Source organism: Cryptomeria japonica, chromosome 11 (assembly GCF_030272615.1).
Source record: "Cryptomeria japonica chromosome 11, Sugi_1.0, whole genome shotgun sequence".
Classification (NCBI taxonomy): Eukaryota; Viridiplantae; Streptophyta; class Pinopsida; order Cupressales; family Cupressaceae; genus Cryptomeria; species Cryptomeria japonica.
This window is the reverse complement of record NC_081415.1, coordinates 450252177-450510135: the sequence shown is the minus strand read 5'-3', so window position 1 is coordinate 450510135 and position 257959 is coordinate 450252177. Positions and strand designations below refer to the sequence as shown.

Sequence of the window (257959 nt, the reverse complement as noted above, 5' to 3'; positions counted from 1 at the left end):
TTTTGGTTGATGCAAGATTGCTCATCGACCGGGGATGTTCCTGCATCAGACAACCCGGAAAGAAAAATATGTTCCATGAGAGGCAACTCATGAACATCTAAAAGGATTTGGAATGAAGATCCCATGCTCATTTTTTATCCAAACATCTTCTTTATCTGCCAACCTCTACTTTGGCTCCTTCGGTGCCTCAACCAACTTAACCTTTGACTCCCTTTTTTTTTTCTTTGCTTTAGATCTACACAATCTTCCTGTGTATTGCCTTCTTTCTTCTGCGACCCAAGATTTCTTCTGCCACAAGACTTCATCCAATTTGTTCACATGAGCTCTTTGTCAATCAGTTCCATCAGTCCATCAGACTCATCCGTTAGATCCTTCTGCAAATTCATGTTACCCTTCGGTATAACCTCTACAATTGGTTCTATCAGATCTTTCTTCAAATCCTCTGGTATAACCTCTGCAACTAATTTTGTCAAACCTTCCAGTATAACCTCTACCACCGGTTCTTCAGTAGTGCAACTTCTCTCAAGACTCAGTCTCTTCACCTCCTTCTCTTTCTCCTTCAAATAAATCAATGTGAACTTTTTCCCATCCTTTTCAATAGTAACTAGGTTTCTTCTACAGTCATAAATAGCTCCTCTATCATATTGCCAAGGTTTTCCCAACAAGACATAACAAACACTCATTAACTCAACATCACATAAAACTTCATCTCTGAAAGGCTCAATATTGAAACTCACCAAACACTTCTCCTTTATCTCTATCTTCTGATCATCTTGTAACCAACTTACCTCATAAGGACAAGGGTTCTCAATCCTCTTCAACCCAATCTTCTCAACTATCTCCTCAGATACTAAATTATCAGTACTTCCACTATCTACAATGACCTTGCAACACTTACCACCTAATTTGCATACCATCCGGAAAAGACTCTTCCTTTGAGTAGATCCGATATCCTTTCTTCTGAACATAAGGGATTCTCCTTGCTCCGATGCACAGCCAGATCCAGTACCATTCGGTTCTTCACTTGCCACACAACTTCTTGACATTCCTTGCTTACATTCATAGAACCTATGTCTGGTTTCTCCACACTTGAAGCATTTGCTAGGGAATTCTCTACTGGTATTGTTGCTACCCTTCCTTTGTGTCTTTTGTTATAGTTCTTTACTCCACTTAGGTTGTGACTCCTCTTCTTCAATCGGTTTCTTCATACTATCATTCATCTTGAATTTCTCCTTTCCCTTATTCGGTTGTCTTCTTCTCATCTTCTCCTCAGCCTTCAAAGCATATTGGTAAGATTCTTCAACTGTTGAAATCTTCAACATACTCATCTCATCTTGAATGTTAAAAGCAAGTCCATTGATGTACCTCACCACCTTTTCTCTATCAATCTCTCTATGTCTAGATCTGATTACCACCTTGTAGAATTCCTCATTATATTCCTTCACAGTCATGTTTCTCTATTTCAGGTTCTGCAACTTCTTAAAAAACTCTAGTTCATAGTCTCCCGGTATGAACTTGGCCTTCAACCTTGCAACCATCTATCTCCATCGGGTGATCTTCAATTCACCATTCTCCACTCTATCTTTCTACAACTCTTTCCACCACAAGGGAGGATGCCCTTTCAACTTGGTCTGTGCCAACGAGACTCTCTACGGGTCCTTGACATCCTCAAACTCAAAATAGTCCTCCAACTCTCCGATCTAATCAATCAGATCCTCTGGGTTCAACGTTTCAGAAAAGTTAGAAACCTCAACTTTATACATTTTACTTGCTTGTGCCACTACTATTAGGAATCTTTCCTCTCTCTCATCTTCTGGTCCTTTAGCTTCCTCAAGTTCTTCACTGGCTTCCTCATATTCATCCTCAGAATTAGGGTTTCTTTGCAAACTATCCAAAGCATTCTGGATTTCATTCCTCACTTAATTCTTGAAGTCTTCCATCATTTGTTCTACCCTCTAGGGGTTTTTTCTCCTCTGTAGCATCTCTCCTTCCACTCCAGCAAACTACCTAAACTCAACGATCTGACTACCAGTTTCAATTGCCTCCCCTCGGTGATCTATTGAACACATATGCAACCTGCCTCCAATCAGTGATTTGTCCACCTCAAGGAATGCCTCAATGTTCGCAAATGATTCTTCCATCGGCCGATCCATAACCAACTCTAATACTAATTGATGCAGCCATAACCAGTAAAAAGCCCTCAAGAGAGTCAATCGGCCTATGCAGCAAGAGAGACACAATGAGAGCAATAAGAAAGCATAACAAATTCACATAAACATATCATATTACAACTTTACAACTTCCAGTAATCATCAGATTAGCATCAAGTAACATCCGGTAATTAACCAGTTACATGCAAGCTTCAAGCCAAAAACAACCCAATTGGGACTTTAAAGATCAACTAGATCACAAAATGTGAATCTCAATCCTTATTTTAAGCTCTACTTCCTCTACCCCTACAAATTATTACATAACATCATATTTATACATACCATAACATATCCGAGTTGGTCTCAAAAGATTACATTCACCAATGCAAGAAAATGAAATGTGTAATTAGGTTGGCCCTAAGATTTAAGAAATCTTTTCAAAAACAACCAAGTGATGTGGTTCAGGAGGAAGGTCAGCCACAAGCCAAAGAACATCGGACAAGACCCAAGATGGATCCACACGCCAAGGATCGCACCAGAAATGAAGGAAAACTAACTGGTAAGCACAAGAACTGTCCCGGGAACCCAGAAATAGCCAACCGGAAGCGATACCTGACCAGAGAAGAACCCAAATGAACTAAAAATCTAGAATCAACCACATGAAACCTCCAAGAAACTGCAAACAATATCTGCCATGAAGAATAAGCAACTACCGGTACATACCGACAAGAATACTGAAACTGCACAAAGAACTAAATAAGAACAAAACTGAAAGGAAATGTTTTTGGTTGAGGCAAGATTTCTCATCGACCAGGTATGCTCTTGCATCACTTTGTTTGCATTTTTTGTATTTGTTTTGTTTTATGTGTCCTTGCATAAGATTTTGTGAGTTAATATCCTAAGATTGGGGGTTTGGTTCCTCAAAATTAGTGATGTCTTATCTCCTTATGATCTCGCTCCTAATTTCTCCTCTCTCTCATATTTCTACTTTACCACAAGTATTTGCATAGGCTCATACTCTTATTAAAGTGGGGGATAAATGTAGCATTGTAAATTATAACCAGTCCAATTTACATATCATGTTTTTGCTCCCACTTTAGAGTGTCCTATCCTCATCCCTTCTCTAGGTTTGTTTAGGCCTCATTATCTAGCTTTGATGTCATGTACACCCTTTGGTGGGTCCTACTATGGGATACCCTCCCCCTAGATACTTATTTTGGTCCTATTTGTAGAAGGAATAGGGCATGGAACACCGTAGTTCGGACTAAGGCGTCCCAAAACACTTAGGTCCCTCTCAAATGGAACCTAATTTAAAATGGGGTAGGTGTTATATATCCTCAATAAAATTTGATTCCCAAGGCTACATATGACCGTTGGAGGTTGGCCTAATTGGTAAATTAACTAGGTAAACATGTATAAAGACATCCTATCAATTCATTTAGCCCTAGAAGAACATTAATTATATCATTTGTGCATCTATGAAGCATTCATCATCAAGTATTTTTAGATATTCAAGGTTGCATATTCATCATTCAACCATTGTGGAGAAAAGTTACATCAATCTTCATTCAAGAATGTGTGTGTGACTAAGGTTTTTCAAGTTCATGTGTTTGTAATTCCATTACATTCAATATTTGTGATTACATAAAAAAAAGCATTGCATCATCATCAATAGTTGTAGATCTGAGGTATATCTCCCTCGCATTTATTTCAGTATTTGCATTATTTTATTCATGGTTAATTCCAAAACTTGGGTTTGACTAAGGCCCCCTATTTCCAACATCTTCCCTTTCTTTCTATGTGAAGGAAACAAATGCGGAGCCGTACTCAGGAAATTTGACAGGGTCAACAATGATGAACATGTCAACTTTCGATGACAGAAAATTCAGAGGATCAGGGTAGATTTGTGTTACCTAGTCCTAAAAATCAAGCTGAATTTCTAAGGATAGGTTCTAGACATCTCCTTTTTCCCAAATGCAAGTTTGTGGCTTATTTGGATATTTGTAGCTTACTGTTTCTATCAAATCACTTCAATAATCCCTCATTTTACCCTAATTTCATAATTACCTTACAATTCAACTTAGAAAGAGGATAATTAAACCTAGCTAGTTGATACCAATTAGAATTTCAGTCTCTTTCCCATTGGCATTGAGTCTATATTTGTTGGGTTCAACCCTCTTTTGATTGCAATTTGATTAATTGGGCTATTTGGTGGATTCACTTAGTGAAACCCTAATTCCTAATTTTCTAGCCATTATATATATACACACACACACACAGGTGTGTGTGTGTGTGTGTGTGTGTGAGAGAGAGAGAGAGAGAGAGAGAGAGAGAGAGAGAGAGAGAGAGAGAGAGAGATCATAGGGGTCCAAAAAGTGGCAATCAAAAAAAAGAAGAATCATTATTTACTTCGCCATACATGCCAAATTTTGCTTTGACTTTTTGTATGGGTTGGGACAAATTTAAATCTACTTTGTAAATACCAAACCAAAAAGGACATTTGTTAGTTACATATATTCATTATTAAGAGATATTCATTTCCTAACATCATTATTTTGATGTCATTATTTTAAAAAGAGATATCTATTATGGAAAACAAAATGAACATCCATTTTGTTTAGCCTAGAAAGCATACTTCAGTAAAATGGGCATAAATTTTGTAATTTTTTAAAATTTTGATTTTTTATACATGTTGGAAAGGTGATTTATAGACCTAAAAAATAGATAAGGTGATTTTATTATATTCTACACCAAAAAATAATTATAATCATTTTAATTTAATCCTCTATTTTTTAAAACATTAAATAATCAACTTTTGCATACAAAGTCTCCTTTTTTTTCATTTGTTTGCTCCCAAAAGAATTGAAACATTTTAAAAGTAGTAAATAATGAAACATTTAGATTTTATGGACTAATGTGACTAATTATTTTCATAAATTATTATCATAGAAGGTTGCCTTATTCTCTTTGATCCTATGGACACCAATGCCCAAGTTGACCTAGCAGAAAATGTCTCTCTATACGATCTCTTCCCCCCTCTCTATTTACTTACTATATCTCACTCTCTCCCCCTCTTCATTTATCTCCCTTTCAATACATATCTCCCTAAGTTCCCTTACTCTACTTTTATCTATATCTCTCCTCTCTTCTTCCTTCTCTACCTATCTCACTCATTTTCTCATCTCGTCTAAGTTTTTCCCAAGTTATATCTATCTCTACATACATCTCCCTCTTTCTATCCCTATCTCTCCCTCTCCTACTCTATTTTTATCACTCCCTATTTCTATATCTCTATACTAATATCACTTCCCTCTACCTCCATCTACCTATATCTATTTATTACTTGTCTCTATGACCTCCTTTATCTCCCACTCTTGCCCCCTTGATATCTATATTTCTATAGATATATCTTCAAGTTTATCTATATCTCATTATCTCAATATCTCTCTTATTCATTCTATCTCTCCCCTATTTTTCCTACTCCCTCTATATCTTTCTATCCATGTCTATCTCTACCTTCATCTCCCTATCTCTATCTCTCTCCCCCTATCCATCTCTCTTTCTATAGCTCCATCTATTAATATATCTCTTCCTCTATACATGATTGATCTATCTCTCCCCCTCTTTCTCTCTCCCCCTCTCTATGCATATCTCTCTTTCTATACCTCTATCTATATATATCCATGTCTCTCTCCCTCCATCCTTCTATATATCCCCCTCTATATATATCTCTCTCTCCCTCTTTCTCTCTGCCTCTCTATTTATCCCTCTCTATCTCTATTTATCTCTTTATCACTTTATCACATCATCTATGTCTCTCTATTTATCCATTTTCCTCTTCCTTTATATCTCTCTATATCTTCCTCTTTGTATCTCCCTCTATATCCCACTTTCCATCCCTACCTCCCTATCACTATATATATTTATGTAGACACCTTTACCTGTCTCTATATCTATATCTATTTGTCCCTCTTCCTGTATCTTCATTTCTATCTCTATCTTCCTCTCTGCTTTTCTATCTCTAGATATTTCTCCCTCTTTCTATTCTTCCTTATCTTTCTATCTTTCTTCGCCTATCTTCCTAAACCTTTATATATATATATATATATATATATATATATATATATATATATATATATATATATATATATATATATATATATTTGTCTCTATCTCTTTTCTAGGTTTTTCTATCTGTATATATTTTACCTTCTATCTCGCCCTCTCTTTATCTCTACCTCCTTGTTGCTCCATATCTCTTTACTCTTATATTGAGCTCCTTATATTTATCTTTATCTTTCTATATCTCTATCTCTCCCTCTATCATTATCTCCCTCTCTCTATATTTATCTCTTCCTCTCCCTCTCTATCTCCACCCACTCTATCTCTATTTTTACCTATATATATCTCCCCCTATTGGTAATGGAGCTTGATTATCCTTCTAATTTAGATGTTTATGTGTTATCTATATTTGGATCATAGTTCTTGATGAGGTGTGTGAGCTATATTTACCCTTAACTTCTATTGCTAGGGAGGGAGTGAGAAATATGGAATGGGTGTGTGTGTGTCTGTGTGTGTATATGGAGATAGATATACCAATGGTAAGATATATATATATATATATATATATATATATATAGAGAGAGAGAGAGAGAGAGTAATAGGGAGAGAAGGAGAGAGAGGGAGAGATATCCAAACATAGAGAGATAGAGACAAGGAGGGAGAGATAGGAACTTTGTGTGTATGAGTGAGAGAGATATGAATACAAAGATAGAGAGGGATAGAGACATATTAAAAAAGGGAGAGGGAGGGAGATAACTAGAGATATATGTGGAGAGATATATAAAGAAAGAGTAATATGGGGGGAGAGAGAGAGAGGGAGAGATGGGGTTAGAAAGAGGGATATATATCTAGAAATAGACATGAAGTAGAAAAGATAGAGGGGAAAAGAAAGAGAGAGATATAGGTAGAGAGCGACGGAGTTGGAGAGGGAGAGGGAGAGGGAGATGGGGAGAGAGACAAATAGATAAATATAGAGAGAGGGGAGGGAGAGGAAAACTAAATAAAAAAGATGCATGATTTCATATTGAAAAATTAGGAATATCAATAATGCATCAAATGTTAAAATAAAACCCTAACGTGGTTGCTAAAGATAGGTCTAGTGTAAGTAAAATGTTGGCAATTGAAACTCAATTGGTTGGTTTCACTATTTTCTCATTGATGGTAACATTGTATTTTGTTTCGGCTTAATGTTTTGGTTCAGTTGTGTACTAGAAAGCACTTCACAAATACTACACCGACACCGACAGGATAGAAGGATTTCTTTTGTTATCGGCAATGCAGGCCGACATAGTTTAGAACAAGGTTATCGGTATTGGAGGCCGACATCTCTTGGATCTGGCATCGACAATTGTTTTTGATATTCATGTATTTATGTTATCTAGCCGACATGTAATTTGATATTGTAATAATCTTTGTAAGCCGACATAAGGCATGATAAGTTGTATAGGGTATATAGGTCAGTTGGATTAGATTATTTTTAGATAATCATGGTAATGAAAATGTAATGGAGATGTGGATGTGATATGATGCAAAATATATCAGAGAGATTATGTATGTGAGGATATTTTTGTAAGGGTTATTCCGGTAAAGGGTTTAGGGTTTCAAACCAGAACAGACAGAGCTTAAACCGAAACTGTATTCTGACATAGGAGATGCTATCTTTTGCAATTCAACACTTCTCTGGTTTGTAGTTTGGATTTATATGTAGTCAGTGAGGCTCCTTTTGTGATTGAGTAGTGTGCTCTAGGCTGTAAGCCTTCCTGCAAGTGCAAGTGCAGGCCCCTTATATTTTGTAATATCTATTCATATGGCCAGTGGATTGATATTGTGGGTCACAAATCCCACCGTGGTTTTTTCTCTTTGAGGTTTTCCATGTATAATTTTGTGTGTTATGGTTCTCTTTTATGTGATTGGCTTATTGGTTGCTTTACTTCTTTCAATTATGTATGTACCGGTATATCGGTTGGTGTATGCGTGTTTTAATAAGGTTAAAATTAGGACTTTCCAGTATAACATTGATTCACCCCCCCTCTAAGTGTTATTGGATTCCAACATAAAAGGTATTTCAAAATTAAGATAATAAAAAAAGATGTAACTGTATACACCTAAAAATGGTCTAAAGATAATTAATTAAATAAGCAATTATTCAATTAATCCCCCTCCCCAATTTAATTGAATTCATCAACAATTTGATTAAATCCTCCCTTTCATCTACTTATTAATAAATCTAAGGATTTATTTAATAAGTTCATTTCAATAATCCCCTTTAATTAATTAATTCAAATCAATTAATTCCCCCCATCAAATTCATCATCAAATTCATTTCTTGTAAATCCCCTAATTAATTAAAACAAATCAATTTATGAGTTGTTGAAAGTAATTAGCCTTTTCCTATTATTTGAATTTCTAAATTCAAATTCTCCTAACTTCTAACCACCTAACCTAACCCCTTCTAAACCTAACTCATTCCATCTAACCCTGAGTTTGCCTAAAGCCATCCTAGCTTGCACATCCTAATCACCATGTCCCCTTTCCTTGAACACTTTGCTCTCTCATGAGAAAAGCTTTGTGACATGTGTCACTAAATGTTCTCTTTAATCCAACCTCTTCTTAACACTTGTCACCATAAAGATGGCACATGTTCCCTTTTATCCAACCTTTCTAGAAGCTTCTTGACACTTGTCACCATGGAGATGACATTGTCCCCTTTCATCGAACCCCTTCTCCTACCAACCTCCAAATGTTCCCTTTAATCCAACCTCTTTGTCAACCTCCTCCAATTTAACCATTGATATCTTTAGACTTAATCTTGACCGTTGATTCCTGCCACCTCACCCCTGGCCTTGGAAATCCTACAAATAGACCCCATTTTGGAGTTCAAAGGATCCCATATCCCATCTTATTTGCATTCAAGCATTGTTACTATAGTCATATGGCTCTTAGAAATATCATTTTAGTATTGTTATCATGTTCAATTTTAGCTTAATCTAGCTTATTTTCTAGCATAATCATAGAATCATGTAGCTTAATCTCATCATTTCTAGCTTAAATGCGTCATTTATAATTTAAATCCTCCATTTAAGTGTAATCAAGTCACTGGAATTTGCATAACCAGATTTGAGAGCAAAATTCATACTCGCATTTACTAGGAGGCGATAGATCAATTAGCTATGGTTTATTTTTCTTTGCTTTAAATTCATTAACCATGCTTGTAATGATCTATTGAGTGTTTTGTGTTGTAGGAATAGGTATAGACTTCACAGACATGACATTTTGGCACCCACCGTGGGGCCGGAGTTATCATTTTTGGCCTCTCAAGCTGCAACAAAACTTCATCTCTGTCGGATCTTGATTCAGAATGTCGTACGAGTTGATTTTCCAACTCGTACGAACTTCCTTTTAGGTTGGGAACAAACCTAATTCTGACTCATATTAGGTGAATTTTGTGTCGTACAAACTCATTTACCTTGTCGTACGAGACCTAAAGTTGTGTCGTACGGATTTCTGACTGAATATATTCTGACTCATATTAGCTTGTTTATGTGTCGTACGAGCCTATTTTGGCTTGTGTCTGAGATCTAAATCTGTGTCATTTCAACTCATAAATCATGTCGTACGAGTCTCTGCCTCTGTGATTTTAAAATAAACTGCATTTTAGGGTTTTCTATGTTTAATCCAAGCTTTACTAATGCTAACCCTAACTTGTTTGTGAAATTTTTGGCAACTTAACTCTTTTCTGCAGGACGATTGACAAATATACGCTTGTCAAAGACCAAATTCAAAATGTATCAATGACTGCTAACAGATCTATTTTGTAGGTTGCCTAAAGAAATTCAACAAAACTTTGTGTATTTCTTAAAATTTTAGGCACACTTATATTTTGGCTAAAGGAATGAACAAACATGTATTTTGTGTCTTTGATGATAGGAGAGTATGCTCTCATCTTTCTTAGGTGATCAGAAAGCTAGACTCATCTTTTGCTTTCATTAATGCATTTCTTTAGCAGGCCTGCCCTCCCGAGGAGTTAATAACTCTTAAAGCCATTACGATCGGTGTGAGGGGAACGACCTAAGTGGGAATGGCTAATGCCAAGTAATCCAACCCACTATAAAATAAATGTGATTTGATGAAAATCAAGTCAACGACAGTGCTCAGGAATAGATCTCCTTCGTACCTTCAGGTATAGCAAACCTTGTTTTTCAAGGCTGGGAGACCTCTTAATTGAGTATTATACCCAACGCGCCAAACGGATCCCTTACTAGTTCCCGTTAAATTAGAAGCTACCCGATTCACCTCTGAAAGGGTGATAATATTTGTGCAAGAGAGATAGTAACTCTCCCAAGACACTTGCCATATCATGCCCCCATTAGCATTTGAAGTTGGATAATATGGCATTGAGAATCCATTGCATGAGACTCAGCGGTTGTATTATGATTAGCTATTGGGTGTGTACCTAAGTTTGCAAGCAAAGGTTTTCTCTCCTCAGCCAATCTCCTTAGGGTTTAGCATGCTTGGAGTCACTTATCACATCATGTGTTTGTTGTGTATTCATCCCTAAATTAAAAAATTAGACATCTAAAACTGGAAAACATAAGCAAAACATCAAAATTCACTAATCAAAAGTCGACCAAACAAACACATTTTTCTTTGTCTTGTCCTCTATCGTACGAGTCATTTATCTTGTCATATGGTTCCGAAAATTTTGTCGTACGAGCATGTTGTTTTGCACATAAAAATCTGAGTTTGTTGTATGGCCTTGTATCTTTTTTCATTTGACGTTGTGTACCAAACAAACACATTTTTCTTTGTCTTGTCCTCTATCGTACGAGTCATTTATCTTGTCATATGGTTCTGAAAATTTTGTCGTACGAGCATGTTGTTTTGCACATAAAAATCTGAGTTTGTTGTATGGCCTTGTATCTTTTTTCATTTGACGTTGTGTAATCTGTCGTACGAGTCTCTGTTTTTACCAGTCCAGAGATGTGTCCTGCATGACTTTTTTAGGTCTGTCATTTTGCTTGATCAATTTACAGTAATCATTGTGTGCATGTAAAATTCATCTTATAAAAACAAGTAATCAATTAGAAGCAAAAAGGGAAATCGCGAATCCCTTCTAATCAAAGAATTTAACAAACTAACAATGAAATGATAAAACCAAACAAAATAGGAATTATAAATGAAATCAATAACTGCGTAGAACTTCCATTGCTCTTCTCCTCTTCGTGGTATGATGGCTCTCAGATATTGCGCTGGTAACCTGCAAGTGACACAAAGATTCAAAGTTCGTGATTCTTGAAAATGGAGATTGGATGCTCAATTTATAGATAATTGGAGAAGATTGATTGAAAGGTGGAACAAATTGATCAAGAGGTGGAACTCAGGTGAGCTCATATGAAAATTGATAATTGAATTGCTGATTGTAGGAGTGAAACTCAATAGATTAAATAGATTAATTGAGTCAACTGATTGAGAAAAAGCTAATTGAAGGAAGAAAAAGAATGATTGGAGGAAATAAAGAGGATGACAAAGAAAGCTTAATTTAGAAAAAGCTAACTGAAAGATAGAAATAGAGATTGAAGAGATAAATGATTTAATTAATTAATTTAGCATGTACTTGCATTTAGATTTAGATTTTTAATTTAATCTTTGCATGAGATTTTAATTCAATTTAGTATTTGAATATATTTAGAACTTGACTTTGATTTTCAATTTGGTTTTTGAAATGATGCACATGTATTTGAATTTGGAAGAAATTAGAAGAATATAAAATTAAATGAAATTAGAATTTGGGGATTTGGAAACGGAAGAATTAATTAGTTAATTAAATAATTTAAAGAAACTATTTAATTATTTAGAAATGGACTTTAATTAAATAATAAAGATTATTTGAATTAAAAGAATTAAATCATAATTAATTAAATAATAAATATTTAATTAATATTTAAAAAAGGGTTGAATAATTAGATGATTAGAGATAGAAATTGAGAATTAATTTATTTAAATAATAAAGATTATTTAAATGGGGGAATTAATCAGAATCAATTAAATAATAAATATTTAATTAATATTTAGAAAATGGTTAAAATGATTAAATGATGATAGAATAGGAAATAGAATAATTAGTGAAATGATGAGGAAATATGAAATTAGAAGAATAAGATTAATTAACTTAATTAAAGAAATAAATAATTATTTAATCAATTAGAGGAATAATTAGTACACGATCAATGAGACATTTTTAGGTGTCTACAATCATAAACACCTGTTATATGTCAATCTGTGCTTGGATCGTCTCCTTTGTTGGCTTGGTCAAGTTATCATCCGTCGAAATTGGACTTTAGAGCATAAACACCTCAAGATTTTCAAGTGCTCACACTCAACAAGTTCAAGATCTAAAGATCTCAAAGTGCATTATCACCCTCTTTGGTAAACTGATCACTCAAAAATAGTTTCTCATCAGGATCTATCATCCTCTCTCACGAAACTGAAATGTTTGCTCAGGATAATCTTGTCCCACATCATAGAATATATCATTCCTCCTGGACTTGGTTCTTATCAAATCATCATCATTGCACTCCAAAACCGAAGATCGAAAAACTTGCAAACCTTTAAACACTTGAACCATCTTTTCGTGTCATATCACGCTATCACATTTACTTTGACAATTGATCACTTATCAAAATAAACTTTTGAACAATTGAATCCTAGCAAAATAACACACATGTATGCCCGTTCTAACTAGAGCTCAGAGACAAAGGATCACAAAGACAAAAATTGAAACATTGGAAACAACCGAAGAGCATATAACCATGGAACATGAAGAGGAAATACAATTTGAAGGAGAAATAACAGAACAAAATATCTTAGACATCAAGAAAGATCCTCAATTCGACAAATTTATGCATAAATTATTGGAGGGAGAAAAAGAAAAATATTTTCTAATGTTAGCCAAATCTGGTGCTACACTCCCCCAAGATTTTGATGTGAACAAATTGACACAAAAGAAAAGTGATCCTCCCCCTAATAATGAACAATACGAGGATATTTTTGGTCTCCACATGAATGACACACCAATTCCCAATAATACCAGAACCAATGAAGAAACCTACATACCTGAAAGAGATGAAGTAGAAATTCTGAATAACCTCCAATCCAATGAAGATACAAGAAGGACTAGAGATGACACTAGAACAGATCCAGGTCCTCCTAGAATACAAAATCAGGGTCATATAAGAATAAATCATGTTGATAGTCCTATCACAACTCTCACACAACAACTGCAAACACTACAAACACAAATTCAAGATATGCAAAGAGGAAATGTTAGAAGATACTCACTACAAGAAATCTATCCTTATCCATTTGACATAAAGCTAAACATGATACCATTTCCTATAGGTTTTGAAACTCCTAGATACGAAAAATATGATGGAAGCACTGACACTCAAGATCATATACTAAAATATTGCACAATGAGTATGGAGTTTGCACATGAGGATATCTACTTAATGAGATTATTTCCGAAAAGCTTAACTAGACTAGCTATGGAATGGTTCTCCAAACTTCCACCTAGAATCAGATCATTTTCAGAATTGGTGGATAAGTTTGTTTCACAATACTCTTACAACATACAACATGAAGTAACAATGCTAGACCTATATAATGCCAAACAAAAGAGTGGAGAACCTTTCATGACATATTTACAATGATGGAGACGGTTAGCTTCGTGATATCCTCGTATAGTGCCAGAATACGAAAAAATGGACATATTCATCGATAACTTACAACAACACCAATAACAATAACCACAAAGATAAACCAAAGTTTTGGAATAGAAATCAAAATGTCATCAATGATGGAATAGTGGATAACAACAATGTGAAACCAAAATAACCGGCTTTTAATTTATTCACTCACTCAGCAGTGGCTCAGCAAAACAACCATCACCAAAAAGAAACTATCAAAACTTTCTTTTGAAGACAATTTATAAACATTGGTGAATCCCTTGGGTCAGCACTAAAGACACTTCTTGCAAACAAATTGATCACTTTACTAGAAGAAAGGAACTACGAACCTCAAATCAAACCACCTTGGTGGAATGATAACCATTATTGTGATTTCCATCGAAACAAGGGACATCACATAGATAATTGTCAGAAGTTCAAACATATCATACAAGATATGATTGATAATGGAGTAATAACTGTGGATGGACATACAACAAATGAATCTCATACAGCTTTTAAAACTCCACTTCCAAACTATGATAAAGGTGAATCATCAACAACAAACAATGGTAAGGATAAAGCAAAGGTAAACTACGCTCATACATATGATAATGTGGTAAACTTGATTGTAGTTAAAGAAAAACAAAATCAAGAACATGCTCATGCTATCACAAGAAGCCAAGCCAAAATTGTTTTGTCGGGTCCTACAACAAACACATCATCCACTACCAAACAATACAACCTAGTGGAGCAATTGTAGAAAATACCCGCACAAATATCCATCTTATAATTGTTAAAGCTTTCACCTGCACACAAAGAAATTCTTGAACGAGCATTAGTAGATACAACAGTTTCCAAAGATCTTGATATTGATCAATTCCAAACCCCTCACTGCTTATCATTCACTAAAGAAGATGGCATGTCCTTACAACATCCCCACAACGCGCCTTTGCATATTAAAGTCCTCATTCACAAAACGCGTGTTAAACGTGTTCTAATAGACGGTGGAGCTGGCCTAAATATCTATTCATTAAGTCTTGTTCGTGCCTTAGGATATTCAGAGGATGCAGTTGATGTCTGGAAAAAGGATCACCATAAAAGCCTATGATGAAGAAGAACATTCCTCTAAGGGAATTGTGATACTACCCATCAGAGTGGGACCTTTGCAAAAAGACACAGCATGCCAAGTTCTAAACTTGGACTTATCATATAATGTACTCCTGGGAAGACCATGGATACATGACTTGCAAGTTGTCCCATCAACATATCATCAGTGTGTAAAATTTCCCTACAATGGGCATGAAATCACAATATCTGCAGATTCAAATCCATTTCAATACTGCAACAATCTAAAAAATGACCCAAGAAGTCATTATTCCTCGTAACAGGGAGGTATCATCTTCAAACACAAATCCAAGGAACAATCATTTTTCTCTATTTTATCAAGTATGGAAAAACAAATGCAGCTAAGAGATTAAGGGAACAGAGAATATTCAATATCACAATTACCACTTTCTCCTAAATCCTTTGGAAAACCATCAAACTCTAAACAACAACCAATTGTAAAACATCTTCCGATATTTGATGGAGCATTTGTTAGTGTTGGAACCTTATCAGAGAAAACAAAATACAAAGATGTGCTACAGTGGCTATATAAGGATGAAGAATGTCAACAAAAGATTAACAATGTCAGAATACCTATAGAAAAGTATGGAAAAGGATTTAACATTCTCAGAAGGATGGGATACACTGGAACAAGTCCTATAGGAAAAAGAAAAGAAGGTATCTCAGAACCTACTCAACCTTACACTCAATAGACTACAGACAAAACATGCTTAGGGTATGGAAAAGTCACTCTACCAGAAAATGCATCTTTTAGTCAACAATAAGAGAAATATGAAAACAGACAAGAACAACTGGCAATTGAAAAACAATAAACATCAGCTAAGCAACAAATAGAAGCAAACATGAAATGGGAAAAGAAGCAAGCTTCAAATCAACAAGAGAAACAAACTAAAAGCATCTCTCAAGCAACATTAAATCTCAATCAAAACAAGAAATAAGCTAATATAAGTCTAGGAGAACTCATAGAAAAGTTGACAGAACTTAATCTCAATCCTGAAAAAGCTGAATATGAAAGAAGAAAAGATATAGCCAGAAAAGCAGAAGAAATGCTATATCACCAAATCTGTAGATTGCAAGCTGCAAGTGATACAGATTCTAATGAATGGGAATAGGATTCCTATCACTCTGAAGAATCAACTGAAGAAAATTGCTTTGAAGGAGATGTAGGAGTCGATGTAATTCACACGTATGCAGGACAAACATCAAGAACTAGTTCACTTGAATTAGAATCACATTTGGCTGATTTGGACTTAACCAAGGATGATCAGGAATTTCTTATGCGAGGTCATTCTGATGAGAGTACCATTCTAGACATCAACATACATATTGAAAACTTTGATACATCCATCATGGCCCTTGAAACTCTTGAAACATCCCAACCTGAAGATCCCCTACCTCTAATCCACCCTGAGCTTATTGATTGGGAAAATGAAGGACATACCACCATTGATACCTTTATGAATGACCATGCCATATATGTATATCTTAATGCAATCGAACCCGTAACAACTCTCACCAAGAATGTCAACAACGCATCCTCCAATCAAGTGGGTGCCAAATCTCCTAGTTGCAAAAGTAAAAATAAAGAAAACAATATCAAGTCTAATGTTGAAAACCATTTATTAGCAACATAAGATCTAGAAAAAAGTAAAAAGAAAGGATGCATCTAACAGTGAAAACCTCCTCGAGGCGCCGAAAGATGGGAGATTTGACACTTTACCTGAGCACTATCAAGAAAGGTCATCCATTTTGATTGAACCAACAAAGGCAGTTAACATTGGCACAACAGAGCAACCAAAGATTCTTCATCTAGCGACTTCTCTATCAGAAGAAGAAATGCAACATTATGTGGAATTCTTCAAACGATGACAAATCAATTTTGCTTGGTCATATGTAGACATGCCAAGGTTAGATCCAAAGCTTATTATGCATCACTTGAATGTTAGTCCAGGAGCCAAACCAGTCAAACAGAAGTTAAGGAAAATGCATCCACATATCGCTATCCTAGTCAAAGCAGAACTAAAGAAACTATTGGATGTAGGATTCATCAGACCTGTAGCATATCCTCAATGGGTATCCAACATAATTCCTATTTCAAAACTAGATAAAAGCATCAGAATATGCACAGACTTCAGAGATCTTAATAACATGTGTCCAAAGGATGACTTTCCTTTGCCTAACATCGACATCATTGTAGATTTAACTGTTGGACACTCCATGTTTTCTTTAATGGATGGTTTCTCCAGATACAATCAGATCAAAATAGCACCCAAAGACCAAGAAAAGACAACTTTCACATGTCCATGGGGTACTTTCTACTGGAACGTCATGCCTTTTGGATTAAAGAACGCATGTGCTACATATCCAAGAGCTATGACAACTATATTTCATGACATGATGCATACATTCATGGAAGACTATGTGGATGACATATTAGCTAAATCCTACAACAGAGAAGAACATATAGAGATATTGGAAAAGATCTTTGATAGGTTCGAACAATACAAGCTAAGGCTAAATCCTAAGAAATGTGCCTTTGGTGTTACTTCAGGAAAGCTATTGGGATACATTGTTTCAGCTAGAGGTATCGAAGTGGATCCAACTATGGTTAAAGCAATCATGGAAATGACATCTTCCAAGAATATCAGTCAACTAAGATCACTCCAAGGAAGACTCCAATCAATCAAAAGATTTGTTGCTCAACTAGCAGATAAATGTCGACCATTTACTCATCTATTGAACAAAAATGTTCATTTCAAGTGGGACCATCAATGTGAGGACGCATTCAACAAGATCAAGACATATCTCATACAACCATCTGTCCTAATGTCACCAATTCCAAGAAAGCCATTATTACTCTATGTATCGACCACCAAAGCATCATTAGGAGTTTTGCTTTCACAATAGGATAATGAAGGAAAAGAATGAGCTATCTACTACATCAATAGAACACTAGTAGGATACAAGATCAACTATTCACCAATAGAAAAAGCATGCTTGGCAGTAGTTTTTGCTTCTCAAAAATTACGACACTATCTACTATCTCACTCCATCAAGTTGATAGCTAAAATCGATCCTTTGAAATATTTACTCAGCAAAGCAACATTAACAGGACGACTAGCAAAATGGATCATGATTCTGAGCGATTTTGATATTGAGTATGTTGACAAAAAAGATATAAAAGGATTAGTCATTGCAAAACAACTAGCAGAGGCACCCCTTCGAGATGCTCATCCTTTACAGATGGAATTTCCTAATGTTGATATCCTAACAGTCACAACAAAAACATGGCAATTATACTTTGATGGTTCATATACACAGCATGGATCGAGATCAGGTATTCTATTCATCACACCACAAGGTCATACAATCCCAAAAGCATACAAATTAAGCTTTCCATGCACCAACAATACAACAGAATATGAAGCTTTGGTTACAGGTATCAAAATGGCTATAGAATGGAACATTACACAACTTCAAGTCTTTGGAGACTCTCAGCTCGTCATTAATCAAATTAATGATGACTATCAAACAAAGGATGAAAAATTAATGCCTTATAAAAATATGGTTGATGATATCAAGAAATACTTTGTAGAAATAACTTTCCAGCAAATTCCAAGAAATGACAACAAAGTAGCAAATGCCATGGCAACACTTGCTTCTCTCCTTCGGACATAGGAAAATAAATAGTGTTATGAATTCCTCGTGGAAGAGTTGTTTTACCCTGCCTATAATTGTCCTGATTCCCAAACCATTTGTCAACTTATTGGACATGATTACTTCTGCTATGGCCAAACTTACACATACCTGAAAGATAACATCTTACCTCTCAACTTATCGAAGAACCAAAAGAGAAACTTTATTCATCAATCCTCCCATTTTACTCTCGTCGCGGATACCCTATTTAAACGAGATCTAGACGGTACTCTTTTAAGATGTCTTGAACAAGAAGAATCTAAGAAGGCCTTACATGAAGTCCATAACGACATTTGTGGCACTCATTCAAGTGGTCTTACCCTTTCAAAAAAACTCATACGCTTGGGCTATTATTGGCCGACTATGGAATGAGATTCTTTTCAGATAGCTAGAACATGCAAACAATGTCAAATCCATGGGAATTTGATTCATGCACTAGCACAAGAACTTCATGCTTTAGCAACATCTTGGCCTTTTTTTCAATGGGGTCTTGATCCAGTAGGAAAGATAAATCCTTCTTCATCTAATGGTCACAAATTCATCCTTGTAGCTACAGAATATTTCACAAAATGGATTGAGGCAGTACCTCTCATAAATATCACAGGAAAACAAATTGTTGCATTTATCTTGAATTACATCATCTATCGCTATGGAATACCAATGACCATTATCACTAATAATGGATGACCATTCAAGAATCAAGATGTACAAGAGCTATGTGAGAAATTCAAGATTCAACATAGACTCTCCACACCCTACTATCCACAGGGGAATGGGCAAGCAGAAGCATCAAACAAAACTATTCTAAAAATCCTCAAAAAGACAGTGAATGATGTTGGAAAAGATTGGCATATCCAATTAAACCCTTCTCTTTGGGCCTACTGTACCCATATCCGCACACCAACAAGCACCACACCTTTCTCTCTTGTATACAGATCAGAAGTAATACTGCCAATAGAAGTAGAGATACCTTCTCTACGAGTATCATTAAAAGGTCTCATCCTAGATGAAGAACAACGAGTATCTAGACTGCAAGAGTTAGAATTGATCCATGAACAAAGACAAAATGCCTTTGATCATTTAAAGGTATATCAAAAAAGAATGTGTCGGAGCTATAATCACAGGGTCAAACCACGAATATTTCAAGTAGGAGAACTAGTACTAAAAGAAAACCATGCAACCAGGCAGATCGAGAAATGAAAGGAAAGTTTGAACCAAACTGGTTAGGTCCATTTGTGATCACAACAGTATTTGGATCAGGAGCATATCAGCTATCAACACAGGATGAAGATCACCTCAAGGAACCAATCAATGACATGCATCTGAAGAAGTTTTATGTTTGAAAATACAAAACAAAACAAAAAAAAAAAAAAGCAAAAAAAAAAGCAAAAAAATCAAAAAACAGTGAAAAAATAGAAAATCAAAAAAAAAAAAAATATGAGAAAAAGTGCAATAAAAACAAATGGTGAAAACCTGGCAAACAGGTGCTATCTGTTAGCTAGCTCTTCAATCTATTAGTTCATGCATCTTTCTGCTTGCAGTCATTCATTTTCCATCAGCAATGTTCATATCCATCATAAAGCTTTTGTACATACGCAGGCATCACAACTACTCTCTCACCGTGGTTTCGATCATTGGGTATATCATAACAAATTTGTTTCTAGGCTTGGGGCAAAATCCTGCACTTAGCTGGGGGCAAAACTTTGGATCAATTCTGAGCTTAATCAAACAGGTAGAACAAACGGTTAGATAACTCTTAACAAGCAAAAACTGAGACATATCCAAAATTGAACACGAGATCAAATTATCAACTATCAAACTATCACAAGGTCAATCTAAACACATGGATGATATCTTTTGGATAATGATTTTAACATGATTGTTCAATTTTTCTATATTGATTTTCGCTATCATGATTTCTGAGTGACTCCAAGATGTCTTTGACTAGAGGAACAAGGAAGAAACATGATATTTTTCTTGTCTGTTGTCTAGAAATTGATCATTAATATGTGTAAATTTGTCTCAAGACATGATCATCAGAGTATCATTGAAGACATTTTCGATTGGAGTATTGAAATGATTAATACTGCCTATTTTACGCAAGTAACACTCAGGTGATCTCGGTTCAATTATACCTCGATGCTTGTGCTAACTTGCCATATCAAAATCCAGGAAAGCAGTGCTCAGGTCATCATGGTTTAATTATACCACCGATGTTTGCACTCACTTCCCACATTTTAAATAGCTCAATGATGACAAAAACGCAATAATCTAGTGATTGGTCCGATCATAGCATTGCATTTAGCTTGCATTTCATTATTGCATGGGATCCTGCCTGCTCCTTTTACCCAAGGTTAAATCTATCACAGGAATCATCAGGGTATCATCACAAGTGTATACGCAATCAGAATGATGACTCATATCTCTCCAGTTATTGTCGACCCAGCGAAAATCATATGCTACCCTCTCATCAGAACCAACATCAACATATCCAAATCTTTCTGCAACTTGATATCAATAAATTGTTAGTTCTTTATCCAAACAATCTTATCAATTCTATCAATCAATCAATCAATCACATCTAAATTGATTCTCTTATATCTTATACAAGATGTATCTTTCCTAAAACCAGACATTCTGATCATGTCTTATACAGGATATATTGTTCCTGAAACCAGATGCTTTTGATCATCTTTGTCTTATATAGGAGGTATCTTTCCTGAAACCAAACTGAATCTCAATCTTATCAATCTAACCAATCAAGCTTTACCAATCATCAAGAACCACATTACCATGATCATAGAACTCGCATTTTAATCAACCAAAGTTGCAGGAATCAAATCAATAATCTATCGGGATATCAATTTCGCAAAAATTCAAAAAAACTCCAAAGATCAATTATCTCAATTGATCTCCCGAAGGGGCATCATCGTATCACAATTTAGCAATCAAGAGTTGGGGCATCCTATCAAATCAATATCATCATCAAAAGGAAATTATTCTTTGAATTAACGCGTCATCACACCTCGCTTCAAAGAGGGGCAAAATGTATACACCTAAAAATGCTTTGAAGATAATTAATTAAATAAGCAATTATTTAATTAATCCCCCTCCCCAATTTAATTGAATTCATCAACAATTTCATTAAATCCTCCCTTTCATCTACTTATTAATAAATCTAAGGATTTATTTAATAAGTTCATTTCAATAATCCCCTTTAATTAATTAATTCCCCCCATCAAATTCATCATCAAATTCATTTCTTCTAAATCCCCTAATTAATCAAAACAAATCAATTTATGAGTTGTTGAAATTAATTAGCCTTTTCCTATTATTTGAATTTCTAAATTCAAATTCTCCTAACTTCTAACCACCTAACCTAACCCCTTCTAAACCTAACTCATTCCATCTAACCCTGGGTTTGCCTAAACCCATCCTAGCTTGCACATCCTAACCACCATGTCCCCTTTCCTTGAACACTTTACTCTCTCACGAGCAAAGCTTTGTGACACATGTCACTAAATGTTCCCTTTAATCCAACCTCTTCTAGAAGCCTCTTGACATTGTCACCATAGAGATGGCACATATTCCCTTTTATCCAACCTTTCTAGAAGCTCCTTGACACTTGTCACCATGGAGATGACATTGTCCCCTTTCATCCAACCCCTTCTCCTACCAACCTCCAAATGTTCCCTTTAATCCAACCTCTTTGTCAACCTCCTCCAATTTAACCATTGATATCTTCAAACTTAATCTTGACCGTTGATTCCTGCCACCTCACTCCTGGCCTTAGAAATCCTACAAATAGACCCCATTTTGGAGTTCAAAGGATCCTGGATCCCATCTCATTTGCATTCAAGCATTGTTACTATAGTCATATAACTCTTAGCAATATGATTTTAACATTGTTATCATGTTCAATTTTAGCTTAAATCTAGCTTATTTTCTAGCATAATCATAGAATCGTGTAGCTTAATCTCATCATTGCTAGCTTAAATGCATCATTTATCATTTAAATCCTCCATTTAAGTGTAGTCGAGTCACTGGAATTTGCATAACTAGATTTGAGAGCAAAATTCATACTTGCATTTACTAGGAGGCGATAGATCGATTAGCTATGGTTTATCTTTCTTTGCTTTAAATTCATTAACCATGCTTGTAATGATCTATTGAGTGTTTTGTGTTGCAGGAACATGTATACACTTCATAGGCACGATAGTAACAATATTAAATGAATGAAGAATTGGTCATGAAAAGAGTTTCAAATACAAAATTGAGATGCAAATATCATGAAAGTATAGATCTAATAAACCTTAACATCAATAAGAAACCCTAGAAGAATGCTAGGTTGTATAAGATTGATTTGGTTCACTAAAATACAAAGAGCTCTAAAGATACATATAAATAGAGAGGAAAGAAGGGTGGGAGGGAGATAGGGAGGGAGAGTGTGAGAGAGGAGAAGGAGATATATAGAGAGATATGCAGAGGGATTTAGAGAGAGGGTTGAGATTGAGAGTAGGGAGGGAGGGATAGATAGAGAGACGAGTCTAGATCTTAGGGGAGAGAGAGTGAGATAGAGGAGGGAGTGATGAAGGGGTAGACATATAAGTCTAGAGCTTGAGAAAAAGAGAAGTAATGAGGGATTTACTGAGAGTTAGAGAGATAGGTCTAAAGAGAGATGTGTAAAGATGGGTCCATAAAGAGAGGGAGGGAGAAAGGGAGAGGTGGAGCTATAGGTAGAGAAAAGAAGAAAATATTGACATGATGTTTTATCGAAATTTATTACTCTCCTTATTAAAATATCTACATTTTTTATTATTAATTACTCATTTTATTTTTCAAGTATTCTGAGATGATTGTTACAAAAAAAATCATGAAAGAGGGAATTCATATGCAAAAGTTATGGGCATTTGATTTTTCAAAAATTAAGGATGAATTTAACTTAATTATAATTATTTTTATGCATAATATAAAAACACTACCTATTCCATTGTGTAGAGCTCTGAATCACCTTTCCAATGCCTATTAAAAAACAAAATTTCGATGAGAAACGTAAAAGTTATGCCCATTTTACTAAAATGCATTTTTCTAGGACTTTAAAACAAATATCTGTTTCAAACTCAGTTTCAAAAATATGTATATATAAAAAAAAATGACTTGAGGAAATGAATTTTTATTTTTGATATTTAAAAAATCCAGACATTCATTTCTAATGGATATCCATTCCTAATAGATATTTGTTTTTTCTGACATAATTTTTTTCCCTGCATTTTTCTTTTGGAATTGCTTTGGTTTTTGGCTTGGAAGTGTCAAACCTAGAAAGTCAACACAAAAAATGCATTTAGAACTTTTCCTTCATTTTCTAGAAATCGCCCATGTGGATGACACCTTTTTTCAATCCAAATTTGATGAAATGAAAAGGGTTTATTAAGAAAATTGTTAGCTTTCTACCAATATAAATTTTGCCTTATTTTGAATTTAATAAATAATAATTATTGATTGTCTACATACATTATGACTAAAGTCCTAATTGATAAGTTGATTGAAAAACATCTATAACTTTTGTTAGCCCCAATTTTAAACTTGGAAAATTTTGAAATTTTGGTATTTGAAATGTTGTGTGTGATAATTGTTGGTTTCGAAGGTTTCCTATCGTCCTAAAATGCTTAGTTTTATATCATTCTAGAATGGAGTCATGTTGATCAAGAATTCCCCAAAATAAAAGCTTTTATTTTGGTAGACATCAAGGTGATAAGTATCCATCTTGTTTAAGATAATGTTCCACTCCAAGTACTTGTGGAGTCAATTCTAGATGTGGACAAAGGTATGTTGTTGGATCAGTCTTTAAAACTTCATTGCCAAAGCGGCTTGAGTTTCTAACACAAGTCGTGAAACCTTCATCAAATGTTGGTAGCAAGAGAAGGTTAACTCCAATCGGTCTATTGTTTAGATGAATAAAGAATAAAAGAAGTCGATTCAATCAACTCACAAGCATACATTAAACTGCCTATGTGGAAGCCTTTGACAATAGAAGGATTCATTGTCAAGTAAGAGTTGAGGATGAAGGGGCCGATATGTATTTGCGGTAAGTTGGCAAGTTGATTCTGTTTGTACCATAACCGACAATTTACCCAAGTTTGCAATGTTATTGAAACACTGATACATTTTCACTATGAAAGAGTTAGTTATAATAATCTATTCATTGACTATTTGGATAAGCTTATTAAGTTGTTCAAAATGCGGGCATGGAGAGTAATTAGTTTCAAGTTAATACAAATCGACATTTTGCCCAAGATTCACAAGTTACCAATAGAATTTTGAAACAACTTAAGAAGACCCATGAAGACATGACTATTGACAATTTGGCCAATTCGTAAGTTGGTCATGTTGAATAAGTGTGATAACTTATACATGGTGCCGAATTATGAAGACCATGAAATGAGGTAAGTGGGTGGTGATAAAGTCATTATCGATAATATACTTGCATGCATGTTTGCCGAGTTTCATTTTTCAAAATCGCATCAATGATAAGCTTGTTTCAGTCTTCAAAGAAGTCGAGGACATAAAGTAGTTGTCGTACATCATTCAAAATTATCGACTAAACCGACAAGTTGGAACAAGTTATTAAGTGACTGACCACACACTTTCATCCATTAAAGAGTTGGTTATTTTAACTTATTTTTGGGCAATTTGATAGAGTTGCAAATGAACTACGATGCATTCTTAAGAAAAAGTTAGTAATTATTTCATCAGTAAGTTGTAAGAGTGACACAAGATGTCGATAAAGCACAAGTATCTGCAAATTGATTAAGTTGAAGGTAGCCGATATCTCTCAAATTAAAGTCAGTTATTTTAACTAACTCTCCTACAATTTTGGTAGTGGGCATTCAATATATATGATGAGAGGACTTTGAAGTAAATATGAATACCAGTTAAATCCCATGGCATGAAAAATGTGGAATAATAGACATGTAACTTGAAAAGGTTGACAGAATCCCTCATGATTTGTATGATAGAATGCCTTGAGGGAGAAGAAGTATTGTGTCAAGGAATGAAATGGGATGATCGAGAGAGTGTTCACAAAATCAATTTGTTCAAAGAGGAATAGAAAGTTTTAGAAAAATATAATTGATAGCATAAAGTCGATATACACAACCATGCCCAACATTGTCCTCGCCAGCATTGAGATGGGAGCTTTGACAAATCTATGTGAGATTTGATAAACATGCATGCAGAAAAATGGGCGCATGGAATACAATGATTGTAGGATGTGCCCAAAATTTGTGTGTTGAAAAGAACTTTAAAGACCCTCGCGACTTCTGCAAAAAATGGATTTATAGCCAATGTGCATGAATTGTTTGACAAAATTCTTCAAAGAGATGTCATTCTGAAATGAAATGATTGTAGATTGTACAAAAAAATGGATTTTAGGAGGAATGAGCGTTGACGGTACTCCAACCAATTGAATGCATTGCATATATAGTTGGTCAATGAATATTATTGGTTGGCCTTCGTTCCCATGGCAGCTATCTTGAGGACACAATAAATCTCGTGATTATGATGCCTATCAAGTTCGTGGATACTATGTGGATGTGTGTTCTTGGTGCATGTAGACGTAACAGAACAATACGGTTTTATCGAATATTAAAGTTGCAAATGCCCACAAATATAAATTTGGAACCATGGATGAGGCACGCAAATTGTTTGCTAAAATGCTTTAAGGGAATGTCATATCATGGAATGAGATGATTTGGCAATGTTGGAGGTTACTACAAAATATGATATTGATCGGGTGACATATTTAATCAAGTCCTATTTTACCTACCTCTTTTGGAATTCAAGGCATTGGTGATAATGTTTATGGTAATCAAGAATGGGATTCTCATAAAGGAGGACATTCAAACCTTCAAAATGTATTTGAATTGGTTCATAAAGAAGAGGAGTTGATTGATGGATTCAATTAGAGTGTATGTTCACAAAGATCAAGTTGTTATCAATGAATGTCTTCACTTCAACGAAATTAATATTGTGTTCTTCTTTAGATATAATGAGCTTTAAGTTATCATTTTGTAAAAGTGATTTATGTCGCCAATTGTAATTAAAGTTATCTTTTTGGCTTACTTTTGTAAAAGTTAGGTAAATCCTAACTTATCTTCGAAAAGGTAGTTATTCTAAGCATTTTCTTAGGTAGTTATTCTAAGTAGGTAACTAGGGTAGTTATCCTAAGTAGTTACCTAAGGTGGTTATTCAAAGTGGTTATGAGTTGGTTATCAATGTAGTTATTGCAGGATGCCTATAAATACAAGTCTATGGCATTGTATAGGGGGGGACTTTTGCAAAGGGAAAACTTTGAAGAAATTATTGGAGAATCTTGTAATGAATTTTGATTTGACACTTTGTACAAAGAGGTTTATGAAATTGTATAATCTCACAAAGACAATAAAGAATGCTTTCAAGTTTGTATGTTCTTGATGTTCTTCTAAGTTGTCATTGCTAATTTTCCATATGTTAAATTAGTGATTCCTTTTTGTATTCATGTGAATTATCAACAATATATGCAATTGATGTAATGGAAGACAATCACTTCCTGGTATCTTGAGTTAGATGTGTCAAGATAACTTGTCTTTCCATATGTCAAGATTTGTTATCTTTATTTCTTCATCATTGCATATCAGCACTTATTTTGTGCGCAAACCCCCTTTGTAATCATTATCAGTTGTGGAATCTCAGTTGGTTTTCATACGTCTACCATTGGGGTTTCTGTTAGTCATCTTTCTCGAGTTTTGTGTTTTCTCCTTTATGTACTTTCAGGTTAAAAGTACATAAAAATCTCAAATACCCCATCATACGAGGGAGCTTCCCCTCTCAAACGCAGCTCTCCAACTGTTGGAACGGTTGTCACTTTTCTTTGGGCAAACAAGGTCAAATTTGCAAAATCAATCGCAGTGACAAATCTGTTTACCAATAACTTTAAAATGGTTCGACATTTTTTGAATCCAAAAAATGTCGCATATTTTATGCTTCCTCTACTATAGGATAACAAAAATAAAATTGAATTTCATGGATTTTTGACCAAGTTATGGTGCATAGACATACAAGTTTTTTTTATTTTTAAAAAGTTCTAATAATTTTTTTATCATTAATTATTTAATTGACAAAAAATTACAAAGAAAATGGGGCACATCCAGGTATATGTCCTGAAAGTTTAAGAAAAAAATATTAGGTTTTACTTGCACTTAGTTTCCGTAGGAATACACTTGCTTTTTATTTTTTCCCTAAAATTTTAGTACTACTATATATCTCTACATATTGATCTCTCTCTATCTCTTTATATCCATATCTTTCTTTACCTCTATCTTCACATCTCTTTATCTCTCTCCCTATCTCCCCACCACATCTCTCTCTCTCTCTCTCTCTCTCTCTCTCTCTCTCTCTCTCTCTCTCTCTCTCTCTCTCTCTCTCTCTCTCCCTTTATCTCCCTAACTCTTTTTATCTACCCCTCCCTAGCTCTTTCCTTATTGCCTATCTATCTCTTTAACTCTACATCTCTCTCCCTTTCTCTTCCCATACATCCCTATATTCTCTCTTTCTGTTTCAACATACATGTGTGTGTGTGTGTGTAATATATGTACACACACACACACACACACATACATACATATGCACACACACACACACACACACACACACATGTGTGTGTGTGTGCGTGTGTGTGTGTGTATATTGTATATGGTGAAAATGGATACAACAACAATGATGAAAGACTAAATGATTTCAACCACAACAACCCTAGCCTAACAACAACAAAGATCCACCATATCATATGAAGATTACCTAAGACAATGCAAATAAAATGAAATCATAAAGATTATACCATCACATGTCCAATAGGATTTGGATCTCCATTCTTCCTATCTCCATTGATCTTGTTTGATATATTTGCTCTCAGATTTTTTGTGCACAAGAGCTCAACAAAGAACAGAAATGTGGTTGCAAGTAGGATCGCATATGAAAGTGCAAAGCATAGTGTAATCAATTGATCAAGTAGTCAGTTAGGGTTTGATAATGAAGGAAGAGTCTCCTTATATAGAAGACACTATATGAAATGGAGGGATAAGATTGAGTGGTGTAAAAAGCGGTCGGCTATGATTAGAGGGTAGGTAGAGGAAATAATAAAATAATGAGAGGGTAGGTAGAGGAAATAATAAAATAATGAGAGGGTAGGTAGTGTATGAATTAAGAGATGAATGACATGTGTCATGGGTAGAAAAGGTTAATGAATTAAATAAATAAATAAAGATTTATTTAATTAATAGAAGAAGTGGGATCAATTAAATAAATAAAAGTATTTATTTAATTTAGGAAAATGATAATTTAAATAAATAAATGAATTTATTTAAATGAGAAATAAGGCTAGAAGAGGATAAATGAATTAATTAAATAACTAAAGATTTATTTAATTAATAGAAGAATTAGGCTTAGATAATTAAATAAATAAAATATTTGTTTAATTAGACATGACAATTTTAGGTGTCTACATTTTGCCCTTCTTTGAGACAATGCGGCTTGTCACGTTGTTTCAAAGAAGATAATATGAACTGATACAAAGTTGCCCCAAGATGGGAATAATATGCCCCCTTGAGAGATTGGATGAAAATGTCTGAAAAGATTGCAGACAATCTCTCGATAAGAAAGAAAGGCTAGAAAGGACTGTTCGGATAGGATGGAGTGACAGAGTCACGGGATAATGAAGACTGACTCGGGAAACGAGGGCTAGGGCTAGGGTAGTCTATAAAATAGACCACGAGGGGAAAACATCATCATTGTCATCCACACATCCAAGAGATCAAAGTGTAGAGAGAGAATAGAGCAGCAACAGTTAGCAGCGATGGCATTGGTTCATAGATTCAATCACGTTCGTCGATTTCAGAGTCCAATAGAGGCAGGAGAGCCGGTAAGTACCTCAAAACCTCCTTGTACTTTGTCGCAATAAATGTTGTCATTAATGCATGTTAGGTAGCGCATTTAATGCACTTTAGGATAATGTCAAAAACGTGTAGGCGCGTCTGCATTGGTTCCAGCGCGTCTAGGTTGGCTAGGCACGTTTGTGTTTGTGCCAGGCACGTCTATGAATTAAGCAGCGTCTATGTCAAATGCGAACGCATCTATGTTGTGCAGACACGTTTGTGAAATGTGGGCACGTTTGTGCAGGACAGGCATGTCTGTGCAAAGCAGGCGCGTCTGTGTAGTCTGTAAGCGCGTTTATGTCATGAAGGTGCATTTATGTCTTCAAGGTCAAATCGACAGTTTTGTGATGAACATACGCTGTCGATTGGATAAGCTGCTGAGAGGATACACTCAAGCAGGTCCTCTAAGGAAGACTAGGATAGCAGATAGGGCTAGGTTTGACAATTTTGTGATAGAACATACGTTGCCAATTAGGAAACTACTCAAGAGGATACACTCAAGCAGAGGCCCTAGGATAGGATAGATCAAGGCACTTTGTGATGAACAGTGAGTACCAAGACATAGTACTTTGTGATGAATAGGAAGTACTAAAAAAAGAGCATCACTTTGTGATGAACAGGGAGTGCAAATATGAGTAGCACTTTGTGATGAATAGGGAGTGCAAAACTCGTAGTACTTTGTGATGAACAGGGAGTACCACTAGGATAGATAGCAACACTTTGTGATGAACAGTGAGTGTCACTAGGATAGATAGCAACACTTTGTGATGAACAGTGAGTGTCACTAGGATAGAAGCAACACTTTGTGATGAACAGTGAGTGTCACTTTGACTGACATGATTGCTTTGCTTGACTGCAGGAGTATTTGCCTATGCTAGAGTCACGAGAGAGATTCCTGTCAACGCAGAGATTACGAACAGAGCCGACATTTGAGGACCGAGCTGCTATTGAGGGTATGGGTCTATGATACATTCTGTATGTGCCTGGGTTTCGGGCGAACCTGGGTTTGCTAACTGCACTTGCTGAGAGATGGAACTCAGAGACATGCACGTTTCATTTGCCGATAGGTGAGATGACAGTCGCCTTGGAGGATGTATACAGGATATTGAGGATACCGATCGTCGGGGAGCTAATACCCTATGATCGAGATGGAGACAGGAAGGCCCTGAGACGAGTGTTCCAGGATCCCATGAGAGTTGGACATGTGGCATGGGATACCATGACAACGATAGGACTAGCACTACCAACAGTGTTAGGAGGAGTGATCAGTGGGTTCCTATGTCCAGACAGGGCGACACGGGGGTTGGCTGTAGCCATATGATTTTTGACATCATTGTATCATGACACTTATGATTATATATATATATATATATATAAAAGATGATTCATCTTTGCAGAAGCTATATGCATGTGTACCTATGTGATGCATGTATCTATGTGATGCAAATATGTACATGAGGAAATGCAATATTTTTGCTCTTTTATGTTTTTAAATGTTATGCCAATGTGAATGTGAATGTATGAAATGTAAATGGATATGATAATGCAAATAACTATTTACATGATGAAAATGTAAAATGTGCTAATTTGTGTTGTGTGCAGGATGTGATGTGATTGTGATATCTATATGTATGTATGAAATGCTTAATATGTGATAATGCAAGTGCAGCTACATGAAATGCAAATGTTTTTTTATGTCATTATATTGAGTCGTATGATAGCGGACTACACGGACTCGAGAAGGACAATGAAGATCAATCAAGAAAGGGGGATGGAAGATAGAAGATATGAAAGTGAAAGAGCTTCTTGTGTGTTATCATCATTGAGCTTTATTATGGCAAGTAGGTTATGATAATCGAGGCATATGTTCGACCTAGAAAGTCATTGTACCTGTTTGCATGGAGATAAGACAGTCTCAAACAAGGAATGCCCTAGTTCATACTAGACTCACAATGTCCTCATATCCTTGGACAAGTCGTAGCATTACTAAGAGACAATCCACAGACAGCAAAAGAAAAATAGGTGATGATACCCCATCCTCGCCTTTCTAGTCAAAGACATCTTGGAAATAGAATCTCTAGTCAAAGACATCCTGGAAAAGCTAAAAGACATGTCACCAAAAGATAAAATCAAAAGAAAACCAAGACTCGACACCAACATCCACTGTAGTCCTCAAGTTTAGTGTCTCTTGTCACTTGTATAAGTCTTATTTGATTGTGGTCACAATGTTTACTTTCACATAAAGGATAGATAGCATTGAACCATATCTTGTCTGAGTCTGTTGAAAGATTTGATTTGTTGAAGCCCATTGTTGCTGATGTGTCTCATCTGAAACTAACTGGATCCATGCAACTGATACTTTATTGTGGAGAAGACAAAACTTTATTGTGGATTGGCGATGCAGATGCTTCTTTATTGTGGATTGTGCGCAGATAGACTGAAGAAAACTGGAAGAAACTGTACTCCTTGAAACATGTGATGTTCTCATTTCCACACCCATCACTAGACGTAGGATTTGCCTTAGCCACAGATAGGAGCTGATTTATTATGAATGGAAAAGGGGCGAAAAGGAATGTTTATTATGAATGGCTAACCAATCTTGGGTAGATCAATAACAAGCCATGATGGGAATGGGTAAGTTTTATTGTGGATGAATAGATTGTGAGTGTGTGCAAATTGAAGAATGAAGGAAATGGAATCCTAAAGGAGGGAGGAGCAATGTCTCTACACATGGCACCGGTGACCTAGTTTTCACCATGGTACTTGCCCAGGGTGCCGCCAAAGTGGTTTTCACCGTTGGACGAAATTATTTCTCTTTACTTTTTTCGATTTTTCAATTTTTTTTGTGTCACAAGGCGCCTGTTTGCCAGGTTTTCACCAAGCAACGATTTTTTTATTTTTATGATTTTTTTATATTTTTGAATTTTTTGATTTTTTATATTTTTGAATTAGGATACTCTGAAGAGTTATGTGTAAAACCTACGAAGGTGCATGCTGTTGATAGGATCCTCCAAAGGTTCACCTTCTGTGGTTGAGAGCTGATATGCACCAGATCCACATGCTACTGTGATGATGTAAGGAACAAGCCAATTTGGTTCGAAATTGTCCTTCTTCTGTCTGTCTTGCTGATTTTTAGGATTTTCCTTGAGAACTAAGTCGCCTACCTCAAATGTGCGAGGCTTGACATTATGATTGTAGCTGCAACGTTCCTTGACTGAATGATATGTAGCTTGAGCAACTGTCTTCCTTGATAAAGGAACTGAGATATAATTACTAATGTGTGGACTATGTTTGCCCATATGCGTGTCATCTAAAGAAGTTTGGGCATCCCTGATAACAAATTCCTTCAAGGAAGCTCCATTAAAGGTCCATGATGTATCGCCAAAAGGGGATGGATGTGTGGAACAAGTGGATGAGTTATGAAGGATTATGACTGTGAAAAGAAGTGAAAGTAGGATAGCATGATGGAGACTTAGGATCAACAAGTGTTCTTTTTTACTTGAAATTGTAGAACTTTTGCCCCCAGTTATTTTGGTTTTAGGGGAGATCAACTCTTGTTCCTTTTCTTTCATAGGATTTTTATCCTTGACCTTAGTTTTTGTAGAGTCCAATAGCTTTTGATTTTGAATTGGACTAAAGGACTTCTCTTTATTATTGACATTTAGATTTTTCTTTTCAAAGCTTGATTTTTGATCCCTGATGAGTAAGGGCTTTTGTGATTCTTGTTGATCCAAGTCTAGAAGTGGAGTGGAAATGGAATGAGTGGATGAAATGGTAAGGCTATATGAGTTCTCAAGAGGGCTGGCGATGTGCTCAATAGATTCTTTGCTAGAACCACTCTTAGGACTATTGATATCAAGAGATGCTTGCACCACTAGAGGAGATTCACATTCAGACTTAGCAGCCACAACACTTGTTGGTTCATACCCAATTCCTTGCAAATTGTTTATAGATTGTTCCGGTCGACTGAATACCTTAGGAGATAGTGGGAGTTGATCAACATGAAATATATACTCACCACATCCCATATCTTTAAACTTGAACTTTTCTTTGATCTCTGCCTGTTTTGATGTAGAAGCTTTTAAGGATTCTGGATCAACATATGCTGATGAAGGAACACCTTCTCGATTGACTGGTATTGTTATTTCTGATCTAGGTCGCAAATTGTTGCAATATATGAATGGATTTGGGTCAGCTTTGACAGGCACTTCAACTCCATTGTGTGGAAACTTGATACATCGATGATATGTAGATGGTACTGCGTTCATCTCATGAATCCATGGACGTCCTAGCAATATGTTGTATGTAAGCTCTAGATCAAGGACATGACAAACCACATCCTTTGTAACCGGTCCAACTCTGAGAGGCAAGGTGACTGTGCCTTTGGATGAACGCTCTTCATCATCATATGCCTTGATGGTAATTTTGTTTGTAGCATTCATAGCTTTGTCTGAATATCCCAATTGTATCATTGTGTTCAAAGTACATATATTAAGACCAGCTCCTCCATCTATCAGGACTCATTTTATTCGATGTTTGTGTATGAAGGCTTCAATGTGTAAAGGTGCATTATGTGGTTGTCTTATAGAGGCATCATCGGCTTTTGTGAATGTAAGGGAGTGTGGAATGGAAAGGCATCCCACCATGGCTTGAAACTGGTCCATGTTCAGATCAGTAGGAACATGAGTGTCTCTCAAGATTTTGTCAAGAATAGCTTTATGTGCGGGGGATACGCGTAAGAGTTCGAGGATGGAGATGAGCGCGGGTGTCTTCCCTAACTGTTCTACAAGGTCATACTCAGGCTTGGTTGATGAGGAAGTTGTGTTTTTAGCTAGAGCACCTTGCAAAGTGAATTTACCTCGACGGGTTGTAACATGACATTCAGAGGTAGGTTCAGAAGAAGATCCAATGCCTTTTAGGACAATCTTGGGTCTTTGGGTAGAATTCTCCGACGTTTTGTCCTTGATGATAATGGTAGAGACATAATTGTCCATCGAGATATGATTGATAGTTGAATCGTAGCTATAGGATGCTCTTGTATAGTTGGTTTGGTCATCCGTGGCTGCAACTTTTCCCTTGTCATGCTTTGGGAATGGTTCCTTAAACATCTCATGTTCTTGATTGGATGAGTGTCCTTCAATCTCAATGTCACCTCTATCAATGAGATCTTGTATGATGTTCTTCAGTTGATGACAATTTCCTATCTTATGACCCTTGCTCTAATGGAATTCACAATACTCATCATCATTCCACCAATTTGGTTTGACCTTTGGCTCATATGGAGGAAAATCTGGAATTGTGATTACTTTGTTTGCCACTAGCTTCTTGAAAACTGACTCAAGTGGTTCTCCCAATGGAGTGTACTTCCTTCATGATTTCGAAGTTGTTTGAGTATTCACTTGATTGTTTGTAGAGCTTGTTCCCGAAAAAACAATTTTGGGTCGCACTGCATTGGCATCAACAACACCATCATTGACTGTGTTCTTGTTTTTGTTCCAAAATCTTGGCTTGTCTTTTCCTTTAAAGTCACCTTTGTTTTCTTTGAATATTTTGACGATGCCTTGTTCAATTAGGACCTTTTTTGTCACTAAGACTTTTTCAATGACGTCCTTGAAGGTGGACAAACAAGCTTTTCTTAGGTCATAACCAATGTCTTTGTTAACATTTTGGGTGAACATTTCTACATACACACACACATATACATATACATATACATATACATATACATATACATATACATATACATATACATATACATATACATACATACATATGTATGCATGTGTATCCCCCCTCTCTCTCGTCCCATATATCTTTATCTCTCCCTCTTTTCTCCCTCGCTATCTCTCCTTATTTCTCTCTCCCTCTATCCATCTTTGTTTGTCTATCTATACTTCTCTCTCTCTCTCTCCATTCCTATATCTCATCATATCTCCATCTCTCTATCACTCTATCTCACCATCTCTTTATGTATCTCTCCCTCTCCCTCTATATCTCTCAATCTCAATCTCTATCTCTCTATATCTCCCTTTTTCCCTGTATCTATTTGTCTCCCTCTTCCTCTCTTGCTCTATCTTCATCTTTACTTCCATCTTTCTCTCTCCCCCTCTATCTCTAGACATGTCTCCCCCTATCCATTCATATCTCTCCCTCTCCCTCTCCCTCTTCTGAAACCTCCATATCTATATATCTTTTCCTCTATCTCTTTCTCTCCATATTTCTTCTTCCATCTCTCCCTCTATCTCTATCTTGTTATCTCTCCATCTTTCTCCACCCTCATCTCTCTCCCTCTACCTCTTTCTCTATATATCACTTCATCTCTCTATCTTTCTTTATGTTTCTTTCTCTCCCTCTACATCTTTATCACTTCTGCATCTATTTATCCCTCTCCCCTCTCTCTCTTTAACAAACTCTCTCCTATATCTCCACCTCTATCTCTATATCCCTCTCTATCTCTATCTCTATATCCTTACCCCTCTCTCTTGCTCTTCCCACCTGCCTGCTCTCTCTCTCTCTCTCTCTAATGCAAACATGACATGAACTTGTTGCTAATGGATCCTAATTATCTTGCTAATTGAGAGGTTTTGTTTCACTCATATTTGGGTTCTTATAAATGGATGCATAGTTGATCCAAAGCTATCACTTCTCCATTAAGACATTTGTTACAAAAACAACATCATTTACTAATGGCTTGCCAATTGACCTAATGTATTGTACAAATGTATCAAAAAATGGTTTGGAATTTTTCCCAAATGACCTTCTACACCTCTTCAATATACCCATTACATACAAATACATAATTGCTAATTATTTTTAATTAAAAAATACTACAGCACGTATTCATAAAAAAATAATTAAAAAAACATAACAGAAAAACATAAAAACACAAAAACAAAAACTTAAAAATACGAAATATACACTTTTAGACAATTACAAGCCAATCTCAATCTAAATATTGAATTGCCCACAACTTATGTCATTTGGACGTAAGGCACTTTACCTAGAATGGTGGCCCACCGTAGGCAGGAACGTACAATTCTTAAAAGATTACCTAGACGCTCAATATTAAACAACTGCTGTGAACTTTTATAACATCTATCTTGTGTTCTTACAGAATGGGATAACCAATAGACGCCATAGAAGGAAAGAGGGCATTCTTCACCACTTATTCTAGCAACTGATAAATTCTCCACCCAATATAAAAACAATATCAATTCTTCTCACTTAATTCCTTATCTATATCTACTTCTGTTTCCCTCCTTATTTTAAATCCTTCATTGCCAATGCCAATGCCAATGCATAAAAATTAAGAATGCCAATTCTGCAATTGGGAATTTAAAATCATGCGTTGAAATGAAGCGAGCTACGTAAAAAATCTTACTTTTGTTCTAATGGCTTTTGTTGTGACTGCCGTACAGTTGCCTAGTTTGAAAACTATACATGTGTATGAAGAAGCATATAAATTTGGTGGTAGAAATGGGATGATTAAGCCAAGTAGAAAGAGAATGAGAAGATATTCAAGGTGTCTATCAGGGGGAGAAGAGGAGGAAGGCCATAACAGATTTGAAGATAATTCTGTAACTGATTCCCAGGTATGCTTTTTGAGTTGCCTGAATCGAGGAAACCTGTGATATTGCCCAGATATTTATACATTTCGTCCATAATTTTTTTCATTTTTCAATTGGATAGCATTGTTCGAGTGAATGATTTATTTTCGTATGGAAGCCCTTGCTTGCAAGGATGTGTTTTCCAATGAAACTAATTATGAGTTGAATATCATCTTCAATGTGGACTTCAACAATCTACTGTTTGATTGTGAATTGTTTTCTCATTTGTATGGTCAACATTTCCGCAAAATTATCTGATTGGATTCCAATCCATTGTTGAATCTTGATAACAGATACTGGAAATTCCATTCTCATTTCTTATTACACCTTCCGTAACGAATTGGCTCGGGTTGTTTCTGAATGCTCAACCAAATTGAATTAAAAATGCCCCTTGTCAGTTGGAACCCACTTGTATGTTAGATGTATGGTAAACCATTGAAGCCTATTGTGAAACAGCCAATGCCTTCCCTGGGCCATGTTGCAGTTCTATTCCTTTTGTAAATTCGGGATAAGTGTAGTGCTTTTGATTTGGACTATAATCTTTCTCATAATCTGACCATGGTCTTGCAAACTGTTCATATTGAATACTTAGCTATTTTGTTTGTTTGTTCCAGAAATGATTAATCACATAAAAAGAATCCTGGCGCCACTTTGCGTAATGCTTTTTAGGATTTCTATTCTAACTGTTTCTTGCTATATATATATTTTTTACTAGATAGATTATGTATGTTGGTGTAAGCTGGCCAAACGTAGAGGCCATTTTTTTCCAAATAGATTGGATAGACTGGTACTGGAAAAGGGAATCTTAATTGCTTCTCCATCTTTCTTACAATCGATGCAAATGTTACGCCCTATTCAATCTCATTTTCCTAATTGATCAGTTGTCAAGATTTTATCAAGGCAAAAAAGCCATAGAAAGTTTCATATTTTTGGCCATACAGGATTTGACTATAGTTTTATCCATTTTTTTGACAGAGACTGGTTTTGCTGACTGATGTATGATAGATAGATGCCATTGTCTCCCCATGACTAGTATCAGGTCATACTAAAACATCCTCTTAGTGCTGATAAATAGGGGTCTTATCGTTGACTCATTGATCAAACTTTCAATTTTTATTGGGTGATTGACCTCTATTTCCTGTATTTTATCAATGGATCATTCGGCTATATTGCTTTATTTTCTTTCTATAAAGTAAAAGAGATGCTCATATCCTTGATCTTGTATACCTGCCTTTAATATCCGAGCCATACTTGAGAGAGGGTAATGCTATTGTTGAATTCAGCGCCTTCCCAAACTGGTACCAAACTATGCGATTAAAAAGGGACCACATGGACCTCTTTGATGGTGGATGGGAGGACTATGAGAGCACCTTAGCACATATTGGGACTAATTGTACACAGCTCCTGCAGAAGTTGGTTGGCGATTGGAGGCCTAAGATGGAATATAACGAGCTGAAATTACGTTGGGAAGGCCAGCTAAAAAATGATGAAGGGGCTCCATACACCAGGAATGATATGGTAGTGGCCAGCAAACTGCATTCATCAATGCGAGAGTACGAGACCAACAGAGAGGATTGGGAGTTGGAGCTGCAAAGGGTAACAAACCACTATGAGGATGTCATGTTCTGAGTCAACTTCATAGCTACACTCCCTGGATCGAAGATAAGGGCCATTTGCATAAGGTTCCAGGAATATGTTTGGGCAGAGCAAGCTGCAGGGCAGAACATTTGGAAAAAGTACTTAAATGAGGAAAATGAATTTTTATTGTAAAAAGGGAAAATATCTACTTTGGGATGATAAAGTGCATTCCCCAAAGTTAGTTATTTCTCCCCAACTACCAAAGTACAGTTTTAGTTTTTGAGCTCTGTGCATTGCACTTTTGGGGGGCAGCTTTATGGCTGGTAGTTGATTAGTTAGTTGAAAGTTATGCTCCATAGTTACTAGGCATGGGTAGTCATGTTGTATTGGATGAATCTGGGCCACCTGTTTTGTTTTAATCTTGGCCATTCATCCAAGTTTTGAAGCTCTATTTTAAGAGACTGGTTTTCCCTTATTTTTGTAAGAAGTCCAAAATTGTTGTTGAAACTCTGCTGAAATATTTACAGAAGTAATGGAATTTCAAACTGTATATGTTTCTTGTGAGTGCATGGTTCCCTTCTTCCCTATTTAATTTCTGTTATGCATTTTATTTATAAATAGTTTGTTTGGGTAGATATTTGATAAAGATTTTACGTTCATACCATTAAGGATTGACTGAAGATCAATCCCCCTGTACGGTTAGTTTGAACATGTTTATAAATTTAGTTCGGTTGTTAAATGCTTGTATGAATGTATGTTGTAGATTCAGTGCTTGTATTTAATAGTTTGAAAATCAAATTTTCCTTTGAAGATTGCACCAAGTTTTGCCTAGTTGTGTCTAATTGGCAAAGCAGAACATGGTAATTTTAAAGTTTCCGTCTATTTACCCACATATGTTGTTTTAGTTAGAGTAGTTAGTATCTCTTCCCTACTTTTTTCCCCTTTTTTTTAATAAATCTGAAGTTGATACCTGTCAAACAGCATCATGTTAAATGTTAATCTGATAAAATAAGACTTGTAGAGTCTTAGGGACACCTTATGGAACCCTGAAGCCTATCCTACCCATTAACGTAAGTCTCCTCATGTCTACCAGCAAGACACATGAACCATTGAGCTATCCCACAGTCAAGAACTGACAAGTTTGAACCTCGAGGTCACCTTCTTGTGATCATTTCAGTAGCACTAGAAGCCTCCTTATGCAAGAGAGAATGGGATTACCTCAAAATTCTATTTTGTGTTGATCGGAAAGAGTTGAAGTATGACTTTAGCCACATCAACAGATAGGAGTTATCAAGTTTAAGTTCCCAAGTGTTAAGGGTTTAATTTTGAGTGCAAATTCCATTTACCACGGTCTAATGTAAAAATATGCTGTCTTACACAAAAATTTCTAATGATTATTTGAGTTTTTGTGATGGGATGATGCAGGAATGTAGGGACACAAGGGTGTGGAGTGTGTTGTAACAAATTGAAACTTGATGTTTTTACTACTTGATACTCCTTTTTTTCAATTTATCAAACATTTGTGTCAAGTCTTGCCATGTCCCCCTTTCTAGGCAAAGATGATTAGAAGACCCTTAGCATATTATTTTATCTCCAATAAGCTATTAGGGTGATAGGAGGGAATTAATTTAACAATTCAAGTTGTCCAAAAAGTAACTTTATGTTATATTCATAAAAGACAATTTATGTTTTATTATTTAAAAGTTATACAGTGTTGTTAGGACTGGGGTCCAAAAGTATTTTTAATTAAATAAACTTTCTAGACATTTTTCAAAAATAAAGTTTTCAAGGGAAAATGAGAAAATGTTAATAGTATTATAATTTGCTGGAGTGCGCATATATAAGGAGGAGTTGTGCTTTAAAGAGGGATGGGAATTTATGAAATCAAAACTTCACTTCTCTTATGATCAAATGCATATTCATCTTCCTTTAAGGATGAAAACCCTCCAGTCCAAAAGACTATTTCCATCCAGGGATTACTTAGTTGAAATGCATTCTATTTCCAATTTCAATTATTTTGGTTGTGTTGGATTTTCAAAATATATTACAATTTGGTGTGATTTTCCAAAATTTATGTGTGTGAGGAGTTTTTAGATTTTTGTTGTGGTGTAATGAGTTTTCAGATTTTTGGTATTGTGTGAAATGATAGTGTTATTGTAGATTTGTGAAGGTATTGATGATTTGTTATTTTCTGCAGCAAATTTAAATGATTTAGGAGGATTTATGTGAGTTGTACATATTGGAACCATTCCTTATATGTTTTTAGAAATTCCCGTACCAAGTGGAATGCTAATTGCAGCCAAGTGAAGATTGTTGCACCACATTTTGAATATTAATGTTGCATTCTTGGGCACCGTATGCATCTGAAATAACCTTCCGTACCATTTAACAGTGCTGCAACTCCATAGTGGGTTTAGACATATCATACTTAGCCCAAGTACTGCTGTCCAGGGGATTATTTGCCATGACCTGCTGTAATAGGCTATTGTACATCCTAGTTGTTGGAAATAATCAAATAATGTGCTGAAATGTACTTCTGGGGTTGTATGCTCATGAAAGAAATAAGGATCTATTTTGCATTCTACAACTACCTACACCTTCATACAAAGTTGTGCATTCAGGTGTAAATATTTCTAGTATCATAATTTGGTTTCTGAAATTAATATTGGTTGATATTGAGGGCATTTGAATATTAATGCTGTTGGTGATATGTTGGTGTTAACTTAAGATCATACTCATTGCTAGTGTTGATATTCTTTGACAATTTGTGCTAATATTGTAACTCTGTGTGGTTCTCCATTAGGGTATTTACAGTGTTTGTATTTTGTTTTGAAAGGCACTGCCACTAGCTTGTATTGTGCATTGATATTGTAAGTGGTTTCTAGAAGGTATCACTGCTACATCTCTAATTAATATTTTCTCTGGTATCGTAATGGAGATTGGATAGCATAGTTGCAAAGATTTGCACTCTCTTATTCCACTTTGATAATTGCATGCTTTGCTTTGGAATGCCTGCTGCTGGAGTTGACATATTTATCTTCCAATTTTACATGGATTGTAAACTGTGTTTGCTACTATTAAGTGAATAAATTGCTCATTGTTCACATTTCAGCACCTGTATGCTCTCACCTTGCTCACATGAGATCACAATTACCAAAAAGTTCTAGGGTTTTCATTTTATTTTTGATAATTTGTAAAGCAAATATCCCGGCTGGGGACATAATAGTGGCATCGGAGTAGTGATCTTGCCAGCCTGCAGGGAAAACTAACTTTTTGATGCAGATTACATCACATGCATGCCAATATGGAAGACAAAAAGTGTTGTAATTTTCACTATGTAGAGTTAAAAATTCATTTTTGCTGACATGGGTCCAATAGATGGATATAAAACACCAAAATTAATTTTCTATTTGTTGCATTGTGCCCTTAATCTTCCTTGTTAGTATTAGTTGTGATTTTCCATTGTTTGAAAGTCCTTGGTTCTTAGAGTACAAAATGCAATTTTCTAAGGGGACACATCCCTGGGAGTCTTTATGGAAGACAAATAAGTGTTGTAATTTTTACTATGTAGAGTTAAAGATTCATTTTTGCTGACATGGGTCCAATAGATGGATCCAAAACACCAAAATTAATTTTCTATGTGTTGCATTGTGCGCATAGTCTTCCTTGTTAGTATTAGTTGTGGTTTTCCATTGTTAGAAACTCCTTGGTTCTGAGTATAAAATGCAATGTTCGATGGGGGCACATCCCCAAGAGTCTGTATGGTGTCCTTAGAGTCCTAGTGTCTAAGGGACTTGGTGTGATTTGGAAGGGATAGCCCCTTTATTTAGGACTGGACAGTCTGCTCCATTGGTGCATAAAACAAAAAAGGTAAATTTTAAGGAAGAAAAGATAAAAGCCCCTAAATACTAAAAGGGGGAGGATTGCCATTTCAAATTTGTCACACTTACTTTGTTTAATTATTTTAATAGCTGTCCTCAAAATTCTGATTTTTTTTTCCATCCGCAAACCACTTTCCCATGCCCCTTGTCCCATAAACTTTGAGAAACGCTATACAATGTTTCAATTAAAGAGTCTGATCCTTAATGGATTTTGTTATTCTTTGTATGATATCCTGTATTTCTAGCTTAAGAAAATTAGATAACCATTGCATGTCCTTCACAACATTCTCAATAACTCTGTTACCTTTTGTTTAAATACATAGCAATTACTTGGTATGATCAAATTCTTTAACAAGTTCATCTCTGCCATCCTGTAATATCATTCTCCATTCTTAGAATTCATCTATATTTATACATATTTAAAGTGCATATTGGTAGAATTAAATTTTTTTCCTAGCATCCATTGCTTTATAAACTTTTTAAAATTGATTTTAATTGACTTTTACCTACTAGTCCTCATGACTTCTTGGCTAGGAAATAGTATTTTTCTAGACAATAAAGCATTTTCTTAGCATGATCTGATAGATATTATGAATTTGTTGGAATGTCAATTGAACTTGACCACGAATAAGGAAGTTCACAATGCAATGCTTAAAAATTCAAAGAAAGAAGTTTTGCTTACTGAGGTCCTCATTGGATTCCCAAATGGGATTCTTTGCTTAAACCAGTTTTTGATTATATATCTTACTTTGATTGCAATCAATGGATCATTGCTTACACTGATTGCAATCAATAAATCATTCTTAGGGCACAAATATCTCTTGAATTTTCTGTTTAGTATAGTTTCTGCCAAATCCTTCTCTGATTGAAAATATGCAGGTAGGAACCAAAATTATGCCAGATGTCTGGAAAGGTGCTACGGAGTTTTCAAATTTTAGGGGAGGAACTAGAGCAGGACTGTTCCGTACTCCATCATCAGGAGGTGTCCAAAGTGCAACTGGAGCTCATGACCTTCCTCATCCTGCAGTTGCTGTGCGCAATTTAATGGAGCAGGTTAGGGGATTTATAAATATGGAGAATTGTTTCCTTGGTATCTAAATTATTCATTCATATTATATTGTAAGTTATAAATAGTGATTTTAGCAACTCTTCAAGAGCAGGCACATTATGGACATCTTTGCACCATCATGTCTGAAATGCATCACCGCCGTCGTGGTTATCCATTTGGTTCTTTGATTGATTTTGTGCCTGATGATCATGGACGTAAGGTGTTGAATCTCTCAGGATGTTACAATAATTTACAATAATAGAAACATGCTTAATTGCAGACATCATTTAATTCTCATGTTCAAGTTCTTATTTTGTTCATCTGGATCTTCAGTTACAAAGCATTTCCAAAATAGAAGCTTACATGATGTGATTACCTTCTGTTATTTTCAGATCCTATTTTCTGCTTTTCACCTCTTGGAATACATACAAGGAATGTGCTTGCAGATGCACGATGCACATTAATGGTTCAGGTATTCTTAAGTTGTATGTCGTACTTACAAATCCAGTGCATCCTGTACTCTAAGTCTTAGGATGTTTGAAATGGAGATGGAGAATATCTTTGTTTGTCACTAATACAGATTCCAGGGTGGACTGGCTTGGCAAATGCAAGAGTTACTTTATTTGGGGATGTGTACTCAATGCCTGCAGAGAAGCAGGTATGGAGTGTGCAAATATCCAATACACAAATGTGTGCTACTCTCTTACTATAAATTATAGTCTGATTGGGGATGTATGCTTCATTGTTTATAGGAATGGGCAAGAAAGTATTTCTCAAGCAAGCATCCTCAGGAAACATGCCAACAGTGGGGAAATTTTTCTTATTATCGTATGGCTAAAATAAGGTCAATATTTAACCCTTTAGGATCATATATAGAGTTCTAAATCAAGAAAGTAGATGGAGTTAAATTGTTCATTGTGTGATTTCTATTAACAGTTTTTAATTTTAGTCACAAAATATGACAACAATGGACAGCACTGAAGATTTGATTCAGTAAAATAAGTCTTATTGATTGTTATAAATATTTTAGGGACAGCAGATAATAGTCATATTTTTACATATTTTTCTCATTACAACTTTGATCATCACAATTCGGTTCACTATATTAATGATTAAGAATATTTTCCATTCATATACCATAAAAAATGTGCAAAATTATTAACAACTCTCCTGATCAGCCAGTTAAATGGATTACATTTCTCCCTCCATTACTTGCACTATTCCTCCTTTAGTTATGATACCTCTTAGAAATATATGTTAAAAGATGGGAAGACTAAAAATTAAATAATCAAATTGAATTCAGGATCATCAAGATCAAAGTTTCAACTTGAAAATTCTCTTGATTTAAAGTAAAAATAACCACTGGATTGAGAATTGAATGGTTGAAATTGTTTGATTTTATGAAGAGTTGAAGGACAAGTGATCCCTTTCCTGTTGATATTGGAAAGCATCAAAATAATTATTTATGATTTGTTTCTTTACTTGTTTTGAGAATTGGTGGATGTCTTGATATGCCATAAAGCTTCCACAACTTGTTTACTTAACTGCCATACTTCCTCCATGGTTAGCTGTACAATATTGTACTTGCTGTACTCTTTTTTTAATTGCAGCTTAAAAATTCTTTATTGCTGTTCATTAATATTGAAATATTCTATACTGCCAAATATTTATTTACGTGTTTTGAATCTACATCAGTATCTTGTGGGTATTCAGCTGATATAAGAAGATTCCAGCTGGGTTACTAGAAGTTATAGTATCAGTTTGCATTTTGCATCGATCGATACAATTTTTTTGTTGCATATTTGTGAAGATTCTGAAAAGGGACATTATAGTTTCTTATAAAAAGAGAGAGTAAGAGTCTTGATAGAGTTAGGAAGCACTCACAAGTTCATCAACAAGAAGTTAGTTGCTCATCTAAATTGTTTTATCTATTTGCCTCTATAATTTTAGGTTATGAGTACAAATGGGATATTGCTGTTTGGGGAAATGTCATATCATCAAGCTTTCCATGGGAGAATATCGATTATATTTCTTTATGTTTGATATCTCTATGGTGCAATATACATTGTTTTGGAAGTCCAGTGGCTCACTACATTGGGGACAATTGAGATAAACTTATAGGATCTATTCACACGTTTTCACTTAGAGGGTAGGACGGTCAAATTGCAAGGGTTGCATGCAAAGTCTTCATAGATTGTAAGTTCCAATCAAATGCAAAAGATGCTTAACAAGGGGGCTGATGGGTTTGTGGTCTAATTGTTTTCATCAAAGGAAAATTCGTCAAATGTTTCTATGCCTCTAGATTTGAAAGTAGTTGTAGATAGGCACCCAATAGTTTTAAGAGAAATGCCAAAAGGATTGCCTCCTAAAAGAGATCATGAACATGCCATTCAAGTAGTACTAGGTAGCCAATTGCCCAACTTTAGACCCTACAAGTACCCATATTTATATCAAAGTGAGATTGAGAAGATGGTACAAGAGGTACTAGAGGCAAGCATTATTTGGCATAGCTAGAGTGCTTACTCCTCTCTAGTGGCAATGGTGTGCAAGAAAGATGACACTTGCCAAAAGTGTCCTGATTATAGAGAGATCGGCAAGCACACCATAAAAGATGAGTTTCCAATTCTAGTAATTGATGATTTATTAGATACTTACTAAATGGTGATGTTTATTTTATCAAACTTGATCTTTGATCTTGTATTTATCAAATTAGAATTAGAGATGAGGATATATATAAGATAGTTTGAACCCATGAGGGCCACCCTAAATTTTTTGTGATGCCTTTTGACCTCACAAATGCACCAGCTACATTTCAAAGTTTGATGAGCTCTATCTTTAGGCCATTTCTATGGAATTTTTTTTGGTATTTTTTGATGACATCTTAATATATAGAAATACTTTGCGAAAACACTTGCAACATGTGAATTAGGTTTTGGACATTCTTGAAAAACATCACCTTTATGCTAAACTATCCAGCTGTGTTATTGGATTTAAAGATGTGGAGTACCTAGATCATATTGTTTCACATGAGGGAGTCAAGCTGAACTCTCACAAGATCAACGCTACTGTAGAATAGAAAATGCCGAGGATCCTCAAGTGCTTATAGGGTTTCATTAATTTGTAAAAATATGGCAGCATAGAAACACTCTCATAGTCTTGTTGAGGAAGGATTCCTTCTAATAGAATGAGGTAACCACCAAGGGGATTGAGAAGCTAAAGGAAGCCATCACCATGTGCACAACTCTGGTTCTAGTACCCTAGATTAAAATCTTCGTTGTGGAATGTGATATATCTAGGCATGGCATATGAGTAGTACTCATGCAAAGGGCATGGCATAGGAGTAGTACTCATGCAAATAAGAAAATGTTGAAACTAGTTTATGAAAAGGGAATGTTGGCTATCCTACATGCAATCAAACAATTGAGACTTTAGCTTGAATAACATCAACTTTATGCTAAAGTATCCAATTGTGTTTTTGGAGTCAAATTAGTGGAGTACCTAGATCATATTGCTCCACTTTCACATGAGGGAGTCAAGGTGGACTCTCATAGGATCAAGGCTATAGTAGAATGCAAAATGTCGAGGACCCTCGAGTACTTATAGCGAACCTTTGTTGTGGAATGTGACGCTTCTAGGCATGGCATAGGAGTAGTACTCATGCAAGAGGGAAGGCCTTTAGCATTTAAGAGACACCAAATCAAAGATAAGAATTTGTTGAAGCTAGCTATCCTACATGCAATCAAAATAAATGAGAGCTTATCTAATGGGAAGATACTTTAAGGTAAAAATAAATCATGACTGTCTCAAATACTTTTTGGAACAAAGATTGTCACTTGAAGAACAACAAAAATGGGTCTCAAAGATGCTGAAAAATGGCTTTGAGATCAATACAAGAAAGGAAAGGAGAATGTTATGGCTAATGCTTTATATAGAAGGGGAACATCAATCACAATTGTATGTTGTTTTTGTGTTGTAGGTAGATTAGATGGATGAGGCATGAGAAGAATGGGAGGACATGTTTACTCAAAGTCTCATTCAAAAAATCTAACAAGATTCAATTGTTTCAAAAAAAATTGCATGGAAAGGAAATGCTCTATTGTACAAGGACAGGTTGTACCTATGTAAGAACTCAATCCTTAAGTTTAAGGTTTTGGTAGAGCTACATACTTCTCTAGTTAGTGGGCATTTAGGGTCTTTGAAGAATTATTATAGAATAAAGCAAGATATCTTTTGGGATGGTCTCAAGGGGGATGTGTTTACTCCCATAGGGAACTAACTTAGTCTAGATATTTGTGACTGAATGCATGGTATACTAGCAAAAAAAATGGAGACAATTAGGAGTCTAGGTATTTTGCAACCTTTATCTATTCCAAGCCAAAGGTATGAAGAGGTATCCATGGATTTCACCACTAGTTTGCCTAGGTCTGGTAGAAAAAATGTCATCATGTTTGTTGTGGATTGACTCACCAGATATGCACATTTTTATGCTTTGTCACACCTGGTGTTAGCAAGTATTGTACCGATATCCTTTATGCCTAACATTTATAAGTTGCATAGAACATCAAAATCATACTAAGTGATTGTGATCCTATATTTACAACTTACAAGCAATTTTTGGACTAACTTATTCTCATGTTTGGGCACTTAGATTGCTTGTAGCTTATCATATCATCATGAATTATATGGACTGATTGAGGTGGTCAATAAATGCTTGGAGGGTTGTCTATGATGTTTAGCTTTCAATAATCAAGAGAGATGGGTGCAATGGTTTTCACTAGCATAATAGTGGCACACCACTTCTTTCCACACTTAATCCAAAATGTCTCTATTTTTGGCACTATATGCATACCTGTTGATGTGTTTTTTATGCACATACAAACACAGAATAAAATACCCAAAAGTATCTTATCTCCTCTTGAACAAAGTTACTCAAATGCTGAAGATTGGCTTAAAGATCACTTGAGACAACTCCAAAGTTCATAAATGTCGGGTCTCGACGTGTGGATAAGCTCATTGGTTTGATGTGATTATGCTGGAATTACAAGGGGACTTACGTTGAATTGTTGAATGCTTGAATCGTTGGAACTTAGATTCTAACTATTTGCTTGGAGAATAAAGAAAGAGCAAAAGGCATGGGGTTTAGGGATTTTATTCTAATCCTAAGAATGCAAGGGAAGAGTGAATGATTCGATGGAATCCTACTGGGCGAGGTCTCACCATCAAACTAAACAATTTGGCACAAGCTCAGTGCAATCTCCTAAGGTGCAATTCAAATATGTTCAAATCATTATCATCAAACATTAATTACCATTCAAGTTAATGCGTAAACAATGGGTATATAACAATTTGAAGTCAAGCTCATATCATTCCAATTTACCACGCAAGGCACACTTACAATCAACAAGAGGCTAGTGGTACGGATTCAAATGCATTCATCAAATTCTTCCATTCAATCTAATCAACATGAAAGCAAATGAATTGAGAAGTAGAGACCATGCAACTTGTTGAAATGACACATTAATTCACCATAAATTCATTGAAATCATATGTTTTTTTACAAGGAGGTTTTTGCAACAATATTTGCCTTCTCCTAATCTAACTTCTATTCTATCTTCTAATCTATCTATCCTTGGACTACACACTGTTCTATTCTTCTATTCTATTAACCTTTACAAATGAAGAGCTTGAGCTTTATATAGAGAGCTCATTACAATGAATGGCCAGGATCAAATCCAATCAATGACCAAGATTTTACAATGAAACCCTAATTAGGGTTTGTTACAACAAACTCTTCTTAGCCAATGAAATAATTGGAGTGTTTGGACACATGTCCTCTTTGGAATAGTTGACCAATAGGTAGTGGGGGTAGGTACATTGGTGTTCGTGCCCCCACATGATGAGTTTGGTTCATTGAATCTGTAATGTCCCTACTAGTTATAGGTCACTTTCCTACCCAACAGACGGTTAGAATGCAGCAAAATATACATTTACTAATCTAAATTGCAATTAAACTTCAATTACTTAATTAAACAAATCTTAATTCTTAAATAATAAAAAGGATACGGGTGAAGTATTGGGATATGTCCTTAGGTGGGTTGTAATGATTGTCTTCCCATGAAGTGCTATCCCAAAATTCTTCTTGGAATCCATTATGGTTCCAAGCCTTACCAGGGAAGTCGATGGATAATTCGATTCCCGTCTTGGATGTAGCATCTTACATCCAAGCCTACCAAGGAATATCGTCATATGATCAATTCCTGTCTTGGATGATACATCTTACCATCCAAGCCTACCAAAGAGGACCGACAAGATCTGTCTCGTCTTGGGTGAGGCTTCCTACACCCAAGCCTTTAATATATATGCATATGAGTACTTAGTATATACTGCCTACTAGGGATTATCATAATCCCGAATTAGGCTAAGGGGATTATTCCCATTAGTCTCCATCACATAGCCAAATTATTGTCATCCATTAACACCCAACATAAGACATTTCATAACAATTTACATTTCCATTACTATTAAATTATAATTTATGTCTGCCTTTACATACTTCTTAATTCCTATCATTGATTCTACATGAACAAGTATATTGCTGATATATACATATATATATGTGTGTGTATACACACATGCACACACACACACACACACACACACACACACACACACATATATATATATAAGACTATATTATAATAACAATATAATTTTGTCAGAGAGATTGGTTACACTACATATGATAGATTTATCCTAAATATATATATATATATGTGTGTGTGTGTGTGTGTGTGTGGCACACACGTCCACACACATATATATGCCCATGGCATAAGTGTTAATGTCTTACCTTTCCCGTAGCTTGGGCTGGCGCATCCTTCGTTCCTCCTTCTCCCTTATTCTTCCCCCCTCTTAAGTGCCTGCAGACAATCTTATTTGTACCCGTGGCAAGGAGGGGTTGTGTCCCACCACGGGGTCCCTTCCGTAGGAAGGGGTGTGACGGTGGTCGCAGCCCCAGGGTTGCGACTCCCGTCCCACCACTTCCCGTGGGGTGGAACATAACTGGGTTAATACATTAACATTATTCTAATTATTTCTTTATTCAATGAACTTACTAATATATCATTATTATTATTACTTCATTTAATATATTAACATCATTTAATAATTTATTTCTTCATTTAATATATTAACATTATTTAATAATTTATTTCTTCATTTAATGTATTTCTAATGAACTTATTAATATATACTATTATCATTATTGATATATTCTTTTAACCTTTGCATAGATTTATTTAATTATTATTAATACATTCATACATTTATTGCTGGTAATAATCTTAATAGGGTTTAAGGAATGCAAAAATAAAGAGTAAATTTCTATGATACCAAGGTAAGATTTACATCATGTGATACAATAGAGGGTTATCACAGTCCCTCCGTCTCAATTTTGCTTGTCCTCAAGCATTTTGAGATCTTCTTCTTTTTCCCAAGTAGCATCCTCATTTGGGAGATTCCTCCATTTTATCAGGTATTCGGTAATGGTCCGGTTCCTAAGCTCCCTTTTCCGAGTATCCAGAATGATCTCAGGGTACAAGGTGAGTTTCCCTTCATCATCTAGGGGAGGCAGTTCACTGCATGGAACCGAGTGTTGTCCGAGAACCTTCTTAAGTCGGGAGACATGGAACACATTATGTATTTTACTGTCTTTGGGGAGTTCTACTTCATAAGCTACTTCCCCAATCCTTCGAATTACCCTGTAGGGTCCATAGAACCAGGGTTTCAATTTTTCAGCCCCATTCTTCTTGATGGAAGATTGTTTATATGGTTGTAACCGCAAGAACACAAGATCTCCAGCCTTGAACGTCCTTTCCGTACGCTTCCTGTTTGCATAGATCTTCTATTGATTTTGGGCTTGTTGTAAATTCTCTTTCAAGGTCTTCATGATGTCCCTACTCTATTGAACAAAGTCTTGTGCCTTTGGTACTCTGCTTTCTTGGGTTATTAATTCCCCAAAAGTTGTGGCCTCATAGCCATACAAGGCTTGGAAAGGACTCATCCCTATTGACATGTGATGTGTTGTGTTGTAACAACGTTCTCCTAGGTGTAGCCACTTAACCCAAGCAGTCTGTTGCCCGGTAACATAATACCTTAAGTAGCCCTCTATCCATTTGTTCACTATTTCAGTTTGCCCATCAGTTTGAGGATGGTAACTGGTACTAGGGGTCAAGACTGCCCCTGCCAATCTGAAGAGTTCTTGCCAGAATTGACTAATAAACTTGCTATCTCTGTCACTGACAATATTGTGAGGGAGTCCGTGGAGTCTGAAAACTTCCCTGAAGAATAGATCGGCTATTTGGCAGGCTTTGTATTATGTGGAAACTGCAAGGAAATGGGCATACTTCGTGAGTCTGTCTACCACCACAAAAATGCTATCCTTTCCTTGTGTCCTTGGCAACCCTGTTATGAAATCCATAGAAATGCTCTCCCACTTTTGATTGGGAATAGGTAATGGTTGAAGCAACCCAGCTGGGTGGATGAGTTCGGTTTTATTGCGTTGACAGGTTAGGCACTCTTGTACATATTTTTGGACATCTCTTTTTTGGTCTTTCCATGCATACTTCTCCCTAATGTGTTTATAAGTTTTATGGTATCCTCGATGTCCTGCCAGGGGGTTGTCATGAAATTCCTTTAGGATTTTGCTTTTGAATTTGGTTTGAGGGGTCAAGTATACCCTTCCCTTGTATAAGATGAGATCTCCCCTAACTTTAAAATCTTCATTGGGAGGGTTTCCCTTCAAAATTTCCTTTGCTTGTGGATCTTGGTCATATTCATTAAGGATTTATTCCTTCCAGTCGTTTGAGATGTTGGTAAGGATATTGAGGTGGGCTCTTCAAGATAATGCATCTGCTGCCCCGTTATTCACCCCTTTACATATTCTATATCAAAGTCGTAGGCTTGTATTTTGCTCACCCGTTTTTGTTGCCTATCATTAAGATCCTTTTGGCTCAAGAAGAAACGTAGACTGTTATGATCGGTTTTCACACTAAACTTCCCACAGACAAGGTATTGGCAAAATTTGGCCAAGGCGTGCATTATGGCTAGCATTTCTTTGTCATAAATAGAGTAGTGTCTTTCTGCTTCGGTAAGTTTATGGCTATCAAAGGCTAGGGGGTGTTTCTTTTGCATGAGGACTGCCCCTATTCCCTCCCTGGAAGCATCACATTGTAGTTCAAAAGGTATACAGAAGTCGGGAATGACCAATATTGGACATGAGCTCATGGTTATTTTAAGTTGTTCAAAAGCTTGTTGGGCTCTGTCATTCCATGTGAAAGCCCCTTTCTTAGTTAGATCAGGAAGGGGTGCTGCAATCTTGGAGAACCCTTTTACAAAACATCTATAGTAGCTGCGTAGCCCCACAAATCCCCTTAATTGTGTTAAGGTTCTAGGGGTGGGCCATTCCTTGATGGCCTTGATCTTTTCTTCATCAACAATCACTCCGACCTCACTATTATTGTGTCCTAGGTAGATGATTTCTTTCATCCCAAATTCGCACTTTGAGACTTTGGCATATAATGATTCGGTCTCAAAATTATTTAATACATCCTTAATGTGCTGGAGATGTTCTTCCCATGTCTTACTGTAAATGAGTATATCATCAAAGAATGTTAGTAGAAATTTCCTCAATTGTTGCCTGAACGTATGATTCATGCATGACTGGAAGGTGGCCGGGGCATTAGTGAGACCAAAGGGTAGGACCAAAAACTCAAAATGCCCATAATGACATTTGAATGCTGTTTTGGGAATATCCTCTTCCCTCATTCTAATCTGATGGTATCTTGACCTTAGATCGATTTTAGAGAAATATCTTGCTCCGTGTAGTTCATCCATTAATTCGTCAATTCTCGGAATAGTGTATCTGTTTTTTATAGTCTTCTTATTCAGGGCCCTGTAATCTGTGCACATTCTCATCGTCTTGTCTTTCTTCTTGACCAATACCACTAAGGAAGCAAAGGGGCTGCTGCTTGGTTGGATATGCCCCATTTCTAACAACTCTTTTATGGTTTTTTCAATCTCCTCTTTGAATTTGTGGGGGTGGCGGTAAGGAGTTGTAATGACGGGTTTTGCTCCTTCTTCTAACTCAATGGAGTGTTCAAATCCCCTTTTTGGGGGTAAACTTGGGGGAATGTCTTCGAAGACTTTTTTGTGTCTCTTAAGGATGGGTTGAATATCTCTATGAATGGTTCGATCTTCGGTCGGAGATTTATCCAAGACCATACATTGGGTGACCCACTCTCCTTGATCATGCCTAAGGATTTTTTCCTTTTTATTACATGATACTATCTTTGGAGAGCCATTGGGAATTCCTTTTAAGGTTATTTCTCTCCCTTCATTTTGGAAGCATATCTCCCTATTTGGACTGTCCATGGTGAACCGGTCCAATGAGTTTATCCATGGCATTCCCAAAATGATGTCGTTCTCTAAATTCACCACAAAGAAGTTCCTCTTAATTGTATGTCCCCCCAAGATGACTTCCAATTGAGGTATAATTTTAGTACACCTGTCTATGACTCCGTTGCCCATGATCACTTCAAAACCTTCAAACTCTTGAGTTTTTAACCTTCTCTTTGCTGCTAAATGTTTGCTAATGAAATTGTGTGAGGCTCCTGTGTCTACCAAGGTGATTACCTTTTGTCCTTTGATTATCCCTTTGAGTTTGAAGCATCTATTCTCATTTCCTTGAGTGATGACTGCCAAAGTACCTAACTCGTGGCCTTCAAACCTGACCCTTTTATAGGGTCTTTCCTCATCCCGTATTTCTTTTGTGTTATTTAACTGTCCTCTTTTACATTCGCGGCCCTTCCCCCACGGGGCCTTGCATTTGAAACATAACCCGTTCTCCATGAGTTCCTCTCTCTCTTTACGGTGAATTATACTCCAAGGTTTTTTGTAAAAGTAGCAGGGCCTCTCTCGGTGGTCCCTCTTGGGTCCCTCATTCCTATGCGGTGTTTTGGATGGGATGTTCTTGGGGGCATTATATTCCACCATCCTAGTTTTCTTAATGGCCTCCACTAAGTTTTGTGGTTCCAAGGGTTTTACAAAGTTTTTAATAGAGTCTTTCAAGCCTTCTAAAAACATGTAAGTAAGCCTTCTCTGGGATAGGTCGGGGACCATTACTGATAGGTTTTGGAATTGGTCGATATAGTCTTCAATGGTTCCTGATTGCTTAAGGTGGGTTAACTCTTGGAAGTACCATTCTAAGTTCTTTTGATCAAACTGGTTGATGAGTTTTTGAGTATACTCATTATAGGTGGAGATATTCTTGTGGCTTAGGGTAATGAGACCATTATGCCACCAATTATGGGCTGCTCCGGTTAAGTGGAGTATAGCAAACTTAATAGCATCTCCTTCGTTCATGGGGCTGTATGAAAGGTATGTATCTAGTTTTTGGACCCAAGCTTGGGCGATATCCTTCCCTGACCCATCAAAGCATGGTAGGGACATTTTGTTAACTTTAGCTTTGAGGTCTTTACCCATATGCTTCCTCTTTCTACCTTCATTAGTCTTGGAGTCACAGAAGTCTCTGAAGGAAACAACCCTCTGAACTTCCGGCTCCAATCTAGAATAAATTTGGGCGATTTCTTCCACCCCAAGTGTGGCTTGCTCCTCTTCGTTTCCCGTATGTTCTTCTCCTGGAAGGAATTCGGGAATTGTTTGTCTAGAACTTTGAGGAGATCGTTCATTATCGACATGATTAGAGTGTGTCTCTCTTCTAGGGTTTGGAATATCTCTGTTGTTGCTGTTTGTACTTTGGAGGATTAATTGGCTCATTCTTTCGAATTTCTCATTGGTTTGCTCCATGAAAGTCTTAAGTTGTTTGGCTAATTGATCGGCCATTACTTTCGTACCTTTCTTCCTCTGATATGTGATCATAAACTAAGTCTCCCTTCCAGAGGATGGCAGGATTATGCTCTGATACCACTGTAATGTCCCTACTAATTATAGGTCACTTTCTTGCAAAACAGACTGTTAGAATGCAGCAAAATATACATTTACTAATCTAAATTGCAATTAAACTTCAATTACTTAATTAAACAAATCTTAATTCTTAAGTAATAAAAAGGATACGGGTGAAGTATTGGGATATGTCCATAGGTGGGTTGTAATGACCGTCTTCCCATGAAGTGCTATCCCAAAACTCTTCTTGGAATCCATTATGGTTCCAAGCCTTACTAGGGAAGTCGATGGATAATTCGATTCCCGTCTTGGATGTAGCATCGTACATCCAAGCCTACCAAGGAAGATTATCATATGATCAATTCCTGTCTTGGATGATACATCTTACCATCCAAGCCTACCAGAGAGGACTGGCAAGATCCGTCTCGTCTTGGGTGAGGCTTCCTACACCCAAGCCTTTAATATATATGCATATGAGTACTCAGTATATACTGCCTACTAGGGATTATCATAATCCCAAATTAGGCTAAGGGGATTATTCCCATTAGTCTCCACCACATAGCCAAATTATTGTCATCCATTAATGCCCAGCATAAGGCATTTCATAACAATTTACATTTCCATTACTATTAAATTATAATTTATGTCTGCCTTTACATACTTCTTAATTCCTATCATTGATTCTACATGAACAAGTATATTGCTGATATATACATATATATATGTGTGTGCACACACACACACACACACACACACATATATATATAAGACAATATTATAATAACAATATAATTCTGTCAGAGAGATTGGTTACACTACATATGACAGATTTATCCTATATATATATATATATGTGTGTGTGTGTGTGTGTGTGTGTGTGTGTGTGTGTGGCACACACGTCCACACAAATATATATACCCATGGCGTAAGTGTTAATGTCTCACCTTTCCCGTAGCCTAGGTTGGCGCAGCCTTCGTTCCTCCTTCTCCCTTATTCTCCCCCCCTCTTAAGTGCCCGCAGGCAGTCTTATTTGTACTCGTGGCAGGGAGGGGTTGCGTCTCACCAGGGGGTCCCTTCTGTAGGAAGGGGTGTGACGGTGGTCGCAGCCCCAGGGTTGCGACTCCCGTCCCACCACTTCCCGTGGGGTGGAACATAACTGGGTTAATACATTAACATTATTCTAATTATTTCTTTATTCAATGAACTTACTAATATATCATTATTATTATTACTTCATTTAATATATTAACATCATTTAATAATTTATTTCTTCAGTTAATATATTAACATTATTTAATAATTTATTTCTTCATTTAACATAGTAACATTATTTAATAATTTATTTCTTCATTTAATATATTTCTAATGAACTTATTAATATATACTATTATCATTTTTGATATATTCTTTTAACCTTTGCATAGATTTATTTAATTATTATTAATACATTCATACATTTATTGCTGGTAATAATCTTAATAGGGTTTAACGAATGCAAAAATAAAGAGCAAATTTCTATGATGGTAAGATTTACATCATGTGATACAGTCGAGGGTTATCATAGAATCCGAACATGCTGATGTGGAACTCCTCTAATTGGTTAGTGGTAACTAGGATGCCTGTTACAAGCTAGGGTTGCCGTTGCACCAAAAGATCGACCTGTCAATGCCTGATACAACCACTAGACTTATAGAATCCATAGGAGGTTGTTAAACCATGTCACGAATCCTCGCGAGGGACGCTGGCCCATTGCCAACAATCCCCCTCCCCGCGTCACTCGCTGTGGCCTGCGTGATTCAAACCTGTGACCAAGCTCTGATACCATTTGTTACAAGCTAGGGTTGCCGTTGCACCAAAAGATTGACCTATCAATGCCCGATACGACCACTAGACTTATAGAATCCATAGGAGGCTGTTAAACCATGTCGCGAGTCCCCGCGAGGGACGCTGGCCCACTGCCAACAACACCACCTCAACTTGCACTTGTAGACTTGGTAGATCATCATGAATGAGTATTGAATAACATTTCTTGATACTCAACATTATCTAGCTTCAGCAGTGATGATGATGATTTTCTAACTTTGATTAACTCTTTTGAAACTATCCTCTTGAATGTCTCGATCATGGAGGTGCAAGGTGTAGATGTTGACTTCCTCTTAGTTTTGGATCTTGTGACTGCCTTGGAATGAACCCTTGACGTCATAGCTGCTTCTTCACTCTTTTGGAAACTCTTTCTTTGTGATTCTCTTCATGCTATTAGTGTTGTGGATCATGTCCTTGTGTAGGTGAATCCTTCTTGTGTAGTCACCTTCCTGGATACCCTTGTGCTTGCCGATGAAGTTTTCTTCTTGAAGACATCTTCCTTGGATCTTGACCTTGATGTTGAAATTTCCTCCTTAGGGCACTTGTTTCGATCCTCCTCCAACCTGATCCCTTTGATTTCTTTCTTCACCTCTTGCAAAACAAACAAATGAGCATCAAACACACATGATATATAACCTTTATAATCTCTTAATTTGACATAGTCTCTGATTTTCTATGTGTTGCAGGTTTGATGAGTGCATTTAGAGAGAAGGTCGCTCCTAAGGATAGGCAATGGAAGTTGGAGCAACGGGGACCAAGTTCGCTCCTTATGAGGAGCAAAGGAAGTTCAGCATCATCCCATCACTTCTCTACCAATTGATCTCTTCACTTGTTCATGCCATGCAAGGTGAAACATAGGAAATGCCCAAGGTTTGTGTCAAAGTTCATTAACTCCCCTTTTAGAATGCAATGGAGGGAAGTTCGCTCCTTCAAGGGAGCAAAGGATTTAAAGTTTGCTCCAACCAAGGTGCAAAGGAAGTCAATTTCAAATCATCATTCAACCCATTCTTTGCTGCCTTTTCATCAACTTGTAACTTTTTATCAATCATGCTTCAAATTTCTCATCCTCCTTGTGTAAAACTGCTTCAAACCATCATTAAAGAATGCCTAGGAGGGAATTCGCTCCAATGAAGAAATAAAGGTAGGTGATTTCGCTCTTCTCAAGGGGCAAAAGAAGTAATTTTCGCTCCAAAATGGGAGCAACGGAAATTTTCCAACACTTAGCAAATTTTGGCATATGCATCTCTTTCAATGAGCAAAAGGGAAATTCACTCCTCCAAAGTGGCAAAGGAAGTGATTTTTGCTTCAAGATCAAGGCAATGGAAATTCATCAAATTCAATTATTAAGCTAGATTTCCACCTCTCATGTCTCAAAATCGCCATCTCTTCCATGTGAAATGCTTGAAATTGTCATCAAAATTGCCTTGGGATGATTTTTGCTCTCAAAGAAGGGAAATGGAAGGCAATTTCACTCCACTCAAGAAGCAATGGAAGTAACCATTTAGTCAAGATTTCATTCAATATCTCCACTTTATCAACTCAAACTCTAGGTTCTAGTCATCCATGGGTGAAAATAGCTCAAAATAACCTTAAGGAGACCCTTGGAATCAACTTCGCTCCTATTCATGAGCAAAGGAAGAGCATTTCGCTCTCAACGAGGAGCAAAGGAACAAGAATTCGCTCCTAACAAGGAGCAATGGAAATTTTTTAGTACTTAGCCAAATTTTGCTCTTCATTCATCAATTCATCTCTTCATATGCAGCTTTGTCAGATTTACTCCACCAAACGTCTTGGAGATGATTTTGCTCCATGATAGAGGCAATATAAGTGAAATTTGCTCCTAATGAGTAGCAATGGCTGAACATTTCGCTCCAATCAGGGGGCAAAGGAAGTCATTGCAAGTTGGACACTTAGCTCAATTTCATCCCCCTACTTTCATTTATCAACTCAAACCTTAAGTTCTTTAGCCATTCATGCATGAAAATGTGTCAAATTGAATCCAAAGAAGGCCTTAGGAGGAATTTCGCTCTCAACCAAGAGCAAAGGAAGCAAATTTCGCTCCCATTGAGGAGCAATGGAAGTAAATTTTGCTCCAATCAGGAAGCAAAGGAAATTCTCTCACACTTAATCAAATTTTGCCTTTCATTACTTCAAGTGCATCAAATCAACCTTAAGAAAGGATCTATAAGCAATTTCGCTCCTATACTCAGGCAAAGGAAGGCAATTTCACTCCCAACAAGGAGCAATGGAAGAGATGTTCTCTCTTGTCAGAGAGCAAAGGAAGTAGGCCTCAAACTCACCTCTTAGCTAGGTTTTACCAATTCCTTGCCTTTGCATGAACTTAGACCTTGTGATTTTGCCTTCCTAGTGTGTAGATGTGTCAAATTAGCCTTACGGAAAGGATTAGAGAGAATTTCGCTCCTATCTAAAGGGCAATGGAAGTGAAATTTGCTCCTACTGAGGAGCAATGGAAATGGCCTCCAATTTGAAATTCAACTCCCTTTCACCCATCAATTTTCATTCCATCAACTTAAATACATTGAATCATGCTCAAGTGAGGCTCTAGAAGTGAATTTGCTCCCAACCAAGGGCAAAGGAAGTGGATTTGGCTCCAACTAGGGAGCAATGGAAATGATTTTCACCCTCAGTCTTGAACAATGGAAGTGACTTCAAAATGCATCTTCTATCTCAATCTTATTAGCTCACTCCTTGGGTTTAGCTTTCATGCCTCAAAAGACCTCTATGCTTGCTTTGAATGTGATTTAGCCCTCAACTAAAGGCAATGGAAGGGAAATTCGCTCTCAAAGGAGAGCAATGGAAGTGAATTTCGCTCCTGTGAAGGAGCAATGGAAGTGACCCAAATTTGTCATCTTCCCTCCATTCCTTAACCAAAAATAATGATGCTCTTGGCTTCTTCTACGATCAAAATGATGCTAGAGGCTTTAAAACTTACTCATTTCCCCCAAATATGCTCAGGAAATCTACATCTCTCCAAGGTAGGGGCAATAGAAGAGGATTTCGCTCCAACTAGGGAGCAAAGGAAATTGCCTCCTCAACTATCTCAGTTCAAGGTCATTGATCCTGCATTGTATTCATTGCCCAAATTAAGACATTTCATGATTATTAGAAGGGATTCTAGATGATTTGGGGAGCCTAGAGAGAGATTTCACTCCTAAAGGGGAGCAATGGAAGCAAAATTCGCTCCTAAACTGGAGCAAACAAAATTTTAGCATACTTAGTCAAATTTTACTCCTGGATCTCACATGTCATTGAAGTACGCTCAAATCATTTGGATGATGAAGGAAACACTGTAATGTTGACTAGGTTTGATATAAAGGGCTCCTCCATTCATTTACCACTTCATTTCTCCCCTCACAAGAAGGACTATCCTCCTGACTTTTGACCTCTTGACCAACTATACCCTTCCAATGCAAAGGTTAATAGCAAAAGGCCCATACTACTACCCTAGAAGGCAAAAAAAAGTGTGTTGACGGGAATAATCATTATGTTATGTTGTTATATTATGTTTATGTTGTCGTCGGTAATAATGAGTTACGACAGTCAGTTAGTTGGCCGACGGGTAGGTAGTTGGAGTCGCGACGGTTGTGTCGCACCCCTTCGGGTATTATATATTGCGTACCTTTTCTTCGAAAGGATCATGTTAGTCGTGTCAGATGTAATGTTATAAGCACTTATTGTACATGGACTGTGGAATTAATATAGAGACTGGTTATTTAATGTATTTCCATTATGTTCTGTGCATAGTCGTGTCAGATGTAATGTTATAAGCACTTATTGTACATGGACTGTGGAATTAATATAGAGACTGGTTATTTAATGTATTTCCATTATGTTCTGTGCATTTACTTTCTGCATTTAACCGTTTACCCGAGAGGGTAAACATTTGGCGCCGCTGCCTAGACGTACTCGGGAACGGAAGACACGGATGGCGCACAGACACAATGGGCCTACCCGTTGGTGAAGTAAACCTGGAGGCCGACGACGCGCGGACAGAACTTTACACAGGAGAAGACACAGCAACGCGAGAATTTTCAATTTTGCTCCAGGTAGCCATTCAGACATACGTTCGACGAGAAGCAGCGGAGGCAGAAATCCCACCACGCCCCGTGTGGACAGCGCTGGAGGTTAGCCCGGCAGTAAACCGGTTAATGAACCACCTCCCCCGGTTGCTTGCACAGGCATCGTTGGCACAATAGGCCTGCCTGGAGGAGATTGCCCAGGAAGAGCGACGACAACAAATCCTACAACGCTACGAAGAGAACAGCCGACGGGAAACAGAACGAGATGGCGCTAGGCTAGGAGGAAATTGAACCTTGTAATAATCTCGACACACTGCTGATATAAATTGTGGCCGAAAGGCAAAATAAAAATAAAAATAATAAAAGTTTTTTTGTGTACATGGCGTGTGTTTGTTGTGTATGGAAGTGACTTATGCCCAATAGACTAAACAAGGACAAAAATAAAAAGATACAGAGTGACAAATGGGAAGTGGCACAAACCGCGTTGAATCTCAGACAGCAGATAGAACGAAGGCGTAGGCTAAGGCAGCTTGCCGAGGGACGACCGACCGAGGGGTTGCCCGAAGGGAACCCAGGAGGTGTCACGGACGGAGAGAACTACACTGTCTACACTGTTGTAGGGCTGCCAGAAGGAGTCACGGAGGGTGCCGAAAGAGAACTCTACAGTTGGCCAGAATACCACCGTAGGGTAAGAAGCCGCGAAGAGTTGGTGGAACAAACAAGGCGAAGTCTAAACCTGATCGACGCTACCAGAGATTTGCTAAAGAATTTTTCCATTTCAGAGGACAACCGGAGGGAGACAACGAAAGGTGACGGTATGACCGAAGGTGCCGAGGGAGCACAAGGGTACCGTATGGGAGGCAATTTGTTTGGTTCGGTGTCAGCAACTTTTTCCGGAGGACCCACGAGTGGAGGTTCAGTTGGAGGAGGTAGAGGATTGCCAGGTACAAGCACACAAGGAATTAGAGGAGCGAGACCTAGCGGTGGGATGGCGAGTAAACAAAAATTGCCAAAGTTCACAGGGGAGGGCAAGGAAGACCCCTTACGACACTGCCGTACATGTGAAACCATTTGGTCCGCCAGTGGAGTAACAGACCAGGATGATTGGGTACAGCAGTTCCCAGCCACGTTACGAGGAGTTGCCATAGATTGGAACTCTGATGTGGACAAGCAAAAAGTGGCCACGTGGGCCAATCTACAGAAGGAATTCACGGGGGAGTTTCGGTTGCTCCATGATGACAATGAAATTGTAACGGAGATATACAGTACCAAACAAGGTACCAGGGAGACAGTACGGGCATATAGTCGGAGGCTGAAAGAACTCTTGGGTAAAATGGAAAGCCAACCCACAGATGGATTGAAGAAACGATGGTTCATTGAAGGGTTGAAATCCTCCCTACGGAGGAAGATGAAAATTGTACCCCCGACGTCATATGACGACGCTTATAATAGGGCGATGGACCTGGAGAGCGAACACAAAACATCAAAGAAGAAGAAAAGTAATAAATCCTCATCCGAGGACAATGACTCTTCACAGGAAAGCAGCAGCGACGACGAGGCTGGCAAACGGGTGCAAGCGCTCCAGAAAGATATGGAGCGAATGAGAAAAGAATTCAAAATAATGAGAAGCACGGGTCGGAACGAAGAGGACATATGGTGCACTGAGTGCAAAGAGGAAGGGCACACAAAGGGTACTTGCCAAAAGAAGGCATTTTGCGAGATTTGCCAAGTGATGGGACACTCCACCAAGGAGTGCCCATACAACATGAAAACCCGAAGTACGCAAATGAACTAGGTGTTGTTCACGGAGCAGGCCACAACATCCGCACCAGTGGGTACCGGCCAACATACTAACACAACGGCATCATCTGGAGGATACCGGGACAACAGACACGGCGGTGGAAGGAATAGCAACAATAACAATAACGGAAGCCGTATCCAGTATGACGCCAAGGGCCGACCAATTATCCAATGTAGGGCCTGTAATCAGTGGGGGCACTTCGCCCGTGATTGCACGAAGGAAGCCACCCCTCAGCACCTCTGCCGTTGGTGTGGGCCAGGCGACCATGAGGACGCAAATTGCCCGCAGGCAGGGGTTAATCTCCTCAACATTGAGAAGGTTGAGAAGACTGGTGAGAAAGAAGTACTGGTGATCACCCGCGCCCAGACGAAAAAAGCCACTTATCCCGACCCCCGTACGGACAAGGAGAGATTACGGGAGGCAAAGGCCAATATTGAACGTGAGATGATGACCGAACAACGGGACAACGAGGTGGCGAGTACATCATCCCGTACGGAAGCGGAAAATAACATCATTGGGCAAATCTTGCAGATGGAGGTGTCGATAAAGGTAAAAGACCTTCTAGACTCTATGCCACAATTGAGGACTGCCATCCTCACCAATGTGCAAAGCACCGCAGCGTTGAGTGCACCACAGGTACGGGTTCCTGCCATCGCATCGTTGAGTGTACCACAGGTAGGGGTTCCCGCCACCGTTTTGAAGAGTACACCATAGGTGGAGGTTTTCGTCAGCCCTTCGACTGACCCGATGTTACTAGCCTTGAGCAGTGGTAGACACCCAGATGTGGTAGAAATGGGTATTCGTGGGACCATTCTGAAGGACACCATTGTGGACGGGGGATCTAGGGTGAATGTACTTCCAGAAGAAACATGGAAGCGGCTGGGGAAGCCCACCCTATGGCCACCCACATTCAACCTGGTGGGAGCGGACCAACACGGCATTAAGCCACTCGGCCTGTTGATGGCCCAGCAAGTGACAATTGGTACGCAACCATTCTTGTTAGATTTCGTGGTTATTCCCTCGAAGAAGAAAGGCTATGACGCCATCCTGGGGAGAGCGTGGTTGATCAATGCGAGGGTAAACCACAACTGGAAGAAAAATACACTTTCCATGGAGAAGGGAGGGCGGAAATATACCATTGACCTACACACCCAAGATGTTGGCGAAGAGCTCGCCTCTTCCGACTCAGACTCAGAGGACTCTAATAAAGGGGAAGGGGGTCCCGATGAAAGAAAGGGCAAGAACGCGATGGAGCTGAACAGTGAAGGGGTGCTCGAATTGGAGGGATGTTTTGAAGATGAGGTATGCTCACTTAACGGGCTCTTCCACTGGCAAATGGAGGATTATGAAATGTTCCAAAGCTGCAGGCTCGAAGTAGAGGAACCAGAGCAACCAACAGAGGTGTACTTGCCGGAATACAAAGAATATTGGAAGGGAGACGCCCCAAACCCTGGCAACGTAGATAATCCGAAGAGTGTTGGCAATGATTGGAACCTTGTATGGAAGACCGCAGTCTTCAAAATCTTTATTATTCTTCTTCTTCTTATGTACGGGAAGGAGGTCGTGGTCCCTATAGAATTTGTGGTTCCAGGTCTTCTGATGGCCATTGAAAATAGATTGGCCACCAACGGGTACAAATTGAAACCCTACCACGCGAAGCCTGCAGGGGACCCGAGAGGCCGGACAGACACCCGAGAGCCCGGAGGGGGACCCGAGAGGATGGAAGGGGACCTAAGAGGCCGGGCAAGTGACTCGAGAGGCACGGGACAAAAGCAGGAGACTTTTGGGCGAGGAAAACCGAGAAGGATGAAGAGCGATCCCAGAGACAGGGGACTCAAGCCGAAGACTCTCTAGACAACTTTAAAAAAAAACAAAAAAAAAACACACACCGTACGGTCGTACGAGACAATTAACTGCACGGCAGGAAAAAAAATTGTGAAAAAAAAACACCACCGTACGGGGCCGTACGACAGATGACAGTACGGTTGGAAGAAAGAAAGAAACGTACGGTCGTATGACAGGCGACCGTACGATCAAAAATTTATTTAAAAATTTTTGAAAAAAATCGCACGGCCGTACAACAGCCACCGTACGGTCAAAAAAAAAAGAAAGAAAGAAAAAGGGAAAATGGCCACCGTACGGTGGGACCAAGGTGACACCACCGTGCGGTGGAACCACCGACGGTGACACCACCGTGCGGTGGAACCACCGACGGTGACACCACCGTGCGGTGGAACCATTGTGCGGTGGAAGCACCGACGGTGACACCATCGTGCGGCGGTTACACCGTGCGGTGGGAGCCACCGAAGGTTGTTGCCGAGACATGAACCCACCACCGCACACCGCACAGCCCGACCACGCACCGCACGGCCCGATCAACACGCACAGCAAGGGTTATGCACACCAACGCACAACAGCTGCAAAAGGAAAAAGAAAAAAAGAGACCAAGCCCGCACAATCCACACAGCCACGTAAGGGCAAAACGACCGCCACAGGTAGACCAAGCAGCCGCACGATTGGAGGTGCCAGTGCTGTTGTTGACCGTATAGGAAGGTTGTATGGCCGGGATGCCATCGGGGAAATTACAGTGCCAAAAAAAAAACAAAAAAAAACGACGATGGCCAGATTTAAAATGATTCGCTGGAGTTTGAAGCCAGGACACTGGAAATTCAGAGTGGAAAAGAAGGGTTTTTGGCATCTTAAAATATCACTGAAATGATGCGCGCCATGGACTTTCATGGGGTTCTGAAGGTTGTAAATTGGTGTTGGCGGCGGGGGCGTTGCCTCTCGACCTCGCCCTGTACTGCGACAGGGAGTGCACCTGGGGCGTTGCCCCAGGACCCCGTGAGGGGCACTGCCCCTCGACCCCGCGGGGGCGCTGCCCTCGACCCCGTTGGGGGCGTTGCCCCCAGACCCCCAGTTTATTTTGAGCTACAGAAGACCACGGGAAGTGTTGTGGTTTTCCGTATTGTGAGAAAGAAGCCTGCAGCTAAGCATTGGTAGGGAAGCCATAAGCCGTAGAGGGAGACGGATTTGGAGGTTGGGAACAAACAAAGTTTGAGGGAAGGCATTGCAGGTCTGCGCAGTTGTATGACACCAGGGAGTTCTTCAGTTCAGTTTTTGGCCTTTGGGGAGTGTGATGGAGGATTTGAGGTGTCTCCTAGCATTTGTGCCAGCGGATTGTGGCCACCTCCAGGCATGACTGGTACGCTTTGAGGAACTCGGAGTATGTCTCGGCTGGACGTGAGGTTGCCTTGGTGGATGTACAGAGGGCTCGGGAGGAGCTGACCACCAGGTTGGAGGCAATAGTCGCGTGAGACTTAGTTCAGCGTACCCAGGAGTTGGATGCTGGGAGAGCAGCACGGGTGGCTATCGAGGACAAATTGGCTAGGGAGATAGTATCAATTGAGTAGCAGTTGGTGGAAGCTGAGATTGAAAAACGTGTTTTGCAGACAAGTTTGGGTTAAGCACAGGAGGACTGTGATGGCAAAGGAAGCAATATTGGTGAATTCCACACTTGAGCATTGGACGGTAGCAGAAAAGGGTTTTCAGGCGAGGATGCAACAAGTGTATAAGATCCGGGCCCGACTGGCGTCAGTAGTTCCTACCGTTCATCTCTATTTTGTATTAAGTCGTCGGAGTCGACTTCTTTTCTTGGGGGGGATGATGTTGACGGGAATAATCATTATGTTATGTTGTTATATTATGTTTATGTTGTCGTCGGTAATAATGAGTTACGGCAGTCAGTTAGTTGGCCGACGGGTAGGTAGTTGGAGTCGCGACGGTTGTGTCGCACCCCTTCGGGTATTATATATTGTGTACCTTTTCTTAGAAAGGATCATGTTAGTTGTGTCAGATGTAATGTTATAAGCACTTATTGTACATGGACTGTGGAATTAATATAGAGACTGGTTATTTAATGTATTTCCATTATGTTCTGTGCATTTACTTTTTGCATTTAACCGTTTACCCGAGAGGGCAAACAAAGTGGGGGTCTGTTGTGACCATTTCACACATCGCCCCATTTAAATGGGGACCCCCTCTTTTTGCTCGTTTTTGCTCGCCTTTCGCTCTGCTTTTTTTAGGGTTTTGGTAGTTTGTCAGTTGTCTGGATTTAGGGTCAAGCCTTAGGGTTCCCGTTTTGACGTTTTCAGGCCAGAGTCCAGTCAGTCTTGAGAGCTTTTTTGAAGCTTCCTCTCGCAGGATGCAATTTTGAATAAAGTGAATAAAGTGAATTCGCCAGTGGCTAAGTGAGTTGGTCTATTTTCAATTGGATTTTTGAATGAAGAGTCTAAATTTGTCTAAGTATGAATGATGAAATGTGAATTTTATTCAATTGAGTAATTTTGACCAAATTTTGAGTTTTTTGATTTCTGATCCTGGGCATGGGAATGATTTGTTTTTGCCTTGTGAAGTGATTAAACTCGTGAAATCATGATATTTTGGCCTGTAGGAGCAAAATCGCTCCTGTCCCTCAGTGAAGGACCGGAGCTCGTTTTCAAAAATCTTACTGTCCCTGTAGGGTCAAGATGAATTTCGAATTGGAAGTAATAAAGAAAGGCGTGATCTTTCCGTTGAATATAAATTGAAGAATTTCACGAACACGGAAATGCCTCAGGAAGCAAAATCGCTCCTGTCCCTCAGTGAAGGACCGAAGCTTAAAATCAGACATTGCTGTGTCCTTGCAGGATTTTAACAACTTGACGATTTGGAGAGATCCAAGGGAGTGCATTTTACCAGATGAATATAATTTGAAGGCACAAAGATGAAGAAAAGTGGACCAGAATGCCAAGATCGCTCCTATCCCTCAGTCAGGGACCAGGGCGAAATCCATTGTAGCTCCCGTCCCTCTCCCAGGGACCAGAGCGAAATTCTTCATAAGGCATGTCTTAGGCAAAGATCAAGCAAGTTTTATGTTTGAAGGCAAGAAAGGAGGTGAAATGAACTCGTTGAAGACAAATTGAAGATTACCAAACATCCACAAGGGACCCAAATGCCCAAGTTCGCTCCTGTCCCTCAGTCAGGGACCAGAGCGATTTTTGCCTTAGACAAATTTCTTGCCAAGTAAGAGCAAACTCCAAGGCATGGATGAGTGAAACAGAGCATAACAAGATCATTGAAGATAATTCTTGAAGTTAGTAAAGTGAGATGAAGCCTACAAGAGCAAGTTCGCTCCTGTCCCTCAGTCAGGGACCAGGGCGAAATTATGATTATTTTGCTTTCTACCTAAGTTCAAGACACTCCAAGACGAAGTACAAGGTGGTGAGGACGTTTTAAGGCATCTCAATGAAGAACGAAGTATCAAAGGTCGCCAACATTGAAAGATTTGCACCAAATACCCTAGTTCGCTCCTGTCCCTCAGGCAGGGACCAGAGCGAAATTTTCATGAGGGCTTAGATTTTGAAGGATTAACAAGTATCAGGTGTCCAAGGGAATCAAAAGGACTTCATTCTACACGATGAAAGTAATTGCAAGTTGATAGACGCAAAGCATGAGCTCAAAACCTTAAAGTTCGCTCCTGTCCCTCAGTCAGGGACCAGAGCGATATTTACCATATTGGCCAAATCTCTCAAAAATCACGTTAAGTCAAGGTTGTGCGAGGTGGTAAAAGGTCTAAGGTGTCTTAAGAGGATGATATACAAAGGTTTCAAACGTCGAAAGATTATCAATTGAGCCCAGGGAACTATATCGCTCTTGTCCTTCAGGCAAGGACCAGGGCGATTTTCACAGGATCCTTCATTTTCCTTCAAAATCAAGACAAGGCAAGGATAGGCAAGATCAAAAACATCATTTAGGAAGCAATGAATGAAGAACAAAGGTTGAAAGATGGCAAATTTTGGCTAGAGCTTCAAGATCGCTCCTGTCCCTCATCAAGGGACCAGGGCGATAATCTTCCAAATAACGAATATCCCTTGTAGAAGTCAAGTGAAATGAGAGTGGAATGAAAGAATAACATTGTTTATCCCTCACAATGAAGATTGAAGTTCAAAGTTACAAAGGTCAAGGAGAGAAACACCAGGATCGCTCCTGTCCCTCACCAAGGGACCAGGGCGATATTTGCTAAAACACTTGTTATCCTTCGAAGATCATGTCAAAGCAAGGTCGCACAAGATCAAGATCGTCGTTTGGAAGGCAATGAACGAGGAGTTAAAATCAAGAATGAAGAATTTCAAGTAAGAACATAGGGATCGCTCCTGTCCCTCTCCAAGGGACCAGAGCGATATCGCCTCAAGAGGTACTCATTTGCAAAGTCAAGTCACCCAAGTTCGAAATTCATAGCAAAAACGCCAGTTTCAACGTAAGGATGGAGACTTTGAACGTCAAAAAGCAAGAATCAAGACCAAGTTGATAGATCGCTCCTGTCCCTCAGTCAGGGACCAGGGCAATGAGGTTTGTATTTTTCATCTTCAAATTTTGGCGCCAAAGCAAACATTTTTTTTGAATTTATTTTAAATGCTAAATTCGATAAATTTAAAAATTCAATTAAATTAGCATTTAAAATTTGCGCTAAATATTAATTAATTATTTTTGCCTTGTAAAAAAATCGAATTTGTTAATTAAAAAACGATGGCAATTAATTAATTAATTAATTATTAATTAATAAAAAATCAAATGGAGCGCTTGGATTATAAGGTCGGCCTTTGTTATTTATTTAAAATCATCTTAAATTGCCTAATTTTATACAAGTCGGCCTCAAGGTAATTGTGGTATGAGCGCCTATAAAGGGAGGTGAAAGATTGCATTTTTACATCATCATTTAATCACCTTTGCATGCGATTTGGAGAAGACAATTACAAGGTGCGAAATTCCATTCAAAGGGGGTGCGAACCTTAGTTTCCATATTGAGCGAACTTGCCAAGGACATTGAAGATCACGTCAAAGACATCCCCAAGGGTGGCGAATTGATAAAAAGGACGTTCATTTGAAGGAGATCACGTTGAAGCCATCTAATTTCAAATTTTGCCTAGGCGATTTTCTTCATTTTGCATTTTAAGAGTTAAGCTCTCAATTGAGGTATGGCGATATTGATTTATTGTTTTAAATTTTGAACGTTGATCGTCATTGCTTCAAGTTTTGAATTTTGAAATTTTTGAATTCCACTAGCTCAATCGTTTTTTAGGAAATGATAACTCAAAGACTTATCATGATGTTTCCTAAAATTTATTCTCTAATCTATGTTATGAATTGAAAGATCTAGTTTCTCATTATGAAATGTTGTGTAGGTATGGCAACCCTGAAGGCGGGAGCATCCACCAGTCGTCCAGCTCTCATGAAAGAAGATCAGAAGACCGAAGAAGTGGAGACGAAGATCGTGTCGAAGTGGAGCAACATTGGAGATACCAACTTGGGTAACTTCAGCACGAAGAAGTTTCGAGATGTCCCTTACATTGGCAAGCCATCACCTGTCGCCTGGAGGATAATTGAAAGTGGCATCATTAAGGCGGCCGACTTCCCTCCAGCAGTACAGTGTCATGAGTTGATGATCGAGCGTGCTCGTCATTATGATCCTCAATCCAGAACGATCGTGTCCAAGGAAGGAAACACTTTGGCGTATCTTTCAGAGGAAGCTATAAGTGAGGCTTTCCATCTTCCAGAGCACAGAGATATGGTCTACAAGAGCATAGAAGGAGCCAGGTCAATGTACGAAGATGATCCAGATGCTTGCCTAAGCATCATTAACAAGAACTGGTTACTCAAGAGTCATCCTCGCCTGAGCAAGATCCCGAACACACCGCACAGGATTGATTTCCAGGAGGAGTACAGAGATTTGATTACAATGCTCAACCGAGTTACAGGAGCCCCTCACGCCTTCTATTTTGAGAAGTGGATGTTCTACTTCATCCAGGTGATAGTTCAGGGTAAAGGAACAATTCATTGGGCTAGAATGATTAGCCATTGCTTGGACATACAGTTGAGGAGACTCAAAGCTACCAAGTCCTTCCACATGAGTTCATACGTCATCTATGCCTTGATCAGGAGCTTTGAGTACGCAGGACTACCTCACAGAGGAGTGATTGGAAGAGGACCCGGCGAGGTCAGAGTTTGTGATTCCTACGTTCACTTGCATCATCCGCCAGGAAGCAACTACAAGTTAGTTAATGATACCTTCACTATGAACATCACAAGGACGTTGCAAGGCGGGATTCACAACAGATTATCTCAGGATGCACAGGAACTAGTAAAAAGGTACGGTGCTTGGTTTATCCAATTTCCGAAGTTTACTTATATCAGAGTTCATGGATGTCCTTCACCTCCATACATGTTGCCGAGATATCCAACAGACAGAATTGTGTTACTTGAGGTAACAAGACAGTTGGCAGCTTATGCGAAGGCATTCAGACACAGACATGGAAATGGAGTTCCGGTACCTATCATATTGGGCAATTCAGTTGAGGTATGTCCTAATGCTTTAGCCATGGATGACGCAGAGAAGGAGTTAGCTTTGTATTCCTTTTCATTCTTTGCTTTGAGGGAGAGCTTTGATCCACATGGATATATAGAGGAGACAGTCGGTAGGAAGTTTAAGCATGAGTTTCAGATTGAAGATTTTATGATGAATCTCTTAGACGATCTTGAAGTGAAAAGAAAGATGCATTCTAGATTGCCTTTGGATTTCATCAGGAAGTGCAAGATTTACAGAGTGGCCGACCAAGCTCAGGACAGTGGCAGACATCTCCAGTCATCCTATGATCGAGAAAGCAAATCAATAAGGTTAGATTGGAATGAGCCCGAGGTCGTGGATCTAGATGCTGTGATGGCTCCAGTCTTGTCTTGTACTCGCAGATGGGTTGATGTGCAGCATCAAAAGTTGAGAGAGCAAGGCATAGCTATGACTTTCACTTTGGAAGAGAAACCAGCCGAAGGTGGAGCTAGTGTAAGCGAAGGTAATCCTAATCCCAGAAATGCAAATGAAGGCAACCTTCGAAGTGCAAGTGAAGGCGATCTCCATCCAAGAGGCTCGAAGAGGAAAGAGAGACCTGGAAAGAGAGAATCTTCCAAGAAGAAACAAGAGGCCAGCCGAGATCGTTCATCCGGTACATCTTCTCGACAAGAGAAAAGGACACTTGAAGTGGAAGAGTCTATGGAGTCGATGGTTCAGAATGATAAAGAAGGACAGGTACCTCAAGGGTCGCCAAGTGGATCTCTCCAAGATTATGAGTTACATGAAGACAAGAACAATGACGAGGCAACATCTCCTCACAGAGAAGAAGAAATATTGCGTAAGGAAATACAGGTCAAAGAGACAAGATCAGCTATCCCAGATTGGTTGAAGGAAAGATTAAGGAAGGTGATTGTGATCGAGGACGAAGACAATGTGATTGATTTAGAGAGCCTTGTTGGACATTCCCAGGAAGTGACAGAGAAGAGAAAGGCTACCAAGATGTCCAAGATGATTAGAGATGAGACTGGATCCAGAAAATTACAGATAGCTACACCGGCGGTGGACAAGTATGAAGGGGAGATTCTAGCAGAGGAATATGATGTAGAGACATTTGAGCTAGGTCCATCCACAGCCGAGCAGACACTAGATGATGCCACAGATTCCTTTGAGGCATTGAAGGACAAGCTTAGGGAAGAAATGGAGAAGAGTAGAAAGCTCGAGAGGGAGGTCGGTGCATGGAGAACATATTTCAGCCATCTCAATCAGCCTTTGGGACGTCAGGATCCAGCAAGATCACCTATACAGGCACTTCCCCTTCAATCAATTGGTGAGGCAGAGAGATTCAGGAGTATGGTCCAGCGTATGAGTACTTGGATGGATAAATCTCATACAATTGCCGTAGAATTTGCAACAAGGATGATGAAGACTATTCATAGGGCTATTCAGGTTCTTGAGATTATCCACAATTTGATGATAACGGTAGCCGCTTTTGCTCATACCAAGGATGTTATCATTCCTGTCTTGAAAGTAATTAGACAAACGTCGAGGAAGGTCTTAGCGCAGGAAAAGATTATGGATGGAGGACCTCACAGTTTACTTCAGTGGTCAACCTTACTCCAGATGAAAGAGGTTCTCTTTGAGGACATCAGTACTAGGTGCAGTCATGTTGAGGAGGTGATCAACCCGATCCAGGACAGAGTATTTGAGGTACTACGTACCATTCTTGGCAGGAGGATCGAAGTTGAGACAGATGTGGATTTGCAAGAATTGGAAGATAGAATCAAGGTCATCTTTTGCAAGGACGTCAATATCACAGATGAGCAACAGGACCAGATGTTTGCTACCATGCTCCTGATTGAAAAGACTAAGGAACTTGAACTTACATGGGACGCAGCTCTTCTAGATGCATTTGATCAGGTCATCCACTTGGAAGAAAGAATGAAGAATCTTCCCGAGATTCCAATTGCTGAGATCGAGGGAATCATATCAAGATTCATTGCATATGCTAAAAAGGAGCATTGGAAAGGGAATAAGATTCTAGATGAGAGGTTGTTGTAGATGACATGGCACCTTAATTGTCATTGGTCTATGTCTCCTAGATTTTCGTGCCAAATTTATAATTGGCTATGCATTTAATGTTGTGCAATAAAAGGGGAACTATTTGTAATAAACCCTAATTAGGGTTTAGGTGTCATGATCTTGACCATTGATCTACTTTTGATCTGGACCATTCATTGTAATTGAGGATGCTATTTATACCCTCATTTCATTTCATTTTAATAGTTAGATGTGAGAAGAAGATTAGATTATTAATGTATTAGAGAGATTAGAGTTTAGAAGCAATTTACTTTTGTAGCAAGATTGAGTTTTGAAGAAAGAATTCAAACAATTGTTGTACATGATGACTTTGGAATCAATGAAATATTAAAGTTATGGTGTTTTATTGCAATTCTCTTAGTTATCTTCATGGTTGTTCAATTTTCTTGAATCATTTCTCGATCAAAGTAGTGTGTTAATTCGAAGGACAAAGTGTTGGACTTGATCTTTGGTAGGATTCGCTTTCCAAACCACTAGCTTCCTGCTGATTGTAGGAACGCCTTGCGTGGTCGACTGGAGAATACTCGAATCACTTAACCTTCAATCATTATTGTATCTTGGATATGTACCTTCATGGTAGTGTCTTTGATCTTTGATGTGTTGAAGAACCATTTGTTACCTTAGAAGATCGCATCAATTTCAATTGAGTTGTTATTTTATGGCAAAATTGAAGTTGGTTGAATCTTGCCAAGTCTTGTCCACATGAAGTCATTCTTAGGGTTAGACTAGATTAGACCTCTTGCAAAACCCTATCCTTTTGTTATTTTTTGTAAAAGTTTGTTTAGTTCATCAAAATCTTCGGCAACGTAAGGCCCCTTGAGGACACAGCAAATCACAACGGCCACTGGTGCTTATCCACACGTAGAGACCCTACTTACAAGAACATTGGAGTCATCCTAACTGATCCTTCTTGCGAAATCTTCAGCAGTTAGCGACTTTATTCAAGAGAGGATAAGATGCCTTTGGGTATTTTATTCTGTGTATGATTGTGTACAAAATACACGTCAACAGGGTCCCCATTTGCAATGGGGTGATGTGTGAATACAACAACAGTACCATCCACCATCAATCATCTTTTTCATTGCAGACACACCCAAAGGTTCAAGCAATTGAAGAATGCATGCAACACTAGCAAGAGGTACTCTCTAGTCTTAGGGAGAACATGGTAGTGACACAAAATAAAATGAAGGAAGAAGTTGATTAACATTGTAGTACAAGAAAATTTGAAGAAGGCAATCGGGTCCTTGGGTGATTACAACCATGTAAATAGATGTTACTAAAACAACCAAAGAAGGAAACAATCTTTCATCCAAATAGTAAGGCCCTTTAAGGTTTTGCAGAAGATTGGCAGTGTAGCATACAAATTGGAGCTACCTAACTCAACAAAAATGCATTTGGTCTTCCATGTTTCTTTCTTAAAGAAGCTTATTGGACAAATAGTTAGAACCGAGATAAAGTTACCAGAGCTTGATGAGGAGGGAATAATGATTTGGGAACTTGAGGGAATCCTTCGAATACACTTTAAGAGGTTGTAGATGATGATGATGATTATAGAGTATTTCATCAAGTGGAAGAATTCTCCTATGAAAGGTGCAACTCGGGAAAATGAATATTTCATGCAAAATCATCCATAGTTGATACACATTGGGAGAAAGCCTCTCTAAAGAGGGGGGACATGCTATGCCCTTAGCCCATTGATTATATTGGGATATGTGTGGTTGACTTGTGGCTAGCATAATCCTTATTTGAGCCATTTAGGAGTTCATAAGTATAATTATAGTATGCTAAGTCAGCCTTATTGGGATTAGAGTAGTAATATTACCAATGATGCCTATATGTAGTAGGTAGCGAATAGTAGTTGATCATCATATTGTGAATTCTATTTTTATTGAAGGCTTTAGGAAGTTTTGCCCCTCAAATTGGTCTATTATTATCAAGTATTTGCAACATATCTTCTATTGTGCAAGTAATTTCATTACATTGTAGGGGAAAGTCTTCTGGGAGTGTAATTTTTGCTAACAATGGTTTTAATATAGCTTCTAGAGAATGCGTGCTTCTTATTCTTTGGCAGATTGATACAAATGAAAAGCTTTAGAATAAAACAAGCAACACAAATGAAAGAAAAGTAATTTCTTCTACTATAGACTTATTTATTCTAGCAAGTCTTTGTGATGTCCCCATCTTTGACCTAATAATGATAAGCAATAAAAACACTTATGGGATCAAGGGTGGGCCTTGAAACCCCTTCAACTAGTTAGTAGTTAGGAAATAACAATTTTTACATAGTATTTAAGAAATACAAGTAGGTAGCCATACATATTGTATCAATAAAGAATGAGGTATGAAGACCTATTGGAGGAAATTGTCCTATTCATAAGACTTCACAATTTTCCCATTTAGCATCAAGTAGCACACTAGAGGATGCAATGAGATGGGTCAAGATGGATCAAGATCAAGTGACATGATCAAGGGTGACAGATATCAATTATCTTCATCAGCATAACACCAAATTATGATCTAGACATGGAGCTCACATGATATCAAGATGACATCCTTTATCGATCATCATCAAGACAACATGAAGGAATTATAGTTCCTAATGAAAATATGGATGCCACATCATAGCATCAATCCATTGATGATATATGATGACAAATCCTTATCATACAAAGATGAGATAATGAATTTAGCTAGCAACATGATCATCCAACAATTATTATCGCTGAGGAGAGGGTTGATTATCCAATCAATCTGCAATAAATGGTTATATTAACCATGAAATATCAGTTAGCAAGCATCTCGAGATTATCACCATGTGTATCGCTCAAATGATCATTACAAGAGGTATTGATTAAGAAGATCGATCATCAAAGGATAAATATTATCACATCATTCAAGTGCTCACATATTCACATCAAACAGTACGATGCATATATATAATCAATAGCGATTATACATGACTTTGCAAAGGCAGCGATTAATCATTATAAACCGATTTGTATAAGTCATGAAGAGGTGCAATTAAGGAAGGGACATGTCTATTCCAACCAATGGATGCAACTATCCAATGACAATGAGATATATAATGAGAATTGATCCCGTTCTCAAGGGCATCATTGGATTTTGTCTTTGTTTATTATTTGTATTCATATTTGGATCTGCTCAATCGAGCATTGCCTTTGGCATCAAACAGGTTGCATAGCTCGAAGGATAAATCAGAAATAGCACCACACACATTACATATTTCCCAAGTCATAATCAGAAACAACAATCATCCTTCATTGATATAAGTGATAGGAGAAGATTATCAGCATATTGTTATTGCCATATCAGACATGGCACTTTATAGCATCATTGCTATCATCAAGGAGTCTTGTAGCATATATCTCTCATTGACACATCAGGAAGAGCAGAGATCTCTCTATACTTCTGCAGATTGGAACATCCAGACCTTGAACAATTCCTCAAGTCATATCGGATACAGCAGTGATCTACCATCCAATCCACATATTATTATTTGCAGATTATACATATCACTTATATTATCATATACTTCAGAATTGATACATTATCATTATATTAAGTATTTGTTATCAGCATTATCAATATTTCATAAGAATTTAGAGTTTGTTTGTAAGAAGAAGTCTCTTGCAATTGATTTACAAGTTAATTGTTCCCTTCTTCCCAAGTACTAACACAAGGGTACATTACAAGTGGTAATAGAGATAATGGTCCTGCCAGCCAGTGGGAAAACCTTTTAGAAGAGCAGAAGATGAGGACAATTCAAGGGTTGGTACAAACTCAATGATAGATTGAATCCATCCATATCTCAGTATAGAAACACTCAAGAGAAATTGACTCAATTGTTGGGCATGCTAAAACAAGTAAACGAAAATGGTAACAAAGGAGGAAATAAAAATAAATCCATCAATAGTCAAATTCCAAATAAACGTATGTCTACAACAAGTTCAAGGCCAATTGTAACAACGCTACCATCTAAAGAAGAACATTGGGAAGGCATTGAATCCACAATTGATGTACAAGATTATTTTTGACAAGATTGGATTTAAGGGAGGATTGCAACATGATATGTCTCTAAGAGACTACATATACTTGAGGATGAAGTACTTACCTAAATGTCATAGAAATCATGAACAGTCAAATGAGCAAGAAATAAACGACTGTGATCCAAATTATTGCATCAAGAGTTTCACACATACACGTCTCACAACAAATGTCATTAGAAGCCTTGAAGATTGTTACACCAAAGGAAGAAAGTGTAAAGGATTTGACAACTGCCAACTATGAAGCATTAGAAAAGGTGAATGCAATAAAAAATCATCAATCACTACAAGAAAATCAGGAAATAGTCAACAAACATTTCAAGGAGCCACAAATACAAGGAAAGGAAATAAAGGCACTTGATTATTCATACGTTTCTTCTATCTCAAATGAATTGAGTACATGGATTCACAAGGATTATGAGACTGCCCTTAATCCATCTCAAGGATCTTGTATGGAGGATAACTTATCTAATGATGTTAGAAATAAGAATAGCATTCATAATTCTCTTTTACCTCTTGATAAGTACATGGCATCCACTAACAAATCAGTGGTTGCGGATGAGAAGAGTAACACTTCTAATGACAGTGAATTAGAAGCTACATTGTGTGTCCAATCTAATCACCTTGAGGAAGATAAGCAAAGAAAGTTGTCATTGAAGGTTTTGGGAGACGAGATACCAAAGATAGCAAGCAAGGGTAACTTTCAAATTGTTAATAACTGTTTGTTTGAGGTCAAAGCTTAATATGTCCTATGATAATCTGCTTTTTGAATTGAATGAAGAAGCTATTTTGGAATCATATAAAATTGAAGATGAACACAAAACTTGGGACCCTAGTGCAACTCATATTAGTGAAGTGTGGAAACAAGCTTGCAGTAGTGAAACAAACCCTAGCAATGATATCTCTAATCACTCTCCAATCAAACTACAAGGGATTGTGTTGACAGGTGTTTTATGACCACACCAACACAAAGTAAAGTTTCCAAAGGACACTCTATCCTCTCTTGAGAAAAACTCCGTGTATGCTAAGATTGTGAAAGATCATACAAGCGATTCCAAGGTTCCTACTGGGAATATGCGACTTTGTGGTGGATATGAGCTCGTTTGGCTTGATGTATGCTAGTAATCGAAGGGGGACTTGAGCAAAGTGAATCTATCTTCTAAGGAGACTTCAGCAAATTTGGACTTGGAAATATGGCGAATGATTTAGCAATGATAAGTGTTTTTTGAAACGTTTTCTCAATGAAATATTGCAGAAAGTAAATGAGTAAGGGATTGAGAGGTTCTATTATAAATCTAAAGAATTCAAAAGACAACAATTGCTCAGGTTAAGTCGACCACACTTTGTTTTGCCAACCTAGACAACTACGCAAAGGAGGTGCAATCTTCAAAGGTTGTGCTAGGAATTTTCATACCATCAACGAACACCATCAAAAGAACAATGCACATTCGATGATCAAAGTTAAACACACACATAAAAGGCTCAGTTCAACCTTACACTTCACGTAGAAATCATCTATTTGCAAAAGGTATGAGCAAATGATTTCACCATGAAACAATATTATCTATCTCATTCATCTAATTGCTTGAAAACAAATCTAAACTACTTGAGGAAGGGAAACCATGCAAACTTTCAAAACAACACAAGTAATCACCAAACCAATGAGTTACTTATTATCTTGATAGCTTATAGCAACAATTTCATACAAATTCAATGACCCATTTTTGAGAGGTTTAAAAAGGTGGTGTTATCTTGACTTCATTTAGCATTTTCACTTTCTAGAATTGAACCTTGTGTTTAATCTTCACTCTCGAGGATGAAAACCCTTGGCTGTTCGGAGATCTTGGAGGATCAAAATCTTGTTGGATTTCTATCATCAGATTTAAATTCTCATCCTTGTTTAAGGCATTTCCACGTGAAGGTTGCATTGGAGCTAAGTTTTTGTGATTTTGTGCAAGTTTTAAGAATTTTGGCTATTGGATTTGCAAGCAAATATTTTGGTATTGTCAAGAGGATTTCATCTATAGATTTAGAATACAAAGCAAGGCAAGCCAAATATTAGAGCCTATAATCAAAGGATCACGAAACTCCTAGTAAAATTAGAAAATAACTAGTGGATGACCCCAAGAAGAGATGGTTCATCGAGAGCCTCATTTCCTCATTGCACAAGAAGATGAAGGTAGTACCACTTTCACCTTATATAGAAGCATACAATCAGACTATTGATATAGAGAATGAAGACTAAATGTCTTCTCATGATAATAAAAATAGAGGATGATGAAATTTTGGATGATAGTAGTTGTTGTCACAAAATTTTGCGCCCTTATTGAGCTATCAACTCAGCAACCTTGTGAACCATGGAAACAACCCCGAAGCGTGGGACCTTGTGCAAAGGGGTTGAATCCTTAGAGAAGGTTGGCTTCCTTCTCAATCAAAAGTGCAGGTGTTGAACCAACTCAACACTCAAAACTCTACTTCTAAACCTATCCTAATAGCTTGTAGAGGAAAAGGGAAGAAGGAAATGCTAAACTGAAAGGAGGTGATGCACCAAGATAAGAGATATTTCTCTCCCCACCCAAAAATGACACAAACAATCAATCGAAATACCTAGGAGATGCACAAACTTCAGTTGCATGAATGACCCCGAAAGGATGTATGGATGTTAGAATTTGCTGAGTGTCAAATGGGAGAAGGATTCCCACAAGTCGCACTCGGAAACAAGTTAACACAACATATACATGAGAAAAAGCCACAAAACATACACTTATAATGTAGGTAAGGAAACATAAACAACATGCATAAGTTGAAGAGAGGCAAGAATGATGATTTCAATTCATTATCAGGCCAATGGCCAAACTTACAATTGCAGAAATGCAAGAAATAATACAAATCTACAAGAGAAGTGGAAGAGCCAAGAGTAGCTCAATCTAGCAAGGAGAGAACATCTTTACAATGATGCTTAATAGCCTATATATAACAAAGTGGTCACAGAGGAGTGACCATTGGTCAAGGAGGAGAAGTCTTGACCTTGGCATGCATAGAGGAATGTTAGTTAGGGAAGGCAAGCAAGTGCATAGACCTGACATAGTGTGCGTGCAAGCGATCTGGCCATACCTTGACAAGGCAATCCCAAGAAGAAAAGTACTTCTAGAAGGTGGATTTTCTGACATTCCAAAGTCAGAGCATGCAGTTCTGACATGAAGGCCATCAAGTAACCATAAATAAGCATGGCCCTGGACTCCACTTGATGGCAACCCTGCAAAACCATTAAATGCGCTTCTGTAGCTCCACGAATGAAAGTAGACAAGTCATAGGTGTTGGTGGAGCATTAAGAGCCTTGAGTGTTGATCCCGTCATCTAGAAGTGTTGCAAGTCATCGAAAGTCATGCGTCAGGTCCTGCCACATGGGGAGAGGAGTCGGGAAATTGGGGGTTTCGGGAATCCAGGATCATGAAGGGAAAAGCTTGGAACCTAGGGGTTCCGGGATTCCGAGATCTTGAAGGGAAAGGTTTGGAATATGGGGGTTCGGAGATTCCGAGGTCAAGAAGGGAAAAGCTTGGAACCTGAGAGTTCCGGGATTTCGGGGTCATGAAGGGAAAGCTTGGAACCTGGGGGTTCCAGGATTCCGGGGTGAAGAAGGGAAAAGCCTGGGACCTGGAGGTTCTGGGATTGCGAGGTGAAGAAGGGAAAAGCCTAGGACCTGGGGGTTCTGGGATTTCGGGTTCATGAAGGGAAAAGCTTGGAACTTGGGGTTTCCAGGATTCCGGGGTCATGAAGGGAAAGGCTTGGAACATGGGGGTTCTAAGATTTTGAGATCATGAAGGGAAAGGCTTGGAACATGGGGGTTCCTGGATTTCGAGGTCATGAAGGGAAAGACTTGGAACTTGGGGGTTCCGAGGTCATGAAGGAAAAGGCTTGGAACCTGGGGGTTCTGGGATTTCGGGGTCATGAAGGGAAAGGCTTGGAACTTAGGGGTTTTGGGATTCTGGGGTCAAGAAGGGAAAAGCTTGGAACCTAGGGATTCTGGGATTTCGAGGTCATCAAGGGAAAGCTTGGAACCTGGGGGTTTCAGGATTCTAGGGTCAAGAAGGGAAAAGCTTGGAACCTAGGGGTTCTCGGATTTTGGGGTCCTGAAGGGAAAGCTTGGAACCTAGGGGTTTCGGGATTCCGAGGTCATGAAGGGAAAGTTTGGAACTTGGTGATTTCGGGATTTAGGGGTCATGAAGGGAAGCTTGGAACTTGGCTCCCGACAAGACAACATTGAACACTTCATGACCATTGGCTTTGTCCTTGATCAACTATGGCAGCGCTAGTCCACGAAACATATCTCTGATCAGTTCTCACTGATGGACTAAGGGTGTCATAAAATGACAACATTTTGGCAACCTCTGTGGGATGCTTGCCTGCTAAGCTGAAATCTAGAAACCTTAAGCATCCATTGGGCACTGAGTCATTGTAAGGACCCAAAACATGTTCGTGCCAACACTTGGAGAGAAGCCAAAAACTAGAGCATACATTCTCTTAAGGGGAATGTAGCAGGTGCAAAATCACTTATGAAAGCAAAACAACCTCTAATCTAATATTTACATTGATTTACAACAATAGGCAACTAATGCATTTGCCTCAGTTAAAGATGAATCTCTTGAAGGAGCTGATCTCCGTTATACCATAGTTGCAATTATCACCCTGTTGATGTTATTGTAGCTTCGGTAGTAATCCTTAGTCTACTACGATCAAATATGTAATTAGCCTTTTGGCTTTACATATTTGTATGGGCCGTTTAATATAATTGCTTTGTTAATAAAGTACATTATTATTAAGTGGGCCGACTTGGAAAGTCCACCACCCTTGAGGAAAGTCATGTGGGTTTGAATAGAGCCGACCCATTAGTGAAGAGTCACCCACATATGGGTATAAACAAGAACGGTTCCCTCTCTACAATTTTGAAGGAGAACACACAACAGTGTGATAACACATAGCAGCTTGAATTTAGGAAAGATGTGCTTGGGGGTGACGATAGAGTTTATCGTCTATGGTTGTGTTGTGACCATCTCACACATCGCCCCATCAGAATGGGGACCCCCTCTCTTTTTTTTTGGTCTTGCTTTCTCTTAGCTTAGTTTTTTCTCTGCTTGCTTGGTGTTTTGAGTGAGTTAGTGGTCGCCTAGGCTGGGTAAGTTGGGGTTTCCTTCATAGAGCTTGCCTAGGGTCCCTTTCAAAGCCAAATTTGACCTAAGATTTGGAAAATCATTTGTTTTGTGCCTAGAGCCCTGATGTAATTTTAGAGGGATCTTACCTTTGAAATATGAAAAATGTATATTTTGCAAAGAAGTCGAGAAGTTTGAGTCAGGATGAGTCAAGGTTGTAAGTTTTAGGGCCAGAGTCTTGTTTTCTGTCGAGTCAGAGTCAATTGAATGAAGCCAATGATCAGAGTATAGGCTCGAAAGGCGAATACTAGCATAAACAAGCTTGGAGAGATGTAATTATAAGGAGTTGGCTTGAAAAATTGAGGAAAAACTTAAGGATGTAAGCTAAAGCATGAATTTTGCTCCTGACCCTTCCAAAGGATCCAGAGCGAAATCCTTGAAAAGACCTAATTTGTCATCAAGAAACATTGAATTGATATCACCTTGAAGGCGAATGGGCCTGATTAAGATGAAGGAACGATCTAACAACCAAGTCAGAGGGCAAAGTTGAGAGGAAAATGAGAAAATTTAGCCCAATCATGAATTTCGCTCCTGACCCTCCCAAAGGGTCCAGAGCGAAATTCTAGGATAGGTCTTGTCCTTCCAGGGGTACTTGGGCGAAATGGTTAAAACGTCCTTGTAATCCAAAATTTTGAGCTAGGAACTCCTCAAGGTGGTTAGTTAGAGTTAAGAGGAATAAGTTTATTAGCAGCAGAGAAGAAGAGTAGTTATACAAATTTGATGAAGAGAGAAAGTTGAACAATTGTTGTTATATTTTGCTATGAGATCAATGAAATGTTGAAGTTATGGTGTTTTATTGCAATCTTTGTGGCTTCTTACATGGTTGTTCATCTTCTTGAATCGCTCTTATTGAAGATAGTATTTAGATGTTAGAGTTATATTGAGTGATAAATGTTGTGTTTGATATTTTAGTGAAGCTCATAATCCAAACCACTAGCCTCTTACTGATTGTAAGTGTGCCCTGTGTGGTCAATTGGAGATATTGAAATTGTTTAGAGTTCAATCATTATTTGAATACCGATATGTATCCTATTGATAGTATCTATGTTCATTAATGATTCGAAAATCCTTGAATTCCCTTCGAAGATCGCACTGATTCCAATAGAGTTGTTGTTTTATGGCAATACTGAAATTGGTAGAGTTTCACCAAGATCGCTCTCCATTTAGTCAATATTAGGCCTAGTTTAGTATAGCCCTCTCGAATCCCCTATCTTTTTCCTTTTTTGAAACATCGGTTTGTATTAGGAAAATCCAGTTCCTCATTGGAAAAGTAGTTACAAGAACCAAGTTTCATAGAAAGTACGTAAGGCCCCTTGATGAAACAGCAAACACAACGAACACTGGTGCTTATCCACAAGTAGAGAACTTACATATTAGAACCTTGGAGTTGCTCTGATTGATCCTTAGGCGAAATCTTCAGCATTCGGGGAAGCTTTATTCAAGAGAGGATAAGGTACCTTTGGGTATTTTATTCTGTGTTTGATCGTGTACAAAAGACACATCAACAGGTTGGGAGGGCAATGCTGTTTTATTGCTTGTGGTTAATCGAGTACTACCATTTAACATGGTATTAGAGCAGGTCTGGACTTAACTCCCTCACGGGAGACCCTAGGATCATGAGCAATCTTCCATATGCATTTGCCTTGACCCTATGCATTCGACTAGTGCATTGCCCGTAGAAGAACACTCTCAAGGAAGTAAGGGTATTAGGCTGCAGAATACTGCGAAATAGGATAAGAATTTGGTGCTCGGAATCCATGTCTACCGCCACACAAATCGACCAGGGTTTGAATCTCTTACCTTTACAGTGGCTAGGGAAATGCATAGGAATAAACAAGGTGTCCTTGATCGTTAACTGTCGGTCGCCTTTTTATCATCACAGAGCACGTTTTTCAGCAGCATGCAGATTGCGATCCGGTGTCAATAGGAAGAAAATCGCCGACGTTGTGTTGGCGTCATCAGGAGATGTCATGGAGACAAAGGTTGAGATAACAGAACAAATTTTGTTCGGCGAGTGGCCTGAAAATTTCTCCATGCTTAATTTGAGGATTTGTCATCTTACTTTGAGCCCACGATCTTCAAAGAAGAGGCTCAACCTGAAGCATTCTTGGCTGATGTGATGTCAAAAGCAATCTATATAGCTACACCAGATCAGTTGTTGGAGGAGATAAACAATAGTTTTGAGACTATCACAGGGCTCCTTGTTGTATACAAAGACCTCAAGTGTATTGGGGAAATTGTGAAGTCTCTTTCAGAGTTTATGGTCATTACTAAATCCTATGAACTTGGGCGCATTTCTTGATTATCTATTTGGAGTTGAAAGTGAATAATTGTAAGCTCAGGGCATGAGATATTGGAGATTTTGGCAGTTCTTTTATTTTAATACAATGATTATTATCAATGCGTAATGGGCTTTCTTGTACATGCTATGAGACTTCATTCCCAACGCAAAAATTTTAGAGGACGTGATAAGATTATTTGTTTAAGACGTGTTTTGAAGGAAGTATTTCAGTCGTGGGAGCTTTATCTTCTAACTTTCAGCGTATTCAGTAATAATTGCTGCATATTGTATCTATATTCAGTGCCTTGAAAAGCTGAATAAAATTCCCTGTATTACTGCTCCTTGCATATTGGATGCTGGAGTATACGGGGTGATGTGGAGAGGATTTGGAATCCATTAATGACAAGGGAGATCTTGAGAGGAACCATGGATAAAGGGAAGTGATAGTAATTATGCGATTACAAAAGTCAACTCTCATTCACCATAGTTGGGGACAACTCATACTGTATCGAGCATTTCAATCTATCTCTAGTGAGGGTTCGTTGGGTCTAGTGCAGACTTGAAAAGCGCTTAAATGCAACACTCGAAGAGATTCTGATTTAAATGAGATAAGTATATCATGCTATAACTTTCATAATGAATCATGTATGCTTCATTAGATGAACTATTATTAATCTCTTTGAAATGTTTTCAGGACGGACCGAGAAGCATAAGAGATTGCATTCAAGGAAGGAAGAACTTGATGCTTGCTGCCATGAGATTGAGTTGGTGGTTGAAGATGTTTCTTTGAAGAGAAGGAATTAACATTCAGAGGGAGTCTGACATTTCATCAGAAACAACCTTGGACAAGGAGGTCAAAAGGTTGATATCTATTTCAGAGGGAGCCACATCATCATGAAGATCTGCATAATGCATTCTTCTCCGCGAGAGAAGTTTGAGGTGAAAGCCCTTGTTAATGTATTCTTTTTTGCGAGAGAAGTTTGAGGTGAAAGTCCTTGTTAATGCATTCTTCTTTGCGACAGAAGTTTGAGGTGAAAGCCCTTGTCAGTGCTTTCTTCTCTGTGAGAGAAGTTTGAGGTGAAAGCCCTTGTTAGTGCATTCTTCTCTGTGAGAGAAGGAGGTCAGAAGGTTGATATCTGTTTCAGAGGGAGCCACATCATCATGAAGATCTGCATAATGCATTCTTCTCTGCGAGAGAAGTTTGAGGTGAAAGTCCTTGTTAATGCATTCTTCTCTGGGAGAGAAGTTTGAGGTGAAAGCCCTTGTCAGTTCTTTCTTCTCTGCGAGAGAAGTTTGAGGTGAAAGCTCTTGTTAGTGCATTCTTCTCTGCGAGAGAAGGAGGTCAAAAGGTTGATATCTGTTTCAGAGGGAGCCACATCATCATGAAGATCTGCATAATGCATTCTTCTCTACGAGAGAAGTTTGAGGTGAAAGCCCTTGTCAGTTCTTTCTTCTTTGCAAGAGAAGTTTGAGGTGAAAGCCCTTGTTAGTGCATTCTTCTCTGCGAGAGAAGGAGGTCAGAAGGTTGATATGTAATGCCTCGCCAGGAAACCCCGAAGAGATTAAGCCAAAAGACAAGAATAGAGTGCAATAATTTTTTTTTTTTAAAGTTACACCACATTAAGATACAACAAGATAACAAAGATTCAGATTACATAGCGGAAGACATCAACTAACACCTAAAGAGTTTCCCAACGAGATTACTTAAATTTCACATTTCACTTAACTCACACAATTAATCCAATAAGCTGATTATCTTAATAACGAGATAATTCATAATCAGGAAAATTTCTTTCAGAAGATGGAAATATAAATCACAAGCAAAGATTCATCCATTAAGATCTATTCATAATCTTCATTCAAGCTTTTCATTAAAAAAAACAAGCCATACATCTAATATTCTAACACACTAGAATTTCATCATAAACATATGAGATCTTTCAAGCATACTAAATTTCCTTAACAACAACTGAATATATATTCCATTACTCTAAGTTACATTCTTTCATATTCCAATTTATTGCATTAGAAAAGACGATTGCATACATGCATCTACGATAAATCTTATCTAAACCACTTATGCATTCGATCAAAATGGCATTCAAGAAAGGACTGCATATAAGCATTTAAAGTTAATTCCATCTTATCCACTTATACATTCTAACATAAGCTATTCATACATGATAAAGTTGAATAAGGGAAACATAAGAGAATAACATCACATAACACCATAATGATCTCGGAGTTCACCCCTAAAGGGCTACATCTCCGGGTCTGCTCAACTGCAAGACCCCTCTGATAAATAATAAAGTTAAGAATACAAGAGGTTGCACCATAACAATCCGACCATCAAGGCGAAATATAACAATATACAAACGACCACATTGGTCAATAAAATACATAAACGATCCCTGAAAAGAACAGGATCTAACTTAACATAATCAAAGCTAATACAAAGGTCCATTGGAACATCCATCAAACTGAGCCATCACCACCCAAGGTCTAACATGAAACCGATACTCACAAGGGCAGAGACAAAAGGACGACCCACAAAGGTACTCCCAACAGGACAAAGCGACAACACACTAGCGAACGTAGGGACAAGTGTCATCACACAACCTGGTACGGTTACCATGGCAGGTCTTCATAGGTCCCGGCCCCATACATTGGGTTACCCTGGCAACCTAATCCGAGCCTCCAGCCCATCCAAGCCTCATGTGGACCCACACATCCTCTCGTGAAGACAAGGATGATGGATTGCCATTTCAGACCTTCTCACAGCATGTCGGGTCTATGTTAGCACTCGTCCCATGTGTGAGGCAAATTTTATCTTACTTAAGGATTACATTTTAATCTACTGTTAGGTTATCACTTATTAGACTCACTTTCGACAGGTTACCCAGCAGCCACTTTGGGCGTGGCCCCCAATCGAAAGCCACTTTCCCATACGACACTAGACTATACTCAGACGAACTCAAAACCCAAGGAATACACATGGTCAGACAAACGGAGTTCAAGAAGGAGGGACCAACCATCTGGTCGAACACGACTCATCATTCGACACCCACACAAAGGATATGACCAAATACGACACTACCACAAAACAATAGTCAACTCGGAACCGAGGACTGAAACAGGCACCCCAAGTAAATCCATACGACAGAGACCTATCAAACAAGCACGACTTGCCATTACATAAGCAAAAGCGAATATAGAAATTAAACTCGCATAGGTAATATTCAGCAGATACAATCTTTTCCGAATGGATCTAAACATTAAAAGTCGATCAAGTTTTCTACATGATCTATGTTTCCAAAAATACACTAGCAGGAAACATCATTGCAAGGTGAAAACAATATCACAATTTGCAATCGTACCATTGTCTATTTCTCAAACAGAGGAAAAATATAAGTTAACCATTCATTTTACTAAATGAGAACATCAGTAACTAAACAATTTTCCCAAATGGTACTTAATTAAATTTCCAAAAGCATATCGTTTAAATTCAAATATCCAACGATAAAATATTTCAATTACTTCTCAATTACACAAATGATATGTTCTTGAATAATATTTAACATCATCAATTAGTAATTATATCATATTTCAGCAATTTTCCATTAACATAATATTCTATTTTATTTTTAAACAATACTTCCTCAATTAGACAAATACTCTAATAAGCTAGAAGGTAAGATATAAACTTATTAATCCAAGATTAGTCCAAAATATAACCAATCAATATTCAATGGCGAAATTAGCAATTCTGGAATCTAATTAGAAAATGTGCACTAATCATAAAATGAAATTGACTATTAATTAACATATAAACTCCATTATACAATTAATTAATATCAAATTATCATTAACTATGATTATGCCACATTAATCATAATTAAAAATCTAATTAAAACTTAACATGAAATAATATTACAACATTATATATATATATTTTTTTAATAATAAAAAAAAAAAATAAAAAAAAACATTTTTAAAAACTAAAAAAAAAAACATTTAATAAGGGGTGGCGAAGGCTGGGCCCACCTCCCAACGCGGATGGCTGGGCGCCCAAACCCTAGCCGTAGGAGAGACCCGCGCGGGCGGCGCCACTGTGGTGCCCGCAGGTTCCGCGGCGCCCTGCGGCCACCGCGGCCACTGCGAGCGGTGAAGGAGCAGGGGAGGGGAGGAGGAGGCGGGTGGAGCTCCGCTACCCGCCCTCCAAATCCCAACCTAAGTAAAAATTTATTTAAAAATCGCACAGTTCGGTATTATATAAAAAAAAAACCCCAACTCAAATTTGTTTTTATAAATTTCGATTTACAATATGAGCAGGTTCAAATGAAATATGCTTTGGTATCATATTATTTTTGATGGGTGTTCATTTCTTCAAACACAAATGGGTTTCAACACCCAAAATAGATTGAGGAACATCAAAACTCCAATAAATTTATTTTTATTTTACAAAAAAAACCAGACATGGCAAAAAGAACCATTTTTTTTTTTTTTTTTTTTTTAAACACAATGATTCAACTATTTTGTAAGAACACCAGTCATGCATAGTTTTTAAACCCACAAATCCAAAATTAAATCTAAAATCAATTTAAGAAGTTTGGATTTTTAGCAACAAGCATTTTCATTCAACAACAGACTATTTCCATGGCAACAAGGAAGAACAGTTAAGGTAATTCCTACCTTCATATGCATTCTTGGAAGAGTTGAAGGAGAGCCCACCTGCCAGATCCAGATTTTTCCAAAAACATCCATCCTCCAAAATCTCAAAAAATTTAGGTTATAAGGAAGAGTTGACCAAAATTTTCATTTTTGGAATTAAAATTTTTATTTAAAAATAATTCTTTTCTAACTATATCAATAAATTGAATTGCTTTTCCCATTTAAAATTGATTTTCTCACTCAACTGAAATTTAACCTTTCTATTTCAAAAATGCCAAAAGATTAAATTAATTCTATTGCAATTAAATTTAATTCTTTCTTTTTCAACAACATATACAAAATGCATTTAATATTCAAAATCAACCATTTAATTGAACTTACTCCCAATTTAAGACGAGCAATCCAATATCAACGATAATCGCATAACGAAATCCCGATTAATTTAGTCCATTAATCTTTAATTCACAAACACATATTTAATCAAATTAACTACTAAGGACTAATTAATCAATTTAACCATTCACACCAAGCACGCAAACCAAGAAAGTCGATCAGACAGACGACTCGCAAACCCAACCAGAAAGGGAAAACCGACGACGACTGACGATGCTCACTTGAGCACGACTATGGTCAACTAGGGTCCTACGACCACCTAATCCAACTCTAAGGATTAAAGAGGTACACTCAAACCTGCAAATCCAGGTGAAGACGAACCTCGCACTCATGCGGCGTTGTACCTGAAATCTCCTGCAACCAAGAGTCATACATGCATACATATATAAACTTAATGAAAGCATTAGCCTGATATTAATACCACGAAATAGGAACACTAAACAACTTGCATACAACTAGTGTGAAAACCACATCCACAGCTATGCATTAAATCAAACATTTGACTATAACATTATATTAAGATAAACTAACCAAGATTAAACCGAGATTAGAAATTGATTAGGGCAGGGGTACTACATGATATCTGTTTCAGAGGGAGCCACATCATCATGAAGATCTGCATAATGCATTCTTCTCTGCGAGAGAAGTTTGAGGTGAAAGCCCTTGTTAGTGCTTTCTTCTTTGCGAGAGAAGTTTGAGGTGAAAGCCCCTGTTAGTGCATTCTTCTCTGCGAGAGAAGTTTGAGGTGAAAGCCCTTGTTAGTGCATTCTTTTCTGCGAGAGAAGTTTGAGGTGAAAGCCCTTGTTAGTGCATTCTTCTCTGTGAGAGAAGTTTGAGGTGAAAGCCTTTGTTCCACCCTCTGCGAGTAGGTATGGTGGATCCACCCTTTGGGAGTAGCCATGGGAGAAATTCCATGACTTAGCACTTGTGTTTGTTTACCCTCGGGGAGTAACCATGGTGAACGTCATGATGAGATGACGACATCACATTGAGGATTCCGTGATGGGCACTTGTGTTCATTTGCATTTCCATTCATGGGAGTAGCCATGATGGACCCACCCTCTAGGAGTAGCCATGGCGGTTGTGTTCATTTGTATTTCCATTCATGGGAGTAGCCATGCTGGACCCACCCTCTGGGAGTAGCCATGGTGGATGTCACTACGTGACTAAGATATTGAGAAGGATTCCTCCCCAGCTAAGAGGGAGTGTTGATGTTATTGTAGCTTCGGTAGTAATCCTTAGCCGACTATGATCAAATATGTAATTAGCCTTTCGGCTTTACATATTTGTATGGGCCGTTTAATATAATTGCTTTGTTAATAAAGTACATTATTATTAAGTGGGCCGACTTGGAAAGTCCGCCACCCTTGAGGAAAGTCATGTGGGTTTGAATAGAGCCGACCCATTGGTGAAGAGTCGCCCACATATGGGTATAAACAAGATCGGTTCCCTCTCTACAATTTTGAAGGAGAACACACAACGGTGTGATAACACATAGCAGACTGAATTTAGGAAAGATGTGCTTGGGGGTGACGATAGAGTTTATCGTCTATGGTTGGGAGGGCAATGTTGTGTCATTGCCTGTGGTTAATCGAGCACTACCATTTAACACACCCAATTGCAACAATTGAAATTTCTTGTATGCATGCATCAAATCATACATACTGCTTATATGGTGAAAGAGCACTTTACCATTCACCTTACCACCATAAGGAAGCCCTAGAATGTAGGCATCCGAGACAAAAGAGAAGGCATCCTCTTCATACAAGGGGGGATCATTGTTTCCACAATAGATGACTTCCTCCAGGCGTGAGTTGAAACCAAAAGAAAAGGCTTCAAACTCACATGGTGATGAAAATTATACCATACCTCCTTGATCTGATCAAGGGGGCTCCTTGTGCACATCAAATAGAAAACTTTGAAGCTCGGGTATATTGTCAATTTGAGTGATAAGAGAATTACTCTTTTGACATGTATGTTGCTGCTCAACATCACCATCTATGATACGCTGGTTTCAAGTGAAACATTCAAGCTCAGGTACATTGTCCCTAATGCTAAAAGAAACATCTTCACCTTGAGTGAAGACTTCATATTCAACATCATCACATTTTGGCACAGGGGAGAACCAACATACATCATAATCACATGTGTTGATACTTAGCTCATCAACACCAACCTTGGATTTATAAGGCGCTTCTGAAGAAGATCTAAAATCTTCAAATTGCCTCTCTGTTTTTGTTTCTTCCTCTTGGCAACCAACTACAATTATCTCAGGCTCATGGCATTGTCCTTTCCCCATACTGCCTATAGCAATAACATCGTTTTTTGTGGCCTCCTCGACATGTGTAGTAACAACCACATCCTTTGAGCATAAAGGAGTATCAATCTCCATCCTATCCTCCGAAAATGGAACAAAAGTAGGTAAGACATCAAAAATATTTTCTTCTTCATCATTCTCATCATAGGATGAGATATGTTTTGAATGATCAACGTCATGAGCTGAGCTAACTGGCTCCTCTATGTCTCTACATCTTCGAATTTCTTTTGCAACAAGTCTAAACCTTGATTTTATTTAGGGTAAGGGAGCTCACCACTAGCAGACAATACCTCCCTTCCCCCTTGATGATCAAGCCAATCCGCTTTCCCGACAACAGGTCCATGTTTGAAGAGTGAAATAGTGTCAGGAAAAGGAGATTGATTTGATAGGGGATGTTGCAAGGGAGGTTGTAGAGGGGAAGGCTCTTGTAAAACAATAGCTTGAGCTCCTTTGAAACTTGGGATTTTAAACCTAGGTGGTTTATTTGAAGGCTTGGAAGTTCTCCCTTGCTTGAAGGTTGGGATTTAAAATTCGAGAACTTTAGGGGCAGAACCTGTTGGAGCTCAAAATTGCAGGTTGCCAAATCCTAAAGGTATGCCAAGCCTTATGCTCAGGTTCAACATTCAATTTTGGCCAACTAACAGAATGAACCAATATGGTTACTATTCCTTGCACTTCTGGCTCTGCAAAACCAAGGCGGGTGCACCTGTATACTAATTAAGCAGATTTGACCTTCTAATAATTTATCTTTTGTCTCTATCTCAGAATGGCATGAACTTCTGGAATAGATTAATTTAACTTCTAACCCTACTCCTATCTCCTACTTGCATAGAACTGAAATTAAAATAATATGATGGTTTGATTGATGATGGATTAGAAATGACCTATGCCTTATTTTGGGTTATAGAGTCATAATGATTCTCTTGTTCCTTCAATGATCACAATTCTAACTGTTCAACACTATTCCCGTTAATGCCTTATAGAAACAGGAAGCATGTGTTTATGCCTTGCATAAACGTGCAAGTAAGTAAATCACCAAAGTGAATCTCAACCTTATCCTCGATCACAGTATCCGTTTGAGAGATTTTAACTCTTCCTTGAAGAGGCTTAATCAAACTGAATACGCAGAAGCACCTTATGCTTTGATAAATTAGATGTATCCTTGATACACTGATTTATATGATAAAGAAAAAATAAAACTTGGAGACGATACCGATGATATCTTTCAATTAAATTAATGAACAGCTGAAGACATTCTTAGAACAAAATGAATTCTGCACATTCTTTTATTGAAACCCTAAAAATATAAGACACAGTCTAATGAAATATATTACAATGTTTTGGTATGATAATATTCTATTTTTTATTCAGTCCCGATTTGCCTTTTATAATTTTAAGGGAGCGTTTCAGACCATTACAATGATTGGTTACAAAAATAATTCATTTGGTTTCTTACATTAAATAAAAGAAAGAATAATCTTGTCTTCACTATTGATCTTTTGATCTTCAAATATTTATTTCTGTTGCTGCTTATCTCGGTCTCCTTAATAAATCTCTCCTTTTTATTTGTAAAAACATTTTCCCCCCTATAATAAATTTCCTATTTCCCTTAATCCATGATGACTTTACAATAGGAAATATTTGCTCTCATTGCATAAGTTATTCACCATCTCACCATCAAGTGAAAATATTTTACTCATTTTTCATCCCTTTGGTGAAATAATTCTCCTTCTTTCTTTACAAGAAAGTATTTCACCTTTCACAAGTTATGTTCTCCTTTCATCAATAAACTTTCTATATGTGCAATTATTTACAAATTCCTCCACTTGCCATTAGTTTCACACTTGAATTTCCCTGTATGCACTTACCATTTTGAATTAATTGTTTTTGATTTTGTAACGAAGGAGCTAATCCTTCAATATCTTTAGCATAGGTCACTCAATCATTTAGTAATATTTATTTATAACAAGACAATTGCTTTATCTCCATGTTTTAATCTCTTTGTCTTTTTGTGAGAAATCTTAAGAAAAACAATTCTTCTTCCATATCGTATATATGCACATTATATCTTCCCGAGTAATATCATTTTAATATATTGCTCCTTATATTTTGCTTTCTTGTATAATTATTGCACTCTTTAAGTGAAAACATTTACCATTCAATAGTATGCCTCCTCATTGGAAATAATTTCCCTTCTTAGCAAAGAATTTTTAGAACATTCTCACCCATAAAAATGAAAGATTATTAATTATCTCATCATGTTTTGTCTATTGTTTAATCTTATTAACATCTCAATTTAACCTTGCATGTTTCGTACCAAACTACCAAATTATAAATTAATTCACACTCCTTTGTTGTTTTCTGTTTTCATTGAGTTCTTTCACTTTACCGCATATGCTTACCCACTTTGGAAACCCTAATCACCATACATCCATGCACCCCAAACTTTCTAATGTTTTTATTAGCAATATTAAAAAGCTATTCCCGTTTCCATTTGATTAGCCATATTATCTGTGAAAATAATTCTCCTCATGCGTCACCTTTTACCATAATCCCTCACAAAATATGGCTTATTAATTTGGGTTTTACACCCGTTACTTATGTTTGTTTGGAAGTTTCTATAACCTTTTCAACAGATCCGTTTTGTACATATCCTGTAATCATAGCACTCATGAGATAATATTTGAGGCATGGTCTTAAACAGTTCTTGTGCCTTGCTGTTGAGCTTTCATACTTTGCACACATATTCATCTTGACCTTGGATAGAAGTGTTGTGACCAAATCACACATCGCCCCATTGCAAATGGGGACCCCCACTTTTTTTAAGCATAGTTGTAAATATAGGTGTCCTAGTTTAGTATAGTTTAGAGTTAGCATTTTTTTAAATCAGAAAAAAAAAATTCAAAATTCAAAAAATACAAAAAATTAAAAAATTAAAAAATTGAAAAATCCAAAAAATCCAAAAATTAAAAATTAAATTTTTTTGAAAAATTGAATTTTTTTGACCAAGGCATGGTGATACGTCGCGCTTTTCTTTTACATATGTCGCGCTTTGCTTTTACATACATCGGGCTTTGCTTTTACATACGTCGTGCCTTGCTTTCAAATACGTCGCGCGTTGTCGTCCCATGCCACCTTCGCGCATTGCTCTCGCAGCGATATCGCGTTGCTGTTGCACTTTGCTTTCGTGCATCACATTGCACTTACTGCGCTTAGTCGTCACGCATTGCCTTTGCTCATCGCTATCATGCGCTCGTCATGCGTTGCTCTCGCACTTATCATGGATTTTTACATACGTCAGGAGAAGCCTTTGCGCTTACGCGATAGCATTGCGCTCGCCATGCCTCACACATTTCACGCATTGAAGACTTAATTAATTAACAAAGAAGATGTTGCACGGCAAACGTAGAGTGAACGGGGAGCATCACGCGATGAAGTCGCAAAATGAATGCAATATAGAAAAACGATACTACCTTGCAAGCGCTTTAGGAGCACTATCCGCCACACTTGCATTGCGCGACATATCCTCATGTTGTGTTCAACATGATGACTCAATGGATCGATAAAGATGCATTCAATATGTGAGACATTTTGTGTTTAAGTTCAATGTGTCTTAACAATGATTGATTGAAGGATATTTAATCAAGGTGGCGAATGGAAATGCATATGATGCAAACTGCTTGATCAACCTACAAGGCTTGGAATCTCCACGATACAACTCTAAGATGCATTCAATGATTGATCTAGAATTTGATGAACAAAACCAAGATTGGCGAAGATTACAAAATGACGAAACATAGAACGAAAGGAGGGGCTGCTCAAGGTCATTTCTTTTAATCGGTGCCTTGTGTTGATTCGACAAGAATCAGTAAGGCGGTTAACTCACAAATCTCTATTTAATGGTGGCGAACATTGTATTTGGCAAATCGAACTTCACAAAGAGGGCCTTCCACGATGCAATATGTGTACACAAATGAAGTTGTGTCACATGATCGGTGCAAGCATAACCGAGGACTCAAACGATGATTGGAGGCATTTAATAAGATACAATATACGAGTGCAAGCTTTATCGGTGGTATCAAAAGCTCAGCGTGGCTCATTAAAATAAAGTCGCCAACACTACCATCAAAGGATGCGATTATTAAGTGGAAACAACGAATTCATAAGCTACAGAGAGCATCTATTTAAGACTGCGATTTTGATGAAAACTCAGCGATTGCATCAAAGACATCAGCGACTTCATTTTACATCAGCAACTTGAGCCACAACATTTGAATCACTAGCGAAGATCACTTTGATGCAAGGTTTCGATCCAAATCTGCAGATGACATCAGCAAGTTATGCTCAGTAGTTATTGGTGGCATCAAATTCCATCACCTACCTTAGTGAATCATTCAAGGATGGCAACTTCATTCCAAGGTGATCTGATGTGATGCAAATTGATCATTTTTGATCAAGTAACCTGCACTCACCTTGTCCCCATAGCGATCAGAATCGGATCAATTGCAATTCTTAATCACTCAGCGATACATGTTCAAAGAGGTTTCGTGGTATACAAATCGCGCAGTGAATTCAACTTTGAAAAGCCATGATTCTGAGTTTTGATCAGAAATTCATATTTTATCAGCGATTAATATCCTAGCAACAACTAGAGCATCATGCTCTTATCGACCAAGGTCCAAAGATATAACAAAGACAGCGATTCCAATAGATTCATAAGTGGTGATTCTGATTTCATCTGCAGATCGTATTTTGGTCAAAACCGAATTCGAATCACACAGGGATCTAACTTTTGACAGCGATTTCATTTGAAAGTGATGAATTCGAACTGCCAAACTAAATCAAATTCATCTTATATCTGTCAGCAAATTACGTCTTTGGCAGCAATTTAGAGGAGGTTGCGATCACTATATAGTGAGTTTGGCAAGGTGGCTCAGGCGATATTCAGTAGTGGACTTGTATAGACAACGATTCATGCTTGTTAACAATCTTTGAGACCAAGATTGATTTTGACACAGTGATCATCATTGGGGTAGCGAAATTAACTCTATTAACAAATCTCCCCAAGCAGACTGGTTATTATCGGTGAATATCTTATCAGAAACAAAAGAAAGACAGTGAATTCATATAGAGGTGACAACACTGTTTGTCTAGTGGCAGCGAATTTACATTTTATTTTGATCACTGTGTTTGATCAAAATATCTATAAGAGGCGATTCGATCAGTATATCAGTAATCTCAGGCCTGAGATGAGCTTCTTTAGTCATCTTTGATCAAATTTCGTCTTACACTGATTAGTTTTGTCTTACTCTATTATAGTATGATCTTGATTAAAATAGCCTTCTTTATTTCATTTTGATCGTCTTAGAGTGTTTTGAAAGTATTATTATTTGTTTAAGATGATTATATTTAGTCAATGGTTGAAGGCGTGACTTAGAATTACAAGAATTTTATTAAGGTTTTCATGCCTAGATAATTGATTACATATTCGCAAGAAAATGTTATCATGCATGATGCTAACTTAGTCAAATCTCGCAGGTGCGTAATGGCAGGATTGCGACAGGTGCTTATCAAGGAGGACTCGAAGAGCGTCATCGTCGAGTCAAAGATTGCATCGCATTGGGTAACTTAGGTGACACAAACCTTGGGCGCGTCAACATGAAGAAATTTCAAAGTCTACTTTACAGCACCAGACCAACAGGATGCACAAGAGCGATGATAGAAAGTGGCATTGTCAAGGCAGCCGGCTTTGATTTAGCAATGCAATGCAACAAGCTCGTCGTTGAATGCGCGAGACACTACAATCCCGATACCGCACCAGATGGGAACAAGTTAGGCCATCACAGACAAAGGGAAACAACAGGCTGCACAAGACGAAGTAGCGTCACCCAAACCAGTCAATGACAAAGCAGGTAGCGACACATATGCGTACATTGAAGATGACGATGAGCAAGATGTGACATCTCCGTGAGAAGAATAACAGATGAAAGAGATACAGGTTGAAGAAGAAAGATTGATTATACCTATTTGGCTAAGAGAGAGATTATCAAAGAACGTGATCGTCAAGTTGTGAGACCACGCAAAGAAAAGTAGGATCGATGCACTTCAAGGCACAATGAAGATCATGTATAGGCGATGACAGGGTCTAATGCAAGCAATCAACGTGACGAACAACTATCAACATCAAAGCAAAAGATAAGCGTGAGCGCCACGTACTCAAGAAGAATTTTCACAATCTTGAATTTCCTTCAGAAATCTAAGAATCATTGCCAGTATAGCCAAATGAATGCAAGTGATAGCGACAAGGCAAATTTTAGAAGAATTAATCAAAGTCAGAAGGTCGACATGAGCGGAGTCGTCATCACATCAAGCGCTCGCACATGTTGAGTATCAAGAGATATGTCGCATTCAACTGTACACTTGTGATGAGTTACAATCAATCAAGTTGAGGTGGCACCCAGTCATCATTACATCCAATCACATCACTTCATGAGGAGGTGTCTAGATTCAATGAACCTAACAAGAAGATAACTACTACAAGGGCGCAAAGTTCGATGTACCTACCATCGTCACCTATTGGTTGAATTTTCATAGAAGGATATGTGTCCTATCAAATGTAATCATATTGTTGGTCAAGCATTTAATGCTTTGTAATGGGTTCAACAAACCCTAATTAGGGTTTCTATCTTGTAATCTTGGCCATTGATCTCAAATCGATCTGATCCACTAAACTGTAATGAGAGCACTATAAAAGGCCTCACTTCTTCATTTGTCAGGTTAATAATAGTTAGTAGTTAGTAGACATTAGATAGATAGCATTTTAGAGTAGAATAGAAAGAGAAGGCAAAGATTGTTGCCAAGACATTGTTGCAAAAGACATGTAAACTTCATTGAAGATATGGTGAATTCTATGTGTTGATTGAAGATTCAACAATTTGCATGGTCTCTATACTTCTCAATTTGATTTCAAGTTAATTAGTTGAATGGAAGAAACTTGTATGATCAATGGTGAAATTCGTAAATCCATATTACTAACACCTTGCCAATGGTAATGTGCCTTGCATAGTCAACTAGAATCATAAAGCTAAAAGCTTAACTTCAATTATCGCTTCTTCATTGGTATGCATCGACTCAATGGTGTCTATGCTTTTAGTGGTGATTTGAACATCATAAAGCTATCCTTAGAAGATCGCACTACCCTTGTGGAGATGTTCATTGCATGTCGAAGCAAGACTTAGTTAGAGTTTCATCAAAGATCATCCATTGTTCCTACATTCTTAGTGTTAGAATTAGATCTCTCTTCAACCCTTATCCCTTTTTTTCCTTTTTTTTAATCAGGTCAAGTGAAATTTGACATTCCAGCATCATTTGAGCATTCAGGTGTTCAACGTAAGTCCCCTTGCAGGTACAACAAATCACATCAATACAACTGAAGCTATCCGAAATGTTAAGACCTAACATAAAAGAACCTTGGAGTCATTTGAAGTGATCCTTTGTAGATCTTCAACATTTGAGAGTCTTTACTCAAGAGAGGATAGAGTATTCAATACTTTATTCTGTGTTCGATAGTGCATCAAAACACCATCAACAAGAAGCTTTCCTTCTTATTTTGCTTTTGATATTGCTCAGAAACTTCATTCTTGGTACTGGTAGAGAGGATGCGCATTGGTGCAGACACCGGTTAGGAGGGACCTCAAAGAGATCAATCTGGGCCGGTCAACAAGAGTAAACACAACAGAAACACAAAGATATGATGGAGGCAATGCAAAATTGAATGAATTATATCATGAAAACTGTTACAATCAATCGGTAACAATCGGGTTATAGAAATTGGCTCATTGGCCTGCTAAAAACATGCTTTATTACATAACAGGTCGCAACTGGGACCTCAAATCTTTAGATCTATCTTCTATGTTCTATATCTTAACTTGTCTCTATTCTAATGCTCAATTACAATGATTTATACAATCCAAGGGGATCCGGTCGGCCCGAAAAAAAGATCAAATGCCGAAGAACAAGACCTAACGTGGAAAAAAAACAAGGTCGGCCTCCGCCAAAGAAATTCCTCTAGAAAATCCAAAGGATCAAGTGTAGATCAAAGGGAAGGTCGGCCACACGCCAAGGAACATCAGAATCAACGCTCAGGGCTTCGCAAGCTACGGAAGGGATCCGGTAGATAACAAATGCAAATAAGTCTAGGCAACTGGTACCAGAAAACTGTCTCGGAAACCAGTAGCGATAACTTTTCGGAAAATGATCCAAATGCTCCGCGGTTTGGGAATAAGGTAGATAATCAAGTCCTCAAGCAAAATCCAACTCCTCGAGATCCGATGAGCCAATGTTAGAAAATGCAGAATGAAATGGTGAAACTACAAAATAGAAAGCAAAATAGAAAGGAAATATTTTTGGTTGATGCAAGATTGCCAAGAACCGAGGATGCTCCTGCATCAGACATCCGGGGTTGTTGAAAAAAAAGTGAGTCTCTCACTTTGCTGGGGTCAGAGGTAAACCAAGGCGGTCTACTTGTCCCTGAGAAATCTAAGATGAATCTTCAACTGGTCTGCCTTTCCACTTTACTAGGTACTCCTTATACCGACTGCTCCGGGTACTACGCCCAATCCTACTGTCCAAAATGTCTTCAATCTGATCTGGTTCGCTCTGGGGCAACTGTTTCTCCAAGTCTGCAATACTGTCCTCACTGGATTCTGGTTCATGATACTGATGTAGATTTGCAATGTTAAATACAGGTGAAATACTCAGACAATCCGGTACCTCCACTTCATATGCATTTTCAGAACTGAACTTTCTCAAAATCTTGCAAGGTCCAAACTTCCTCATCTGCAACTTGTTATAAGTTCCAACCGGGAATCTTTCTTTTCTCAGATACACCATCACTTCATCACCAACTTCAAATTCCTTATGTCTTCTCTTCTCATCTTCTTTCTCCTTATACTTGTTGTTCATATCCTCCAAATGGTTCTTAACTTGAATATGTAAGTCCTTTATGTGATCTGCAAATTCTTCTGCTTCTGCACTTCTTCGGTCTTCAATGCTAATATCTCTTAATTCTGATATACCTCTAGGGTGTGCTCCGGTAACAATCTCAAAAGGTGTCCTTCCGGTACTTCTGTTTACTGAATTATTGTAGGCAAACTCTGCTTAGGCAAGAATCAAATCCCAACTTTCGGTTTTGTCTCCAATTTAGCATCTTAACAAATTTCCCAAGCTCCGGTTCCGGTTAACTACTTTTGTCTATCCATTAGTCTATGGGTGAAAAGTAGAATTGAACTTCAAATCTGTCTTCATCTTCTTCCAAAGTGTTCTCCAAAAATAACCAACAAACTTAGTATCTCTGTCTGAAACTATGCTCTTAGGCAATCCATGCAATCTCACCACTTCCTTGAAAAATAGGTCTGCTATATGCACTGCATCTGATGTCTTCTTACAAGGTATGAAATGAGCCATCTTTGAGAATCTATCCACTACAGTAAATATAGAATCATTTCCTCTCTGTGTTTTGGGCAATCCTAGTATGAAATCCATGCTTATATCCTCCCAAGGTCTCTTCGATACTGTCAAAGGTTTATACAATCCCACATTTTGACTACTACCTTTTGCTACTTGACAAACTCTATAACTTTGCACATATTTCCTAACATCCTTATGAATCTGGGGCCAAAAGTAATGCTCACTCACCACTGCTACTGTTTTATCAACACCAAAGTGTCCGACAATCCTCCACTATGTTTCTCCTTTATCAGATTCTCCCTCATAGAACTCTTAGGTATGCACAATTGAAATCCTCTGAATAACAACCCATCCTGAATGAAGTAATCCAACCACTTGCTTCTGTCTACCGTTACCGATTCTCTACATGCTCTCCAAGGTTCTACAAAATCCGGGTCATCGTCATACAATGTCTTCAACTCCTCAAATCCTAATACTGTCACTCTCATTTTTGTCGGCAAATTCCTTCTTCTACTCAATGCATCAACAACTTTGTTAGATTTTCCACTTCTATGCTTCAACACAAACGTGTAACTCTGCGAAAATTCTACCCATCTCATATGTCTCTGATTCAACATACTCTGACTGTTCAAATACTACAAAGCTTGATGATCCGTATACAACACAAACTCCTTAGGCAACAGGTAATGTCTCCACTTCTTCAAGGCTTGAACTATGACATAAAATTCTTGATCATACACTGAATATCTCCTCTGGGCATCATTCAATTTCTCACTAAAATAAGCTAGTACTCTCCCTTCCTAACTCAATACGGATCCAATTGCAGTTTCACTTGCATCACAATCCACTTGAAATACTTTGTTGATATCCGGTAAAGCTAACACAGGCTGCTCAGTCACTTTCCGCTTCAGCAATTCAAAACTTTTGTTTGCTCCGGTGGTCCACTTGGATTCCTTTCTATCTCCCCTCATTGTCTCAGTCATATGGTTACAAACTGAACTGAAATTTTTGATGAACTTTCGGTAGAAACTAGCCAATCCATGAAATGATCTTACCTCTCCGATGCTTTCCAGTGTAGGCCATTCAACAATTGCTTTTACTTTCTCAGGGTCCATCTTCAAACCATCCTCAGATATCACAAATCCCAAATAGACTAACTCTTCCTTCATGAAAGTACACTTCTTAAGGTTTATCAACAATTTTTCTTCTCTCAACCTCTGCAAAACTTGTCTCAAATGCAACAAATGCTCCTCTTTTGTCTTACTGAAAATCAGAATGTCATCCAAATATATAATAACAAACTTACCCAAGAATTTCTTCAATACCTCATTCATCAACCTCATGAAAGTACTCGGTGGATTAATTAACCCAAAAGGCATCACCAACCACTCATACAGTCCTTCATTTGTCTTGAATGTTGTCTTCCACTCATCTCCTTCTCAGATTCTGATCTGATGATATCCACTCTTCAAGTCTATCTTTGTAAAGTATTTGGCTCCACTCTAACACTCCATTATGTCATCCATCCTAGGCAAAGGAAACCGGTATTTCAATGTGATCTTGTTTATTGTTCTGAAATCGGTACACGTCCTCCATTCTCCATTCTTCTTAGGTGCTAATACTGTTGGTACTGCACAAGGACTCAAACTTTCTTTGATCAAACCTTTCTTCAACAACTCCTGCACTTGTCTATTCAACTCTTCATGTCGATGTCATCCGGTGTGCAACTTTGTTAGGCACATTGGCTTCAAGAATCAGGTCCATGCAATGATTGATACTTCTCACAAGTGGTAATCCATCAGGCACATTATCTGAAATGATGTCTTCATACTCTGTCAGCAACTTTTTTATCTCTTCCGGTTGTTCTTCTTCATGCTTCGGGTTCTCAGTCTTCTTAGGAACTAAGGCAAAACACACATTCTCATGTCTCATTCCATCCAGGAATTTCCTTCCATCTACCAAATAGATTCTAGCATTCGTACAGACTTCACTCTTCAAAGGCTCCTCCAAGGGCAACAAGGTTTGCTTCATCCCATTGGCCACAATAGTGTATGTATTCTTCCTCCCATCATGTATTGCTTATCTATCAAACTGCCAAGGTCTACCCAACAAAAGGTGACAAATATCCATAGGCATAATATCACACAAGACTTCATCATGACAATTCCCAATTTTCAATTTCACCAAACATTGCTCACTTACTAGCAACTTATGATCATCCTGAATCCATGCTATCTGATGAGGCTTAGGGTGTTTCAATCTTTCCAAATTCAACTTATTCACCATCACTTTTGAAACAAGGTTATTTGAACTACCACTATCAATAAGAACTTTACAGCACTTATCGGATACCTTACATCTGGTCTTGAACAAATTCTTCCTCTGCAAGGGCTCTTCATCTCCTCCGGTATGACACAAATCTCTCCTCATCATCAACAGTTCTCCATCTTCCAGTTTATTTGTTGATCCGGTGGGGTTTTCTTCCACCACTGCTGTTCTTCTGGTATTCTCTATCTTCTTACACTCGAAGGCACGATGTCCTTCTCCTCCACACTTATAGCAAGTTCCTCTAAACACTCTCTTGTCTTGTCTTCTGTCATCTTTTCCAAAATTCTCATTCCGGTAGCCATTCTGTTCTCTCCTCCGGTAGAAATTTCTATCATCTTTCTGGTATGAATTACCTTCTTTGCTCGCTTCCTTGTCCTTGTTCTGATTCGTACAGGTTCCTCTACCTCTGGTATATCCTCATCCTCCTTGAAATCTTCCTCCGAAAAACCTTCCACCTCTACCTCTCTGTCTCTGCTCATGTCTTTTGTTCAACTTCTCTTCTGCTTTCAAGGCATACTGGTAAGCTTCTTCAACACTCTGCAATTTGATCAAACTGAGTTCATCTTGTATAGACATCCGCAATCCATTGAAATATCTTGCAACTTGTTCAACTTCATCATCAACATGTCCGGATCTGATATTCAACTTGTAAAATGCTTCGGTGTACTCCTTCACACTAGACTCCTTTTGCCTCAAATTCTGCAACTTCCGCAACAGATTCACCTGATAATCAACTGACATAAATTTTGATTTCAACTTAGGAACCATCCGATCCCATGTCTTGATCATCTCTTTACCTCTTCTATGCCTATCAACCTGCAAATGCTCCCACCAAAGAGATGCATGACCTTTCAACCCATTACAGGCATATTTCACCTTTCTTTCTTTTGTGGTGTTCTCAAAATCAAAATATTTCTCCATCTCCGAGATCCAATCCATCAATTCATCTGAATTCAACTTTCCATCATATTCCGATGGGGTAAATGAGGTTTAGTATTCGCCCTACTCAAAACCCTCAAAAACCTTTCTTCATCGGGATCAATCGCCGATGGGTTTACTTGTTCTGTCGAGGCTCCTTCTCGTTCATCTTCACTCACATCTTCAATATGTCGGCCTCTTCTTTGGGCTGTCTCAACGGCTTCCAACTGAGCTGCAATTCCTTGCAACATTTCCATCACAGCAGGGTCTGGATTCCCACGCCCTCCACCATTCCTATTTCCTTTTCGCGCCATCTTTACGCTAGTACTTTGCAACTGCATGCTGGATCCACAGTCCGCCACCCTAGAACAAAATTTCTGAGGACAACGCAATCTTCGGAACGAAAGCTCGCTCTGATACTACTTGGTGCAGACACCGGTTAGGAGGGACCTCAAAGAGATCAATATAAGCTGGTCAACAAGAGTAAACACAACGGAAACACAAGGATATGATGGAGGCAATGCAGAACTGAATGAATTATATCATGAAGGCTGTTACAATCAACCGGTAACAATTGGGTTACAAAAACCGGCTCACTGGCTTGCTAAAAACATGCTTAATTACAGAATAGGTCTCAACCGGGACCTCAAATCTTTAGATCTATCTTCTATGTTCTATATCTTAACTTGTCTTTATTCTATAGCTCAATTACAATGATTTATATGATCGAAGGGGATCCGGTCGGCCCCAAAAAAAAAAGATCAAATGCCGAAGAACAAGACCTACGTGTAAAAACAACAAGGTCGGCCTCTGCCAAAGAAATTCCTCTGGAAAATTGAAAGGATGAAGTGTAGATCAAAGGGAAGGTCGGCCACACGCCAAGGAACATCAGAATCAACGCTCAGGGCTCCGCAAGCTACGGAAGGGATCCGGTAGATAACAAATACAAATAAGTCTAGGCAACCGGTACTAGAAAACTGTCTCGAAAACCGGTAGCGATAACTTGCCGGAAAATGATCCAAATGCTCTGTGGTTTGGGAATAAGGTAGATGATCAAGACCTCAAGCAAAATCCAACTCCTTGAGATCCGGTGAGCCAATGCTAGAAAATGCAGAATGAAATGCTGAAACTGCAAAATAGAAAGCAAAAACAGAAAGGAAATATTTTTGGTTGATGCAAGATTGCCAAGAACCGGGGATGCTCCTGCATCATGCATAATGGTTTCAAATAATTTGACTTCGCATGTGCCAATAATGTTTGTTTGAAAGTTTCTAAAGACCTTTCAATTAATTCCCTATATATCCTATAATCACGACAACTTCTTTCATTATGCTTTAATACCTGGCAAAAATCTCCTTCCTTATTCTTTGATGGATGTTTGTACCCTCTTTCAAGGCTCCTGTTTTGGCGCAGGTTGGAAGTTGCTAGCAAAGGTTGTGATTTTCTTACACCCGCTAGTTGCATTTGCTTAATGTTTCTAAATCATTTCCAACACATTTATTATCTGCACACCATGCTTTTCGTAAAGCAACGTTTTTGAGGCAAGCAATCGAACAGTTTGTTTCGTTTATATTTCCACATTTTGAAAACCCCTCCCAACTCTGCAATCAGTATGTTCCATGAGATGGTATTCTTTGGAGCATTTCTTAAAACAATTCAGGTGCATTCGCTGTGATTCCACATTTTGGATAAATGTTTGCTCGAGAATTTCCAACCATATTATCTAATAGAAATCTCTGCACCTTTTTGCTTCGATGAATATTTATAACTTGTTCCAAAGTCAGGATGTGTTCGAGAATGCTGCATAAACTCATAAATTTTGAAAGCTTCCTTGCAAAATCCACTTTATGCGCATTCTGCAATCTTTAATTCTATGAGATGTCATCTGCTTGATGCATGCTATCCAACAATTTGGGTGATTCCACATTTTGCATCTATGTTGACTACGACACCTGCAAATATCCCAATGTTACTGCTTTCGGTATGATAGCATTCTTCTACAAGACATTGTTTGTCTTTGTTAGGCCTCCATTATTATACCGAAATCGAAATTTCAGTGAAACATTGAACATCGGCAAGACTGATCTCGACTTTGATAGACTCTTAGTGTCCTATCGGAATTTGTATACCGATAACTTCATTAGGTTATGTGTGCTGTGGGACCCACATGCTATTCAGTATAGTACACCCTTTCGCTAAGACTTCTTTTGTCTTTTATAGATCATGGATGTTATGCTGACATCGAGTGCTTTGGTGTAGTGTATAAAAAGAATTTTACTTTACGTCAAATGATTAATCCATATTTGGGGCTTGGACACAATAAGGTATATGAATATTTAAAGGGAATAATAAGGGATATAAATTCTTTTAATTGGCAAGTAAGGCATAATTCGGTTAAGATCATTTGATTTTTCCTGTTAAATCCTTTCATGGGCTAGATAACATATTGAACTATTATATGCATGGATTTCCTTATGGGAATTGTATGCTAGGCTCTACCCTTGTGGGAGCCACATTTTAACCCCACATACAATATGAAATATTTGAAATATCAAGCTACATTCGAATTTAACATGTCTTCATAGTGGATGCAATTTTTTAGGTTTTTTATTTTCTTATTTTAGGAAACCCTAAATTTTGCAAAAATTTTAGGTTTCCAACAGAACCTCCTCTTGTGTGAGTTGCATCTCTATAGCTGCTAGCTGCTTAATTTCCTCCTTCCTAGTAGAAGCAATCTGCCTTGTGAGGAAGTCCTCATGTTGTTGTCTTTGGGCTTCCATCTATTGTTGCTGAAGTTGAGCTTGATAAGTGAGCTGACCTTGTTGTAGACTATATGCTTGCTCCCTCTCAACAACTTCTTATTGCTCTTGGAAGTTCAACATTATATCCTTGATGCCGACATCCTCCAGGCTCTTCACATTTTGATGGGCATGGTGGAAGGGATTAAAATAGGCTTCTTGGGGTCATTGATAAGCAAGGTTAGGTTGCCAAGAAGATTGAGCAAGGGTGGGAGGGTGGCAAGCATATTGGATGTGCTGACAACCTATTGCAACAAGGTTGTTCTGGATAAAATTAGGAGCATTCCTAGTTTGATATTGCTGATGAGAAGGAAAATAACCAGCAGGCTCATGGGAAGAATGGGAAAAGAAGGTATTCCCATGATATGTATTCATTATAAAGCATTCGGAAGAGGCGGAACTTTTTTAATGAAATTCTTAAAAGAGCAAATAGATCTACTCAACCAAAGACAAATAACATACCAACAGATTCACCAATTGATTGCAAAGTCGCCAGGTGCTTGAAAGATTTCTCTCCAAGGCTGAATACATTGAAGAACACACGAAATCTTCAGCTTGATGAAGGATGAGTCACACCGGACATGCCAGAAACTGTTGTCACTAAAGTTGGCACCCTTACTGAGCTATCAACTCAGCAACCTTGTGAAACATGGAAACAACCCCAAAGTGTGGGACCTTGTGCAAAGGGGTTGAATATCCAGAGAAGGCCGACTTCCTTCTCAATCCAAGTGCAGGTGTTGAACCAACTCAACACTCCAAATTCTACTTCTAAATCTATCCTAATAGCTTGTAGAGGAAAAGGGAAGAAGGAAATGCTAAAATGAAAGGAGGTGATGCACCAAGATAAGAGATGTTTCTCTCCCCACCCAAAAATGACACAAAGAATCATCAAAATACTTAGGAGATGCACAAACTTCATTTGCATGAATGACCCTGAACGCATGTATGGAGGTTAGAATTTGCTGAGTGTCAAAGGGGAGAAGGATTCCCACAAGACACTCAGAAACAAATTAACACAACATATACATGAGAAAAAGTCACAAAACATACACTTATAATGTAGGTAAGTGTTGTGACGTATTCACACATCGCCCCATTGCAAATGGGGACCCCCACTCTTTGCTTTCTGGGGTTAGCCCTTTTGGTTTTGTTGTGAGTCGTTTTAGTGTCTTAGCCTTTGCATTGAAGGGATTGAGTCAGGTGGATCTCCTCAAGAGGTCAGGTCAATTGAGTGATTAGGGGTTATTTAGATCATTCCTAGGGTGTTTTTTGTGTACTATCTGATCACACTTCAAGTTGCTAAACCAAACCATAGTTTTAAAACTCGTGGACTCGCCACGGACTCGCGAGTCCGTGGGAGCCATGAGTCGACTCGCCAAGGACTCGCGAGGCAAGTCCATTTGAAAGACTCGCGTGTCTTTTACAAGGACTCGCGCGAGTCTTTTGCATCGACTCGCGAGTCTTTCAGATGGACTTGCATGACCCAGAAAAACCATCAGGCAAGCTTTAAAAATGAGTTTTTTTTTTTTTTTTGGCCTTCATTTGGCGTAACTCCCCCCCTTTTTGACTTTTTTGGGGTTAAGGGGTAACCCTAATTGGACGTGGGCCAATAGAAAAATAACACCCGACGCTCCTTGACCCCAACTTGGGGGTGCTGCCCCCAAACCCCCGTCAAAAAATATAGGGGGAAACTGCGCTGATGGAAGTAGGGAAAATTTAACCTCCGAGTCTGATTAGGCTCCATATAACAACATAATTAGCATTGAAGAAATCTTGGTATTATACATTTTAGAGTTGAAAGTTTGAAACTGAGTATGAATGATGAAATTTTAAATATTGCGCGTTTGTTGATCATATGACGTGTAATGTTTCAATTATGGCTCTTATGTTCTCTAAATGCATTAATTTCTTTATGTTTTTTTGTAAAACTACGGTTTTTTTTTTGCCGAGTCCTTGCCGAGTCTTTCGCGAGTCTTTCATGAGTCCGAGTCCGAGTCCAAATTTTTGGTTTGCCGAGTCCGTGGCGAGTCCGAGTTTTTCAACTATGAACCAAACCTTGGCTGAATGCATAATGTCCTCCTAGGTCCCATCCCTTACATCAAGGACAGAGCAAATTCGCCTTAAGGAGTCTGGAATGTCATCCTGATCCTCAAATGTCCTGAAATTTGGCTAAGTCTGGAATGTCATCCCGATCCTGAAATTTGACGAAGTCTAGAAAAATGAAGAATCCTCCAAAAACTAGATTTTGCATTATAACTCTTGGAGGTCCGAAACCACTCTCAAACATCTTGACAATATATATGGAATATAACTTATACTTAAATGTTATATTCCATATATGAATCCTAACGAAGAGACTAACATGTCAAATTTCGCTCCTGACCCTTCCAAAGGGTCCAAAGTGAATTTCCTTATATCTCCCTTCTTGGTCCTAATTTGCCTCATAAACCTTATCCCTATGGCATGGTTGAGAGTATCGATGTGTGAAACAAAGTGAAGTGATGAAAAGTGAAGGATTTGAGCATAATTGCAAATTTCGCTCTTGACCCTTCCAAAGGGTCCAGAGTGAAATTTTTCTAAGCTCCTGACCCTTCCAAAGGGTCTAGAGCGAAATCCTCCAAATGACTTATTTCTTCACTAAGGACATCAGATGGTGGACATACATGGCAAGGAAGGGATTCAAAAAGACAAGTCTAAAGAAAGCTAAGTGAAAAAGGATGAGAATTGAGCCAAAAAGAGCAATTTCGCTCCTGACCCTTCCAAAGGGTCTAGAGCAAAATCCTTAGGAAGACTCTCAATTTCATCTAGTGCACTAAATGAACCTTGTTTTGATTGAAAATTGACTTGATGGTGATGGGAGGAGGTGTAGTAAGTTAAATTCAAGACAAAGAAAGGATGAATGGATGAAGAAATTGGGCCTTGGAAGAATTTCGCTCCTAACCCTTCCAAAGGGTCCAGAGCGAATTCTCCTAAAAACACATATTTCCTCCTTGTTCAAATCAAAACTTTTGTTCCTAGGACATGGTTGAGGGGGGATTGATATATTCTTTCCTTAAGAAGTGAATTGAGGTGAAGGCAATGATGAATTTGAGCCAAGAATGCAAATTTCGCTCCTGACCCTTCCAAAGGGTCGAGAGTGAAATTTCCTAAAACCTCTATTTTGTTCACTGTTGAGACTAAGATCTTGGTTCCTATGGCGTAGTTGAGGGAAGATTGATATATTCTTGCCTTGAGAAGTGATTTGAGGCGAAGAGATGATGAAATTTGAGCTAAAATGCAAATTTCGCCCATGACCCTTCCAAAGGGTCCAGAGCGAAATTCCTAGGAGGTCTAATGTTTCGCCTAGGCCCTTGAGCAAAACCCATCTCTAAGCAATTTTGGTGGCAAGTGACTTGATCTTGATAAGGTAAGGGTGAGAGATGAAGTTCTATGAAGGAAGATTGAGTAAAATGCAAATTTCGCTCTTGACCCTTCCAAAGGGTCTAGAGCAATTTTTTCTCGAGGCCTGTACCTTACCCAAGGTCCAAAGCGAACTCCGTCTTTTAGGCCATTTTGGGGGTCAAATAAGTGATGTCTTCATGAGAGAGGGATTGAAAGGTGAAAATCAATGCAAATTGAAGTGAAAGGAAGGAAGAATTCAACCTAAAGGAAGAAATTCGCTCCTGACCCTTCCAGAGGGTCCAGAGCGAATTTCATTATAGGTCCTGTCCCTGGAGAGTGTCCAAAGCAAATTTTATTATAGGGCCTGTCCTTCCAGAGTGTCCTGACCGAAATTGATCTTAATGCCTTCTTGTTGACGATTTAAGGTAAGAAATGCTATGTTAGAATGAATATATTATGTATACTTAATCATCTTTTGTTTGTTTTGCAGATCAACAAAATCAAGTTCGAGGGAGATCAGGCCAGGACAAGGGCGACCTCTTCAAGTTTCATCATTATCAAGGACACTTCAAATGCGTGAGGGAGGACTCAAAGTGCTTCTAAAGTGTTAAAGACTTCAAGCGTTCAAAGAGTTGCACATAATAGACCAAGATATCCTCAAGATCTTCATTCTTCCACATGGAGAAGCCACAGGATGTCAAAAGAGGGATCTTACAAACACTTCAAGACAAAGAGAGCTACTAGAGTAGGTGACTTGACTATGACTTCCTATCACCATAATGCAAAATCAAGAAGCAGGCTTCATCAAACACATGAGAGTCAAGGAGAGGTACATCATTCATCAAGCGCATCAAAGACAAAGGAGGATCAACCAAGGTCAGTGCAAGGGTATTTTGAAGAAGCAGATAGTTTCAGAAGAGTTAATCAAAGTTAGCTTCTCAGCATCACCAAATGAAGTACCAAGAGAGATACGAGCAAGTACCAGACAAGGTGGCATCCCAGTCATTGTTCCTCCAATCAGATAGGTCCACATCAGCATGTCCAGATTCAATGTACTTGACTCACCAGTGATGGCACAAACTCCGAGGCACCTACCCCTGTTTCCTATTGGTTCTCAAATTTTAAATGTAATTTTCTCATTGGCTAAAGGAGTTTGTTGTAACAAACCCTAATTAGGGTTTTCATCTTGTAATTCTAGCCATTGATTGTAAATCAATCAGAGCCATTGAATTGTAAAGAGCTCTTTATATAAAGCTCTAGCTCTTCATTTGTAAAGGTTAATAGTGCGTTAATAGTTGGTTAATAGAGGTGAGAATAGCTAATAGTTAATAAAATAGAATAGCAATTAGAATAGAATAGGAGGAAAAGGCAAGAAACTGTTGCCTAAATTGTAAATGAACTCCATTTTCATTGAAGTTATGGTGAAATGTGTCGTTTCTTTGCAATATGCATGGTCTCTTGATGAATCTTCATTTTAGATGATAGATAATTAGATTGAATGAAGGAAGTTATTGAATGCACTCGCGTGGAATCCGCCTAGTCCAAACCACTAGCCTCTTGTTGATTGTAAGGGCGCCTTGCGTGGTCAACTGGAATTGAATGAGCTTAATCTCGAGTCGTTACGCATCTATTGTTCATGCATTAACTTGAATGATGATCAGTGTTTGACAGTGATGATTTGAACATCTTCAGAACTACCCTAGAAGATCGCACTGAGCTGGTGTTGAATTGTTCAGTTTGATGGTGAGACCTAGCCCAGTAGGACTCCACCTAGTCATTCATCCATCTTCTTGCATTCGAAGTCTTAGATTAGATTCTCCAAACCCTGTATCTTTTGATATTTCTTTATTTTCCAGCTAGTAGATAGGATTCAAGTTCTAGCAGATTAAACGCTCAGGCAGTCGAATGTAAGTCCCCCTATGATTCCAACGTAATCACATCATACCTCAAGAGCTTATCCACACGTAGAGGTCCTACATATAAGAACCTTGGAGTTATTTTGATTGATCCTTAGGCAAATCTTTAGCATTCGGATAACTTTGATCAAGAGAGGATAAGATACCTTGGTATTTTATTTTGTGTTCGCATGTGCATAAAAAACACATCAACAGTAAGGAAATATACACAACATACATAAGTTAAAGAGAGGCAAGAATGATGATTTCAATTCATTCTCAGGCCAATGGCCAAACTTACAGTAGCAAAAATGCAAGAAATAATACAAATCTTCAAGATAAGTAGAAGAGCTAAGAGTAGCTCAAGCCAGCAGGGAGAGAACACCTTTACAATGAGGCTTAACAACCTATATATAGCAAACTGGTTGTAGAGGAGAGACCAATGGTGAAGGAGGAGAAGCCTTGACCCTGGCGTGCATAGAGGAATGTTAGTCAAGGAAGGCAGGAAAGTGCATAGACCTGACATAGTGTGCATGCAAGCGACCTGGCCATACCCTGACAAGGCAATCCGAAGAAGAAAAGTACTTCTAGAAGGTGGATTGTTTGACATTCCAAAGTCAAAGCATGCAGATTTGATGTGAAGGCCATCAAGTAACCATAAATAAGCATGGCCCTGGACTCCACTTGATGGCAACCGTGCAAAAACATTAAATGCACTTCTATAGCTCCATAAATGAAAGTAGACAAGTTGCAGGGGTTGGTGGAGTATTAAGAGCTTTGAGTGTTGATCGCATCATTTGGAAGTGTTGTAAGTCGTCGGAAGTCGAGCGTTGGGTCCTTCCACAAGGGGAAAGGAGTCGGGAAACTGGGGGTTTGGGGATTCCAGGGTCATGAAGGGAAAAGCTTGGAACTTGGGGGTTCTGGGATTCCGGGGTGATGAAGGGAAAGGCTTGGAACCTAGGGGTTTCGGGATTCTTGGGTCTAGAAGGGAAAAGCTTGGAACCTGGGGGTTTTGGGATTTCAGAGTCATTGTTGATGTGTATTTTGTACACGACCATACACAGAATAAAATACCTAGAGGTACCTTATCCTCTCTTGATTAAAGTCTCCGAATGCTGAAGATGTTGCGAAAAGGATCAATCGGGATGACTTCAAGGTTCTTTGTTGTAGGATCTTTACGTGTGGATAAGCACCAGTGGTCATTGTATATGCTGTTTCTTCAAGGGGCCTTACGTACTTTCAGAGAAAGATTGTCCACGTTACTTTCTTTCCAAATGCAGGAACAAGATTTTCCTAACACTAACGGATTTTCAAAAAATTTCAAAAGATAAGGGTTTTAAAGAAGGAATACTTGAACTAATCCTAAGAATAACTCAATGAAGACTAGACTTGATAAGATTCTACCAATTTCAGTTTCGCCAAGAAATTACAACTCTATTGGAATTGATGCGATCTTCTAAGGGGATTCAATAACTTTCAAATCATCAAGGATATAGATACTATCATAGAGATACATATCAATACTTCCAAGAATGATTGAATTCTTAATCAATCTCAAGGTTTCCAGTTGACCACACAAGGCGTCCTTACAATTAGTAAGAAGCTAGTGGTTTGGAATATGAATCTTATCAAAGATCAAGCACAACACTTTGTCCTTCAAACTTAAAATTTAAATGCTATTCCAACTGAGAGTGATTCAAGAAGATAAACAATCATGAAGATAGCCACAAGTATTGCAATAAAACACCATAACTTCAATATTTTATTGATCTCATAGCCAAATGGACAACAATTGTTCAAAATTCTTTTTTCACTACTCAATCTTGCTACAACAATAACTTTCTAACTTTCTTCTCTCTAAGTTCTCTCTCTTTTCTCTAACTTCTCTAACTCTTTAAAATGAAATGAGTGAGGGTATATATAGCATCCTCAAATACAATGAATGGCCCAGATCAAAAGAAGATCAACGGCTGAGATTTTGACACCTAAACCCTAATTAGGATTTGTTACAAAAAAGTCCCCATTTAGATAAACATCACTAATCCATAGCCAATAAAGAATTGGCACAAATATCGAGGAGACATAGACCAATGGGAATTAAGTTGCCACATCATCCTATAACAACTTTTCATCTAGAATTTTGTTCCCTTTCCTATGCTCTTTCTTAGCATATTCAATGAATCTAGACACAATTCCCTCAATCTCAGCAATGGGAATCTCAGGAAGATTCTTCATTTGTTCTTCCAAGTGAAGGACTTGATCAAAAGCAGTGAGAAGAGTTGTCTCCCATCCAGGTTCAAGTTCTTTGGTCTTCTCAATTAGGAATATAGTAGTGTACATTTGATCTCGTTGCTTATCTGTGATGATGTTCTCTTTTTTGCAAAAGACGACCTTGATTCGATCCTCCAACTCTTGGATGTCCACATCTGTCTCGATCTCGATCCGCCTGTCAAGAATGGTACACAACACCTCAAACACCTTATCTTGAATTGGATGAATGATGCCTTCAACTCGGTTGCATCTGGTGTTGACGTCTTCAAAAAGGACCTCTTTCATCTGGAGCAGAGCTGACCACTGTAGGAGGTTATGGGTTCCTCCATCCATTATCTTTTCTTGTGCCAGAATCTATCTTGGTGTTTCTCCTATCACTTGTAAGACTGGGATGATAACATCTCTAGTGTGAGTGAATGCAGCTACAATTATCATTAGATTATGGATAATCTCAAGGACCTGGATAGCTCGATGAACTGTCTTCATCATTCCTGTTGCAAATTCAACGGCTACCTTGTGAGATTTATCAATCCAAGAACTCATAAGTTGAACCAAGCTCTTCACCCTTTCTGCCTCACCTACTGATTCAAGAGGGAGTGCTTGTAAAGGAGATACTGTTGGATCCTGACGTCTCAAGGGTTGATTAAGATGACTAAAATAGTTCCTCCAAGCACTGACCTCCCTTTCAAGCTTCTTATTCTTTTCCATTTCTTCTTTAAGTTTGTCTTTAAGTGCTTCAAATGAATCAGTTGCCTCTTCCATTGCTTGCTTGGAGGTAAGTGGACCAAGCTCAAATGTTTCTAAGTCATATTCTTCTGCAAGAATCTCATCCTCATATTTGTCCACCACTGGTGTAGCTACTTGCACTTTCCTGGATCCTGTCTCATCTCTAATTACCTTAGACATCTTTGTGGCCTTCTTCTTCTCCATTACCTCATGAGAATTTCCTATAAGGCTTTCCAAGTCAAACACATCTTCTTCCTCTTCAACCACAACTACCCTTGTCAATCTCTCTTTCAGCCAATCAGGAATGGCAGATCTTGTTTCCCTCACTTGTATTTCTTTAGGTAGTGGCCTATCTTCCCGGAAAGGAGATGTTGCTTCATCATCATTCTTTTCTTCGTGTTGCTCATTAGCACCTACGTGGGGAGATTGACTTGATGAATGCTGAGGTGTCTGCCCTTTCTCTTGTTTATCATTCTGTACCATGGATTCCATAGACTCATCAACTTCATATACTATCTGCCTCTGATCTTCCCCTTGACTCGCCTCCTTTTTATGCCTTGAAGATGTGCTTGGTGGGTGATCAGGATTCGTTTTCTGCTGCTTCTTGGACGGTTCTCTCTTCTCAGGTCCTTCTTTCCCTTTTGAGCCTTTGGAATGAGAAGTATTCTCACTCACACTCACTTCTCCTTCTTCTGGTCTTGCCTCCAAAGTGAATGTCATTGATACATTCTGCTCCTTCAACTTTTGATGCTGTACATCCACCCATCTACGAGTACAGGATAAAACGGGAGCCATCAAAGCTCTCAAGTCTAAAACCTCGGGCTCATTCCAATCTATCTTCACTTCTTTGTCTTCTTTCTCATAGGATGATTAGAGGTATCTACCATTATCCTGGGCTTGATCGGCTACTCTATAAACTTTGCATTTCCTGATGAGATCTAAGGGTAGCTTGGAATGCATCTTTCTTTTGACCTCTAAATCACCTGGGAGATTCATCCAAAAGTCCTCCACCTGAAACTCATGCTTGTACTTCCTGCCGACTGTCTCCTCCATATAGCCATGAGGATCAAAATTCTCTCGCGAGGCAAAGGATGTGAATGAGTACAAAGATAATTCCTTTTCTGCATCTTCCGCGGCTTGAGTATTAGGACACACTTCAACTGAATTCCCTAGTATGATGGGCATGGGAATTCCATTTCCATGCTTGTGTCTGGATGCCTTCGCATATGCTGCCAACTGTCTAGTCACCTCAAGTAGTACTATCCTGTCTGTTGGATATCTTGGCAACATGTAGGGAGGTGAAGGACACCCATGAACTTTGATGTATGTGAATTTTTGAAACTGAATGAACCATGCACCATACTTCTTCACAAGCTCTTGTGCATCCAGAGATAGTCAATTGTGAATCCCACCTTGCAATATCCTGGTAATGTTCATCGTGAAGGTGTCATTGACTAACTTGTAGTCACTTCTAGGCGGATGATGCAGATGAACATAAGAATCACAAACTCTTATTTCTCCGGGTCCTCTTCCAATCACTCCTTTGTGAGGTAGCCCTGCATACTCGAAACTCCTGATCAAGGCATATATAACATATGAGCTCATGTGGAATGATTTGGTGGGTCTTAGCCTTCTCAACTGTACGTCTAGACAATTGCTAATGATTCTGGCCCAATGGAGCATTCCTTTTCCTTGGACTATCACTTGTATGAAGAAGAACATCCACTTGTCGAAGAAGAAGGCTTGAGAAGCACCTGTAACTCGATTGAGCAAAGTTATCAAGTCCCTGTATTCCTCCTGGAAGTCAATCCTATGTGGTGTATTGGGAATCTTGTTCAGGCGAGGCTGACTTTTGAGCAACCAATTCTTATTGATGAAGTTCAAACAAGACTCAGGATCATCTTCATAGATTGACCTTGCTCCTTCCAAGCTCTTGTAGATCATGTCTTTATGGTCCGGAAGATGAAGGGCTTTGCCTATAGCTTCCTCTGAAAGGTAGGCTAAGATGTTCCCGTCCTTGGTTACGATTGTCCTTGATTGTGAGTCATAGTGGCGGGCACCCTCGATCATCAACTCATGACACTTGACTGCGGGAGGGAAACCTGCAGCCTTGATGATGCCACTCTCAATTATCCTCCTCGCAACAGGTGATGGCTTGCCAATGTAGGGGGCCTCTCGAAACTTCTTCACATTGAAGTTTCCTAAGTTGGTGTCTTCGATATTATTCCACTTGGACACGATCCTGGTCTCCAATTCGTCGCTCCTCTGATCTTCCTTGATGAGAGCCTGCCGACTAGTAGATCCTTTGGCTTTGGGGGTCGTCATTTGATGTCTACACAAAAATTTAAAATTAGTCTTTAAGCATCATACCTTAAAGCATAGAATTTAAGACCTTCCAAGGGAATAATTCAAAACATTAATTTGAAAATGACATGATTTCTCGAATTAATTATGAATGAAAATTAGATTTTCAAGACTTAGACTTTAAAAAATTGCTATGAAGATCAAAACAAGTCTTGAATAAGAACTTCAATAAGGATTCTTCATACCTTCCTCTTGAATGCTTAACTATGAACCTTGGAAAATGGAAGAAAGAAGATCAGATTTTGCTGGACAAAAATTGAATTTCTGGCCCTCCTTGGATGAATTATGTCTTGATTAACCTTCAAAAGAACTTCACCTTCACTAGCCTCCAACACTTAGCAAAAATTCGCCTCCAATCTGCTAGATTTCGCTCCTCTAATCTGCTCCTCAAATTCGCATAAGAAGGAATGAATGAATGATTTGAATTCACCACAAAGCATCTCCCTTAAATAGGGCGCTCACCCTAATCCTCATGAGGCCGACCTAGGTTTTTAGCAATAAAACAAATAAAATTCCCTTTTAAAAAGAGGCCGACTTGCTTGTAAAAGCAAATAAATGCATTTTGAGTGCTCACCCATATTTTTAAAATTTTAAAATTAATTTCAAGGCCTCCAAGGTGGATTTTATATTTGCTTTAAGGCTTTAAAAATTAATTAATTCAATTGTAATGGCTTTAATTCATGCGAATTTGATCTAACCTCCCCAAATGTCTTAATTTTAGCAAATTTGGTGAAAATTTGGGAATATGGAGGTTTGATTGAGGCTAAATGAAATTTCCTTTCTCCTTAGGCTTTGAAATATTCCAAGTGATGAAGGTCTAGATTCACTTCAAGACTTGTTTGAACCCCTTATCCATGCTTGTTCTCTTGATGAAATTGAAATTTTCTCAACCTACATTTGCAAATTTCCATGTCTTTGTCTTTACAATCTTGCAATTTGCCCTAAACTTAATCAATCAAGGTTGAATGATAGGTTTTTGTTGATTTCGCCCTGGACCCTTTGGAAGGGTCAGGAGCGATTTTTCAAATTAGGTCTTGAATACCTTAATCCCTTCATTCCAAAATCTCCCGGAAGGTGAGCTCATGTTTGCTTTGACCTAATCAAAGTCTTGCATTTCAAATTTTTATCATTTTTCATGAGGAAATTAGGTGAAAATGTGAATTTCACCCTGGACCCTCTGGAAGGGTCAGGAGCGATTTTTACATTTTAGGCCAAAATTCACCTTAGTTTGATCATTAAACTCCTCCAAGGCAATCTCCAGGGTTCATTTCTCTCCATCACTGGGTTAGCTCATCAAAACTTTGAAGGAAATATTGCATTTTTGGGAATTTCGCTTTGGACCCTCTAGAAGGGTCAGGAGCGAAATTCTCTCCTGAGCTCAAAATTCTCATTTTTGAAGGTCCAAAACCTCTTCAAGGCATTCCAAATAGGTTCTTTCATTGTAGTCCAGGCTTAGTCTCACTCAAATCTGGGAGAAAAAGGTGATTTTAGGGTTTTTTGCCTTGGACCCTCTGGAAGGGTCAGGAGCGATTTTTCTTGCTTAGGCTTACTCCTTCATCATTTTGTCTTGAATCCTTCACTCAAAGCTAGGCAATGGTCCTCTTCATTCACTCCACTCAAGCTTGGTTTGTTCTTGCAAGGCAAAATAGGGGATTTTGAGATTTTCGCCCTGGACCCTCTGGAAGGGTCAGGAGCGATTTTCCTTCTCTGACCTAGGATCATCAAATTTTGAAACAAACATCTACTCACAAGTCGTCTCAAAGGCCTTTTCTACCTTGGTCTAGTCTTGCCTTAGCACAAACTTGAAAGGAACATGTTGGTTTTAGGATTTTCGCCTTGGACCCTCTGGAAGGGTCAGGAGCGATTTTTAGGTTTTAGGGCAATTCCTTCATCCTTTCAACTTCAAATCATTTCCAAGGCATAGAACATCATGCCTTACTCCTCTTTGAGTCCTGAAAACCAAAATCTAATCTTGAATTGCAAGGAAAATAGGAGGATTTGGAAATTTCGCCCTGGACCCTCTGGAAGGGTTAGGAGCGAATTTCCCTCTTGGCTTCAAAATTTGCATTCTTAGCATTCCAATTCCACTTCAAGGCAACTCAAATGTCTTCTCACACCCATGTCTAAGCTTAACTTTGCCCAAACTTTGGAAGAAAGGAGAGTTTTGAGGATTTTCGCTCTGGACCCTTTGGAAGGGTCAAGAGCGAAAATCATGTTCTAGGCTTAATTGCTTCCTCTTGACAATCTCAATCATCTTCAAAAGGCAAAACACACTTCCTCACCCCCATTCAAGCCATAAAAACTAAAAAGTTGCCTTGACCTTGCAAGAAAATAGGTGTTTTTAGGAATTTCGTTCTGGACCCTTTGGAAGGGTTAGAAGTGAAATTCACCATTTGGCTCAATTCCTTCACTTTTTGATGATTTCTCGCAATTTCAATTTACTCCCAGGGGCAATTCTTTCAGTGTTTCACCTTATCCCATACTTGGCTTAGCAAAATTTGATATCAAAAGGTGATTTTGAGGAAATTTGCTCTGGACCCTCTGGAAGGTTCAGGAGCGAAAATTACAATCTTGACCAAAAATCTTCATTTTTTCACCTTAAAACTTCTTTGCCAAGTAGGATTTCATGTTTCATCATGCTAGGATTAAGGTTTCATACCCAAGGAAGGCTAAAAAATGTGTTTATAAGGAATTTCGCTCTGGACCCTTTGGAAGGGTCAGGAGCGAAATTGCCTTTCTTGGCCAGAATCCTTCATTTTCTTCATTTCTAAACATGCCCAAGGTTTTCAACATGCTCATTCTTCCTTTCACCATGCCTTTGACACTTCAATTTGACCAAACTGAGCAAGAAATGTCTCCTATTGAGATTTTCGCCTTGGACCCTCTGGAAGGGTCAGGAGTGATTTTTATGTTTTAGGCCTATTCCATCATCAGTTCAAGTTGAATTCATCTCTCAAAGGAAGAAAACACTACTCCTCTCTCATCCAAGCCATAAAAACCAAAGAGTGACTTGATTTTGCAAGAAAAATAGGTGATTGAGGAATTTTCGCCCTGGACCCTCTGGAAGGGTCAGGAGCGAAAATTCTCCTTTTGGGCAAAATCCTTCACTTTCCAAGTTAAAACATCTTCAGGAGGCAAAAGCAAGTTATTCTCGTTTCATTCATGCCCAAAACTTGACCTTCTTCATTGCATAATAAGAGCTTTTGGAAATTTCGCTCTGGACCCTCTGGAAGGGTCAGGAGCGAAATTGCCCTTCTTGTCCAAAATTCTTCATTTACTCATGCTTTCCAAATCTTCAAATGTGACAGGAACGTTCAATCCTCCCTCCAAGATACCCTGCACATCAAAACTTAGCCAAAGTTAGTGAAAAATAAGCTCTAATAAGATTTTTGCTCTGGACCCTCTGGAAGGGTCAGGAGCGAAATCTCCATTCCAGGTCAAATTGCTCGGTCTTCAAGTTTCAAACCACCTCACAAGGCAAAGTTAGATCATTTTCTAGGCTAGGAACAGGATTGTAAGTCTATCCAAGGCAAAAAAAATAGTGTTTAGGATGAAATTCGCTCTGGACCCTTTGGAAGGGTCAGGAGCGAAAATCCTCTTTTAGGCATTATCTTGTTCTTCAAAAAACAATCAAATCCCTCTCCAGGCAAGAACATATCAATTCACCTCCAAATATGCCCTAGAAAGCATCATTCAGTCAAAAATGAGAAGAAAAGGAGGTCTACAAGGATTTTCGCCCTAGACCCTCTGGAAGGGTCAAGAGCGATTTTGACATTTCCAGGCTATATGTTACCTTGATTCGCTTCATCTTCCATCAAACTTAGTCAAACCACCTCCTTTTCTTCATTGGCTCTGCTCAACTGACTTAGGCAGGAAAACAAATAGGACCTTGATAGGAAAAAACCCTCTTTCAATCTAGACTTGACCTGAGACCTATTCTCCCTGTTCCTTGATCTAACCAACTTGACTCTCCTGAAAGGCATGCTTCATTCTGGCAATCTTGAGGCTTCAGGCAGACGACTAACAACCTCCCTAAACAAGACTAGACTTAGCTTGAAAGAAACCCTAAAACGAGCTTCCAAGGTTTAGCCCTAATCTAGCCAGCCCAGGCAGACCACTCACTCACTCAAAACCCTAAAAGCAGAGAGAAAAACAAGCAAAGAGAAAGCAAAACCTAAAGCAAAAAGAGGGGGTCCCCATTCTAATGGGGCGATGTGTGAAATGGTCACAACAGTCATGAAGGGAAAGCTTGGAACCTAGGGGTATTGGGATTCGGAGGTGAAGAAGGGAAAAGCTTGGAACTTGGGGGTTTTGGGATTTCGGGGTGAAGAAGGGAAAAGCTTGGAACCTAGGGGTTTCGAGATTCCAAGGTGAAGAAGGGAAAAGCTTGGAACCTGGGGGTTTTGGGATTCCGGGGTCATGAAGGGAAAAGCTTGGAACCTGGAGGTTTCGGGACTTCGGGATCGTGAGGGGAAAGGCTTGGAACATGGGGGTTCCGAGATTCCGTGGTCATGAAGGAAAAGGCTTGGAACCTGGAGGTTCCGAGATTATGGGGTCAAGAAGGGAAAAGCTTGGAACCTGGGGGTTCTGGGATTCTGGGGTCAAGAAGGGAAAAGCTTGGAACCTAGGGGTTTCAGGATTCTAGGGTCATGAAGGGAAAGCTTTGAACTTGGGGGTTCCGGGATTTCGGGGTCAAGAAAGGAAAAGCTTGGAACTTGGAGGTTTCGGGATTCCAAGGTCATGAAGAGAAAGCTTGGAACTTGGGGGTTTCGGGATTTCGGGGTCATGAAGGGAAAGCAAAGAATTTTGGTTTATGGAATGTTAAGGTGAACGTCAACTCAAAAGTAATTGTTCTAGAAAATGTCTAGTGATATTTGCCAAGTTATGGGTCATTCAATCAAAGAGTCCACTCTACTGAGCACTCCATTGAAGCCATAGAATAATAATTATGTATTTGTAGGTGGCTATTAGAATCAAAGAGGGTGAGGTCAAAGTCAAACATAGTATGACTCTAAAGGTGTCCCATTTTACAATGACGACAATGTAATGAATAAGGACAATTTGCAAGAGAATGCTATAGAAACCAAAGCACAATGAGATTACTATGAAAATGGTGTAGACCTATAGACCACGAAAACATTGGTTGTCTGAAGAAAAAGGCTAAGTATCAACACGATTGATGTAGGTCTTTGCTATTAAAATCAAAGAGGGCAAGGTTAAAGTCAAACATAGTATGACTCTAAAGGTGTCCCATTTTACAATGTCGGCAATGTAATGAATAAGGACAATTTGCAAGAGATATCTATAGAAACCAAAGCACAATGAGATTACTATGAAAATGGTGTAGACCTATAGACCATGAAGACATTGGTTGTCCAAAGAAAAAGGCTAGTATCAACATGATTCATGTAAGTCTTTTCTATTACTTGAGCCCAACCAAACAAGGTAGTGTAATTGAACACAAGTACAAAAAAAGAAAGACTTCGTAAAGAAAGAGCAGAAGTGGAGAATGTTATGGCTGACGAAGGATGCCAATCAAATGCAAATGCAAGTACAATAACAAATCAAATAGAATTTGGTATAAATATTATGAGGCGAGTAATTCAAACTATTGTTCTAGTTCAAGTAGTGGATTTATTACAAAGTATTGCGGATCTTTGAAATGATATTGTATTGGGGAAGGATGAGTCAATGCATGCTATCCATTTGGAATCTAAAAAGAATGAAGACCATTAACATGAAAAAGAAATCATCGATGATGAATATGGAGATCCTTACAAGGGATCTCATTAATACAATTGTTGATGGTGGGTTTGGTGTGAATGTATTTCCAAAAGACACTTGGAGAAATCTAGGCAAGCTGACCATTTGGCCCCTAACTTTTTAAATGGTGGGTGCAAATCAACAAGGTATTAAGGTTCTCGGAGTTTTAATGGGTCAAAAGTTGATCATAGGAATCCAAGCATTTTTGCTGAATTTTGTGGTCATTTCGTTATGGAAGAAAGTGTAAATGCGTTGTTGGGTTGGGGTTGGTTGGTATGATCAAAACTGAGCACAATGGAAAAGGAATACAATCTCCATTGAAAACAAGGGTTGAAAATATACAATTGATTTGAAGAATTAGGAAGTGAGGAAGAAACTTTCATAAATTTCTTGGATTCATCAAATTCCTCAGATTTAGACTCTGGAGAAGAATGGATAGAGAAGTAAGATAAGGGTTCGATGGAGCCAAACAATGAAGGGATTTTGGAATTGCAATCATCTTTGGAGCATGAAACAATTTCTCTTCGCAAACTGTTTTATTGGTAAATGAAGGACCATGAGGTATTTCCATCAAACTATAATTATATTGAGGCTATAGAGATTAATGAAGAGAAATAGATGAAGAATGACTTTGAAAAGATAGAGAATTTATATGTATTAGATGTAGTACAAAGTTCGCAAATGATGCCAATTTCGGTTATAGTAGAGGTACCTGACTTTATTGCAGGTTGCAAAATTAATGAAGCTACATCTTAGAGCAACAATATTGAAATATTCCATTTGGATTGTATAGATACTTATCATCAAGTTAGAACAACTTCACATAAAAATTATGGAAAGGGAAAAGTATTGTAGAGTTTGTACAACTAAAAGTTAGAATAGAAGATAATATGTGGGCCTCACATGATAAAAATGAAAAGAATAATATTAAAAGTGAGGAAAAGACCAAGAAAAAACAAAAATTAAAAGAAGAAAAGAAAAGACACGGCTGGCAAAGGACAAACAAATTTAAAAATTTAAAATTTCAAATCCTACTATACAATATACCACAAAAAACCCATGATACAATGCCCAACAAACAAGTACATAATTCTCATCATATGGTTTGCTTTTTCTCCTATTGTATGATTTACCTCTATAGTCGTACGACTCTTTAGTGTTGCCACCATACTACTTTGTTTCTATAATTCCACAATATGATTGGACTACTTCATGGTTGCCATGCAAAGTCTTCATTGCATGATGACAAAGAACACCTATTGTACGATCTAATTCTTGTACCATCTCCATGTAGTTTAATTTCTTTAGCACCATCGTACATTTGGAGTTTAGTAAGCTTTCAGTGTCCATCATACAACCTACATTTATTGTTGTAATCATACAATCATGGAGTTGAGCCAGTATTACACAATTTGAGTTTCTAAAATAGTCTCTGGTGATTGGAATTTCTTGGTCTATAGTATGACCCTTGATGAACATCGCCATACAACCTCCTATGTGGCTCTAGCTAGAAAAAATGGTTTGTTCTTAAAGTTTAACTGAAGTTGGCTCTTTAGACAATGGCTTTGGCAGAAACAAGGAATTCTTCATATTGGTTAGTGAATTGGATGAAAGTACATTCCTCAAATATGGGGATATTGAACAATCTTTTAATGATCAAAATGCTTATGAGATTCTTACAATACTATTTGGGTTAAGTAATCAATTGGGTGCAACATCCTCAACCTCCAGTGTGCAATTACATAGGGTCCCTTGGTTGGTTGGTCCTAAGTATTATTCTTATACTAGCATACATTGGTTAAACAATCAAAAAACTCTATTTTTTGGCTTTATGAGCATTATATTTTTCCTCTTAAATATCATGAAAATGGTGTGCACTATGAAGATCTATATGGTTTTCATTTGGGCTTAGTAGTAGGGGCACCACCCCTCGACCTCACTTGGGGCATTGCCCCCAAACCCCCACCAAACTTGTTTGATTTGTCAAGTACTCATTGAGTTTGCATCTCCAAGTATGCTTCTAGGTTTGCCTACGAGTTCTTTGTCTACAATGTTGTCAGTGATGTAGAAATCTTACCTAATGTTTGATGTTTACTTGTTTTTTGTCATTTGTAAGATGACACCTTTTCTTTCGGGGGGGATGATGTAGTTAGAGTTCAATGCCTATTATTATGTTTCAATATATGGTTTATTTGACTATGTATTAATTGTTTGTCAGCTTTGAGTAGTTATAACAGTCAGGTGGTTGACGGTTGCATTCCTCTTGGCAACCATTGGGTTCTCTAAATAGATCTTGTATCATCAAGGAAGAGGGTATGATACAGTTTGATCCTTGGCCATCTGTCTTTGTATCATGTCCCCTTTTTGCACCTAGCTCAACATGAGTTTTCCATTAGTCTATTCCTAGGTTCCCCTAGGCTAAGTGGATATGGTTAGGGGACTTAGTATTCTGAGGTGAGTTCTAGCAATGATTTTCAAAGTTTCCAACAAACTTTCTATTTTTGGCATGTTGCTATTTTTAGAAAGTGCTATTTTTAGCACTTGGTCTTGGCCTCTATTCCTCTCTCATTTCTGTGTAGTCATTTTTAGTTTTGGACTTGGTGAGTTCTAATGTTTTTTAGGAAGATATTTGATTTATTCACTAGTCTTTATAAAGTTCCTTTAGAAAGTGTACCCCCTTGTGTCTCGCCTAGTAACATGGTGATTTGAAGTTGTTTTTAAAGAGGGACCAATTAAGCCTTACTTGTGTGACGCCACCATAAAGGTGGGGGGGAGTTAATATTTTAATAAGACTTTTATATGTTTCCAAAAAGGTGACACCAAGGAGGAATAAGGAGATATAAAAGTGAATAAAAATATTATATTTGAGAGCTCCAAATGTTCATCCCCCTTGGGTTATTTCTCATGTGCTTTGAAAACGTTTTTAGAGGGAAATTAATTTCAAAGTGAAGAGTGGTTACCCTAATTTCTCTTTCACTCTTTATATTCATGTTTTGAGCTCTCATTTGACATGCTTGCTTTTGACAACTTAAGGTGATGCTGCTGGAATGCTTCCAGAGTTCATCTTTGCTGATTGGAGGACAAAAACCCTCTGCTAGATAGCTGGTTTTTGTGATTAATGACCCACCTGCTGAAGTGTTTTTTATGACAGCGTCTAACACGGAATAAAGTTACTAACGGTCACCTTACTCTCTCTTGATCAAAGTGCAATTGTGTGCTAAGATTGCAGGAAGATTAGACAATCGACTCCAAGGCTCCTATGTGCAACAGACGTGACTCAGTTGGCTGATGTGATATATTGGTAATCCAAGGGACCTTATGTACTTTCACGGAAGATTAGACAATTTTGCAACTTCAAGGAATTAACTCGCGAATGATTCAGCAATGAAGGGCTCGTTTTTCAGGATTTTTTGATTTAAAATATGCTGAAAGTAAATGGGAAGGATTTATAAAGCTACACTAAATCTAGTCTAACTTAATCTAGAGCTAAGAACAAGGAGACAAGGATTGCTCAAGTGAGACCAAACCACACTCTGTTTCGCCACTAGGAGACAACTACACAAAGTTAGTGCAATCTTCAAAGGTTGTGCGAAATATTTTCAGACCACCAATGGACACCATCAACGAACAATGTCCACCCAATGATTGAAGTTAAGTTTCCATGGAGAAAAAGATTAGACTAACCTTGCATAGTTGATAACAATCAGCTACCAACCAAAGGTATGAGTGAAAGTCTACACTATAAACAATCTCATCAAATCTTGTTCGTCTAACAACTTGAAAGCAAATCTAATCTAAGTGAAGAGAGTGAGACCATGCAAGAATACACCAACAAATTGAACAATGTATTAAGTTATTTGCTTCAAAACTTATAGCAACAATCTCAGAATCAATCTCTCCTCTACTTTACAAATTAGGGGTGTCACCCCTTTATATAGGCTTCAAGCCTTGGCTACATGCAAAACCCTAATTAGCGTTTCTCCCTAAAAAATTCCCCACACATGATGCAACAAGGTGAGAATCAACAATAAATGCCCATTATGCCGATATATAATTAATTACATTCCTACCAAATATGGCGTCCATTGTGCATTAAATGTACAACTTCTTTCAAATTCGCCCAATGTGCATTGAATGCACCATCACTTCTAAATCAGTTACATGCAAAAGATGCTCCACCACTGCATTAAGTACGACGACTGCCATGCAAAAGGAATCTGCCATAATGCCTTAAATGTGACGGCTACATGCAAAAAGGTGCTCCATTAATTCAACATGCGCTGACCTGGCTGCCACTTAGCGAGAAACCCCTGGAGAGAGAAAATTTCATCTGGGAAGAATTTTCTTTGAAGTTTTGAATTTTCCTTGTCTTAGAGAATATTTTTCATCAATTTTGCACATTTCCTATTTTTAGGAACATTTTCAAATTAGGGTTCGAGGGTCCAGGAGAGAAAATTCTCTCACGAATCCAAATCTATCATCATTTTGAAATTCAGATAATATTTGTTTCAAAAATGTTCCCGAGGGGAATTTCTTGTTTAGTTCATCCTTGATTCCTTTCTTGCCTTAGAAATTTTATCTTCAATTCATCTTGGGTGTGATTTCTTCCTTGCTTGGAATTTTGTCATGAAGGAAGGAATCTCCAACACTTAGCCAAATTTTCACCTTTTCCAAGAATTCTGTTGTGAAGGAAGGAATTTCCATCACTTAGCAAAATTTTCACCTTTCCTATTTTTTAGGAATTTTCCCATTTTTAGCTCCAAGATTCAGGTTAGAGAAAACTTCTCTCACTTGGCCAATTTTTCTTCTCATCTTGAAATTTCTTTATTCTCTGGCGAATTTCTATGCCTGGGAGGGGAATTTTGAATTCTTCCCTGAGGGGATTTTCCTTCTCTCAATTTCTTTCTTGCTCCTCAGATTTCTTTGAAATTTCTTCAATCTTTGACTTGGGTGTGGAATCCTCATCATGGAGGAAATTTCAACTTTTCAACTTTTTCCTTGATGCACTCCTTTTGGCACCTTCAATCTTGCTTGGGTGCTGATTCGCCTCTGCGGAGCGGAGGAATTCTCAATTCTCTAAGTTTTCCATGACTCTTTAATTTTGGTGCCCTACTTGGTTCTTGGGCGCTATTTCTACTTGGTCAAGGAATTTGGCATTTTAAACTTTTTCCATCGTCACCTCACTTTGGCGCCCTTTCCTTGACCTGGGCACCAGATTGCCATGTAGGAGTTTCTATATTTCCAAGTTTTCAATAGCATCTTGATTCTAGCACCCTTAAGTTGACTTGGGCGCCATTTGGGCATGAGGAAGGAATTTGAACATTTTTTCATTTTCCATGACTTAGTCATTTTGGCGCTCTTCTTTGTCCATGGGCACTAATTTCACTGTGTGGTGGAATTTTGGCTTTTCCTTAAGGGGAGGGCCCCTGTTTGGCGCCCAACCCCTGACTTGGGTGCCAAAATCACTTCAGGAAGGAATTTCAAGTTTTAAGAGTTTTCCATGCTTGCCTCCATTTGCCGCCCTCATTTGACTTTGGGCGTCATTTTCACCTGGTCAAGGAATTTCGAAATTCTTTAGTTTTCCCTGACCACCTCCATTCAACGCCCATCACTCTCCTTGGGCACCATTTTGCCTGGGTGAAGGAATTTTGACTTGCCTCTATCAAGACTTAGTCAGTTTCAAACTTTTTCTCAATCAGGATGCCATTTTGCCTTTTGGGGAATTGGAGTGATTTTCCATGTGCCAGACTTAGAAGATTTTCATGCTGCTTTCCACTTTTGGAATGGATGCCCATACTTAGCCATTTTTGATCCATTTAGCTTGCTTTTTGACTTTTCCGGATTTAGGATTGTTCAGGAATGCTCGGTCTTAGTGTCTGTGTATGGAGAACCTGCTACAAATAGAATTTCCAAAAATAGAAAGTGCTTCAAGATGTCAGAGTTAGGGCAAAACAGGACACAGAGTCACTAAAAATAGAAACTTACTAAAAATAGTAAGTTTGATTTTTGGCAAAATTAGACCAATCCAGAAAGCAGTGAAATCCCTAAAAAATAGGAACTTTCTAAAAATAGAAAGTTACTCAGAATTTGTTCAAATTTCACTGGGAGGTTTCTTCAAAGGGTCCTGATTCCAATGCAGCGTTCAGTTTTCAAAAACGCTAAAATCTAGGACTGATGGGAAAAAACCTTAAAACTGACAAAACGAGCCCCAGACTTAGCCAAAATTGCCCAAATGAAAAGAAGACTTGATCAAACTAAACCCCACTCGCAAACTTAGAGGATCGACAAGACTGTCGTGAAAAGACCCAGAAACCAAAACCAAAAGACTGAGAGGTCCTAAAAAGTAGGGAGTCCCCATTTGGAATGGGGTGATGTGTGATTAGGTTACAACACCACCCTAGCTGGTTGGTTTTCAAGTGATCAGATTTTGAATGACTTTTGGTTTGTTGGGTGATTGTAGAGCTGAGTAAAATGAAGATATATTCAGTATTTTGATGTGGGTTTGTTGGTTTTGGTGTGGTGTGGTGTGGGTTTAGAGAAGATTAGATTCAATTTCTGAGTGCTGGTGTGGATTTCCTGAGTTCTGGAAATGATATTTCTAAGTAGCTTGAAACAAAAATTTGTTCATACCTATTGAAGCTTAATAGCAATCATTTTGGGTATAATTTCTGAGTCTTCCTCCTTGTTGGGCGCTTCATTTTGAGTGGTCGTTTGCAATTTTTGGTGAAGGATTGAATTTACTAGGCAAATCGCTCTTCTCAAGGTAGGCCGTATATTTTGGCTTGTTTCTTGGGATTTGAATAAAGCCTGAAACCTGGACTTGTTGGCTTTGTTTCTTCCTTCTTGGGTGCCCCATATTGCTGGTAAAGGTTCTATTAATGCTGGAGCAGATTTCTATGACTTTGGAGACCTGAAGTACCTTCATACTAATCACCCCTCTCATTGGAGCTTCATGGTTGGACGTGGATCAGATCTGAGCATTCTAATTTGGTGTTTGAAAGTTTATTCCAGGTCTGCAATATACTTCAGAAATCTGATTTGTAATGTATGAATTTATCTTTGGAAAATTGAATGAACTCATATCATGATCAGCACCACTTCTATGATTTTTGGCAAAATATCTTGTTATTTGCTTGCTATCTTTTCTTGAATGCAATCTGAAAGAAACCAACAGAAAACTCTTAATTTGGAAACATCTTGCAACAAACACTTCAAAATAAAATAAAAATCAGGGGTGGTGATTACACTTTGGTCTACTTCTGTAATAAGTCCATGTGCAAATAAAGTTATATTTTACTTCTGTTTGGTATCATTGACAGTGTAACGATAAATAACTTTTAATACAACTTTTGGAAAAGAAACAACTAAATTGAAATAAAAGCCTTTTTCTAGAGAACTTACAATACAATTTTATGCATGCTGGCAAAATTTTGTTAGAATCCACTCATGAGATTAAAAGATATATAATGAATGCAATCTCCTTAGCCTAGAATGATATATTCAAAAAAATTACAAAGTTGACAAAACTTAATTCTTTTATAATAACAATAAAATAAAAATTATGCCTTCATTTATAGAGGCCCATCGTGCTATTCAAAATAAAATTACACCTTTTTTACTCATTTTTTTGGTTATATTTTAAGGCTAAATCTAATGAGGTTGTATACAGAAAAGCTGTAGATCTCTTTTATATCTTTTCTGTATACAAAAGAGGTGTCTGCAGACAGCATTCTTCAAATGAAATCTTCCGTCTGATGGCACTCTGCTAATTAAAAAAGCTAATCGCTCAAGTAAACAATCTAACTGATGGCGCATCACTACAACTAAATACAAACTTCATGTAGAAGTTTATCATTAACCGTGAGCTTCTCGTTAATGGAAGGCTCAAAACTAGAGAATGCTTTGATACCAAATGTTGGATTTAAGCTAAGATGAACATGCTCAATCATAAGAATGGCAGGATGTAAGATAAGCAAAAGGATGGAGATATTAAAAAACACACCAGTATGTTTTATTCAAAATTCAACAGAATATTTATACAGTCCAGATTTATGGCAAACCTTTGTTATGGTTCTATACCTGCTCAACAAGCTCCTTCCATTTATTCTTCAACCTATTCTATGTGAATCGCCTAATAAACATGCTATAATAGCTCTTAACCAGTAGGTTTAAATAGTTATTTAAACCTATCTCCTAACTTAACATCCTCTAATTATTTATTCAAATGGTGTAATAAAATATAAACTCCAATAGAAGGATCCATCTTATGTAAACTTTCATCCTTGGATCTGTGGATGCCTTAGAGGGTGGCAGTGAAGGATTACAAATACCATGGGAAATCTTTTGGGCTTTCTAATCAGTCAAGAAGTGAGATTCTTAAAAAAAATCTCTTAACCTTAAAAGATAATGGGGAGATAAAATATTTCCTTTAGCATCACACTCCAAAGACCCAAGTTGAAATCGACACTTGTATACTGCGCTGACAGGATTCTGTCGATCTTAAAATCAGTCTAGCATTGTAATTGATTAATGTTGCCAATTATCATGTCAGATTTTGGAGAGATAATTGTTACCATTTCTACTCAGGAGCTTTTGGTAGGTACTTCTTCATTGAAAGCAAGGTTACATGGATTTCTAGGTATAAGTGTAAGCAAGGTGTGGTATCTAGCACTTGTGTGAACCAACAAAACTTGGGCATGTGGGTGTGAGGTTACGCTGTGTACCACACCCAACCCCATGCGCCCTTAGAAGCCCCTTCACTACAAATCTCCATCCTCCTCCCAACAATAACAATTTGCTATGAAGGATTTTAAAATAAAACTAAAAATGTCAAACCTGAAAGTTGCTATTTGAAATAGAAAATCACCATGAAACATATTAACTTTTAAATCAAATATTTTAATATCATAGATTTCAAATAAAATTTAAAGCAACAATGAAAACTATCAGCTAATTACAAAATAAGCATTCCATCCTAAGTGATCTATAACTGCCGCGTATGTTTGGTTCAAGCCAATTTTGCCAGCTACTATGTGCACCCAAACAAAGCCCTCACAAGGAAACATGTACAGTGTTATATTTGCTTGAATCTGAGGATTGAGAGAAAGATGATTGAGAAAGCCTGCATTATTGGTAAGTGTAATCCATGGGGGTAAACGATTTGTAAAAAATATGACAGGGATGAGTGTGAATTACAAACAGATGCTTAGTTGTTCTTTAAATGAAGCTCTTGTATCATTGTTCATGTTTAAAAAGTATGAAACTTTAAAAAACCAAAGCAAGAAACTTTCGATATCACTACTTAAGTTATTTCAATAATTTGCAGTGACATATACTTTATGGGTGGATTTGGTACGGTGGCTTGGGTGGATGTGAATCAGTATATATCTGCTCAACCAGACTCCATTGTAGTCAGTGGCTTCAAGCAGTCTTTAAAGGTATGCATAGCTTTTCTTTCATTGCTTGTATCCAGATTTTCCTAAAATCATCCCATGCTAGCTGTCCAGCAGAATTTCCATCTTGACTAAATTCTTATATATAGAAGAAATGTCACATCACATATATGTTCTTTATGTTTAGGTCCTCAATGGGATTTTCTCTAAAGCATTGGTGAAGATCCTCTCAGATGAAATCAAGGTGGATGATGTCGAAATCATTTCAATTGATAGAAAAGGAATTGATATTCGAGTCCTCCAAGGAAATCACGTGTGTGGAGCCTCCTGTTCATCCCCCTGAATCTAGTATTGAAATTAATGATTAGATAATATATGGTACCTCTAATTCACACAATTACATCTGATACTTCAATTAGATTTAACTAGAAGTGTTTTAATCTTGATTGCAGTTCAATATCCGAAGATTATCTTTTCAGCAACAAGTTGACACTCTAGAAGGAGCAAAATTGGCCCTTTCAAAGATCATAGAAATGGGATCGACTACAGAATTTTAGACTGAAAGCTTGGCAATGGATGCACTTTGTAGGATAATAATAATGAAAGAAACTGGTAGTTGAACCCAACCTCTCAGATTAGAACCCAAACTGCCTTAGACCAAATTAGGCTTCCCAAGAAGAATGTAAAAATTGAAGACCAGAGAGATAACAATGTAATATTATGACCGTTTTAAAATTCTAAACAAATTTTCATTCAAACATGTCCAAATTATCCTAATTACTTATGTTGTTTATTTGCACTCAAACAAACAATAGCTCAATTTGACTTCACAAGTTTTAAAGAAGATATAAATAAGCAATTTTGGCCTGTCACAACCAGATTTAAATGCATGCAATTGCATTCAAGGATATTTGGTTGACGAGCATTAGAATTGAAATTCATAGTATTTTTATAAGCAACCAAAACATATCAATGGGATTCGACAATATGAGATTTTATAAATGAAAGGATTAAGGTAGTGTAGAGTTGAAAATTATATACCTTGCACTTTTTACTCTATAATTTTGAACTTGTTTTGGTATTTGCCACCCCTAGCTACGTTTGGGATTCATTTCACTTGTTTCCAAGCCTTTCATCCTTCATTTGTGTGCCAAACACTATGTCCAAACTCCCACTACTACCAGAATCCTATTTCTCATGTTATAATTGTTTTGTCCACTTGGACATGTTTGTCCCTATGCTAGTTTCCTTGCTTCACCTTGGAGACTAGCATGCCCATGCTCATTTCAAGTATAAAATTTGAAATTAGGAGCCTAACTAAAACTTTTTTCTTCACCTTACTACATATTCCAATTGTTATTTCATACAAATTATCCTAGAAAATTACCTTTTGACATTCATTAGCACTATTTTTCTCTCTTGACTCTTTAACGTTCTTCCCATACCAAGTTCTTGAAAAGCTTTCATATGCACATGCAATTACTCCACTTTTAGTACCTGTTGCCGATTGCTCTATTCCTAAAGTTATCAAAGACCTATGAGTATCTCCTCCATTGACACACTTTGAATTTCCTATCTCCTTTCTTTCACTCATTTCCTTCACTATTCTAGGGTTTTGTTGCTCCGATGTAGAACATAGTTTATGTATCTCTATGGACGCTCCTACATATACAAATATCCTTGACATATTCCTCTCAAGCAATAATCTTGCATTCCTTGTAGCAAAATTCTCCCTTGGCACACCCTTGAGTCGCCATTTCCAACTCCATTCAATATCACACGCCCAATTCTAAAGCATGTCCTAGATTTTATTTATAGAACTTTTACACACATATGCACCTCTTAGTTAGAGATTACACACTTCCAACATTACTACTACTTTAAGTTGAAACAAGCCATCGACAAATACTAAGGTAGTCTCCAAAACATCACAAATTTTCACTTCTAGAGTTTGTTCGTAGTATGTGTTGTCATTGATGTCATCTTGAGGTCATTGGTGAAGTTGAAGAGGCTAACAAATGATGTGTGTGGTGAGACATTTGAGAGAGATGGTTTGACATTTGATAGAGATAGTTTGACTCAGGTTTGACATGATCAACATGATTGAAGATAGTCTAGAAGACCACTAGTTGTAACCATGGCAGAATATCAGTCCAGATGTATGGTATGTATATGGTAACACATTGTTACATATGATTTATACTTTGGGTGAGGAATGCAATCATCTTGATTGATTTCTCTATGTTTCAAGGAGTTAGATGAAAGTTTGCTTTGCTTCTGGTCTTAATTACTTGACTAGAAAATTTATATAAGGCATTTACAATGTATTTTCTTATGTCTATGAGTTGTTATTTTGGTCCACACTCTATCACATTACACGACCTGGTTACCCAGTTCTAGAGTTAAGTTTGGTAGTATGTAAGAAGTTTAATTCTTGGATTTCAAGTCATATCCTTTTCAATAGTAAGAGTTATAATGAGAAATGTGTCTAAGAGGTTTCACCAAAATGCTTTGCATTCCTTTGCAATGATTGATATGCTTGTGTGGATTTGGGATCATGTTTAGGAAGGTATAAGAGTTCAATGATGTGCTATTTAGGTGAATTGGTGCTCCACAATGCTATATCTTATGAATTGAAATGTCATAGTTTATTTGGTTTACCCTAGTTTTGTTAGTTTTGTGGGTTTATTATTTTGCGTCAACACTTAATGATTGATTTCTTCAAGAGATGACCATAGAGAGGTTGTAAATGGTTTACATTGCTTCCATCTTGGTCTGCATGATGATTTCGGTTTCTCCCATGTGGTGTTAAGGCAATAAGTTAACAGTTTTGACAATGGTGTTGATATTTGGGTTGATTGATTGAGTTCCTTCATTTCCGGTTGATCTTGACCTATCTTAGTGGCTTTGAAGGATGTGTTAAGATGTGTTTGAGGTTTAGTTGTGTCTTGGGTTGATCTAGAACCTAATTTTGTGTTCATGCTACATTTGTTTAAGTCGATCTATATTGGGTCACACGTTTCATTTGTTAGGTCCTATTGGAGCCGACCTAATTGATGTTTTGGGGTGTTGTAGAGGATATTAAAGTCGGGATAGATCATTGGTGAATGAGTGGCAATATGATGTGATGCGTGGAACAATTTGGTAATATGTTAGATAAGCATGAAGTCCGTGAAGTCAATATGATAGATTAATTGTGCTACAAAGAGGATGACAACATCAACATATGTTAGATGCTTCTACAACAGTTCATATTTGCATTTTCATTGTAATCTACATGTATCCTACTACTAGACAGTAAGTCTCTTCAACAGGTCCTCCTTTCATTGCATCTTGCTTTGCAAGTCCTTTTAGAGAGCATTGATGTTTCTTGGGCAATAAACCCTAAAACAAACATTGTAATATCTATTTCATAAAGTGTGAGTTAATTCTCACTGTGGTTTTTTCCTCATTGGGTTTTTTGTGTAAAAAATCTTGGTGTTCTTGGTGCATGCTTTATTTTTGTTCTATCCTTCTACATATTTGTTTTGATGTTTAAATTGTTAATGGATGTATGAGTTTTAGTTAATGTTGATTCACCCCTCCCCTTCTTCTCAGCATCTAGGTGTGTTCAACAAAGTCAAATGGGTATTATGATATCTTAGGTGGTCTCTAGATTTTGTGTCTAGTACAGTAAGGGAAAATTAAGATGAGCATATTCTAAAAGGTATTGAGTATTCTAGCATAAGGCCATGAACGTCTATTGTGGATTTGGGTGCACCTTGCAAGATACAAGTACACCCTTTAGAGATGAGCATGGATGATTAGACAAGCATGCAATACATTTTTTGAATCTCCTCCAAGCCACTATAAATCTATTGCACCCTTTAGAGATGAGCATGGATGGTTAGACACAAGAATGCAATACATTTTTTGAATCTCCTACAAACCACTATAAATCTCTTATAGTCCATGTTATACCTTTTGTAAACTCCAAACTGCATCAACCTTTCAACTAGATATGATTCTTAACGCTCTCCTTTGCAATTTATAATAACATTTCAATTTACAAAATTTGTATTTGTGTAGGCTTACTTTAAAAACTAAAATTATTGTTAATTTTTCTTTTATTAAAGAGGTAAATAGGTTTTACAAGGCTCCTAAAACCTAGATACAACAAAACTTCAACATGAAAATAACAAATTTAGCAAACAAAAAATAGATACACAAAATACACCAAAAACTTTAGAGCAAGTTACAACTTGTTAAAAGTGTCAACAACCTCTAACTCCTCCACAAAGAAACCTTCATGAAGATCAATGATATCCAATATTTTTTCTCCTTGGTTTTTGTCTTCTTTTGTTTTTTACCCCTTACCTTGGTACTAGGTCCAACTTTGTAAATTTTTTTCCACTTGAAGAGAAGAAACTTGATTCCCATTCATCTTCTTAAGTCTTTGACTTAATACACTTAGCCCCATGCATTATATTCTTGATTGTGTCTTCACTAACATCACTTATTTAGTTTATTATTTAATAACGTCATCTCCTATTCTAAACTAGACATTTTGGCTATTTATTTTTTTCTTTATTTCCTTAATCTCCTACTCCAAACCAATCATTCTAGCACTATGCTATTTCCTTTCCCTTTTGTTGCTATTTTCCATGCTATCCAATCTTCTCTTGAGATCCAAGTTCTTAGCATCCGACATACTAACTTTAGGAAGATAGTCCAATTTTTGAAGATGGGTTTGTTGTCCTTAGGGTTCACTTATCCCCTAATCCTTTGTCTATTTTCTGACATGGTCATCTTCATATTCTATATGTTGATTTCAACAAAAAAGCATTTGCTAAGGGTTCTTTGAGCTTCGAAGGTGTCCTTGACCAATCTTGTATTATGCATCATGTGGATAACCGCCTCCGTGCCATTTCTTGTAGTGAAGTTGGCTCCACCAAATGGATGCCAAAAATAGTTATATCATTGAGGATTGGGTTTGAACCTTCATAAACAAGCTCCTAATGGTAGGTTCAGGTATAGGGAGGCAATTCCTTTACCTTTCTTGTTTATACTCTTCTTTGAAGCATTAGCAAGACCATCGCTAATGTCTTTCTCTTACACATGGCTGCCCTTTCCTTTTCCTCACCTTTTTAAGTTTTGATGGCTCTAAAACCCATACCAAGACCACCCTTCTCCAACAAACCCTAAGACATTACATGTGTCCATCGAGGTTTGGAAATCACTCCTTGAATTCTAGAATCATTCTTGGGGTCCATCTATAATTTAGTTAGATAGATGGGGGAATTTCTAGGCCTAGCTATGGTTTCAATTAAGTCGAAAAGATTTAGATTTTTATGGCCTTTTTCTTAATGGATCAAATAGAGGTTTATTGAATCTTACATAATTATATATTAATGTTATAAGCCCTTGGTGGAGAGTGATCATGCCAGGATCCTTATTATGCTAATTCACAACAATGATGATAGAAGATAAAAAGGAAAGGATACCACTTTCTTGTGTTTAAAGTGATTTAATAGAACTAAATTGTAACACTATAATGAGTTGAATCTACCCTCTAGGGTATTGTATCTCATTATGCATAATGCAATTTCACCCTATAGGTGTTTTAGAGAACTCTATGTGTAACTAAAATAAAGTTTCATCAACTCCGCACCCAAATTCAAGAACAAGATAACATTATGGCCAACTCTTTGGTTTTAAAATCTTTGCTATGTCAATTGTTAAACTTGTTGCCTCCACACTCAACTCTTCTATCACTTTAAATGACATGCCATGAAGACTAACATTTTGTTCTCCCATCCTTTGACAAACTTAATTTTTAAGGGCATGTCATATCTATTCAACCTTTCAAGGAATTGATCTAACACGTTCTTCTTTAATATTTCCCAACGTTTTGGATTCTGTTTGAATTGTTGCAACTAAGTAGCTCAACATTGTTCCTATCTTCTCCCATCTTCATAGAACTATAGAGAGAATCGTCCCACCAAATCTCAACTCTCTTTCCTCACCCTACTTTCCTTATTCATATTCCAACTTTCCAATAAAGTGGTGCTAACTTTGAGCTAAAAACTAACAATATTGATATGAATTTCCATTGCATGAAGAGTAAATGCTATCATGAGTTCATGGCAAATGATGATTATTATGATCATTGAAGTCCATTTGAATTAGTTCCATTAAGAAATCATGATTTGAACTCTTTAGCGCCTTCATGTTATCCCCCTAATTGGCTAGTCTATTGGCCATTACATTGGCCTCATAAATTTGAACTATCTTAATGATGTTTGGGTGTCTCTTATCATAAGATCCATTGTCCAACTAGATCGGGTTTTTTTATTTAGCCAGATAATATCATTTGTAGATATGTTGTCTTCAATGATAAGAGTGTGGAATTCTTGATTCTACACCATCCTTAGGCATGATACACCACCACAACTTCCACATAATGTGTAGTTTGAGATCCAAGATTAATAGCATAGGTCACTATAAGGTTCCCATTATCATCTCTTAGAACCCCACTGCCACCAACCGAGCCAATATTAACTTTAATAGTAGCTCCATCAAAGTTCAATTTGCATCAATGATAGTGAAGAGCAAGACGAAGAGCTATTATATCTTTGGACCTTCATCCCCATAATTTGGATTGATGTATCAAACTTAAGAAATTAAGCCTCAGCCACATCAAATTCACTCTTGGACACATCCATAGAAGATGAGGACTTCGTGTTTACCTTGGTTGCTACATAAAAAAAAATCCTTTATATCATAACTAATTCTTTCAAACACTATAAATTTTTTTACGTTTTGCTCTTGAAAATTTACATTGTTATACTCCGTCAAAATCCCCCATACAAGATGAGGGATCGCTAACTTCCATAAGAGAAGAAAGGATGGATTATGGTGAGGGGCAAGCCATTGCTCACATGGGTCCCTCTTATTGTTAGGCAACACCCAAGCCACATTGAAAAGACAAAGCAATGAATCCCTAGGTTTCCCAAGAGGAGCAGCTCAACATCAAGTGCCTAATCATTTCCTTAGCATATTCATATAAACAACACCTATTGAGCAAAGTAAAGCCTCTCTTGACTTGCTGGAAGTTTGGGGAAATATTGTTGGAATAATGTTTCAAATATGTGCTTGAAAGATATTTGAGAGATGTGTTGTCATTGATGTCAACATATTTCTCTGTCTATGACAATGATGCAGTGAAGTTCAGTGAGTCAGTTTGTTCAGTATGGTGTAGATCAGAGTTTGCGGATTAAAGGGTTTTTAGAGGGATGTTTATAGTTGATTCATTTCAAGTCTTAGAGGTCCGCATGAAGATTTGATTGAGTTATGGGTATCTGTGTTGTGACTGGTTTTTCAGCTGTTCAGTGGTGATAGTGTTCAGTATTTTGATATGCATTGCTCTGCATTGTAATATCTTGTTCTGTGGATTCAAAAGTATGTTTGGAACATTGGTTTGTTGATCAATTTAATTGGTTCATGGTTTGGAGGTCCGCAAGTGATTTTTCAAGGTTGACAGTCATTACAGTTGGTGTTGAAAGTGTTCCTGAGGTTCAATATGAAGATGCTAGTGATTCTAGTAATTTGTGTTGGTGTGGATGTTGCTATGGTAATTCATGATTCTCGTGGATGTTTCTGGATTGTGTGCCTTTTGTGTTGGTGATCCGCATTGATCGTTGAGCTCGTAATTGATGATTTTCTTCGGTATATTGGTGTTCTTCATGTTCTTGGCTGACCGAATGCGTGTAGTGTGTTGCAGATGTTCAAGGCATAATTCTTGGAGGTGTTTCGTGTTCAAGGTGATGATTTAGGTCCATGCTATGTCTTAGTCGACATTGCTTTGGTTCGCATGTGATAATTTGTATCTGATCAACAACTATATCATTGTTATTGTTTTATGGGTGTTGAGCCGACCTTGTTGATCTTTCCAAGGTTGATGTCATGTATAAATAAATGTAATAATCTTGTGTTGAGGTATGGAAGAGTGGATGAGTGTGAGTATGTGAGCGAATAATGTATTGATTTTTGGAAGCAGAGAAGAAGTGCGAAGAAGAAAATGAAAGTTGTTATGTGCTTAACTGAAACTGTAACCATGCATTAAGGATGCCATTTCTCAGTTCATAATTTCCGGAAGTAATCCGTGTTTGTTTGTAACGCAGTGAGCTTTCCCTGGGTTGTAGCCCTTTTTATTTTGAGTAGTGAGCTCTAGGTAGTGTGCCTGAATGCAAGTGCATTCCCCATTGTAATACTTCTAACAGAGTATATCTTTTGTGGGTTCACTCCCACCGTGGTTTTTCCCCTAACAGGGTTTTCACATAAAAAATCTTGGTGTTATGTGTGTTTATGATGTCTTTCTAATTGATGCTTACATGTTTAATTATCAGATCTGATAATAAGTTCAATTTGTGTAGGTTTTTGGTGACAACTGATTCACCCCCCCGTTAGTTGTTTGTCCTATTTCATCAATTGCTATCAGTGCAGGTTCCTTTGAAGAAGCTTGACCGCTTGAGGTGATCTAGGATGGCAACCTACAAGAAGGATAGTTTGAGATTTGATGGTACTAACTACTCTCTTTGAAAGAATCGCATGGAGTGTCACTTGAGATGCATTGGTGAATCTTATTGGACAATTACCAAAGACAAGTATACCATTCCTCAAAATGGTCCTTCAACTTCGGATAAGATAAAGGAAGTTGAATACAATATTAGGGCTAAGGAAGCATTATTGAGTGTTATGACTGATTTTGAGATGATAAATGTTATGGAATTGAAGACTGCTCATGAGATTTGGAAGAAGTTGGAAACCTTGTATGAAGGTGACAGTTATGTGACGATTAGCAAGTTGTAGAGCCTTAAGGGTAAATATGAGATTTTGAAGATGAGCGAAGATGAGAATATCACTTCCTTCATGTAGAAAGTGAATGAACTTGTGTGTAATACTAGTTTTGCTGGTGGAATGTTGGAAGAATCAAAGATTGTTGCTAAAGTGCTCAGATCCTTACCTGCATCATACTGTAGACACCCAAAATTGTCATGCCTAATTAAATAAATATTTTATTTATTTAATTATCTAAGCTTAATTCTTCTATTAATTAAATAAATCTTTATTTATTTAATTAATTCATTTATCCTCTTCTAGCCTTGTTTCTCATTTAAATAAATACATTTATTTATTTAAATTATCCTTTTCCTAAATTAAATAAATATCTTATTTATTTAATTGATCTCACTCCTTCTATTAATTAAATTAATCTTTATTTATTTAATTAATTCATTAACCTTTTCTACCCATGACACATGTCATTCATCTCTTAATTCATACACTACCTACCCCTTTCATTATTTTATTATTTCTTTTACCTACCCTCTAATCATAGCCGACCTCCTTTTACACCTCTTAATCTTATCTCTCCATTTCATATTGTGTCTTCTATATAAGGAGATGCTTCCTTTATTATCAAACCCTGGCTAATCAATTTATGCACATGACTACACTACACTTTTGAGCATATGTGATCCTACTTGCAACCACATTCCGTTCTTTGTTGAGCTCTTGTGCACATAAAATCTGAGAGCAAATATATCAAACAAGATCAATGGAGATAGGAAGAATGGAGATCCAAACCCTATTGGACATGTGATGGTATAATCTTTGTGATTTCGTTTGATTTGCATTGTCTTAGGTAGTCTTCATATGTTATGGTGGATCTTTGTTGTTGTTAGGCTAGGGTTTTATGGTTGAATTCATTTAGCCTTTCAATATCGTTATTATTGTTATCCATTTTCACCATATACACATACAAACACAAAGTTGTTGCTATTAAGGAGATCTAGACTGTGACTAATGTGACTAGCGACATGTTGATTGGTAAGCTTTTGGCCTTTGAATTGAATGAATTTGGTGGCTCTCTTCCTAAGACAGAATCTGCATTCAAAGCCAATGTTTTTGAAAAGGGTAAGGAAAAATATGATTCGGGAGAAAGTTCTTCAAGGAGGATATCCATATATGGGAAGGATATGAAGGAAATTGAAGAAGAAGAGCGAGAGTTTGAGGAGCTTGAAGCCCTTATTGCCAAGAGATTACCCAAAGGAGCCGGTAAGTATGAAGGAAAATTGCCTCTTAAATGTTTTTCTTGCAATAAGATAGCTCATTTTGCCTCAAGGTGTCCGGAAAGAGTTCCTGCCAAGATCTAACAAACCTAGATTTCAAAAGAGATGTTATTATGTTGTTGATGAAGGTGTAACAAATGATGAATCTGATAAAGGAGGTTTAAGTGATAATGAATGGGTGTTTATTGATATCAAGGAAGATGATCCAAAACCTACTGACTCTGCTAGCTGCATGAATGTGGAAAGTGCCTTGGCTGCACAAGTTGAAGAGAAAGATGAATGGGTGATTGACAGTAGATGTTTGCACCATATGACAGGTGATAAGAATAAGTTTGTGAGTTTGGAAAAATATGAAGTTGGCGTTGTAAGGTTTGGTGATGATAAAGATGGTATAATCCGTGGTAGAGGATCCATTTCTCTTGATGGTAAGCAATATATTGATGATGTCTTGTATGTAGAAGGCCTAAAGCATAATCTTTGAATGTTGGACAGATGGTTGACAAGGGATATGATCTTCAATTCAAGAATGGCAAGTGCAGAATCTTGGGTAGTTTTGTAATTGAGATTGCATCAGGTACAAAGACAAAAGGTAATATCTTTCACTTAAATGTCACTGGTAAAAGTTGTTTGATTGCTCAAATTGACGAGAGTTGGTTGTGGCATAGAAGGACGTGTCATGTAAATTTGATAGCATTATCAAGATAAGTTCTACTCAGGCAGTGAGAGATCTTCCTAAGTTGATGAAACCTACTAAATATATATGCAAGGAATGTCAGTTAAGAAAACAAACTAGAGTTACTTTCAAGAGTAAGAAGCATTGTTCAAATGGATTGTTGGATCTTGTACATATTGATTAATGTGGTCCTTCTAGAGTCAAAAGTTGGTAGGGAGATAGATATTTCATGTTGCTTATTGATGATTATTCTAGGATGATGTGGGTTACTTTCTTGAGGGAGAAGTCTGAAGCTCTAGATGGGTTCAAGATTTTCAAGGCTATGGTTGAGACAAAGATAGATTTCAAGCTGAAGTGTCTGAGATCTGGCAGAGGTGGTGAATTCACTTCCGGTGAGTTCAATGCATTTTGTGAAGAGCATGGGGTAAAGAGACAGTTGTGGAGAGGAAGAATAAAACCATCCAAGAAGCTTCTAGAACCATGATGTTGGAGGGAAATGTTATGCATGTCTATTGGAGAGAAGCTGTGAGTACTGCTATTTACACTCTTAACCTGGTGCATATCAGTGGTGATACATGTAAGACTCCTTATGGATTATGGTTTGGTTATGCTCCTATTGTTAAATATTTTAAAAAAATGGAAGTAAATTTTATATCAAAAGGGATGAAGATCTAGAGAAGTTTGATGCTAGATGCGATTAAGGAATATTTCTTGGGTATTCTACCAAAAGCAAGGCCTACTGGTGCTATAATAAGAGATTGCGAAAGATAGTTGAGAGTGCAAATATCAATGCCGATGAAAGCAATAAGAAACAATTCAGATCCTCCAGATATGATTCAGATGATCAGAATGACAACTCATATAAAGGGAAGCAAGCTCAAACTCAGAACCAAGTGTAGATCATTTCGAAAGAAGGAACAAGTGCAGTTGTTGAAGAAAGAACACAAGAAGCTAAAATTCATGAAAATCCTAAAACTCCCAGGTAAGGTTGAATCATTCTGAAAATCAGATCATAGGAGATAGAAATAAAGGTGATTAAACAAGAAGAAGAGTTGTTGAAGATCAAGTTTAGTATTGTTTGATTTCAAATATTCAACCTAAGGATGTGAATGAAACATGTAAAGATGAACACTATGTAAAAGCAATGGAAGAAGAACTGATGCAGATTGAAAAGAATAATACATGGGATCTTGTTCCGAGACCTAAGGACAAAAATGTAATTGAAACCAAATGGGTCTTTTAGAACAAATTGGATGAGCAAGGTGAATTTAGAAACAAAGCAAGACTTGTTTGTAAAGGATATTTTCAAATGGAAGGAATTGATTTTGAAGAGACTTTTGCTCTTGTTGCAAGAATTGAAGATGTAAGATTGTTTCTTGCTTATGCTGCTTATAAGAATTTCAAAGTCTATCAGATGGATGTCAAGTCAACATTCGTAAATAGTGAATTGGAAGAAGAGGTGTACATTGAGCAACCAGATGGACTTCAGTTGATTGATCAAGGTGATATGGTTTGTGGGTTGAAGAAAGCATTGTATGGACTCAAGCAAGCCCCTATAGCATGGTATGCCAGATTAGATAAGTATTTGTTGAAGCTAGGATTCAACAAAAGTACTGCTGATAGTAATTTGTACTGTAAGATTGATAATGATAACATTTTGATTGTTGAAGTTTTTATTGATGATAATATTTTTGGTGGAAATGAGAGATTGTAAAATTTTTGCTGATGAGATGCAAAACAAGTTTGAGATGTCTATGATTGGAGAGATGAAATTCTTTTTGGGTTTGCAAATTACTTAGTTAGATAAAGGGATATTTATATCAGTCCAAGTATTTGAAAGAGTTGTTGAAAAAGTTTGGTTTGGAAGATTCAAAGCCAAATGGTACTCCTATGGTGACCGGATGTAAGTTGACGAAAGATGATGATTCTCCTAAGGCAAATCAAACTTGATACAGATCTATGATTGGTGGATTGCTCTATTTGACTCAAACCAGACCTGATATCATGAATGTTGTTTGTCTTGTTGCTAGATTTCAAGTTGATCCTAAGGAATCTCATGTTGTAGTCGTCAAAAGAATTTTTAGATATTTGAAAGGACCAGTTGATTTTGGTGTATGGTATTCTAAAGATGATGATTTCACTTTGAGTGCTTTTACTGATGCTTATTGGGCAAGGGATGTGGATGACCGAAAGAGTATTAGTGGTGGTGCATTTTTCTTGGGAAAAATATTGGGTTCATGGTTGAGAAAAAAAGCTGAATTCTATTTCTCTATCTACTACCGAGGCATAATATATTGTTGCTGCAAATAATTGTACTCAAGTGATATGGATGAAGTAGATGTTAAAAGATATCAGAGTAGTGTATGATGATCCTACGGTTATCTACTGTGATGATTCAAGTGCAATTAACATTTCTAACAATCTGGTGTTGCGTTCAAAGACTAAACATATATCCATCAAGATTCACTTTTTGAGAGAGAAGGTAAATGAGAATGAGGCCAGATTGGAGTATGTGTCAACTAAGGAACATATTGTAGATAGTTTCACGAAGCCTTTGCCTAAAGATACTATTGAGTATCTCAAAGGGAAGTTAGGGGTGATTGCCCCTCCTGATCAGAACTAGGATGCATTGATTTGTATCAGTTTGGTGCATTTCACAGTCATATCTTGTGATTCAGATTGATGGTCGGTGACTGCTACTCATGGGGAGTAGTCAGTTTTGTGAGTCAGATGTTCAGATTCAGTTTGGTGAGTTAATCTTGTGCTTTGATTGCAAATATGTGCCTTTAGCATTGATGTCAAAGGGGGAGAGAGTCATGTGAAAAACTGTGAAGAGTTTAGGGGGAGAAAGTCATGTGAGTTGTTGATTCTTTTTCTTTGTCATTGATTGTTTTTCAACATCATATGTTGTCATCAATGCCAAAGGAGGAGATTGTTGGAAGTTTAGGGAGATATTGTTGGAATAATGTTGCAAATATGTGCTTGAGAGATATTTGAGAGATGTGTTGTCCTTGATGTCAACATATTTCTCTGTTTATGATAGTGATGCAGTAAAGTTCATTGAGTTAGTTTGTTCAGTATGGTGTAGATAAGAGTTTGTGGATTAAAGGATTTTTGAGGGATGTCTATAGTTGATTCAATTCAAGTCTCAGAGGTCTACATGAAGATTTGATTAAGCTATGGGTATATGTGATGTGGCTAGTTTTTCAGTTGTTCAGTGGTGACAATTTCCAGTATTTTGATCAGCATGGCTTCGCATTGTAATATCTGTTCTACGGATTTGGAAGTGTTTGAAACATTGGTGTGTGTCCTCAATTCAATTGGTTTGTGGTTTGGAGGTCTGCAAGTGATTTTTTAAGGTTGACAGTCATTACAATTGGTGTTCAAAGTGTTCCTGAGGTTCGGTATGAAGATGTTGGCGATTCTAGTAATTTGTGTTGGTGCAGATGTTTCTATGGTAATTCATGATGCTTGTGGATTTTCTAGATCGCGTGTCTTTTGTGTTGGTGGTTCGCATTGATTGTTGAGCTCATAATTGATGATTTTCTTCAGTATATTGGTGTTCTTCATGTCCGTGGCCGACCGAAAGCGTGTAGTGTGTTGCGGATGTTCGAGGCATAATTCTTGGAGGTGTTTCATGTTCAAGGTGATGATTTAGGTCCATGCCATATCTTAACCGACATTGCTTTGGTCCGCATGTGATAATTTGTATATGATCAACAGATATATCATTGTAAGTGTTTTATGTGTGTTGAGTCGACCTTGTTGATCTTTCCAAGGTTGATGTTATGTATACATAAATGTAATAATCTTGTGTTGAGGTATGGAAGAGTGGATGAGTGTGAGTATGTGAGCGAATAATATATTTATCTTTCGGAGGAAGAGAAGAAGTGTGAAGAAGAAAATGAAAGTTGTTATATCGAAACTGTAACCAGACATTAAGGATGTTAGGCATCCGTAAGTAATCCGTGATTGTTTGTAAGACAATGAGCCTTCCCTGGGTTGTAGCTCTTTTTATTTTGAGCAGTGAGCTCTAAGCAGTGTGCCTGAATGCAAATGCATTCCCCATTGTAATACTTCTAATAGAGTATATCTTTTGTGGGTTCACTCCCACCGTGATTTTTCCCCTAACATGGTTTCCACGTCAAAAATCTGGGTGTTATGTGTGTTTATGATGTCTTGTTAATTTATGCTTACATGTTCAATTATCAGATCTGAGAATAATTTCAAGTTGTGTAGGTTTTTGGTGACAACTGATCACCCCCCCCCTCATTTGTCTGTCCTATTTCATCAATTGGTATCATAACTATTTCATTATGACCAAGTTATCCAAAGTAAGAATAATTATTGTTATCATGTTGCTTATGAAATTAAATTAGATTAACTTAGTTTAGATAATACGTCGTAGATAAATGAAACAAATAAACTAATGAATTAGAACTTAGAAATCCTACCCGTTCGTTGTACATTTTTTTTGAACTTGACATCTTTATACTTGCAATTTTTTTTATATAGAAAAGAAACAACAACCACTTACAATTGAGACAATATTGGAACACCTAAAACATGTCCTAATCCTTTGACACACCATTAACTAAATACTTAAATATTTCTTTCCTCTTTCTCTCTACCTTGGATTCCTCTCTCCTCTCCTCTCTCCCCCTCCTTTCTTCCCCTATTCCTTTCTCTCCCTTTCTCTCTACCAAAAATTCCTCTCTTTTCTCTTTCTCCTTGCTTTTTTTTGTGTCTCCCCTTATCCCCCCCTCTCTCTCCTTGTTCTATCTCCCTTATTTCTTGTTCTATCTCCCTTATTTTTTTCAATGCCCCTCTTATTTCCTTCTCTCTTTATTTATTTTTCCACCTCCCCTTCTTTTTAATAGTCTTCCATTTTTCTTTCTCACCATCTTCCCTCTCTTCTTGCTCCTTATTCTCTCCTTGTTCTTGTTCCTCCCCCACACTTTCTTATTTTTCATTTACCTTATAGTTCTCACTTTCTCACATTCTCTCTTGCCCACATCTCGATGCCCTATTCTTATTTCCATACTTGTATGAAATTTCTTACTTGTTATCCTCACACCCTAGAGAATATCATGTCTTGTTAATCTAAAATGCCTCTCTTTTCTGCCACCCTCTTCACTTTCTACATCTTCCTCTCACCCCCCTTGCATCTCTTCTCCACATTCCTCTTCTTCACTTCCCATTCCTTCTTCTACTCTTTTCTCCTTTTCCTTTTCCTTTTCCTCTTTTCTTTCATTTTCATCTTTCTTTCATCCATCTTATTTGTCTCCTTCTCCTCCTACTTTTACCTCCCTCCCCTTCGATTTCTTTTTTGTCTCTCTTTTCTTCATCTACAAGCCCCCCTTTCTTCCCCTTCTTTGTGTTCTAGCCTCTCCTCTTCTACTTTCAATGTTTACCCTAAGTATTTTTGGAAAATGAAAATGTATGTTCCTTGTTTAGATTATATTTCTTCTTCTCCAAACTTAAATGCCATAGAGAGTGTATGTATTTTTTTTGAAAATTGTATGTGTGCATTAATTTATAGTTAAGATGTTGTCCTTTGCACCTTTTTTTTTTACTTTAAATTGAACTATGTTGAAATGGTTTAATTCACACAATTTCTTATTCTTTACTCGATAAAATAATTTGTTAGTTAATTTCAAACTACAAGATGTCTTGTTCCTACAAAACCAACAACCTTTTTTTGTAGTTCTCCTTCATGTTATATGACAACTAAATTACACACTTAACCAAGGAGTTTGATGAAAGATATATAGATTACAAAATTCAAAAGTGGAATATTCTCTCTTCATCTTCTACTCCTTTCTTCTCCCCTCCTCAATTAGTCTTTTGTGATGCACATTGTCCTTATTTTTCTCATTTTTCTTAACCACAATTGGTTCTATAGTTGTTTCAAATCCTTCTCCCTCTCTTTTCAATCATCCTCCTTTTTGTAGTCCTCATCCATCTTGCCCTATTGTCCTATGCGAGGATCCTCCTATTACTAGTTTTCATGTTGTAAGCCACACTTATGACACTAGGTGTAATAGGAAAATTAATGCCTCTATCATTTGCTCCTTTGTAGTGCATACTTTTTTATATGTATTTGGCATTGTGCCGATGATTTTACCATTTGAATTTTGATGATGTGGATAGTTTTGATGCTAGTACCTTGTTTTTGGATGCTTGTTGCGACATGTTGCTCTCGTGTTCTCATTCTACATTTTACTTTAAATGTATTTGTAGACACATAATTTTTTTCATTAAAATGTCCTCATAATTAAACTTAATTTTTCTCATTATTAGGTGGATCCTTATTATATAACATTCTTATTATCCATTATTCATAATATATTATCCATTATTATTCTTCGTTGCATTATAATATTCATTCATCAATATTCACTATTTCATTATTTCTCATTATATCATAATAGTCATAAAATATTATTAATTCATTAAAATCCATTAATATATTATATTATGAAAACCAGTTTTCAAACCTCCTACATATCAACTACATCCTCTATTTATCATTTTCCACTCTTACCCATTCCATCCACCTAATGAATATGGGATAAACACTTACACCTCCAAACCAATATTTTATCCCACATTCACCCTATAGCTTGGATTCACCCTAAGGATATCTACAAAAACCCAGCCCCCTCTCTCATTTGAACCATCTAGCAATCTAGCAATTAGTTCACTTTTTGCATTCTTCTCTTGCATTTCACTTTCTTTAGCTTTCTTTGCATTCATCCTTTCAAATCTCCAATGAATCATAGCTTCTTGAGTGTGCTTCTGAGAGCCATTTTAGTTACACAAGATCTTGATTTAAGGAGTGCAATGGAGTAGATTTTTGTGGCATGCATGTTTGTTTTTATTTAGATATTTGTTCTTGCATGTATGTTGCTCGTGTTGATTTTATTGTAGATGTGGTCGGAATCCACAACTCTACATAAATAACACAAAGCTTGTGATTATAATAATAATTATATTAATAATATAATAATTATATTAATAATATAATAATTATATTAATAATATAATAATTATATTAATAATATAATAATTATATTAATAATATAATTATTATATTATTAGTTGTGAGATAATATAATTATATTATAATTATTATATTATTAATTGTGATAATATAATTATAGTTATAATTATTAATATATAATCATTAATATTTAATTACTTAATATTATAATAAAGTATGGTGTCCCTTGGTGAAAGGGCACCTCTTGCATATATATTATGAGATGTGTGATTTCATTGAGTGTAGGAGATAATAATAATAATAAAAAATAAAATACAGGCAATACTCGGGACTTTAACATTGCTCCTTTTGGCTCCAATGTTTTTTGGCAGTATATGGAGGGCCTAGGGAAGTGTTATCTAGGCATTTAATATTTGCATTGAGCACTTAATGTTTATATCAAGGGTTATAGATTACTTCATCACACATTACCTATATAATCAAGATGATTGTACATTTGTAATATATCTCATATCTCATATCTCAATATTCAAGCAATTTCATTGTTGAAACACTCTCTTGTGGAAGGTTTCGCTTTTTTGGCTGGTGATCCTAAAGTCTGCAGATTCAACATGGTATTAGAGCCAGGTCTAGGCTAGGATCCCCAAGCACACAAGAGGTGTGGCTTAAGGGGGGGTGTTGGTGTTGGAAATAAGCCACACCTGAACCGACGATGGACTGGTCCAAGAGGGGTCAGTAGCTCAGTGGTAGAGCACTCCAGCAGCGTATGGAAGGTCCTAGGTTCGAGTCCTAGCTGGTCCATGTCTCAACATGGTATCAGAGCCAGGTTTTTTTAGAGATAGCCTTACAGCTTAAAAGAAATATACATGATTATTGGAGATTCAATGTAGCTAGGATGAACATACATGAATAGTGATAATATCTAAAGCCGACTTTATATATTATTATAAGACTTCGACTTCATAAACAAGTGCAGGCATTTAATGTTTGGTATGGATGACTTTGTATGTAGTAAATGACAGTTGATGTTAAAGCATGCAATAATAGATGTCATGTAGTATATATATTCATCATAGAATACTCGACACTCAATGATTCACGGGAGATGTCAACCAAACAAAACAAACCGACGCATGAATCACACAACAACAAATTTGAGGGATGTGATTTGATAAAAGGAAAATAATGGAGATGACTGGGCGATGCAATGATAGACAACAAGTAGTACAATATTAAAGACTTTGTTGATACGAAATGGTCAACCTCAATGATGGGCGTATTACTCATGATATGGCCGACGTCTTCAATCACTGTATATGGGATTTCAAGAATAAACAAAAGAGAGAACAATCAAAATACAGATTTATCAAAAGATCGATTATATTGAAGATCAACGAATCATTCCTAATACAACGACTTTGTTTATACAAGCCGCCTCTATTATACAACAAGTCGAATTTAATATTATTAGTGACTAATGACTAATACACATATACGTATCACTAAGAGATGCGAATTATCATCTATACGTATTACTAAGAGGTGCGACTTTATTTATCTGTATTATGATAAAGCTATACCATTTGTTTATACGTATTACTAAGTCAGTGATTTGTCAACGAGAAGATACGAAATAATTTAAGAGCAATTATATTTTGAAGTGGTGTGATTTCTTAAGGAAATGTTTTAAGAGTCATATCATTTGTAAAAAGTTATACCTTTCTACATTAAATGGAAGATGCGAAAAATCTTGAAGTGTGGAGTACTGTGGAGAATAATAATTCTAAATTTATTTTCAGACTGTGAGAGAATGAGAGTGCCGAGTTGGAAAATAAATTTATGACGTTGAGAATTGAATGAGGAGTGTCTGGGGTATATAATTCTGAAATTAATCAGACAGAAGAAGTGTATATGAGTTATTTGGTGTATGAATGGAATAAAAGAGATATCAGATCTGCACTTTCAGATGTATATAGAGAAAAATATATATATATATATATATATATATAATGTTGAGTCAAAAGTAATAGATGCCTACTATGAGACTGAGTTGGTAGCTGGGGACACTTCTCACTAGTACATTCGGGTCAGAATTTGGACGGCAAATCGTCGGAATTCCGACGGATTTTTGTCGCACTACCGACAAAAAAAGCCGTCGAAAACTTTTTGTCGGAAGTTCCGACTATCCTTGTGGTCATCGCAATTTTGACATCAGCCCCATCCTTTCCGACGACCGCCATTGATACTCATACCCAGAAAGAATATTGTCTCGATCTAGGGCTACCGTCGAAATTCCGACATCAAAGCGTAAAAATTCCGATAGAGGAGTGTCGTCGGATGCACAACATCCTCGTCGGAACTCTCCTGGAGGCCGTCGTAATTTTAACCCTTTGGTGTCGGAATTATGACGGCCTCTAGGAGAGTTCTGACGAGGATGTTGTGCATCCAACGACACTCCTTTGTCGGAATTTTTACGCTTTGATGTCGGAATTCCGACGGTAGCCCGATTTTTTAGAAAAAAAAAATTTATAGAAAAAGATTGGCATTGGTATCTCTATTCTATCTCTCTTCTCTATCCCTCTCTACTATCTCTCTTCTCTCTCCCCTCTCTAGGTCTCTTTCTCCATCCCTCTCTTCTTCTCTCCCTCTCTACTTCTCTTTCTCTACCCTCTCCAGGTCATTATCTCTTCCTCTCACCCTCTCTCTCTCTCCCTCTCACCTCTAGTCTGTGCATATGAGCCTTTCAAACCCACTCAGGGGTAAAATAGCCCTAAGTTGGCCTTATTTTGAGGAAAAAATGCAAACGTTTAAAGGATAAAATCAGTAATTTTCTACATTGTCGACCTCAATCTGTGCTATTTGTGCCTAAATCTGTGCATGAGAGGAGTCCAAACCCACTCAGCAAGAGAAGAGCACCTTAAGTCAGCTAGAAGGAAGGTAAATTCATGAATTTAATAAACAATTATTGGGCTGGCCGACCTATGGAGGTGAAATGAAGGCAAAGGTAAAAAGGAAGCATATAAAACAAAGATCAAATGCTCATCAAATTCAATTTGCAACCAATTAAGAGGAGAAGAATTAGGGAGCAGGTCTGTGAATTAGGGTATAAAATCAGATTAAATTTATTTGTGATGCATTATTTGTTTTTCATTTCATTCACGATATATTCTTTCTTGCTTTCAGGACGTGAGGACTTCATTACAAGGAAAAGAACACCTTACCCAACACGTAGAGCATGCCAACATCATGCTTCAATGCAAGGATGGAGACACTTGATGAAAGGAGGCTTCAAGGCATGAAAGAGGACATTGGCATCATGGAGGGTTTTCACATCAATATCAACACCAAGATTCACGAGTTTAGGATGGCAACATGAGGAGCTAAACCTATTCAAAGCTTTCAACAATGCAATACAAAGGAAGGAGCATCTCAAGGCGCAAGGACAATGTCAAATGATGATCAAGATATTATGAGGATTCAACAAGGAAGAAACAGAAGACTATCTTGCATTCCCTTCGAAAATCCAAGAATAGCAATCAGTAGAATAAGGAGAAATCAATAAGGATTGCTTTAAAATGAAGGGATCTACAACACGATAGGCCATATGTAAGACATCAATCACCAATGATCAAGGTATTCAAGTCACAGTTACAAAGGTGATCAAGGTTGGATAGATCAAGAATAAGTGGGTTCTACATCAAGCCTAGGCATTACAAAGTTTATATCAAACATATTCACCAAGGTGAATTACCCCACAAAGAGGCAGATTTTTGAATCTCAAAGAGGATTTCATCAAAGCAAGCCATTCAATTCAAGTATATGCACCATGAAGTTGAAGCAAGCATCATCGGTATGGAGATGCAACAAAAGGAGGACCAAGCATCATCAAACATATACTTCATTAAGCACACGGTCACATAAAAGGATCAAGAACTATCAGGAAGATGGAAGGACACAAACATGATCAAGTAGATAGTTTTAGAAGAATTAATCAAAAGCTAAGGACTTGATCATCTAGATGATACAATTTGGGAATATGTCCCACCACCTTCATCATGTTGAGAAAACTAGATAATGTTGAGTATCAAGAGATATTGCTCAATCACATAAGCTTTGTGATGATCGACTTGGCAAGTTGAGTTGGCATCCAATCATCGTCAACCTAATCAAGTGAAGCCACATTGACATGTCCAAGTTCATCGTACTTGATTCATCTAATGAATGAGCTAGTGACACATTGCAATGCATCAAAGTTTGTTCAAGCATACCTAACCTATTTCCTCATTGGTTAGAATTCAAGGTGGACATGTGTCCTATTCAATGCAATTATTTAATTGGCTAGAATGGAGTTTGTTATAACAAGCCCTAATTAGGGTTTCACTATATTATCTCGACTATTGATTTGATAGTCAATCTGGGTCATTCATTATAATGGGGGTCTATAAAGGCCTAGCCTTTTCATTTGTAAAGGTTAATAGTTGCTAGTCAAGAATTAATAGTTCATAGATAGCAGTTAGATAACAAGTATAGTAGAGTAGGAGGAAAGAAGGAATTGTTGCCAAGACTTGTTGATTTTAATACATGATCTTCATTGAAGCATGGTGGATTTCTATGTGTAATTTCTACATGTTGCATGGCTTCTTGTTACTTCTCAAGTTTAGATAAATTTCATATATTGCAATGGAGAAATGTGATGATTTCTTGATGGAATTCCTGTTCATACTATTTGTAATTTGCTAGTTGTAAGTTGCAATGTACGGTTAGTCTGAACTTCATTAAGCATAAGTTCAATTGTGAATGTTCACTTAAATTGCGCTAGTTTTGGGTATTCAAATGAATGTTCATGATATGAAAACCCTTCGTTATTCCTTAGAAGATTGCATTAGTTTTTTGTACTTGTTTCTACATGGCAAAGCAAAGCTTGATTATGGAATTCGTCTATCAAATCATCATCCTTTATTGTCATTGTTCTTAGGATTAAATTAGATCTCTAAACCCTTTATCTCTTTTGTCTTTTATTTTCCAAGCAAGTTAGTATAAAGTCCAAGTTCCGGTAGAGTTCAAGAAAAATGTAAGCCCCCTTGCGACTCCAGCAAAATCACACCATATTCACTAAGTCTATCCCATGCAATTACGTTGCATAGTTCGTATTGTAAACCTTGGAGTTGCTTTGATTGATCACTTTGTTTAGCATTCAAAGTTTCTTTGTTCAAGAGATGATAGAATACCTTGGTATTTTATTGTGTTCGCGGTGCATAAAAAAACATCAATAGGTGGTTCTAGATGAAAGATAGTTGTGGGTTTGCATGCATGTTTAGTGCATGATTCAAGGAGGTTGTTTGCAACTTTCTCATTGAGGAGATGTTGGTATGCAATCATCAGTCCCTCATCATCTCTACAATATTTTCTTGATGGATTCCTTGACTAGTGGAATTGTTTGGCAAATCGGATTTGGAGTTGATTTGGTGTCTTTGTCTTGAGATCCATATGGTATTTCTTTGTATCTCACTTTGCAAGTTATTGATGTGATGATGAGTTTTACATGCGTCATTGTTTTAGATCTACAAGTTATGCAGTTGTATGGATTTAATCCACCCATTGGTGATGCAGAGCCCTTGTTGCTGAGACATGATCCTTCACTCAAGAACCCCAAACAAGGACCCTACAACTTCTACAAAGACATCAAGGGTTGGATTGGTTTCAATTTGATTGTTTTCGTACCTTTCCCCATACTAAGCCATCTGGACAATGCCAATCCCATAGTGTCTCACAAAAGTCTCTCAGGACTCAAAGGCCACTACACCCAACCAAAGGTGGACACACACTTCCTAAGGCAATGGGGACCTCCAATACCTTGATTTACTGTCCTATAGGGTTAATAGACTTGTTCCAATCATCAAACATGATGTATTGAGAAAAATTAGTACTGTTGCTACATTAGGCCTGTCACGCCTAGTAGCCCTGCCAGTCTGAAAAACTTAAGGTTTCTTGTTAATTTCTCAAAAGACCTCTGCAACTGAGAGTGGATTTTGTTTCATTCAAGTGAGTTCCAAAGGATTCCAAAAGGGTTTGGGCAGATCCAATGTCTAAGGGTTATAAACCCAACTTCACTCCTAGGCCTAATAGCCCTAATTAGGCCACCTTAACAAAGGAAGTATACTCAAAACTTGCTTCCTGGGCAAAGTAAGACCTGAGACATGTGGGGGACATGGATACAACATAAATTACCAAGTTATAGCCCTTGGTTCCACCACTATCATCATTTGTGGGGTCGGATGCATATCCAGCCATGGTGGTCACATAGAGATGCCCACCTCTAAAACTTCAAACCCTCACCTTTACCTGTCACTGCCCTGCAAAAGGTCTTGGAAATCTTAAATTACATTGTCACCACTTGCTTCATCCCAAAGGCCATACAAATCCCATGAGGTATCAGCAAGAAAAACTCATATTTGCTGTCAAACCCTAGGTAGACTGTCAAATTCGGGGTACCTTCACAAAAAACCACTTTTCTAGCGGCTCCAGAAGAGTTAGAGGCTCAGACTTGTTGCATTGGAAAGGCAAGACACGTGACTTTCATATTCAAGAGGTTTTATGCCCTGGAGAAAGTCGTACTGTACGGAATATGGGAAATAGCAACAAAATGCAGGAAAAAGACAGATTTTTATTGGTTTCTTTGTTCACAAAACTTTCATTTTCCTTCAACAACCTTGCCAAAGGTTGGATTTCAACCTTTAATGACCCTTCCAACATTTATCAACTGATTTTGGAAACCAACATGGCGGTTTGGAGGAAGTTGCAATTTTGGGTTAAAAGTTGTCATAGTTGCTCGACAACTTTTGACAACTTTTGACATTTTGTCCTCCTAAACACACCTAGACACTAATTGACCCCTAAGACACTTAAAACTCTTCAAATTCACTAAAAATTCCTTCAAGGCATGAATAACCCCAATTGCCATATACCCAAGGTGGTTTATAACACACCTACCTAGGGCATAGGCTTACAAGGTGGGGTGACTTATTACATCAACATGAAAATAAACCAAAACTATCCTTAAGTGTTTCAAAACCTGAAAACCAATCAAGAGGAGTTTGATTCTTCAAGAATCCCATGATTTGAATTTGAAGATGCCCCTGCATCAATTGGCTATAGTGAGATGACTTGAATGTGGACTGTCTATATCCACAAATCTATGGTCATTTGTGCATTGGTATGTTGCACTGGGATGGGAGGAAGTAATATTAGAGTACCTAGATAGTTATATATTGCCACTCTTAGTGTGGGCCACTATTAAGGGATTCTTGAATGGTCATGGAAGGCATACAATTTAGTTTGCAACAATGAAGTTCCCTCAGAGGGCATGATGCCAAGCTTTTTTTGGGGGAGTTACCTCCCCATTTGATGGGGAAGTTGCAGCTTTTTGGACAAGACTTGGCTTTGATTGTGAAAGTTATGCTTGCATGATTATGAAAGGATATAAGTTTTACATGTAGGATCTAGATGCTTTCTTTCCTTACCTATGTGGGGAGAGATTTTCCTTCAAATCATGCCCAGCCGAGGTAAACCTCTTTGGAATAATAATAACAAGCATTTCTTTAACAAATTAAATTATATATAAGAGCAGTATATGCATGGATTTACAAAAGTGTCATGCAGAATGTAGATCTATACCTTGTTACTTAAAAATAGAAGTTCTTCTCCGTGTTCATTTTTCCATGATATAACTTGACCTCGGGCAACCTTTTGACTATCAAGAAGTGATTGCCTCAGATGAAAGTAGTGATAAATGTCACTATCAACAAAAGAACAACCAATAAATGATAAATTTGCAGTGAGATCATAGTGCCTAAATCAGTCTAAAAGCTTATAAGGATCAGAACCAAGCCATATAAGCTTCAAGAACAATTTGAGAGCATCAAAGTCATCTACCAGACATTAGAAATTGTCAAATCAATGACACATTCATATCAAGCATCTTTACTTTTTTGAAAAGTAGACCACATTTCAGATCTAGATTATGACTTTGATTTCCTCTTGCAAGATATTCCTCCATCATGTATTGCTTCATCGAAGTTCAAATTTTCTTCTTCAAGGGCTCTCAATGATTCTCTATATAGGATTCTTCGTGTCTATGAGATCCACTTCATTGGGAGGCCTACTTAAACATTTCACATCTGTTTGTGGACTCTCACCTTTCAAACATTTCACATCTTATAATTGAGCTTCTCTTTGTTTCGAGAATAGTTTAATATTCTCTACTTAACAGGGCCAACCACATGAAGGTGGAAGCTCATTTGGCCCCTCCCCCACCCCCCTAACATCACTCTAAATTCCCCGTTAACATCTAACATTCATTCATTCTTTCATCAATTATTAAAATATAACATTCATTCATTATCACATAATGTTCATTAACACATAAAATTCATTAACTTTCATTAAAACGCAACATTCATCAATAATCATCAACACATATCATTCATGAACATTCATTAGCACATAATTACATTCATTACACATAAAAATCAGTCATTATCAAATAAGGTAGATTACAATCATTTCTTTCTTTGTTTTTTTTTTGAAGCTATGAAAAGACTAAGTGGAACATCAGTTTCTTCATCATTTCCCCCATCTGCAGATGTTATGCCCTCTTCTCGTGCTCTTGATGTATGCCTAGTCCTATACAAAGGACGAGGATGCTGAACCAAAGGGGGGTCCTCTGCAATAACAAAGAATTGGGTTAAATTCAAAACATTTTTTAATTATTGTTACAAGTATTTCATTAATTTAAAGAACACAACCATTACACTCTTTACCTGATGGGGCCACATCATCTTCCACATCATTTTGTCTAGCCTCAACCTCGACATGCTGAGCACCCTCTAGATCCTCTGGAGTTGAAATACGAAACGTTACATTAATCAATACACCAATTGCAATTACATTTGTTTAAATGAATAACAGTGGTCCTCTTTACCTGATTGGGGAACATCACGTTCCCAATGTTGTCTACCTGGATCATGCTCCACTTGGTCACCACCGACTACATGCTCTAAAATATTAACAATAAAGGTTACATTAATTACTACACTAATTTTCAATTTAAGATGTTTAATTGTATTAATAATTACATAAAAAAATTTGAATAGCAAATGAATACCTCCACTACTAGGATGCACATCCGAACCTTCATGTACAGGTTCTGTTCCACGATTATCATGTTGTATTGCAATGTCACGCGCAATGTTATCATTGCTTGCTTATTTAAAAAAAATATAGTCACTTTATGTTGAAACTTAACATCAAATAGATTATTGGTTAAGTATTCAATTTGAAATAATTTTCATTTAGCTTAATTACCGTTGTGACAGATGCATCAGAATCTTGTGTTTGCCCACTCAATTCTCATAGCCGTTCAACCACGACTATATAGCCTTGCTGGTAGCCAATTCTCTTGTCATCTTCCGTGGGCGCTCTATTGAATTCAGAGCCCTGCATTTTTGCTTAGTATTGTGAATTTTGCTTGTATTGTTTGATAAAAAAAAATTGTTTACAATTTATAAATATTTTGATGTGATACTTAATTTACTGATTCTTACAATTCGTGCGGCAAGTTTCATATAACCACCAGAGCCGAGTTTGTGTTGCCCATGCTTTTCTTGTTTTGCCTTGGTTGCCTTTGACGTGTCACTCAATCTATGAAAAGTTTGAAATATGTTAGATTATAAATATAATGAATAATTAGTACATATTCACATTCTTAATAGTATCACATACCTTCTTCTGGCGTCTGGTGGTGTATTTCCTTTTTTCCTTTCAATTCTCTCCTTTGCATCCAAAATCAGGTCCTTCCACTCCCTCTCTGGAATCATGGGGGGACGCTCATACTTTACGTTCTTCTATAAATGTGTCCTGTATTGGTCCCTCACATACTTCAGATATGTGCCAGCTTTTTCCAGGAGCTTAGTCTTGTCAAATGTGTCATTTCCAAACAACCCTACCATACGGTTTGTGAGCTCATCTTTTAACTTTTTTTCTTGGTCATTCCACCTTTAAAGCAAAAACAAACCTGTTAGATTTAGAAAGAAATTGAAGCTACCTTTGATATAGTTCAAGAAATGGATAAAAGGAAAACTATTCTAGCAATGATATGAAATCAAAATAGTGGATAAGGGTTAGTTCACGTATGATGTTCTACCTTTTACGTATGGTGGGCCCAAATATCTGCAATGAAATGTCATTACGATTTTTATAAAAAATATCTTTTCCTGCAAAAAAAACATGGGATCATTAGTCCAAAATGAGTGATCAGTAAGTAAATTACAATTAGACTATATATAATAATATTTTTAAAGTACCTGGAACCTTCTGTATCTTCAAGGGAATCAATTCTTCATCGCTCACCACCAATGTGGCCTGCAACGTTCCCATACTAGCAATACGGGAAGATCCAGGAAATGATGGTATGTTATCAGCAGTACTCGCCTCTGGCGCATCCTCATGTGCATCTCCTGCCACAGTAAATGAATCCACTATGAAATGCCTCCAAGAAAGAACACTTCAAGGGTAATAAACACATAACGAAAGAGAGAGAAAAAGAGGGATCTACCACCAGTGGGCGGGTCAACACGAGCCGGTGCAACAGACGATGTCTGCATGCTACGTGTTGCCGACATTGCAGTCGGCAATACAGTTGGGCTCGACCTCGGACCCATGTCAGCACCTGAAGAGTAATACATTAAATATGTAAAACATTAAAAAAGCAAGTTCACAAGTCCAAAGGAGTGGTTTTAATATATAGAACATGGTCATCACCTGAACTACTCGCAATACCCTGATCATCGCCACCAGGATGGTGAGGCCCTATAAATTTTTGTAAAAACAACACATACATATTTTAGTTAATGACATAAAAGAGATAAAAATATAAACCATTATTGAACTTTTGTTATGATTAAAGCTTTCATTACTGCTTACTTGCAAGTTTTCCATTGTCGTCAACAATAGTTGCACCCTCTTTGTTATCTCATCAGTCTGAGGACTTATGGTTGCCAAATCAAGAATCTCTTGCCTAATTTTTCTAATATTCTTATGTACAAATTGCATAGGGTTTGCGGTAAGTACGATGTCATCAGCGCATAACACTGTCGAGAGCCCCACATCCCTATGGAGGTGCTGAGGTATTGCAGGTTCCTTTCCCTTATCCCGAACATTCGTCTGTGACAAGAATATAATTAACACTATCAAAATTACTTCAAAACACTCAAGAAAAGATCATAATGTAACAGTTTGATTCTATCTAATTTGCACAATTACAATGAGGTTTACCTGCTCCGTAGAAGTGTTGGGACCTACACCCCTATCTGAGCTATGTGGTGGATCCATGTGGCTCTGTGACAAAGAAAAAATATAAAAACGTTAGCAAAATGAAACCAATAGACTTAGCAAAAAAACTTAATAATACAATGGTTTATTGGATTCATTAATTGGAAGTTGGCTTAAATGGTATATATATAGTACGGACCACCCCCATGATAGTAACTTTGTTTGTATCTATACGATTCAAATTGTAATCGATTAGCAGCTCTTCCCCTACACTTATTAATTTTATCGCACATACAAACACACAATTTCCCTCACGTGCCTCAAATATGCAATTGGGTTGCTTATTAGTTGACCTAGGTCGTGTACTATTTATAAAACCTGCAATATTCCCTGTTGCTTTTGGCCTTCCATCAATGTATACAACCACTCGTTTACTTTGATCATTATCTTTTTGTTGTATATAATTGGCTGATAGTGCATACCTACGCATACTTTTTTTTATATCGAACAATCTGCATCTAATCATTATAATTGTAACAAGGTCCAACAAACTCCATCAATTCAGCAACTTTGTTGCAACAGACCTTTATGTTGTCCATGGAAAATAGGCCCAAACCATGTAACGACGAAGGTGCTATGCGATATATCCTCTCATAAACACAAAAATCAGTGTTTATTGGAGGAAGTTCCTTGGGTACACATTGTTTCAGTAGATGTTTGTACCTCAATGTCGCCTTTGGTCTCATCATCATAAGAACATGACCCCCCTTGAGCAAGAAAAAATTCCATGCGTTTATTGAATTTTCTTCTAATCTTTTGACCTCTAGTTGATCTCCCTATTTGAGATCTACTACATGTCTCACTTTCCTCTTCTATTCCTGCATTTCCCTCACTTGAGGAAGACACATCTGACAAATACCTATTTGGTGATACCTGTGCACCATCAAATGAGAGAGTTAGTTGGTAATGAGAGAGATATTTTGCAAATGAGGGTAATATTGATGAAGAAGTCGGCCATAAAGTTGATGTTGAGATTAAAATTTGAGTAAGTCCAACTGGGAACTCAAGTGTTGATAACTGTATTAGATTTGCTGCTAATGTTGATGTTTGAAAAACTGAGGAAGTTTGTTTTTCTTGTAATTTTTAAAAAATATATCATTTCTATAAGGTGTATTGACTTATACCTGTCGATCCATGAGACTGTGCAGGATCCTCGTCAAAGGGGTTCAGGTTCCTGCACCAATAATTGAGCATCATAAGCATTACATTTGTAATTTGATAAACAATAAATACTGCAGTATCATAAGCATCATAAGCATCACATATGTATCATCATATATGTAATTGAGCATCATAAGAATCACATATGTATCATCATAAACATGTAATCCATCACATACGTATCATAAATCACCATCCATCACATAGCTAATAAGTAGTCCACATTCCATAAATAAACACAAAGTTCAAAAAATGCCGCATGTATCATCATAAGCATGTAATCCATCACATATGTATTTTAAATCACCATCTATCACATAGCTAGAGGTGCATCATGAATTAATTAAGTAATGGCATTAGAATTCAAAACATTTTAATTATTTATGTAACCATATAAGTCAAATCAATTTCTATCAAGATATCAATATTAAATAGATAATATAATAATCGCATCTCATACATTTCATTCATGTCATTGATCTTCTTCTTCATCCAACTCATCATCATGACCATCATCATCATCCTCGTCATCGTCGTCGTCGTCATCGTCGTCGTCGTCATCGTCGTCGTCATTGTGTTCGTCATTGTCATCATCATCACCATCACCGACACCATCACCATCACCATCACCATCATCATCAGCAGCAACACCATCATCATCATCAACTTCTTCTTCGTGTACATTTCCGTCAGGAACATCATCGAGTAACTGTCGATCGTGATTATCTATATCATCTTCTACTTCTTCGGTATCTTCTTCTTCCATCATATTATACATTATCGGCCTTCCTCTTGGATCATGTCTAACAACAAATGACCAACCCAGTTTATGTGGAACCTCCGAGTAAAATACCTGCTCACATTGACTTGGAAGAACATAGGGCTCATCCCCAACTCGTTCAAACAACCTTGTATTAACCATTGTAAATCCGTTATCATGTTCGATAACAGTTCTATCAGGATCATTTATATTCAGTCGTAGCCTATACCATTTGATGACGAACAGAACTAATTTGAAGGAATTAAAGTCACACTCAAGTATATCATCCAAAATGCCATAGTATCGATTTTGAGACACTTGAGGATGTATGTCATTTCTAGATGAAATATTGGTCACCTCAAAGACTGCAGTTATCCCAGAATCACAAGTTTTCTTTGTGTCATCCAACTGTTTGATGCAAAATTTATGACCATTGCAGCACATAGCCTTGTGGTGTTTGACTTGCAATATGTCTAACATATTAAAATTATTGCATCATGAGTTGATAAACATACGGGTGATTAATAAAATTATACGTACCTATTGATCTCTTAAACCATATGCTAAATCAATTTCCCTTTGTGTAACATTGGAATCTCCATTACGATGAGCTTCTTTAACCAATGAAGTGACACCATCCCATGTTAATGTGCGACCAGAATGTTGACATCGTTCAATCCACACCGTCATCCAATCAAGATTGTTTGCAATATACAAATGTAGCGCATCCCACTCCCGACCAACTGTATAAATAATTAATAGACCACTTACAATTGATTTATTTAGAAGATGAAGAATTAATTTACTACAATAACATCTTATAATTACCTCTCACTTTCTTCAATCTACCTTTCCCCATCAAGTGCTCCCCTTCGAATTTATTAATGGGGTTGGGATCCCAAATGCGATCTATGTGGATTTTTACTGCAAACTTAGGAAGATATTCAGTAATGTACACCATAGTTTGGTATACCATATATCCCTCCACCATAGAACCCTCGGGATGTGCTCTTTGTCGAACCAAAGCCTTCAAAAATTTCAAGTGCCTCTCAACCATCCACATTGACCTAGTGTGTATAGGTCCACACAATTCGATCTCCTCAACTTGGTGTATGAGGTAGTGTTCTTGTGCATTGAAAAAAGTTGAAGGTAGACACTTTTGCATTTCACACATTAGATGAGGGATTTTTCTCTTCCAATATTTTATATCTTCCTTGTGGATTTCTTTAGATGACAACCACCTAATTAAAGAGATTGAAGATGCAAAAATATATAAACGAGACTTTACAAAATAATATACAAATATAATGCATAACAAGTAAAACAAATGGCAAATATAATATCTATACAACAAATTGAACAAACATCACTACTTACCTCATGTATTTTCCAAGATCATATATGACTTGCTTGATATTATTGTCGAAGTGGTCTGGGAGAGATAGAGGTAGAACGTACTGCAACAATTATAAAATGATCTTTTCATTATTTTCTAACATAATACAATGAAAAGTACATGCCCAGTATACAAATATATAGTGAATACACAAGAACACGAATTACCTTAATGAAGGTATGTCAATCATGCGTTTTCATCCCTGGCCCAAATTCACTCTTCTTTGATATGAGATTGTTTATGTTCGCAGCAAATCCTGTGGGAAATCGAATTTTTCGTATGACTTCTTTTATAGAATTGCTTTGCTGCTTCGTTAATAACCAAGGAAGGGCATTTATATTAATCTGATCTCCATTGCTATTTGATTGAATGACATTTTTCATTGCATGATTGGATTCCACAATGTCACTACAAATTTTGACAATTTTTTCTTTGTCACGCCTTCCATCCAATATTTTCCATAATGTCTCTGTTATATTCTTTCCAATATGCATTGTATCAAACAAATGCACAATTTGTAGCTGCTCGTAGTAAGGCAACCTACTGAATTGTTTGGGATAACTTTTTAGTCCCTTTGGAAGGTGGCCATCCATGCCTTGACGACCTTCAGTATCATCAATTACATCATCAGTAAACAAAACACGATAGAAAAATTCAAATTCCAAACATAAACCATTAGATGGAATGACATTACCTTGACGATTAATTCTATTATATTCCAACTTCCATAAATGAGGAGTCATTCTTCGTGGCTTTGATGTAGTCTCTTCTTTCCCATTGAAAAGATGTTTTTCAATATTCCGGTACTTATGATTTTTGTGAAGGAAGTGCCTATACTCATCAAACACCTACTTTCCTAAACTTTTTGAATGACGGGATTTCATCTTTGGACCACAAATTGGACATGCAAATTTTCCCTTTGTTTGAAGACCTACAAGATAATGTATAATTCTATCAAATCTGTTAATTTTTATAATTATAATTATCATGCACAACTTGAACACTATAACGTACCACAAAAATGTGTTAGCCCTGGGGCATCATGTATTGTCCATACAAGCATTGCATGGAATTGAAATTGTCTTTGTCCTATTAGTTTAGAGATGTCATACATGGTCACACCATTCCATAACTCTAGCAACTCATCGATAAGAGGCTCAATATATACATTCATATCTTTAACTTGGTACTTGCCTAGTGGAATGAACAAAAACATTACATAATTATTATGACCATTTTACTGCAATATTTATAATTAAATGTAGATGACTATTAAATGATAAAATACCTCGAACAATCATTGCCAACATTATGTGCTCCCTCTTTATTGACATCCATGGAGGAATATTATTGTTGATAACAAAAAGAGGCCACACCGAGTAAACAGATCTCAACTCTCCAAATGGATTGACACTGTCTGCTGCCAATGAAAGCCTGAGATTACGAGGTTCTTCTTTAAAGTGTGGCCACTTTTCCTCTATGTCCATAAATGCTGAACCATCCACAGGCATTCGAATAATGTCATCTCGACTTCTATTGCGTGCATGGTAATCCATAAATTGTGCCAAGCTAGTGCACCTGAATAATCGTTGCATACATGGAATAATGGGAATATAACGAAGAACCTTGCGAGGCACCTTTTTTGTTATTTGATCTGTTCGATATCTACTGATATGACATTCAGGGCATTCTGTTCCAAATTCATGTTGTTTATGATATATAATATGATCATTGGGACAAACATCTATTGTTTGATACTCCATTCCAATATCTTTCATAATGGCAGATAATTCTCGGTATGAGCGAGGTAGAATATTTGATGGTGGTAAGAAAAACTCACCTATCAATCTACAACAAAAAAAAGAAGTTTGAGGTGTTAATATAAAGAATATTAATGGTACATGATTCACCATTTATTAACTGTAATGACATGTATGACACACCTTAACATACGAGAGATTGTTATGTTGGATAAACCATTCATAACCTTCAAGTTCACCAACAACAATACAATAGAGAGGAGAGTTGTTTGGGAGCCTTTGTAAAGGGGCTCATATGCCTTCTCAAGAAGAGGTAAATCATGAACATCAAGGTCATCCTGATCATCATGATCAACTGTGCCAGCACTAAATGTGTCATGGATCAATGTATTTGTACCATCATCTTCAATTGTGTTTTCTGGTGCATGATCATCATCTTCCATGGGATCATTATCTTCAGCTTCGATATTCACACCTCCATGTTCCTCCACTTCCAAAACCATATTCTCAGGGTTTTGTTGATCCATACCATGTGCTCTAGGGTGCTCCACCTATATAAAATTGATATACATAAATAAACCGTGATCATGATCTCATTATCAAGTGATTTCTTATGTATATAAATTGTTAAAACGATATAATGAACAACTTACCAGTGGATGATAATCATGTCCCCCTTCAATGTGACCATGCTGCCTACAATGTTTCTTAGTTGTTTTGATTAGAAGTCTTCTAGTCTTTAAGCTCTTACAAATTTTGCAGGGACAATAACATTTCCCATCACCTTTTCTTTTCAAGTTAGACCATAATCTAGCAATTGTCTCCTTATTTTGTTCTTCGCTGATATTATCTAACATGGTCTTTCTTCACAGGCAAAAAAATCAGGCTATGGAAACGTCAGTGCAAAAGCTTCACAAAAATTGCAAATCGAACCAAAACCATTGAACTTAATAGAGAACGTATTTAATGTAGCTGATTGTGTGAATTTCTAAGCATTGTATCTGCAAATTCTTACTAAAAGTTTGCCTGTTGCAGACTTTTTGAGAGACATTTTTAAGTATTCTAAGCAAAGCATTTATTTAAACATACACTTATTCATCCACATTGCAGGGATAACAATACAAGGCTCACATATTGGTCTAAGAGGATGCCATGGTTTCACAAAGTAACCAAGAACCATATGAAATGATGGCCATCTTGAATCCACACACAACTAGGGAGGATCCATATGATTATGTATGACTTCCCCCTTGTTTGTTTAATGGGATTAGCCAACTCCAAGACATAGCCGTCAATAATCACTAAGAATGTACAAGTGGATCGTAGCTACCCATACAACAAACACTTACCCTATCCTCAAATTTTCCCAATGTTTGATTCCTTATATACACTCATCCAAGGTTATCTATGTCGATCTTGGTGAGGAATCACATCACAACAAAGAAGGCAACATTTAAAAATAGCAAGAGTTTCACTAAACTACCAAAGATCATAAATATTGAAAGAAAGAAAAAATAGTAACAATAATAAGTCAAATAAATGTGTTCAATTCCAATAGCAAATCAAACATAGCCACTATAACTACACAATAGAGAAAACTCACAATAGTGATTAAACTAATTCAAACAAGATAAAATAAAATTGTTGGCCAATGCAACAAAGATGAGAGATCATCAATAATTGAAGGAAACTTCACAATCCTTAAAAGTGCACATTACATAACTATACAACTAGAAATTGTGGCTAAATAGAGTGAAGATTCATCATGACTCCAATAATAGTCCCTCATGTGTGCATTTGTGGCATGAACACAAAAACTCCCACATGGCATGGCCATGTACCTAATGGAGAAGACATGCCTAGGCTACATGCCCAAAAAACATGACTATAATAATAGTCCCTCATGCATGCATTTGTGGCTTGCACACTACAAATCCTAACATATCATGGCAATACACCTCATAGAGAAGACACACCTAGGGCCACATTGCACATAGCAACGTGCCTCACAAAGAAGACATGCATAGGGCACATGCCACATAGCAATGTGTCTTATGGAAAAATGTGCATGCATGTCACACACCAAAGCTATATGTATACATCACAAGGCACATTCAAATGTTATCAAACACAACCTATTGTATCTAACATGAGTTCCTCTCTACATGTGTGCAAATCTTCCAACACTAATCGCCACTAAGAAGGAATAATATAAAATGCATCTTCAAATATTTGTGTGTGTGTGTGGAATTGTGTCTTTGAACCCAAATCACTACCATCAACAACATGTAACCATCACCTACACTATATCAAAACATAAGTATGGTGTGACATCATATCTATTTGCATAATGTCAAAACACATGCAAACATGAAAATCATCATAGCATGACAAAAATCAATCTCCACATGTTGGAACAAAGATATAAATAAGATAATAGGGTAAGAGGAAACTCGTACCAAGAACCACATACCAACTATCAGCAATGCCATCAAGATAAATGTAGGATAGGATACCACTATGAGCCATCCAATGGTCCATTCTATGAGGAGAACTAGGGGATACTATCTTTGAAAGGTGTGGTCAATAGAGATAATCCCTACTAATGCCACAATATGTCACCATAGCTTCTTGAGTTTTCCATTCTTCTACTTAACACCACATTTATTGAGTTCCTCAACAGTGAGGTTGGTTCTCAATAGGATGCACAAACATGTAAACACACAAGCATGGTTTCATCATACTTGTACAACAATACAAATTCATTTTTCTAGTTAATTACTTAGTGTAAAAATAACTCCATTACATAACATAGGGTAATAATCACCATAAGTTTTCAAATAAACTGCCCAAACATCAATTGGAGTTACCCTTTCTAAGGTACAAACATAATTTATTTATAACTTCAAAATTAAAATAATCACAATACATCCAAATAAGTTCAATAGTGCATGGAAATAGACAGCATGATCCATAATTAAACCCATAAATTACCCTAATTGGATATGCTAAGAAAATGGTGTCTCAAATAATAGAGATTATGTTGGACCTATAATAGAGATCTGGACTTTGTTTCATCATACACAAGCATGGTTTCGTCATACTTGTATCCAAATACACCATCCATAAATAGGTACTCAGTACCACAATCTCATGGGTACCCTTTTAGCTGAATTTACCCTATATTTAGGTGAATCTACCCTTGTATCATTCCTTGATCTAGTATGTCATTCCACCAATCAATAATTTTTCCATATTCTTGGGAGAATACACTATCCCTTAGGTGAATATGCCATATCCTTAAATGAATCCTCCTTGTCATCATCCTAAGTCCTCTTTTTGTTAAGTCTTATCCCTTCATCTTTAGGAAAATCCACCTATCCTTATGTGAATCTACTTTCTCTTAGGTGAATCTATTTCACATAAATCATTTATCTTATCCATCTTTCTTACGCAAATGGTGAATTTTTCCTATCCTTAGATGACTACACTCCCATTTAGGTGAATCTATCTAGTTTTAGTCTCCTTCCATTATTTTGTCCAAATTTGTATCCTCTAGTTTACATGAATCTACTTGTTCTTAGGAAAATCAACCCTATCATTCTAAGGAAAATTCACCTTGTCATCATCCTTAATCATCTACCTTTCAAGTGTATAGTCCATCCATCCTTGGGAGAATCTAACATATTATTGGGAAAATCCACTCCCTCTTAGGTGAATCCACCTTTTCCACCTTCTCATTAATCTATTATTTGTTCTAAGAAGGACACAAAAGTGGATAGAAAACAATAGAGGAGATAGTACTGAAACAAGTACTAAGGAATTGCATTAGTGACATGTCACAAATGTGAGTTATACATGTTCCAAATTGATTGATTCTCATGAAGGAACTAAGTTATCTACAATAAATAGCCACCCAAGAAACCCATTTGCTTTAGGCAAACTATCTTCTTAGTAGTAGCTTAATTCTTGAGACACTTGATTTAGATATGATCTTGTAAATGGTGTTAAAAAGAGTAATTAGTCACCAACCAACCACACTCTTCATTTGTATATTTAAGAATTAGTTTGGTCAAAACTTAATCTTTGAAAGAAGGTAAAAGAATTTTTAGGTATATTATTTATTTATTTTTAAAAAAAGAAACAACCACCTCACCATTCCCTTGACCCCTAATATCCCCAGCATAAGCCACGATGAGGCATAATGCAAGGTGTGACACCAAGAAAGATAGGGAGCTGGCCTTTGAATAAAGACATGCCACTTAAATGAGGATAGAGTGAAAAAGGCCCCTAACATCCAATGCCCATATAAAGAAGGCATTCCAGTTCATTTTCAAAACATCATCCAAGCAATTAATGTTCTGATCAATGCATCAAGACACAGTGAAATAGACCCAGAGAATGACCAGTCAGAACTAAAAACATCATTTGATCATATAAGATCAGAGCACATAAGAGATGAAGGATAGGTAAAGATAATATGTACTTTATGATGTTTGATATCTTCTTGTTTGTCTTGTAGGTAAAAGCAAAGAGGCGGACTTTGAAGGAATTCTATTACATTATCAGACATGTAACAACAACAACACCAAGTTTAGGAAAGATTGGGCATTAATGAGAATTACCAAGTTCTGAATTGAAGTAAGGATGAAAAGATAGGAAGGGGAGGATAGGTAATTCTTTTCAAACATCAAACAGTCTAATTTAGTGCAGGTGCAGATTGAGAGATAACTCCAGAAATCAAGATTAAAGATCAGAGAAAAACAAATGAGTGATCAAAATCTGATCAAGTTCATTTGTTTGTACAAGTGAAGACAAGTAAAACTTGATCTTCCAAATCACCTTATGCAAATGGAACTTTAATCATCGATTTGGGAGTGAAGGTTTTGTTCACATAAGGATGAGGTAATACAAATGGAGAACCTAAGACCGACTTGATGCAATGCGAATGAATGATGAGGGGCATATTTGTTTATACAAATGAATAAGAAAAAGCATCAAGACCTTGTGATACCAATGAAAGGGAAATGATCGATTGAATTGAGGAATACCACAAAGTCAAAATCCAGATGCAATTGAAATTGCAAACACCGAGGGAACAAGCTCTGCTCTACCTGTGGTTCAAAAGCCGACTGTAAATCCATGTATCTGACTATGGTTTGGAAGTTGACTGTGAGTGTAGTTGTTCCTAGGTGCCCCCCGGTTAACTAGGAGTAAGAAGAAGCTACCTGGTTATATCTAGATATATAGATATAGAAATAGATAAGTAGATGAGGGAGGCTACGCATTTGTCATCAATGCCAATATTAGTGAAGGAAGAAAAAACAAGGAGGTCTGATTGTCTTAAACAAGTTCATAATAGTGAACTCATCAAACAAAGAAGATCAAAATACAAATTTGTTTACACAAAAGAACGAGGAAACACCGAATTGCTTGCACAAAAGAAACATTCAAAATCTGCCCAAGTGAAAAATTGCAAAGGAACCTAATATGGCCGATCATGTTAAGGATTGCAAAGCAAGTTTAAATGGCCGATCAAATCAAATCTTGAAAAGGTCCTTCTAAATGCCGCCAAAAACCTTACCTTGCTTGCAGTGCAGAGATCGCTTCGGCGGGGGGGGGCAGCGGCTTCGGTTTGCTTTACACAATGAAAATGCGTTGTGTTTTTTTTTTTTAATATAATGCTTGAGGTCGTTAGAATTCCGACGAACACGGGCATTTAAAAAAAAAAAATCAAATTTTCACACAATGCTCCTTGTTCGTTGGAAACCTCCGTTGGAATTTGACCCCAAATGTATTAGTGTCTTCAAAAGACAAAGTCTGACAATCCATTAAAGGCAACCTTAGATGAAGAGGTCAGGAGGTTGATGTTAGAATTTGGGCTTCAAAGGGAGTAGCTAGAGGATCTGCCTTATTTGATTTCCAAGGATCTTGATCATATTGATTGTTGGTATTTTGGTATGGTTTTGTCATTGATGTCAACACCTACTAAACTCTTATCAACTCTGGCACTTTGGAGAATCAACAACATTCACCGGCAAGCAAGTGACTCATGCACAGTCATCGGTATTTGGTGCACCGACGAGATATAATGATCACTGGCACTTGGAATGATATGGAAAACACATGGTTATGTCGAAGACATCGTTTGGACATCTTGTCCTGGAGTTTTGTTCATTGATATATTCATATTTGCATATTTGTTGTTACCGGCAAATAAGTCTAGGGTTACATCGGCAGGTTTATCTTTTCCAGATCAACATGGCACGCTATGGAGATGATTAATTATTATTGTAAATGCATTAAGCCGACATGTTCAATCGGTTATTGCATCGGATATTGTATTGTTTATAAAATGTTTTTATTATAATATCTTGTAGAGCCGACCTACTAAATTGGTCTTAGGTTATGGTATAAATGTAAGATCTTATTTGAAAGATCAAATGTGGAATGTGAAAAAGGATTGTGTGAAGGTATATGCGAGAATAAGAAGAGATATACACGCAGACATCATTTGAAGATTGAAGGAGGGTTTTGTGAAGACAATCAGAACTACACCGGTACTGAATCCAATATATGAAGATAATATTTTGTGTAGTACATTCTTATTGGATTTAACCATCCAACTGTAGTCAGTGTGACTCTCATTTTGTGATTGAGCAGTGAGCTCTAGGCGCTTGGCCTTTCTGCATGTGCAAACCCCATTTATGTACACTTACTATCTGCAGTAGTATCATCTGATTATGGGTAAGGTTTCCCACTGTGGTTTTTCCCCTTACAGGGTTTCCACATACAAATATTTGTGTTATGTGTTGTGGATGACTTTGTGTTTATGTTTCATGCACTAATCCTTACCGGTATATCAATTAACTGTTAAAACTATCTACCGACATAAGTTTAACAACTTGAGGAGATCCAATGTCTACTAACTATTTCAGGAAGGACAGTCCTAAACTTCATGGAACCAACTATGGCATATGGAAGATCAGAATGGAGACACATCTAAATTGCATTGGAAAGGACATCTGGGATGTTACAAAGAATGGTTATATTGCTGTTGTACAAGGTCAGCCTAATCCAGCTAACTTGACGAAAGATGAGGAAAATGATTGCAAAGCAAGAGAAGCACTTTTGAGTGCATTATCAGATCAACAAATCATGGGACTATCAGATAGGTCTACTGCTAAAGCTATTTGAGATCATTTGGAAACACTGAATGAAGGAGATTCCATAGTCAAAATTGCAAAACTTGAAAGCTTTTGGGTTAGGTATGAACATTTGAAAAATGGAAGAAGATGAAAGGATTTCTGCTTTTATGGAAAGAGTAAATGAAATTGTTTTGGGTATTAAATGTTGTGGAGGAACCTTAAGTGAGGATGAAATTGTTTCAAAATTTTTAAGAGGATTGCCACCGACATTTAAAATGAAAGTCACTGCTATAAATGAGTTAAAAACTATGTCTAATACATCAGTTACTAGGGATACACTAATTGGGAAACTTTCAGCTTTTGAAATTGAAGAATTTGGTCCTGTTGCTACTATAAAGACAAATTTGGCCTTTAAAGCATCAACATCATCTGCTCCATCATTTGACAAATCTAATTGGAAAGCTTTTTATGCAAGAGAACTTGAAGAAACTAGGAAGGAGAATGAAGAACTTGAAGAACTTGAAGCACTATTTGCAAGGAAAATGCCAAAAGGTCCTGTTGGAAGTAAGTATGAAGGTAAAGCACCCTTTAAATGTTTTAACTACAATAAGATTGGTCATATGGCTTCAAGATGCCCTGATAGACATGCTAGACTAAGAGAAGAAGCTAGAAGAACATACAAGCCTAACCCTGAATATCAGATATACAAATTTAAGAAGAATAAAGACAAATCATGTTACATTGCTGATGAAGGTGTGACTGATGATTCTGATGAGGATCCAATAGACAATGGATGGGTTTTTGTTGCTATAACAGAAGATCAACCGACACCTACTGCTCAACTGGTAGTACAGACCCTGGCAGCTAAAGTTGAAGTAAAGGATGAATGGATCATTGATTTGGGATGCTCACATCATATGACATGAGACAAAGGTAAATTCTTGAACTTTCAAGAATACAATGGAGGCTTAGTGAGATTTGGAGATGACAAAGATTGCTCAATCAAAGGTAAGGGTACAATATCTCTTGATGGTAAGCATAACATTGACAATGTTTACTATGTTGAAGGATTAAAGCATAATCTTTTGAGTGTTGGTCAATTAGTTGAGAAAGGATTTCAATTACAATTTAAAAATGGAAAATGCAAAATCATGAATAGAACTGGTTTGGAAATTGCAACTGGTAATCAGACTAGAGGTAATATCTTTCATTTGAATAACAGTGAAAAGACATGCTTGATTGCACATATAGATGAAAGTTGGTTATGGCATAAAAGACTCTGTCATGTAAACTTTGATTGCATGGTAAAGATCAGTACTACTAAGGCAGATAGAGATTTACCTAAAATTGTCAAACCTCATAATACAGTATGTAAGGAATGTCAATTTGGAAAACAAGTTAGAGCTAGTTTCAAAAGTATTCCAGAAAAATCCAATAATGCTCTTGATTTGATTCACAATGATTTATGTGGTCCAGCTAAAACTAAAAGCTTACAAGGTGATAGATATTTTATGCTAATCATTGATAACTACTCTAGAATGTGTTGGGTTACCTTTCTTAGAGAAAAATCAGAAGCACTGGGAAAGTTTAAACTATTCAAAGCAATGGTTGAAAATGAAACCGGTAAGAAAATCGAATGTTTAAGATCAGATCAAGGAGGTGAATTTACATCTAAGGAATTTAATACATTCTGTGAAGTGAATGGAATCAAAAGACAGCTATCAGCACCTCAGACACCACAACAAAATGGAGTTGTTGAAAGGAAAAACAGAACCATCTTGGATGTAGCAAGAAGTATGTTATCAGAAGCAAACCTACCACATGTATATTGGAGAGAAGCAGTCAGTACAGTGGTCTATACATTCAACAAATTTCACATCAAAGGTGAAACTGATAAGACCCCTCATGAACTATGGTCTGGTAATACTCCTACTCTTAAGTATTTCAGAATTTTTGGAAGTAAATGTTACATCAGAAGAGATGAGTATATTGGAAAATTTGATCCTAGAAGTGATGAAAGAATATTTCTTGGTTATTCATCTAAGAGCAAGGCATATAGATGTTTTAACAAAAGATTACAGAAAATTGTTGAAAGTACAAATGTAAAGATTGATGAACAATTCAGAGGAACTTCAAGGTATGTAGACTCTGAACCGACAACAAAAATTTTGACAAATGAACCTACTCTAAATCCACTGGTACAGAATGAAGATCCAGTTACCCTGGTATCATCTGAGGATTCCATAGTAACTGAGGAACCACAACAAACAAAGGCACCTCGGTATGTAAGATTGAATCATTCTGAAGATCAGATAATTAGAAATAAATTTAAAGAGTTATGACAAGAGGAAGATTGGCAAATGAAGAGGTATGTCTTATTTCTCAAATTGAACCATCATCTGTTAATGAGGCATGTGAAGATAAATTTTGGATTAAAGCTATGGAAGAAGAATTAGAACAAATTGAGAAAAATAACACTTGGACATTAGTTCCCCAGCCTAAAGATAAAAATGTAATTGGAACCAAATGGGTATTCAGGAACAAACTTAATGAAGATGGTAAGGTTGTCAAAAATAAAGCAAGACTAGTGTGTAAGGGATATTCTCAGAAAGAAGGAGTTGATTACAACGAAACCTTTGCACCGGTAGCTAGAATTGAGGCAGTCAAATTATTTTTGGCTTTTGCAGCACACAAGAACTACAAAGTTTATCAAATGGATATTAAATGTGCATTTTTGAATGGAGATCTTGAAGAAGAAGTATACATTGAACAACCTGACGGATTTTCTTTGACAGATGACAATGATATGGTTTGCAGGTTAAGAAAAGCTTTGTATGGACTAAAACAAGCTCCAAGAGCTTGGTATGCAAGATTGGATAAGTATCTTTTAAAGATTGGTTTTAGTAAAGGGAATGCAAACATCAATTTATATTATAAAATAACTAATGATGACATCTTGATTCTAGAAGTATTTGTTGATGATATAATCTTTGGAGGAGAAGATGGATTATGTAAAGAATTTTGTATTAAAATGCAGCAAGAATTTGAAATGTCTATGATTGGAGAAATAAAATTCTTTTTAGGATTGTAGATTTCACAGACTGATAAAGGTATATTCTTGAGTCAATCCAAGTACTTAAAAGAGTTACTTAAGAAATTTGGGATGGAAAACTCTAAACCAGTAAGCACACCTATGACAACAAATGACAAATTATCACAAAGGGATGAATCTACACCTATTAATCCAACTAGATACAAATCTATGATAGGAGGTTTACTGTATTTGACACAAACCAGACCTGATATTATGAATGCAGTATGTATTGTTTCAAGATTTCAAAGTAATCCTAGAGAAAATCATGAATCAGCAGTAAAAGGATTTTCCGGTACTTACAAGGCACTATAAATCTTGGATTATGGTATCCTAGAGATGAAAACTTTGAACTATGTGCATACACAGATGCAAATTGGGCAGGAGATGTGGATGATAGAAAAAGCACCACCGACGGAGCATTCTTTCTTGGAAAAAGATTAGTTTCTTGGTTGAGGAAGAAACAAAGTTGTACATCTTTATCAACATCAGAATCAGAATATGTTGCAACAACAACTAACTGTACACAGGTACTATGGCTTAAGCAAATGTTGAAAGACATAAAGGTAAAATGCAAGGAACCTATTACTATCTATTGTGATAACACTGTAACAATTGATATATCTAAGAATCTGGTACTACATTCTAAAACCAAACATGTTTCTATCAAACTGAATTTTCTAAGGGAAAATGTTGAAGCAAAGGAGATAAAACTGGTTTATCTGAATACTAAAGAGCAGATTGCAGATATTTTCACTAAACCTTTGCCTAAGGAGATTTTTGAATATCTCAGAGATCAGCTTGGGGTCATACCCCCACCGGTAGAGACCTAGGAAGTTGATGATTGTCATCAACTGGTAGAATTAACAGACAAATCTTTTATTCTGGTATTTGATGGGAAGCTACTTCTCAGGGGGAGTAGTTGGTATATTGAGTTGATTGGTATTTTGTATATGAACTTGGTTTTGTTGTAACTTTGGCATTTGATGTCAAAGGGGGGGAGATTGGTATGGAAAAACTTTGAAAAACACAAGGAAAACACATGTTGCTCCAAGGGGGAGAGATTGTTGTTTAGGAGAGATTATTACTCTTTGTATTTATTTTGATTTCTGGTTATGATCTTTTTGGAGATTGTTGGTTTTTGGTACTTGGCATTTCTGTTTTGGCACTTTGATGGTTTTTCCATCTTGTGTTGCCATCAATGCCAAAGGGGGAGATTGTTGGTATTTTGGTATGGTTTTGTCATTGATGTCAACACCTACTAAACTCTTATCAACTCTGGCACTTTGGAGAATCAGCAACATTCACCGGCAAGCAAGTGACTCATGCATAGTCATCGCTATCTGGTACACTGGCAAGATATAATGATCACCGACACTTGGAATGATATGGAAAACACATGGTTATGTCGAAGACATCGTTTTGACATCTTGTCCTGGAGTTTTGTTCATTGATATATTCATATTTGCATATTTGTTGTTACCAGCAAATAGGTCTAGGGTTACACCGACAGGTTTATCTTTTCCAGATCAGCATGGTACGCTATGGAGATGATTAATTATTATTGTAAATGCATTAAGCCGACATGTTCAATCGGTTATTGCATCGGATATTGTATTGTTTATAAAATGTTTTTATTATAATATCTTGTAGAGCCGACCTACTAAAATTGGTCTTAGGTTATGGTATAAATGTAAGATCTTATTTGAAAGATCAAATGTGGAATGCGAAAAAGGATTGTGTAAAGGTATACGCGAGAATAAGAAGAGATATACATGCAGACATCATTTGAAGATTGAAGGAGGGTTTTTGTGAAGACAATCAGAACTACACCGGTACTGAATCCAGCATATGAAGATGCTATTTTGTGCAGTACATTCTTATTGGATTTAACCATCCAACTGTAGTCAGTGTGACTCTCATTTTGTGATTGAGCAGTGAGCTCTAGGCGCTTGGCCTTTCTGCATGTGCAGACCCCATTTATGTACACTTACTATCTGTAGTAGTATCATCTGATTGTGGGTAAGGTTTCTCACTGTGGTTTTTCCCCTTACAGGGTTTCCACGTACAAATATTTGTGTTATGTGTTGTGGATGACTTTGTGTTTATGTTTCATGCACTAATCCTTGCCGGTATAGCAATTAACTATTAAAACTGTCTACCGACATACTTAACTGGTTTATCGGTATTAAGCATCAAGTTGGTTAAGTTGTTTTTTTGTTTGAATTTATTTGACAACTGATTCACCACCCCCCCCTCTCAGTTGTCTCCGAGATCTAACATTGATTTAGAGGGAGTAGACCATGTCGAGATGGTTTCTCTAGTAATCATAAAATTCTAGCAGTTAGAGGAATCTATGATTCATGAGATAGAGTTCCATGTGATATCCTTGGATGGATGTATACTTGGTGGGCTTGGGATTCACCAAGGGTGATGCAAACCTCCGAGACAAGCTTTCAGAGATATGGAAAAATGAAGCTCTAATCAAGAGGGAGGCTCAACATTAGTGATCTTTTGTGATTTGATAATACATTTCTCTTTGAGAGAGACTTGAGGTGAAATTCCTTATCTCCACCCTATGATATGGTTCATGGTGGATGTCATGTGTGTGACTCCATGACTTCATTGGTTCAGTACTTGTTAAGCCCCTGTGAACATTATTGAGAGGTGACGCTCTCACAATGATGAACACTTGTACTTTTGATCATTATTGTAAGGTGATGATCTTGCAATATTGATTGACCATACCATCATGATGGACATCATGAGACATGATATTTGTGGATAAACCATGATGGTTGATATTGCATAAAGAGATATTCATGGTGGATATTATGTGATGTAATATCCGTGGACATGCCATGAAGTAATATCCTTAAATGCCATAATGGTGGATATCATGAGACGTGATATCTGTGGACAAGCCATAATGGTGGATATTACATTATGTGGTTATGGTGGATATCATGTGACGTGATATCCGTGGATATGCCATAACCTTTGATATCACGGTGAGGTGATATTTTTCTCTCACACAATAAATGGAGTTGTTGTGTTTACTATAAGATGTTATTACTTATTGAAGATGTCAAGTAGGATTCCTCCCTAGCTAAGAGGGAGTGTTGATTTTATTGTAGCTGTGGTCAGAATCCACAACCCTACATAAATAACACAAAGCTTGTGATTATAATAATAATTATATTATAATTATTATATTATTAATTGAGATAATATAATTATAATTATTAATAATATATTAATATTATATTAATATATAATCATTTATATTTAATTATTTAATATTATAATTAAGTATGGTGTCCCTTGGCGAAAGGGCACCTCTTGCATATATATTATGAGATGTGTGATCTCATTGAGTGTAGGAGATAATAATAATAAAAAATAAAGTACAGGAAATACTCGGGACTTTAACATTGCTCTTTTTGGCTCCAATGTTTTTTGGCAGTATATGGAGGGCCTAGTAAAGTGTTATCTAGGCATTTAATATTTGCATTGATCACTTAATGTTTATATCAAGGGTTATAGATTACTTCATCACACATTACCTATATAATCAAGATGATTGTAAATTTGTAATATATCTCATATCTCATATCTCATATCTCAATATTCAAGCAATTTCATTGTTGAAACACTCTCTTGTGGAAGGTTTCGCTTTTTTTGGTTGGTGCTCCTAAAGTTTGCAGCTTCAACAGCTCGTAGGTACTCCATTGATAGACGTTGGAAATGTCTAGATCTTAGCTCATAAGATCACCAAGCAGTATTCTAGTTTCCTCTGCCTTTAGTATTATGTTCTCATTATAGCCCAGTGATGTGTTAGACTGCTTCATAGTGATCATGATGTTGCATTGAGATGTGTGCTTACCTTCTTGTGCCTGGGGGTGAGAATTTATGTGTTGTGGCTGATTATATTCTTGAGAGTGATGTGGTGTGATATTTTACTTGAATTGAATTGTGGACCTATTGATATTGGTGTATTGGTTTAATGTGGAATAATTGTGCTTTTCAATATTAAATGATTATTGAGTTAGAATGATGTCATGATTCAGAATTATCATATGGAGATGTTGATATGAATGTTAGGATGAAAAGTGAATTTGATCAATCATCAAAATGTGGCAAGTAATATTTTATGTTATTTTATTCAATTAAAGATATTAAATCCTTATTACATTGTGATTGAGAGGGTACATGTTAGATTCAATTGATGATATTTTTATATGATGTTTGTTATGCTTATAATGATAGATTATGTATTGACCATGTTATTGTGTGGACCACGATTGGGGAATATTATATTTGTATATATATTCTTTGGCTATGATGAACAGGCTAAGGTACCCATAATGTGTTGGAGTGATGTAGGTACAAGGCATCGACTGCACTTGGTTTTGCAAGTTTGAGCAATGCCCATTTCCCCAACTGTGGTTAACAAGAGATAGCACACTAGCCAAAGTATCCCTGAGTCAAAACCTGACATTCCTTAATAAGAACAATTTCCTTGCAGTTTAATATTTGAATTTCAACTATCGTAGCTGGTAGTGTTTAGAAAACCTAGTTGTCATGTGTATTAGACCCATAAAAAGTGTTTGAGCATTTTGGCTTATATCGCTGCATTTTATTATATATAATTGATGTTTTAATATTATTGTGGCTATTCAAAAACTAAATGCTTTACTATGGCTTATATGTATTTAAAATGAAGGTAATTGCCTAATTTGTTTTATTGGGGTTAATTTGGGAATTAGAAAGTGATTTTTATTAATTGTTATTTTTATATTTTATTTCGAAAGGGAAAAGTGAGGTTTATAATGGGGAATTAGACACCATTTGGACACTCAGTTTATTTTTCACATTTTTGCTCTCTAAACCCTCCTACATTCAATTTTTGGGATTTTCATTATGGGAGATCTATTGGAAATAATTTTGTGAGTAGAAGCTCAATGGATTTGTCTTCATGGATTTTCCTTGTTGTCCAAAGGATTTGAGCTATGATTGGGTTTGTGAAAAGTTCTTCAATTTTGAAGCTTTGCTTAAGTTGAGGTAGGAAAACTTTCATTTCTCCCTATTTGTTCATTCTTTTCGATTCAAATTTGTTTCTTTGATTTAACAATATGATTTAGAAAATTTCTCCAATTTGGATCAAGTGGTTTTATGCATTGTGTAATTTGTATTGATTGAAAATCTAAAATGATGCTCTAGGCAGGGTTATGTTGTCAAAATTTGTATAGAGTGATTGAATGGTGAATTTTATTGTTGGAATGTGATGCTGTTTATATTTGAACTGGTGGGTATTAATTAGATTTTAGATGTTTGAACTTTAATTTTTAAGCTTTTTGAAGTTCCTTTAATGGAGGTTATGGTTTATGACTAGTTTTTGGGCAATTTTGTGTAAAGTTGAAAGGTGGAATTTGGAGGTTACGACTTGATATTAAGATGTGGGATAATGGATAATGTATATGAAATTTCATTCTTGGGGTAAAATTTGATTTGTATCATGATGTATTGGTCAATTGGGCATATGAGCTATATGGTGAATATGGACATTGTGAGACTGTATTGTGTTAATTGATGAGACATTGGGTAAATGTTCTTTGAGACTGGAGATTGCAATCGATATGATATTCATTGTTTTGATTTGATTGTTCCTCATTCGTTGTGAATGGGATGAGCCTTAGGATTAGGTACTAAAGTGGGTCTAGGGAGTAGCTCCCACTTGTGCCCCCAACTCGTAAGTGGTATGTTGACAATCATGTTTGGGGGATTCTAGTAATGAAGGGAAAAACTAATTAAACAGGGTGGGATAAAATATTAATTAAGATAATTGGTGCTTGAACATGCCTTGAGCACTACTATGAGGCCAAGGATGTATTGGGAAGGCATGCCCACACATGGAGCATTGAGACTTGTCTTGAGAGACATGCTCATGTAGCGGTAGGATTTGCATGATCGTCATTCTCGCCTGTATGCGAGAATGCTTGGCACCATGTGGTGTGTCCTTATTTGCACACATGATAACACTCCCTATACTTAGCACTCTAGTATCTATGTCCTAATAGTGGAGTAGCACTTGATAGATTTATTTTTGTTGCTCATTTCGGCTATTGTGTTGCGATATTGTGTCTTATGGAAAATTTTGGTGTTGCTCATTGATGGTGCCTCCTAGTCTTTTAGTGTTTCTATTTGAGGATGCATCCTCATGCTTTTGATGTTGGCGTATTAATGATTCAACACCTTTCTTATTTGATGTTTCTTTATGATGATGGTGATTTATTGTGTTGGCATCTCTTTACTTGATGTTGCATTATGATTCATGTAAGGTATGTGTTATCCATGTTGAGTTAATGCCCCGTGTTTGACATTTGTGTAAGTCTTGTCCTCATGTGCTTTCATTGATTAAATGTGGGCCATGTGACCATCTTGATGAGCACAGTGGGTGGACCTACAAGTTCCACATGGTCCGGTGGCATTGCAAACCACCATTGGGGACCGGTGGACTTGGCTTGGAGGATTGGCTTCAAGAGTTGTTCTCCTCTCCTTGTTATCCTCCTTCTTGCTCTCCATTTCTTGTAATTGTAAAATATGTATAATGGTCCAAAACATTGTAATTATTGATGTAATGCTATAATTGAACAATCTTTATGGAGTTGGATGTAATCTTGTGATAGTGGTATTGGAATATATTGGTTTGTGTGTATCAATGTTGGTGTTAGACACGGTTGGATATGCTATCCTTTTTTTGCTCATTGTGATGTGTTGGTAATGTGTTTAGAAAACACTTTGTTTGGTGCTTAAAATGAATCATAAAGGTGTCATGTTGTATCATGAGGGTGTCTTAGTCCCCTCTCATTGTTGTTTTTGATAGAATTTGATTATATCAAGCACACTTTTGCATATTTTTCTCCACATACTTTTGACGATTTCTCCTGACTCAGGTGTTGACCATGTATTTTGTCTTGACCAATGTGTTAGGGGAACCAAATTGTCCATTCAGGAAGCTCACTAGTGTGGATGAATGCACTTCTTAGATGACAACATGGGATGTGTAGGTAGACAACACTTGCACAAATGGATGACTAGGGCATGTCGTGCTAGTGTCTTGACATGATGCTCAAGACCTTTGTTGGCACTCTTGTTTGTCTTACTTGTCCGACAGTGTATTTGGATGCTTGGAAGGTCAGTTTGACCAAGTCAAAGTTGTGTTTTGAGAATCGTAGTGGCAAGGGAAGCTTTGAGGTATCTCTTGAGTGTTTAAAGAAAGTTTGAATGGTATCGATGGCATTCAAGTGCAAGTCAATGCTTGTCGAATCTTTCTGGTGATACCTAGGACCTAATAGAAGGTCATGTTTTTCAAATAAAGTCTTGTAAGTTCAATGAGGGTCTTGTATGGGTGCAATCACCTTGTTGACCTTGCCTAAGGTGTTTGGAAGTCTTTCCCTATGTTCAATTGATGTTACTTGTGTTAAGTCTTCCACTTGTATAGTATGGTATGTCGACAAGTTGTTGTAAGTTTGAGGTTTGGGCTATTGTTCTTTGATCAGATGCATGGGATGATCCTAATTACTTCAAAAAAAATATCCATGCATTATTATGTATTTTAGCTCATATCCTTGGGGGTTCCTTGGCGGGGCATTATAGAAAAGCCTTCTTATTCCTAGTTCTTTACCACCCAATTCTCTCACTTCCCCCTCAACCCCATATTACTGTCAAAAATGCCAAAGAGTATTATCTTATTGACAAACTTTAATCTACTTAGGCTAAGAGCTCTCTATGGGACTTCCTACAAACGTGTACCTATATAGATCTCATTACACGCCATGCAAGATTTTTTTGTATAATCTAATGTATGGGCCATTGAGGTGACCTCCATGCTTGAGTTTATTGATCAAGATGACCAAGACATGATTTTTCTTTATTTTGAGGTCCTGCTTTATCTATGACTCAAGAAACATTTTCTCCCTTTATTGTAGTTGGTTACAACAAGACCAAAACTAAGTGTGCTTTCTGTGATAATGGTTTAGGATTGAACATTTGTATAAAAAATTCTTACAAAAGATTAAAAATGATACTTTACAAAAATATAAGGTAACTATATGACAATGTTGGTTACAAACCTTCTACTACTATTGCTCATCACATTTCTTTTAGCCTTGCTAGTTACTAGTCTAAGTTATTTGATATTATACCAAAATGGTTATCTTATAATATCCTTCTTGGCTACCCATGGATTCATGTAATTTGTGATGACCCTTCTAACCTTAATCGATCCTTAAAATTTATCTATACTAAAGAATCATGCATGATCTTGATTGTTGAAAACCCTTTCAAATATTTCCAAGTTATTGAATCCCACTTTCCTGTTGACCCAAAAAAACACATCTTCTCTCCTCCATCCTCATGAAGAATGGGCTTTTGATATTCTTTCTTCTAATGGCACTCGTTTCTCTTCTTCTTGCTTGGTGGATCTTGAGCTTCTTCTTCCCTTCCTAGAGTTTTCCTGCTTCATCCCTCCTTTATTAATCTATCCTCATTTAATTTTAATGCTTGCCTTAGTGAGGTTCAGGGCTCTCTTATAATCTCTTCTGTATGGGTGATTATAAGGTAAATCTTCAATAATTTTATATTCCCTCCTTACATGTTTACCTTTATTCATTTTCTCCTCTTTTTCCCATCAATTAATGTGCTTATGGTAATTATTCCAAATCTATCAAATTTTATGGTTAGGGTTCTTGTCACATTTTTTTTCCTTAAATAAAGGTTACAATCTTGTTAAATATAGTCACAAAAAGCAAGTCTTTGGATATTATGGGCAAAGTATTACAAAACCTATTCAATTAGGCTATTAGTTTTGATGTAGGTAGTTGAAGGGAAGATCCCATCATGAACAAGAATCCCTCCAACCAACCTTTCTTTCAACACCTACAACTTGTAGTTCAACGCAAGCAAACCACAAACAATAAGGATGGGAACCCTATTCCCATACACCTAGTATAACATCAAAATAAAGTTCCAAAAATAAAATGGAAATTTTTATTCTATTAAAAAGTTAGGAAATACACTATGTCATGTTGTAAAATCATTGAAATCAATACAAATGTAAAGGTTGAACTTCCCATGTTATTTTTCTTTGAATATCCTCGTTATCATATTTGTCCTCCATGCATGGCACTTGTTTCTTCCTTTTAGAGTGTTCTTGCATCTAGATGTTTCTCATCATTATTTTTGGTTTTGCATGCATTTTCCTTTTTTTCATTTTTCCTATTGCATCTCTATTTTTCTTACACCTTAATTTTACTAGTAATTTATTTATGGTATGGATGCCCAAAGGGAAAATAAACTAGGTAGGTGAGTGATGAATCTTGATTGTAGGTAGTATTTAAATCCATAACTAAGTTTTTGCAAAATAATAGATGTTATCCATAAATTCCAAATCTTGATTAAACTAATTTAACCTTGTGACATATGCATACTTTATCAACTAAACACTGCTAGTCTCTTGTAATAACATATAAAGTAAAGGAATGTCTTTCACAATTGTTGCTCGGTTTGTAAGCCTATTTCAAACTTTGATGGCCTTTACATGACTTTGTTAGTAGGTAACTAATTTTTGTTGCCAAACACTTCAACTTCATAAGTAACCTAGTACCACTTCATCAACACTAGACCTTTTTATATATCAACTAGGCACTTTGTTAGTAACTATGTACTTCATTAGCTAAGCACCCACTTTTGCAACCAAGCACCAACTTTTGTAGCAGGATATAACTTATACAATGAATAGTAAAAGATAATTTTTTAATTTACGCTACAAGAACATGTCCTTGAATAACATGAACCAACCAAATACTAAAATGATCCTATATTAGGCATCTCATACAACAAAATTTTGTGAGCCCTTAATCATTATTTGATTATTGTAAGTCAATCCCCAATTGACAAACTTGAACTAGGTTCAACCATGATGCATCTTTGATAGATTTATTTTCCCATATGACTAAATAATCCTAGTACTCCTTGCTTCTTGTCTTCTAAACCACCCTTGAGTCTAGGATTGAATCAATCTCCTCTTGTTCCTTCTTTAGTAGCAGTTCCTTTCACTTATATCTTATCTCCTCTTCATTGTCTATTTGTGCTTCTCCTTCATGAACACATATAAGCATAAAACACTAAAAAATAGAGAAAAATCAAACTTTGAACTGGTATTTCTAACTTTTATATGTTGACAAAAACTTTCTCACAATATTACAAGGTTCAAGTTTCTTCCATTTTAACCTATTGTGGGTCTTCATAAACTTTACTTTTGGAGTTGAACGAGCACTAATTATCCAACCTCAAAATTCATCTCTTTTGTTTGTTGCTTATAGTGTTGATTGCTTTGTTCTATCTTCTCTCTCAGTTGCCTATGTAGATCTTACATGTACGTGGCAAATTATTCACTTGAATGACATGATCCTTCAAATCAACGAGTTCCTTTAGTTTTAAAATACCTCCTGGGATGCACCCATACACAAGTTTGAAATGAGGTTTTCCTTGTGCTCTTATTTATAGAATCATTGTATACAAATTCTACTAAAGACAATACTAAAACCTATTGTTTGGGTTTCTCATTGACTAACATTTCAATAAGTTTCATAAACTCATATTGATGGCCTTGGCTTACCCATCTATTTATGGATGATACGTGGATAAATTTTTAAATTTATGTTTAGCTTCTTCCACAAGGTCCTCCAAAAGTGACCCATAAACTTTGCTTAAAGTTTGAAACTATGTTTTTGGGTAAATCATGTAGTCTTACAACCTTTGTAAAGAATAAATTTGCAATCTGAGTGGTTACATTCATCTTCATACAAACTATTAAATATTTCTTTTTTGAGAACCTAACAACAACACCAAATATTGATTCATCACTTTTTTGTTCTTACTAACTAAAGTGTGAAGTCCTTGCACGTGTCAGCCCATGGTTATTAAGGTAGTAGCAATGACAAATATTTGTCTGATACTTTGGCTCCTTCCTTTTCATGTGGACAAAATCATCATCTTTGAATGAATTTTATAACTTCATGCCTTGCCTTTAGCCAATAATAATCTCATTCAACTAAGATAAAGTATTAATCACTCCAAAATTTCAAGGTAAACCAACATTGTCTTTTTTTTCTAAAAAGGTTGTCCCTTGTTGATCCTTAAGTTATTTAAAGTTGTTGTTCTACCAAATGTCCTTCAAAGCTAAATCTTCCTTGTATAACTTCAATGCATCAAATCCAACAACCTTATCCCTTATCTCAATCAATAGTGTCACTCTTCTACTTAAAGCATCAACTACTCTATTTGTTTAAAATCCATGTTTAGGATTTGAAGGAACACAATGGACCACTAAGAGGGGGCTGAATCAGTGGTAACCAAAAACTTGAATAATTTGAATGATTAAAACTTTAATCACAAAAGTTATGCAGCCACTCTAAACACTCAAAGATAAAACAACAAACATTAAGAAACTTATAGGTAGAGATATAAAACACATTAACACACACACGCAAGGAGAGAAAACTCATAACACGTATGTACGAGTAAAACCCATGGTGGGGAAAAACCTTGGTGAGAAATGTTGCTAGAGTCTACTGCTCCAATCCAGCCTCACAGGTAAATAATTGATTATAAATTTTAGGGCACCAACCCAAGGAGCACCAACCCTTGAATATTTATTTGCACCAACCCAAAGGAGCACCAACCCTTGTAGTTTATCGGCACTAGCCCAAAGGAGCACCAACCCTTGTAGTTTATGGGCACCAACCCAAACGAGCACCAACCCCTGCTCTGAGCACCCACTCAAAGATATAAAATGAAGATAAATTACACTTACAATTCATTCACCTTGTTATAAATGAGGTTTTGTAACACCTTGCTATTATGCTCTTATTCTCTGTTCTCTCCACTCTATCTTCTTCTTATCTTTGCATTCAACTCTTTGACCTCTTCTCGATTTAATCCCCCTTCTCTACTTCTTATAGTGTGTATAACTCACTATGTTATTTGCCTCAGCTCTGTACTCTTTGGTTGCTAGTATCTTCTCTACTCAATCTTCTTTCTCTACCTCTTTGCCTCGACTCTGCACCCTCAGATCTCTGGTCTATGTTGTTCTTTATCTCAGTCTCTTTGCTTTGCAATTTACTTCACTGTTATTCTGCTATATACTTCTCACCTTGGCTGTTATACTCTCTCCTCCTCTCTCTTTTCTTTGCCTTGTCTCTTTTTTGCAGTCGCAACTCTTTTTGCCTCAACTCTCCCACACTTTTTCTCTGTCTATCTCTTCTCTCTATCCTATGCACTCTTCTCTTTAATCACTGACCTCGGCTTGTAATCTTTATTCTCTTCTTTTCCTGCTCTTTGCTTCTACTTCTTGCTGCAATTGATATCCTCACTTTCAGATTTTTCTGCATATAAATTTTTTGTAGTGTTATTGATAGCCCCGACTTCGTGTTATTGACACCTATGGAAAACTCTTTTCTGGAGCCTATGTTTCTGACTCTCTATTCACTTCACTCCTCTAATTTTGCAGAGCTTCCCTTTTTTTTGCGCATCTACAACAACCTCTTTATTACTCCTCTTCTCAACTATCCACTAACTTCACTTAGTGGCAATCTACGTACAACAAGATTTTCCCTCCAAAGATGAATTGATTACTTCTCGACATCTGAGAAATCCCATCTTCTTGTTGATTTGATCCTCTGATCATTCTATCCAAACAACTAGCCGTCAATAATAAATGATCCCCTTGGAATCCTTCTCAAATCAGATTGTATCTCTAAGCATGGATTACTATTTTTAGTAATCTTGGATTTTACATTCCATTAGAAGATTTTCAGATCATTCTGGAGCTACTCCACCTTCTGCAATATATGTCTGCATTAAATGTCAGTGTCTCTTCATCTTTGTCTGAGAGTACCCCAATATCTACAATTAGATTTGATTCTGCACTCAACCCCCATTTTGAAAAGCATATCTTTAGTTAGCGCTCTGCTCAACCTTAACTACTCTTCCAGTTTGCTGCTCAAATGGAAAAATCTTCTTTGACACGCTTTCCCTTTTTGGTTTCAAAGATTTGTCTACCTAATCTTTCACATGTCACTGAGCCACTTGGCGGATGGTAGGACCCATCAACAACTCCATTTGTTCACAAAAAAATTCCACGTGTGAGATAAAATCCATGTTGGATTCGTGGGCTATGCAAATGTAATATGCAGATCATATAACAAGCATGTTATACACATCTCGAATCAGCAACTCTTCCTTCCTAGGGGCTAACGAGATAAAGTGCCTTCTACCATTTTCCTTATCCCGCATCATTTCCTCTTATACCTTAGTGGCAATCTACGTACAACAAGATTTTCCCTCCAAAGATGAATTGATTAAAAAAATAATCTTCTCGACATCTGAGAAATCCCATCTTCCTGTTGATTTGATCCTCTGATCATTCTATCCAAACAACTAGCTGTCAATAATAAATGATCCCCTTGGAATCCTTCTCAAATTAGATTGTATCTCTAAGCATGGATTACTATTTTTAGTAATCTTGGATTTTACATTCCATTAGAAGATTTTCAGATCATTCTGGAGCTACTCCACCTTCTGCAATATATGTCTGCATTAAATGTCAGTGTCTCTTCATCTTTGTCTGAGAGTACCCCAATATCTACAATTAGATTTGATTCTGCACTCAACCCCCATTTTGAAAAGCATATCTTTAGTTACCGCTCTGCTCAACATTAACTACTCTTCTAGTTTGTTGCTCAAATGGAAAAATCTTCTTTGACACGCTTTCCCTTTTTGGTTTCAAAGATTTGTCAAAAGATTTGTCTACCTAATCTTTCACATGTCACTAAGCCACTTGGCGGATGGTAGGACCCATCAACAACTCCATTTGTTCACAAAAAAATTCCACGTGTGAGATAAAATCCATGTTGGATTCGTGGGCTATGCAAATGTAATATGCAGATCATATAACAAGCATGTTATAGACGTCTCGAATCAGCAACTCTTCCTTCCTAGGGGCTAGCGAGATAAAGTGCCTTCTACCATTTTCCTTATCCTGCATCATTTCCTCTTATACCTTCTTACCCATGCGGGCTAGCGGGATCCATCTATTCTTTTTGATATTTTTACCTTGCACGACCATTCCTCTCCAAGTTTGAACAACGCGGGATAATGGGGTGCCTTATTTACCTTTGTTTATTGTTACCTCACAAGGTTATCTTACAACGAATAACATAGTGCATGATATCGAGCTTCACTGTTTTCTTCACTTAAGTGTTATCCCACAAGGTTATCTAACAACGAATAATATGTCGCAGGATAAAGAGGTTCATTGTTTTCTTCACTTAAGTGTTATCCTGCAAGGTTATCTAACAACGAATAACATGTCGCAGGATAAGTCGACTAGCATAACATGCGTGTTATTGGCATCTCCGTCACACTTTAGTGACTAGCCCATAGAGTGTTTTTCCTTAAGTGTTTCTTGTTGTAGGATGGCGGGACGACTAACTCGTCGTGTTATTGACTTCATCTGCACAATGTAGTGTTACCCCGCATGGTCACTTATCTTCAACCGTTCATGTTGTGGGATAGTGGGGGCTGCATAACCGTCGTGTTATTGACATCCGGATATACCAACATGACTAACCCATCGTTTTATTGACATCTGTAGTCACATTTTGCAGCTTTGTAGATAGCGATAACCTACATGATATTGACAACTGCGACCGATACTCCCTGTAACTACATGCGATAACCTGCATGTTATTGACAACTGCAACTAACTTTTTCTGAGTCAAACTAGATTTCACAATACATTTTCAACACAATTGCATGTGTCCTCCTTGTCCGTTTTCATGTCCCAATGACACACTTCATGCATTCCTCTTGTATCTCCTTGTGATGTGTCATGTTATATAATGTTGCAACAATACTTATGCTCTTGGACAACCCTATGTGCTTCATGTAATCATAGCACCATGGCCTTGGTCCTTAAATAGCCTAATGCAAAACCGTATCAACTAATATGATCTTCATATGGGGCACATCTTGCATCTCTCTCAACCTGAGATCATACCACCTGCTCACCTTCCCTTTGTGAGTTATCTACTCTAGGAAACCTTGACCTTTCCGTCAAGATCATCATATGGCATTGCTGCATCTTCATCTTCCTTTGAGGTACACATAATGCCTCATCTCTATACTTTGCCAACTTGATGCATGCATGTCTCTACATCTCCATCCAGTGGGTGTCTGGTATGTCTCTCTGCAACTTCATCAACTGAGCCATGCACACATACATGTTGACATCAATGACAACCTCAATGCCAATAGGATTGTGAACAAAAATGTAACCTTACATGAACTCTACCCATGTCATATGCATTTGGTTAAATTTGAATTGATTGTTAATAGTTTGCAAAGCATGATGATCAATATCTGATATTTAATTTCCTTTGAAAACAAATAATGCTACCATGATTTTAATACCTATTGTTGATTATCTAAATATATGTCTAGGATAGAGCATAGAAAGATCTACGAATGTGGGACCTAATTTACAAATTGATATCTATGTAGCCAACTATCTATTCTACTTAAGCCTATTTAATGGAGAAATGAGAAGAAATGTTAGAAAGCAAATAACATAAATAAATAAGACTCATGTCAAATATATTTCTTCTTATAACCCAAGAAAATCTTTTCAATTCATAATGATAGTCAATTGAAATAACATAGAGATATCATGTAAGTTCCACTCACTTCCCTCTCATATAATTTCAATGGTGTTATACACCCAGTGGCTTTTGGTTATATGATACTTGGTAACTACTATGAATTTTAAGTGATGGTTTCATGATTTCTTATGCTTTAGATATTATTCTGGTGAGCACCATGGATCTTGGTTTTTGTTTTCATACACATAGTATTATTATGTTTATATGGATTGGTTTGGCATAATTATTTGAGTACTTTCAATTGGATAATGTTATTTTGTGGATAAATTATGATATCAAATAGTTTATTTTTATGTGAAATGAAATCATGAGATTTATTGAGATTAGATTAAATGGATAGAATGCTCAATTGTGAGGTTCATACGATATTCAATAACAATGTGATTTAGTGAATATATATTATGGACATGGATTGTGGAAGTGTTAGGATAATTGATTTAAGACGTATTATTGATGTGTAATAGGAATTGATTATTAATGCTTCGACTATGATTATTGCATATAATGTACTAATGTTTTTGCATCACGTGTGTAGGTGAAGTGTCAATGGGAATTTGAGGTCACATTGAAATTAAAAATTATGTTCTTACTTGTGCAAGTGATCCTAATTCATTAAAGGAATTAAGATCATATGTTATATGTGTAATGTTGTGTTGTAAATATGTTGTATATGAATTCCAATGTTCTCATGGTGTAAGTTGTTTGTGAAGAAAATTTATTATTATATTGTTCTTTTGTAAGAAGTTTTCTTTTAAGGATTTTAAGTGGAATAATCGAGTTTTTATATTTAAAATTTAACCCTAGGTGTTAGTTATAAGGACGAGGGATATTCTAAAACTTAAAAGTTTCTACGTGAGAGAGAGGTTGAGAGCTTATGAATAAGATTATTGTTCCTCTTTTTAAAAGGAGAAGGTTTTAACGATTTAGATGGTTTGGGTGTGTTTGTCGGACCCGACCTAGTTGACAGGAGCATTACATTGGGAGATTCTAGGAAATGTTACATTTCAATGGTTTTTTGAATCACACATTTTAGCGGGATCCTAGTGCACCACACAAACATATATAGATAAAGCACAATTCATCTAAAAATGATATTTCAATGTTATTATACTATATTTTCAAAATTATGTTTTCTCATAGCTAAAGTGGAGGTTTCCTATAGTGTAAAATTACAGGGGTGTGCAATTTTTGACAAAAAATTTTTTGCCCACTTTAGTGAGCATGTATATCTTGAAGAATATGGGAGCTAAAGTAGAATAATGTAAAATTATTTTTTTTACCAAAGGACATAGCATAGGATATAGGGTGTTTAGTCCATATGGAGATTCCCCGAAGGAGAAGATCCACAAAGCAACCTAGATATCCTACATAAAATGACATGTTAAGTTACAAATTTTACCATAAACATTTTAGCTATAGACAAATATGTAAATAGCATAGAGAATACATATATGAAAATGTGATTATTGATAAACAATTTGAAAATTATGGCTAGCAAGTTGTGTTATTCTAGACCATACAAATATTTTGATTAAACCATGACTACTGCAAGTTGTGTTGTAGGACAACCACGGAAAATGATGCAAAGACCCATAGTATAGTAGGTTACCTGGATGCTAGGTGATTTGAAATGATGCTATATTGACGAAACAATTAAAATAGCTTAAAAGAAATGTGATTGTTCATTGTGATAGCCTCCCTTAAAATAATTTGCAAGAGTCATAAGAGTGCAAGTTATTTTAAAGAGAAGAGAGTGAAGTGGGATGTTGTGTCATGGGATACACAGCAAGATGTATTCAAGGAAATTCATCACTTAACCATAAGGATGATACACAGATACTCAAGATCACTAATAAAAAGATTTGGGCTAGTATGATTCAATAATAGTATAGATAAATATGTAAATAGATTTAGTGAACTAACATCACTCCATAGATGTAGTGGAACAAAAAGCATAAGGAAGAAGATTTATATGCAAACAAATAGAAAAATTGGGTGAACATAGAAGAGACCTAAATGCTTAAATGTTTTGCATTGTTCCTAAAAGAAAATAAAAACAAGTGTACACCACAAAAGAATGATGAAACAAATAGAAGAATTAATAACAAATTATCTTACATGTATCCATGTACCTATAAGGGTAGCATGGGTCCTCCAAGAAAGAGGTGTGCAAACATAAACAAACAAGCGGAGGGGAAACATAAGCAATCAACCAAATCTATTTTCTAAAGATAAGATAATTACTACTCTAGTTGAAAAAAAATTCCTTGTCCTCCCAATCTTGATCATATCGTGAGGGAGTGATGCAAGAGCATCCCCGGTTCATGGCAATCTTGCATCAACCAAAAATATTTCCTTTCTGTTTTGCATTATGTTTGTAGTTTCAGCATTTCTTTCTATGTTTCCCGGATTTGGATTACCAGAACCTGTGGAGTTGGATTTTGCTTGAAGACTTGATCATCTTCCTTATTCCCAAACCACAGAGCATTTGGATGATTTTCCGAAAAGTTATCACTACTAGTTTCCCAGATAGTTATATGTTACCGATTGCCTAAACCTATTTGCATTGGTGACCTACCGGATCCTTTCCATATCTTGTGGACCCCTGAGCGTTGATTCCATTGTTCCTTGGTGTGTGGTCGACCTTTCCTTTGATTCTCACTTCATCCTTTGGATTTTTTCGAAGGATTTTCTTTGTCGGAGGTCGACCTTGTTGGTTTTTACACGTTAGGTCTTGTTCTTTGGGTTTTGATCTCTTTTGGGCTGACTGAATCCCCTTGGATCGTATAAATCATTGTAATAGAGCATTAGAATGTATCGAAGAAGTTAGAAAGAACATAGAAGCTAAATCTTAAGTTTGAGGTCCTGGTTGTTACCTGTTTTGTATTTTGAGCATGTTTTAGCAGGCCTGTGAGCCGGAGACTGTAACCCGGTTGTTACCGGTTGGTTGTAATCAGTTTTCATGATATAATTTAATCTTAACTGCATTTCCTCCATCATGTCCTTGTGTTTCCATTGTGTTTACTCTTGCTAACTGGTCTGGATTGATCTATTTGAGGTCCCTCCTAACCGTTGACTGCACCAAGTGGTATCAGAGCGATCTTTCGTTCTGAAGATTGTGTTGTCCTGAAATATTTTTGTTGTAGGGTGGCGGACTGTGGATCCGTCCTGCAGTTGTAGAGGACTGTCGTGAAGATGGCATGAAGAGGAAATAGGAATGGTTGAGGGCATGGGAATGTAGACCCTTTTTGTGATGAAAATGTTGAGAGGAATTGCAGCCCGGTTGGAAGTCATTGAGACAGCCCAGAGAAGAGGCCGACATATTGAAGATGTAAGTGAAGATGAAGGAGAAGAAGCCTCGGCAGAACAAGTAAACCCACCGGCGATTGATCCAGATGAAGAGAGGTTTTTGAGGGTTTTGAGTAGGGCGAATACTAAACCTCATTTTACCCCACCGAAATATGAGGGAAAGTTGGATTCAAATGAATTGATGGATCTGATCTTGGAGATTGAGAAATATTTTGATATTGAAAACACTACAGAAGAAAGGAAGGTGAAATATGTCTATACCCCATTGAAAGGTCATGCATCTCTTTGGTGGGAGCATTTGCAGGTTGATAGACAAAGAAGAGGTAAAGAGAAGATCAAGACATGGGATCATATGGTTGCTAAGTTGAAATCAAAATTTATGCCAGTTGATTATCAAGTGAATCTGTTTCGGAAGTTGCAAAATTTGAGACAAAAGGAATCTAGCATGAAGGAGTACACAGAGGCATTTTACAAGCTGAATATTAGATCTGGACATGTTGATAATGAAGTTAAACAAGTTGCAAGATATTTGAATGGATTGCGGGTTTCTATACAAGATGAACTCAGTTTGATCAAATTGCAGAGTGTCAAAGAAGCTTACCAGTATGCCCTGAAAGTAGAAGAGAAGCTAAACAAAAGATATGAGTAGAGACAGAGAGGCAGAGGTGGAAGGTTTTCTGGAGGAAGATTTCAAGGATGAAGAGGATATACCAGAGGTAGAGGAACCTATATGGAACAAAACAAGGGAAAGGAAGTGAGAAAAGAAGGTAATTCATACCGGAAAGATGATAGAAATTTTTACCGGATGAGAGAATCGAATGGCTACTGGAATGAGAATTTTGGAAAAGAAGATAGAAGACAAGACAAGAGAGTGTTTAGAGGAGCTTCCTATAAGTGTGGAGGAGAAGGACATAGTGCTTTCAATTGTAAGAAGGCAGAGAATACCGGAAGAACAACAATGGTGGAAGAAAGCCCCATCGGATCAGCTAATAAACTAGAAGATGGAGAACTGTTGATGATGAGGAGAGATTTGTGTCATATCGGGAGAGATGAAGAGCCCTTGCAGAGGAAGAATTTGTTCAAGACCAGATGTAAGATATCTATTAAGCATTGTAAAGTTGTCATTGATAGTGGTGGTTCAAATAATCTTGTTTCAGAAGAGATGGTGAATAAGTTGAATTTGGAAAGATTGAAACACCCTAAGCCTTATCAGATAGCATGGATTCAAGATGATCTTAAGTTGTTAGTAAGTGAGCAATGTTTGGTGAAATTGAAAATTGGGAATTATCATGATGAAGTCTTGTGTGATATTATGCATATGGATATTTGTCACCTTTTGTTGGGTAGACCTTGGCAGTTTGATAGACAGGCAATACATGATGGGAGGAAGAATACATACACTATTGTGGCCAATGGGATGAAGCAAACCTTATTTCCCTTGGAGGAACCTTTGAAGAGTGAAGTTTGTACGAATGCTAGAATCTATTTGGTGGATGGAAGGAAATTCCTAGATGGAACAAGATATGAGAATGTGTGTTTTGCCTTATTTCCTAAGAAGACTTAGAGTCCAAAGCATGAAGAAGAGGAACCAGAAGAGATAAAAGATTAGCTAACAAAGTATGAAGACATCATTTCATATAATGTTCCTGATGGATTACCACCTGTAATAAGTATCAGCCATTTCATGGATCTGATTCTCAGAGCTAGTTTGCCTAAACAAAGTTGCACACCGGATGACACCGATAGAGAATGAAGAGTTGAATAGACAAGTGTAGGAATTGTTGAAGAAAGGTTTGATCGGAGAAAGTCTAAGCCCTTATGTAGTACCAACAATATTAGCACCTAAGAAGAATGGAGAATGGAGAATGTGTACCGATTCTAGAGCAATAAACAAGATCATAGTGAAATACTGGTTTCATTTGCCTAGGATGGATGACATAATGGACTATTTGAGCGGAGCCAAGTACTTTACAAAGATAAACTTGAAGAGTGGATATCATCAGATCACAATTAGAGAAGGAGATGAGCGGAAGACAACATTCATGACAAATGAAGGATTGTATGAATGGATTGTGATGCCTTTTGGGTTAACTAATGCACCGAGTACTTTCATGAAGCTAATGAATGAAGTATTGAAGAAATTTTTTGTAAGTTTGTTATTGTATATTTGGATGACATTCTGATTTTCAATAAAACAAAAGAGGAGCATTTGTTGCATTTGTGACAAGTTTTGCAAAGGTTGAGAGAAGAAAAGTTGTTGATAAATCCTAAGAAGTTTACTTTGATGAAAGATGAATTAGTCTATTTGGGATTTGTGATATCTGAGGATGGCTTGAAGATGGACCATGAGAAAGTAAAAACAATTGTTGAATGGCCTACACCGGAAAGCATTGGAGAGGTAAGATCATTTCATGGATTGGCTAGCTCCTACCAGAAGTTCATCAGAAATTTCAGTTCAGTTTGTAACCCTATGACTGAGACAATGAGGGGAGATAGAAAGGAGCTCAAGTGGACCACCGGAGCAAACAAAAGTTTTGAACTGTTGAAGCGAAAAGTGATTGAGAAGCCTGTGTTAGCTTTATCGGATTTCAATAAAGTATTTCAAGTGGATTGTGATGCAAGTGGAACAACAATAGGAGCAGTCTTGAGTCAGGAAGGGAGAGCAGTAGCTTATTTCAGTGAGAAATTGAATGATGCCCGGAGGTGATATTCAATGTATGATCAAGAATTTTATGCCATAGTTCAAGCCTTGAAGAAGTGGAGACATTACTTGTTGCCTAAGGAGTTTGTGTTGTATACGGATCATCAAGATTTGCAGTATTTGAACAGTCAGAGTAAGTTGAATCAGAGACATATGAGATGGGTAGAATTTTTGTAGATTTACACCTTTGTGTTGAAGCACAAAAGTGGGGAATCTAACAAAGTTCTTGATGCATTGAGTAGGAGAAGGAATTTGCTGACAAATATGAGAGTAACAATATTAGGATTTGAGGAATTGAAGACCTTGTATGATGATGACCCGGATTTTGCAGAACCTTGGAGAGCATGTAGAGAACTGGTTACGGTAGACAAAAGCAAGTGGTTGGATTACTTCATTCAAGATGGAATGTTATTCAGAGGAGTTCAGTTGTGCATACCTAAGAGTACTATGAGGGATAATCTGATAAAGGAGAAACATAGTGGAGGATTAGCCGGACACTTTTGTGTTGATAAAAGTGAGCATTACTTTTGGCCCCAAATTCATAAGGATGTTAGGAAATATGTGCAAAGTTGTAGAGTTTGTCAAGTTGCAAAGGGTAGTAGTCAGAATGTGGGATTGTATAAACCTTTGACAATATCGGTAAGACCTTGGGAGGATATAAGCATGGATTTCATAATTGGATTGCCTAAAACACAAAGAGGGGATGATTCTATAGTTGTGGTAGTGGATAGATTCTTGAAGATGTCTCATTTCATACCTTGTAAGAAGACATCAGATGCATTACATGTAGAAGACCTATTTTTAAAGGAAGTAGTGAGATTGCATGGATTACCTAAGAGCATAGTTTCAGACAGAGATGCTAAGTTTGTTGGTTATTTTTGGAGAACACTTTGGAAGAAGATGAAGACAGATTTGAAGTTCAATTCTACTTTTCACCCACAGACTGATGGATAGATAGAAGTAGTTAACTGGAGCTTGGAAAATTTGTTGAGATGTTTAGTTGGAGACAAAACCGGAAGTTGGGATTTGATTCTTGCACAAGCAGAGTTTGCCTAAAATAATTCAGTAAACAAGGGTACCAGAAGGACACCTTTTGATATTGTTACCAGAGCACATCCTAGAGGTATATCAAAATTAAGAGATATTAGTAGTGAAGACCGGAGAAGTTCAGAAGTAGAAGAATTCGCAGATCACATGAAGGACTTACATATTCAAGTTAAGCAACATTTGGAAGACATGAACAACAAGTATAAGGAGAAAGCAGATGAGAAGATAAGACATGAGGAATTTTAAGTTGGTGATGAAGTGATGTTGTATCTGAGAAAAGAAAGATTCCCGGTTTGAACTTATAACAAGTTGCAGATGAGAATGTTTGGACCTTGCAAGATTTTGAGAAAGTTCAGTTCTGGAAATGCATATGAAGTGGAGTTACCAGATAGTTTGAGTATTTCACCTATGTTTAGCATTGCAAATCTTCATCAGTATCATGAACCAGAATTTAGTGAGGACAGTTTTGTGGACTTGGAGAAACAGTTGCCCCGAAAGGAACTGGATCAGATTGAAGACATTTTGGACAGTAGGATTGGGCATAGTACCCAAAGCAGTCAATATAAGGAGTATCTTGTGAAGTGGAAGGACAGACCAATTGAAGATTCATCTTGGATTTTTCAAGAAGAGGTAGACCGTCTTGGTTTACCTCTGACCCCAGCAAAGTGAGAGACTCACTTTTTCAACAACCTCAGATGTCTGATGCAGGAGCATCCCCAGTTCATGGCAATCTTGCATCAACCAAAAATATTTCCTTTTTGTTTGTAGTTTCAACATTTCTTTTTGTGTTTCCGAGATTTGGATCACCGGAACCTGTGGAGTTGGATTTTGTTTGAAGACTTGATCATCTTCCTTATTCCCAAACCACAGAGCATTTGGATCATTTTCCGCAAGTTATCACTACCGATTTTTGAGACAGTTTTCTGTTACTGGTTGCTTGGACCTATTTGCATTGGTGATCTACCGGATCCTTTTTGTAGCTTGTGAAGCCCTTAGCGATGATTATGTTGTTCCTTGGTGTGTGGTCAGCCTTCCCTTTGATTCTCACTTCGCCCTTTGGATTTTTTGGAGGATTTTCTTTGTCAGAGGTCAACCTTGTTGGTTTTTACACGTTAGGTCTTGTTCTTTGGGTTTTAATCCCTTTTGGGTCGACCGGATCCCCTTGGATCATATAAATCATTGTAATAGAGCATTAGAATGTATCGAAGGAGTTAGACAAAACATAGAAGCGAAATCTTAAGTTTGAGGTCTCAGTTGTGACCTATTCTGTATTTTGAGCATGTTTTAGCAAGCCTGTGAATCGGTTACTGTAACCCGGTTGTTACCTGTTGGTTGTAATCAGTTTTCATGATATAATTCAATCTGTTATGCATTGCCTCCATCATGGCCTTGTGTTTCTGTTGTGTTTACTCTTGCTGACCGGTCTGGACTGATCTGTTTGAGGTCCCTCCTAACCAGTGACTGCACTAGGGAGGGAGAGCTTATAAACGTACAATAAGTGTAGTACTAGGCATCTCATTTAAAGCAAGAGGAAAAGAGTTAGCTACAAGAATAACATCATCCTCAAAATCTTGCAAGGTAATTGTCAACGATCTTGTGAAGATAGATAACATTGGAATATCTTGCAATGTTTCAAACATGCATGCTTTTGGAGAAGTGTGTGTTGAAGGCACCATATTATTTGATGTAGGAGGAATATCATTGCTAATCATTGGAGGAAGAGTAGTGACAAGAACATAAGAATATGAAGCTTCCTCTATAAGAACAAAAGAAAAAAGATTAGCACTAGAAGAGGAAGGCGGATTAAGTTTCTTTTTCAAATGCACAAGAATGGGGCCTTTCTCAAATATGCAAGGAAGAGTGGTGATCAATGAACGGTCTATCGAAGGAGAAAGGAACACTTGAACCTGTTTAAGATGAGGTTCATCAATATCACTAGGAAGGTATACAAATCGAGATGAAGATGTGTTAATTGATGGTGAAGAAGAAGAAATAACTTGCTTGGGTAGGACCAAGTTAGAAGGTAGTTGCATGGGAGGAGGATGTTCATCCTTCATCATTTGTAAGGCAACCTATTCATGAGACAATGCTTGCTTATGATGCTTAAACTCACTTGGAAGCTAGTTTTGGTGTTTATGTGAACTCAAAATAATTGTCTTGGATGACATAGGTACACCTCATTTCTCAAATGAAGTTGTCTTCACCTTTAAAGGAGGTGGAAGGATAAAATTAATAGGAGTGAGAGGCTTTCGAGGTGTATGTGGTCTATAAATTGTTCTAGGTCCCTTTCATTTGCTTTCCTTTGGGGTAGTAGGAGGAATGGTGGACACCCTTGAAGGATGATATATAAAATGTGCACATGAGGATCCATCACTAGTAGATTGTTTCCCTTTCTCTAGTGAATTGGTCTAGGTATTGTAGGAGCTACCAACGATTAAAAGAAACTAGGAGAAGACTTAGACAACATGGTTTCCTTTCCTTTCTCTATGTTTGGAACAAAGAAAGGAATAGACAACACCATCAAAGGTTGTGAAATCTTTGATGGGAGGGGAGTTCTACTCAAGGGAGAATACTTATCTCTAGTCTCAAAGAGGATGGCATAGAGGAAGATACATTATTTAGTGGTTGAGAGATGGGGATACAACCACAAAAGGAGCTAAAGAAGGGGCAGAGGAGGACCTCAATCAACTACCTTTGAATTTGGAATACACTTTGAATAATAAATCACATATAGGCTATAAGGGTCCTATCAGATGAGGCCAAAAATGATCAAGAGAGAAGCCTCCATGGTTTATTAGTGGCTTATACCTAGTGTCTTGGAAAATGTGCATGACATTTTTATGGGGGAACTTAAGATATTTGTAGACAAATCAAGCAATTGCATTCATGGAAACTAGCCATGGAATGCCTAGTTTCACTTTAAATAGGTCATATTCAGGGATCACAACAAATATAGTTTCCATTGTTTTGGGGTCCAACCTAAACTGACAAAGTGATAGAGCCCATGGACTGTAAAGAAAGACCATTGCGAGGCAAATGGTCACATAAGATTTACCATATTTTTTGTTGTTGTTGTGAAAACTATTAATGAACAAGATTTCTTTTGTAATGACATTAAACTTGCTGAGAGGATCAATCAGAACACCATTAATGGTCTTCTGGTTAAAACAAGCAGGAATGCATGAGGAGTATATTCTCCTATATATGGAAGATCATTAGATGTGAATGTTATATAAGGATAATTGACATCATAGAGAAACATGAGTAATGCTAACCCTTTTTAACATAGTCACAAGGTTTTGAAGTAAAAGTTGCGTTTGTAACAAAGTTGGTATGATGTGATGGAAAGGGATCTATGTAAATTTGTAGCTACTGATTTGGTTTTGCAATAGATTTGTTCACATGTTTCTTATCACCCATTTGGATGATACCATTATCGATGTAGTATTGGACTAAGTTTCTCAATGGATACGCTACTATATATAATTTATCCTTTAGAATCTGGTGCAGGAGCACCCGGGTGCATCCGCAATCAGCACCAATGTTGATCAATTTCACAAAAGTTCTCTTCATAACGTTGGTTCTGGTTCCCTGATCAATTAGCTGTGATAAGCAAGTTAATGTTTAATGATTCAGCCTATGAGCTCTAGAATCCAATGTAAACAAGCATCGAATCATAAAAAGAACATCCTAGATGATTTAGTTGTAACTTCCCGAGTATTCATGTTTACAAATTTGGACATCCATTCGAGTGTAATGGATAAAGATTTCCTTTTTTTGTTTGATGTATTTCCGACTGCCCTGCTAAAACATATGTGCAAATTGTGGAAGTGTACACAGTGCACGTGAACTGTTTGACAGAATGCCTCAAAACATAGCCTCATGGACTGCGATAGTTGCTGGCTGTGGAGATATTTGAAAAATGCAACTGATAGATGCATTTACCAGCATGTGAAATGGGAGCTTTGAAACAGGGCATGGACATCAATCAATTCAGATGATTATGATTGCAACTGTTGTGGTTGATGTGTTTGCACAAATAAATTTTTGGAAGCTTGGACATATTAATAAATTGTTTGACAGACTGCTGCAAATAAATGTTGATTGAACTAAAATTCAAACAAATTAAATTGGCACGTGTAAGATGGAATTCGAAGAGGCCTAATTGTCTGTTAGGGAACTGAAGAGACTCTGACAGAGGAAACGATACATTTAAAAATTCAGAGGATGCAATATAATGGGGTGATGGGGGGGGAACGTAGCAGAAGAGGTGGGCTGTGATCTCATAGATGAGTGAGAGGCGAATTAGGTGTAGAAGCAAGTCACGAGGCAAAGGAGTGTGTGGTTGCAGAGTGGTGAGGGTTGAAAGTGTTGGTAGTGAAGTTCAACGAACTCCTTTCTTTTACTGTCAAAACTCTTGCCTCTTTAACTTCTCTTTGTAAGTTTTTTAAGAGATGATTGCATATCATTAGTAGAGATTAATTCTGGAGCTGCTTGCAGCTGTGTATGTGTACAAACTAGACTTGGTTACTAATATATTGATTCCCCCGTCTTAAGTGTGGACGTAGACAATTGCCAAACCACGATAAATCTGTGTGTCTCATTTGTCTGTGTTGTGTGTTTATAATTTTGTTTTCTTTGCTCTTTTAAATTTGTTTCTTCATCCTAACAATTGGTATCAAAAAGAGGTTAGATCCTTGTTAAGATTTTCGTGGTTGAAATTCCATAATCATGGAAGAAGCGAAGATAGAGAAGTTCTCCGATCAAAGCTTTGGGTTATGAAAGGTGCAAATGGAGTCTTTACTGATAAAGCAAAACCTTTCACTCGAGCTTGAAGGGAAAGCATAGAAGCCAGCTGAGATGGCTGATGAAGAATGGGAAAAATTAGACAAGGAGGCAAGAGCGATAATTTTTCTCTCGCTGTCCAACAATGTTATCTTCAATGTCACGGGTGATGCAACAACAAAAGATGTATGGGATAGACTCACAGCCATGTATGAAATAGCATCGACTGCAAATAAAGTGTTTATCATGAAGCGCTTGTACAAACTGAAAATGAAGAAAGGTTGTGCTATGGCAAACCACATCAATGAATTTAATACATTGATTAGTCAAGCGACTTTGGTGGGGATGACACAAGATGATGAGAGCAAGGTTGTTCTTTTATTATGTTCTTTGCCCAGCAGCTGGGATGGCGTTGTAACAACAGCTAGCACATCTATATCCGGTAAAAATAAGTTGGTTTTTAATGATGTAGCAGCTACTCTTCTCAGCGAGAATTTGAGAAGAAAGAATGATGAACCTTCATCCGATGAAGCCTTAACGGTGGTCAGCATCGAAAATAGAGGTAGAAGCCATAATAGAGGCAGAAATAATTATCATAGACGTTTGAAACCAGCAAGGAGATCGAAGTCTAGAAACAGAAATGGTGATTGTTGGTTTTGTGGTGAAGCTGGTCATGTAAAGAAGGATTGTAGAAACTTCAAAAGGGCACAAGAGAGGGTGCGGGATAGCGAAGCAAATACAGTTTATGATAAAGATGATAGTGTTCTAATCTTTTCAACAACCGACACTACTATGGATTCATGGGTGCTTGATTCCGATGCCTCCCACCATGCTACCTCATGTCTTGAAGCATTCATTAATTACCATGAAGGTCATTTTGGAAATGTTTTCTTAGGAGATAACAAAGCTTGTGAAATTACGGGCAAAGGTGATGTGTTGCTACCATTAGAAGGTGGTAAAACATGGTTGCTCAAAGATGTTTGCCATGTCCCAAAATTGAAGCGGAATTTGATATCCGTTGGATAACTCTTTGATCAAGGTCTTAATGTAAATTTTCTTCCAGATACATGGAAGGTAACTCATGGTACCATGTTGATTGCGAATGGTAATAAAGTGGGTAGTCTATACATATTTAAGACTCACGGTGAAGTGGGAGTTGCAATGGTGATTGAGGACAACAAAGCGGATCTTTGGCATCAAAGACTTGGACATATTAGCAAGAAAGGACTCCATGTTATACACACAATAAATTAGCTTTTGGGCCTCAAACTTGTTGACTTAGCCTTTTGTGAACATTGTCTTTATGGCAAACAAAAGAGAGTCAGTTTTTTGAAAGGTGGGCGTGACAAAAAGACAACACCGTTGGAGCTTGTATACTCAGATGTTTTTGGGCCTACCGAGGTAACCTCCATTAGAGGAGCTAACTATTTTGTCACCTTTCTTGATGATTGCACAAGAAAAGTATGGATTTATATGCTTTCTAAGAAATTTGAAGTCTTTTCAAAATTTAAAATTTTCAAAGCATTAGTTGAAAATCAGATTAGGCATAAGATTAAGTCTTTACAAACCGATAATGGTGGAGAATTTTGTTCACATGAATTTGATGATTTTTGTGCTGATAATGGGATTAGAAGAATTAAATTTGTTCCCTTCACTCCTCAAGAAAACAGTGCAGCTGAGAGGATGAATAGGACAATTCTTGAAAAGGCACGATGTATGTTGTCAAATGTAGGTTTAGGCAAGGAATTTTGGGCAGAAGAGTGTAACATGACAGTGTATATAATCAACCGAAGTCCCTCATCTAAATTGGATTTTGGTATTCTGGAAGAGGAATGGCAAGGGAAGAGGATTTCATACTCGCATCTCCATGTGAAGCCTTCTCGCATATACCCAAGGAGAAGCGAACCAAATTGGATCCAAAGTCACTGAAATATATTTTTGTGGGGTATGGTGAAGAGCAATTTGGTTTCAGATTGTGGGATCTTGTTCATAAAAGAATTGTTCGCAGCAGGGATGTCATTTTTCATGAGACTTCCTTTCCTACGCTACAAGGTGTTGGCATTATAACAAACAAGGAGAGATTGTTGGCATTTCAATAAGGATATTGAGAAGGTTGTTGATGATTATGGATATAACTGATTAAGGATGTTTACTGTCTTAATATTATTATTTTGTCATTGATGTCAAGAAATTGATTTTCTAATTTGGTATGATGTTGTCATATCTTGAGAAGTATGATTTGATGAGTATAAAGATGTCGGTAAAAGACACAGAAAGAATATGATGAATAAGGGGAGAAATAAGTTATTCAATGGGCAACTATTATCAAGTTAGACAATGATGAGATCATGATGTTTAGATTGTTTTGATATCATACATATGTTATTGATTGTAAGGTTAATACTATACTATGTTACCAAGCAAAGAACCTAGTCGGTAAAACCCTAAGGTTATCGCTATCGGTTAATGAAGGCGGTATGTCTACTGAGTGAAGTTTAGTATTTACTGAGTTGCAACCGAGTAATAACAGAATGCATTGAATGAATAAAAGCATTATTTAATGAAGGAAGATGATGAGCTGGCTATGATTAAATGATTGGTATGTCGTGAATGAAGTTTGTTAAAGAATCTATGGCAAAGGAAAATCGGTAGAAAGATCTACAGCTCAGATTGAACCGCAATACCCTAGCACAAGTTCCAAGAAATGTATGCAAGTTCCAAGGTGGGGTAAAACGTTTTCAGATCAAAGGATACATTGAACCTGGTCAAAGTTTGAAGATCTAATGGCTATGATTGATCATGAGAAATGTGATCAAGGAGATTAAGCGGTTGGCAAATTGTTTATAAATAAGGATCTGATTGATAAACAATGTATGCGGGCAAGTGTATGCACAGGGATGCTACATAGTGATTACCGAGCACAGAAGCTTGAAGACCTGTTTGAATAACAGAATATAGAGCCCAGCAAATGGACAAGATTAGTTCTATGTCTATATTGTATTGAGCAAATAAGAATTTGCTTTAGCATTTTTAGATGTGACATTGCAGATAGATTTTTATTACTGTTATTTTGTAAAGTGAAAGAAAATCTCTTAACTAAGTGGACTTAATAGTCTTATTTGTAAAACCCTCTAGCAAGGTGACATTCTGATTGAGTGTTTGAAATCATTTAACAAGGTCACTTCTAACAAGGTGAAGATCCTAACAGATCCGAGAGAAATCCCTTAACCAGGTCACATCTAGCAATGTGTTTGTAATCTTTAACAAGATTTTCTTTTAACCGAGCATACTCTAGAAGATTATATTTCTTAGTGGGTCCGAAATCCCACAGTGGTTTTTCCCTATTTGGGTTTCCACGTTAAATCTGGTGTTTTTGATTAATGAAAAAGTAGGTTTTGAAGGGGCCTCGAAACCCTTTACAAGCAAGACTTAAACAACAAAGCCACAAGAAACAGAGAGAAATAGAACAAAAGGAAAAAACCAGCGGAAAACAGAGGAAAACCCACAAAAGCCCCTAAAAGCCAACAGGCCATCCAGGAATCAGATTTTATCTAGGGCTTTAGCCAGGGTGCTGCTAATTTCTTGCAGCTCTTTGATGTTATCTTTGAGGTTGGGAGAGTCATTGGCCGCAACAGCCACAACTTTCTTGATATTGGCCCTGGTTCTCTTCGCAGTTCCGCCTGTCGGGGTAGCATCACCACCACTTCCAGTCTGGATGGTCTCCTCCTCCAGGTCAAGATCCACAACCAATTTAGGAGTATGGTCAAAGACCTTGGCAATGTCTTCCAGGTTTTTGGTGACAGCAGAGAGGATACTTGGGATAATTCCCATCAGATTTTTCATCGCTTCTTTTCCCTCTTCCAGCGATTTTACCTTATTCTCCATTTCCTCTTTCCAATTAATATGCTCTCTGTTTTCATCCTCCCTCTTTTTATCCGAATTTATCCCTTGCTTCTCCAGGTTTTTCAGGGTTTCGTAAGTCCATCTGTCAAAATTCATTCTGGCCTCCGAGAGCTTCTTGAGATTATCCAGGATAAGCCCCTTGCCAGCACTTTCCTTGTCCTTGTTATCCCTTTCTTCAGTTAAGTTCTTCTCGGAGCCTTTGTTTGTTTCCTTCTTAGAATTAACTTTGGTTTCCTCATTATCCTTGGGAGTTGTCTCCTCCATCAGATGGCTATTGTCTTTACCAGGGTGATCACTTAGAATAGGGCTATCTTTACCAGGCTCGAAATCTCCACTTTCTTCCTCGTTGCCCAGCTCCTCTTCCTTCCAGTTGTCTTCACCGTTAGAGTCGTCCATCTCCATACCACTGCTTTCCTTGACAATGTCCTCAGTTTTCAACCCAGGGGCGCTTTTCCTTTTCTTGTTGGATGACGCCTTCTCCTTGCTAGTATCTCCCTCTTCCATCCTCCTTTTACCTGGGGAAGCGGAAATCTGCTTATTTTCCTGCAGAGCGAGGGTTTTGCGATGCTCATAGATGAGCAGCAGGAGCCCATAGTGGAGAATTGGGCTGGAAGGGTTAGTCTTGTGCTTGTTCAGGGACTTGGAGAGGGATCGAAAAAGGTAGTAAGGCAAAGACACTTTTTTGTCATGTCTGAAATGGTTCAAGAGCACGAAGTGGTAGGTGTGGGCCCTGGAGAAATGGCCTTCAACCATAATATACTTCATGATTGCGTTCAGGACTCAGCCCCACAACTTCTTGATGTTTGCAACATCGTAGTAGCCCCCGGTAGCCTTGCCGATTTTGGCCCGCTCTTTCTCTTTCCGTGGGAACAGAGTAACTACATTGTTGGAGACCTTGAGGTCTCAAAAGAAGTTGAGCCCAGTGTGGGGCATTTCAGTCACAGTAGAAATAAGCCCAGCATCCAACTTAAATTTAACTCCGTAAAGTTTAAAAGAGCCATTAGACCAGTTTTCAGAAATCTTAGAAATGGCTAAGTTGACCCTACCTTTGTCATAGTCCTCAAGCTTTTCCATGAGGCTGGTGAAAGAGCCCTTCTCCAGCTTTGCCCAAACTTTAGGCATTGCTTTCCAGGTCGACATGTTGTCAGGTTCTTCGTGTCTTAGATCTCCTCCCATTTTCGAATGCAGGATATCGACTCTGTTTCTCTGCAAATTGAGAACTTCTTTCCCGATGCAACTCAAATTATCGCTCTGAGTAACCCACAAAGCGTGCGGCAATTTTTTGGAGATAGTAGGAGATCTGCCGCAGTGCTAGGTAGTGATGGCCTTTCCAGCGAAGCGTAAGTGATGCTTTTTACTTGTCATGATTTAATTGTCCTTCTCTCCTCGTATAACGGTCCTTTCTGAGTATCTCTTTAATGTTTAAATTGAGATCATCCTCGTGCCAAATCATTTGAACATCAGAATCAACTCCAGTATTCGCTAAATAGTCAATAACACTATTTTGCTCTCTGAAGGCATGTTGTATAATAATTTCTTTGAAACTGGCGATAATCTCTCTAGCTTTCATGATGATATTCTCAATAGACCAAGAAGGCTCTGATTCCCCCTTTAAGCACTTAATAATATTGAGTGAATCCCCCTCAAGCCATATTCTATCATAATTGAGATTTTTGGTTATAATTAAAGTATGCAAGGCAACAGAGGGTTCAACAAAATGGCTAGTTTGATTCTCCAGAGGACCAGCCACCGCCTTAAGGCAACTTCCAGCAAAATTCTTGATAATGCCCCCATATCCAGCTTTACCCGGATTTCCTTTAGAAGCCCCATCGAAGTTAGCCTTAATCCATCCCTGCGGAGGGAAACACCAGAAAAGACCTTCTCTGCCTTTCTCCTTGCTAGTAGTGGTGGTAGAAAGGTTCCATCTGTCTTTGAAATCCTCTTTAGCAGCAAGTCCCTGATCAGTGCCATAGAGGCATTAAAAAATACTCCTAAAGATTTTGTCTGCAACCACTTCAGGTATAGCCCTTTTATCTCTGAAAATCCTGTTGTTGCGCTCTTTCCATAGATTCCAGATAACAATCAACAGAGTAAGTCTCCAGGTCTCCACAATTTTAGGATTAGAGTTAGGACAATGCCATTTAAGCCAAGTGTCACCAAGAGAATTCGGGAAGACCCAGCTCAGGTTCCACCTGGTCAGGATGATTTTCTAGATGTCCTGGCTAAAAGAGCATTGATTGAGAATATGGCAAACTGTCTCTTCTTCCCTGCAACAAAGAGAACACATGTTAGGAAAAATGATGCCTCTTTTATGAAGATTATCCAGGGTTAATATCTTATTTTGGATGAAAATCCAAAAGAAGATGTTGATTTTGGGAACTAAGTTCTTATTCCCAACTTTAGCCTAGATGGGAGTAGCTTCCACCGGGACATTATGAATAGCCATAGCAGAGGAAACAGAGTATTTCCCCCATATCAGAATGTCATCTTTGTTGTCTCTAGGGATTTTAGCAGAAAGAGCAATCTGAAGGAACTTGAGGTTCGGGCACTGCTGGCTAAAGTCAATCCAGTCCCCATTTATCCAGTAATCTCTTACCATTTCACCATACCTGCATTTGAAGTTGTCTTTCCAATCTTTGATGATAGGGATTTCCTCTAGAGGTTTATCCAGGATCCATCTATCTTCCCAAAATCTTATTTTCCTCCCATCCCCAAAGTTTCAGGTTCTACCAACAGCAGCCCAGCCTTTAGCAGATTGCACTGCATTCCAAATGGCAGATCCATCAACAGAGAAAGAGTTGTCAAAGAATTCTTCCTCAGAAGGTTGCATATAGAGATATTTGTTTTTCCAAATAGAGTTCCTTTCTTTTTCCTCCCCTTTGAATCTCTAAATTTGTTTGGTTAATAAAGCTTTATTCATAGAACTAATGTTCCTTAAGCCCAGCCCACCTGAGGCCTTAGGGGTACAAATGTTATTCCAGGCTATAAGGGGGATTTTGTTTTTAACTTCCACACCCGACCAAAGGAACTTTTTTTGGATTCTTTCAATAGCTTCTGCAAAATTTGAGGGGAATTTGAACAAGCTAAGAGCATACACAGGAAGATTTTGGAGAGTAGCTTTGAGTAGAGTGACTTTACCATCTTGACTAAGAACAACCCCTTTCCAGCCAATGAGTTTCAGGTTGAGTCTGTCAATTAACTTATTCCAGAAGGAATCCTCAGGCTTGAGACAAAGAGGAAGCCCCTAATAGGTAGAAGGAAACTCAGATATGTTACAACCAAGAATCCTAGCAATCCTAATTTGCCTTTGGGCCGGGGTGTTGATGAAAAACAGAGAGCTTTTATCCCAGTTGATTTTTTGACCAGAGGCAGATTCATAGGTATTCAGAATGATTTTCATGTTTTTGGCTTCCAAGATGATGGCTTCCCCATGGTGATAGAATCATCAATGAATTGTTCATGAGAGCAAGCAGCATTGGATGAAGAGGGTTTCAAACCCTTAAGATTGCCTTCTTCCACATTTTTAAGGATGAATCTACCCAGGCATTCAACAAGAATGGTAAACAGGATAGGGGAGATGGGGTCTCCCTGTCTGAGACCTCTGGAGCTTTTGAAGAAATTAGACGAGGAGCCATTAATAATAACAACAGAGGAGGAAGTTCCCATGAGTTGAAAACAGAGCTGGATAACTTTGTCACCAAAACCAAACGATTCCATGATCCTGAGGAGAAACTGCCAGTTCACTCTATCAAAAGTTTTAGCCATGTCTAACTTAAGGAAGAATCCCTGTTTACTCGCCACTTTCAGGGAGTGGATATTTTTATGAATAGAGATAATGGAGTCCAAAATCTGTCTTCCGGGGACAAAGCCATTCTGTTGGACAGAGATAATCCTTGGGAGAACATATAGCAACCTGGAAGTCAAAACCTTGGAAAGGATCTTGTAGACAGAGTTACACAAGCTAATGGGTCTAAACTTGTTAAGAGAATCAGCTCCGGGGATTTTTGGGATAAGGACAATGAAAGTGGCATTCAGTTCCTTAAGAAGTCTTCTAGAGCCAAAGAATTCCTTAACACCATTCCATATGTCCACCTCCATAATGTGCCAGAATTTTTGGAAGAAAAACATGGGAAAGTCATCTGGGCCAGGGGATTTATCACCCTGAAAGGAAAACACCGCCTTTCTGATTTCAGGATTAGTGGGAATACGGGATAAGAGGCGATTGTCAGCTTCCGATAGGATAGAAGGGATGGCTTGTAAAAGTGTATTTTGCTTACTGTAATCCAGGTTGTCCACTTCACCCAACAAGGTACTGAAATGCTCGAGAGCTTCCTTCCTGATGTCACAATCCTCTATTAGCAGTTTGCACATTAAATCTGGTGTTATGAGTGTTATGATATTTATATGCTTTTGAGTTTGCATGTTTAGCAGTTTTGGTTATATTACTAAAGAATAGGTTACCGAGGTTGAATCTGATGTTTTTATGGAAGATTAAGTTTGTATGATTTACCCCCCCTCTCATCTTATTAGTTTGGCATTTGTACTTAACATTAAGTATGAGAACTATCAATTGGTATCAGAGCTTTGGACTCCGGAAGAAAAAGTTTAAAGGTACTTGAGGAAAAGATCCAAAGATGTATAAGAGGGATGCACTGAAGCTGAACAAGTCAAGTTTCTCTACATGGCAGAAAAGGATGAAGTTGCACCTATTAGGAGTTGGAGAATATGTTGTATATTATTTGGAGAATGATTTCATTACACCGAGCACCTATCCATTGACAATGGAAGAGATAAAGGCAAAGCAAGAACATATTCAAGCAATGATTGAAATAACATCTGCATTGACCTATTCAGAGTTTAATGATCTAGAAGGCTGCAATTATGCAAAGGCAATGTGGGATAAGTTCATATCTATGTATGGTGGAGATGAACATGTTCAAAGAGAAAAAGTGGATAGTCTAAGAGGACAACTTGAATCTATGAGGATGAATGAAGGTGAGAACACAACCCAGTACAGTACAAGACTAAAGGAGATTGTCAATCAAATCAAAGGAGTAGGTGGAACTATTGAAGAAAAGGATATAACGAGTAAGTTGTTAAGAACCCTTCTACCAGCTTATGCAATCCAAGTCTCTGCAATCAATGAATTGAGGTCTGTACCCAATATGCCAGTTTTTTTAGATGCTACTATTGGTAAGCTACATGCATTTGAGTTAAGTAATTTTGATAACAGTGGGTCATCAATAAATAAAGTTGAATCTGCATTTAGTTCTTTTCATATTGGTGAATCTAATGATTACAATGATAGAATGAGTAAGTACACTAAAGGGGATCACAGTGGAGCAAGTGAAAGATATCGCAAGAACATGGAGGAAGTACACAAACTGTATGAGGAAATCAGAAAGTAAGAAGAGTTTGAAGCACTTTTAGCCAGAAGGTTATCGAGAGGCAAAGGTAAGTATAAAGGAAAACTACCTTTGAAATGTTTCAATTGTGATAAGATAGGACATATGGCTTCTAACTGTCCTGACAAAGATTCTACTGAAAAGAGATATTACCAAGATGATAGACAGAAAGATAATCATTACAGAGGACACCGAGACTTCAGAAGAAGAGATAGAAAGTCATGCTTAATAGCCGATGAGGAATCCAATGATGATAAATCAGATGAAACTAATACAGAGGAAGTAGTTTATGTGGCTATCAAAGATGGATCAGATGAAGAAAGGTATGAAGAAAAAGCCCTAATATCTCACATAAATATTAATGATTCTTGAATCATAGATAGTGAATGCTCACATCACATGACAGGTGATAAACACAAGTTTGTTATGCTAGAAGACTATGATGGAGGCTATGTAAGATTTGGTAATGATGCACCATGTCCAGTAAAAGGTAAAGGATCTATAACACTTCTTGACAATGCAAAGTGCAATGATATTTATTGGGTTGAAGGTTTGAAATACAATTTTTTGAGTGTAGAACAGCTAAATAATACAGGATACCGAATAGAATTTCAGAAAGGAATTGTCAAAGTTCATGACAAGCATGGAAAGTTAGCTACTACCGGGACACAAACAAAAGGTAACACATTTCACCTTGACTCAACTCGGAATAAATGACTGTATGCAAAGATAGATGATACCTGGTTATGGCATAAAAGGTTTTGTCATGTAAATTTTGATAATCTGATCAAAATAAGCAAGAAGTACTGAGTAAGAGGTCTACCGAGTCTTGAAAAACTTGAGAATGCTATATGTCGAGGATGCCAGATGGGTAAAATGACAAGATCAAGCTTTACAAGTAAGTCTTATACTTCCAAGGGAATTTTAGATCTTGTGCACACTGATCTTTGTGGTCCTATGAAAGTTAAAAGTTATTATGGTGATAAATATTTCATATTAATTGTGGATGATTACTCAAGGATGATGTCAGTTATGTTTTTAAAAGAAAAATCAGAAGCTTTTCAAATGTTTAAATGGTACAAGGCAAGAGTTGAAAATGAAATAGGAAGACAACTAAAATGTCTTAGATCAGATAGAGGAGGAGAGTTCACATCTAATGAGTTCAACTTATTCTGCAATGATCATGGTATAAAAAGACAAGTCTATGTACCGAGAACTCCACAACAAAATGGAATTGCTGAGGGAAGAAACAGATCTATTGTGGATTGTGCCAAAACCTTGATGATTGAAAAGAAAGTGCCACAAACATTTTGGAGAGAAGTAATAAGCATAGCAGTTTACACCCTAAACCGAGTATAACTGAAGAAAGGAACTTTGAAGACACCATATGAAATCTGGTATGACAAGAAACCTAATGTAAGTTATTTTAAAATCTTTGGAAGTAGATGCTATGTACACAAAGATGATAGAAATGACAAGTTTGATCAGAAAAGTGAAGAAGAAAAATTTCTTGGTTATTCTTCTAGAAGCAAAGCATTTAAATGTCTGATCAAATCATCTAACAAAATAGTAGAAAGTGCAAATGTGAAAATTGATGAATTTGTAGAAAGAAATGATGAAGGAAATTCCAAGGAACCAGAAGATTATGATGAATTTGTCTATGTTCAACCGACAAGTCTTACCGAGAAAACTGCAGAAGGAAATGAAGATAATGTCCAGTTACCGAGTGATGAAGAAGATCATACAGAGCCTACCGAGCCTGTATTAGCCAAGTATGTCAAAAGACATCATGCATCAAGTCAGATTATAGGAGATAAGGATGATCTAGTGATGACAAGGAACAAACTGAGACAGAACACATGTTTGATATCTGAATTTGAACCGAGAATAGTGAAAGAGGCATTTAACAGTGAAGATTGGATAAATGCTATGATAGAAGAGATTGATCAAATCAAGAAGAATGACACATGGACACTGGTCCCAAGGCCGAAGGACAAAAATGTAATCGGTACAAAGTGGATTTTTAGAAACAAGCTGAATGAAAAAGGTGAGGTCATTCGAAATAAAGCTAGACTAGTTTGCAAAGGTTATGCTCAAGAAGAAGGAATTGATTATCATGAAACTTTTGCACCTGTGGCTAGACTAGAAGGAGTAAGAACATTGTTGGCATATGCAGCTTTCAAAAATTTCAAGGTATATCAAATGGATGTCAACTCTGCATTTCTGAATGGTATATTAGAAGAAGAAGTTTTTATTGAACAACCTAAAGGATTTGTTGAAGACAAGAATAAAGATCAGGTATGTAAATTGAACAAAGCTTTATATGGTTTGAAACAAGCACCTAGAGCATGGTATGAAAGATCGCACTCTTATTTGATTGAAATTGGTTGTATAAGGACAAGTGAAAACAACAATATATACATGAAGAATGATGAAAATGGAATACTGATCTCAACCATATTTGTTGATGATATTATCTTTTGTGGAAATGACTCTTTATGCAAGAACTTTGGAAATGAAATGAGCAAAGAATTTGAGATGTCATTAATTGGTGAGATAAAGTATTTTATAGGTTTACAGATACTGCAAATGAAAAATGAGATTTTCATTACTCAATCCAAATACATAAAGGAAATCTTGAAGAAATTTGGAATGGAGGATTCAAAACGAGTAAGTACTCCTATGACTACCAACTGTAAACTATCAAAGAATGATGAATCTACCTTTGTTGATGAGACACTTTACGGATCCATGATTGGAAAGTTGCAATATGTTGTTCATAGCAGGCCAGACATAGCACATGCAGTAGGTATAGTTGCAAGATTCTCTACAGATCCTAAGGAAACACACATGACAACAATCAAGAGAATGTTTAGATACTTGAAAGGCACTGAGAATTATGGCTTATTATATCAGAAAGGAAATGCCTTTGATTTAAAAGTTTATACTGATGTTGATTGGGCAGGCAACATTGATGACAGGAAAAGCACAAGTGGAGGAGCTTTCTTTTTAGGAGAAAGACTAGTGAGTTGGCTTAGCAAGAAACAAGGATGTGTTTCACAGTCAATAGCAGAAGCTGAATGCATTGTTGCAGCATTGAATTGTACCAACATAGCATGGATCAAACAACTGTTGGAAGGTATAAATGAGAAAGTTACCGAGCTAGTAACTATATTTTGTAACAATACTAGTGCCATTAACATTTCAAAGAATCCTATTATGCACTCTAAGACAAAGCACATCTCTATCAAATATCATTATCTTAGAGAAGAAGCTTAAGAGAAGAAAGTGGTATTGGAGTATGTTAGCACAAAGGAACAAATAGCAGATATCTTCACCAAGCCACTGCCAAGGGACACTTTTGAGTATCTCAGAAATAAGTTAGGGGTCCTACCCCTATCTTCTACTCACTAACTAAGTTTGGTGAAAGCATCAATTCAATGACTCTACAGAATATCTTTTAGGAGTTTATGCTGATTTACACACTTTAGGATGTTTTCTAAAGGTGTGCAGGAAATAATACAGGGAACAAGAATTAAAGACAAAATGCTCTGACCAAGACTAAATTGACACACAACAGTAGGAAATCACTTCATATAGGATGAAATTATGTTCTTTACTTTTTGGCATTGTTGTCAAAGGGGGAGAAGACTGTAGAAAAGAGGAGAAGACTAATGTATGGGGGAGAATTCTGATGATAGGGGGAGAGAATTTCAGCATTTCGGAATCTCACAGCAATCCGGATCAATTAGGTCAAATCAATTGGTTTTGCCATCAATGCCAAAGGGGGAGATTGTTGGCATTATAACAGACAAGGAGAGATTGTTGGCATTTCAATAAGGATATTGAGAAGGTTGTTGATGATTATGGATATAATTGATTAAGGATGTTTACTATCTTAATATTATTATTTATTCATTGATGTCAAGAAATTGATTTTTTAATTCAGTATGATGTTGCCATATCTTGAGAAGTATGATTTGATGAGTATAAAGATGTCGGTAAAAGACAGAAACAATATGATGAATAAGGGGAGAAATAAGTTATTCAATGGGCAACTATTACCGAGTTAGACGATGAGATCATGATGTTTAGATTGTTTTGATATCATACATATGTTATTGATTGTAAGGTTAATACTATACTATGTTATCGAGCAAAGAACCTAGTCGGTAAAACCCTAAGGAACCTAGTCGGTAAACCCTAAGGTTATTGCTATCGGTTAATGAAGGCGGTATGTCTACCAAGTGAAGTTTAGTATTTACCAAGTTGCAACCGAGTAATAACAAAATGCATTGAATGAATGAAAGCGTTATTTAATGAAGGAAGCCGATGAGCTGGCTATGATTAAATGATTGTTATGTCATGAATGAAGTTTGTTAAAGAATCTATGGCAAAGGAAAATCGACAGGAAGATCTACAGCTCAGATTGAACCGCAATACCCTAGCACAAGTTCCAAGAAATGTATGCAAGTTCCAAGGTAGGGTAAAACATTTTTAGATCGAAGGATACATTGAACCTGGTCAAAGTTTGAAGATCTGATGGCTATGATTGATCATGGGAAATGAGATCAAGGAGATTAAGCGGTTGACGAATTGTTTATAAATAAGGAACTGATTGATAAACAATGTATGTGAGCAAGTGTATGCACAGGGATGCTACATAGTGATTACCGAGCACAGAAGCTTGAAGACCTGTTTGAATAACAGAGTATAAAGCCCAGCAGATGGACAAGATAAGTCCTATGACTAGATTGTATTGAGCAAATAAGAATCTGACTTAGCATTTTAGATGCAAAGTTGCAGACATACTCATTACTATTATTTATTTGTAAGTGATAGAAAATCTCTTAATCGAGTGGAATTAATAGTCTTATTTGTAAATCCTCTAGCAAGGTGACATTCTGACGTTAAATCTGGTGTTATGAGTTTTATGATATTTATATGCTTTTGAGTTTGCATGTTTAGCAGTTTTGGTTATATTACTGAAGAATAGGTTATCGAGGTTGAATCTGATGTTTTTATGGAAGATTAAGTTTGTATGATTCACCCCCCTGCCCTCTCATCTTATTAGTTTGGCATCTGTACTTAACATTAAGTATCAGAACTATCACAAGGTTCCAATAAACCAGACAAAGAATATGTCCCTATGTCTCTGTTTCAAAATTCTACTACCAGTGCTTTGCCTCTGGTCTCTCATCCAGTGGGAGCCCCTATGTCATCTACCTCAGTTGAATACAATTCTCAGACTAAGAATGATGAAGAAGAAAGTATTTTTTATGACAACCCACTGCCATTTGAAACATCACATCGTAAAGAGACTATTTCACAGTCTTAAAAGGCTTGCAAGAAGAACTAGTTTATGCCACGGCCTGCATCGCAGTCAACCCTTCTTGGATGACATAGTCCATACACCTCACACTGCCTTGCATCTCCATCTCCACACCCTACAGGTTACTCACCTTCCCTGCGGGCTCCCTGTAGTCTTCCTCGCGGGCTCCCTGCAGGCGTTTCTCCCTCTGCGATAGAACAGTCGTGGAGTCACCCTCTCGTGCAAACCATGGAGGATGCTACCACGGCTCCCCACTCACTGTACACTCGACACATCCTTGTCATCGAGGATTCTGCCATGACACCCAGCTCCCTACACACTTGCCCAATGCACGCCATGGATTATACTTTTGTGGATTCTCCCGCCTGCGAGCTGCCTGCATCTCACATGGATAAAAATCCACAAGCCATCGATTACCCTGCAGACAGGGACATTACAAGACATCAAAATAGAGACATTACCAGGCAAATTAACAGTGGGAGTAATATCAATTTGCATAAACAGGGAACACCTAAATTGGATTATTCTACTACTCCAATAGAGATTCAATTGAGGAAATCTACCAGACAGAGGCAACCTGCTGCAAAGTTATCCGACTATGAATTATTGTTTTGTGAAGAAGCTAAGCCTACCTTGCTAATTTTTTATCAAACAGAGCCTGCAACATACAAAGAAGCTTGTAAAATTGCAAATTGTGATAACTGGCACGTTGCAATGTGTGAAGAAATGGATGCACTATTGCGAAATTAGACATGGGATTTGGTGTCACTTTCACTTGACAAAAAGACATTAAAAATAAGTGGGTGTATAAACTAAAAGATGAAGTCGGTGGTCGCAAAAGATTTCGAGCAAGACTAGTTGTCAAGGGATATGCTCAGTAGCAAGACCTCGATTTCAAAGAAATTTTCTCGCCAGTATGACTACCATCCGAGAAATATTAGGATTGGTTGCAGCCTGGGATCTTGAGCTTGAACATCTAGATGTGAAGATGACATTTCTCCATGGTGATCTTGATGAGGAACTGTTTATGCATCAGCCTAAAGGGTTTATTAAAAAGGGTCAGGAACACCTCTATTGCATATTGAAACACAGTTGTATGGGCTTAAGCAAGCTCCCCGCCAATGCTATCTTAAATTTGACAAATTCATGATTGATCACAAGTTTACTCGCAGCAAATTTGATCCTTGTATCTACTTTAAAAAGCTTCCTAATGGTGAATTTGTCATACTTCTCCTTTATATGGATGATATGCTAGTGGTCGACACAAGCATGAGGATTGTGAGTGAACTTAAAACTCACTTAGCAAATGAAATTGCCATGAAAGATTTAGGGGCAGCAAAGAAGATTCTAGGAATGACTATTTTTTGGGATAGGAAAAAGAGAGAACTCAAACTATCTCAACAAGATTACATTAATAAAGTATTGGACAGATTTGGTATGGTGGATGCTAAGTCTGTTTGTGTATCCTTAGCCTCTCATTTTCAATTGTCTTCTCAATTGTGTCCAAAAACACAAAAAGATAAGGGGTTTATGGACAAAATTCCATACAAATCTGTAGTTGGCAGTCTTATGTACGCTATGGTGTCTACTCATCCGGACATGCTGGTGAGAAGATTTATGGCTAATCTGGGCAAATCACATTGGGAGGTGGTCAAGTATATCTTGTGGTATTTCAAGGGCACTTCTGATTTTTGCTTATGGTTTGGGAAGGATAAGGCAGTTTTGCAAGGGTTTACTGATTCTAATTTTGTCGGAGATTTAGACAAAAGAAAGTCTATTTCAGGTTATGCTTTCACATTTTCCAAGGCAGCGATTAGTTGGGCTTCAAAATTACAATATACAGTTGCTCAATCGACTGCGGAGGCTGAATACATAGCTCTTTCTGAGGGAGCCAAGGAGATGGTATGGTTGCAACTCTTGTTCAACAAATTGGGTTTGAAGCAATCAGATTTTGCTTTGTTTTATGACAATAGATGTGCCATCTTTATGACTAAACATTAGACATCTCAGCCTCGGTCAAAGCATGTTGGTGTTCGTAGTCATTATGTTCACCATATGGTCAAAGAAGGCAAGTTTCATGTAGATAAAATTCATACCGACAAGAATCCGATTGATGTGCTCACTAAAATAGCTAAGTGGGAGAAGTTCAATTTATGTCGAACTTCTCTCAGCCTTTCCAATAACTGATAGCAGGATTGAGTGGGGGAATCTACTTGTTGCAGCAATTCGTTGGCCTTTAGTGGGAGATTGTTGGAAGTGAAGTCCAACGGACTCCTTCCTTTTACCGTCAAAACTCTTGGCTCTTCAACTTCTCTTTTGTAAGATCTTTAAGAGCTAATTGCATATCATTTATAGAGATGAATACCGGAGCTGCTTGCAGTTGTGTATGTGTACAAACCAGACTTGGTTACTAATATATTGATTCCCCTACCTTAAGTGTGGATGTAGGCAATTTCCGAACCATGATAAATCTGTGTGTCTCATTTGTCTGTGTTGTGTGTTTATAATTTTGTTTTCTCTGCTCTTTTAAATTCGTTTCTTCATCCTAATAGAAAGTGCAAAGGTAGGAGTCAGCCCAAGTGAATGGCATGTTGCCAATGTACAAATTGAGGAATGATTTTGAGTCTGAGAGGCCAAACATTGTAATTGAATTTTGTATGTGAAGTAGATTTTATTTCTTTGTTGCAATTCTTCATGTAATCTAAGAATGATTGTGTAAATTTGTGTTTTGTGTTGGACTACTTTCTTGCATCAGAATCCTCTATATGATACTATACTAGCTATCAAACAATTTGGAAAATTATCTACATCATTGAGGTGCTAATGCAAAAACCTCGAAATGTTTTGATCTTTTTATACCCCTAGAAGAAGACCCTACACCCTAACTATCAGAGTTATATAATGAGGAGGACCCCCCATACTAAGTCACATTTTGTTGGTAGTCATTATGTAGGGTAGTGCACAAATGCACGAAAGTGTTGTATTTCATTAACAAAATCTCCCCCCTAAGTGCTAGATTCAACTTTTTTGATGAACACGCACTACACATCAAAATCAGGTTGCACATAGGAGATCTCTAAGAAAAGAGATTGATATCTAAAAATGAAATTAGTTACTTTATCTCCATTTTCCTACTTATAGTGGACAAGTTCGGTGAAGGTGACATGTGGACCAATTTTTGCTTGGAAATGTTGTTAGAATTGATTAACTAATTGATAAGAAGAGTTAATAGATAGGTTAGGCAAAGAGCATAACCAATCCAATGTGGTATACTTGAGAGACTGTAGGAGGATTTTTTTTAACAACTCATCCTAAAATAGAAAGTCATTACATAAACTAGTGAAGATAGAGACATGTGATTGTAGATCACCCATATTATTGTACTTCTCAAATCCTAGTGAAGATAGAGACATGTGATTGTAGATCACCCATAATATTGTACTTCTCAAATCCCACTGCTTCAAACCCTTGTGGTAAAAGAGTAATTATGATATGCAAAGCTCAAAGGATGTAGTGATAGTAAGGTTGTATAAGTGGTTGTGATGAAGCATGCATAAGGTTACCATGTTGACTCTACATTTGGCCCATGTTTTGAAGCAATGTGTTAAGAAGAGGGTTTGGTGGAGTACCAAAAGTTTGGATTGTGGATGTAGGAATGATAATAGTTTGAGTTGCGGTGGATTGAGTTGTAACAAAGGTAGCAGTAAAAGTAAACAGATATGTGAAGATATGTTGTATTTTGATCAATAGTTGAGAAGTGTCAAACTAACTTAAAGTTGTAGTAGTGGAAAATCTACTAGAATTGTCCAATGTCTGCTAGCAACATTTTCACTATTATTCCTCTAAATTAATTAAAAAAAATTATTATTTAATGAAGCTAACTTTTTTTTTTTTTGACCGGTAAAAGGCCGAAGCCAAAAAAAATTATTAGATTAAAAATTCATTACATTGCATTACAATCTCCGCTCAGTGTAGGCGTCGGTAGGAAAGAGCAGAGAGGAGAAAACCTTCGGCCTTGCCTGGGACATTAAGTCCATATACAAAAAGACCAATTATGATTACAACATTTTGAGATTACATCATAATCAATACAATCTGTCATCCTAAACTGAACCTTCACCTACATGCCCAGAAGATTAGCTTTCCCTTCTCTCAAATTGTAGCCAGGGTCTACCTACTACAGGGGACAATTTCTTATCAACAGACTGTAAATGTCTTTCCATTGCTATCAGGAGACTCGGACTAAATGAAATCTCAGATACCTGCAAAAAACCTTCAAACCTGCCCTACAACAGACCACTTCATGAATTGTTAGCCAATATATAATCCCATATCTAGGTTGCCAAGCATATTCCCCAGCAACTACTACAACCATCGAACTTTAGTATTCATCTTGATCATAATTAAGTCAGACAGAGAAATAGCATAGCATGGATATGGGAGAAAGGAAATATGTCGTCCAAAAAGATCTTAAAGTCACATCACTCCTATTAGAAAGCCTTAATCATATTTGATATACAGAAACCTAATCCTTTCAGAAAGTCTTAATCATATTTGATTTTCAGAAACCTATTCCTTTCAAAAAGTCAACTTATTTGAGTCACCAAAGAGAATTTTTTAAAAACAATTATCCACCTATATACTAGAACCAAGCATAATTGAAAGTAGGAAGGAAACGTATGGGGGGGAACTAGACTTTCTGTATCCTTTCCATGCTTCTTAGTTCACTTTCAAAAAATAAAAAATAGAAGCAGTCAACCTCCACACCTCTGCCAATGCATAACGCTACATATGAATATATCATCTATGTCATTGAGTATATATGTTTGTCTATATATATATATATATATATATGGGTGAACTCACAATGCTAGTTCCCACTTTTTGGTACATCTTGATTTTTGCTAAAATCATATATTTTTTAGAAAATATAATGATTTAAGATTTAAGAGGTTTCATTTGAAGTAATTAATTGAAGAGAGTTAGATCAAAGGATCTTAGATCAAAATTTCTAGGATAGAACCTCTCCACTTCTAAATCATACTTGCAATGAAGTCTCCTTTGCATCTATCAAATGCTGATAAAAAACCAATTTTACATTTGCTTTTGGGGGTTCGAATGAATTCATTTAGAATTTTTCTATTTTTAAGTATTTAGTCCTTATTATAAGCTTTCCAAATAGTATAATTTTTAATATATTTTTATTTTATTTCTTATGAATGTAGGTTTTTCACCGAACATGAACTTCTTTGCTCAATGCATTAGGAAAAATAGTAAACTAATTCAAAAAAATTCTGAAAAATATCTATGCACTAGGTATTGATGTCTTCTTTCTAACAAAAAGATAAAATTGAATTTTGGTTTTATAGAACAAGTTATGTGTTCAAACGTACACCTATATCTAAATTATAATTAGTTGGACTTCAAAACTTAATAAAATGAAAAATATTCAATGTATCACTATGAAACCAACTACATGCCCTGGTTATTGATGTTACAAACCAAAATTCAAAATAATTAAGTTTTTATCATTTAAAGAAAAAAAATCATGTGTTTTGGGATGCACATCGCTCTTAAAAAAAGTTGTTTGCTGTAAAAAGCTACTTTTTGAGGGAGATGGAAAAATCAATAAAAATTTATTCAAATTTTTTTTTAAAAAATATATTTAGAATCTGCAAAAAAGATGTTACAAATCACTAGTCTACTTCATCTTCAAATTCTTAATAGTTTAAAAGTTATAGGTGTCGGAAAGTGAAGGTTTTTTTTTGTAAATATTCATCTAAGTGTCAAAGTTGGTCGAAAAGTGGGAACCAGTATTGTGAGTTCACCCATATATGCATGTATTTATATATATAAAAGGATGAGAGCACCGGTTCACCCCACACAGTCAAGAATTAAAAAATACTATAGGAAGCTTAGTTTTCAGACATAATCTGCTTAACCCACAAGCAAGACCCATAAAATCACACAAAAATTCAGTAGATTTATTTTATGGCAGAATGTGAGAGGAAAGCTATCGAACTAAAGGAAGAAAAAGAATATCTAAAGTTAGAGAAAATATTAACCTTAACATCCATAAGTCCTTGAAAGTTAAGTCTGAAATAAAGTAGAAGTATTACTATAAACCCTTAAGAATAAAAAAAGTAATGATAAGATAAACCCGGGACAACATACCGACTATCCTACCTGACACCTTCTCGCCCGCACCTCTGTTTCCTTCTTCCCTGAGCTAGCCGGAGAATTATCTGGGCTAATGGAAGGGATGGAAGGGATGTCTGTGTCATTCGTGACAACTTCAATGTTTTCAGCTTCAAGATAGTTGGCCAGCCACCTGTTACATGATGGTTTTCTAACATGCAAAAGCCACATAAGAAAGAAAAAATTCCTTTGCCTAGTCAGATTATAGGCCGCAAAGGCGGCCATATCTTCAATTTCCAGGATTGGAAATTTAGGCACCGGGTTATTCATCTGTATGAGTATTTCGTAATTGTGAGGCTTTGGTACAATTAACACCTCATCAATATTGACAACCACCCTCTCAAGTTTTCCCAGCAAGTCTTTCTTGAAGACACTTCTGCAAAATTTTATCACCACATCCCTATCCTTCTCATAATGCATAGTCACCGCTAAGAACATAGCAGCAATATCAGAATTAGCCCTAGTGCGGTCCTCATTCTTGATATATTCCTCCCCATGAATTTTCATGACTGCCTTGATAACCAAGACCTTTGGTAAGACCGGTATGCCTTCAGTCCATCTTCCGTAATTTCCCCTGTAAAAGCCATTTGATGCTTGAGCCCTATAAGCCTTAGCGGAGTATCCATAATGAGCTTCGAGTTTCTCAGATAACCATCTGCTCAAAACAAAGCCTTTACTTATATTAATTGAGTTTTAACAGGCGCCAAAAAATACAACTCATCTATCTCGGTAAAGGACCGATTTGATCGCTAAAGAATGTCAGAGGAGCAAGGATGAAGGGTCACGATGCAGGTTAGACAATCTTCAAGATCAAGGTAATAAATACCACCATTGTTAGTTGAGAGAGCTCCTTAGTATTAGCTAGCTCATATGGCAAGGGAAGTCACCTCATCAATTCTAAGTGTGTCGCTAGAGAAGGCAATACTCGAGATAATGAGCTGACAAGATGATGACATAATATTATGTCTAAAGGCATTTAACTGCCCCTTTAAACTCGTTAATATGTTTATAGATGATCGATACCATATGTATAACCCTATATATGAAATACTATATAAATACATCCATATATTTACATATACACCTAATAATATATATACGGATCTAACAGCAACAATATCATTTATGAATATCTATATATAATATTTATATATGTATATTAATATATATGCATCCATGCATACATATATATATACATATATATAAATATATATACATATATATGTATATATATATATGTATATATATATACATGTATATATATATATACATATATATATATATGTATATGTATATATATTTATATATATGTATGTCCATATATATATATATGCATATCCATATATACATATATATACCTACATACATAAATTCTTGCAATAGATGGCTCCGAGTATATTAAAAATTGAATATGTAAATATATGTGTATATATGTATATATATATATATATATATATAAGAATATGTATATGTGTATATAAGCACATATAAAAAAATTTCACTAAGTATTTATCCTGAATACCTCTGATAGTCATAATCAGAGAGATAAAGAAGGGGATCGTGCTCTGAAATCCAGCATGTGTTAGTATATTCAGGATTTAGGAAATGCAAGGCTAAATTACTCTACATCCTTCGACCTAGCCTTAACCATCTGTCACTGACGAAAACTTCTCCCACTTAAAGGGAAGGTTGGGGGATACCATAACCTAACTTAAAGAGAATAAAAGCCTAAGAGTCTAAACCTTGCAGAAGATTCTTAGGACAAGAGGAAGGGCTCTATCTTAACTTATGAATCGATCATTAGCCCCTGCATTGGCTAATTCATTTGCCCTGGAGTTACCTTCTCTATAAATGTGATTAAAGGTTGTTTTCTTGAAATCCTTGAGGAGGCTTAGAGCTCTTGACAGGATCACATTAAGCTTCCAGTTAGGAAGAAAACATTTTCTAAGGCCATTGATAATAATAGTCGAATCTCCTTCAATGGCAAGCTTTCTAATGCCCCTATTTTGACATAAGAGGAGGCCTTCAACTAAGGCTAATTTTTTTGTTTTATTATTGAATTCAATCCTTATAGGTTTGGTCATCATAGCTAATTCCCTTCCAGCATCATCATGCAGACAACATCTGATCCCTGCAGGACCCAGGTTCCCATGAAAAGCACCATCGAAGTTAAGCTTAGCCCACCCTTTTTTTGGGACCTTCCATTTGCAGGCTTCTCTTAACTCCTTTTTATTAGAATTGCTTACTCCTACAAAGGGAGGGATCTTCAGACCTAACCATCTGCCTCTCATTTTCTCATCCCAGTAAGTCATCTCAGAGAGTTTGCTAGGAAATTTAGAAGTCCTTCTATTAAGGGTCTCTACTACTAAGGCTTCAATTTTATTCACAAGTTGGAGCCAATCCATTTTCTTATCCTTAAAGAGTCTCCTATTATTTTCCTTCCAAAGTTCCAAAAAAACCAAAGATGGGGCCAGTTTCCATAGTCCTCCAAAGAGGGAGCGTTGATGAAGAATAAGCCATGCTTGAAACATTCCCATAATGGAGTTAGGGAGAGTTGAGCTTCATCCTAATTTGTTACATAACCAGAGCCAGCAATTTGAGGTATAATTGCAATTAAGGAAGATGTGATCCTTATCCTCTTCTGCCATTTCATATAAAGGGCATCTACTGGGTCCCTCAAAGCCCATTTTCATAAATATGTCCGCCATTAGAATCTTATTTTGGAGAGAAAACCATGAAAACAATCCTTCCTTTGGCAAACACATCTTATCCCAACACAGGACTGGGGGGACAAAAGTGCTTTAGGAAAGTTGCTTACTAAGGAGAAGATTATAACCATCTTTTGAGGTGTACTCTCCCAATTTTGATCCATCCCGGACAAGAGAATCAGACCCCATGTTTAAAGTGACCATTCTCTTTTTAAGGATGTCTTGGAGCATTTGTTTTTCCAATACTGGGATATCCACATGATCTAGAGATTTCCATTTCCAAACCTTAACTAGGTCCTTGTCAATTGGCGATATATAATCCTTGACATACCTACCCCATGTGGATTCCAGCACTTCTCAGGACACTTCCAGATTTGCACTCTTATGAAGGGCCTTGAAGCCTCCCCGAGAATCTGTCCAAAAAGGGGCTTCTTCACCATTGCCCAAATTCCAAGATAATTTGTCTAAAATTACTTTCCTACAATCCACCATAAAATTCCAAATGTGAGAGCCTTTCGGGGGAGAAGATTCCCTGAAGAGGCTAGAATGGTCACTACCTCTAAGATATTTGTGGTATAAGATTTGGGCCCACTTGAGGTGGGGGGATCTGAACATTCTCCAAATTAATTTAGCCCCTAGCACTCTACTCTGGACCTTAATATTCTTAATCCCAATACCCACTTCTGACTTTGGCCTACAAATCTTATCCCAAGCCATAAGGGAGATCTTCTTCTTCTCCTCAGCACCCTGCCAGAAAAAAGACCTAAGATGTCTATTCAATACTTCCTTTTTGGACTGAGGGATGTTAATACATGATAGATGATAGATTGGCATCACTGTCAAAACCGATTTGACCATGGTAGCTCTCCTAGTAGAGGATAGCCACTTGCCTTTCTAGGTTGCTACCTTATTCCTAATCCTATCTATTACTAAATCCCACAAATTTGACGAACCATTTCCCTTATCTAGGGGCAAACCTAGATACTTGCAGGGAAGCCTACCCATATTAAAATTCAAGACTTTGCAGATGTCATTTTGTAAGCATACCTTAGTATTAAAAAAGAAGACTTCAAATTTATATGGATTAATTTCTTGTCCAGAAGCCTTAGAGTAAGAGTCTAGGATTTGCTTGAACGCCCTCACTTCTCCTAAATTTTTTAGCCCATATAACATAGTATCATCCACAAATTGTTGATGCGTAGTAGGATCTAGGTTGCTAGTTGTAGCGTCCTAAAATTTTGACACTTGCAATTTCGACCGCATTTGGGTCTTCACGATGGCGATGCAACACGGAACCTGAATGGAGACCCCGAAACTTGTTCATGACATCAAAAACTGCATTTTTCAGCACCCTGGCCTGATCCTCCTTGCACCCTGCTATCCTGGGATGTGGGACCATGGCGCCCAACGCCCTGGTCCTTCAGGACTATGGCGCCCAGTGCCCTGGTCCTTCAAGACTAGGGCGCCCAGCGCCCTGGTCCCTGGCCCTATTTTGGGCCCGGTCTCTTATGGGGCTTCGGGTCTTTAAGTTTGCAATTGGAAAATAATGTTTCCTGGTCGGCCTAAGGTCGGAAAAATCAGTCTATCAACCCTAATTGACAAGTATATAAACTACATTTCCTCTCCCATTTGAGGAGGTCGAAAAAAGAGGAAATAAGCAAGAACAAAAGGCGAAAGCAATATTCAAACATTCAAGCATTCAAGCATTCCTTCAAGCAATTGAGCATTCTAAGTCTCCATTCAAGGCTAGGTGTTGCATTCAAGACAAGGATTCAACCATTGAAGAGGAGATCACATACAACATACAACATACTACATACATTACACCTTCGCATGTAAGAATACAAACATTCTTACAACAAGGTATCAGTACTTGTTTACATTACAAACATTTACATTTACAACATTCTCATTTCTTGGTTAATTCCAAAACCGGGGTTTGACCTAAAGGCAAACCCCTCATCCCTAACCCCCCAATCGTCCTCTCTTTTCTGTGTGTAGGTTGCAGGTACGCGGCTGTAATTGAAGATCTGGAATCCTTGTGCAGAGACGAACATATCCACCTTTGTTTCGCGGATTTTTCGGAGGACCGTGTGCACGTCGGGCGCCATCGTCCCGTCAACTTTCGCTCAAATTTACAAAACAGCACCGTCTCGACATTTTACTGCTAATTCCAGGTCCGCAGCTTCATCCCATATCCCTATCTCTATTTATAAGCGAATCTTTCCTACTTTACATGCATTCCTAGTTCAATCTTTCTATCTACATTCTTTACAAAAGAGGGTATCCTTGATGTCTTAACCCTTGAAACTCATATAGAATCCAATCTTGCATTGCGTGGGATTGGATCTTGTGGGTTTCAACCCCTCTTTTGATTGTAAAGTCTCTCCTAAGTGAAAACCATCAACCTTAGTGACTCTCCCTTCTCTCTCCTTGGAGTTGGGGAGGGGAGAACGACTAGGGTTCGATTTTTCCGCTTTACATTTTGGTGAACCTGACGTGAACATCCTCATTCTGATTATTCATGGTTAGATCTGAAAATTTTGCTTTCCTAATTATATTTCCATGTTTGATCTTTTGCAAATTTTAGAGGTTGATTGCATAAAAACCCTAAAATTTTCTTTTTAGTAATTAAACTTGTGAAATGTTTAATTGTTAATGCTTGTTTCAGATCTACCCTTCTATTGCAAATTGTCAATTCATATTTGTGCTTTAATTCTGAAAATTAAGTGGTTAAATGTCAAAACCCTAATTTTTAAGACCTTCTTGATTCAACCTTTGACTGATAATTTCACTGATCAAAACATCTCCAAATCGGCTGTAACTTTGGATTCCGCAACAAAATCACAATATATTTCATCCCTGAAAATTTGGAAAAACGTTGCGAGGACCGTGTGCACCCCGAGCGCCATCGTCCCTGACATTTTTTCCGAAATTTCGAGAGCTAGATCTTACTGTATTTTTCTGCTAAAATCCAGAATTCTGGCTGATTTTATCAATTTTAACACTTTCAAAATTAAAGTCGAAGTTGGTCTAGCGATTGCTTGGATTGAGGCTTCTAATCATTCAAAAATTGTTGAAATTGAAATTCATATCAAAATTGTGTTCCTTACTGTCCTAAATTTGAAAAGTGTGTTAGCATTCATTCAAAATTTCAGTGCTTTATTCAAATTTTTACAATTTGTGACTTTTGAAATTAAGTGTTTAATTGCAACAACTCTGATTTCCGCTTTCAAGTTTGAATTTTGCATGAAATCGAGTCAATTTTTAAATTTCAAAGCCTGCATTGCTTTCAGCATTCCCTCTAAAATCATAAAATTCAAAATTTCAGTTTCTCTCTCTTTTTCAAAATTCAAAATTTGCATTTTTCAACAATCTTGGTAGGGTTCAATTTTGAGATTGCAACTTTAATTTGGCCTATCTACAGATCGTAAAATCACTCAATTTTTTCAGATTAGCTTTAAAATCATCATAACTTTCATTCCTGAAAATTTCGAAAAAAGTTGCGAGGACCGTGTGCACTCCATTTGCCACGGTCCTGGACATTTTTTCCGAAATTTCGAGAGATAGTCCTGATTGCATTTAACAGCTTAAATCTAGGAGATTGGCTGATTTTATTGAAATTTTCTACCTCTAAAATTCAAAATCTTCTCTCTTTCTTTAGTGCATGAGTTTTACAACAATAAGCCCTACTTACACTATTCCCGTTAGACGAAGCCTTAGAATTAAGTCTTTCCAAGGTGTAATTACCGAGGAGATGGAACCTAATTTGAATGGCCTTTTTAACGAGGACATGGGTAATTCCTCTAATCCTCTTAATGATGAAGAAGCTCTCCATGAGGTTTCTATAGAACAAATTTCAAAATTGGATAACCAATTTGATGATTTTCGACAATGGATGTCTCAGGAATACCCCGATAGTGAAGCTCTTTCATTAATTGAGGGTCTAAAACGTATGGTTCAAAGTGATAAGAATGGAATTGATATTTTGCGTGGTATTGCACACATTGTGGATTCGAATGTGATGCCTATGAAAAGTTGTGCGAAACCTTAGGTTATACACAACCTCCTACTCAAGTTAATCATTCTATTACTTTGACAACTCCTATTGCTAGTATACCTACTCTTACATCAAACATAATGACTACTTCAATACAAGACATTCCTCCTATGATCACAAGTCATGGGGGCAATCCTTCTTCTTCAATCAACCCTCTTCCTTCATTCAATCCAACTTCTTCATTCATTCCTTCAATGAGTGTCCCTATTACATCTCCACAAATAAACATGACGCAAGGGGGCAATTCATTTAACCCTTCCATTCATCCTTGTAGTGTTCCTCCTTTCCAATCATCTCCTATGACTAACTATCATAGTGTCCCACCACCTTACTCTCTACCTTCTTTCAATAACATAACACATCCATCACAATCTAACACGTCTAATATGAACTCTTCGACTGAAGCGACCATTAACAATCTTGCACAAATTATCTCTTCTTTACAGCAACAAATTGCCTCTATGAATCAATCTAAGTTTAGTGTGCCCACATTTGATGTTGCGAGCCCACTTTCTCTTGACATTGTTCGAGCTATCCCCCCTAAGCATGTTGAAATTCCGCATTTGGAGCTTTATAATGGTAAGGGTGATCCTCTAACACATGTTAAGACCTTTCAAACAATATGTACTGATTTTGCTTATGACCAAAGGTTGCTTGCAAAACTGTTTACTAGAACATTAAGAGATAAAGCCCTACAATGGTATTGCTCGTTGCCTTCTTATTCTATTACTTCTTTTGAACAACTTGCAAATGATTTTATTCAACAATTTCAAAACTATATAAGTCCTAAAGTTACTTTGATTGATTTAATGCATTGTAAACAAGGTGTTAAAGAAAAAGTGACTGATTTCATTGGTAGATATAAGAATTTGTATGCTCAAATTTCTTTTCCAGTACCTGACAATGACATTCAAAGAATCTTTATTTCTAATTTACAAAAAGATATTAGAGAAAAACTCATGTTTTCTGAGTTTACTTCTTTCCAACAGTTGTGTGCGACTCTTCACAATTATCAACTGATTGTGAGTCAAATGGAACAAGCAAATCCTATGGCTTCGAGTGATAAGGGTGATAGTAGTCAACAACCATTTGGGAAGTTTAAACCGAACAGAGAGTCCATCAAATTCAATGAAAACATCATCAACAACAATGTGAATGCAGCATCAGGTGTGCCTCCTATTTCTAAGTTTTTCAAGAAAGAAAGAAAGTTCACTCCTTTGAATGAATCATTGCATAGTATTATGAATAAGTTATTGGAACAAAATGTGCTTACTCTTCCTCCTATAAGGCAAATAGATCCTGCAAAGATTAACTCACCCTATTTTGATAACAAATCTTTTTGTCAATTTCATCGTCATCCTGGGCATGATACTGAAAAATGTTTTGCTTTAAAGGGTAAAATTCAAGATTTGATTGATAATAATACTATCTCTGTTTCTGGAGTGAATGATAAAGGCAATACATCTGTAGCTCCTCCTAACCAAAATCTTCAGATTTTTACTAATCCATTACCTTCTCATACCTCTAATGTGATTGATACTACTGATTCCTCTGTCTCACCTGATGATCTTGTGTCCATGACTCCGAATGTGATTAACTTTGTAGAGCAGCAGAAAATCCCTAAAGAACCTTCCATCACCTTTGATTCTAGTGAAACTATCAGGGCACCTGATGGTCCTTTATATATAGTTGCAAAAGTCAAGAATACACCTTGCCGTGGAGTGCTTATTGATCCTTCTTGTATGGTTAATGTCATTACTGAGGAATTTCTTTTTACTTTGCAATTGAATCAAGTGATCTATGATGAAACAAATGTGGTTGTGAAACTATTTGATGCATTTTCTTCTCCTACAATTGGTTCTATTACATTACCTATTGAGGTCCATAACAAATCCCTTGATGTGGACTTTGCTATTATTCCATCATCTGAACAATTTCGTGTGAAGCTAGGCTATCCTTGGCTATCTTCCATGAAAGCTATTGCTTCTCCTATTCACAAGTGTTTGAAATTTCCCCATAATGGTGAAGTTGTTACTGTCAATCATAGTCTCTTTAAACCAGCTGAAAGAACTTCTAGCGTTCCTATTGATTACTTTTGGCCTAAACAATTTCAATCTCTTCCTCCGCGAAGTGATCATCTTTTCAAATCTTATCAAAAGTGGAAAAAAGATATGATCCTATCTCTAAGTGAACCTAGAACACCCAAACTTGACATTCCTATCGTTCTTGAGAAGGAAGTTCTTCCTTTGAAAGATAAAACTAATGTCTTTCCTCAAGAAGATTCCCAACCCATCCCTATGGATGTGACTATGCCTATGACTAATAAACTTCCTAAAAGTAGACCTATACCTCCTCGTCATGAGGGGCTTGGTCTCCTTCCTAAACCAAATATTCCTCCCTTATATGGAGTAGTTCCTCCTTCTTCCTCTTATGGAGAGAAGAGACCTTCCTCTTCTCCTATTATTCAACCTAAGAGACCACAACCTAAACACCCAAGTGATAAGGATGAGAACATTCCTCCTCCTCAATCTTCTCAATCTTCCTACTAAGACTAGACGAAATCGTTCTGGACGTGAACGCCGACGAAAGCGTCATCTTAGAGCTCAGGCAGCTGCTTCTCAAACTTTGCAATCCCCAAAAACACCTTCAGCCAATAGTATTCCATTTTCTCCTCAGCCGACGATTGAGCCAAAATCTCCTAAATATAAGATGCATGATGGTCTTGATCCTGTGCGAGTTAAAGATCCTATTTTTATAAATCTTGATGATGATATAGATGAAAATGTTATTCATGATGAAAATGTTACTCCTGTTCATTCTGATAGTGAATATGAATATGTTGATGTTGATAACCATCTATCTAACGAATTTTCTAAAGCACTTATCCTAGCTCCTAGACAAGAACACCATGGCTTGGGATATGAACATAGCCCTTGTTTGGATCTTGTGATAGCTCCATCTGCTGTGTTGGATGTTCCTCCTCTAGCGTGTTTTCTACCTTCCTGAAATATTGATCAGCAAGATCGGGGGGTAGATGACGTGCTAGACTAGTTCATTAGCATAGCAGACTCTCTCCTCCTCTCTTGATCTCTTTTGTTACTTCTTCTATGTTGACTCAAAAGACACATGTGTTCCCTTCTTCTAGATGACCTTCCTTGATTGGGGAATGAAGAACAATTAGGCATACATACATATGACATACATGAATTATCATACAGCATACTGACCCCGAGGAAAGTGAAGTCACCTTGTGCTTTGTGTTTTGTGTCTATTATCCTTGGGCTTATCTCACACTTGGGGGCTAAATCCTTGTGATAACGTGCTCCTTTCTCATTTCTTATATGTATCACTACCTTAAAGCAATCAACCCCGGTGAGGCGTGTGCGATCGCTTTAACGTAGGGGGGCATACATCCCGTCCATATCTTTTCAAGATACTTGAAAATTTCTTGACAAATTTAGCTTTGCCTTGAAAATTTTTGATATCTTTCTTGCATGACTCATAGTGAGGGAACCTTACTACTGATAGTCATGGTTCCCCCTCGTGATCTTCCCTTTTACTTTGTCAATCGAAGTCGTAAGATCCTTAGTCCACTGGGGGCTTGGTGTATCTTGCCTCCTTGACGTGGTGAAAGTTTTTCAATGTTGTTTCCTTGTACTTTACTGGAAGTATGAGCGTACGCTTATACTCCCGCTAAAGAGGGGGCTAAATGTAGCGTCCTAAAATTGTGACACTTGCAATTTCAACTACATTTGGGTCTTCACGATGGCAATGCAACACGGAACCTGAATGGAGACCCTGAAACTTGTTCATGACATCAAAAACTGCATTTTTCAGCACCCTGGCCTGATCCTCCTTGCACCCTGCTGTCCCGGGAGGTGGGACCATGGCGCCCAGCACCCTGGTCCCTGGCCCTATTTTGGGCCCGGTCTCTTATGGGGCTTCGAGTCTTTAAGTTTGCAATTGGAAAATAATGTTTCCTGGTCGGCCTAAGGTCAGAAAAATCAGTCTATCAACCCTAATTGACAATTATATAAACTACATTTCCTCTCCCATTTGAGGAGGTCGAAAAAAGAGGAAATAAGCAAGAACAAAAGGCGAAAGCGATATTCAAACATTCAAGCATTCAAGCATTCAAGCATTCCTTCAAGCAATTGAGCATTCTAAGTCTCCATTCAAGGCTAGGTGTTGCATTCAAGACAAGGATTCAACCATTGAAGAGGAGATCACATACAACATACAACACACTACATACATTACACCTTCGCATGTAAGAATACAAACATTCTTACAAGGTATCAGTACTTGTTTACATTACAAACATTTACATTTACAGCATTCTCATTTCTTGGTTAATTCCAAAACTAGGGTTTGACCTAAAGGCAAACCCCTCATCCCTAACCCCCCAATCGTCCTCTCTTTTCTATGTGTAGGTTGCAGGTACGCGGTTGTAATTGAAGATCTAGAATCCTTGTGCAGAGATGAACAGATCCACCTTTGTTTCGCGGATTTTTCGGAGGACCATGTGCACGCCGAGCGCCATCGTCCCGTCAACTTTCGCTCAAATTTACAGAACAGCACCGTCTCGACATTTTACTGCTAATTCCAGGTCCGCAGCTTCATCCCATATCCCTATCTCTGTTTATAAGCGAATCTTTCCTACTTTACATGCATTCCTAGTTCAATCTTTCTATCTACATTCTTTACAAAAGAGGGTATCCTTGATGTCTTAACCCTTGAAACTCATATAGAATCCAATCTTGCATTGCGTGGGATTGGATCTTGTGGGTTTCAACCCCTCTTTTGAATGTAAAGTCTCTCCTAAGTGAAAACCATCAACCCTAGTGACTCTCCCTTCTCTCTCCTTGGAGTTGGGGAGGGGAGAACGACTAGGTTTCGATTTTTCCGCTTTACACTAGTAATTCAAATACCTGAAATCTAACTACTTTCCCTTTCTCTAGAGATCACTCTACCCAATGATTCCACCATAATGATGAAGAGAAAAGGGGATAAGGGATCTCTGTCTTAGATCCCTAGAAGAGCTAAAAAAACCTTCAGGAGTTTCATTGACTAGCACTGAGAATTTTGGAGTTGAGATTCATTCAAATATCAAGTTAATCCATGAAGAGGGGAATCCAAAGGCTTCTAGGCATTTGCACAAGAATCTCCCATCCACCTTGTCGTAGGCTTTCCTAATGTATAGTTTTAAGAGAATGTTAGGGGTTCCATTCTTCTAAACATAGTGAATGACCTCCTGAGCTATAATAACCCCATCATAAATAGACCTCCCGGCTAAAGTTTTAGAAAAAAACTTATAGATAGTGTTACACAAAGCAATGGGTCTAAACTCATCAAAATACTCTGGCTTTTCCTTCTTTGAGATGAGGGCCAAAAAAGTATTATTAATTTCTTTGAGGATATTACCTGAGTTCCTCGTGCCCTCAAGAGCACCCATCACCTCCTCCCCTATGAAGGACTGGCATTTCTGAAAAAAACTTGTCGGGAAGCCATCCAAACCAAGGGATTTGTCCTATTTCATCTGCATTAGAGCTTCTTCTACTTCTGCTAAAGAGAATTTTGCAGTTAGATTATGATTTTGATCCTTATTGAGTAGTTTTAGAATACATTTTAGAAACTTGTCTTGGTCTGAGTAGAGAGGACTCAAATCAGAGTTGAGAATATTGGGAAAAAAAAAAGTCTACTGCCTCCCTCGAGATGATCTTAGGATCATCCACCTTAGAGCCATTACCTATCTTTACCTTAGAAATTCGGTTAATAACACTTCTAAGTTTCACACTATTGTGAAAGAATTTAGTGTTCCTATCTCCTTCATCCAACCACATCTCCCTGGATTTTTGTTTCCAAAAGACCTCCTCTTTTGCAAGAATATCTTCTTGTTCAAGAAGGAGTTTCTTTTCTCTGACAAACAGAGCTTCATCCATCCCTTTCCTCATCACCGCTTCGTTTACCTCCACTAATTTTGCTTCCACCTAAGCTTTCTTGTTAAAAATATTACCAAAATGCTCCTTATTCCATAGAATGAGCTTCTGCTTAAATATCTTAAGCTTATTGACTACCTTATAGATCCCAGACCAAGAGATCTCTGCCTCTTTCCACCATTCCTCTAAAAGCCTAAGAATATTATTGTCTTTCAGCCACATTTGTTCGAATTTAAAAGGACATCTTATGTTTGAAATATGGATGAATTGATTATGTGTTGCATTGATGCTTTGTCATTGATGTCAATACTATCTGTTATGGTTGGTTACCAGCAGATAGGTTTTGGTTGTTGGTAGAAGATCTTGTGTTACCGACATGGGTTTAAGGTTTAACCGGCAGAGCTTTCACTGAGAAACCTTGACAGAATGCTAAGTGGTGTTGGTGCGGCTTCTAGATGGAATTCTCTACACGTTACCGGGATGATTTATGAATTGGTTATTGTTGTTTTGGTCTAAAGCTGACATGACATATCATTATAATATGGATGTATGTAATGATCTTATTGTAATATCTTTTAGGTGGTTGACTTAATTGGTTTAGGCCTTAGGGTTTGTATAAATGATGTAAGATCTCATTGTAGATCATTGTATGGTATGGGAATGAGATAAGGGTGTCATGGTCATGGAATGCAATATCATATGTGAAGGAGATTTGGCCGATCATAGGTGATTGAATTGGGTTTAAGGAAGAGGTCAAAGGCGTCCCGTATTGAGCTTAATCGGGACTGTAATCAGGCATCGTAGATGCTATCTCTGATAGTTCATTATTCTGGATTGTTGTCCAATTATCTTGAGGTAGTTATAAGCTCTTTGTAGTCAATGAGACTTTTGTAATGAGCAGTACGCTCTAGGTAGTGTGTCTTCCTGCATGTGCAGGCCCCTCATTGTATCACATACTTTCTATAGAAGTATCATCTGACTGTGGGTAGGATCCCCACCGTGGTTTTTCCCTTTACTAGGTTTTCCACATACAAATCATGGTGTTATGTGGTATGGCTGCATTGTGTTAATTCTATATTTCATTCTTAAGTTTTATTGCTTACCAATATCTGTTACTGCTATTTTGGTATTCAATGTTTATGTGCTCCAGTTAAGGGTTATTAAGTGGTTTGATTGATATAATTTTTTAACAACTTATTCACCCCCCCCCTCTTAGTTGTTCATCTTCTTGGTCCTGACTCACCCAGAATGCTAAGTTGGATCGGAAAATGATCCGAGCCCGAGAAAGGTAAAATTGAGGCTTCTAAGGTATACGGAAAGTTGGTGAGACTACCCGATACAAAGAACCTATCTAATTTTTCTGCTATATTACTAAAACCTAACCTTCTATTGTTCTAAGTAAAGGCATCCTTAACCATGTTATTCTCTATCAAGCCACTACGGTGGACCCAATCTACAAAGTCTAAAGTAGCTCTAGAGATTTTGCCTATGCCTCCTCATTTGTCACATTGATTCATGATAGCATTGAAGTCACCTCCTAAAATGCAAAAATGATCCTAGGATTTTGTAAATTCCTTGATTTCCTTCCAAACTCTTCTTTTGTCCTCATTTAGGGTTGGCCCATACACATTAATAACGAGAAAATCTAGTTTGTGTTTAAAACTAGTAACTCTGCCACTGAACCAATTTTTGTGAGACTCTAATAATGAAAACCCAATACTGCGTGGGTCCCAAATAATGGCCAGACCTCCAGAGGCACCAGTAGCTAGAACACCTATAATATGTCTAAAGCCTAGTTGTTTACCAAAGGAGGCTAAGTCAATTTTCTCTGATTTGGTTTCTTGTAACATAACTAGATCAAGACTATAGCTAGATAGGTAGCATTTAAATGTATGTTGCTTGTTAGGGGCATTTAAACCCCTAACATTCCATGATAATACTTTCATGGTATTGTGGGAAGGTCCTTCCCCTTCCCTGCATGAAACATATCTATGAGTTTAACCTGGCCTTCAGCTATACCATCATTAGCTCTCAGCTCCAATAGGGATTTCCTACCTCTCTTTTTACAAAGTTTGGCACAATACAGAGTGGCATTTTCCTCATTCCATTGTTCAATTCCTAATGCTTCAAAAGTTGCACCATTTTCTTTGTCATCTAACTCTATTATGAGGGCTTCCATATCTGTGACCTTAGGGGGATGGGTAAAATTCATAATCCCTTTCCTCATCAACCTTTTTTGTAGTTCTAACTCATCTTTGTCTACTAATTCATCCAGTAAATTCTTCAGGATGTCCTCGGTGACTAAATCACATAAATAATTGATAATGCAGTTTACTTCTTCTTCTTTACGAACCACATCTACCTCTTGTTAATCCTTATCCAAACTATTGGGAGCTTCCAATAATTGGGAGGAACTATTAACTCCTAGATTACTCCTAACTTTTAGGGATAAGAATCATATCTTCTTCCTCCCCAACTGCCCGATAATCAATATCAAGATTGACTTCACCCTTACTATCCTGAGATAAGTTTTTAAATTCTTCCCTTATGGCCACTTCATGGGCACAACAATTCTTCATTTTCTTAGAGTCTGAAACCCTCCCCTGCATATTCTTCAAATTATCCTCATGGGATAGCAAGGGAGAGGGATTCATCCCCTCATCCATACTTTGGTCTCCTATAATTTCTCCTTCTTCTACCCCATCATCTTGCCCTATCGCTGGAGGGTTATCCTTAATCACAAACCCTCCCTTATCCAAATTGAAACAAATATCCATCTTAGGGATTGCACTAGGGTTTTTTGAGAAGGACAAACTTCTAAAATCGGTTCGGGTGCTAAGTCTAGATCTAGAATCCCTTTATAAAATTTAGGGTAAATCAGGAAAGATGACTCCCTAGTTCGGATTTCAATAGGGCTGAGTGAATGCACACTAATATCTATATTAATTATCAATACATAGTTTGAATACTTCCTATCTTTGTTACTAATCTCTACGAATTCTCCTAAATGATTTCCTATTTTCCTAATAATTTCTTTATCCATTAATTCTACTAATAAGTTGGGGATCAAAACTGGTCTATATACTTTAAATGACTTTAATTTTTTTGGATTGAAAGTAGGTTGCCATTCTAAAAATTTAAAATTGAAGCCTTTAAAAATCAGAGATTTACCTATTAAGAATTCATTCTTATGCCTGGTATTTCCGCAGTCAATATAAAGAAAACCCTCAGACAAGATAGCAATACTCACTATCCAATTGAAGGAAGACTTGAACCAATCTGCAATTACCACTGACGGGACTCCAAGTTCGTACCATCTAGCGAAAACCCCAAATGTTTTGCAAGATTGTTGAATCCTTTCAACCAAACTGTCATTGATTTCCAACACATTTTTTTCTTTTGATTTAGGGTTCCCATCACATTCGTCTTAACCGTTGTGGGTTTGGGAGGAGCCAAAGATTTGAGATTCTTGCCTTCCTCCACAAATATCTTAGGTCTAGCATAATTACCACCCGACCTCCAATTATTCGAATTCCCTTTATATTTATTTTTATTTGACTTGATCTAGGGAACCATTTTTAAAAAACCTTCCTCAAGATTCTGCAAATGGGTAAACTTGTTGGAGATAGTCGACCTGATAGAGCCTTCCTAGCGAAGGGTATTATGTTTGCCATGACCTCCATTTCTCAAAAATGGTAAACTTTTCATAGCAGCCCTCCGATATCTCCTTGGTTTCACCATCTGTCATTCCAATTTTGCCTGAGGCAGAGGAGCCCAGTTCCCCGAATTGCATGATGAAACCGCATATTTCGTTTGCTCAAAAAACCATTTATGTCGTTCGATGTCTAGATGTTTTCGCAAAGGATATCACAGAGCCATTTTTCTCGATTAACAATATTATTAATGAAGCTAACTTTATTCTTCCATTTCAAATTGAAAAATAAAAAAAATTCCCTCTCTCAAAATTAAATAATTTTTAATTATTTAAATATCTATTTTCTCTAATATTATTATTTAATTAATTATTTCTTGCACAAATAATTAAATAATTATTATTATTTAATTACTCTAATTTTATTCCACCATGCACGTTAATTAAATAATTTTAATTATTTAATTAAATTCATTTCTTCCACTTTTCTTATAATTAAATAATTATTTTAATTATTTAATATTAATTATTTTAATTATTTAATATTAATTATTTTAATTATTTAATATTAATTATTTTAATTATTTAATATTAATTATTTTAATTTATTTAATTATTCATTTCTCCAATAAATTTCTTTTAGTAATAAATAAAAATGTTATTTTATTTATTTCCCACTTGCACATTATAGTGCCCCGCCAGGAACCCTAAAGGAAAACAACACAACTAGGCAATAAAAGGGCGAAATAATTTTTTTTTTGTTAAAGACTAAGTGCACTGACTAAAACCATTGCACGTTTAACAACACAATGGAAGTCTTTCATATGTTTTCCTAAGGGTAACCAATGAAGATTAATTTCATAGATTATATTAACACCACAGTTGATCCATTTAATTAGATAAATTGAATACTTAAGTTTAAAACTACACATACATCCAAATTTCATAATAAAGAAATAAAAGTATTCCAATGTATCCAATTTCCATAAACCATTTAAACATGATCAAAACAATAACATTCACTTCACTAACATAATAATATTACAATATCTATAAATACATGGCTTCCAATAATACCACTGATTACAAAGATACCATATCAAGATTACATAAATGTCTGAAACAATGACCACAAGGTCTCAACTGAACAATGATCTCGAACAAGAGTTGGTACATAAACCACAAACCAAGAAACACCAACGAAGCCTTTCCTCACCTGAAGATACGATCCAGAACATCCGATGGGAAGTGGCACTACCACCCGACCATGTGATCCCGAAATGGAACCACCCCACCGTGCTAGGAGATAGTAGAAAACTCTCAAGCAAGCAAAGTAAGACAAGTACAAAAGGACTACAAGACTCTACAAACATCCATGTGACTCAACTCACAAAACACAAGTGACTCTAAGAAGAGAGTGTCATCACATAGCTTGATGGTTACCATGGTACAGCCTCCATAGGTCCCAGCCCCCATCCTCGGGTTTCTCCTGGTAACCTCTCCCGAGCCTCCGGTTCCAACTAAGTCTCATGCGGACCCTACCAATCCTTTTGTGAAGACAAGGTGGTAAGTTTGCCATTCCAGGCCTTCTCGTAACATTATGAGCCATGTACTAGCACTCACCTATGCACGAGGTACATTTATCTTTATTAATATTTAATTTACCCACCCCCTAATCAATTATTAGGTTATCACTTTTTAACTAACTTTCGACGGGTTATCCTGTCATCCACTTCGGGCATGGCCCCCGCTCATAAGCCACTCTCTCTCCTAGGACACTAACAGGAAATGTTTCTCTCTACGAGAAATCTATGGCGAAACAGGCAACCATAAACAATCCTGACAAGCACGGGTGAAGGATACACAAATACCAACCCAAGATTGACCATTTGGACAAATTACACACAATGGCTCATATCAAATAGGTTATACAACAACACCTGGTCTAGGAGAAATAATAACATAGGACACAATGACAATTTAACCAAAATTGCAATGGAATTAAGCTTGACTGAGAACACAATATACGCAAGATCCTATTACAGGCAATCTTTCCCTAAAAACAACCAAAAGCATAAATAACATGCAATTTACGAATTTCCAGATAACAAGAATTTACAACTATTTAATACCAAAAACATCCACCTTGTCATTTGTCCAAAAATATTTAAAATACAAATAATTCTCCTATTGTATTTTCAACATATTCATAGAAATTAACATTCCAAACTATAATTAAATAACATTTAAAATAACATTTAAAATATTATAATAACTACCAAAAGAAAAACATATCTAATATATAAATATATATATATAAACACATATATGAATATACATATATTTATTTATATACATATATAATAAAACACACAATAAATTTAATTTATCTAACCCCTGGGTACAAAACCCGAGATAGTCATACCGCAGTATGCACAAGGTTTTAGAAATTAATTTAAAAAAAAATTAAAACCACTTTAAAATTGTAAATAGCCCCTATCACGGTAGCCTAAGCTACCACTGGTAGCTAGTACTACTGTCCAGTAGCACTGCTACCATCGGTAGTACTGTGTACTACCACCGGTAGCAGATGCTATCGTAGGTAGTGTTTTTTTTTTTTAAAATTTAATTATTTTTTTTACAGAACAATAAAAACAATACTTTTTCAATAATTTCATTTTAATAAAATTTTAACAGTAATAAAAAGAAAAACAATATTTTTCCAATAATTCCATTTTCACAAAATTTAATCCTTCTTCATATATATATATATATATATATATATATATATATATATATATATATATATATATATATATATATATATATATATATATATATATTTTAAATTTAAATAACCCAAATAAATTTAATGTGTAATTAAATTTATTTTCTTAAAGTAATTGAAACCATTTCTCAAGTAAATACCCTTTCTCACAAATCTTGCAAATTTCCATGCATCCTAAAATCTGACAAATTTTCTATAATAATTTCTCTTAATTTTCTCAAAAATTACATACTTCCCATAAATTAGAAATACACATCAGGCATGGATTTCAAAACAAAACTCGAATTCACCAGAAGAGGGTTTTGGATTTGACAATTATTTTACACACACATCAAGCAGAGAAAAATAGAAATATTTTTAATAAAACACACAACTAAGAAATCATCCAACTTGGTATAGCTTTCCTGGAAGAAATCTGTAGAAGAGCCCTAATCCCTTCAATAACTTCCAATAAATTTCTTCACCTAAATTCTTGACCTGTTCCTGTGTGACTAAAATAAAAACCTAAACCCTATTTAAACTAAAATTATAGGTTCAATAGCTTTTTCACAAAAAAAACTAAATTTAGAATAATTGTAATTTTTATTTTATTTTCTAAATTTATCACATGCAATAATTAAAAAACATTATTCTTTCTTTTCTTTTCTCATGCACATTAATTAATTTCTAAATAAAGAATTAAAACAATATTTTAATTCTAATTAATCCTTTTTATTCATTTATTTAATTATAACTTTAGAAAATAATAAATACAATTAATCTAATTTATTTTTAAAATAAAAATATATTTCTAATACTATGCAGCTTAATTCAATAATTTCTTTAATTAACTAAATTTATAATCTCAATGCATAAACAATACAATAATGAGATAATTTCATAAACTTAATTAATTAATTAATTAAATCCACTAAAACACTCAAATTAAACAAATCTTAAGCAATTACCCATAAAAGATAAAATGACAAAATACGAAGACCGAACTAACTGACAAGACGACCAACTGACGACACTCATATGAGTGTAACTGAGTAAAAATAGGGTCAACTACTATCTCCTCCACTTCCATCGGAAAATATAAGGCACGCTTAGACCTGTGAAGCTAGGTGGAGACGATACCCCGTACCTACCCGGTACTTGTACCTGCAATATCCTGCATCACCGAACCACACATGCATATATATACAATATAGAAAACACGACATACACACCGATGAAGGAGAATCGCGACGTTCCCTGTCTCACCGAAATGAGTGAAGGAAAATCGTCCCCTTGCATCCAATACACTCGCAAACACACAACATATAATTACGCATTGCATAGATAAAGTAAGATGTCAGTACATAGCAACAATCCATAAAATGCCATAAATCACAAATACTGAAATACTGCAAATAAATTATACATTTCATCTCCAGATAAAGCATAATGTCATAAAAATCTGAATAACATATCATGGTAATGTATCCACTAAAAAACAACCAATAATAAAATATGAGTCTAATGAGTTCAAACTAGTAGAGGTACTACACACATGAATTAAATAATTTGTTTATTTAATTCTTTTTTAAAATTATTTTCTCATGATTATTTAATTAATTATTTTTCTTCTAGTCTTCTATAATAAATGATTTTTAATTAGTTAATTATTTTTTTTGTCTCTTATTATTAAATAATTATTTAGTTAGATAACTAAGTCTTCTATAATTAAACAAATTCATTAATTTATTTAATTATTCACTTTTCTAAACACAACTCTCCTAAAAACTAGCAATTGCACCTTAGTGTGCAATGGGTATGCTGAAGGGGTGTGGAAGGTCAATTAGGGCAAAATTTGGTCCATTTTTTGCATAAATTTGCATAGTACATGAGATCAAATGGTAGGCCAAATTTAGAAAATAATGTTGCATATGCAACAAAGGTCTCAATGGAGAAGTGATAGTTTCAAATCCACTTTTGCATCCTCTTACAAGGTTCCAATTATAACTGAAACTAAACTTTTCAATTAGGAAGATAAACAAGTTCCATAACCAACATTCTCATGTCATGTTTGAAATCATGTGAAGGGAGAGAGAGGTAGAGGGGTGAAAAGCAAGAGAGAAAGAGAGAGAGGTAAAGAGATAAATATAGAGATATAGATAGATTTGGAGATGATATGAATATGAATATGGAGAAAGAGGAGAGAAAGATGGAGAAAATGAGAGAGATATGGAGGGAAAAAGAGAGAGAAGAGATAGGATTAGATATATGTTGAAGCTCAAAAAATAAGTAGAGAGAGAGAGAGAGAGAGAGAGAGAGAGAGAGAGAGAGAGAGAGAGAGAGAGGTGAAAAGAAGAAATATGGAAAGATGGATATAAAGAGGAAAATAGATATGATATGAATATAGAGGTTTAAAAGGAGGGGTAAGGAGAGAGAGAAAGGAGAGAGAGATGGATATATAGAGGGACACATTTATATGGATAGAGTGGGGAGAGAAAGATAGAGGTAGAAAGGAAGATAGAGTGAGAGAGGAAGATGATAAGATAGATAGAGAGATAAAGAGATGTAGAGTGAGAGATAAATATATAAAGATACAGAGATAAAAGAGGAGATAAAAGAGGTCTATAAAGGAATATGGAGAGATAAATAGATGTAGAGTGAGAGATAAATATATAAAGATACAGAGATAAAAGAGGTATATAAAGGAATATGGAGAGATAAATAGATGTAGAGTGAGAGATAAATATATAAAGATACAGAGATAAAAAAGGTCTATAAAGGAATATGGAGAGATAAAGAGATATATAGATGGTGAGATAGAGTGATAGAGATATAGAGATATAAGGAGACATAGAGAGAGGGAGAAATGGAGAGACATACAAAGATTGATATATAGATATAGAGAGAGAATTATAGATAAACAAATAGATATGAAGGGAGAGGGAGAGAAATATGGGGAGATAGAAGAAGAGATAGACATATATTGGAAGAGGAGTGAGAGATAGATATATACAAGAAGTGAAAGGGAGAGAGAGAGGTAGTGATAAAGAGATAGATAGTGGGATACAGAGGGAATGAAAGAGGGAGAGATAGAGAGAGAGAAAAGGGGGAGTGTGTGCTTATGAATTAGAGAGAGAAAATAAGTAGAGAGAGATATAAAAACAAAAAATTAAAGAGAATTATTCTACAATAAATTAAAATTTAATAAGACAAATGTATAAATTAAATTAATTCTATTATCTTTTGAAATTATTATTTGTAACTTCATAAGGCAAAAATAATTAAAATTAAATTTTAACTTAATGCAAATTAAACCTTAAAAGAAAAGATGATGATTAGAATAATTTAATAAAAATAAGATAGAATATCTTAATAAAAGAAGATTAAATTAAAATATAATCTCATTAAAAGAAGATATAAATAAAAGTAGATTTCTAATTAAAAAAATATGTATTCTACAATAATTAAAATCTTAATAAGACAAATAACTATAAATTAAATGAATTCTAATAATTCTGAATTATTATTTGTAATTTCATTAAAAAACATAAATAATTAAAATAAGATTCTCATTCAATGAAAAATTAATCATTTTAAAAAGTAGAAAAAATAGCTAATTCTTTCTTTTTTAGTAATTTTGTCTTTTCCACTTTTGAAACTTAAAAAAATATGGAATATTCAAATAAAAGAAGTGTAATGGTGGGAAAATGATGAGTGATAGATCAAGAGGAAAACTAACCCTTTCCCTCAAAGAGAGATGAGAGTTTCACTATTGATTATCCTTCAAGCACTTTTCACCATTACATTAGGAAGATAAGGGATAATTCACTAGATTCAATCTCCACACAAAGATGATAGATTGAATTCTGAATGAATTAAGAATGTTATGATGATCCCTTCTTCCTTGTTTGATTTGGAAAGGAAATTGATTGAATTATGTAGTGCAAAAGTGACAAAGAATCGATTATAACTTGAGATCTGAATATGGGATGAAGTTGTGCACCTGGATTTGGTAGTAAAATGTTGAGATGAAGTCGCCCTGCAAATTTGACGAAAAGTTGTTCGGACCATGGCGGGAATGTACATGGTCCTCCAAAAAATCCGTGAAACGAAAAAAGGTTTTTTCGCCTCTGCAAATGAAGCCCTAATTTGAAAGTACAGCTGCACACCTACAACCTACACACAGAAAAGAGAGGGAAATGTGTTGGGATTGGGGGTTTGCCTTTAGGTCAAACCCCAGTTTTGGAATTAACCAAGTAATGAAAGAAAGTACTTGCAAGTAGATGTAAATGAAAGACTGAATTGTAAATCACCTCAAGGGAGGTTGTATTAGCAATGTTGATAGAAATGTTTGTATGGAATTGTATGTTGAAATCAATCTCCTCTTCAATGGTTGGATCCTTGACTTGAATGCAACACCTAGCCTTGAAGGGAGACTTGAGAATGCTCAAAGCTGCAAAAGAATGCTTGAATGCTCTTGAATGCTCTTGAATACTTGATCACTTGTACATACTCCAATCTTATCCAACTCCCACTTATACAAATGAGAGGACAAATGCCCCCTTAAATACATGTTTGAAGGATTTGAATTTCGTCACGGGCCGACATCAGGGAGATTTCCCACTCACTGCACAACCCACAATCCATGCTCTAGGAAGGTCCTGCCCTAAAATAAGGTAGGGACAAGGGTGCCCTGCCCCTATCCAAGGGGGGATAGGGGTGCCACGCCCCTATCCTACCCCTTTATCTAGGGAAGAGTGTGGACAGAGTGATGTGGAGGCCAAGGAAGAAGTTGTTTTTGCAAGCCAAGCACTCTCTAGTCTCCAATCAAGATAGAGGATTCGAGTTCGCATGCGTGAGGATGCTAATGCAGTCGTAAATTGCTAGGGTCGCAATTTTATGACACTAGAAGAAGATACCATTAAAAGATATTATTATTAAAAGCATAAAATAGTAGATTTTTTTTGGTACATATTCTTTTTCTAATTAATCATATTAAAATATATTTTTTTAGTTTTTTATCATTTTTAAAATTAATTCTTTTTTCTAATTAATCAAATTAAAATATAATTTTTTTAGTTTTTTATCATTTAAAAAAAATTGATATTAATGTAAACATACGATTGAGATCAATTCAATCGTCTTGCATCCTTCTAGTCAATTTTGAACTATTGATTTCAATAAGTTGAAAACTTCACATAGGGTATGCCTTCGGCATAATAAATAAAATATTTATTTCATTTATTAAATCCTTTCATGCACTCAATTAAATAATTTTTAATTATTTAATGTTAATGAAGTCTTCACTTTCACCTCTCTAATTCACGCTCACTTCAAGTTTAATAGACTAATCAATTATCTTAACATATCAATCAATTGCCTATCTCCACCATGCAATCGGTTAACCTCATAATTATCTCAATCGAATCATGTCATCAAATATCAACCATTGATCATCAAATTTTCTCATCATATCACCACCCTTGATCGATATCGAAAAATCTATTAAAGCAACCTTGATCATCTATCATTCTCAACCACAATCTTTGAGCTTTTAGGCAATCACATTGCCATAATAGTGCTACAAATTTTGAGAGCAACCTACTACTATTACATGAAAGTCAAATAGAGCAATGGAGGCCAATATGATGCATGATTGAGTGAGGCATAATTGTGTAATTTTCATTTGATTTCAAGTTTGTATTCATTAATTATCCAATTGTTTTGAGGTTTTGGAATTAGTTTGAATCATAGGTTCTTTGTGGTTGTCTTGTTTAATGGCTCATTATGCTTTGAAATTTTCACTTCATATAGTAGATCCTAGTATCAACATAGATAATTATGTGCTAATGATGATATACTACAAATCTCATAGGTTTCCTAGAACTTATGTGTAGGATGGAACATGGCTCTCAATGATTTGCACCAATTTTTGCAAGAACCCAAGTCCTTGTAAAATGAAATCAACATGTTTCTCAAATTCTCTACAACAAGGATTGTTTGAGAGTAGGAATCAGCTAATAGAGAATCTTGAAAGTCTTTTAGGTCCTCCTTGATACTCAAGCCATACTCGAAAGGGGCCCTTAGAGAAACTTCATGATCTACATGAGGGGGAGGAATAGGCAGTGCAAAAGGATTAAAATTAAGATGAGATAGAGAGTAGTTAGGGAGTAAACCCATAGCATATTGCTCGACTGTAAAACTTAGTCCCTCTCAAAGAGGACTGCTTGGATGTTTAGAACAAGACATGTTTAAGTTTAAGTTTTAAATACTCCTAACTATCTCACTAGAATAAGTGGATTAAGTTGTGAATCTCATAAGAGTGGCACAAAACACACTCTCTCTACCTTCAAGATGAAATAAGAAGGTTGAAGTTGGTTTTATGTTTAGAAAAGTGTTTAAAAATGTGTAAATTTTAACCATTGGTTTTTTAGAACATTGGTTTCACTCAAATGTAGTGAAGGAAATAGAACTCTACTAAAGGAGTTGAATCCTTTGAGAATCCAATCATCTATTACATTTAGATAAACTAGATATTTCTCACCAATCAGATTTATCTTAATTATAATTGGAAATACAAAATATGGCAATGCTTTGTTAATGCAATTTCTTGATTATAACAAAAATAAAATAAGATAATAATTTTTGTAGAGAATATTACAACAAAATAACAATAAAAATAGGAAACATTGATGTTGAAGGACATTATGTGACTCACACTGACTCTTTGTCCCATATGCTAGCACTGACACAAACTACAACGTGATGCACTATCATCTTGTATGGATAATTGATAGGGGTCTATAGAATGTCAGGGAAATGTGTATCTACATATGTACCAAGTAATAGAAGTACAAAATGTACATGGACAAAATGATGGAAAATACAAAATACTTGAATAACAAAATAAATTATTTAAAATAGGTAAAGATATCACTAATCTCATTTAGATTGCCAAGAGGCTCCAAGAACCTACACATAGAAGACAAAGGAAAATGTTGGGGTGGCTATTTAGGGGCTTGCCTCAATCAAACCCCCATTTTAGTGTTTCCATATCCATGGACAACTAGATAGATAGATTAAAAAATAAAACTAGATATAATGCTATTGATAAAATATTAATGAAATATGCAATAACAATATTGAAATACCAAAGTTACATGCTAATATTACCATAGTGGAAGAGATGCAACCGACCTAGCATGAAATATTTCTTGAAAGCTTCCATGTGTAGACACCTAAAATTGTCCTAGCCTAATTAAATAAATATTTGTATTTATTTAATTAATTCATTTATCACTTTCTAGTCTTTCCCTATTTAAATAAATATTTTTATTTATTTAAATTATCTTTTTCTTAAATTAAATAATTATTTTATTTATTTAATTGGTCATACTTCCTCTATTAATTAAATAAATCTTTATTTATTTAATTAATTCATCAACTTTTTCACTCTATGACACATGTCATTTATCTCTTAATTTCCCTCTACCTACCACCTTCATTATTTTATTATTTTTCCTACCTACCCTTTAATCCTAGCCAAACATTTATCTTTTCACCTCTTAATCATATCCCTCTAATTTTAAATTGTCTTCTATATAAGAGGATTCTTTCATCTTGATCAATCCTAATAAGCAATCTAGCAATCTGGCAGTCTAGTATTGGAGTTTATTTTTTGCATTCTAGCATTCTTATCTTGCATTCATCATATTTCAAATCTTCATTTGCTCATAGCCTTTGTGTGTGATTCTAAGAGAAATATTATCACAAAACACAAATCTTGAGGAATAGGAGTGCAATGGACTAGTATTTAGAGCATGCATGTGTGTTTCTAGTTTAGATTTTGGTTTGCATTGTGTGTGTTTTGCAGGTACTCTATTGAGGATGTTGAAATAAATCCGGATCTTGTCCCATAAGATTTCAGATATATTTTTCTCCATCCATGCCATGATCTCCCAAGGATATTTTTCTTGATACCAAAAGATTATACTCAACCAATATGGAGCAAATTAGTCACATGCAAGATCTTTAAGGAGAGTTTAGTCACAATGAAAACTTCAAAGAGAACAATATTGCCAAAGATTTTGTGTGTGAGAGAGAGATTGAGAGCTTTTGAATGAGATTATTCTTCCTCTTTTGAAAAGGGTAAGGCTTCACCAATTTAGAAGGTTGGATGCATTTTTCAAACCTAACTTGTATAACATTAGTGTTACATTAGGAGATTCTAGGAAACATAATGCTCCAATAGTTCTTTGAATCATAATTTTTTGCAAGATGCTAGTACACTACACAAATGTCTACATGTGGTGTTGTCATCCAAGAAAATGAGGTCCCAAAAATTATGGATAAAGAATAATTTATCATAGAAATTATATTTCAATGTCATAATAGCATGAATTCAAGTTTATCTTTTCTAATAGCTAAAGGGGAGGTTTTGTGTAGTGTGAAATTACATGGGTGTGCAATTTCTGACACTACAACATCACACTTAAGGAATAAATTTTAAGGACGCATCAAGCACTAATGACCCAATAAAATAGGAAAGGCACTACTAAGAAGCAGACAAAGAGATTCACCATTATCTTACATGAATCCCTTAGGGAATTCAATATAATTAATGATATAAGTACTATCTTGCATAAATACCTCAGGGCTTTTGGTGTAAGTGTATAATAGTACTAGTATTCCATGATTGCCTCAGGGCCTTTACTGCAAGTATATAATAGTACTATTCTTGCATGATTATCTTAGGGCCTTCAATACAAGTGATGATCATGATACTCTCTTATGTGATTCCTTAAGGCCTTCAACACAAAGATGTCTAGTACCATCTTATATGATTCTATTAGTGCCTTGGTGTAAACAATGTTTCAAGTTAGTTTGATTCAATTTAAATGTATAAATCCTCAATACATTTTAATCTCATTATATTATCTATACCATGCTTTATATTGGGACATCCCAAGTTCTATTAACATGACATGATTCCACTCTACTCCTAACCTTAGTATCCAATCCTAAGTCTAAAATCAACATTCACTTAAAAACTCAAGGCACAAAAAATGAGGTTAAAGTTTATGATTCTTGTATTCAAAAGTAAAAGAAAACATAAGGAGCATAAGACTCTTCATCTCACAAAATAAAACAAACAAACATGGTTTGAATTTTGATTCTCTTTTTGAAAAAGTTTGAAAACCAAAAAAATCAAAATCCATCATTGAGGACACAATAGACTAGTAATCTCCAAATCTTCCTTCTTAATTTGTGTAATAATATACAATTCATTCTAAATCTACTTTCAATTCAAACAAAATTCCAAAGCGAGATGAGTTCTTTCTTTTCCTTTTTTACACATTCTGAATTCCCTAAATCCTCTTTTTCCCCTCTTTTCTTTTCTCACCCATAAGATATTGTCCAAGTAGCTATTTTAGTTGAGTATTTTTATAATAGATATTTCCCACTAACATATAAATACCATTAACCAAAAAAATACTAACTTTAATAAGATTTTCAAATTTAATATAACTAAGAATTTCTTTTCTAATTAAATTAATACATAGAATAAATTAATTTAGATATGTCTTAAAGCCTAAAGAATCTTTTAAATCATAATGCATTTTCAAAATATTAGAAACTTAACATGCACAAGATCAATCCAGGATGGAAATTAAATAAAATCATTTTTTATATTTAAAACATAAAAGTCATTTGTAATTACTTCACAATAATCAACTTGGAAACTATTTAAAATACAAAGACAAAGCAAATAATGAAATAAACACAAGTACTGAGAACATGCACACACATTGTTGATTTATTCACAACACATGGATCTATAATCAACTTTCATTTGGATTCTAGTTTCATAGAATCACAAGATACGTCTCATAACTCAATCAAATGAGATCGGGGATATACAAAATATATTTTCCCAAATTGAACAATCTATAATTAATCACCATAAGGCTAAAACGTGTGCTTGTACACTCAATTAAAAATTATGTATACTTGCTCCATACAAAGATGGTTGAAGATGAAATATAACAAATGAAATAATATTATTTATTTGCATCAATTGAAAATCATTCTAAAACCACATGATCGAGAATCATAAGTGTAGATATAATTAATCAACGAAGGCATAATGTTGAACTAAATAATTTTATCAAATCACATATAATAGGTATAATGAAAATAATGATATTGAAATTTTGAAATATACAAGTCCATATACAAATACATATACATGAATCCAAAATATATGAACAATGACACTTGATGACCATTCACTAGGAAAATTATTAGTAAGTATTATGTAGTATCATAATAAACTATGAATTCAATTATATATATTCATAACATATACATCACATAATACATATTCAAATCATATATTGCAATATAAGACCTCCTTGATAACTGAGATCCAATGAAGGACATCCCATCCTTGCAGCCTAACACAAACACCATGCAAGATATACCGGTAATCGGTAACAAGAACATAGATAAAGTAGAAAGAGCAACTAGTAACATCACAAAATACATAACTGGTAAATAGTATGAACAAATCTTATAACAACTTGAAGAATTATATATGCCACATGTTGGATCGCAGTCCAGGATACAAACAATTCTTACAACACAAATATATAAGATCTGTAGATCATCTACACATCAAATCGGCCTCTAGTAATAGTCTATCGATTCAACCCTAATCCAAACCTCAGCCCTTCCGGCTCCAGTCCTACCACACCAGAATCTCGCCAATTCTACATCTTTGCTCGATCTCGAATATCTATCTTCTATCTTCTGTCTTCTATCTTCTCAAATGATTTGCAAAACTTCTATTTATATCATCCACAAATAATAACAACTTGATCAAGTCGGCCCAAAGACAAACCGGATCATAATGAAATGTGCTAATGGTAACTTGTCGACTCAAATCACTAAGAACATCACAAAAAGCATAAAACAACACGCAGTTCTCTGGGAACATCAGACAAGGCACAAAAAACATAACTCAATGATCCGCATGTCACGAAAATCAACCGCAACCCGATTCAACCTCTCTCAACACACTGCAAGACTAACTGATAAGAACACACCAATCGGGCTAATACCATGATTAAATCCAAATGCTATGAATCTCGAACATGATAAAGACCATGAGCTCAATTTGATAAATCCAAATCCACAACGCTAAACTCTAAAACATGAAGAAATCCCACGATCTCTAAGCAATTTCACAGTTAATTGCTCAATTGATATGAACTACTCTGATGCTCCTACATCAGACTCTCAAGGTTAATTGAAAAGTGAGTCCCATCACTTTATCAGGTTCGACGATATGTCAGTACGTACTTGCAACTACCTCAGGGGTTCTTTGATCTGACTTCAAGTTCTAGTTACCTCTCATCGGCGATCTATCGGTCCAACCTGCAGCCTGCCTCAATCGGTGATCTGTTCAAGTGTCCACCCACTAATTGCCTCAAGCTCAAGCTCTAGGATCAGTGGTCTACCTACAAGCCTTGCTCTGACTCATGTTCGACGATCTAAACAAGTCCACAAGCTACCTAAACTTCCTCTCCAACCAACTAGGGCATAATCGGGTCTTCCTTGTTGGCATTGTGTTGCCATTGATTTCAAC

The 257959-nt window shown here is 36.9% G+C and overlaps 1 protein-coding gene across 3 annotated transcripts; it reads left to right on the top strand.

Moving 5' to 3' along the window:
• The first annotated feature begins 36829 nt into the window (after window positions 1-36829).
• On the top strand, window positions 36830-183266 carry LOC131041412 (glutamyl-tRNA reductase-binding protein, chloroplastic). 3 transcript variants are annotated; one of them, XM_057974486.1, is made up of 9 exons: window positions 36830-37319; window positions 43673-43846; window positions 43954-44056; window positions 44234-44313; window positions 44422-44499; window positions 44594-44685; window positions 134157-134268; window positions 134411-134536; window positions 134676-134994. In XM_057974486.1, exons 1-9 carry the CDS (start codon window positions 37119-37121, stop codon window positions 134778-134780), a joined length of 1071 nt encoding a protein of 356 aa, XP_057830469.1. In that variant the 5' UTR covers window positions 36830-37118; the 3' UTR covers window positions 134781-134994. The 3 variants fall into 3 exon arrangements, with proteins under 3 accessions (XP_057830469.1, XP_057830470.1, XP_057830471.1); XM_057974487.1 differs by lacking the exons at window positions 134411-134536; window positions 134676-134994 and adding an exon at window positions 183105-183266; XM_057974488.1 differs by lacking the exon at window positions 134411-134536.
• Window positions 183267-257959: the final 74693 nt, after the last annotated feature.

What these genes read in the sequence shown, in the direction of transcription:
- LOC131041412 (XM_057974486.1), top strand. Translation starts at nt 37,119, where the DNA reads ATGGCTTTTGTTGTGACTGCCGTACAGTTGCCTAGTTTGAAAACTATA. An exon ending in GCTTCAAGCAGTCTTTAAAG is followed by an intron (nt 134,269 to 134,410) that starts GTATGCATAGCT and finishes CTTTATGTTTAG; the next exon opens with GTCCTCAATGGGATTTTCTC. An exon ending in GAGTCCTCCAAGGAAATCAC is followed by an intron (nt 134,537 to 134,675) that starts GTGTGTGGAGCC and finishes TCTTGATTGCAG; the next exon opens with TTCAATATCCGAAGATTATC.